At 33.2% G+C, this 288,358-nt stretch overlaps 1 protein-coding gene, 2 long non-coding RNA genes and 1 other non-coding gene across 4 annotated transcripts; 3 read left to right on the top strand and 1 right to left on the bottom strand.

The window, feature by feature from the left end:
- Positions 1-16,436: 16,436 nt before the first annotated feature.
- Positions 16,437-18,993, top strand: LOC129939892 (piggyBac transposable element-derived protein 4-like). Its single transcript, XM_056048076.1, has 2 exons — positions 16,437-16,649; positions 16,804-18,993. Exon 2 carries the CDS (start codon positions 16,804-16,806, stop codon positions 18,613-18,615), a length of 1,812 nt encoding a protein of 603 aa, XP_055904051.1. The 5' UTR covers positions 16,437-16,649; the 3' UTR covers positions 18,616-18,993.
- Positions 18,994-66,997: 48,004 nt separating this feature from the next.
- Positions 66,998-262,235, top strand: LOC129942622 (uncharacterized). Its single transcript, XR_008781068.1, has 3 exons — positions 66,998-67,213; positions 67,274-68,185; positions 261,698-262,235. It is a non-coding gene; the product is annotated as an uncharacterized LOC129942622 (long non-coding RNA).
- On the bottom strand, positions 172,468-173,195 carry LOC129942621 (uncharacterized). Its single transcript, XR_008781067.1, has 2 exons — positions 172,785-173,195; positions 172,468-172,722 (listed from the first exon to the last, which is right to left on the bottom strand). It is a non-coding gene; the product is annotated as an uncharacterized LOC129942621 (long non-coding RNA).
- Positions 262,236-284,078: 21,843 nt separating the features above from the next.
- On the top strand, positions 284,079-284,152 carry Trnai-aau (transfer RNA isoleucine (anticodon AAU)). The gene has a single exon. It is a non-coding gene; the product is annotated as a tRNA-Ile (tRNA).
- The last annotated feature ends 4,206 nt before the right edge of the window (positions 284,153-288,358 follow it).

The raw sequence follows: 288,358 nt of genomic DNA, 5'->3' as shown, positions 1-288,358 counted from the left end.
AGAAATCTATCAATGGCACTGTGTGAAATCGGAACACAAATCAGTGGAACGATTCGTTTTAATGTTGAACATAAAGATGATCAGCTGCTCTGGAAAATAAATTTCCGCTCAAAAAATAAAAAATACATATATGTATCAATTTTTTGTGTTTTCCGGTCGATCAATATATAATTTTCATATCAAATCAAAGGGAAACACATTCAAAAAAACGAACCGCAGTAGCCGGATTTTTGTATTTAAAAATTGGTACGATTGATATTGCATTTTTATCTCGGTGGCTGTGTTCGTTGAGAAGTTGTGCATTTGGAATCATGTGTGTTTTAAATTAGGGAAACAAAATCAATCTATTACTGTTGATATTATTTAGTTTTGTTAGTGAAAATGGACTAACTGGGCTTTTTTTGCAAGAGAAGACAATAGAAAAGATATTTATGTTTTGCAATGTTCCCACCAAAGTCTTATCTCAGATTAGATTAAATTAATGTTTTTGGTGTTTCCACCGCACAAGAAGATTTAAAAATGATTAAGTTTTACAGTACTTTCTAAAATGCAAAATGGTGTTTCGATGTTTCTTATGAAGTGTTAATTAATGAAAAACTGAATAGCATAGCACCATATAAGAATACGCTACCTACTCCATGTGCAATTTTTACTCGCGACATATAGGAACTATATGGCAAGTTTTGCATTCATGCAAAATTGCGAACTCGAGATTTTAATCAAACATGATATTACGATGGCAGAGAAGTCCAAAAACGTGGGTCCCGCGTTTCCGTATGGTCAGTTTTGTCTGTATGTCCATGCTCCTACAGTCTAAACCATTGGGTCGATTGAGTTCAAACTTAGAAGTTAAGGTTTTGAGCGTTAGGCGTTTTTAATTTTTTTTTTAAGATCAAAACTAACAGTGGCCCCCATACATTTTTTTGGTCAAAAAACGAAAATTCGAATTTTCTCAAAAATAAACCGATACATTTTTTTTTATTTTTCTCTAAAATTCTATTTTTTAACTTGGCTTCTTTAAATAAGAAAAACATAATATTTTTGTATTGCTTAGGAAAGGTACGGCTCATAGAACCATTATTTTGTTTTTGTAATGTTCTCAGCAACTTATGAACTGATTTGAATAATGTTTTTTTCGAAATAAGCTCTTATCAAAAATGCAATTTTTTATTGTTTGAATTTTTAAAATATTTAATTTTTATTTTTCAAAATTCTGTATCTCAAGAACGGGTCAACATTTTTTTACGAAATTCAAATGTAAAGCGTATATATACAATCACTAAACAACTGCATACCAAAAATATTTTTAGTATAAAATTCAAAAATTTTATACTTAAAAAATTAATTTAAAAAAAACCGCTCTTACGATTTTCAAAAAAAAATTGAAAAATCAAAGGTTTTTTGATTTATGAAATGGCGTTCAAATTTTTGAAGACAAACTTATTTTTTGTGTAAAATTTTGAAACTTAAAATAGTTTTTTTTTTTTAATATTTTAACTGTGCATGAGCCCGAAAGAGCGCATTATTTTGAAAAAATTATAATTACATTGCTATCTTTTATTCATTTCGTACATATTTATATGATATATTTAATACATAAAATAAAATATTATTCTTTAGTTTTTTCGTCATATAAAAGAATACATACTTAGTACAAGTTTGAGAAACGGACTAGAAAGAGTAGGTGTATGCATTTTCTATTAGAATCACTTTTTTAACGTATGTATACACATTAATAGGAGAATAGGAGTTACGTACAACCTCTACAACTATTGCTTATGTGTCACTTCATAACCAAAATTCAAAACGCATAAACGCAACGGAAACAACACATGAATAGCAGTTTCTTGTACTAGTTCGTATTCTTGCTTCTTTTAAAATTTAACGAAAAAAATAAACTGGACGTAATAACTTCATGTTTGCTTTAAGAACTTGTAGGAAAGAAGGAATGTGATTGGATTGTAGTAAGTACCTTCTATCTACTAATAACATTCCTTCATTATCATTATAAACATGGCTGAGCACACCAATGAACTATCAGTTATTCGTTTTAGACACCTGCCTAACTACACAACCAATAGGCGATCGCTTTACAATTTAAACATACGTGTTCTTCCTCTCTCTTATCTTCAGATAATTTACTTTCCATCCTGGTCCTCTAATATGAAATTAAAATAAAGCTATCAAAAGGAAAAAGCTTTGAACGGACTAGTTAAATATACAAACAATTGTTTTCGTTAAGTATGCTTTCAAGTATTATTCATTTCCGGAATGAGTTATCCTAGGAGGAGTTGTGTTTTGGGATAAATTACAGGTTTTTTGACCAATCAAATGGCATTTATATCCTTGAAGGCAAACTTATTTTACAGACTCTTTGCATGCAGGAGCAAGTTCGTGCGACCCAGTCGTGCATTTTATTTTTTTTAATTTGATGAAACCAAAACTATATTTTTTGTACGCAAACATTCAAATAAACAGACCATAACGCATTATCTGTAAAACCAACTCTTCCACACAGGTTTTTCTTGGAAAATTTTGACTCGACTCCGATCTCCGACCAGATTCGAGGCGAATCAAGCGCATTTCAACTCGATCCAGGTATATAAATAGTTAAGGCTAGCTTCACATGTTAATGTAGCAGTCTACGAACAAACCTTCTCCTGAAGCAATTGTTAAATTAACTTTTTTTTATAAAATCTCAATTTCGAGATTTTTTCTTAACATTTCTTCTTGAAAATTGTTTATGTTATAAGTTTAGGTTAGTTTTTTTTTCTAAGTTAATTTTAACTTTCTTCTACTTGTGTGTTTTTTTGTTATTATTCTGACAGATATTCTTTCAGTTGTACCAATTTTTAAATACAAAAATCTGGCTACTGCAAATCGTTTTGTTGGAAATTTCTCACTGTACTTTATTATATATTATATCAACATCATTAAAATTTGACGAACTTTTTTAACACTACCAGTGATGCCAAATGTGCAATATAGCGTTCTATTTATACTTCTATTATATTAAACAAATATCTAAAAAAATATATATTTATAACTGTTGAATTGTCTTTAGTGCTTCCAAGATGGCAAAATAATTTTTAAGGTTCGTTTTCATTTTGGTGAATACAAATTTGTTAGTGCTCTTTTTGCACGAAAAATATGTGGCATTTCACTTCTCAATTCATATCGATTATTGAGAAATGAAGACTTTGCATGGGTAAAAATTTCCAATAGTCCAGTTCAGCTTTCGTGATTTTCAATGATTTCGTACAGAACAATGCTATATGCAATTATCCATATAAAAATATTTATAAATAAAATTAATGAAAATAAAATTTTAATATGATGTCACGAATAATTCCTAAATTGTCATTTATAGACATTTCCAAAAAAAGTATTTCTAATACTGATTGAACACACAATTTTGAACAGCCTATTTAACAAGTTAAAAAATTACTAAATATTTAACAATCTACTACAATTTTCTAACTAGTAAAATACTAATTTCTATTTAAAAAAATGGTTCATCTGAGCATATATAAAAAGTGACGTGTCGTGAAAAAAACGGAGCAAACATAAATCTGGTCTTCTAGGAAACGGACCTATTAATTTGAAATGTCACTCATTTTCGACCAATAGTGCTCTGCTTAGTATCGAACAAACATACCTAAAACGTTACAATAGTTCTCAGAAAATTTCCATTCCTCCATTTTGAACAGAACTTTTGCTCTTTGTAACCAAATTGAGTTCTTTTTAAAGCCACGAATTGACTTGAAACGTCTATGTATTTTCAATTCAACTGTCCCCAAAATTCTTCCATTCCAATATATGAAACATGAGATTTTTATTTTTCAAACGACAAAATAAAATTCATAGGTAGATAGGTACCATTTTTTTTGTGTCATGGATGAAATTCAATCTAACTCTTTGACACATTCCAAGAACATTCGACAGCGTTGTCATTGCTCTCGCTATCTTCTTTTGATTCCTTTCGATTGTGTTTTTGATCGTTTTACTTTTATTTTTCAATTTCTACCCCCTTAACTTTTGCTCGGTCCAGTCTTCAATGGTTCAGTCAGCTGCAGCAACAGCAGCCTTATTGTGGAGATGGATTCGAATTCGGAGGTGGGCCAGCTTCAACTACCAAACCAATGTGACAAGTGAGCCATTGCGACTGCTGTCACCTTCACCACACATATACGTACCACCAGAGATGACAGTCCCATTTGACATTTGCACTTTTGTTATCTTGCAATTTCTAAAGGCGTCATGCATTCATGTCAAAAACTGTTTCCAACAAAAAAAAAAGAATGAAGAAGAAAAGAAAACAAATAAAGGACGCAAAAAGGAACCAAACAGCCAGAAGCAGCGGCGGCGGCGACCCTCTGTTCGTTGGTCAAGCTTTACACTTTTTTTTGTATTCTTTCTGATCAGGAGCAGGACATCACCAAAGACAGAATCTTGTATTTCTGGTATACTGGGTACTGGGCACCTTCACCGCACCTCTTGTCGTCTGACATTCGTAGTTTTCGAATACATATTCTTGACAATTCCCGAAAGTGTCAAACAATGCGAAATGCAACGAATTCCCATCGCAACAGCATCGTCCGTCCGTCCGTGTCGCATAGTCCGTTCGTGTAACCCTTGTGGTGATGGAAGTTTTGTATAACTTTGAAAGAAAAAAGTAAGTCAACCTTTTTTGTAACGGAGATGGACTGACACTGATGCATTCAAAATGACGGACAGGCACCACCAACAACAACAACAACAAAAATATACAAAAGAAGAAAACTGTCATTTTGAGAAGTTTCTTCTTTTTGTATCTTCTCCTTCAATTTATTTTATCAATTCTGTGTCTTGTGTTCCATTGAAAAAGCGCAGGGCTGGCTAAACAGTAGTCAAGGATTGAATGTGCCCCTGCTGGTAACAATTAACATCCTAGAGGACATTATCCTTTCCGCAAATACAAAATGATGGTAGGATATTAAATTACAATTAGCAAAAGGTCACAAGAAAAAAGAAGACAAGAAAAAGAAGATCTTTCAAGAAACCCGAGGGTTCTTTTGTAAAAGTTTTTTTTTCGAAAGGTTGTCATCCTTAACAAAAGGGCGAAAAAGAGTAACGATGACGTAAGGGACAAAAGGGCGGATTGTCTTTTATTCGTAAAAGTTTTTCTTTTTTTCTTGTGTCATTCTTTGCGGTGCGGGATAATTGAATAAACGACATGTAAGAAAAAATATATAATTTTATCATTCGCTGCGGTGTCGAATTAAATTTTAATCAGTTGCTTGTTTTTTTGGAAACAGCGAGAAGATATCTACGATTTTTGGGTTACTTTGAGTATCTGGGTATTTTTAAAGAAGGAAATCTCAAATCCTAAGACGACGATGACGACGACGACAAAGACCGCCAATGAAGATTTAGTTGACTGAATTAATGATCTGATGAGTGGTTTCAATGAGTTCTTACTCGGAATTCGGAAAAGATTAACCAAAATTATGGAGGGTTTAATGAAGGTGAGAGGTGTGAAAATTAATACAGGAATATGTGTAAGTCCTTCTTCCGACATCTGTCGGAATCGGATTTAGTGTTGTTCCCTAATTTGAATGCTTATCAATCACGATTTGTATTTTTTTAAGAATTAAAAGACAAGTCTCTTAAGAGCTTCTCGCTTATTTGAATACGCAGAAAAATTTTGTATCTTGATCGTCAATCAAAAGAAAAGTGTTTACATGATAAAACGCTTCTGCATTACGTTTTACTTATTTTTTTTCTGAATTTATGATTGATGAAGATAAACTCCGATTGTGAGATGGAATTGTGATTGATAACCCAGGATAATTTTTAATTCTTTAGAAAGGCAATTCAATAGCAGAATTTGAATACTGGTTTAAGTAGGGTATTTGCCGATTTGAATATCGGGTAAAATACGCATTAGGTAGAATGCCACATTTGCTGATGGAATAATATAACAGATTTAGATATTAAGTACATACATTATGTTTTTATTTCGAAAATGATTATTTGTGTCATTAATCCAAACATATTCTCAGAAACAAATTTAAGAATTTTTCTATCTCTTAAAATATCACCAAATGACAGCTTTATCATTTAGTTATTTTCTTAATCCATATTACATCTGAGTTTGTGACATTTCAAAATAATTCGTCCCATTTCCATATTTAGGTTTGTTTCATTTGTTTTTTTTTTTGTTTCTCAAACTGTCACTTTAAGACTTGTTCAAACGATTTCTTTTCGAAAAACCTGATAATTGATATTTTACTGGTTATCAAAAGATTCAAATTTTAGGATAGAAAGTGAATTGAATTGAATTTAAAAAAAAATCAGCTTTTAAAATGTTAAACCTTTATATACTCGTAGCACTGTGTGCATAACCTAAAAGCCGCTTCTTCCTCATGAACGGCGTTAGTAATGTATTAAGTTCATTTGAACACGTCACATTGTTGATTTTTCATGAGTTTGACGTCTGTCTACATTAATCTGTGCAAATTTTCAGCAATTTTATAATAAAAAATCAATATATTTTTGAGTAATCATGTAGAATTTCGAACCAGAAAACGAGTATATGTTAAAAACGGTGGAAAGTTGTTGGGGGCAGCAAACAAGAGAGGGGGGAGAGGTATTTCCACTAAGGCACCTCTCCTTATCCAGACGGCAGCGGAAGAATCAACGGTAGCGTCTACAGTTTCAGTATAAGGTTGAACTACTTAGTGAACACCTTATAGGGCTTCTTTGACTTATTAGGAGCCCAGGCCTATAGGAAGCGGTTTTATCCGGCTCCCTATCCGTGGAGTTACAGTGGCGGAAAACTAAATAGCACTATTATATGCTTCCATATAACTCATACATATTTTCCACTAAATTAAAACTGATTTAAATTTTATTTGTCAGCAACCACATGTGACATCCCTGAGCACATAACGGTATCTTTTTTATCATTTAAGTGAAGCACAAAGTAATATGGCGTCGTTTTAGTTGTGTAACCTGTGAAATCACATGGATAAATAAATAGCACCAGTTGCGTTTTTTTTCAAATACAATAATTTTAACCATTTTTTCTTTGTAAGTTCAATTTTATTTAGTTAACTAAACCGATTCTTAATAATTTTGTATTAGATTTAATAATGGGAAGAGGTATTCATTGTTCAAAAGAAAAGAGAATTGTCATTTTCAACATGTTTGAAAATGGAAGACGTATTCTTGACATTGCAAATGATTTGGGATGTTCCAAAAAGTGGTATATAATGCGATCAAAGCAGGACTACATGGCTGCATTGCGAGAAGAAAGCCGCTTGTTTCAACAACAAACTTAAAAAAACGTTTAGCTTTTGCCAAGGAACATCTACGAAAGCCGCTACAATTTTGGAAAAATGTCCTGTGGAGTGACGAATCGAAGTTTAATAGATTTGGGTCTGATGGCAAAATCTACGTTCGTCGCCCTAAAGGTCAAGAGTTTAATCCAAAATATACCATGAAGACCATTAAACACGGTGGCGGCAACATTATGGTGTGGGCAGCATTTTCGTGGCACGGTGTTGGACCGATAGTAAGAGTATCTGGTAGGATGGATCAGTATCAGTACAGGGATATTTTACAAAATAATATGGAACCTTTTGCGTTCGAAAATTTACCCTTAACTTGGAGATTTGTCCACGACAATGACCCAAAACATACAGCTAAATCAGTCAAGGCATGGCTTCGAGAGAACCAAATTCAGATTTTAAGTTGGCCTGCCCAGAGTCCGGATCTAAATCCGATTGAAAATCTGTGGAACGATGTTGACAAGCGTTTAAAACAAAAACAAATTAGAAATTTAAACCACTTATGGACATCAATTCAAGAAGCCTGGTTTTCCATCCCAACAATTCGTTGCCAAAAACTTGTAGAAAGTTTACCAAGGAGACTTAAGGCAGTTTTGGAAAATAAAGGGTACCCTACTAAATATTAAATACAAAAAATAACTATTATGTGCTAATTTCTCATCAGTTATTGTGTTTTTGCTTATGGGTGCTATTAACATTTCCACCCATTTTTGAACCTTCGAATTCCTTTTTTATTTTATTGTTATTATCTTTTACATAATATTGAAAATTTGTATTGAATTATCTTTTTACGTTCAAATGTAAATATTAAAAAAAAAAACAATAATATTCAAATTCGGCTTATTTTTATTTAAAAACGTTTTATAAACATTTATAGGTATGAGTGCTATTTATCTTTCCACCACTGTATACTTAGGATCTGGCCCTCCAGGTTGGGGGTTGTGCCATCGGGGTGACTTCCTGGCCACGTAAAAGCTTCATAGAGAAAGACGACGTCACCATAGATATGTTCTTCAAACTCTTAGTCAAAACATATGAGCAGTGTCCTAGCTACGATATTAAAATAGTCCATGGGCGATTTTAATGCCAAGCTAAGAAGTGAAGACATCTTTGGTGGAATAATCGGGAAGAACAGCCTGCATGACAACACTGCCGACAACAGATTCAGGCTCATAGATTTTGCTGCGGGGCGAAACGTCATGGTAGCCAGTACGCGTTTTCCACATCTCAACATCGCCAAAGGTACTTGGATTTCTCCAGATCAATCTACCGTCAACCAGATTGACCATATTGCGATCGACGCCAAACACGCTTCCAGAATCATGGATGTCCGAACTTTACTAGGAACTAACTCGGACCACTACCTCGTTGTAGCCAAGGCAAAACCGGGAGGTTCTGGGAGAAGGTACAACGTCGAACGGCTACAATCGCCAGAGATCTATCTCGAAGTTCTCTGCCACCAACACAATGTATCGAAAACCAGTGCCAGCATTGCCAAGACTCTCCTGACTACTACCATTCTGGTGACTGAGCAACACAGCACTTTGGCACTTAAGAAGACGTCAGCTTAAAGCTTTATTAGCAATTTTCTTTTAAATAGAATTATTAGAATAATTTTGAAGTTTGGAGAAATTTGTTACAACGTCTAAAGTATTTAAGATCATACACCTTCTTATTGAAGACATTTTTGCCATCAAAGTAATTTGACAATGATTCTAATAGTTAAAAATAATTCTGGGATACCACACGATAGACATTTAGAGCCTTTATTTTTTTTTTAAATTCGAAATCACGAAATGACCATGTCATTTGAGTAGTCTTTTTCATGTTAACCTGGAAGTATTTTGAAACTTGTTACAATGAGAAGAGTATTCTTCAATCTTCAACCAAAAAAAATTCACCTACCGAAGTACAAAATAAAAATTTCCTAGGAAAATCGCAAAGTTGAACAATTTTCTATTGGGTCGTTAAGTGTATCTCAATGTGTACTTACATACATGTACTCATCGGAGGGTAATTTTTGTTTTCTTAAGATAGTTGTGTTTTTCTATTTATTTAGTTAAAAACAAACTAAGTAAAATAAATAGGCATAGATACACGAACAAAATATTGTATAATAAAAAATAAAAACAAAAATAAATCCAAACAAGTATCTCAAAAGACCAAAGAGTATAAAGATAGAATGGGTAGGGTAAGGTAGGGTATAGGCTAACCACCGCACCTCAATTTCCCCGCCTAATCCCCTTTAAACATCTATTTTGAACCCATTAGGTGACAAAGCGCGGAAGACAGTAGCCGCCGTTTTCCATTATAACACTCTTTGTACATAAAGCAAGATAAGTTTTTATCTCTACCTGGGCAATGGGTTTACTTTTAAGTCACCATTATAAGCGCTTGAGGCTACTCTAAACAGCCGACAGACAGACAGACGAGACGGCCGGACGGACGAACGACTGACTGACTTGACTTGAGACGTTCGACGATCGACTCGACTGAGTAATGAAGTTGGATTTGGATTGGTATACCTAACCTACAGGTATATAGGGGTCTTCTGTCCGCACTCCTTACAAACTGGTCTCCGAGTAAAGAAAAGAGGTTTTAGTTTTTGTTGCTTTAAAGTCAAATGGCCTGAAGCTATAAGACACCTTTTGTTGAAGCAAAGCAATCCAAACGAAAGAACAACAAAACAAAAAGTTAAAAAACAAAACAAAAAATCATGTAACAAAAAAGCAAACAAAATCTAAAAGATATAAAAAAAGAAACCTTTAAGAAAACGACACAAAAAGAGGTGCGGTTTGTTATTGTACTTGGGATTGGAGATCGAGTGCTGTGGCGGTTTGGTCTTCACGGATGGTGATCAGACAGTGCGGTCTTAAGTGTGGGACTTCATTTTAGATGTTTGACAGATTCTCTGAAATTTGTTAGTTTGCTTATGAAAACTGCCGACACTCTTAAACTACGTGTAAATCTTTTTTTTTTATCCCTGAATGCTGTTGGTTTTAGATTTGTTTTGGATGCGTCCATTGTTTAAGATTGTTTAAAACATTTTAATGTTTAGAATTTCATCATTTTTAGACACATTTATCAATAGTTATTGTCAGGAGTAACGTCCACGGCGGACCTAGAGTAAGTGCAAAAAAAGTCTTTTAAAGTTGTCACAGTTGTCTTAGTAAAAAAACTGAAAGGTTATTCAATAAGGACGGGTATATGTTTGAAATGGAATCAAACAAGCTGTGTGTGAGGTAATAACAAAATATTTGAAAGGCGAAATATTGAATATTTTATGGCTGAATCACAAACACGCTTCACCTGACGTTTACAAGTTCAGCCATAGGAATTCAATGCGTGCTATCACAATGGAGCTTCGACCTCACGTTCCGTTTGAAAATCGTAAGGAAAAGAACGTAATGTAAAGTAATGTGACTCCAAACGGAAGCTCTAGTTCAATTATCTGAACATTTGCTTTGTCTGACAGCTCAACAGCTGTAAAATAATGTCAACAAACAAAATATTTGCTTTTTGGTGGAATTAAAATAATAGAAATGTCATTCAAAACAACCTCGAAGAAGGCCCATCGTAACGTAGTCGAAGCTGAAGCTGAAGCGTGTTTGTGATTCAGCCATTAAAGTCATTAAGTTTGGAATATGACATTATTCAAATGCCCACCTCGGCTTCTTAAGGTGGCACGAATCCGAGTGGTCCAGTTTCCAATTAACCTTCCCCATAGATTCGGCTGAATTTGACAGATGGCTTGTGTTATGTTCACCTTTAGGGCAAAGAATCGATTGTGGTTTATGACTTCAATAAACCCCACAGCAAAAATTCTAGCGGAGTTGGTATGGTCCCATATACTGCATTTTTGTTTATTAACACCGCCAAAACAAAATCAAATGGGGTGGCGCAAAAGTCAGTTGTGAACCAGGGCCTAGTGACTTACAACTCTCAACCGTTCCTGTGTGCGAGTACTGTTGTCAGGAATGGAAGGGACCTACAATTTTAGGCCGAATCCAAACGGCTAGTTTGAGAAAGCACTTTTTCATGACAAGAATTACTTTTGAAGGATTTGTCAATTCCTCGCAAGAGGCAGTACCCGCGAAAATTAATTTTTTTTAAATTAAGGTGGCACAGGCAGGGATTGAACCCAAGACCCCCTGCATGACAGTCCAACGAACTAACCATCATGCCACGGGTACACAGCCATTTATCTAAAAATGCGCCTCGTCAATAAAGAGGATTTTTCTGCCAAAATTAGGGTCATCTTCCAAAAGATTCATAACCCAGTCGGCAAACAAATGGCGTTGTCTATGGTCATGAACTTTGAGCTCCAGGGTCAGTTGGATCTTGTACGGTAGTAAGCCCAAGTCCCACCCAACGCAAACTTTGCCAAGTTGAAGTCCGCGAAAGGCCGAGTTCTTGTGCACGGCGAAAAATAGACCACCTCGGGTTCTCCTATACACTTTCAAGGACCGCGTTGATGTTCTTTGCCGATCTTTCGTTCCTTGAGTTTGCGAGCGTTTGCTGATTGTTTACTCAAATTTGGCCACCAAATGTTGAAGATCCGACTGAAGGCCACCACGTCTACCGTAAAATGGGCTCAATGCGCTTGACATTTCCGTAACGAACACTCATTTTTATAAAAAAAATGTTATCATTTAAACGTGCTTTTAACTCGGGTAGCTTGTCAATTGAACAACGCTTTATTTTACGTTTAGAAAGCGCTTGTAGGTCTTGGTCTGCACGGAATCGACGAATGTCACTTTTTGAAGATTGATTTCCAAACAAACTTTCAATAGTCTTAAATTGTCTGGAATTTTCTAAAGAAATTACTTATTTTTAAAGATTGAAAGAACATTTTTTGTTCACCCCTTTTTGGCCCCACATTCTGGAAATCCATCGTCGAAGCCAAGTTATTTGTTTGACTCTATACCTTCCTATTATGTATTTTATATACAATACAGGCTTGGGGTCTTGAGTTTGTTGTTTATCAATCAATTCATTGTCAACGCTGTCCAACTGTTACAAAGCAACCCCCTGCGCTCGTACTCATTACACCCAGCTTAGGCTATACACAACTGTCTACCTTTGGTGTTTGGTGGTTTGCCTAAGGTGCTAGAGAGGTGTCACCTCTGCAGACCTCGAACGATGAGTGTATCCACTATTTCCAGGACCGAGACCGATGATTGTTGATCGTTTTATATTCCGTTCGTATAGACCTATAGGCCGCTATATACAAAGGTACATCTGTGCGATCGTGTTGTGTTGTTTTTCGCCAGAAATTCAGCGATTTTCTTGTGAATTTAGTAATTCCTATGGATGCGTCCGTAACGTCTGCAGCCCTCTTCTATCAATACCACTGCCGGTGCCTCCGTCGCCACCACCACCACCGCCGACTTACAACGGGTTTTCTTTCTTTGACTTGTTGTAGACTATTATCGGGTCGTTAAGTTGAGCAAATAGTAAACAACAACCAACAGAGGCAAACATTACGCTACGCTCCGCCATCGTATCGTATCGTTTTCGAATATCGTATGTTTGTTGTTTTTCAGTTTTATTTTTCTTTCTGCTTTTTTGTTATCATTATTTCTTTTTCTTTTTTTTCTTTCTTTGATCATAATATTAAACTCGTATATGATTTGTTTTTGTTTGAATACACACCATGGATTGAAAACGTGTTTTTTAATTCAAGGAGATCTTTTAAGAATTGTGCTACCTAACGTTGTCGTCGTCTTCTATTGGGGATTTAGGTTTAAGCCTAGTACATACTTGTGAACCATCTCGTGAACCCATACAAATTTCAGTTTTTGGTTCACCCGTGAAGTTGCTCGTGAAGCTGAGTGGAGAACAAAGTGGAGAGTTTTCGTTCACGGGCAATTCACGTGCAAAATGTACGGGAACTGTTGGTGAAGCTTTGACATTTGGTTTCCGCATGTTCACAACGTGTACTCACAAGTGTGTACCAGTGAGCAATGTCAAAAGTTCACTTTCTCCACTGGCGAACGTTCACTTCACGAGGAAGTATGTACTAGGCTTTAGGGTAGATCATGTTTTGAAAACGAGGAGATTTCTCTAAAAAAAAAATGTGGAAGTAATTTCGGTCAATTAAAACAATAAACACGTGATTTTATTTAGAAATAAGTTATTCTATTGTAAGATTGTAGTTTTGACCAGAATTTAATAGGTAACTCAACTTCAACTCCTTTTTTGTAAATGTTTATGCTGGAAGTCCTTCGACGCGAGTACCTACGGGACGGTCGATTTCCTTTCGTCAACGTATTTTACACACGTTTGAATCGTTGATTTTTGACCACATATGCAAGGGACTTAAGGGACGTTACGCATTGAGGACTGAAAAAAGGCATATGCAAGCCTATTGGATGCAGGCACGTACAGCAAATCCTAACAAAAATGAGTTTTTCGTATAAAATTTTAAATAGAAATTGATATCGTTTTATAAGGGAGTAGGGGCACAAAAAGTAATTTATTTTTAGCTATACAAAGTTAGATAAAGTTATTTCCACTATTGAAAATTTTTAAAATGGGTCCACACTGGTAATATCTCATTTGTGTGTCAATATTTCGAAAAGATTTACAAAATATTTATAAAAAAAAAACGTTTAAAATTCATAACTCAATTTGTTACCAAGAAAACCATTTTTGTCAGTTTTAAGTTGTGTTTGTAGGTTTAGGTTTTTCAATTAGATTTGTATGAACAGTTAACAATTATTGGTTGAAAAATAGTTTTTTAAAATGTAAGTAATATTTTTTAAACTTTTTATTATTATGGAAAAAATGTACTACTCGGTCGAGCACTCGCTCATGCATACACTTTTATCCCGGATATACTCATTTCAATTATCAAGGCAATTTATTGAAGGTCTAAATGTCAGATCTTAAACGGGCCCATCTTACAGATCTTACAGATTATTGGGCCCAATAGTATATTAAATGAAGAAATATGTTGGTCAGGTTTGTGAGGAAACTACGATTTTTCAAAAATATTTACCACAGTTAATATCATTTGCAAACTATTATTAAAGATAAAAACCATTAATTGGATTTTTTTTAAATTTATTCAAATTTGGTATCACATAGCAATGTTCAATGTAATATTTTATTTATGTCGCTAGCTTGAATCCTGAGATGATTAAGGTCAATCAAATCTCTCACATTTCTTAAAGTCTTCATTTTTTCTCGATATTTCTGCAGATTCTCGACACCTTAACACTTGAAACGTTGAGAAATGTCATAATTTTAAAGTCCACAAATCGGACCGACAGCAATTGCTCTCAATGGGAAGTCAAAAAATGCATTCCACCAATTATTTTTTGAGTTTTAGGGCTCTTAAAAAAACACCCGATTATATGTCAAACCTCAAAAAATATACAATTGAAATATTTGGAATTTCATTTAGTAATTTTGTAGTCTTATAACTGTTTTGGAAAAATGTTGTCATTTGGATTTTCATACGTAAAGTAAACTTTGTAGTAGTTTTTGGTATTTTTTCTCAAGAAATCTTATTCGAAAACCAGTTTTTAGTATTATTTTATGTATTTTCTTTTGTTGTAAAAATCATGTTCATTTAATTTTTCCTTAAATTTTGACAGATCTCTAAAACGTCCGAAAGAAAATCATATTTTGTTCTTAAAAGTGTCCAATTGAAAACTGAGACTCACTTTATAAATAAAACCATCCATTGAATAGTTCTTGAAAGTCCTATACATGTATGTATGTAAATTTCATATCTTGACTCCTGAACAACTTCAAATATTATCCTGAATATACTGACGTACAGTAGAACGGACGCTCAAAACAATGTATATTTAGAATTAAGGAATTTAAAAAAAAAAAATAAACATACGTTTAAAAACGTATATTAAAAAAAAAGAAGACTATATAAATTGCCCAACTGACCACACACTCCCCTAAAACCTCTTAATTTTCGGGACACAATCTTTGGACATAAACCGAACTGACTGACACTGACGCCCGTCAATTTGGCGTCATTTCACCGATCTATTCACAGATGAGTAAGCCTGAGGGCGAAATTCGAGTTTTAATTTGACTTTGGGTTCGGTTGCTCCGAGTCTAAGGCTTGATGTTGATGGTTAAAGTGAAACCCAGTAGCTGAGCTGATGCCTGCTGATGGTTGTTTTGTGTGTCGTTCTCGTTTGGTTGGTAATCCGTTTCGGCTTTCGTTCGTGTTATTTTCTATTTTTTCATCCATCAATCTTGGTATGAAGTAGAAAATAATTAAGATTATGAATCTTAAATTCACTCACATAAAAAAATAACCATAAACGAAATAGCCAAAAGGGTTTCTCGTTCCAAAGACCCTGCAGAGATTATTCTAATTACATTAATATTGGATGCCCATGCCATAGTCAATGTCGATGTCGAAGTCGATGGGCAATGGCTGAAACTGAAAAGAGACGTTAGACGTTACAGGGAAGACGCGAATTTGGTGTTTTTCAGTCTTGTTTGTTTTCATTTTTTATTTGAAAAGAGAAATGATCAGAAAATAAAAATAACAAAATAAAAAGATTGAAAAAAAGGACCAAACCATTAATTTTAATTTGAAAAAGGCAGATCTTATACCTACCTTCCTAAGTTATGTCTGTTGTGATATTGTATAGTAGCAGAGGAAAGAGGTACCCTGCCCTGAACCATCAAGAAAGACTGGTTCTTCTTATTTTTGATTTTATTTTTAAAAAACATTTTCCTGGTTTATTACACCAGTTTTTTTTTTTGTTTGTTGTTGTTAACTTTGAATTTGGTCGAGGGAAATTTATACTTCGAGTTTAGTAATAAATGAATCGACTTTTATTGTTGTAAGATGATGATTTGATTGTGGAAGAAGGTAGAAGTTAGGTACATATTTGTACGAACGAGGAGGATTTCGTTTAATACCCCATCATCGGATTGAACTTGAATTTCTTTTTGTGGATTTTATTTCATTTTTATTTTCTTGTATTTAAATAAAAACGAGAGAGTTATAATTTTTAACTTGGCAAACTACTATTAAACTGACAGTCACAAAGGTTGTTGTGTTTAAAATTGTGGATTTTTAGACTTACTTGGTTTATAAAGTTAAGCATCTTTATGCTAGCCCTCTGCGACTGACGTGGTAGTCTGACAGACACCACAAAATTTAAAATCTAGTATTCCGTCGTTATTTTTTAAAATTTGACCTGCGCGTTCTCAGTACCTTTCAATCATACGTTCAAGCAGGCGTTAGTGTATAGTGAGCTGTCGTGGCGTGCGCATCAAGTGTTGTGTGAAGGAGAGTGTATACGAGACCACCACGTCAGCATTAAGGTATGTGTCTGTGAGACCACCACCTCAGTGTTATTGTTTTAAGTTCATAGTGTCTGTGAGACAACCACCTCGGTGTTGTTCTTTGTCTTCATAGTGTCTCCTAGACAACACGTCAGTAAATTGTTTGGTTGAGTATAATTTTTTGTTTTTTTAGATGGCTCACTCAAATAACAACGGAGAGTCGCAAAAATTGAAACGAACATCGAATGGAAACTTTGCAAGTCACGACCTGCTAATGGAACAGTGGTTGGACGATGAAAGCGAACACGATTTTAGCGATTTCGACGATGAAGATGATGACCCAACTTTTCAACCAGAAACCGAAATCCTGGAAGCCGATGAAGTTTCAGATGAACTGGAGGAACCAGAACATGAAGAAGCGTCACCTGAAGCACCCGTCAAACATAATGTGCATCAAGAAAAGTCTTACAAAGGTAAGAAGGGATTTACGTGGAATCGAGAAGAGTGTCCCAGAACATCACGAACTGCAAATCACAATATAATTAGATTACCTGGCCGCTTGCATACTCCTAGTTTTGAAGGCTATTTTGAACTTTGGTCTAAGCTTTTTGACCCCTCAATGTTGGAAAATTTGATCACATTTACGAACCAAAAGCTAAATAGCTTCCGGACGCGGTTCAAACAAACAACTAAAGTAGAACTGAAGGACACAAATGTCACAGAAATGAAAGCATTTATTGGTCTACTGTACTATTCGTCAGTATTCAAGTGTAATGACGCTGATCTTCGTTTGATATTTGCCACCGATGGAACTGGCCATGAAGTTTTCCGATGTGTTATGTCCAAATGGCGATTTTCTTGTTTGATCAACTGCCTCCGATTTGATGATTCCACCACTAGAATGGAACGACTCAAAGATGATAGACTTGCCCCAATATCAGGTATGTTCAATAGGTTTATTTCGAACAGCCAGTCCCAATACACTCCTGGAGCGTACCTTTGTATTGATGAAATGCTGTTGCCATTTAGGGGTCGTTGCAAGTTCATTATTTACATGCCCCAAAAACCAGCAAAGTATGGCATAAAAATAATGTTGTTGGTCGATGCCCGCACTTACTATGTCTACAATGCCTACGTTTACCTTGGCAAAAATTCGGATGGAATAGGCCTGACTGAAGAAGAAAGACAAATGTCAATACCAACTCAATCAGTTCTAAGACTTGTGAAACCTGTCGAAAACTCAAACCGCAATGTTACAGCTGACAATTGGTTCAGTTCAATTCCACTTATGGAAAAATTGTTAGAAAGGGGACTGACGTACTTAGGCACGTTGAAAAAGAACAAAGCTGAGATACCACCATGCTTCTTGCCAAATAAAAATAGAGAATTGGAGAGTTCTCTATATGGATTCACAAAGGACTATACCTTGTTATCGTATGTACCGAAAAAAAATAAAGCTGTCCTCCTGATCTCTTCTTCCCACCACAATGAAGGTATTGATACTGATGTAGGAAAACCAACAATGATTGCAGATTATAATAACACTAAAGGAGGAGTTGACGAAGTCGACAAGAAGTGTTCAATATATTCTTGCAGCCGTAAAACTCGTCGTTGGCCTATGGCCATTTTCCAAAGGATTTTAGATATGGCAGGTATAAATAGCTTTGTACTGTATGAAATGTGTGCTGACAGTGATAATAAAATGAGAAGAGCAACTTTTATTTTGAACATGGCAAGAGCACTAGTGCTAGATCACATAAAAAGCCGTGTGTACAACGAAAGATTGCCAAGAGAACTGCGGATGACGGTCAGTAGAGTTTCGGGAAATGATCTTCCCCCTCCACCCCCAAGATCACAACCGATATCACATACTGGAAGAAAACTATGCTCGATTTGTCCAACTAAAATTAAAAGGAAGACTGGATATTGTTGCTGTGATTGCTTGAAGCCAATTTGCCTTCAATGCTCCAAGCCACTCTGTGAAGACTGCCAAAAAAATTTGTGATTTTTATTTTTAATTTTATTTTTTTTTGAACCGATGAAGTGATCTTTTTTTTTTTTTCTTATTACTATAACTGTTAACCTTAGTAAATTAATACTTTAAATGAAGAAAATATTTATGTTAATTTTTTTTTTGATTTTTTTTATATGTGTTAGTTTTTGAAAAACTATTTATGTTGTGTTAATAAAATTTTTTTAACTTTATGTGCGTTCTTAATTTAACATCATAAGTAATTAAAAATAGGAATGGACACTCTAAGCTTTAAAATAGAATAGTTAAAAATATTAATATGAGACAAGTTTTTGAAATACAAGCTGTTCAAATGGTGTCTGGTATACTACCACGTCACTGGAATTGCAACAAAAAAGTCACGTCAGTCGCAGAGGGCTAGACAACAAATTATCAGTCAAAGGAAATGTCAGGCTTAAGAAATATTTTAATAAATATGATTTAAAATCATGAAAAATAAAAATAAAAATGAACCAGCATAGTGTTCAAATATGCGTTTCGCCCCGGTGCAATGGTTGGGCTCATCAGAAAATGACCATTGCACTTGGTCTTGACGCATATTTTCTCGAATAAATCGAGATTCCATATAATATGAGCTACATAGAGCTACTGTGAATTAAATGGTTGCTATAAGTCTTCAGAGAAGATAAATTGTAGCTGTTTTTATTTCCTTGCTAAGGGATTTAAGAAGATGAAATGTTTGACTGTTAACAGTCGAACTGTTTTGTTCCTGAACACCAATTATTTTAATAAATATGATTTAAAATCATGAAAATAATATTTTTATTTTTAACCATATAATTTGCAGTAGCTCTATGTAGCTCATATTATATGGAATCTCGATTTATTCGAGAAAATATGCGTCAAGACAAAGTGCAATGGTCATCTTCTGATGAGCCCAACCATTGCCCCGGGGCGAAACGCATATTTGAACACTATGCTGGTTCATTTTTATTTTTATTTTCATTTAATGATTTTAAAAATAAAAATATTATTTTCATGATTTTAAATCATATTTATTAAAATAATTGGTGTTCAGGAACAAACAGTTCGACTGTTAACAGTCAAACATTTCATCTTCTTAAAAAATATATATAATATAAATTAAGATTTTAAGTTTGTAAAAGAAGAAGGGAAATATATGAGTAATGAATTTACATAAGTCACGTACTGAAAAACTAAACCTAAGTCAATACCTGATTTAGAATTACGTATATCGAAACCTATTAATTGAATGACAAATGAAAAGATTTTTTAGATTTGGATTAGATTTTATTCAACAGATATTTAGTTGTTTACTTTTTTTTCTCCAATTTTCTAAATAATGAATTATTATTAAGGGCATGATAATTTAAATCGTTTGTCCGAATAAGTTTTAAATTTTCGTCAATTTACATTAGAACAATGTGTATTAATGTGATACTTAAGGCTTTTTTTTATGTATTTAAATTACTTAACTTGCTAAATTTAAATATAATTATGATAACAAAATAGTATTTAAATTTTCAGTTTAGGGAACTTATGTTTCAAATTATAAAAAATGTTTTGAAATTACTGTTAGTTTAGTTAAAACGAAAAAAAAATAGAGTAACGCTTAAATTGAGCAATAAATTATGGCTTTTTGTTAATTTAAAACAAAATTTTAGAAGCTTTCACTTACGATCCTCTTCCTGTGTGAGGTCGCCTCCTTACAGTACTCCGCAAGCTGCATTTAATTATCACCGTTCAGGAGTCAAAGTATTTAATTTTCTTGTAGAACTTTTTTTTCCTGTTTTTTCTTATTTTTTTTTCTTATTTAATTTAATATTTGACATTCACTTTTCACCTTTTTATTTAAGTTGTAGAGACTGCAAATAACTGCCACATCGTTTCGGTGAGCATCTTTGCTCTTATATTAAAATTGTCCTGATGGCTTCCGGTTTGAAAGTCGGTGTAAATTAAATCCGAACGTTGAGATTGTATTTCAGCTTTCAATAAAATGTTCTTTCTGTTGATGCTCTGGAACTTTCTGTGAAAGCATATCTCTCGTACTAATCGATAAGCTTTATAATTTCATAGAGTAATGTCTTTAGTTCCCAGTGATCCGCCCAAATTTCATTAAAGGTGATTCCATAGTCAGCAGCTAGTTTTCTCCAATCTTCATAGCAACCTTTTTTAAATTGTATTGCGTGCCGCCAGATTACTTCTGGCAGCCTGGAATTTTGCATTTTCGATATCCTGATCAGATAATCCACGATCAGCTTAAGGGTTAAAATAAAGAGTTGCTAGACCACTTTTCAAGTAAAACATATAGTTTGGAGTATTTATACAGAGTGAATTGTGAATTAAATTAAAGGAACGAAGTATGCTTTCCACATCTTCAATTTTTGTTTGTGCCAAAACTTGTGCACTGTAAAAAAAAATAGATTGCGCAGTTGCGTTTAAAACCCTGTACTTTGAACTAAGAAAAATATCCTTAATGTACAATATTTTTGTCCAATTTGCAAAAATAGCTGTTCTTGCCTCATTAGTTTTCATTTTTAAGTGTTTTTCAATATTGGGATTAAAAGTTAAATCAATTCCAAGGTAACTGCTCTCTTTTATTACTTCCAAGTTTCTTCGATCAAAGCTTCATTGTTCATCACTTGAATATCTCCTACTGTACTTTGGAAAAATCATAACTTTCAACTTATCTATGTTGACTTCTAAACTCCATATTCTACAGTACTCTGCCATTCTTTTCATCATCAGTGGAAGCGAATTTGCCCAATCTGCTAATATGAAAATGTTCTCAGCATACATAATAACTTTAATTGTAATATCACCAATTTTAACTCCACACGTTAACCATTGAACCAAATCGTCCAGATGTAGGGCAAAAAGTAACGGTCTAAGATTGCATCTCTGTTTAAGGCCTCGTTTCATTTCCAATTTTTCGGATTTATTTTTTCCATCAAACACTTATGCAAATTACTGTTGGTAAAGTTTCTCTAAGACATTAACAAATTTCCTTGACACTCTTGAATTGTACAACTTAAAGAACATTGCAGTTCAGTCAATTTTTTCAAAGGCAGCCTTAAAGTGAACAAAAAATGCATACAGTTTTTATTGTTACTTAGCTTCATACTTGCTATTCCATTTATTATGAAAAAATTGTCTACTGTAGACACAATACCCGAGTTTTGAGGGAAAATCTATCAAAAGTACCTACACGAATATAACAAAATCAATATTCGAAGTGTGAATATTAGCGATAAAAGTTAGAGTATAATCTTACTACGGATAGGTTTTTGACATTTATACGAGTCTCGAATGCATTTTATGTGATTTCCTTCTCAAATGTTGGTATTGCATTTCGGTAGCTGTGTTCGTTGAGTAGTTGTGAATAGTTGAGCACCATATAAGAATATGCAACCCATTCAATGTGGATTTTTTTTTGATTTAATTGAAACAAAACAATATTTTTTGTACACAAACATGCAAATAAACAGACCATAATGAATTATCTGTAAAACTAGCTCCTTCAAACAGGTTATTCTTCACAAATTTTGACTCGATTCCGGTAGGGGTATCAAGCTCATTTCAGCTCGACTCAGGTATATAAAGAAAAGCTTAAAGCTCGCTTCAACACCACATGTTAATGTAGTAATCTACGAACAAACCCCCTTTTTGAAGTTTTATTTTATGTCAAACTGTTTGGTTTAAACTCTGAAATCGAATTTCACCTTAAACGGATGTATTTTTTTTATTTTGATAGTCAACTATTAAAAATCAGTTTACCCGATTTCACCCCTGGTCTGAATTTCGCTATTTTTTTTTTTGATTTTTTCGTTAAATTATTCTAGCAAAAATTTAATTGCAACAACTTTCAAATATAAAAATTAGACAACTGCGGATCGTTTTTTTTATGTAACTTTTTACTGTACTATATATGGATTACTAATATAAAACACAACTTAGTTACAGCTATACAAACATAGAATTGACTTATAGCATGCAAAATGGACCTTCATTTTAAAGTTCTTAAGAATCATGACAGGCCAAGTTAAAGACAATTATCTTAACCGTTGAATTTGTAATTATCTTCAAAAATAGAACTCTTTCCGAATCAATGCGTAATTGATTTACATTTTGTTGGGGGCTCATTTATTCATTATCATTTATTTAAACAAATTCAAGCTGCTTCTTTATACTTACTAGTTAGTCTAGATAACTTATAAAACTTAGTAACTTCTAACTAAAGATGAAGGTGAATTGTTTTTGAGATTATGTCCAAAGCAGTAAAGTGCTTACATTGAAATTGAAAATGTTTTTTTTTGACATTCAAAATATTTTCTCAAATAAATGATTTTGAATAACTTTAATATTCCACAGAAAGTGTTAAGGAAGACGGAGTTGCCAAGATTTTTACAGTTGATAGTCAGATATCTCTCTACGTTCTTCCATAGTCTCAAGATTAGTTAATTAAAAGAATTCTTGATATGATATGGATCAGAAATTTTAGGCCTCAAAGGAAAAAGAAAAAGCTTAAAATGTGAATACCTTACGATGTAATTGAAAAAAATAAAAAATTTACATTAATGTAATAGACTTCAAAAGCTTGATTTCGTTAGCGTTAAGTGAGGTATGGAAATATTTAGTAATCAAATCCATACCATTTATAGCAAAAGGCGAGGACCTATGTTTCTGCCTTGGGGTACTCCAAAGATAGCAAGAGAAAGTTAAAAAAAGCATCTGAAGCGAACATTGTCCAAACTAAAAACGGTTATAAGTAAGTAAGTAGAAGAAATCCATTTAAAAAAATTGGAAAGTAAGCCGTATAAAGCTGTGGAATATTTTAAAACATCTTACAAGAAACTTTCATATATTAAATTTAAAAATTTAAATATTGGACAGTTTAATATTTGGATGATGGATGCTAGACAATATTTATATTTTAAGGTAGAACTATAGGTACATATATTGTATCAACTGTGAAATATTCAAAAGAGAGCTAAAAAACATCGAAATCAAATATGAAAGTTGATGGAAAATTGGAGCTTTTATTGATTATAAAAAATGCAAAGCCATTGCCAAAGACAAAGACATTGAAATTAAAAAAAAGTGTTCTTCAAGGACGGAAAGTTTGATTTTTTCGTGAGAAATTTATGCGCACGCAACCTTGATTTAGTATGGGTTTTTGAAAGCGATGCATATCAATTTTTTCCGAAAAAATGCAATATCTCTACTCCAACCAATAGACCAAGCCGTCATTCGAAACGCACTACTCACACAGTTCCTTACAAAATTCTTGAAGCTAGGAAGCGAAAACAAATTCAATCTATTGGATGAAATTACAGATGTTCAAGTCTAAGTTCTCTGATCTTAAAGAATGTATAGGTATACTTTGAAATTGTTTAAAAAAGCTTGTTTCGGCACTTTTGTAACTATTCCGCTGAAGACATGTTGCAGTTAGTACCAATGAACTTTCTTCAAATGAAACAAATGTAACTGTAGTTTACTAAGCTTTATTAAAACAAGAGATGAAAATTCAGCTAGTGTCAATTTTTGCCTTTCTAAGTTTGATGATTTTTGTAATCAACAAAGTGTGCAACCAAAAATAATATTTTTTTTGATAAAAAAGGACATAAATACCCCCAGAAAAAGTTTTGTCTTTGAACCAATTGTTAAAAACAAAAGAGATATATGTAAATGAGCTCTTGCAATGTGAATAATTTACATTTTCTATACAAGGATATATTCCTAATGAATTTTTGTAAATAACGTATTTTTATTCCCTAAGACGCAAGAATTGGGCCGATGAAAATAAATGAATACAAAGGAATTATGCATCATAGATAATGTCTGTTCAAAATTAGTCGAGTGTAAATTATTATGACTCGATTCTGATTTTCATTGCTCGGAAACTTCATTGGTTCATGATATCTGCTACCACCAGTTTCCGTGCTCCGAATATTAGGCTCTCCTACATGCTCAAATTTTTTCAAAGTTGTTAAGATATCAGACGTTTTATATTTTTGAATACTCCTATTATACAAATGAATGGCTTTTGAAAAAAGTTTTTTGCTGTAAAATCACTGAATGTTCTTAAACACAACATTTTACAGTTCATTAATTAGGAGATACAAAATTATCTAATTTCTAAACATATCTAGTTAATTGACGTTGCGTAAATACCCTTAGAGACCTTAATTTAATTTAATTTTTAAATTCTATAAAAAGCAATAGGTCTTACACATTTAGAAATAATTATACCAAATATTTTTTTAAATAACATCACAAGAGGAGTTTAGTGCATGCTCCAAATATTAAAATATATATTATTTTTTTGATTTTATATTAAATAAAATGTTTTACCAAGAAGTTAAGGTGTGTTTAAGAATAATTTTTAATTTTCTTTGATTACAAAAAAATGTAAACATAAACCCTCCCTTTTCATCTGCTAAATTTAACGACACCTTTCATTATTTCCACTGGATTAAACAACAACCCAACGATTGAGTGATTTTAGATGTCACCCTATATTAATCCTTACTTTAATTGATTTTCTGGGAAATTAACTCAACCAAAAAGAACCATAATCCATTTCTGATTAAGAACTTTATCAAAATATAGACGTACCTATATTTTATTTCGACAAATCTGTTTCAAATATTTTCCTTTATTCTCTTTCCAAATCTTCTTCAATCAAATTGTGTCATAAATCAAAAATCTAAATAAAACTTTATACCTTCCTATGCGAGTGGTGTGAGTATAATAAAAGGACAGAGTGAAAGACAAAGAAGATTTAGAAAAATTAAATTTTTAAATTTAGAAAATGAATTCAACTTCTTTCTTTCTGATGCAACAATAAAGAACCATCTTAAAGGAACAACGAACTATCAATATAATAATATCTACACAAAATATTATGTTTGTTTATTAAAGAAAAAAATATTTCTAAAAGGATCTTTTTAAAAATATCATATCATTACAATATTCAAAAACGAACAACGGCCGGGCAACGCAAGAGTATGGTGGCAGTGGCAGGCAGTGCCGCACCACTTTCCCTTTGAAGATTTATTAGTTTGCCGCATTTAGATATTCTGGCCATGTGTTCGGTATATTTCCAAGGTCTTTTGACACTCAGCCACACAGAATGCAACGTTTTTACAGGGTGGTTGATCCTTACAGCAATATAATTTAAAATATGATTTTTAATACCTCGTAAACATTTAAAAACAATATAAAAAGCTAAATAAGTGTATATTATAGCAGGATGGATAATTGGTTGTCAGTAATAAAAATCGACATTTTAATCGAAATAATAAAAAATTCAAATTATTTTTTACGTCAATTGATCATCGCCAGGCACTCAGGGTCTTCAGCCAACGACACCAGCGCTGAAATCAAACAGAGAATAACTCTTGCCAATTGCTGCTTCCTTAAATTTAGAAGGAAATTGAGTAATATAAAGTCGAGGATCTAAAGTCACCTTAAACAGGGTCCGGCAAAAAACCTCCCGTAGTTTTAGACGTTTATAGTTTAAGCTAGTAATAGATAAAACGGTATTCCGGGTATAGATAGATAGAGGTCCACGTGCCGTTTTTACAGACCTCTATCTATGTTTTTACAGACATTCTTCCAACCAAACTTAAATCAGTTTACTAGGAATCACAAAGAAGTCTGGTTCCAACAAGATGGAACCACAGCACACACTTCACGGCGTTCACTTTTAAAATAGGGGAGATCTTTTTGCTGAACCCTGCATAAGACACTTATGTGGCGCTGAAGTTTGAACCTTGTGTAACAAGGATGAGAATGCCTTAGGTTGGATAAATTCTTCCGGTGATTTTCGGTCCCGTCTGCATAGATGGAGGGTGGAGGAGTAGATACAACGACTTACTGTACGGGCTTTGCAGCAACACTGCGCTAGTCAAAAGATGCAACTTCAACGGTCCAGCCCGAAAAATCTTTGAATTGAATCCAAAGAGAGGTGCAAAAGACGAAAACTACGACTCAGGTGGAGCACATATGAGTATGTACCAGAGAACCTGAACCAACGTGGCGTTCGATACTGGATACAGGGACCGAGCTTTATTGAGGAAAACATTTTGACACATTCTTGACGTTGTTTAGGTATTATATGATTTTGGTTGTTTGCCAAATAATCGTTATTTCACGGAAGTCAATTTTTTTTTCATATTTAAAAGACGAAGATATTCCTCTGATTGAAACCACGTATGTACTACGATTTTTATCCGGCATTTCAAAAATGTTTATTTCAAGGTTGACGATCGTTCTTTACAAATCAAAAATCTTTCTATACTCTACTCACACAGATTTAAGTGTTTCAGAAATTGTATAGACATTCCAAAGAACTCTCTAGTTTTCGATTGATTTGCCAAAACTGTACTTGAACTCCTTGTAGCCCCTAAAATTTCTTCCTCCGGTTAAAATTAAGAGGACATTTTTGGGAGTGTTAAGGACGCATAAACAAAGCTCTCCAACAAAATTGAGCTTTTCCGAAATTTTTCAAAGACAGCCATTTTTGGCTTTAATAAAAAAAGAACTGAAATCTTTCTTGACTTATATAGATGTGATCCAACAGCCTTTCTGTGTCGTTTAGCAGCCTCTAAATCACTGCATTAGCAGTGCAATATAAAAGGCTTTCTTGATGACATCGTGATGAAAAACAGATTCAACTTAGCAGTTCAAACAAGTCACCAGAAATGCTTGTCAACTTATGTTATGTTTTGTATTTGGTGTGATCAGGATAATATTTCTAATAAACAGCAGTTCAACCTTCGTGAAATAATCACCTTGGAAAACTATCGAGTATCTACCTCAATTGATCCCTTAAAATTTACCCGTAAATAGGCAAACCGGATCCAACCCGGCAGCATATTTCTAAGATTTTGTGTCTTCAAAATAAAAAGTTCGGTAAGGTATTGTTCTTTTCAATGAAATTGCACTTTTTTTCGACGGTTATTTTTGACTTTAATTGAGCTTGGCTTTAAAATTTCTTAAATAAAACATGTTTTTGAATTAATATTTTCTTTTTTTTTAAAAAAAAGGCTGCCTAGTAGTTTTATTTTTCAATAGTATTCTTTTATGGTTTTTCAAATCTATAATACCTAATTTCAATATATATCTTAAATATTTTTGTATTTTGGAGTATTGAAAAATCTCCATCAGTTATTGAACTTCACCTTTTAAATAAATCTTAACTGAAATACTTATGTTAAAATGTTTTTTTTTTTTAACAGAAAAGGAAAATTTTCGTTTTCCCAATCCTTTCTCGTTTAAAGATCAAGTATCAAGTTTTTAAAATAATGGCTGCGATCGTAGAATAGTGTCCAACATACAAAATACTATGACATCGCTCAAGATTTTTTTGAACTCTGATATTTCAGCAGAACTTATTTACTTATTATAATCGGTCCGATTTGTCAAATTGAAAATTTTGACATTTCTCGGTCCCAGGAGTCGAAATTAAAGATTTTTAGAAAGATGTCTGTACAAATATCGACTTCAAATTAATTTTATTATACAGATAATAATGGAGAAAGATGCAAAAGTTACTCTTTTTTTACCATAGCCATTTAAAAAAAAGGATAACATTTTGGTTAATTACAAATATCTCACAGACCAATAACGCTAGAGACTTTAATCAAATTGTATATTATATATTGTAACGTGACATCAAATAAATATAATTTTGGAAAAAATTAAAATTAACAGTTTTTTTATAAATCAAAAAAGCTGAAAAAAGTATCACCTAGAAAATTTTACGATCGTAAAATGATTTTATCCCCGGTAAAATTTTGAGAAAATTGAATTGACCTTTTTTTTTAAATAAAAACCTAAAAACGAACTATTCAAAGTTGATAAAAATTGATTTTTGCTCAAATGCCTCTTAAAAAATTTTAGATTATTAGGATTTCGACTAATTTTATCTTATAAGAAATATTGTTGTCAACATTCGGTTGAATTTTGAAAAAAAAAAAATAGACAGCTTTCTTACAAAAAATTAATAAACGTTGGTAAAAATTGTATTCGACACAAATATCTTTTTAAAACTTTCAGATATTAGCTTTAAACTTACGAGTATTTTAATTTATAGGAAACATTGTTTTCAACATTCGATAAGATTTTGAAAAAAACCGAATTAAGAGTTTTTTTGACAGAAAATAAACAAATTAATTAAATTGCTTTTTGACTCAAATATCTTTTCAAAAATTAAAAATATTGTCGTCAAACTTATTTCATCTCAAAGAAAATATTGATTTTGGCTTTCAGTAAACTCTTTTTAAAAATCCAACAGTTTATTTTTTCGTAAAAGAAATAAAATCTACAAAAAAAAAGTACGGAGAGTTTGGTAAAAATGTGTGTTCGGTTCTCGATATCTTGTTAATAATAAAAGATATTGACTTCAAACTAATTTCATTCATCTAATTTGTATTTGATTATATTAGAAATAAAAAAAATTAAGAAATGTTAATACAATTTTAAATCTCGGTAACCAAAATAGATTTTGAAAAATGCAAAATATTGCTGATAATTTAATTTTTTTTAAGAATAATTTAACTGACAACTTTTTTAACAAAACACGAAAACGTACAAACTTTTAAGCAAGAAAAAACGACAGACGGGATATGAAGTTATCAGTGTGGGTTGCATCCCAGCCTCTTTTTTTCAATTTATTTTAATTAATTTTTGCTGATGTAATGACTTGAGACGACCAATCAACTTTTTTCTAATCTTAGAGGTAGATGCATGTTTTCGATTTCTTACTGTTTCAACAAAATTCTGTGGTGATTTCAAAAAAAATTTGAGCACCATTTTCTATCAAAATATTGATGGTAAAAAAATCAAAATACAATTTTATATCACCATTAGCGCCATCTGTTGAACGTGAAAAAATGTGTACATATACCATAATCTACGAACGAACCCCTTTCGTTCAGTTCATGCTGCATTCGGATTGCATTTGCAAAAAAAAGAACAAAACAAAATAAAATATCGATTAATCTTAATATTTTTTTCCTTAAATTGTTCATTTTTGTAAGTTAAACTTTTGCAAGTTTGTTTAAAATGATGTTTAAAATTATTGTGACAAATTTTGAGTTATATCCGCTTTCAAATAAAAAAAAAAAACCAAAACTGCGGATCGATTTTTTGGTAATTTTTGACTGTGCTATTTGATTCCAAAGAACATGGGTATTGTTAAGAACTATATTGTGTTTTATCTTAGTTTTACTGCTTCTTGACACCATAAATTGTATTTTGATCAGAAAATCCATTCTTATAGAGGACATTATAAAACGGTAACTTTTTCACAAGAAAATTGGATTTTCATCAACAAATTTTGCTCGGATATATTAAAAATGCCAAATAAACATTTTAAAATATTCCACAAACTTCAAAAAAAGAATTTTAAAAACATAGAGAAACATTTTTGGGAAGTTTTTGAAATCTTTACTTTAATCTGGTCGATCTCGAAATATTTCAGAAACGTTTTTTCAAAAATATTCCTTGAAATGTTTCTTTTGTGTGGATATACTTTAAGCTCAACGTCAAACTTTCGACTTCATATTGTTTAGAAATAGACTAAAAATACGAGAAATTGTTAGCTCTAATCTCTTAGTAAGAGTATAAGTAATTCAGTTTAATAGGAAAACCTGATTTACTTCCAAAAGCAAAGCCATTAAAACATACATATTTTTCAATCACCCTGTAGAAAGTTCATCAAAATCTGCTAAGTGCTATTATTAGTTAGTTATATAGCTAAATAGCTGAAACAGTAGTTCTTTTTGGATAGATATTACTAATAAAATTGAAAGTCAAGTATTGGGTTGGGTTGGGTCTTACTCGTATACCTAGGTATATGGATGGATGTTAGATGAATACCAAATAGACCCACCCCTTTCCATCAGTGGCAATGGATGGCAAGGTAAGGTGCACTTTCATTTTGACTTGGAGCCGCTTATCTTTGTCTGTCCAAACACACAAAGTAATTTATTTGAATCCTAATAGCATAGCCTAAGCACCTAGCACCGACACCGAGTCCTAATCTATATCCATATAGTTCCTATTCGACTATTCGTGTACCTACGAGTCGAGTATCTATGGTGAATGCGAAAGGCCTGTTGTTTTAATTTAGGTATCCATTGGAATATGTATCTAAAGGTACATTTACGAAGCTGGGACGAAAGTAACAAAAACTCAGGCTTAGTATGAGGAAGAACCTGTGCCTGTGCCTGTGCTGTGATGTACCAGGAACGGGCCTCCTCTACCTCTTCGATATAACGTAGGTACCTGTTGTGTGTGTTTTCCATTTTGTGATTTATTCTCTTTCCTCCGGTACATAGATTCATAAAACGTTCCTCTCTGGTGTTCTGGCTGGTATCTAAAAGAGTTATGTTAAAGTGGTGATTCTGGTGGTGGGGGTTGAACGTTGGAGTCTTTTTTCCAAAGGCACACAAAATGCAGACCTATGGTATTCAAACACAGGCAGGACTAAGGATGACAAGAGAGGGTAGGAAAAAAAAGAAGAAAAATTCGATTCTAAATCTTGGTGCTTCTATTTTTTTCGTACTCTTTCCTAAAAATAATTCTTTGTTGTTATCTCGTATAGAACTCGTATAGAACTCTTAGCACTATAGACACCCACAGCTGAGTGGTTTTGAAGGCAACACATTGTATAGTGCATAGATTGTATTTATGGGATGGTTTTTCTATCTTTTCTGTGGATAGTGTTACTATAAAGTGACACCCGCAGCCCCGAGGTTGGGGAAGAAGAAAAAGATAAAGTTTCTGTGTCCTACACTACTACTTTTAGGTTTTTTCTTTCCATCCTCTTTTCTGGTCTTGGGATAATGCAAGGGAAATCACATAGAAAAACCGAATACCAAACTAAAAAAAAATTGAAGAACACAAAAAATGAAGAAAAGACTGAATTTAGATTCCCAAATGTACACAAATTTCGATGTTAACATGTAAATCTGATCTTGTTGGGTGTTGTGTCCGGGCATAGTTTTGCGTTTTTAAGACATGCACTATACAAACAGTACACATTACGAGTATGTATTCTAAGGGAAGGGAAAACGTTAGAAGAAAAGAACAGAAAAAGTTTCGGGTAAACAGATACCTTTTGTCATGTGGTCATAAAATAATATCTTTAGATTAAAAGAACAAGTTTAATGGCTTTTGAAGGGGAGACTGTTGGAATTGACTTTTGACTTTGTTTGTAGGTACACCAATTACAACTTTTTCGTTTTTGTTTTTAAGTAAGAGTACCTTTTTTTTAAGGCCATAAACAACTTACAAAAAGGACAATGTAACGAAAGTTTTGTTTTGAAATTCAACGTTTTTAAACTCATTTACCAATTTTGATTTATTCTTAACTAAAATAATTAAATTGTATTCTTCCATTACTGACAGCAGGAGTCGCACACAGGAATATGGTTGAGAGTTGTCCGTCACTAGGCCCTGATCCTTAAACGGACTGTTGCGCCATCCAATTTATTTTTAATTAAATTTTATTTATCAATATACGATTTAAAGAATGCTGTGACCTTGATTTAAATCCGGCTTCGAAATGAGTCTTCTTCGTTAGATTTTGAAATAATAACCCGAAAAAAAAACACATGGGCACAAAATGTTTAACAACTTAGTTAAATGTCAAAGCAATTTTTGGCAATTTACTGAGCATAAAAGATGATTTTATTAATTTTGTTAAAATGTTAAAGCAATTTACGGACCTTATATTACCCGTAGAGTGATGGTTAGTGAGTTGGACTGTCATGCAAGGGGTCTTGGGTTCAATCCCTGCCTAACTTTTTTCACGGGTACTGCCTCTTGCGAGAAATTCACAAATCCTCCAAGAGTAGTTCTTGTCATGTAAAGTGCTTTCTCAAATTAGCCGTTTGGATTCGGCATATAAACTGTAGGTCCCTTCCATCTCTGACAAAATTAGTCGCACACAGGAATGGTTGAGAGTTGTCAGTCACTAGGCCCTGATTCACAACGGACTGTTGCGCCACCCCATTTGATTTGAAAAAGAACGGTCTTGAATCTGGGACGCGATGATCTTCTTAGTGTTGGCATGGTTCGTTCTATGTCTGCTGAATGCTAAGGACCGCCTTTCGGTTCGTTTGAATTCACATGTGTGTCCGCAGATGTTGAATAATCAACACCCTGACAAGTCAACCATTGGAGGGCAGGAGTACGGATCGATGGAAACATCGTCATCACAGGTGTTGTCATGTTGTTGGTTTTGACTTGGAAAAGAAAAATTAGCAGTAAGTAAATTATAAGAACTTGCCTGTCTTCGGTCCATAGATTCTTGTTAGTGAAGAGAAACTGGGGGTGGTGGAGTCGTACATTCTTCTTCCGAGATTTTTTTAACTCGGTCCGTAACCCACTTTTTTCCTTTAAGATACTGTCGAAGATATACGGATTGACCCGTACGAAACTTTGGTTGATTTGGCTCAATAGATCTTTTTTGTTCAGGAATTATAGCAGAGAGTAAAGTTCGATATGGACGACCGTGAAGTTTTTCTGCTGGAGATATCCTTTTTCGTCCGGTGTGGTTCGAAAAGTGGATAACAATGTGGCGAGCATTATCGCTTGTCGTATCTCCAGTCATAATTTTCGAAAGTTCTTACCATCCTTTCGGCCAACCCGTTGAACTCGGGTTGAATGGAGCTGAGGTAATGTGCCGAATTGAATGGTCTTGACAGAACTACTGGAACTCTTTAGAGGATAATTGAGTGCCATTGTCGGCACGATGACTTTTGGTAAGCCCTTCAAGGCGAATATGTAACGTAGAGCGTTAATGGCCTGGGAAGTTGTTAAAGACATTCCAATGACCAATGGAAATTTCGAATTTAACAACATATACATTTAAAAAGGGCCAACAAAAACTATGTGAATGCGTTTCCAAACGTTCTCTAATATCACTAAGTAGTTTTGGAAAAGTCATATGAAGTATAGTAGAAATTTATATGAATAATAAATACAACATTTGCAGTTAGACACTCACAAATTTGACGTTTCAAAATCTCTTTTCACTTCAATTATCAAGAGATTCAGAGCTTTTAAGTGTATTGAGTTTTTCCAAGAGCCATTAGTTTAACAAAAGTGTACTTTTGCTGTTTTCGGGATATTTATGTTCTTGAAATTCGTGTTTAAATCTCAGTTCTAGAACATCTAAAGCAAATTTACTTCAAAAACTGGATCTTAAAAGTTTTATTCAACAGAAAATCAATTTTGCATGAAATATAAAGCACGACTGGGTCGCTAGAACTTGCTCATTTGTTCAAAAAATTAGTTAAAAAATGTTTCCTAAATTTTAAGATTTAAAGAAGTACCTCCAAAATAAGTTTTTCTTAAAAATTTAAATGCCATTTTAATTCTCAAAAAAACGTAGAAAATCGTTAGAGCGGGTTTTTTTTAAATTAATTTTTATAAATACAATTTTTAAATTTGTGTCTTTAAAATATTTTTGGTATGCAGTTTTTTAGTACTTAGAAATATAAATTTTGCGTTTAAATTTCGTTCAAAAGTGTTCATCCCTTTCTGAGATATCAAGTTTTGTAAAAAAATTACATTTTTGATCATCAAAAATTATCTTCAATTTGAAAATTTGACCATCGACAACAGCTTGGACTGAAAGAGAAAATTATTGAATTTGGTCTATTAGTTCTTGAGAAAACAAAGTAACTGGTACCCTTCTGAAGCAATACCAAAATATGTTTCTCTTTTAGAAAGAAGCCGAAATAGGAAACACATTTTATGAAAATAATTTAAAGCATTACTTAAGTCACAAACATTTTAGTTGTTTTTGACAGCAAACCATTTTTTGGTGAATTTAGTTAAATTACTAACAAATCTTTACTTATACAACTTAGTTAAATAAGCCTTATTGTTCAAATGACCCCCTCTGGATCGTCCATTGGTCAAAATTTGATTGAATTTGTTTTTGGAGCGATGATAACGCTCAAGGGAGGTGTTTAGACACATTAAGAGTCACAAAAATCAAATGTCAGTACGTTACGGTCAGTTCGATATACAGAGATGATTATTGATTTTTTGTTTACAATTATCATCAATAGAATAACAGCAATGTGCTGGAGCTGAGGTTTCAAGACATTGCGGTGCACACAGTTCGTTTCACAATTGTTTTAATGGACGAAACGTTTGGTACTTTACGAATACAAACCCGTAAATTGGCCACCAAGATCGCTCAATTTAATACAGCTTGACTATTTTCTGTGGTGATATTTGACCATTTGGAAGACACCATCTCCAATTTTATTACCGAAATACAACCACTAATGTTGGAAAAAGTAATCGACAATTAGACCTCCAGATTATACTTTGTTGAAACAGTCGTGCTAGAAATTATATTTAAATCATGATGTCAGAAGATTATCTTTAAAAGAAATTCAATTTAATGTTAACGTTAAGAAAATTATAAATTTGTATGCCAAATCTAAGCCTTTTTTCACATCTGTTAAAAAAAACGTTCAAAATAAAGTTCAAATCGATTTTGTTTTCGTTTTGTTATAAAACAAGTGAGTCATTGAATAATTTCGTTTTAACTTCATAATTTTTCTGGTGTGCAGCAGCGTATCATAAGAAAACCCTTCTCTACGTTTTATTATTCTACCTGTATCATGATTGTCATACGAAGTTAAGATTTTCAAGTTTATTGAAAATGTTGCTTAAAGTTTAAACTGTAGAAAGATGTTGATAGATTTAATGATTAATATTGTTAGAATTGTTGATATTTGAATAAAAGCAAACAATGTTTATTTCAAGATCAATTCTTTAGTATTTAATTTAAAAACCAAATTGTTAAACTTAAGAGAGTAATTAGTTTCTTGAGTTTTTCGATTCAAATGTGTCAATTTATATGTATTTTGAATTTTTAGCATAGTTTTTGAACTCTTCTGAACACAAATATCTTTTGTACTCTGAAGGGTCTATTCCTCCGATAATGTTGTGTTCAATAGTTTATAACTAAAAAAACAGTAAACAAACATTTGAATATTATACGAACCAATAATGAGATTACCTCGAGAATAATATTATGCAGAAATTTAATTTTCAGATTAAATGACTTAAGTTTTTTTCTTATAGAGACAAATTTTTGTTAATATTTAATAACAATATAAGGAATTCACAACTTATGATTATTGTTTCAAAATACAAAACTAAAAGAACTTCAACAACAAATGGAAGCAGTTTATTTTCGATTAAAATATCTTATGAACAAACTATGACTTTAAACTTATTTTGTCTTATAAACATCTTTTTGTGAAAGTTGGTGCAATAATTAGAAAAATTCAATTAATATTTAATCAATCACACATACCATAAATAGCACTAAATTGTTTGAATGATCTAAATATCTTAACAGAGAACAAATAACATTTCAATAATTGATTGTAACAACAAAAAAAATATTCTAAAAACCATAATCACATAATCCTATTTGTGCCTCTAAAAAGAATATGTTTTTGAGAATACAAAAAATTAACGTTTAAGGAACTTTCCCTAAGTATAACCAACAACTTATTATTTGTTAATTTAATTAAATCTGAAACAAAAACCGAAAAAGAATGCAGTAGGTATTCTGAAGGTAATCGTTCATAGCTCCAGTTTCTTCTTATCTCTGGTTCTTATATTTTCCAATCTTAAAAAATTTTCTTGAGTTTTTTATTGCTATCTTAATTGTTTATGTGTGACTCAGAAAGCCTTTTCAATGATTTCCAGAACTTTTTTCACTACAAAAATGCATTAAAAATTACTCTTTTCTGAATAATGAGATATTAGAACTACTGCAACAACAATATGCAGTATAATTTTTATTAATTTGTTTATGTAAATTGTCTTTTATTTCCATTATATAAGACCAACACTTATGTACATACATATATTTGTTTAATGTACACATAATAAATTAGTACAATTCTTTTAAATTCAAACAAAACTCAAGCCTAACTATACCTACCCGTGTCGTAAAATTAAATCTATTTTGCAGAAGATAAATGGCCCATGCAGATGTTCACTTCTACTTAACCACAATAAATAATAAGTTTTCATATGAATAATAAGCTAAATGTAAACCATTTGAGCCCATTTCAGCTACAATGGCGATGGCGATGGCGGGTCGAATAAATTTCTAATAAATCTGATCTGATATTGTAAACGATCTCGAAAAACATAAAATTCACATCAATAAACCTACAGCCGGGCTACATTATGTAGATATATGTCTTCTTTTTCTTCTTATTCTATATTCTATTATAAAATTCATGCACGCATTTTGTATACGCGCATACGAGCTTACATATCTTTTGATGAAAATCTAAGACTTTTCAGAACGTAGCTGTAGCCATAGAGTGCGTTGATGATGATGATTGAGTTGATCGCATACGGCATATAAGCCCCCATAGCTATACACACATACAGAGAATTGCACTTTTGGGCCATAAGATGAATAAATTTTCTCCTTCAAAAAATGCATTATAGTTGATTTTATGTTGATACTGTTGTTTTTCTCGCTGTTTTATGGCACTTTTTATGCCTTTATACAAAAAGGAATCTTTTAAATTAATTCGGCTGCAATATACAATACATCATGGCAGCACGTAGCCATGATGATGATGATGGGACATTGGACCCGAGCGGTATATCGTATAGGTGGGGAGGAGTGGGCGCGGTAGCGGCAGAGGCTGAGGCCGCGGCACTGGCATTCATACGCAAGAGAGAGTTTACGATTATGTGCTTATTTTAAATGCTAATTGCACTTGGAGTGTATAATAATATGCGGATATTAAAAAAAAATATTAAGAAAAAAAAATTAATGTGTGGTATACTCGTATCTTTGGGATGGATCAGTATTATTTTATGATTCTCTATAGAATCATGGTTGCCACTTTTTTCTTTGTGCATTAACCAAAAACTTCAAGCTAAACTACAAAGGAGAATTTAGCTGATGCTCTTAATCTCTGGAGTGGTATTGTCAGTTGAAGTATGAAGCGGAGTATCAACAAAATAGTTTTAAATTTGTTTAAAAAAAAGCATCAAAATATGAAAAGGGCGTATACGCCCCAGTGTAATATTTTATATTTGTTTTCGAAAAGACATAAAAAAGCACTGAAATTATCAACCCTTACGTTAATTTCATCTAAGATTGTTAAATTTTCTAATTATACCATTTAAGACTCGGCTGACTTTTAAGTATCGATAGGTAACGATTACAGTATCGACCAGCAATTTTTTCGACACTCAATTAGGGTTGGGATGAAAGAAAAATAACGATTAAATATAATGACATCTCTTAAAGCCATTGGCAGGTCTTTGATTTCCATTTCGGAAAATGCGCTTCCAATTTGTCGAATTGAAAATTTTGATATTTCTCGACGTTTCATAGCACCCCAGCCTTATTTTCAAGTGGATTACCATTACTTCATATGGTATTAAGTTAAGTCAGTGGTTTATGGCGAGAAACCAGCCTTTGAAGCCAATATTTAAGGCAACATTGAAGCCATAGTTATTAGATTGATGTTAAATGTTGTGAATAACTAAATACTCTGAAAAAATGGACTTTATAGTTCTTAGTCGTGGCTGAAAATCAAGTATCCAAAAAGTCTGCTTAAAAATAGAACCTTTGTTATAAGACTATGTTTTCTTGAAATTCATTTTTTCTATCTAAGATTTTTAAATTTGTTTTGGAAATATTTTGGTTATAAAGTTAATTAATTCTCATTATTGTTCGTTTTTCGCTTAAATTTCGTTACAAATGTTTACTAGTTTTTCAATTATCGAATTAAAAAAAGATAATTTAATATATTTAAAAAATAAAATTAAAATTGGCCCTTTTCGGTCTAATAAAATTAAGAAAAAACAAGAACTTATTCAGAATAAAAAAGTATTTAAAACCGGTTTAATAGTTCCTGAGAAAATTTAAAAAACCAAAATGTCGGTTCTGTGGGAGCACCCCTCGGAAGTAATACAAAATATATTTTATATAGAAAAGCCAAATTATTTTCGAGAAAATTCGAATTTACAATTTTGGGCCAGCAAATTTCTCTACTGTTGTATTTGGTCTTATTAGAAATTATTAAAAAGGTCAACACAAATATGATTAAAACCTAAATGTGCAAATTTGAACACAATTTACTCAATGTTTCAGGTTGTAGGTGTAAGGACAAGCAATTGTGTGCCCAGTAAAGGGGGTATGAATACCCTTATAATGATTTAACCCAGTTCGAGAAATTAGCAAGGGAGGATAGAATTAGAAACCAAATACTGATACACATTTTAATGCATGCCACATTCGTGCAGTGCGACTAAAATAGAATCTCAGGCCTTTAGTACGTCCGAAATTAGGCTCAAGGGTAAACTGATCACCATTCCTAGAAGAAAGCGTATTACGGTTGGATTCCTTGAGGGGAGGAATGCAACTGGCTATTTCACTAGAGCATTGCTTATAAAAGTAGCAATAAAATAATGATAGACATAAACCTTAACGATGGTGTTTGAGAGGTCCAAAAGTTTCAATTAGACAGCGATCAACAATCATTTTAAGAGCTCTTTTTTGAATTCTGTAGAATACATTCAAGTGGGTTATAGAAGTACCTGAACAGCTATGGGAATAGCACTCGAGTTTCGGATGGATATAGGCTTTATAAAATTATAGCCAGTTCAGAAGGTGTAAAAAACTATGATTATTATTTATTAATTTAACAATAAATGTACAAATTAATAAAAAATTAGCAAGAGTGCCTTGGGTTTTCGGCTGAATTGGTATAAAACTTCATGCATCATCAGAGAAAACCTAAACAATTAGCAGCATTTTTAGTGATGAATATGTGATCACTCCACAACAAGTGGTTTCTTATTTGCATACACAGAACTAAAAGCTGTTTAGTCTCCTCGATGCAAGTACCACCCATGGATAGTGGCATTGGAAAAGAATAACGCTTTTGTGGCAGTAGACATCATTGAGTTTGATGCTGTCAAGATCCGCATTTAATGAGTTTAACATATGCTTCCACTGGTGTTCCTCATCCGAAAAACAAGGATGAGAATCTAAAAACAAATATGAAACGCTGAAGCGACTGTCATCAGCGAAACAATTAAGTGGGTTTGAAGTTTCAGACAAAAGACCATAAAGATCATTTCTAAAAACAAAGAAGAGTATCGAAAACAAACAGATTTCAGATACTTCTGGAACTGAAAGGTCCCAAAGGTAATTTCTAACCCAATAAAGAAGTGATTCAACAATACCAAAAGCACGCATTTTCGAAAAGAGAGCTTATTGTTAAACTGTATCAAATACTTTTGATCTTTCGACTTCTCTACCATCGTATTGTAATATTTTATTCAAAACTCGAATACGAATTTTTGGACGAATGCTATACTTTCCATATAGGTTATATGTGTCACAAAACAAAAATCTTTTCAATAATGTTTGTATTTTGTATAAATATTTAAAATTCTCAAGATTAAAAAAAAAACCCTCGAAGTATAGAAATTGTACCGAAATCTCTATGACAATAATAAGAAAGATATTTCGTTATTGATGTTTAAGCTGTTAACTTGATTGTTAATGGATTGACTATAAAGTTCTATTTTGTTTTTAGTTAATGTTTCTTAAAGATAGTTTTCGCTAAGTGGCAATAATGTGTTGCTTATACTGTAGACGCTTATTTGAACCTGTGAGTCGAAAAAAATACATCAATGTTGCTTCAGGGGTTACTAAAATAAAAAACATAAAATTTAATGCGATAGAACAATACTTTACCAACGTAATCGTATTTACGTTACATCTTTTTTTTTAGTATCCCATCAACGTAGGTAAATATTTTTTTATTCAATTTTATAAAACTCAATTTTTTTCCAATCGACCTAAATCCCATCCACCCTTATATTGATAAGTTGCGAAAATGCAAACGATTTTCCCTCATCAAAACAAGGGTTGTTTTGTAATATTGTTATTCAACAGCACAACAACAAAAACAAAAAAATTAAACTGGATTTAGTTACATAGTAAATTTTTCGTTCTTCATTAATGCATCCACATGAAAAAGAATATAATATACAAAAAGTATATAAACATACTCGTATAAATACAAAACAAAAACTCACCCGCAAACGAACATAAATGAATTTTATAGATAGAGAGCTCTATTGATCGCTTTAGCCTTTATTAATTAGCGGACAGGCGACAGTTGGGAATTAATAAATGGAGCTGGAGCTGGAGCTGAGGCTGTAGATGTAGCTGTAGCTGGAGCGGTTTTCCATTGTGAGCCATGCAAAGTTTCGGTGGGCGGTGGTATAATATGGTGGTTTGAAAAACTGCTGCAGGGCGGACAACAACAGGCAAACGCGCGGCGAGATAATACATTTTGATGGGACATGATTAATTTAAGGCTGTCAATTAAAATGAGGCCATGCCAATCCTTTTATCCATTGAAATGGATGGAGGCTGCAGATGCAGAGCGAACACAAAAATATTAAACACAAAAAAAAAAACAAATAACCTCGGAGTTAATGTGAACGCATTGTCAGTGGGTAGTTTTTAAATGTTGGATTTAAAACAACCTACCTACCGCCGCATACCTCCTCCGCCCGCAGCGCCGTACCTCGCCGGGCCCGGCCGCACCGACCGCTAACAACAACCACCAACTATGTTCATGATGAGGTGGATTGAAACAAAATTTAAATACAATTTTTAATTCTTGAGCGTAGAATAAAAATTGGTTATTAAAATGCAACTTTTAATCACGAGGAAAAGTTTTTTATTTGTTTTGATTTTTGTTTTTGTTTTTGTTTTTTTGCGAAAAAGAATAAAAAGATTAAATTGGGTATTATGCCGATGCCAAAAATATAAAGTGCAAATTAACAATGAAAAAAAAGGTTGAAAGCTCGTGAGAAGTTTGGATAAGGGGGGTTGATAGTATGTTTTATTTAATTTTTAAGGATTTCCGAAATTAAAGACTTAAAAATAATAATCAAGATCTTATCATTGGAAATATTAATTATATATGATTGGAACTTAATGGATTACTGTTAATGGTACTTCTTAAAGATTATTTTAAAACAAAAATACAGAAGTAAGAAGTTCCTACTCTTTACGGATTTTTATGCAGATTTATCAATTATAATAGTTCGAATTGTAAATTAAAAAAAGTTGGTTGAAATTATTTCAATGTTGTATTCTACATATATTTACGTTACACATATAAATAAATAAATTCATACAAATTTAAAAATAACGAAAAAAAACACATTTTCGACATTTACATAAGAACCTTTGAAATGATGTTTTTTCAGCTATTTAGCTACTTTATGAATACAATTTAAATCCACAAGAAAGTATTACCAAAAATTGGTTAAAATTTTTGTTTGACGAAATACATTTAGTAGTAGTAGTTCTTGTAGTAGTAATGTATAATTTTCACAAACTATAACATTGGCTTTTGTCTATAGCCAGAAAAAAAGAGTTTAAATTAATATGGAAATCCATACATGTATTCTAATTATAGTTTTAATGTCAAAAAGGAAATTGAATGAGGTATTCGATCTTTTTTTTTAAAAGCTTGGTCGATAATTTGTTTTCTGTAGTTCAGCGCGGACGAAATGGGACAATGGTGTCCAGTTTTCAACATTGAAAATTAATATGATATCATAACTGTTGAGGAGGTTTTTCCCCAGAAGGTGCGTCGGATTGTCTAAAGGATAGGACATCTTCCAAGGAAATTCGTTATATGACTGTTTCTTGGAGATTACATAATGTGCACCGAGTGTTATCGTTGGAGCCGTGTGGTTGATAGTTTAAACGCAACAATTCCTTTCTGGTTTTGAAAACAAAGGCTATTATACTCATAGGTTATCCATCGCCGAAATAATTGTTCACACCCATGTCGTTAATTAATTTTCCATATAGGATTCGAACTCATTTCGTTGAGCCGACTTTCCAAATTTTGCAAAAATGTTGCTTTAATTTTTCCAAGCAATAGTGGGCATAATGGCTGAAACACATACACGCTTCAGCTTCGGCTTCGTCTGCGTTACGTTAGGCTTGCTTCGAGGTTGCTTTGAATGACATTTCTATTATTTCATCCCTCCAAAGAGCAAATATATTGTTTGTTGACATTTTTTTACTGCTGATGAGCTGTCAGACAAAGCAAATGTTCAGAAAATTGAACTAGAGCTTCCGTTTGGAGTCACATTACGTTACATTACATTCTTTTTCTTACGATTGTCAAACAAAACGTGAGGTCGGAGCTACATTGTGATAGCATGCATTGAATTCCTATGGCTGAACTCGTAAACGTCAGGCGAAGCCGAAGCTGAAGCGTGTACGTGATTCAGCCATAAAGTTTTTCAATCCTCCAATCATGCTCGAGACCAAGTCGAGTCCACTCTTCAAAGTATTGGGAATTCCTAGAAAGCACATGTCTAACGATTATGTTAGGTAGCCGATCGTTTGGTAGCTCTGTGACTTTTAATATATATTGCAGATTCATCTTTAATTTGAAGATATAGAGTGTTGCCACTCCTGTCTCCAAATGAAACATATAAGTAGCTGTATTTTCTGGGAGCCAGAACATTTTTTAATAAAGTATCTTAAAAGTTTTTCTGCCTTCTCATACTGCTGAAATCCCCATACCTGGCTAGCATAGCATATTGATCCCATTACGGCCTCAAATAGTTTAATGTTTGTACTAGGGGCAATATGATTCTTGCTCCTTTCTAGTTGCAGTTGATATCTTTTTTTGCTTGGATTAACCTTCCCTTTAAATGTTCTTGTAGAGATAGTGATGGTCACCTCAAGATCTACATTCTCCCATTTCAATTTTTCTTTTCCTGCACATCGTCCTGTTTCTTTGCGAAAAATCATTACCTTCGATTTATTGGTATTAACAGCCAAATTCCATAGGTTACAATATGATTGGAGTTTGGTTATAATTATTTGCAACATGTTTGGAGTCTCTAATAGAACTGGGCTTAGAAGACTGCCTTGTTTAATATCTGATGTCGTGTGGAACCATTCTGATCTTTCTGTTCCATTCCATACCGTTGTTTAGTTGCTCGCGTAGAGTCCTTTCAGCGTATTACCTTAAGAAGAGGGAGAGTATTGATTTTTAACTAGTTTCATCTTTGGTGTCCAAACTATTACTCTTGAAATTTGTTAAGATTTTTAAAAAGACACAGTGCTTCTTTTTTTTTTGTTAAAGTACCTTATTATGAAGATTAAGACTCAAGACTCATTTATCTTTAAACATAAATCGTAATATCTTTCGAATAAATTGTACTCTAAGACTGCTTCTTTCATATCGCTTATAAATATAATAAAAACAAGGACCTTAATGACTCCCTTCCAGAATTTCAGAACTGAAGAGTACAGCCTTAAACCAATGGTTATATTGGCTTGGAGCAACTTTACGAAATGAGGGTGAGGGTTTGTCGAACGACTTACTGAATAAAAAACACAATATAATTGTGAATTTATTTCAAATTACTCAGAGCTTCTTTTTGCGAAACGGTGTTAATTTCGAACATATTGACTCCTCCTGCGAGATAATTTTTTTTTGGATTTTTGTAGGAATTTCATTCTTTTCAAAACTAATCGTATTGAATAAATAGATATGAACTCTGTTAAAACTTTGTTGCCAAAAGTACCACTTTCAACTGAGGACTGAACCAAGAGCAAAATATGAAGTTCAGCCCTATTCCAAAAACTTAGTGCAAATTCATTCAATTTTAACCAAATTTAACGATCCATGGGAGGGGGGTCATATGAGCCATAAAGCTTATACAGGTAAGTTGTAAAAGTAAAGATTTCATCTAAAGATTTGTAAGTAATTTAACGACAATCACAAAAAAGTGCTTTAAATTATTTTCATACAATTTTTTTCTTAGAAAAAGAGTAAATATTAAGGTTTTTAAGAAAAAACCTTGAATAAGAGATCATCAATTTTATATTAAGTTACTAAAACTAGCCTTCAGTTCCGTCAGAGCTTCAGTGAAGATTGAAGTGATTTTTACATTCGACATATAGAAACTAAATGGCATGTATTGCATTCGTAAAAAAATTCGAATCAAACATGACATGACATGACATTACCATATACAAGCTGAAAAAATGGATTACGCGATTCCGTCCGTCTGTTTGTCTATCCTGCCCCCTATAACCTAAACCATTGTGCTGATTGAAATTAAGGTTTTCAGCTGATTAGCTTTATTAGTTTTTTTTTTGTCATTTTTGTGAAATACAAAAAATAACAGCATACAAATTTTTTTGGTTGAAAATCGAAAATTTGAAAGGCTTTTTTTTTAAACGTTCTCTAATAATTTTTTCTTGATTAAGTTTTCTCAATAACTAATCGATCGATTTCAATGGTCTTCTATTTCAGTGCAAGCTCTTGTGGATAATCAAATATTTAAATTGATGATAATTTTTGATGATCAAAAATTTGATTTTTCTGATTTAAAAAAAAAATAATAATTTTTTGTTCAAAACTTTATGTCTCAGAAAGGGGTAAACATTTTTACCAAAATTTAAATGTTGAATGTATATTTGATAGCACTAAAGATAACTGCATACCAAAAATATTTTAAGGGCAAAATTTTAAAATTGTATATATAAATTAATTTAAAAAACACGCTCTAAAGATTTGCGAAAAAAAAAATAAGCTAATCTAGGTTTTTTGAGAAATAAAATGGGGTTTATTTTTTTTTTAGAAAAACTTACTTTGGAGGTACTTTTTTAAATCCTAAAATATAGGAAATATTTTTAAATAGGATTTTTTGAAGAAATGTGTTAGTTCTAGCGACCCCAGCCGTGCATTATATTTCTTTCAAAATTGATTTTCTGTTGAGTAAAACTTTTAAGATCTTAACAAATTAAAGGAATATACTCTTTGAAGTGAATCTGCCTTAGGTGTTCTAGAACTGATTCCTTAATACGAATTTTCAGAATATATAGATGTCCCAACAACACTAATCAAAACAAACAACGCCCTTTTTATATGTATTGCTATAAAAGCTTCGAATGTTTTGATTATTGAAGTGAAAAGAGATTCTGAAACGTCAAATTTGTGAATGCCATACAAAAGGTTCTTCCCAATTTATTTGTTTGTCTTAATTTGTTTTAATTTTATTTTTAGAGAAATTATGTACTTAAATGCACCTATTTCCTTAAATTCAAGAACCAAACATCTTTTCGCTCTACAATTTTTAAATTTTGTTGACTCCCTTAAGATAAAATATATTCTAGCCTCAACGAGTAAGCAGACTGATAGCGATAGTAATAATAGACGCCCGAAAATTGAGTCCGAAAAAACTACGTCAAAAAAAGCCAGAAAACTCTTGATATAGGATTCTTTAACATTTTCTGGGTTTTTGAATTTTCTGAGCGTTCTGACATTTCTGTATGTAAAAGCAACAAAAACCTTCTAAATTATTGTGTTTCGCTTTTAAATATGGCATATTTGGAAAACTGTTGAAATCTTAGAATGCTTTTATATGTAGACAGTCGACCAAATTAAATAGTTAGACTATTTCTTCGACGTTAGCGTTATAAAATAATTTAAGAACTTGAGTGGTCACTTAGCGATATATACCACCATTGCCATTATCCATGGATGGCACTTTCATAAATGAGACTGAACACCTCGATATTCTCGGTATGTGTGTCACCAACCACCTCTTGTGGAATGATCACATACGCGATGTCGCCAAAAATGCTGCAAGGTGTTTGGGTTCCCTTAGGCGATGCAAGAAATATTTCACTTTTTCTGATCTGGCTGTTATCTACAAGACTTACATACGTCCAAAGCTTGATTATAACTCAAATCTCTGGGCTGGTGCTCCTGCAACTTACATAAGCCTTTTGGATAGTGTTGAACGTAGAGCATTTTAATTGATAGATGATAATATCATCATAAGTACATTTGCTTCGCTTGAACATCATCGTAAGGTCTTTTGTCTGACCCTTTTTTACCGTTATTTTATGCTCTAGTGAATTAGTTGCATTCCTCCCCTTAAACAGTTCAACCATAATACTCGCGCTTCTAAGAATGCTCATCAGTATACCCTCGAGCCCAACTTCGGCCGTACTGTCAAATACCGAGATTCGTTCTTTAGCCACACTACGCGAATGTGGAATGCCTTACCACACTCTGTCTTTCCTAGTCATTGCAATATTCAGGAATTCAAAACCAATGTGCACCATCATCTCCTTTTAAACCCTCCCTCCTCTTCCCAGTGCTCACACTGTGCCTCTGCATAATAAGGGTAGTAATATCCCCTTGAGTGTGTGTTTATTAAAAAAAATGCGTAGATTTAAGGTTAAGATACACATTATGTTATTTAAAATTTTAAATACTCGCCCAGAGATATAAGTAATACTCAAGCCTTAAAAGTATATACGACTTGTAGATAATAGCCAGCTTAGAGGGGGAGAATCCCCTCTTGTATCACGCGTAATTTTCGGCGTATGTATTGATAAAACGTTGAACTGCATTCTGTAGAAATATAACTATTTCATTCTATTGGTTGGTATTATTACAGTAAATTTAAATAACTGATTCTTGGCCAACACTGATATAGCTATCTATTGATGCCCGGGAAAAAATGTCATTTGATAGTAGATAGTTGATAAATAGTGAAAAAGAGACGTTTGCAATCCTTACTAACTTCCCATATTAAGTTATTGTAATGGGTCCGGTTTGTCATATTGAAAATTTTGACATTTCCCGACGTTTCAAGGTCCCCAGAGTCGAAATAAAAAATTTTCAGAAAGATGTCTGTGCGTGCGTGTGTACGTACGTTCGCGACGTTTTTTCGTCTTCCATAGGTTAAGAACCGAAGAGATATCGATTTCAAATGAATTTTGTTGTATAGATAATAAGTAAAAAAGATGCAGAAAGGGCTTTCAAGAAAATTGCGTATGTGGTTTTTTTACCATAGCAGTTTAAAAAAAGGTGAAAATTTTCCTTAACCCTAAATATCTTACGAACCAAAAACGCTAGAGACTTGAAATAAATTGTATATAATATATTGTAACGTGATTTTAAAGAAGTATGTTTTTTGAAAAAATCTAATTAACGGTTTTTTTATAAATCAAAGAAACTGAAAAAAAAATTTGTCACCTCCAAAACTTTACGACTAAAATATGATTTCATCTCCAAAACAATTTTGTGCAACGAAGAATAATGTTTTTGACATCTGATAAAATTTTGAGAAGATCAAATCGACAGTTTTTTTTATAAAAAATAAAAATCTAAAAAAAAATTACTCAAAGTTGGTAAAAATTGAATATCATTTCAAATATTTTTTCAAAAACTTGAAATTAAGGCTTAAAACTTATTTTATCTTATTATAAATATTGTTTTCAGCATTCTGAAAAATGCTGGGAAAAATCGAATTGACAGTTTTTGTACAAAAAATAAAAACCTAAAAAAAAAATAAATAAAAGTTGGTAAAAATTGATTTTCGACTCAAATATCTTTTCAAAAATTTGAAATATTGGCTTTAAACTAATTTTATCTTATAAGAAATATAGTTTTTAACATTTGATAAAATTTTGAAAAAAATCGAATTGACAGTTTTTTACAAAAAATAAAACTCTAAAAAAAACAAAACAATTTACTTTCGACTCAAATAGCTTTTCAAAAATTAAAAAATATTTGCTTCAAATCTATTTTATTTCACAGAAAATATTGTTTTTCGATATTCAGTCATTTTTATATAAAAATCCAACAGTCGGTTTTTTCAAAAAAATAAAATCTACAGCCTCTTCTTCATTTTTGATTTTGTTGTTATTTTGAACAACAATATGAAAAATGTTCAGTTATCAAAACTTTTATCAATAGATAAATTATTAAATGTTTAAATTTGATATTTATCAAATACCAATTTATATTTTTACAGTAGCAAAAGGGGAGCGAGTTCTTTAATTATTTATTTAAAGAATTTTCAAAATTATTCAATCAATAAAATATAGTTTGTAAATAAGTGCTGATTTCTGAAGCTATATTCGATTATAAAACTAATTTATTTGATTGATATATTTTTTTATTTGGAAAACTCTGTCACTTAAGTTGTAATTGAAGAGTTTGCACAATGTTGGTAAAATATATGAAACAAATATGTCTAATATCATAATTTTAGACGAAAAACACTATGTACCAATTTATAATAGTCATTTTTTAAAGGTTTTTATATTTTTTGAAACAACTGTCAATTAAAATCTCAATTCATTTTTAAATATGTCATAAATGTCTTTTTCTGAAAAATACAATCATTTAGATGTCAATATGAATTTTTGTTCAAGTTGATAAATATCCATTTCTTTTTGTTGTTCTTCCTAAACATCTTTAAGGTTTTCATCTGTAAACCATAAAAACCTTCTCATATTGAGATTTTTCATCATTTTTGTAATATGAAGGACAAAAGCCCCGAAGAAAATAAAATCTCAAAAATCCAATCTCCCGAAAACACAATATTCTGAACAAATATATAAAATATTATACCAATGAGCCAGAATATTGACCTATATAATCTTAAATTATATATTATGACTAATATAAACTTTAACCTATACCGACTGTCGGAAACGACTCTTCTGATTTTTGTAAGAAAATTATGTTTGCAACATCACGAATGATCTTCATTTTTTTCAATGGAAGTATAAAATAAACTACTGATTTAAGGCCGATTCAACCTCATGTTAGAAAATTAAGTAAAACTAATTGTAGAGTCTAATTTTCCTCCGAAGAAAAATATTTTCATGAAATTTAAAAAAGTTCTCAGAATTATAAAATTTTGTTCGTTCAACACAGTTTAAGAATGTGTACCTACCCTAAGCTATAAATTGAATTTCTCTCCTTTGAAAATTTTCTTATACTCCATTCGATCATCAACCAAATCACCACAATCCTATCGACATCATCATCAACATCACCAGGGTTCCTCTATTGTAAGTTGTTGAAAGATTGAATGTATGGTAGGGGTAAAAACAAGGGGATCCGCTGGAGGTTACTCCACGAACAAAGCAACTTCATTGTTCCTCGATCTCTCGCCTCACTGCTAGGTTTGTATTCGTATTTGTATTTGCTTTGATTACATCGCATCTGGGCGATAAAATAAAAAGTAAACATTATTTACATATGGCCCCTCCTCGACTTCAATATATAACTATACTCATACGTAGAAATAAGGTGGAGTGGTGCAGGGCCCTCAAGGCGTAAACAAAGATCGGCTGTTGGGCCTCTGGCCGACCGAGACACTAGACAGTATACAGTGAAACCCGTCATCCATAATCTTCCATATTGTCCGAAACTATTAAGAACATAAAATTACTAATGAAATGAGTTTTTAGCTCCAAGTTGTTAAATGTACGTGCGTAGATACTTTTGTATCTGATGGATCTGCTTGCTGGAGCTAGGGAACTAGGGAGTTGGTGCTGGGTTCGTGAGGCCCAACAGCCGTCCCGTGGTCGTTTCAATAGAGATTGTTATGTGTTCTTCTTTTTCTTTTTAGCTTTTTTCCTTACTTTATTCATGTGCACACATAATTTATGGGCTTTTTGAAATGTTGTTTGTAAATGTTTTGTAATATAATTTTTTTCTTCTGGTTCACAATCCGTCCGAATGTTTTTTTTTTGTTTCTGATAAAGGCTATGTATGATTTCCTTTGGGTAGGGGATGGGAAACTCCTTGACTTATATTCTCCTCTCATCCCCAAGATTATCTCTATCTTCAATTTAGTGCGTGTGGATTTTTTGTTATTGTTAGTTCCATCCATATCCCATATGCTTAAGGGCAATTTTGTGTATGTACGAGAAGATGTGGAACAGTCTATAGATTTACGACATTTTGTTGAATTTTATTTTTTTTTTTCTGCTAAGAATAAAAATTTTTACAAAGAATTCCCTTTGAATTAAATTTATTCAAATTGGGGTTTTCTCTTATAGAATAAAAATATGAGCACATGAAGTATGACTTGTCATGATCTTATCATGCTTTTGCTTAACAAATGTAGATTTGACACTCGAAATAAGAAGAAGAACAAGAAGAAGAAAGGGTGAAATTCACATTAATCATGAACTTGGAAAACAAATGCTTAACATTAGCAAATGACAGCGATGACAGATAAATATGTAGAATGGCACCCCGGGTTTTAATGGCACGTTATGGTAACACTATGTAGTATCTATGTTTAATCTTATAAAATTTACTATGAAATAAATTTTGTTGTTTCTATTTTGTATTTTGTTTATATGGTTAACTAGACTTTGAAGTTTGTGTATTGTTAATTTGTCAAATGTCCTTTGAAGTCTGCTGATGGGTTGGTGGGAGTTTTTCTTGTTTCATTTTCTTGGTCATCATTGGACGAAGGGAGCATATTAATAGTTCCTATAAGTTATTTCTTTTTGTACTTAGAATTGGTCAAGTGTTTTTTAATCACCTTCTTGACATCGTTTAATCAAATTTCAAGACTGTGATGTAAAATTTATTTCCGTCTGCCGTCAAAAGGCTTGAAAATTCCTTAGCAATGACAAGAAAATCACTAAAATACGAATTTCCTTGACTCAGTTCATATTTGTTCAATTTCAATGAATCAATTATATTTCGTTATTTTTAAGTTTTTTTGATCGGTCCGTTTAGTTGAGTTAAAAATGTAAACATTTCTCGACTTATCAAGGTGCTTAAAAACTAAATCAATGGTTTTTAGAGATATGTCAGTAAATGCATCAGTCTTCCATATTTTTAAATAATTAGCCATCACATTTCCTTCAAATGTTTTTACAACTAAAAATATCATTAAAATGTGCAGAAAGGACTTTGCTCAGTGTTTGTTTTATAATAAAATTTAGTTGACCACAAATATCTCACAAACCAATAATATGATCAGCTTCAATACAATTTTTGACTACTAAAAACAAAATTATTGTAAATTCAAAAAATTTGATCTTATATTTTAGAAACTAGAAAAAAAATTGTTCATTTCGAATGGGAGTCAAACTGACTTCCGTGTAGATGCAGGGATGCTATATGGTTGTCTGCAATCTAGAAGGAAGATGTGCTTATTTGCACCTCCATGTGGGGGCAAGTTGCACCTCCGGGAAGCAAGTTGGAGAAAACAGTGCAGCTCGATAATGAATGATATTGATCAATTCATAACTTGTAAAAAAAGCACAGCTTAGAACTACAGAGAAAATTCTCAACTTGTGAGCGAACGCAAGAAGCTACGATTTACTTCCTTTCTAAACTATAAAGTGAAGGAAAGGACCCTTGTGGCCAGGGGTTAACTTATACTGATACAAATTATACAAACCCAATAAGTCTCAGTGAATATACAAATCGAATGACTAAGTGTTATCGTTTAAAATGTTGATTTAACCAAAATATCTCACGAAGCAATAATGCTTGCGACTTGAATTAAATGTTTTATTATCTATTGTAACGTGATACCAAACTAGTACCTATATTTTTGGAAAAAAAATCCAATCAGAGGTTTTTTTGTTAATCAAAAAAAACTGAAAATAAATATTTGTTGCCTTACATGTTTTACGAACAAAAACTGATTTTATCTCTAATAAAGATCTTAAGAACTAAAAATATTACTAAAAGTTGGTAAAAATTGACTTTCGACTCAAATATCTTTTAAGAACCCCAAGATATTGTGTTTAAACTAATTTTATCTTGTAAAATATATTGTTGTCAATATTCAGTAAGATGTTATTAAAAATCGAAAAGAAAAACCTAAAAAACAAAATATTAAAAATTGGTAAAAATTGATTCCGACTAAAATATCTTTTCAAAAATTAAAAAATGGCATTTAAAACATTTTTAGCTCACAAAAAATATTGTTTTCGACATTTGGTAATTTTTTTTTATTAAAAAGCAATAGTTTTAAAAAAAATTAAAATCGACAAAAATAGTACGGTTATTGATATCTCGTGAATAATAGAAGATATTGACTTCAAATTAATTTTATTCATCTAATTTGTATTTGTATTGCAATCAAACTTTTTTATCATATGCAAAATATTGTAAGTAATTTTTAATTTTTGTAGAACAATTCATCCGACGACTTTTTAACAAAACTCAATATCCCACAAACCTTTTAAGCAAGAAAAATCGACAAACGGGAAAAAGAAGTTATCAGTATGGGTCGTATCTCAGCCTCTTTTTTAGGATTTTTTTTCTTCCACTAGCAAACAAATACATCTTTATGTTAATTATTATTTAAATATATTTTGACAGAATAAATATAAATTTTAAGCTTTAAATATTGTCTAGAACATGAGTTACATCGTTCTGAACATACAATGGAAAAAATGGGTTCGCACTTCCACCACGAATCCGGCTGATTGGCTTATCTCAAAAACAATTAGCGGTATTTTAATCTCTAAATCTTAATGCACGGAATGGAAATTTATGCAATATATTAAACATTGGTCTTTCGGAAGGCATTTGAAAAAAAAAGTTACGAATTTTGCGTTTTCATGTTTGTTTCTTGTTATAAAAAACTTTATATGATTTCGTTCTGTGTTTTTACATGTGTTGAGTCAACCCTACAAATTTCAAGTCATTCAATCAAGCCATTTTTGGGATACGATGGAGGAAACTTTGAAGAATACGTTGAAGGATTAAAGTCCGCTTAAAACTATGAAAATATCAATTTACCCTTAATCAGAGATGCATGGTACACATAGTATTCTTTCATTTTCCTTTTTAAATTCTTTCAATACATATTGTTAAGCTCCTGAGTCAATCCTGGATTGTTTAACGACATCATTTACGTGCCGCTTAGAACGTGAGATTTACTTTTTTCACGTTTCTTAACATCCACTGGGACATCCTTGAATCGACATTCCTGTTAAACACCGTCAAAATCTTCATTAGAGATGATAATAGATAATTGATAATTGGCTCCCGAATGAAGTTTCTTAGATAAAATGTCCAAATCAAAGAATTCAAACATTTGTCATTATTTTTTTGTCTCTGCTTCTAAACAGCAAATTATACATCTTTTGATACATCGTGATGATATTGGCCGAGCTAATTTTTATCTTCCAACTCACGCCATTTACACCAATTGTTTTCGCCTTCTGAACAAAGTTGATGTTAAAGGTTTTCATCTGAAGAAAAATTGTGATAACACGTTGCTGAATATTCCTTTGTCATATTTTGAAACGATGAATTCGAATAGCTTATCCGCAGAATTTCGTAGTTTCTTGCATAACTTTGTCAGTAAGTTTACCAGGTCCTTTCTCACCGATTCCTATATTTATCCTATGAAGCAACCAGAAGTCGTGCTTCCATCTTTTTTTCTACGTGGCTCACATATCGTCTTTGTTATTACAGTATCTCAGTTTCAAGGATAATCTTGTAAGTTTGACTGCCTTCAACATTTTCTTTTAACTGCTGTATTTTTAAAATGAATATTTGTAAAATGAATTAGAATTTTTCAGAATCACTGTATTATTATATTATACTCATAGACATTGCAAATTTATTTAAAAAACCATGATTCTGTTCGAAATACATTATGGGTTGGTGGAATAAGAAAGAGCCATGATACTGTTTTTTATCGTTCATCAGTTGAACAGCCACGATCAGGAGCTGTGGTTTTATAAAAAGCTTTGGGACAATATTGAAGGAAACGTTTCTTACCAAGTTAAAACATTCATCTTTGTCATGTGTCTCTTAAAAATCACCCTATACAAAAATGATCAGATATAAGTTCTTAAGGTTATCAATGGGAAAGGTAGGTCTCTTTTTCATGAAAATAATTTATCAATGAAAAATTCCTGAATTCTTATCTAGTTCAATAAATATGTAAAATTTATAAAGCATTGTTTTACTCTTTTTTTTCAAAAGAAAATACTTCATTCTTTCCATCTTGAAAATTCTGTTTGTATTTATTCAAGGACTACGGTTTTTAATACGCTTTTTAACGTTTCACTTACTCAGCTACAAAAACCATGTGGCCTTCCTTTTCGTATATGTTTTTACGAGCATTCAAAACCTTTTTTGTTTTACATATTTTTTCTTGAATAACAAATTAATTGTAAATTGCAAATACTTTTTAATTCTTTCTCTCTCTGTGAATTAAAACTTTGTGCAAATGGATTTTTTGTTTCCTCTCAACTAAATAAAAATTATTTCTATCAAAGCAAAAATAAAACTCTCAATCGCAATTAATAAGAGCTTTATTATAAGGCTAAACAATGTCAGTGTTTATTTTGTATTCATGGGAAATTTAAATCCTGATGTTATATTAAAGCCAAATACTGAAATACTCTAGCTAAGTAATAATATTGAAAACAAAGCCGCATTGCTCGTGGTGCTCTTATGTTATTTTATTTTCATTCACTTATTCAGTTTTTAGTTTTCCGTGCCACTCCAGAGCTTCATCTGTTATTTTTTTTATTTTTATTTCTTTTTTTATATCCGGAAAATTAATTCGTTTTCAATCATAATTTTCCCGGAAAATTACCTTAACCAACTGCAAAATAATGATGAGAAAACAACATACAAAAAAGTACCATCAAAGCAACAAAAGAATGCAACAACAGTGAGTAAAAAAATATACAATAAATCAGATTTTCACTTTTCAACTTACAGTTCATGATAGTCTCGTACTGGTGGTAGGTAAGGCACTATGCTCGTAAACTATATAAAGCCTTAAGCCTCATTAAACGCAACTGCTATTCATATAATAAAGAAAGAGATAAAGGGAAAAAGAGATGAAATTGTGGAGCACAGTATTGCCAACACGAATATATTTTGTTCGATGAAGTTGTTTATAGAAAAATTGAATCCTTTTCTTTATGACGAAACTGTAACTAATACACTTTATAACTTAAATTACACTTATTCTCTTGGCTATGTTTTATTGAGTAAGTTGCCCTGATTTCGTCATATTATTTTCTATCAAATTAGCCAAGATGCTAAAAACCAAAAGCTGTGTTTCTATGGCTAAGATAAAATATTTTAAAGTTGTTAATCTATGATGGCTTAAAAAGTTTAATTCACACAAATCCGCTAAGTATTTCACTTAGTTTCTGAAGATTCACTTCCTGATGTCATGACTCATGAATTAAAAGGAACATTAAATCTTTTGCTTTCATAGTTTTGAAAATACGTTTAAGAGTTAATTTTTAGTGCTGATTTCGAATCCGAACTTTGAAAAAGTAGACGTTTTCCACATTATTTATATATTTACTAACGCCTATATAATTGAGTTTATTGAAATGTAGTTTTAAAAGGGTTTAACATTTTTCAAATAATTTGAAGTCTGATTTAGATTGTCAATGAAAATAGTGATGAGTTAATCATAATATTATTAACATTTGAAAAAATGTTGTAAAACTTGTTTTATGTGGAATCTTAAATCCTTTACTCTGTTTTGCTGAACCGTTTTAGAATTAATAGTTTAGGGCTTTATTAAGATTTATGTAGGATAAGGTCAACAGCTAATGAAAATTAAAAAAAAACTGTATTAAATACTGAAAATTGAATATTGAAGAAAAGGTTATAGATTTTGAAAATCATTATCAGTTTTATAAAATAATGTCACGAATTTTCATAGCCCCAGTCGGGTTTTCTATTTTTCAAATAGTGATATTTTACACAGAATTAAGTTGAATAAACTAAAAAACTTTTCTTTTTATTTCCAGTTATCGAACTACAACTTAATGCACATTTTAAAAAGTTATAATTCGTGTTAATCTTTTTTCTCGCAGATTGAAGATTGATCAATTGTGATGTTTTGTTTTTTTTTTTACAAACGCATTTTTAGCTCTATGGAATTAAGATATAAACTTATGTATTTTTAGTCTAAAACCAAAATGTATTGCTGATGTGGAACCGGTTGTGGAAAAAAGTACTTTACCTATTTCGAAATAAAAAAAAACTTTTAATAAAATATCATGACGTAATCATATCCTGTTAATTTTGGAAAAAAGACCTCCAAGAAAATGGCAAAACCAAGAAATTTCAGACCATTAAGAAGCTTTCGACCGTCTTAACAACAACATAGTAAAAAAATATTATAAAGAGATTCCAAGTAGTCCAGTGAAATCTCACTCCAGGCCAATTTGATAACAAATGAATAAGCGCTTCCTTGTCATCGTATTGCTTCCCTCCCTCATACACCTTACGTGTAAGCCAGCCCCACACATTTTCCATTATCTTGAGGTCCGGGGAATATGGTGGCCAAGGCAGCAAGGAGATGTTTTGGTTTGCAATGAAGGATTTAATCTCTCGGGGCGTTGTCCTGCTGAAAAATCCATGAAATTGGTCCAAAAGCTCGGTAATTTTGGGAAATACTGATTCCAGCAAGGCTTTGTAGGTTTTTCCAGTCATTTTACTATCTTGGACTACCAAGTCAATAGTCTCATAAAACGAAATTGAGCCCCAGACCATAACGCATCCTTCTCTGTTATGGAGACGGTTTAAAAACCGCTCCTCTTTCCTTATGTCATGGAAATGATAATTATAACCATCTGGCCCATCTAGGTTACATTTTTTTTCGTCGGAAAAAATAACCTTCCGCCAATCATTTGTAGTCATTGAATTCTGCACATCCCAGCTCATGTGATCTTTCGCAAAACACAAGCGTTGCTTCTTCCTTGCGTCATTAAGTGGTGGTTTTTTTTAAGCTTCAGGCGCTTTATGTGTTTAGTATTACGGATCGTGCGTTTGACAGTCGATAAACTGGCCTTAACATTAGCTTTTTCCCTAATTTTAGCTGCCGATAAAGATGAATTTGAGTATATTTCGCGTTTTGCGAAGTGTTAAGGCAGAGGAAGTGTTTCCTTTATAATTTTTTAGATACGACGATGGAATTTTTAAATAGTTGCTGAAACAATGAGCACTTCGAGTTATTTTTCGGGCTATATCACGGTATGAAAGACCTTCAGAGTAATAAACATTTATTCTTGCCATTTCCTCCACTGTGAAATATTTTTTTTTTGCCCATTTTTATAACAACTCAATAAACAACAATTAATTTATGAAATGCGCCGTTTATACCGAAAATAAAATGAATTCACTTCACAAGACAACGTTTATATGTTCACTGCTTCTAATCTTATGACCCGATTTATTTTCGCATATTTTCGACTCAATTGACAATTTGTCATAAAAAGATCCGTTAACTTATTCTCTAATATTCCCAAATTTTACATTTTGTTGTTAACAAAGTAGCCTTTCATTTGCTATAGTTGTTTTTTTCTAATCCACCATGTAACTGGAGAAATATCGATTTTACTTCTCAAAAAATCCTGCTTCTAACCTAATGACCCGCAGTGTAAGTTAACTTTTACAAATTCAACAGGTTTTGAAAGTAATAACCTTCAAAAAACTTTAATTTGTAGTAAATGCATATGCTAAGATAGGTACCAGGGCATTGGAAAACTTCGGCGGGTGTTCTTATACCTAAACTATCTAACAAAGGAAGTAACACTTTATTGACCAATATCACTTACACCAATCATAACAAAATTTTTCAAATAATTGCTACAGAAAAGTCTCAGAATAATAATCATTGAAAAAATGACTAGTTTTGAATCATCAGACTGAGTTTAAAAAATTAAAACTTTACGATAGTTAATAAGTGCATATCCAATTACGAATGTAGTAGAATCAATATTCTTAGACTTTGCTCAAGGCAGTACAATGAAAAACTGAAATCATATTTTACGATTGGTCTCATAAGACTACGTTACAACCAAAATTAGTCAAATCTAAGGAAAAATAAAGCCGGTGTACCACAAGGAAGCGTTCTTAATCCAAACTTTTATCTTTCTTATACAAGGGATATTTCAGTGGACGACAACACTATTATGGCTATGTTCTTACAATATTTTAAATATTGGTGTCAGATAAATCCGTTTCAAAGGCTATACAAAAATTGATTGGTCTCAAAAATGGTGTATTAAACTAAACAAAACAAAATCGATGCATATAAATTTTATAAACAAAAGCAAAAAGTACAAAAGTACCTAGCTCCAATATTGGCAAAAGCCTTTTAATGCATTTAGATGCAAAGTTAAAAGATCACAATTAAAAGAGAGGAAAGGAGCTTAACTTGAAGAACATGTGTCCAGAACAAATTAATGTTATTAAAGGTTATTGTTTTTGATTGAAGATTGGCAGCACTATTTTAAAAACCGGCCTTTTTATCAGCTGTCAAATTATTTATATTTAGTTTGGTTGGGAATTTTGAAGAATTGAAGACACCAGTTCAATTCAAAATCAAATGGTGTGGCGCAACAGTCCGTTGTGAACCAGGGCCTAGTGACTTACAACTCTCAACCATTCCTGTATGCGAGTACTGTTGTCAGGAATGGAATGGACCTACAAGAATTACTCTTGAAGGATTTGTCAATTCCTCGCAAGAGGCAGTACCCGCGAAAATTATTTTTTTTAAATTAAGGTGGCACAGGCAGGGATTGAACCCAAGACCTCTTGCATGACAGTCCAACGCACTAACCGTCATGCTACGGGTACTACCAGTTCAATTAGCAAGTCGTTAATTCTGCGAATGCAACCAACAGAAGATTGTGGCTGAGCCCAATTTTTATAAGCGAATGAAGCTAACTTCTACCGAATTGAATCATTTTTATCATAGGTGACAGTTATCGAGACATGATTAATGACCTTTATGCTCAAACAAATATGAAACAACCATGTAAAGAAGTCGTATTCCCAAAAATTACTACGCAACATGTCATTGAAGTAAACTGCATATACCATTAAGTTACAGACCCGTGGTTTAACTATTTTCTGTTAGGATCTAACAATTGTTAGTCAACGCCAGCCGCCGATAAGCCCGGCTAGAAAGGATTGATCACTTAGAGGACAACTTTCTTCTTTTTATTGCCGATATACCAAAAATGTTGGAAAAAGTCGTAGAAAGTCATGGACCTCCAGAAATTCCAGAAGTTATATTTGAATTAAAAAAACAGAAATGATCATCCGAATAAAGTAAGTTTGCTTCCTTCAATTCATTATTTAAAAGTTCTATACCTCTATAAAAACACCCTTTTCATGATCAATCCATCATTACAGAACAAGAAATATCTGTCTTTGTGATACTTGTTCTCATAATATAAGATTTTACCACATTTTATGTTTCTTGTACAAATTCCTAATGAAATAAGATTCAGAAGAGCAACTACTAACATCTATGAACACATTCGAAATAGAGTTAAAGAATTTCCTCAACTAATCTTCTGGTAGGCACATACTTGACTTTTCCAAGTGCAATGCTGCGTGCCGCTGCAGAGTTTCATTAACATTTTGTTATTTACACGCATCATGCCATTAATCGTCCTAATTTTTTATTTTTAAACTTTGCCTTACTTGAAATACTGTTATCTTCAACAACGCGTAGCCTAGTCCGATTGTGTCTTTGGAACTAAAATGTTGCATTCTACTGCAACACGGTAACTTAATGCATTTCGATTTAATATCCGTAGATATGCATAACATTGGTGCTGCAACTAAACTATTATAATTATCGATAACCCCAACCCACGGCTGAAACTGGGGTGTGTTCGTAAAGTCGGATCGATGCGCCTAAAGCAATAAAGTCTTAATAGCCATTTGGGTATATAGAATGACGGTGTTAACAAAACTCGTTTCCACACGAGATGCCCTTAACGAGGCATATTGCCTTACTATGGATTTTGTTGCTCTGTGTGTGGATGCAACAAACAATGACTGTCATTCAGCCTGATGCCGATGATGCGCTACGATGCACGTATGCCTCTGATTCTTATTTAAGTAAGGCTAGGTAGGCAAAGTGCATATACGGCCGGCAAGTATAGGAGAACAAAAAAGATGATATTAAAATCATGCGTGAGCTGAACTGAGCTAAGTTGTTTTATTGTGGAAAATTTTCCAAAACAACCAGGAAAATACATTTTCTTCTTCTCTCTTCGATGCATTTTCTTTTTATCACAACAATAAAACGACAACAAAACAAATTGTAAAACTCCCATCTACCTGATCATTTGATATTTTCTATAGGTTTTTAATTGTTGAGTCGTGTTTAATCTTCTGTTCTTCCCGTGTCGTTAAAAGAATAAAAATAAAACAAGTATAGAATCCGATTTGTCAGCAGACCGAACTCGACCGACGAACCCTCGAAATGTCCAGTTCTAGTATCATGTTCCTTTTGTAGATACCTTCCATAAAAAAAACTACTGCTTCTGTATACAAAAGTTGTAAAAAGAAAAGGCCTCAAGGGACAATGGTGATGCATTTGATCATTTCTTTCTTTTTCCACTTTTTCATTTTTAATGTGACTACACAATGCTGTCATTAATCATGTGAAACAAATTTTATTTATGAACTTTATAGAAGAAAACTCCTTAAGTGCTTGACGGCTTTGACAATACTTGTAAATGGGGTTTAGATTAACAGAGTTGGAATTTTTGTTGTTGTTAATGGCTTTTCTATACATTGCTATATGCTTCATGTGACAGGTACCCGAGGGAAAGAGGATTTGTTGTTTTTTTTGGCAAAAAGGCTCGATAAGCGATGATCATTGCACTCGGTTGGGTCTTTTGTTGCAAGCAAATGAGATTGTCTGTCGTTGGAAATGGTTTTGTGTCAAACGATTGATATAATGTTGGAGAGTAGGTATAATATGGAGTAATGATGGTCAAGTGAAAAATTGACATCTATAGCGTGATGTAATCAAGAGATATTTATACAATTTTAATGGATTTGCTGATAAAATTGTACCTGATACAAGTTTTTGTTAGAAGAAATAACATTTGTCGAAGAGTAATCTGTCATTTTTACTTTGACTATTGAAAAAAGAAAGAGATTAAGGTGTGTTTTTGGTTGTTTGAGAAAATATATTGTACATTGTATCTACTTAAACATTTTTCGCATTGGGAAGTGTTTTTTATGAGACATTCTATAAATTGAGATTTTGATAAAAGAAGAAGCGAAAAATTGAATTCTTTTATTACCAGTGTTTTGCTGGAAAACCTATGAATAGTATAGTAGGTTTTACACGAATAACGAAAACAATATCCGCAGTATGAAAAGGATCTTATGCGATTTCGTTCTCAAATATTGGTTAGATTGATTTGCATTTGTGTCTCGATGGCTGTCTTTGTTGAGTAGCTGTCCATTAGGAGTCATGTGTTTTTCATTGGGGGAACAAATCAATCTGTTACTGTTGATATTATTTAGTTTCGTTTCTAAAAGTGGACTAACTGGGCTTATTTTTCAAGAGAAAACAATAGAAACGATTAATTAATTTTGCTATGTTTCCACCAAAAGGTTTATCTTAGTTAAGATTAAATAAATCTTGTTGGTGTTTCCACCGCAGAAAAAGGTTTAAAAAATGATAAAGTTTGACAGCACTTTCTAAAATGCAAATGGTGTTTCGATGTTTCTTATGAAGTGCAAGTTAGATTATTTGATTCGTGTTAAACAATGTAGAACTAAATAGTTCACCACCATCCCCGCACGGAATCGAGTCCAATCAAGTTCATTTCAACTCGATTCTGGTATATAAAGAATTGAGGTGAGCTTCAAGCTCGCTCACTACATTGTAATGTATTGGTCTATGAACAAACCTCCTTCTTGAAGTTTTTTGTCGGTTGTCAAATGAACTTTTTTATAGAACCTCAACTTTCAGATGTTTTCTTACTATTTCTTCTTGAAAATTTTCCATTTTATTAGTTTTATTTCGTTTTCTAGCTAAGTTAATTTTAAATTTTGATTTTGACAAAATTTTCTTCTAGTTGCGTTTTTTTTATTATTATTATTCTCACAAAAATGTGGCTACTGCCGATGGGTTTTCTACTACATATACTATTTATAGAATGCCAAAAAAATACGGGTATTTCTGAAAATATTTCACTTTTATGATGTAATATTTATATTTTAACCGTGATAGTGTTATTTTCGCAGTAAACTAATTTTTTAAAAGGGGGCTAAATTTTAAGGGCTGTTGTCAAAATTGACCTGCACCTAAACATTAAGTTTTTTTCTGCATTTACTTTGATATTTCTCAATTTCAGACTAATTCAATTTGAACCATGGAAAGATAGACAATCGAACAACAGTTAAAGTATTTCAAACGTATTACGAAAATGGGCCTTTAAATCAAAATTCATATCGTGCAGCTCGGGATTTTGTGGTCAATTTAATCGTCCAAATGTTCATAGGGTTAAATAGGCCTGTAGGAGATGTAAAAACACTGCTGAAAATATTCGCAATATTGTGACTGAAGAGCAGTTCACTTCAACACGCAGCACAATGGGGCAAAATGGCCTTATTGGTACAATCAATACAATTTTATAATAATGATATTACAAGCTGTAAAAAAAATGCAATCCATCTCCCGAATGCATAAGAGTTAGCGAAACATTAGTAGAGTTACTGTACAGTCCCTGCTAAATCTCACCACAAACCGTTTTTTGGAATCGCAGAAGGAAGTTATTGATGTACTAACATCAATCGAAATCAAAAACCTGTGTTTTTTGCAAGGACACAGCTCCTACAAACAAGACTTCTATGGCCATAAAGCTACAGATTCTTCGGATTTTTTCTTCATGGATGGACAAAATTTCAAGCAAAATTACTGCTCTTATCCTACAAATTACCTCTTAAGAAATGGCAAGCTCGAGAAAACGACAAGAGTATTGTTGCAGAAAATTAAAATATTATTACAAAAAGATTGTTGTGGTTTGATCATAGATAAACCAAAACCCCTCCTTCAGGAACTCTATGATGGTAATACTGCAAGAATTTTCTTTCAAAATTTTTAAATTTCTGCAGAAATTACAAATATTGATTGATTTCATTCATAGACTGGAAATAATAGGTGTTTTTTTAAGTAAAAAAATGTGGTCGTGGTCAGTGTTGGGCTCAAAAATGCCAAAAGATATAAACATTTCCAGAAATTTCTAGGTTCCTAGCTCTATTTTCTGATTTAATTTCACCGATAGGGCCATTCTGTCCCAGTGCACGTCGTAGTGCCTTATAATTGCACCTCTCACGCTCGTTGTTGATGAACATTATGCACAAAGACTTGCTCTTACACGCTTACAAGGTGCAACTCACTTAAGAACTAAAGCCTTTTGAGCATTTCAAACGTCGTCAATGGTCAGAATGGTGGTTTTAGAAGAAAAATATATTTTTACCACAGTGCATCCGTCAATTAGCAGAATTGCCACATTTGGGTGAATGATAATCCAAGAGTGAATGCCAAAAATCATTGTACCTACAAAGAGTGACTCTTTGATGTGGTTTAACTGGTGCCATCATCTTGACGTATTTTTTTCGAAATGAAGACGATCAGGTAGTTAGTGTGAATGATGTTCACTATCGTGAGATAATAACGAACTTTTTATGGCCTGAATCCGAATATATGGATATGAACGATATGTGGTTTCAATAGAACGGTGCCATTTGCTCAGCCATTTGCACAGCTAATGAAACAACGGCTCTTTTGCTTGACAAATTTAATAGCACTGTTATGTCACGTGAAGGCGATGTCAATAATTTAATAAATAATTTGTGTTTTATTGAAAATCAACATCGGGCCATTAAATTTAACCACCCTTTAATAGAAAGAACCAACTAAAGTGTATTTTTTAACAGATGGAGAATTTTCGATTACTGTTGTAACAGTTAATTTTGAAATTTTTATTATGAATTGCTTAGTATTAGAACAAAACTACCCCGCTGTGAAAATAATTTTCTTAAAAACAATAAATCTGTTTGAAGTTCAAAAGAACTCCATTCAGTCTAACGCTCAACAATGATATTTCTATTCAATAAAGCAAAGCTCAAGCCATAATGAAATAATATTGCATCCATTGAAATTGGTTGTTTGGTGCAGTATACATACTGGCAACATCATAGGTCCTTATTTCTTCTAAAATGGGAAAGAAGCTGTTGTTACTATGAATGGCTAGCGCTATGAAGCTAAATGATTGTTGATGAATATTTGATTTCAACAAGACGACTTAACTTATCATACAGTGCACTTAACCATAAATTTGTTACTAGATCTATTTGGTATCAACTTTATTACCATGAGTGTTCCTGACAACTGGCATCTTCCTTAGGACTAAATGCCTCATGATAAATTTGTATAGATCTATGTAAACTCATTCGCTTATGCTAAGAAACTGGCAGTTTGAAAAGCATGAGACGCAAATATTCAACCTAACATTGACATCATACTGTTCGATTTATTGGAAACAGCTCGAATGAGAACCCCATATTAAAATTCTATAATTTTGATGTTACACTGCTTTCAAGGATTAAATTTGCTTAGCAAGTATTGGTTGGTGATCCACAAAAACAATAAAATGCTTTAGAATTATGATTTCTGTCCTAAAACGCTTTTTAAACATGACGAAATGCATCAATTTTTATATATAAACACTTCGCGGAATATTACTCTGCGCAATGAATCAAAAAAAGATTTAAGTTTCTGCAAAAAAATGTCAAATCTTGGCTCATATACGCTTGAGAAATCTGGAAGGTCAAATAACAAGTGCTAGAAACTAAGACATACATATGTAGGTTTTAGACTGGTAAAAATGGCTGAATTGGCATATCAAATGTTATTTTAATATTTATTGTACATTTCTTTAGATTTTTTCAATTTTAAATTGACTTCGTTATAACATTTGATGATAAAATCCAACTGAGGAAAATCAAAAAAAAAATCAGGTAAGCCTGAAAAGAACACTTATATACCACAGACATGCATGACCAAAAATTACGACAATGTTGCAAAGGCAGTCATTCATTGACTGCTTTTCTACATAGTTTGTGGTCAGTTCAACATTGTCAGGGAGTGGTATGACTCCACTTGTTCTTGAGCGCATTAGTGGTTCTATAGGATCAATCTTTTTTCGCCCCCGTATTGTGGCGAGAGACTTTAAAAAATCCCACCATAAATAAATCCGCTGGTCCTTGGTCTTGTTCTAAAAAACTGTTCTTCAACGCTTTCAAAACCACTGCGTAAGCTTTTTCATCTATACCATTCCTCAGGTCACGTTCCAAGTAAATGTAAAACAGCATTTGTTCAGCCCATCCTCAAAATAGGCGAATCCTCCTCACCGTATAATTATCGACCGATTGAACTTGCGTCCTTTCTTTCCATGGTGCTGAAAACGCTGATTAACTATCAGCTCATAAAATATCTCGAAGATCGAAACTTTCTTAATCACCAGCAATACGGCTCTCTTACCAATAGATCCACTCATGATCTCATGGTTTCATCTTAACATCATTTTAGTAAAAGTAAGATTATTGCACTTATTATTTTTAACGCATGTGATAGGGTTAGGCATCATGTCCTTTTTAAAAATGAGCGCATTCGGTCTTTAATTGGATTTGTAATTACCTTTCGAAACGGTACATACAAGTAGTAACAACAACAAAATAAATGCTGGTGCGCCCGAGGGCTCTGTTTTATCTCCAACACTCTTTCCCATTTGTATTAAAAATCTGCAACTTTTAATCTATTAAATTTTTTCACTGAAGATAGTATTCTCAGCTTTTTGTATTCGCTTTCACACTCACTCTTAAGTCTTTCTTCTACGGATGTGGAACTGCAACGACTAAAAATTAAAACATTGCACTGCTTTTTATGTCAACACTCTAAGCCAACGCCCTTTCGATACCATAAAATACAGAGTCCTAAATACTTGATTGCAAATTAATATAGTATACCTAGTACTTGCATAAAGAATTGATTTGATACCGATATCTTTTACGTTAGGACTCTGTGAAGAAATTGGCCATTATAGTCCTCCGAACTCAATTGTAGTAAATTAAATTCAGTTCAATAGTACAGAAATAGCTGCACATTTTCATTAAAAAGTCTTATAGAATTCCTTCAATTATCACATCTTTGTTCTTGTCGCTAAAATCACTAAAATCATATTTAGCTTAATTTCTCAACTCTTCCGGATTTATGATAAATATACGTTTGAAAAAGTCGTATACATTTTTGTTCTTTTTGATATAAGAACATTCTGATAGTTTTGTACTATATTCAAGAGTAGTGTCATTAAAATTCAAAGCAAACATTAATATTTCCCCATCAAAATTCTCGAAATTCCTAATTTAAAGAAAATGACATTTCCCAATGCACATTCTTGGTTCTTCAGGATGCATATTTGCTCGAAAATATTCAACATGTGTTATTAATTTCACATCATTTCGCAGCTCTTAAAACTCAAAGAAAAACCCTGTTGACCAATTTCCAGAAATAACTTTAAAATTATAGTACCTAATGTATTTTTAAAAGTATACTCGTACTCATGCACATGGAAAGCCTCTTCATTTCGAGATGTTTCAATTAAATTTGACACAAACGTTATACTATATTCAAATTTCAAATGCAATCAGTATTTCTCTGGTAGTCGTCATTGTCACATCACATAACCAAAACCATATAACCAACAGTCGTTAATTTCAAGAGCCTAACAATGAGATTCAATTCAATCAACATTTATACGGCCTGCCGGCCGTTGTACTCAATACGCCATAAACGCCCACCCCTCTATAACATCATGTACTCGTAGGTAGGTATGAAATCCACTTTAGAAAATGACCACCGCCTTATACCGCATTCACCATTTTAGCCACACAGCAAATAATATGCCACAACACAAAACTAACGATTGTCAGCTCATCTGACAAGTGCATCTGGCTCTTCAAAAAACAGCAACAAATACAATTTATAAAAAAAGTAATATACCTACCATTTAAAATTCATTTGTTTAATAAATAATACTCAAGTGCAATCACACACAACACAACAGCATGCACCCTCTACGTGCATCCTCAGTCCCCACGATGCGATGATAATTTTTAATAAACTTGCTAACGAGACTCAAAAATAAAAAAAAAAAAATTATTTTTTTTTCAAAAAAAGTCTAGAAACATGCAACAAAAAATTGAATAAAAACCACACTCTTAAAAAAATAAAAAAAACAACCAGACCGCTTGTGTTCGTGCGTACGCGTATTTGCAGTTGGTTGTTCTGTTTCAAACAGAAATAAAATAAATTAATTAATTTATTGTGGTCGAGCCATAAATGTGCCCAACAGCAACATCAACAACAACAACAACAGCAACATCGGCAGCGTGTATACAAAAAACCAGCCTAACAGCAAACAGCAAACGCAAAACGCAGAACAACTGCAATAAATTCAATGATTATGCTTTTTATGATAATATGGGAATCGGGCCTCGTTCCACCGCCGCTGACACGTCCACCCGCCGTCAACCCTCGACTCGACGCACGGTCTAACCTCAACCCTGCCAGCTCAGCGTCAAGTGGCCTACCATAAGCACACATCAGATCTCTATACGAACAGCAAACATACATAATACAGAACCGGCCCGGCCGGCCACGTTGCATGGCAGGCCAAGGCAAAGGCAAGGGGATTGAATTTGGATACTTGGCCAAACTACGAGTGGGTGACATATAGTCAGTTCCACCAATCGAGCTGCCAGCCAGTCCTGCGAGTCGTGAGACTCTTAACCCGAATGTAAGCCATTAGAGTATAAATAGAATTTAATCTACTTTAGTGGTTGCACTCGTAACAGGCTAAAGCCTCCTTTCCCCTGCACCCACCATGTCTCTGCACTGACAATCGCTGCTGCTGCTGCTGCCGCCCGCCTGTCCAAAGCACCCCCAGCCACTTGGCTTTGCTACTGGATTTGGATTCGGCCAACGCAATATAGCCAAAGCGCGTATAAATTGTCTGTCCATTCGGCAGCTTTTATCCAGGGTTGGAGTTCGTATTTCAGAAAGGCCCAAAATCTGAAATGAAAAATCTATATGTTTGAGTACTTTCATGGTTGGAGATGCTGAAGGTTTAAAGAAGAGATATTGGCGCACAAAGCGGTGTAAGAGTCTTGAATATCAAAATGAGAGTAAGGAACAGCGTTAGTTAAGAACCAATTAACATTCTTGATGTGCGGCTGCAAAAAAACCCAATCTCTATGCAAGGCACTATTTTCAAAGAAATACCTTCTACTGCTTGAAGAACTTCCTCCTACTTTGGTATTATCACTCATTTTAGAAGGTGCCAGTAAGTTGGTTTAAACATTTCACATTCTTGATGTTTCTCTGAAAAAAAAAAACAATTTCAATGTTTGGCATAAAACGTTTTAAAATTAAAATTAAAAATATTAGCCAATTTTTTAGTCTGAAAATTTTGAATAATAGAATCTTAGTTGGATAAAACATTTCACATTCTCGATGTTTTAAAAAAAAGCTCTCTATTTTGACATAACGTCGAAATTTTGAAATTTAGAAAATTATCTCCTGTTTGTACAAGAACTAATTTCAGGAAACTCCGGAGGTACCAGATTACATTACTCATAAAGTAAAGTTTTAAACATCCAAACCAAAGTTGGGTGAAACAGTCTTGAAGTTAGCCTAAAAAAACAATATCAATACATAACACTACATCTAAGACTCTTAATTGGAAAAAATGGTATTGGTACTCATTTCAGGAAATACCAATATAAAAACAGCGTTTAGTGAAGCATTTTACATCCCTGATGTTTAGCTAGGAAAACAGAAAATCTAAGCCTAACACTATTTTTAAATCTTTCAATTTGTGCTATTGGCACCCATTGAAGGTTGTATCGTTGAATTTTGGCTTGTTGTTGGTTGAAAAACTCCACATTCTTGATGTTTTGCTAAAAAAAAGAATCTCTGTACTTGACCAAACGTTCTAACTTGAAATTTAAAAAACTACCTCCTATTACGGTGTTGGCAGTCAATTCAGGTAATACTGTAGACGTTAACATAAAAGCCTTAAAAATAAAGACATGAGTTGGGTGAAACATTCCACATTCTTGTTGTTCAGCTAAAAAAAATCAAAGCAATTCAACACTTAAAACAACGTCTGTAACTTGGCATTCGGAAAATTACTTTCTATTTTGGTATTGGCACTCCATTCAGGTTTATAAGTTTTCATTTCGAAAAAAGATTTAAGTTAGACATTGCACATTCTTAGTGTGCGACTTGAAAAAAATCTCTGCAGTTATTAGTACCTCTGAAACTTGTATTCTGGTACAAAAAAGGACTAACTCTGTCATACAAAATCTATGACAACATTAAGCTTTTGAATTGTTAGTACTGGGCCCTGACAAAAAAAAAACTAAGTGGCCTTCATAATCCCCGCATAGGTGGACCCTGAGCTTTTGCGTATATGGTTGTCAATTCAATAATATTATTTGGCTTTTGGTTTAGGTTGAGCTTTGTTTATTTTTTGTATGTTTTTGAGTTTAATTCTGATTGACGATGTCCTCGTATGGTCGACTGAGACGACGACGACGACGACGAAAACGACTTCGAAGACCAAGACGACGACCGAAGAGGACGAACGTCGACGACGGCATCAAAGTTATTGAATGTAACTCTAAGATTCTGGTTATTGGAGTTGACACATGGTTGGAATTTTCGTAATGGATTGCAAGGATGAATGGTGTGAATGGTATTAAGAAAGTAAATTGGGGATTAGAGTGTCTGGGCACTCTGAGGAGGGTTTTGCTCGTTTATAAGAGAGGGAACGAGGTAATTTATGAGAGCTCTGTGCCATAGCCCACCTTCTTTAATGTGTCTTCGATTTCGATACATTAGAGTAATATTCAGGTGAATAGAAGTAAATTCAATTAAATTCTTTTCACTTATTGGATTCAGATTAAAAGAAGTTTCGTTATAGGTGCAGGAGGTGGTTTTGGGTGTAGGCAATTCAAAAAATGATGTGTCATGTTTTTCCCAAGAAATGGGCGTAATCCTAGTTCCTTTATACACATTGTTTGAGTTCAGATGATTAGACTTTTTGTATAGATTCATTTTGTAAGGGAAACATCTTCGAGTATGTAGAGGTACGCACAAAAAAAGTGATAATATATTTTTTTTCTGGACATTATCTGTGGATAATGGAATTTAAGGAAGAGATATTCTTTTGGCTTATTCTTATACGATTATGGAGGTTCTGATAAATATCCGGAAGATATTATTTCTTGTCACATTATGTTTCGTTAGTTAGAAAAGAAATGGTATATGGGTGTTAATGATATTGAAGGCGTGCAGAGATTTATGTTGAACAATACTTAATCTGATTTTGTTACCATGATAACATAGAAGACGTCATGTGAAGTCTAAAGATTTTGTAGTTCTTGAAATTAAGAGAAAATTACATTAAAAATGTTTTAGATCGTATTTGTTACAGGTTTTTTTTTTCTCAAGAAATCTCGTTTATCGGTGATACTTGTTTACAAAAATTAGTAGAAATATCTGTATTGCGAATGGGGAGTTGGGAATTCTAGAATATATATAAAATTAACATCACTTAATTTAATTCGTACAATAGTTAAATACTTATACATTTTTTAAAGCCATAAGAGAACGTATGTGACTTCAATTTTACCTCTTTTAGGTTATCACTTGCAAATTATTATTAAAATTTAAATCTAAATTATATCCAAATTCCTTTAATTACCATAATTTGTTAACAAGTTTTCAAGTTTACTTAGTTGAACTAAGATTTGTTTGTTTATCAATTATTTTGATAATTTTCATAAAATGTTTCAAATATTTTACTAGGAAATATTTTTAAATATTTCTTAAATGATTTTTTTTTCCGATTATAAAAACATATTTTGTAGAAAATGTTAAGTTTTCTATTCCATTGGAATTTCTTACATTTGCAGGTCGGCTAGTGAATCTGTCTAATTTCTGTAACAATGGATAAGACGAATGGATAAAACAGAGCGAGCATATTATTTTTTTTGTGGTACGAAGTTCACCCAGAAGTTCTCCTCTTGCTTTAAAAATATATGATATTTCTTCGACCTTATAATTACTATGAAATTGAATTGTTCTCTTGTAAATTGTATTCGAACTGACTGTAAAAGATCCTGTCGATGATCCCAAATATTCAACAAATTTCTATCAAAAGTAGTTGTAAAATGTTTCAAATTTTTTATATTTTTTAGCAATCATGGTTACAACAATTTGCTAGTTGAATCCATCTTTTGATTCAGCAATTTCTCTGATTAATAGTGCATTCATAATTCTTAGTATATGGTAAGAAATTATTTTAAGCTTTGTTATAAACAAAGATGAAAGCACGGTTTCCAGGTTAATTTATAGTGGTACTTAGTATTTTTGTGTACATTTTAAGATTTCAAAAATCCCCAAACCTTTGCTCAATTACATAAGATAGAGTTTGCTGTAACTTGTACTTGGTACTTAGTGTTTCTGCCGTGCAGTTTTTCCAAGTACCTATTGTTCGACCCATTTGTAACAGTGGCCAGTTTTGTGATGAGTTTACTTTTAAAACAACCATTTCACGAAGAAGATACGTTCGCATGACTGCTAACTCCTCTCCGCATTGAAAGAATGTCTCATACCTGGTTTATACTCCGTTTTCTCTTCGAAAAATTATCAATGCTTTAGACTTTCTGAGAATATCAGTAGAATCCAGGTTTAACAATATTATTAGTTTTCTCTTCGTAAAATCATCATTGCCTTAGACTTTCTGAGAATATCAGTAAGATTTTAGGTTAACAATATTATCCTCAGGAATATGAGATTCCTGCTGGCAGAACATCAAAAAATGAATGAATAAAGAAATCGTCCAGAAACAGAGCGAATAAATCTGGGCTGAGTCCACATCCTTATGTTAAAGTCCTGCTGTTGTTCCCTCTGTGAGTTTCTCAACGAGACGAGTAGTTGGTTTAATCAAATTTCGAAAAAGCTATTAAAATTCTCTACGTCAATAATACAGACAATACGAGAATAACTACCCTTTAAACTTCGGATCGATATCCAATTTTTTCTTCGAATTTATTTACCCAAATTTTTATGAAACTCATTCTTTTTTGCTTTAAAAGTTCTTTGGATTCTTTTGTGGATTCTACATGCCATTTTCCAAGACATGCTGTTTTAAATACTTCTTCAGAATACTTTTAAACGACCGAACATTTTGTTACGACTGTGTTAACACATTTGCCAGACATTAAACCAGACATCTTTCATATTATACAAATTTTTTTTATAACGTGTCAAACGAATCGCTGGTTTCTTTATGATGGCTTCCAATAATTAAATATTGGTTTGCCATTTCCAAGTTTGTTCTTAGTTTCTGACAAATTCTTATTCAATAGTTCCTTGTATATTTTAGTTTGTGCATCCATCTGGATATGTTTGGCAGAGTTTTTAATGTAATAACGTTTCTGTTGAAACAGTCAAATTTGATTGCGACTTTAACTAGAATGTGGTTCCAGTGCGGCATTCTCCACTTCAACTTCTTTCGTGCTTCCAATCAAGATTATCAATCCAAAACTTTTACATAAGTCAACAATTCTATTTCCTTCATCTTTTGATGATATCCCCACTAAGCGAAAGTATATTAACTTTCCATATTAAGTTATCATAACCGGTCCAATTTGGCGAATTGAAAATTTTGACATTTCTCGACGTTTCAAGGTCGCTAGAGTCGAAATACATGGCTTTTGGAAAGATATCTGTGCGTGCGTCTGTACGAACGTTCGTACGTCTGCACATTTGCAAAGACTGAAACAAAATATTTGCCACCTCGAATATTTTACAAACAAAAAATGATCTTCAACGTTTTTGACATCTGGTAAAATTTTGAGAAAAATCGACAGTTGTTTTTATTCAAAAATAAACCCTAAAATAGACATTACTTAAAGTTGGTAAGAACTGATTTTCGATTCAAATATCTTTTAAAAAAAATTGAAATATTGGCTTCAAATGAATTTTATTTTATCAAAAATATTATTTTCAACATTCGATAAAGTTTTCAGAAAAATAGAATTCACAGTTTTTTTACAAAAAATAAAAACCTAAAAAACTTAGTAAAAATTTACTTTCAATTCTAATATCTTCTCAAAAATTAAAAATATTGGCTTCAAACTAATCTTATCTAACAGAAAATATTGTTTTTGACATTCAGTAATTTTTTGTATACAAATCAGACAAAATCTCCAAAAATTTTATATACGCAAAATACGCAAATTGTTATAGAAATTAATGTTCGGTAAACGGTATCTCGTGAACATTGATTTGCATATATTTGCTTATAAATCTTATCTTAGTATTTATTAGATTAAAGATTATGTTCAAAAGAAAAAATCTATGTTGCGTAAGTTTGGATTAAGAATCTAATAGAGGCCTTGGGTAAGTTATGAAAGTTCAAAAAATCTGTTTCTGCTATAATCTGCGTTGCGCTTGTGCCAATAATGTAAACAACTTTTACCAAAAAAGCATACAACTTGTGAAACGTTTTTTTTTAAATTTTCATACGCTAAACCTTTTCAGAGAATTTTTTGAGAATAAGGTATCTTTACTTCAATTCTTACTTAATAAGGCTGTCAATTAAATTGGTGCCAATGGTTCCAGGAAATTTTGACTTCAAGGTAATTTTTTTTTGAAACAGTAATTTAACTGGAAACGAAACAGTCATTTAAATGTAATCGATTTCTAAGTCAACTGAGTTGTAATTACTGCTATAACTTATTGGCTCAAAAAGAATACTTTATTGTCATTTAAATTCGATAAGACCATCTATATTTCAGCCGATTTACAGTAAGCACAGGAATGAAGTTACAAATTACTTCTTGGACTTGCTACCATACAAGTTGGTGCTCTTCAAAAGTTAGCGCACATCCGACTAAAAACACATATATTCAATTGAGTTAAACTCACTTGTCTCAGACTTCAACTATACTAAACTTGTATTAAAACATTATGTTCTCAACATTTCCTACAAAAGATGCATAAATTCATATTTTTTCATTCCATTTATTTTCTTGGTTATTTATTAGCGTAAATAAAGTAGTCAATTTTAGATAAAAATGTCAAGAAACTTAACACCCCGTCACTATGCCGACATTCTCGTAAAATGTTGAAGATTATTTTATTCATGAAACCCAACAACGCAGGTCTTCTTATATAATTATGCCCCATGTTACTCGTCATGCAAGGCTAAGGCAACCATGAAGAGGGAAAGATTAACCAATCTTCTAGAATTCTATGGAGCTTAGGTATAGGTTAGGTGATGCATGAAGTGTCCTTTTTATTTTAAATACGGAAACGATTGGCCTAAAACATCGAAAAGTACTTTGGTCCCACTTAGACCATCATCAGTCGTCTATTTTCCATTCTTAAACTTGTTATTCTGACATGAATCTCCTTTTGGGTAAATTTTGTTTTTTTTTTCTTCTTTTTGGTTTGTTTTATCTATGCCAAGAAATCTCCAATGCAAGTAACGTAACGTCACGCACATTCTGCCCACAAATTGTAAATTTCACATAAAATTATAAAAAATATCCAAAAAAGCGTATTAATTTCCATTCGAACTCCACAGAGTCACAGTCCAGTCCACAGTTACCAGCAACAGTAAGAGCAGCAGCAGTAGGAACAGCAGCAGCAGCTCTAACACCGCCTTGACAGACTTTTATCTCCTAAATTGCATCGAATCACGTGCATAAAGCAGAATCTACAGATCACACAACTTGTAAATCCAGTTTCCCTGTATCTTGTATCTTTCGTCTTATTTTTTGGTTCGGTTTTATTGGATAGATAGTCTTCGTTTTTTTTTTGGTCAGACAACAGCTTCACCAAAGTCTCAAAGAAGAGAGATTCATCTGTGCGGTGGACATATTTCTCTGTCGCCGTTGCTGTTGCTGGTGCATGCCGTCGCCTCACCACACCGTTGGAAACCAAATCTTTAACCAAAGCCCAGTGCCATAAACTAAAATCAAACTCTGGCCAAAGAAGAGGCGTCCCCTAATTTCGTATGCGGGTCTCGTAGTCACAGATGCACAAGCACATCACACAGATTCTTCATCTTCATCCCACCACCGCACCATGAGTATCGACTTGACTGTCCTATTGCAGCTGCCCAGCAACGGAACCCGAGCCAACATAACCCCATGATAGACGAAGAAGAAAAGACGACCAAAATTTCCATAATTCCCTATAGATTTCTGGTATAAAAAGGAACGGACCCAAAGAGGCCGATTTGGCTGTTCCGTTCGTGTCAATCATTGGGAAACTTATTTTGTCTTATTCTGGATTTTCATAGAAGGTAGGTTGTGTTTTTTGATGCTTTTTTTGTGAATTTGTATTTTTGTTTTGTTTCTCTTCATTTTGGAACCTGAATTCATTTGAATGATTCAATTTCACCCAAGAAAGTCGATGTCCGTCGTTGTCGTCGCCGAACGGTCGACCAGTACTACGTACTCGTACCTAGTAGTTTTGTCAACTGGAAGTGGAAATGGAAAACTCGTTCACAAATCACGTTGCATCTTTCATCCCATCCCAACCCATTGCCATTGTCATCATCTTCATGAAGCCATCAGAAGAACCCCATACCTAAACCCAAACCCAATCCCAAAATCCATAGTCCCAAAGATGACATATAAATTACCACAAATTTATGAGTGCACTCGAACAACAGGATTTCAATTTGCCAGTAGTTGATGCCATTGCCATTGCCATCCTGTTCTGTTCTCTTCTGTTTCTTTGATCTAATTAGCCTTAAATTTTTGGTCACTATAGAAATTAGGGAAGTTATTTTCTGTACCTAACCGAGGTGTTGGATGTCACAGAAAAGGGTTCAGCAGGGTATTCCTTCCCTGAAGACAAGAAAAAAGTATCTAGTTTCTAGGTAAAATGAGATAAATTATGCACACAATGTTGGGTTGTGTCCTTTTATTCTTATTTTGTTCTTTTTTTTTCTTGATAAATCGTAGGTTATCTTTTATCTTACGAATTTATTCAGTTTCTATTGTGATGATTTTTGTATATTGAAGAAAAAAAAATACCCACAAGCCACACAAAACTTCTTGTTCCAATGTACACAAAACGGATTTCCCTGAAATGTTGTAAATATTTGAGTAAGACTTGTAATTTGAAGTTACACACTTACTGGAAACGAAGAAATCAATTTATGCATGCTTGAGTTAAAATGTAAAGATGAAGACAATTTAAAAATGAAACAAGAGCTTCGAAACAGGACTTGGTTCTCAAGAATTGTAAAGGTAAACAATTTTCCCATTACTTTTCAACCTTAAGGATGCAATCAAATGTTTATGAAAGGTGTTTTCAGTTGCAACAACGGAATTTAATTTCACTCCTGTTGCAAGTATCAACTATCAATTGATATTTGGTAAGTATTGAAATTTGTTCTTTAAGTCCACTTTTGATAATTGCACGTTTTTCTTATGTAGCCTGCAATACTCTCAATTATCATAGCTTAAATATTGAACTTTGGTATTTATCAATTGATAGCTTATGCACTCCATTTGAGTGAGTATTATTCTTAAGATCACAACATCCTTATGACTTGTAGAAATATTTGAATTTTTAAAAGGTTTTTTTTTTTATTAAAACTATAGCATATTCAAAAATCGGTGCAGAGATTAGTCCCAAAATTATAGTTTTGAGGAGGAGGAATCCTGTACAGAAGAAATTCTTGAATGTGAAAGCATTATTTGGAAAGATTTGTGGACAAATTTATTGCATAATCCTTAAATTAAATTAAGGTTAAATTATTGTTATCTGTCCGATTTGTCAAATTGAAAATTTTGACTTTTTTCATACGTTCGGACGCCAATTTTTAGAGGTCCTATTTCGAGACCAGTAGTGGAGGTATTAACTTTGTGTAATCTATGTTTTGCAGATTAAAACATCAAAGGATGTTTTCTTACTTTTATAATTTATAAACCCAAGTTTTCGTTGATATTTTTTAAACTTATTAATTTTTTTAAAATGACTTAAAGTGGCGCAACAGTCCTCTCTTGTGTAAATTAGGATATCAGCCAACAAACTTATTCATCTAACTCGATCTTTAGCTGCAGATATCTTCCAGTTACGCACTCCAAGTTTGGTGATATCACTTTTACTTGATCCGCTGGTATGTCCTGTGGACGTTGATTCAAAGAATTTCCGGGGCGGAGCATTGGTTTTCATACGCTCTACTTGACCATCTTAGTCGTTGGACTCTTATGTGGTGTTGTTTCCTACATTCATATCAGATCTTAGGTAGAAAAAAGCCTTTAAGTACCTCAAAGTTACGTCTGTTGATGGTGACGCTTTAACCGAGACGTCGACGGGTCAGTGTAGCGGGTCTTTTCTTGATGACATATTGTACTTTCTTTTGCCCTTACTAAGCGATGAACTTATTTTTGTCGCCTCTTCTTCAATAGCCATAAAAGCCCCATTGACATTATGCTGAGTTCTTCCGATTTTTTCAATGTCATCAGTATAAGCCAATAATTGGACAAACTTTTGAAAGATAGTGCCTCTGGTGTTGACGTGTTAGCTCTGCACTATTCTCTTAAGGACGATGCTAAGGAACTCGAATAAAAGCGCATCACCTTTTTTAATCCTTTTTCGACATCGACATTTTATTTATTAATTATTAATTTATAGACCAGCGTGAATGCTTCATAGGTATCCTGCACAAACGAGCAATTTTGCGACCTTGAACTCGATGAAAAGATGAGGGCATCCATTCAATTTTCTTTGGGGTTTTCCAAGATCTCTTGTAATGTGAATATATAGTTTTTAATAAGAGCGGTTTGTGGTGACATCTGTCAAATCCTTTGTTTATTATTCAGTTGCTTATGCAAAGTCATCATGACAAGTTACACGTTTGAACAGAACGTTCAAGTGATAAAACTTTATTATCAAAATGAGTGTTCTTTAACGCATACGATGCGCGTATTGCGCCCATTTTACGGTAGACGTTGTGGGTCTTCATAGTTTACTTTTCAACATTTGTAGGCCAAATTTAAAATGATCGGTTCAGTAATTAATCAGCCAACACCAGTACGTTCAAGGAATTCAAGATCAGCTTAAAACCCGAGGCAGTCTATTCCTCGCCGTGCACATGAACTCAGCTTCTAGTGAATTTTGCGGGGGGACTTGGGCCTGTAGCCGTACAGGATCCAACTGATCCATGAGCTTAAAGTTCATGACTTCAGACAACGCCCGTTTGTTCACTGTCTGGGCTTCGAATCGTTTGGAAGAGAACCCCAATTTTGTCCCAATACAAATCTTTAGTGAAGAAGTCCATTTTTGGATGAATGGGTGTGTTGGGTGAGGTGCACCAGGTGATAATTCTTGCTCAAAAAGTTACCGTTTGATATGGATTTTGGGCCGGTGGCGTAATTGGTCCGTACTTTTTTGAAAACGACGTTGGTGAGGCGGTCACCGTCAACAGCGAGCGCCACATAACGATAATAACTAATTTCTTATGGCACAAACTGAACCGTACGTCAGTGAAAATTTTGTATGAGATGTTAAGGAAAATAATTTCTCCGGTCTAATTTTGTTAAGTCCTTTCTGTATACTTTAATTTCATTATCTGTAAACCGAGTTTTATTTGAAGTCGATATTTCTGTCGGTTTTTAAGACATTGCAAATGCATAAAGGTACCCCAAAAGGACATAGAAATAAACGAAAGTTTATACACACAGACAACTTTCTAAAAAACTAAGATTAAGATTCTAGGGTCTTTGAAAACAACTCGAGAAATGTGAAATTTTGTATTTCGAAAAATCGGTTTCTTTAGGAAGTTAAAAATACTTCAATTCGATATTTCACTTCTAATTTTTTAGTCTTTTTATCTGTGGCCTTACTTCTCTAATTTCTAGCTACATATCAACTCGTATTCGAGCAGCAAAATACTATTACAAAATTGTGCCCTTCTTCCCATATTCATCTATTAAAATTAAGATTTTTGTATCCACACCTCTCTCCGCCGTACATTAAAGGGGATAATTTCAATGCCATTCCAAATGATTCATAACTATTTTCAATCGCAATTCTAGCGTTATCAAAATAAACGAACCACGAAACAAAAATCAACCCTCAGCCCCCTACCCAACATGTGTGTGATGATGCGATTTACATAATATTCATTTTCCAAGTTAAATGTTTAAACCCTTTAACCACTATGCAATAATGATACAAATCCTTGTTTATGCTTTAATTTTATATGTTTGATGTCTCCGCCACAATCTCTATGATTAAAGTTCAAAAAAATAATTGTTTCTTACATAAATTAATCATATGTCACTTCCACCCCTAATATTGCTTCTTTTTTGTTATTGTTGCTTTCTTGATATGATGAGCATAGCGTATGTTGTATGCTGTGTATCTTCTACATATTTACGAATAGAATATAACGAATCTTTCCTTAAAACAAAAATTAATTATGTTCTTTCTAAAAATAACCTTTAACATTGATTAAATATCGCCCGAGTGGAAAAAATCGTTCTTCTTCTGTCGTGTAATTACATATTCTCTGATTCTCTCTGCCATAACCACCCCATATATGGGCATATATGTGTGTAATGTGTAAGCGTATTCAACCAACCCCCATATATTTATAAATGTGTGTGCAAATGTATGTGCAAATAATACTTAACGTTTTAGTATGTGTTTTATATTTAACCAGCACTCTCCGCAATATATTTGTTCAGCAGTTCAACCTAAAGCCCCATTAGTCCTCACTCCCTCCCAACAATCGACCTCCCAACCACCCAACCACCCAACAACACCCCCAACCCTTATATCACAATGAGCAGAGAACAGAATAAGGATGACAAACATCAATTCTGGTGATGGCTATGGCAATGGCAATCCTTCCGATCTGCTATACACATGTTCTAGAACATATAAATGCTCCTCTGCTCTGCCCTGCTCAGGCTCTTCTGTTCTTCAGCTCTTCGGTCTTCACAGTTGGCACATCAGGCACAGGCACAGCGCGGACTGACTAAGTATGTAAATTAAATTATAAGCGCTTAATTGGAAGTTATCTCGAGACACTCAAGCGTGTATATTGTTTGTAGGTATGTAAATGCGCGTTCTCTGTTGTGTATGCATTCGGAAATATTTACATTTTTTTATTTTTTACAAGCCTAAGGGTCGCGAAAGTTTAAAGGGGGTAAATTCGCGCGCGAGTAAGAGTGTCTGCTACGCTATCGCACAGAGAGATTAACAGAATCGCTTCGTCCTCGCCTAACCCGGGCCCCCTTTCTTGGGTTTTATAATGTGTGACAGTAGGTCTGGCGGTATAGAGGCTCAGTACAGTTCAGCATCGTCAGTGTTTCGTTATTTTTTTTTTTTAATTTTATTTTATTCATCTGCTATATGTACACATTAATTGAAAACACAATGTAAATTATTTCGATGTTATTTGTACATTTAATTGAGTATAATTAGCACATACGAGATAATGTTGTTAAGAACTTTTGACAACTCTTAAGGGTATGTCTCCCGCAGAAGCGAACTCAGAACTCATGTAAATGAATTTGAATGTATTAGTGAAAGATCGTTACTCTCTTCATTATCAAATTCAAAATTTGAATTTCCAATTACTCTATATTTGCCTCTTGATCTTTTTTGTCTCTCAGAGCGAGGGATATATTTCCGCACAAGCAGCCAATCAAAGAAATAAGAAATAGAACAACTTTGCATGATAAACCGGTTTTTTTTTGTATGGCTAGTTAGGTAGATTTGTTGTTGTCTTTTGCATATGGTTCGAATTTTATAAAGCAAGTGGGTATTTTGCTATCGAAGGAGATGTTTTTTTCTTGAATTTCTTTTTTTGGTCGACATTTTCTAATTATTGAAAATACCTATTTTATTTTAATATTTTTTTACTTCCCATTGGAAATTATTGTAATGGGTCCGATTTCTCAAATTGAAAATTTTGACATTTCTCGAGGTTTCAAGGTCCCTAGAGTCAAAATAAAAGGTTTTTAGAAACATGGTTGTGCGTGCGTGTGTACGTACGTTCGTACGTCCGAACTTTCGCGACGTTTTTTCGTCGTCCATAGCTCAAGAACCAGAAGAGATATCGACTTCAAATAAATTTTGTTATACAGATAATAAGGCAGAAAGCTGCAGAAAGGGCTCTCAAGAAAATTGCGTAGGTGTTTTTTTTACCATAGCAGTTTAAAAAAAAAGGTGAAAATTTTGGATAACCCTAAATATCTTTCGAACCAAAAACGCTAGAGACTTGAATTAAATTTTATATAATATATTGTAACGTGATATCAACCAAGTTTTTTTTTGAAAAAAATCCATTTAACGGTTTTTTATAAATCAAAAAACTGAAAAAATATGTGTCACCTACCAAATTTTACGACTAAAATATGATTTCATCTCCAAAACAATTTTGTGCAATGAAAAATAATGTTTTTCAAATCTGATAAAATTTTGAGAAAAATCGAATTGACAGTTTTTTTTATAAAAAATAAAAACCTAAACAAAAATTAATAAAAGTTGGTAAAAATTGACTCTCGACTCAAATATCTTTTCAAAACTTTGATATATTGGCTTTAATTTACTTTTATCTTTCAAAAAATATTGTTGTCAACATTTAATAAAATTTTGAGAAAAATCGAATTCACAGTTTGTTTACAAAAAATTAAAAACCGAAAAAAATTAACAAAAGTTGGTAAAAATTGATTTTCGACTCAAATATCTTTTCCAAACTTTGATATATTGGCTTTAATTTACTTTTATCTTTCAAAAAATATTGTTGTCAACATTTAATAAAATTTTGAGAAAAATCGAATTCACAGTTTGTTTACAAAAAATTAAAAACCGAAAAAAATTAACAAAAATTGGTAAAAATTGAATATCGATTCAAATATCTTTTCAAAAAGTTGAAATTTAGGCATCAAACTTTTTTTATCTTATAAGAAATATTGTTATCAACAATGTTGAGAAAATTGAATTGACAGTTTTTTTTATACAAAATAAAAATCTAAAAAACTTTACTCAAAGTTGGTAAAAATTGAATATCGATTCAAAACTCTTTTCATTTCATTTTTATATAAAAATCCAACAGTCCGTTTGTTCATAAAAAAATAAAATCTACAAAAAATAGTACGCAAATTTGGTCAAAATTGATACGAGTACATATAGACAAACTTTTAAGCAAGACAAATTGACAGACGGGATAGGAAGTTATAAGTGTGGGTCACATCCTAGCATCTTTTTTGAAATAGTTTGACAGGATTGTGCACACTGATAACTTCCCATCACGTCTGTCGATTTGTCTTGCTTAAAAGTTTGTCTATCAATTTTTAGCAAATTTGCGTTTTATTTTTTGTAGATTTTATTTTTATGAAAAAATGGACTGATGGATTTTTATATAAAAATCACTAAATATCGAAAACAATATTTTCTGTGAAATAAAAAAAGGTTTGAAGCCAATATTTTTAATTTTTGAAAAGCTATTTGAGTCGAAAGTAAATGTTTACCAAGTTTTAGTATTGTTTTTTTTTTTTGAGTTTTATTTTTTGTAAAAAAAACTGTCAATGAGATTTTCTTCAAATTTCTATCAAATGATGAAAACAATATTTCATATAAGATAAAATTAGTTTGAATCCAATATTTCAACTTTTTGAAAAGATATTTGAATCGATATTCAATTTTTACCAACTTTGAGTAAAGTTTTTTTAGATTTTTATTTTGTACAAAAAAAACTGTCAATTCGATTTTTCTCAAAATTTTATCAAATTTCAAAAACATTGTTTTTCGTTGCACAAAATTGTTTTGGAGATTAAATCATATTTTAGTCGTAAAATTTGGTAGGTGACACATTTTTTTTTCAGTTTTTTGATTTATAAAAAAACCGTTAAATGGATTTTTTTCAAAAAATATACTTGGTTGATATCACGTTACAATATATTATATAAAATTTAATTCAAGTCTCTAGCGTTTTTGGTTCGTAAGATATTTAGGGTTAACCAAAATTTTCACCTTTTTTTCAAACTGCTATGGTAAAAAAACCACCTACGCAATATTCTTGAGAGCCCTTTCTGCATCTTTCTGCCTTATTATCTGTATAGCAAAATTTATTTGAAGTCGATATCTCTTCTGGTTCTTGAGCTATGGACGACAAAAAAACGTAGCGAACGTACGGACGTACGGACGTATGAACGTACGTACACACGCACGCACAGACATCTTTCTAAAAATCTTTTATTTCGACTCTAGGGACCTTGAAACGTCGAAAAATGTCAAAATTTTCAATTTGACAAATCGGACCCATTATAATAACTTCCTATGGGAAGTTAAAAAAAATGCAATACCCGGGAGTGATAGTACGCAAAAAAAAATCAAGAAAACAAAATATATGACAGCGAATTCACGATACCTACAATACCTCTTTACCCTTTTTTATACCTACACTACAATGTGCAACCACAAAACTTGCCGAAAGTTGAACCAAAAATCAAATTCTGCGTATACGATTGACTACGTAACACCCAAATCACGAGTCCATGACCTTACATCATACCACATACTGGAAAAAAAAATATTTCTAAGAAAAGTCTTTTTTTTTGTTGTATTTTCTGTTATTGTATACCGCAAGTAGAGATGGCAGAGTAGATTACGTCAGGTAATCTACTCGGTAAACTACGTGTAGTTAATTGGATAAACTACACGTTTGATTTGTTTCATTAACTACCCTACATTTGTTACGTGTGCTTCCTTCACAAAAAACGTTAAATTTCAAAAAGAATTTAAAAAAAACGAGTTAATAAGTAACGACTAACGAGTGAAAAACACTGAACTATACATAAGAACCAAATATCTTGCGTAAATGAACTAAATCCAGTAATTCGAAGTTTTATGAAAGAAAAATGCAAATTTAATAATCATCTGTTTTATTTTTGTCGTTTATTTTAAGAGTATAGTGTATCCGACGACGAGAGTTAGTTTTTCACACTTGCACATCTTTTAGATGCAATTTGTCGATTTGGTGGTTGAATAGACATTTCAAACTACGTTTTGACGACTACCGCTACGTCTGCTACATTAAACTACGTTAACTACATTTAATTACATTAACTACCTCATTTATGTAGCAGACGTAGCAAATGTAGTAAATAAAAAAAAATCGCATTTCTGCCATCTCTGACCGCAAGCAAAACAAAGAATACAAAAACTAAATGAGCCATGAGACCAACAACAAAAAAAAAATCTGAGAGAGGATGGGCGGGCAAAATTCTTTTGCAAAGAATTCTCTTCTTGAGCGCTGAGATGCAGTGGCATTCTTGGGAACTGGAAACTTCATTGTGTGCGTTTACAAAGAAATTTGTTGTTAAAAAATGCAAAATAGACCTCTTTTATAAAAATTAAATTAAATAAACAGTAGACGCAAGAACTTTTTACTTTTTTAAATAGAATAAACAAAATGCCAAAAAAAAATAAAAAAAATATTTTGCAATTATATAAACTCCCAATCCCTCACAATTGCACCACAAATGTTGTTATATTGAAATGCATTTTTAATTATGTTGCGACAAATATTTTTTTTTTTCAAAATCGATAGTAAGAGTAATATATATGGTCCTTTTTTAAAAAAAAAAATTAAAACTAAAAAAATAAAAATCAGCTCGCCCCATGAATTCGCAAAAAATATTGGGAAAAAAAGAATGCATTTTGGATTTTTTGTCTAAAAAAGTTACTATAACTATTTTTAAAAAAAAAAATTTAAAAGCAAATATCTGAACATATATTTAGAATTTGAAAAAAAGTTAAATTGAATTAGCTAGCTGTTATACTTTGGAAGTTTTATCAAATATTGCACCTATGCCACAATGCAAATTTGCCCTATTTTTCATAGTTTTCTACAATTTTTCTTGGAATAAATAAATAAATAAAAAAAAAAAGAAAATCGATACTATTTATAAAAATTTATTGTTTTTTGGAAAAAAATATAAAAAAATAAAAAATTATATTTTACACACTGCCCCATTGATTTTCGCAAGTAACTACCTGAATTTAATGATTTTTTAGTGATTCTAGTGCTGTTAACGAACAAACAATTTTTTTAAATTTTGTATTCCTTTATAAATATTTAGCCCAATATATTTTCAATCAAAACCCGTTTATTTCGTTTAAATATTTAAAAAAATGTGAACGCTACAAAGCTAAGCGCAAAGCACCAATCAATTTTTTTGCATGCGACATGCCCTTAAGGAATGCAGGTATGGGTAAAATGATTTAACAGTATACAAAGCGTACCTTATCCATTAAGACTCACAAACAAATAAACTTACTAAAGGCCAACAACTTAAGACGAACATTTTGAAACAAAAATTTCATTAACTTAAATATCTGAAAAAATACTAAGTGATATTTTCAAAATTCTCATTTAAGGAGCTTCGAGAAGTATACGTTTTCAATATTTTAAAGTTTGGAATGTTTCTTGTCGAGATATTCGTTACCTTTTAAAAACAAACAAAACAAAAATAATCATTTTTGAGGCACGAAGAAGAAGACTTCCTGAACAGAATTGGTTACTCAACATTGTCTGTATTGAAGTATGCAAGTGTTTAAATATCTTGGAGTCTTGCTATCGCATAACTTAAAGTTTTCGAAGCATGCCAAACAAAAAAGCAATGCAACTAAGATAGTATTAAACTTGATGCGGCCAAAAATTGTTTTGGAAATCCAAAAATTAATCTAGTGTCTTTCAAGCGACTATCAACACATGCTTGATTTTTGATTACTTGACTCTCGAAGAGTTTGAAGCACTTTAAAAACATTTCTTCAAACGCTTATTAAAATTACCAAGCTCAACACCGAATTATGCTACCTAAGTGAAGTCTTGCATAACGCCTACATATACTTAAAACCTCAAATTAAACTACGACTACATAATTAGAGTGTTGAAAAGAAATGAAAGAAGTCTTCACAAATCGTTTATGGTAAAGCTAATTCAATCTAATGCCTCTCCCTATAAGGAATGTAATGAGCTATAGTCATGTCCCATGATACTAACTTAAATTTAATGAAATCTAATGCGGATAATTGGAATCTTATGTTTTCCAAAGTTTTACTGCTAACATTGACGAAAGAAGTTTCAATGAGCATCTTTCCAGAACAACACCAAAAAACTATAGGAATAGCTATAGGTACCTCAATCAGCAGATATTTTCATCAGAAATAGTAATGAATTTTCGATACCAAAGCTATTAGCCTTATCTTTAGAGCACGAGTTAAAGTCTTGAAACTTAATTTGATACCTCAATGTTTTGATCTTCTATGAGTCTGCACTTTATGCAATAAACTTCAAGAAAAAAACTACTCAACGAACACAGCTATCGGAAAACAAATGCAGTATCAAACGTACCAACATTTGAGAAGGAAATCACAAAGATCCATTCGAGACTCGTATAAATGTCGAAAACTAATCCGTAGTAAGATTCTACTTTTACTTTTATGGTTAGTATTCATACTACGGATATTGTTTTTGTTATTCGTGTAAAATCCTACCACAGATTTTCCAACTTTCAACAACTTATTAAATTTTCTTAGTAATAACTTAATAATTTGGTTTACTAACTTCCCATAGGAAGTTATTGTAATGGGTCCAATTTGTCAAGTTGAAAATTTTGACATTTCTCGACGTTTCAAGGTCAATAGAGTTGAAATAAAAGATTTTTAGAAAGATGTCTGTACGTGCGTATGTACGTTCGTTCGTACGTCTACGTCCGTACGTTCGCGACGTTTTTTTCGTCGTCCAAAGCTCAAGAACCCGAAGAGATATCAATTTCAAATAAATTTTGTTATACAGATAATAAGGCAGAAAGATGCAGAAAGGGCTCTCAAGAAAATTGCGTGGGTGGTTTTTTTTATAATAAATACATTTTAAATTGGGTGGCGCAACAGTCCGTTGTGAACCAGGGCCTAGTGACTTACAACTCTCAACCATTCCTGTTGTCAGGAATGGAAGGAACCTACAATTTTAGGCCGAATCCGAACGGCTAATTTGAGAAAGCACTTTTTCATGACAAGAATTACTCTTGAAGGATTTGTCAATTCCTCACAAGAGGCAGTACCTACCAGCGAAAATTATGTTTTTTTTTTTGGTTTTAGGTTTTTTTACCATAGCAGTTTGAAAAAAAGGTGAAAATTTTGGTTTACCCTAAATATCTCACGAACCAAAAATGCCAAAGACTTGAATTAAATTTTATATAATATATTGTAACGTGATTTAACGGTTTTTTTACAAATCAAAATAACTGAGAAAAAAATTGTTACCTCCAAAATTTTACGACTAAAATATCATTTTATCTCCATAACAATTTTGTGCAATGACGAACAATGTTTTTGACTTCTGATAAAATTTTGAGAAAAATCGAATTTAAATTTTTTTTTACAAAAAATAAAAACCTAAAAAAAAATTAATAAAAGTTGGTAAAAATTGATTTTCGACTCAAATATCTTTTCAAAAGTTTGAAATATTAGCTTCAACCTAATTTTATCTTATAAGAAATATTGTTTTCAACATTCGATAAAATTTTAAAAATAATCGAATTGACAGTTTTTTTACAAAAAATAAAAGTCTAAAAAAAAACAATACTAAAACTTTTTAAAAATTTACTTTCGACTCAAATAGCTTTTCAAAAACTAAAAATATTGTCTTCAAACTAATTTTTTTTACAGAAAATATTGTTTCGATATTCAGTAATTTGTATATAAAAATCCAACAGTACGTTTTTTCATACAAAATAAAATTCTCAAATAGACAAACTTTAAAGCAAGACAAATTGACAGACGGGATAGGAAGTTATCAGTGTGTGTCGCATCCCAGCTTCTTCTTTTGATTTGTTTTCAAGATATTTGGTTCGAAAAAAGCTTGAACCAATGCCAAGTACTAACGGGTTGTTTTTTTTAGATGTATAGAACTTTAAGTTGCCTTACCTGGTGGCCATTTTGTCATTTCGACATGAATCGACTGACACCTAAGCAACGTTTCAAATGGCGAATAGTTTCACGTTATAGATACGTGAAATTTTAAAAGTCGCTATTACACGCCGATAAGACCGAAACTGCATTTGCCGCGTTATTGCATTTCATAGTTCTTTAACGCTAAAAAACACCCTTTTAAAAAACTCACGGTTGGGTTTTCTTTTAATTTCACTGAAATGTATCTACAAAGTATGGAACAAGATGAATTAAGTTTGAAGATATTCTAGTCCAAAATCTACTTTGAAGAATTTATAGCAGTATTTTTTCTTAAAATTAAACCAGATGTCTAAATCATTTTTCTTTGTTACACAAATTTATTAACTATATATGGAAAGTAACTGATAACGGTAATCCAATTTTTCGAATTGAATATTTTTACAGTTCTCAATTTTTCAAGGTTCTTAGAATCTAAATCAATCATTTTAAGAAAGTTTTTGTGTATGGTCGTCCTAACATTTGGAATTCCTTTTCTCTTTGATCGTATCTGAAGAATCAGCAGAGACATCGACTACAACTAACGACTTCAAAAAGTAGAAATAGTATTTGTTCAGTTACATTTTTAAGGCCAAAAAATGATATTACCTCCATTATAGTGTTATGGGTGGAATAATAATGTTTTTGACAAAAAGTTGTTGATAACTTTTTGTAAAAATTTCAGCCGACAGATTTTCATTCAAACTAAAATTGAAGCAAAGAGTTCAATGACATAAGTTTCTTTAAAGACTGCGGTGTAAACTTTTATTCGTTTAAATTTAATAATTAAGAGAAGTATAGAAAATCAATCGTACCTAATGCGGAACATTGAAAAAAGAATTTAGTAGTTTCTCAAATTCTATTGTATTTCAATTACTTTCTAGAAACTATCTGAGTTTTTCTTTGAATAATCGAATTTCTATCAAAAATACTTTAACTTCTCGAATTTAAACTCAATTTTGGTTTCAAATTTCTTTGAATTAAAAATTTTCCAATGGGAAGTTATTAATGTGGGTAGCATCCCATCCTCTTTTCTATTTAAAAAATAGAACTTTTCACAATAACTTCCAATAAGAAGTTGAAAAAATTATGAAATTTAAAAAATACAGGACCTGACTCTACTAAACAAAAATACTTAAATCATTATCATAAAATAAATAATCCACTGTTTGCAACCGTTACATATCATATATGTTTTTATTTTGTCACATACATTTCTCGGAAGCTGGTGCCTCTAGGTACATGATGCCTATTCTGACGAGATGGGTCATTCCTGGAATTCCACAGAATCTTCCTCTCATTTCATCCCAAAAAAATAATAAGCTGTCAAAAAAACAACTCTGCACTGATACTGGGTGATATTCAATACGATTCTATTTCATCTCATAACATATCTACATATGTAAACTTGTATTTTTTTGCCACTCCGTAATTATTATTATTATCATCCCTAATCTTATATTAGTTTAATATTACTTCTCCAAAAAACCACAGAGAAAAACAACACTTCATATGACATGAAATATGGTAGCTAAAATAAATAAACATCAACAAGGTAAAAACAAAAATACAAAAATAAACTATTAAGCAAAGATAATATGACAACCACAATAGGAATTTAATCCAACAGTTGATTAACGCGAGCTCATTATAAATATTCAACTCAAATATCATATCACATACAAAAATAAATAAAATAATAAATTAAATACCAAGTAGGTACTTGGTGAGGGGGAAGCGAATACATCAGGAGGAGGGAATACCTTGGGCTTGCATCTGTTATTTGTGTAGGGAACGTGTATCTATATTATGATTTATGTATCTATGGCTAAAATAAAATTACAACAAGTAATCCTTTTAAGCCAAAAACATGATGGTTTCATTTTAATTATTTGCACATCAATTTTCGTTCAACTCAGCGAAACTTTAAATCCAATTTATTCATACAACTTTCAGACTAAAATGGAATTAAAAATAGTTTTTTGACTATCTACAAATTTGAAATGCATAACCATCACAAAAAAAAAAAGAAACTCATCCCATACTACCCCATATCCCAGGGGAGTTACAGAGCTGGAAAATAAGGGAGTATCTACTATACGAGTGTGGTCTATGTAATGTACCAACGAGTTATCCATATTTATTCTTATTCGATTTGGTTTTATCAGTTTTATTTATTATGCTCTGTTTTGCTGTGTTATCAAATGAGGAAATACTAAAACGTTTTTGGATTAAATTTTGCAAATACTCGAGTACGAGTATGTTTTTGTTATTCTTTTTATTTTGATTATTATGTGTGCAGAATATGAATAACCATGGGGCAGTCTAGGGTGACTTGGGCCCTTTTTGAGCAGAAAAATTATTAGTTTTATGCAAGAAATATCAGATACAAAATTCAGAAAATTCTGAAAAAGCTGAATTTTGGTGACCAGTTTCAATACGACGTCCTTTTAACTTCTTAAAAAGAACTCTTGAAATAAGGGTTTACATATTTAGTAATAACTTTATAAGAATACAATTTAATGTATCCCCTCTACACACTTCTGAAAAATTTGTTTCACTACAAATTTGGGATATTTTTTAAGAACTTCAGCATTTTTTTCGATATGAATGTCTCATTTTTCTGGAATTTTAAACTTTTTCAAAACAATGGAACGCAATGTATGGATAATGAATAACTTATTTGCCTGGACTTCAAAACTTTCTACAACAATTGAGCCTTTATAAAAAAGGAAAGTTAGTCAATTTTATAAAATGTTACTAAATATTTTCCTTGAGAGCCTTCGCTCCACATTCCCGAATAAATCCATCCCTGTGCGCTGCAAATAGATGTTTTTGTATAATATCAACGATGTATAAAGAATGCAACGTGGCTTCATATTTATCCTCTACACTGAACTGAGATAGAATTTTTGTATAGTCTACATTATGGGCTCTACTTAATGAAAATACAATTTTTTTTGTTAAATTTAATGCCATCGACTAACAGATGATGTGAACATGAAGTATATAACATTTTTGATTTAATTTTTTTGTTAAATAAAAATGTTTGTAATATAAAAAGATAAAGCTAAAAAGAAAATGAAGTTAAATTGATAAGAATTGCAATTGCATTCGAGAGATGATGCATTTATTTAAATTCTAAAGCTTTTAGTGGTGGCAATAAAATTAAAAAGAATAATTAAAAATATATAAACATCAGTCTGTATTTCGTATCAGAATTATTTCAAAATAAAATTCTTATCATCTAACATACTAATTTATTAATGTTGTGGATGAATACAATTTGTCAATGTTTTATCTTAGACAAACAAATTTTAATCGAACAGATACTTTTCAGCATTTTTTTAAATACAAAAATTTTGTTTTTAAAAAAGTACGTATACGCCATAGGGTACAACAAAATAAATAAATTTCAGGTGTAGTAAGTTGGTTATTTTCAGCTTTTTGACAAGCAACGAATATGAGAATTATTCTGCTAACTTTTTCATTTGTCGTACTTCTTAGGCCTCGTTCCCAGCGGATGGAAAACAGCATTTGTCCAGCCCATCTCCAAAAAAGGCCAATCTTCCTCACCCTTTAATTACCAATTACCGACCCATTGCACTTACGTTCTTCTATCCAAGGTCATGGAAACGCTGATTATTTATCAGCTAAGATCAAAAGCTTCTTAATGACCGACAGTACGGCTTTTGTAGCAATAGGTCCACTGTTGATCTCATGGTTTATATCTACATAGTTTTGGATAAAGTAAGATTATTGCACTTGATATTTTAAAAATGTTTGATAGGGTTTGGCATCAGGCTCTCCCATCGAAATTGTCTGCTTTCCGTTTTCATGAATGCCTCCTCATTGGATTAGTAATTTGTTTTCGGATCGTCCAATAAAATAAGTTTTGGATGGGCTTAAATCTGCAAACCACAAAATAAATGCTGATTGCTGGTGTACCCCAGGACTCTGTTCTATCTCCAATATTCTTCCTAATTTGTATCAATGATATCCTGTCTGCAAATTGTAATCTAATACATTCCTTCGATGACGATAGTACTCTTGATTTTCTTATCGTATGACTCTTCTTCAGCTTTATAACTGCAAAGAAAAAATATGATGAGCTCAATTAATTCCAATTTAAACAGCATTGTACAATAAGTAATAAAAAACCGCGTAGAATATAATGCTCGTAAAAACCAATTTTGTCTTATATCGTTAAGCGAGAAATACCCTCCTTGCCATTAACCACGGATGGCACTTGCATCGAGAAGACTGAACATCTCAATATTCTCGGCATGTATATCACCAACAACCTCTTGTGGAACGATCATAAACGTGATGTCGCCAAAAATCCCGCAAGCTGTTTGGGTTTTCTAAGGCAAGGAGTTTTTCTCCCCCTTTGGTCATCATCACATCATGGAAAACGTGTGGGGATAACTTTCAAGAAAAGTTTACAATACAAGTTTACAAAACAATACCAAAAAATCGAAGAGATTATTGAAGATATAAAACGGTCCTTGGCCAAAATTTTGACTCAATTATTTGATAGCACAGGTGACTTGAAGTAATTCAGTAATCAGGATTCAGAACACATTATTAAAAAATATTGTAATCCATTCAGTAAATCATTCTAACAAGTTAATTTAGATCAATATTCATGTGACCTTCTTCCGAAAATCCACCAAATATTTTTAGAAATATGACGAAGTGTTAATACTCGTCCAAAGCTTGAGTATAGCTCCCATCTCATTTAGATTGACTGGTCTTAGGTCATAGGATCATTTAGGATAGGATCGCTTGAACATAATCATAAGGTATCTAGTCTCACCCTTTTTTATCGTTACTTTAACGGTTTCTGTGGTCGGTTTCCATGCCATTGATTTTCCTGCAATTTAGTCGTTACCTTCTCGAAGCGTATGTCCTGGCCATTTACGCATTCGTATTATAGATTCTATAGGTTCGTGGCCTGTCCTTCTATAAAGGACCTCATTTGAAATATGGTTTGGCCAGAAAATCCTTAGGATGTTACGAAGACATCTATGTTCGAACGTTTGTTGCTTTCTTGATTTAAGGCTAAAGTAACCTTCCAGGTGCTTCATACATAAAGAAGCACAAATTCAACATTTCTGCGAAATGGTCGAAGCTTTGTTCTCAAGCTGATAGAGTTACTACTCCAAATTTTCGACAGCATACCGAACTCGGCAATTGCTTTTCCCATGTAGAAGATGACGTCTTGTTCAGTTCCGCCTTCGATGGAGATGATACTTCCAAGGAAAGCTCTCTACTTTTTCCACCGGTTGCGAGGAAATATTTATTTGAGAAAATGGTCGGGTTCCGAGGCTGATCATTTTTGATTTGCTGGAGTTAATTGTCAGCCCCACAACTTCTGCTTCTCTCTCCACATTTGTTGTCATTTGATGGAGATCCATGATCCAATGAGAGAGTAAGCACACATCGTCCGCGTAATCAAATTGCTTTAAATAGAATGTCAAAGTCCATTGGATCCCTCCGCTACCTGACAAAGCTGCGCGCAGTACATCGCTTATCACCAACAAAAACAATATTGGCTACAGAATACAGCCCTGTCTGACTCCACTATGGATTTCAAAATCATCTAACAACCTACCATCATCGTGCAGAACGTGACACTTTGATCCATCATATGTTGCTTTAATAATAGCAATTAGTTTTTCTGGGATGCCTCTACTCCGTAAAGCTAACCTGATATACTTCCTGTTAACGCTATGAAACTACCCGCTTCATGATGGTTAGTACGTTGGACTGTCATGCGAGAGGTCTTGGGTTTAATCCCTGGCTGTGCCAACTATTATTCACGAGTACTGCCTCTTGCTAGGAATTGACAAATTTTCCAAGAGTAATTCTTGTCATGAAAAAGTGCTTTCTCAAATTATCCCTGAAGTTACTTGCACACAGGAATGGTTGAAAGTTATAAGTCACTAGGCCCTGGTTCTCTACGGACTGTTGCGCTACCTAATTTATTTATTTATTGAACGCTATCAAAGGCCTTCTCGAAGTCGATAAACAGCATAATGTAGTAATGATCGATATTCAACGCACTGTTCAATAATGATCCACAGTGTGTTGATATGATTAAACCAGGATCCAGTGCGGAATCCTGTTTGTTCGGGATCGAGTGTGTTTAAAGAGACATTCAAAAAAACTGCAAAGCTGCCGAACTTGAAACAACCTAAATTTTGCTGTCAAAAAATCTAACATCGGTATACCACTATAGCAACTTGCTTAAGCATTAACCTTCTTAGCAACCCGTTTTTTTGGTAGATTGTACATTAGCTTTTTGACTTGGATCTCCTGCAAACGATTTTAAAAAGATTCATGGATGAAGAAGAAAGCAAAACTTCTGTGTTCATGCCTTGCTCTGTCACGAAGACGAAGACTCCACCTTGGATAATTTTACTACAATGATCCTAGTGATGTCACAAATTCTGACATCTATTGTTTCAAACGGTTTATAGTTCTTAGAGCAATTCTTAAGATTCATGTGTTGGCTTTTCCATCAATGGCCATCATAACCTAACCAAACCTTTAGTCAAGTCGATTTGATTGACAGTTCTTATACAAATTCGGTATGACGTCACAGTGTATTAAATAAAGTCCATAGTCGAAATATTTAGCGTCAACCAAGTTTTTCAATTTTTATTTTAAATTCCCAATTTGACCAATTTGAGAAAAACACACACTATGTTACCTTGAAAAAGCTTCCTGAATATCTTGACTTTATGAAGTGTATGAGAAAACTAAATTAATGTCTAGATTTCTCAAGATTGCTGAGATATAGTATAGACATCTTTAAAAAGATGATTTGAGATTCTTCGAAACGTCGATAAATTTCAAAATCTTTTATTAGAACAGCAGAGCCCACTTCATTCATATCCCACGCAAAACTTAAAAATAAAATAATTTTAACTTCACGTTATTATTTTTTTTCAATTTTGTAGACACAGTTTTATCGATTACAATGTTAAATAATGTCAAAGTGAATCGATAGGTACCTATTTAGATAATAGTATACAAATATAAACACATTTGAAAATTTAATATTCCACACCTTTTATCGTTTGCTTTTTAATTAGGTAGACCTATGTGTGTTTTTGCTCAATTACAAAACTGGTTTGTTTTTGAACCTTCTTATCAAAATTATAATCACGTAATATTCATAGCATGTGTCCTCTAATTAAAAATAAACAACAAACTGATGCAACATCTTCCCTCGGTTTCAACACAGCCATTTCAGATCACCGCAGAAAATGAAAAAAAAACAACTTACGAACGACTCATAAACATAAACAGAATAATTTAAAATTTATCAACCAAACAACAACAAAAAATATAAACACCATTAACCTTGTGGTAGGTCCTCAGTTACGAGATCAGACATACACTAAATTAACCAAAGGTTGGCAAGGGTACCTGATGTGATTATACCTTTACGATCCACGCCCTAAAAATCCTAAATTTACGAGTACCCTCATAAGTACCAACCTGATTGCTGACAAGGTACTGTCCATTGGCACCTCGCATGATCATCATCACCATCACCAGCACGATCGTCAGTCTTTCGTCTGAAGTCATCACTCAGGTAGGCATTTACGTCTTTTTCATCTTAGTCTAGACTTAAAATAGTTCGGACTACTGACGCCTTCACAAATCACACAAAATTCGAATGTGTTTCTAAAAGTGGATCCCGCTGAAGAATAATGCAAACAAGTGCGAGTGCCATGCGATTTAAATTGTTTAACAAAGCCAATTATTTATGTGCTAGATATGAATTCATATTAAATATTAGGCATAGAATATATGCATTTGGCAAACTGCTAAGAATGGTTTCATAAATATTTCCCACCCTGCCCACGATATTGAACGTCCATAAATATATCTCCGTAAAATTGTTTTTCTTTGAAAGTGTTTTGTTTTTAATTTAAATTTTTGCTTTTAGGTTTGTTAATTTATTGATTAAGTATTTTTACATTTTCCATGAAATGATCATCTGCAGTTAAGGCGGATGTAAACAAATTCAATTTTATACCAAAAATATAATTATTTTTAAATGCAGGGGCGTATGTACATCGACTTTAAGGGTCTAATTTAGCATGGTATATTTTTTTATAGATTTATGACTGTTTTTTAAATTTTTAAGTTGTAAATATAATGCGATCCTCAGGAAAATGGGAAACGATCTAAAAGGTTATAAAGGGTGATTTGTTTGAGGTTAGGATTTTCATGCATTAGTATTTGACAGATCACGCGGGATTTCAGACATGGTGTCAAAGAGAAAGATGCTCAGTATGCTTTGACATTTCATCATGAATAGACTTACTAACGAGCAACGCTTGCAAATCATTGAATTTTATTACCAAAATCAGTGTTCGGTTCGAAATGTGTTTCGCGCTTTACGTCCGATTTATGGTCTACATAATCGACCAAGTGAGCAAATAATTAATGCGATTGTGACCAAGTTTCGCACTCAGTTTACTTTATTGGACATTAAACCAACCAGACAAATGCGTACAGTGCGTACAGAAGAGAATATTGCGTCTGTTTCTGAGAGTGTTGCTGAAGACCGTGAAATGTCGATTCGTCGCCGTTCGCAGCAATTGGGTTTGTGTTATTCGACCACATGGAAGATTTTACGCAAAGATCTTGGTGTAAAACCGTATAAAATACAGCTCGTGCAAGAACTGAAGCCGAACGATCTGCCACAACGTCGAATTTTCAGTGAATGGGCCCTAGAAAAGTTGGCAGAAAATCCGCTTTTTTATCGACAAATTTTGTTCAGCGATGAGGCTCATTTCTGGTTGAATGGCTACGTAAATAAACAAAATTGCCGCATTTGGAGTGAAGAGCAACCAGAAGCAGTTCAAGAACTGCCCATGCATCCCGAAAAATGCACTGTTTGGTGTGGTTTGTACGCTGGTGGAATTTTTTCAAAGATGCTGTTGGACGCAACGTTACGGTGAATGGCGATCGCTATCGTTCAATGCTAACAAACTTTTTGTTGCCAAAAATGGATGAACTGAACTTGGTTGAGAACTAGCGTCTAGGGACTTACAACTCTAAACCATTATTGGTGTTTGAGTAATGTTGTCAGGGACGGAGGGGACCTACAGTTCTTAAATTGGATCCGAACGGATAGTTTCACGACAAGAATTATTCTTAGAGCATTTGTCAATTCCTCGCAAGAGGTAGTACCCTTTAAAAAAGCTTTAGGTGGCACAGGTAGGCGTTGAACTCAATTCCCCTACGCACTTACCATCCCGTTACGGGTATAATCGTGAATATCGGTGTTTAGGTCTTAAATATAGAAAAAAGGGGGGGGGAAACAGAGACATCATTCCACATTCTTGATGTGCGGCTAATATATATATACTTGGCAAGTCCGAAATTCATCTTATTGGTGCAATTATTGATGAGCAGATGAGTAGATTCGGAGAAATTGTAAGCACTTAAAAAATGTTTTGGCAATATCGTATATTTGAAAGAATAATCAATTAATAGCCAATATTTGATATTAAAGAATTTAGAAGTTGAAATGTTTTAAAATCTCACTACTTCATATGTCAGATTTATTAATCAGAACTTTGGGTCTCTTACACAATAATGTTTTTGGGATTATTCTTCTGCCTCTTGCAAAGGAAATCACGCCTTTGAATTATTAAATAATAAGCTTCCGAAGTTGTTTTGTATATACGCCTCTTGAAATGTAAAAGTGTTGATGTAATTCTTTATTTGCACTCCAAAGTTTTATTCATTTAATAGCTTAGAAATAATAAATAAAAAAAAAAACATTTTTAGAAAAGAGGGATGTCATCACGCCCCCTGAATGCACAATTTTAGGTTTTTTAGTTTATTTTTGTGAAAACATAAATATCAGCTTATGCTTAGTTTCATAACTCTACATAAATCAGAAATATTCCGTATGTAAGATAAAAGATCTATAGGAAGTGGGTTGATACCACGCCTTTTAGTGCAAAAGTTGAATCATTAGATTTGTGTTGCAGTTAAAATAGATTCGTCTTAATTGCATTATGCTACAACACAGTGAAGTGCTAACGTAAACGTTATTTAAATTTATATCTGATTTAAAAAAAAGGGGTGGATACCACGCCCCCTTAGTAAAAAATCCCAATATTTCGATTTCGCACAAAGTTTCAATGACCAAAAGTAGTTATTAATATTGGTGATCGCCTAATCAGTGAGTTACATATACGTTTTTTTGCGATTTTTAAAGAGATGTGTATTAGAAAAACTACGTACTCTACAGTAGTGATTTAATTGATTATTTCGCGCATTTAGAACTTTAAAAGAAAATTAAGTGTTTTAATTAAATTCTCCAAAAATGTAGAAAGCGTTACTAGAACTGTCGTATTCTTCCTGTTTAGCTTAGCACATAATTTTGAAAACGGATGAATTGCACCGTTAGGGTGTTGAAAGCGCCGTGAAACTCTTCTTAAATCCGCCCTTGAATTAAAACAATTTCTTACACCTTCTCCTAGGAATACACAGCCGAATAAACTCGAAAACAATCTTTAAAGTACTTTTAGATCTCGAGAGAAGATTATTGTAAAATATTTTTTCGAAATTTAATTTTCAATATATTTCTCTTCTTTTTTGTGAATTAAATTCACTTTCCGTAGGTTTTCAAATATAATGAATGATTTTGTTTTGAGCTTTTTCAATTTTGACAGACGAATGTTATTGTGCATATTTATTATTATTTGAGTTATTTTTAATTTACCTTAAAATTCATAGAAAAACATAATTTTTGCTTAGTGTCAATTTTGATCATCAACGAAAAGATACAAAAAAAAGTTGATGTAAATATCACCAACTTGGATCACTTGTTTATTGTTCAAGAGTCAGTAAGTTGTCTTTTATTGAGTGATGAGTTACGCAAGACCTAGATATTCACCTCTAGACATTAAATTAAATTTGTTATTCAAATGAATGTAATAGATTTAGTCATGGCATACACTTAATTAAAACTGAACACTAATTGTTTATTGTCATAAGATACTACCTCCAGGTACTTATAATAAAATACAAGTAGTCATTCAGTGTTGACACGTGAGTAATGCAAATAATGTCTTCATAAATAAATAAAAATGTTTATAAACCATTCTTCGCTATCAACATGATATTGATCTAGTACACTTGATTATAGAGGAGAAACTTATATCAAAATGCACTGCGGCACTATCGATTCGATACAGCTGAGTGAGACACACCCAACTTATAAGAAGATGACCAAATTAAGTCGGTTTATTATGAATGCATACCGTTAATTTGTATATTTTTACATAAATGGAAGAGTAGGGCAGAAGTTTTATAAATGGGCATATGCATTAGGTTAGATAGCCTCATTTAGCATTTCATGCAACAACAACAAAAGAAATACTGCTACAAATATTTATTTATTAATATTAAATGAGTAGATTTAAATGATATTGTAAATAGGGTGTTTTTAAGCTGAATGAATTTGACGATTTTTATTTAAGGTTTGACATTTGAGATGAAAAATTGGACTGCTCGAATGGGCTATGTAACTTGTTGCAGCAAAAATTATATTTGACGAATTTCGTCTATGTAAGGTAATAGTCAAATTTAGAGCCTAAAAAGCTGTCAAAACAACAATGTGATAGTCATTTTCAAACAAAATGTATGTTGTTTCTGAATAAAGCTACTAGACGCTTACACAAATTACTGAAACATTTTTTTAATTACAATAAGATTAAAACAAACATATTCTTGTGACCGACAATGCTTACAAAATTCAAAAAATAACAAGAAAGTGAAGAATGCAATGAAAACACAGCCAAATTCATACTTTAATTTAGATTCAAGATGGCATCAATAAATTTTGACAATTCTAATCTGAAATTTTTTAATAGAATTGGATTGTGTTGATTCATCTCACAAAGACGGAAAACTGTCAATTGAATTTTTCTAAAAAAAACTAACCATAAGCACATGACAATATTTTACATCTAATAAAATAAATCGGATTTTTGTACGTTTTTTTTCCCGAAATATTGGAGTTCGAACCAACTGGGTTCAAACAAATTGTGAATTCTATTTTTTTTTTAATTGTACCAGATGTAAAATGCGGTGTTCGTCCATGCCTTGAATTATGTTGAAGTTACATAATTTTTTTTTCGGAAATTATTCGAGGTAACAAATATTATGTGATCTATTTATTTCACCGGTTTATTGTTTGTTTAATGTCTTATGTAATGTAAAAAATGTTTGCTAAAATGGCTTTCAACAGAAAGAGTCATAAAGGGGTTTAAAAGTTAGTTTGATTCTTGTAACAAATCCGTTGTCTAAAGAATTCTATTACATCAAGTTCTTGAAATATATTATATAATATATTATTTAGAAATAATGTTGAAAACTGGTACTTTAAAAACTTGAATCAGTGCAAAAAGTCAAGTCCAAAACGTATTTTCAGAAACTATTAAAAATAAATAAATTAGGTGGCACATTATTCCCTTGAGAACTAAGGCTTAGTGACTTACATTTTTTTTTAAATTCATTTTTATTAATTTATTCTTAAAACTATCTTAAAGCAAGACAAAAATTCATAAAACTAGCATAATTAACCATAATTTCCTGGTCCCATGCGGACATTCTAATACTTAATACTAATGCCTTTTAGCACTAAGAACTATTTTACTGTTATTCGTTATTTAAAAAAAAAACTAATTTCAATATATTTTTTTACTTAAAAACTATGTACTTAAAATTAGGTCCTTAAAATAAAATTTAAAACTAACTTAAACTACCTATTCTACCTATAATTTACTTAAAACTAGAACAACCACAGCAGCACATCTAAATAATTTAAATTATTGTTTGTGAGTTTGGTCTCGTTCGGACACAGACCTACTGAACCGAAAGAGCTCTGCTCCGCCTTGTGCCATGACGTCCTGATTGTACAGGAGTCGCCTATCCAAACTATTCTGTATCAGACCGCATCTATCTAAAAAGAGGAATGCCTCTGTTGGAATGAAGCCGCTCAAGCGTGCACTCTCAAAATACTCGTTCTATCCGAACGTACCGAAAGTCCAACGCACTAACCATCATGCCACGTGTACTTACTTTTTTAAAAACTATTGAAGTATCAAAATCAAGATTTTCTCTAAACTCATTATAGATTAAAATAAAGACTCATAACTATTGAGTCCGTACGTCCGTACGTTCGAAACGTTTTTTCGTCGTCCATAGCTCAAGAACCAGAAGAGATATCGATTTCAAATAAATTTTGTTATACAGAAAATAAGGCAGAAAAAAAAAAATGAAAAAAAAATTGTCACTTCCAAAACTTTACGAATCGAATTGACAGTTTTTTTTACAAAAAATTAAAAACCTAAAAAAAAAATTAACAAAAGTTGGTTAAAATTGATTTTCGACTCAAATATCTTTTCAAAAATTAAAAATATTGGCTTCAAACTTATTTTATTTCACAGAAAATATTGTTTTCGATATTCAGTAGTTTTTATATAAAAATCCAACAGTACGTTTTTTCATAAATAATAAAATCTATAGAAAATATTACTCAAATTTGGTAAAAATTGATACGACGGGATGGGAAGTTATCAGTGTGGGTCGCATTCCAGCCTCTTTTTTTAATAGTATTATGGACTATGGTTTCTAGAAAATGTCACTTCGCTACACTTCTTATTGTCAAAATAAAAATATAATAATCAATTAAATTATTTAAATAAATTTGAAATTTTTTTGTACGTTCTTTAATGAATTTATGGATGTGAATATTTTCAAATCGTCAGCAAATAGAAGACATTTTAAAAAAGTTAGATATAATGGTAAGTCAAAAATGAAAAGTAGTGGTCCAGGGTGGCTACCTTGAGGAACACCCGAAAAACGTTCCTTAGACAAGACATTATCAATTTTCACCCCTATTTTCTACCTTCTAAATAAATCTTTATCCACATTAGAAGATGAGAGTGATGCTAATAAATCTCTTAAGAGAAAACTATGTTGGACGGGGTTGAAAGCCTGTAAAAAATCAGTGTAAATAGTGTCGACTTAAAAACACATTTTTATCTGTGATGGACAAAACATTTAAAAATACTGATACGTTTGTAGTAGTGGATTTTCCTTTAAAGAAACTAAAATGTATTGTGAATAAGATTATATTATTTGTTTTTTACTACAGCTTCGACAACCTTAGGAATTAACTGAAGTTTTGCAATTGGTTTGTAATTTTCAAACATTTTGTACCTGATTTTATAAGAGTACTTCCATTCATCTAAGAACTTACCATTACTTAAAGAAAGGTTAAATATTATACGAAGTAGAAGTAGAAGTAGTTTGTAAAAGAATTGGTGGAATAGAAAAACTTTTTACAAGAGATAAATGTACTTGCAAGACGTTGTCTACAGATAACTGCAAATTACAAAGATCAAATATAGGATCTGAATTCATTGTGTTGACAATTGACATAGATTAATTTGAGATCAATAAAATAGATGTTCCAAAACAGAGTAAAAACTTATTTAGTATCTTTACCGCTTAAGATATGTTGCCAATCTAATTTGTTCAAAAAAGTTTTTATGGAATCATAATCCTCTTTTTTAAAATAATGCAATTGGAAATTATTATTCAATTTAGATTCATTCAAAATAGAAAAATTTTAAAAAATTGAAGCTGACTTTCCACAACCCCGAATTGTTGGTGAATGGGCTCTCAAAATATGGCCGAATGTCGAATAATTGTTTTCAGCGACGAAGCCTATTTCAGGTGGACAAGCAAAGACCCATTCAGAAAAAGTAACTAAGCTGGTTTAATCATTGTGTTGTCTTTCAAAGATGATGCGAATCGAAACGTTACTATGAATGGTGCGCCCTACTTTGCTAAGACAACAATTTTTTTTCAGCGTCATCAAAAAGCAGGACTTTTATGATATTTGGTTTCAACAAAATGGTGCCACATGCCTACAAACACGCGTAATAATAGGTCAGTTAAGAATCGAGTTCATTTAATTAATAATCAATTAGCAGCCTAGATCGTGAAACCTGACTGCTCTATAGACTATTTTTTGTGGACCTTTGTTAAGGTTTGTAGCTACATTAATTCGTGCGATATCAGCCGAAATATTAGAAAGAGTATGCCAATACCAACTACCATCATTTGCGTGCAATTATCTTTAAACATTAAAAAATATCCACCGACTCAAATAAAGATTTCATGAATTTTTTAGAATTTTGCGTGTTGTTTTTTTACTGAATCTTTTAGTTTTGAAATTTCTTATATTGTTAGAAAGCCCTGTGTTGATATATCTCATCCTTCAGCTCTCATTCTTGCAGTCTTCATCATACCAATTTATGTTTTATTCAATTGCAGGTAAACACAACACAAATTGAGACTATACATCATCTACTTGTCTTATTTCTTGAAAAGAGCTTTTCAAAGTAGGGTGCCTCTGTGTACACACATATATTGAGTCGTAAAACACGTCAGATTTCTGTCCATCAATCTTTTGAAAGCAATATCAAAACTCTAAGGTATACTTGTATGAAGGTATTTTTTTGTATTCTTTGAACGTTCGCAGTGTTGAAAGTTCATTAACAGCACTTTTCTATGTTGAAAGATCTTAGCATATTGCAACACTATAGAATTCAATTTGAAGTTTCTCTATGCTTCGTCGTCTCCTTGGTCTTTAAAAACCGCGGGTGGCGCCTTAGTTTTTTTTATGTGTGAGTACGTATAAATTAAAGAGGCGCCAATAGTCGATAATTGTTTTAAGAAAAATGCTCCCCCATAATTCTTCTTGTGTTCGTAGTCAATTTCATTGAAAGTCCAAGAATCATCATCACTTCCTTAGTTTTTATATTCCAATCTTTAAAAAATAACATAGATACATTAGATATGTACATAACATAAGTTTTCGAAGTAAAAGAAATTGTGGAATTAATTTTACTTTTTATCGCGGTGCGGTGGCGGCGACGGTGGTGCCTCAAAGTCATACAATAATTTAGTGATGTACTGTGGACTGCGGGCCAACAACAACAACAACAATAAAATTTAATTCAAACAAAAATAAAACCTTTCTCCTTTTCAATCAATTGTGTGCGGTTGCGGTAGCGAAGCGATCTACGTCACACAAGTTCCGATAACAGATTTGTATTCCATGCTTACAAGATAATTTCTTCGATTTTATTACAAACAAATTCGATTTTTTATATCTTTAATTTATTTGTTTGAATTCGCTTTATTCGCGTGCTAGATAAATGCGCCTGTTTGTTGGATGATGGAGGATATACGAATGAGTAAACAGGGTGTATCGTAGAAGGTCTTTAAGTTTAAAATAATAAAAAAGTATATGAGTAGGTCGACACCACGCCTCTGAGTATATGATTTCAGATTGACTATCTCTGTGATTTTATACAAATCAACTCCTTTTGTCATATCAATTTTTATCATTCAACAAACTTCTGGAGTATTTCGTAGAAATATGAAACTTGGGCATACATACTGTGTTGGACAAACCATACGCAACTAAAACTACCTCCATATTTATTAAAAAATTAATAACTGTAACTAATCATGTTAATTTTTTTCAAAAATGTAATACATTATTATAGAGAACAAAAAGAAACAAAACAAGAGGATGCACTCAATTAAAAAAGACCCTTTTATAACATCTAAAGAAATAAGAACCTAACTCGACCTAAACGTAAGCACGAGAACAATTCGGAGACGAGCTGTTGATGATGCACTTAAGCCTTTCAAAGCTGTAAAAAAGCATTTATGTAAACCAAGAAAGAAGTTCAAGAGATTAAAATGTGCTCATGACCACATCAAGTGGACCGTATAAAAATGGAGGAACGTACTTTTTTCGGACAAGTCCAAATTCAATTTCAAGGGTTCCTATGATTTCCGTCGTGTTCGCAGACTATTCAAAGGGTCAATAAATGCACGTAAAACCAATGCTTATGTGAAGGTAAGGTATGGGGATGTTTTTCAGGGCATGTACTGGGATCGATTCACCAAATAGATGGTACAAGGGATCGTTTTATGCGCCGTGACATTTTTTAAAATGTAATGTTGAGGATCAGTTGCCTCAGATATTTCAACAGCACATGTCCAATACGGCTAAGACATGGTTTCAAGAAAACCAGATTTAAGTGGTTCAATGACCACCAGAGTCCCCAGATCTCAACCCCATAATCAATGGGAAATTTTAGATCGAAGAATTGTAAGGACTTCTTGCAAAAATAAAAATGACCTGCTTGATCAAATTAAAATGGCTTGGGAAAGTATCCCAAACAGCAGATCAACAATTTTATTAACGTGGGTTTCCTTAAAAATACTAACAATATGTTAGTAAGTCTAAAAAAGGTAATTGTGTTTTTTAAAAGTTGCTTTTGTTTTAACCAGAATAATATTGAACGAATTGTACTAATTGAGATACAATGAACTATTTTTTTTTCCATTACAAATTGTAAATATTTACTTAAATTTCAAAAACAAAAATATACAATAATTAAATCCCAAATTTGTTTTTTAATTATTTAATAATCGAGGCAATGAAAGTTGCTTTTGTTTTGACCAATAATGTACATGAAAAGTTATTGAATTAATTTAATTCAGTAGGTGTATCCTATAATGCTTCATTAGATCTTCCATATTTAGCGAACTTTCAAGGTTCTATGTGCTTCAGTATTTTGATGAAGCAATCAAGTCAGTTATGGTTTTGCTCTATTTTTGAATTGCTGTATCTTTCTTTGAACTGAATATAGTTATATATTATTTTAGAATCTCTTACTTCATTAATTTAGAAGTTGACTTTGTTTCTCTAAAAAATGAGTAGTACCAGAGCTTGATTCTAGCGTATCCTTCCCAAATTTTTAAATCTATACAAATTTCAATGATTCAAAAAGAACTTTTATGAGGTCTGTTGTTAATTAAAAATATGGTTTCCCCAAAGTTAACCACAGTTCAAAATTTTATACTACTAGCCCTTAGCTGATAATATTTGAATAAGAAATTAACTATACCATTTAATAATAATATTTTTCTTGTATTTAAGGAACACCCTGTATTCGAAAATATCTATAATAAGCGAGAGTAGAGTGGTTCAAGAAACTTTTTGAATGGTCCATTTCTGCAAGTAGGTATAGGTTTAGCTCGTCGCGCCGGGGTGGCAAGAGGGAAAATAATGGCTTTGTTTATGACTTTTACTTATTTCCCCGATATAAATTTAAAAATAATCTAAAAATAATCACAAATTCGCCCCAAATTAACGATTTGTTGTTTGAAATTTGGTTGTTTCTTTTTTGTTTGTTATTTTTGTTTATCTAAACATAGTAATTTAGGCATATGTATCGACACAGATATTGGAAAGATTCACGCGATTTGAAAAATAGACATCAACACTTTCCAAGGACAAGCTATCAAAAACGACAGCAACGAGCGCCACACGACCCACCGACGACGCGACGACGAAGACGACGTGGACAGACCGACCGACACGCCTCTATATTATGTCCAACGACATCAAAAACAACGATGAAGCTGATGAAATTTCGATAGCTGCAATTGGAGGAGTCTATTACATCAGACGCTTCGAAAGCCGGAAATAAAATGTTGGGCAATCTTTATGATTATACGTTTTTAGCTTTGTTTTTGTTTACTACTTTTTTTTTAGTTGTTGTGTGTTTATATTTTGTTTTTATTTTATTTAAACTTTTGATAACGTTTTACATATTTTAAGTTGGATATCAACAAGCATATGGTTAAATGTATGTTGCCGTGAAGATTAAAATTTTATGGCCTTAACACAATATGAATACAGTAAAAGTCACTATAAAGAGAAAATCAAAGCGAAGATAGTAATTGAAATGGAAATACTTTTGATAGGAAGTTTAACTTGGTATGAAATATTAGAAGTAAATTATTTAGTAGTTTAAATAATACATTTGTTTTTCGAAATTTATCGAAAAAAAAATAAGGTAAGATGTGTATACAATTATTTCCTAAAGAAAAATATTACCTTCAAAAAGTTTGAATTAAAAAATGCTTGAGTGGTACTATTTACGAGTCACTCTTAAAAATATGTACATTGTGAAACTAAGAGGTTGGGTTCAAAATCCTAATACCAAAGTCCTGGAAACGCAAGATCCCGACATTACAAATATTAATTTTCTCAATGTTTGTTACTTTTCAGAATTTCTTTTTAATTATTTATATTCTCGTTAGAATGCTCATTTTTGTATGAAACGTAATAAATATATTTTTTTTTATTTTGAAGAACATGTGAGTTTGAATTTTTCATTGCAGAAAGATTTTCATTTCGAATAGTGTGTTCTTCATTTCGCATTTTGTATTCTTTTCCGCTGTTTTTCAATTTTTTGACAAGATTTCTATTCTACATTTTTTCATTGCTCTTTTTTTTAGTTGCCTTCTTTTGGTCTTTCTCTTACACTTGATGTACTGATTATAAAAAGATTAAGAACATCTAAGTTTTGTGAAGAAACAAGAAGAAATTCTGGAGTACGATCCGAAATCGGTGCGGCTTCGTTGAATTTGTTTCTACTATTGCTTGAAGTTCTTGGTATGTAAGACTTATCATTCAGAATATCATCGTTATCTTTAGTGGATGGGCCGCTTGATGACCTTGAGTTAGATGACGAAGAAGAGCTTGAATTCGCCTTCTCACGGAGTCTGCAATAGCCGAAGTTGACTGAGCGGTTAGCACTACTTCGGTTTCTAAAAAATTGAATTTTATTCCCTTTTAAAAAGAAGGAAAATAGTTTAAAAAAGAAGCTTACCGGAATCTTCTTGATTTGTATTAGAAGAAATAAAATTAGTATTAATATTTTTCTCAACCTGGCAAATAGGTTGTATTGGTTTTTGGTGGGGCCATAGCCAATTGTCAGATTCTACTTGCTCTTGATATTAGTTGCATTCTTGCTCATATGTTTATGTTTAGTTACGCTGAGGAACGAAAATATTTTAATAAGGAAGGAGCTATTCAATTTTATTTTAAACAAAATAAGTAGCTTTTCTGACTTTTGAAAAAAAAAACAGTGTAAAATAACGTCGTATAAAACTCAATACTTTAAACATTTTTTGTTTTATTTTATTAATAACACTGACACATTTCAAAATATTTTCAGCTAATACATTAAAAGATTAGCTTTCTGTTTTTTCTGCTAAAATGTCATAAAAACACATAATCCACAATAGACTTAAAAATAAACAAACTTATTTAATTTGTTACAACGTCAAACGATGAAATTCTACGCCGCCATGGATATTAATACAGTTACATTTTGAATTAAGTCAAAAGAGATTCATCCTGATTTGTATAAGTATAACGTCTAATCACGAAATAATACAGTATTGAGCTCAACTGTTAAGAGTCACAAAATTTACGTTTTTGTTAAATAAAGCCAGAATACTGAATATGCCAAGAAAATTTAACGACTGATTTACTTCGAAAACTCAGAACTAACTAAATTAAGTCAGTATTGCATTTTATTATTTTTAAAGAAACAATTCTCTTTAACTATACAAGTGCCCTCTCGTTGCCAGTTTTATAAGTAGAAATATGACGTTCTTCAGGATAAAAAATTACTTTATTTCAAGAACTTCTGAATTAGTAACTCAAAATTCGTGATTCGTGACCATATCGCAGCAAATGAGCGATATGCAACCATTTGGTCACTTCATTTCATGGTTTTATTTAGAAGTAATGAGTTGTGTTTCCTAACTTTTCTTTGAAGTAACTATTTTCAATGCTTTTTTTGAAGTTAAAGTAAGTAAAAAAAAAAATGGGATGCGACCCACACTGATAACTTCCCCGTTTGTCGATTTGTCTTGTTTAAAAGTTTGTCTATATGTACTCCTATCAATTTTTACCAAATTTGTGTACTGTAGGATTTTTATATAAAAATTACTGAATATCGAAAACAATATTTTCTGTGAAATAAAATAAGTTTGAAGCCAATATTTTTAATTTTTGAAAAGCTATTTGAGTCGAAAGTAAATTTTTACCAAGTTTTATTTTTTGTAAAAAAATCTGTCAATTCGATTTTTTTCACAATTTTTCAGAATTTTGAAAACAATATTTTTTATAAGATAAAATAAGTTTGAAGCCTAAATTTTAAGTTTTTGAAAAAGATATTTGAATCGATGTTCAATTTTTACCAACTTTGATGTTTTTTTTATTTTTTATTTTTTTATATAAAAAACTGTCAATTCGATTTTTCTCAAAATTGTATCAGATGTCGAAAACATTATTCTTCGTTGCACAAAATTGTATTGGAGATGCAATCATATTTTAATCGTAAAATTTTGGAGGTGACAAATTTTTTTTTTCAGTTTTTTTGATTTATAAAAAAAACGTTAAATGGATTTTTTTCAAAAAATACACTTCTTGGATATCAAGTTACAGTATATTATATAAAATTTAATTCAAGTCTCTAGCGTTTTGGTTCGTAAGATATTAAGGGTTAACCAAAATGTTCACCTTTTTTTTAAACTGCTATGGTAAAAAAACGACCCACGCAATTTTCTTGAGAGCCCTTTCTGCATCTTTCTGCCTTATTATCTGTGTAACAAAATTTATTTGAAATCGATATCTCTTTTGGTTCTTGAGCTATAGACGACGAAAAAAACGTCGCGAACACACGCATCAAACTCTAGGGATCTTGAAACGTCGAGAAATGTCAAAATTTTCAATTTGACAAATCGGACCAATTATAATAACTTCCTTTGGGAAGTTAATAAAACTGAATACAATGTAATTTTAATTTTGAAAACTTTTTCAACATCTAACAGTATTTTATTTCAAAAAAGTGGAAACAAAATTTTGCGTGGATATTTTTATTATGTTAAATAATTCTTAAAACTTGAACATGTTTACCTCAAAGAAATGTTCTATTATTTTCACGATTATTCTTTTATTTTTTTTCTAGATCCGAAACGTTCGGATTATATCTGTCTTCAAAAATTAAATTCCGGTGTTTGTGTAAGTGGTTGTCGATTTTGACATTTCCAATACCTACGTCATTAATTCATCTTAGTCCCAATTTGTATTGTTTTAGGCTTTTGATAAAATTCTTATGAAAGACAGTTTTAAAAAACAAATTGCCCAAAATATATTGACCGCATTTTAGAGAAAAAAGGTTTTATCTTAGGTAATCGAAACATAATGAATGGAAATTAACATATTGTTCTCTTGTTGTAGGTATACCTCAGCCCATGTTGGGGCCTCAACCTGTTATTTAATATAAGTATTGTTATTATTTTTATAACGGGGTGATCGACCACCCTATATTACGATTTGTTGGTGATCTTGGTTTTCAAAGCGGACTAACTGAAGATTTCGGAATCAATTAAAGTTCTATTTCCAGGATAATTATAAGTTAAAAAGATGATGCTGACAATATTTGGTAAAAACACATTTCAAGACTTCTGAGTTATAACAATTTTTATTTTATGTAGCTTAAGACATAAGATTTTGTAAATCATGGTACTAGATAAAATGTATAAGCTACCATAATTTTTTCGACTTCATATAAAAATTTACGTTTCCAGGATTATATTGTTAAATCATCGTTATAATATAAGCGGTATTTATTTTGAACTGTTGAAACCGCGTGAAACTATATCTGATGTATGGGATTGACTTTAGTTAAGTTTAATTTAGGAAACGATCACCTTAATAAGGTTATTCTATAGCAAGACAATGTTACACCTCATGTTGCTTCACTAGGTAAAATCTACATGAAAACACTGATGGGACGTCTTCCTCACCTTCCTATAAATTACGCTGGAGTAACCCAAAAGCACTTTAGCAGATTTGGAATATCAGGCCTATATATTAAATTTAATTGATTTAATCGCCAATTTCTTGACCAAGTGCTAAAAAAATAAAAAAAGGATCTAGTAATTATCGGTTTATCTATAGAATCTCATTTAAAAAATATTAAGAACTCAAGCTTTTCGTCACATCAAATCATATCTGCTGTAGAACTCGGTTTACAATAATTTTTAAGTTTTTGAAATTTTAGATCTCGGTTTAAAAGGAACTGAATTCTATTCAAAAACAGAATTAAACACATCTGTCAGTTTTCATTGGAGCGGACATTTATTTTAGGATTTGGATTTTATTTTATGCATTTTATTCGAACTAAAAAATTGTGTTTTCGTGTGTTATTGGATTTCGTTTAAGATGTGTGTTATTTAAAATTATTTCTTTTTTGATAAACGTACATACACATGTATGTACATACGAGTATGTTCATATATGTATGTACTTACATATACATACCCTTGTTTCAGCTGTCAGCATTCACAATTTACAATAAATTTTTGGCAAATCGTCCATGTTTATAAATTTTCTAAAACTTTATTCTTATTGCACATTAATAGTCCTTTTGGTCTGAAATATTATCCAAACCCGAAATGAAACTAAAAATTAAGCATCTGGACGGAGTAAAAACATTGTTCAACCGATTTCTAATATTTTAGACCCCCAAATTTGAGGGTCTAATAAATCGAAGTTCTAACTTAAACTGACATCTTAATCAGGGTTTTAGAGCTAAAGAACTTGGTGAAGAAATGAGTTAGAATTCAATCGTGTTCGAATTTATCAATAAACCGAATTTTAGAGACTAGAAAGTTATCAAGAAATTGGCCATACATTAAATAAAAAATATAACCACGTCTGGATTTCGGGAGATTACTTCAGTATCAAAAAGACAAACAGTTTAAAAAATAGTTTATCTGTATTTTAACTTTTAAAAATAAATTCAAATCAAGTTTATCTCTAAAAATGCAAAAGCCAATTGATTTGTCATTAAGGGCTCATAAATATAAGTTTTGAATGTAAATCTTATTAAAAAATGTTTAGGTGTTTGAGAAACATGTATCAAATTAAAAAAATGATTATTACTGCTGCTATTTTAATTCATTTTTCTACAATTTTTTTTTTCTGTTTAAAAGCTCAGGACAGGCAAAGACTAACAACTTATAAAAATATATTTACGGTTAAAGACTTTTACTAAAAAAAAATTTGGTTTATGAATTTAAATTTCCTCAAGAAACTTAAAATAAATTTATTTTATTTTAAGAGGTAACTTCTTTAAAACCTGACGTGACACTTAAGAAAAAGTGTATAAATTGTTAAACACTTAGAAAAATTGTTCCTCAGTTGATGGCACATGGTTTTTCTTATTAGCAGACCCGCTTCATATGAAGTCATCAAAAAATAGTTCCTGATTCGTAGATAGCCTCCAAGAGACGTACAGTTTAACCGTAACAGTATTCGAGCTCTACATAAAAATTGGAAAAAGTTGAAGCTAATGATGGTTTATACCTTGAATAATTCATTATTGTAACTATTTTTTAAAATAAAGTTGCATTTTCATCGCATTTATGGAGTTCAAAACATAATAGGATATTAGGACTTTTTTAAAAATCAAAAAAATTGTTTCACAAATTCCCTTTAAACTGATTATTTTACTTGGAATTTCTTATACAATAAGTATTTTATATAAAAAAAAATACCTGACCAACAATTTGCACTTTTACAAAATAACCCTAAGTTGCATTATCCTGGGGCGAAAACCTGCTTTAAATGCCAGAAATTTTAATTAAATATACAACCAAAAACGATGTCCTTGCGCTACCCACCTACAAATATATATAAATATCTATCGATTCCAATTCCAACCACTAATTCCCATCGAACACAAATTTCATGTTAAAATACTTCAAACAACATATTCGTATACAGATATGTAGGGTAGGTACCTTGCCTACTTCGGGTGTGCTGTTTTATGTCCTTGTTGTTCGATTCGCGTGACATTCCCCGCATTATACACATTTTACCCATTTACACCTTCCGTTTTTAGTATATACTGATAATATATATTAGAAAGTTTGTTTTTGGATTTTATGACCACAGAATCGCTGCGTCCATTTGTTTTATATTCGAACAAACAAAAATATATTGTTTTCGTTTCGTTTTTTGTTTTTATTTATTACAATGGACTTTTTTTGATGATACCCTCTTGATTTGGGTACTTTACTATACTTAACAGTTTTATTGTACCTTTAGTGCAGGATCGCACACAACTTTTCACATTTTGGCAATTCCACAGAGACACACCCTCTTCAGGATTTAAGGCTTCAGGTGGTGGACATAAAATACAACATCACCTTCATACCTTCGCAGTATAGAAATATCTGCGATGTTTATAGCAATCTGTTAAGTAAGCAACAAAAACAAGAACAACATTCTGAAATAAAAACAAAAATTCAGTTTCGAATGAGTGCAAATAAACAAACATGAAAAGTTTTCGCCTTAATCAAAAATTACACCAGTTTCAAACATGACCATATATTACGATAGCCAGTGGGTGATGATGGGTGTATACAAAATCATGTTCCTTTACTTACACAGACAGATTAATATATATTTTAGACGTAAAAGAGTATTCAAAATCAGCCCTGTTTCTAGTTAGGTGTAAATGATGTATGTTTTACCTATTTATTTGGATAAAATTACTAAAAAACCAACTACAACATACAAAATGTTGCTTGGACATATTCCTACAACTTTCGACATCATGACGTATTTTATTTAATTCCCAGGACAATACTAAATACTAACAATGACTTTAAGAAACATACAAAAAAGCTGACAAATTACAAACTACTGAAGAAATATTGGTCAATAGGGTGTCTTACGAAATGTCAATGTCAAAAATGACAACAAACACTATTGGGAACTGACAAATGGGTATATTAAGATTATTTTATGGTGTTAAAAGTGTTATTGTTAAGAAATTAAAAAAAAAACCTTTAAAAACGGAACTAGAAATAATGATTTTGAATGCGTTCCGAACTTTTAGACCGAAGACATAGGGTCATATTCATAATTCCTTGATAAGTTCTGATTTTGTCTTTACTAAATTAAACTTCAGTTTATGTTATTCATAGACAATTTAAACCCATTTTAAGACCATAATCTGGAGTAGTGGAGTCTAAAAATAAACACGACGTTGCTGGATGTTGGAGTGCTACCAACTACCAAAAAACGAAAGCTCTACTTAACCCGATTGGACCACTTTGAAATACTTAGATGAAAACTAATGGTATGAAAGGTATTGAGTCGAGAAAAAAATCTGTCAAGTTTATGATTGAACTTGTTAATATTATAGTTCGAAATATATTGAAATTTTTGATATTATTTGAGTACTTCCAAGTCTTAAACCACCAGCCAGACTTCATAAAATTTCTCTACTAACAGCAAACAAAATAGTTTAAAGGGTTTCAAAGATTTGGCTCTCCAGCTAACGCAATTTATTTTGTTACCCCTTACAAGCCATTTTGTATAGGTTTAAGTTAAATTTTTCAAAATTGTCGTAAAACTTGTTTCTAACTAAACAGAGTTGGAAAATTCTATGTATTAAATTTGGACACCAATTCAAATAGACTCGGATTTAAAATATGACTATGAATATGACCGATATGCAGAAACGCATTCAAATGTTTTAAAATATTGAATTTAGGAGTAACGTGATATACTTTCATTATTGATTTGATTCTTGTTCTTGAAAATAGGGAACAAAGCGACGAACGCAAACAGGGTTGCTGTTTTTGTTTTAAAATATTCTTATGTCACAATTCCAGAAGTGAAAAAAGTTAAGTTAAAGAAGCTTTTTTCAATTTACAGTTAAATTTAACATAAATGAACCGAACAATTTTCCGGTGTTTCAATATTTAAATGTGTCATAAGTGGCCGTGAGATCGTTTTAAAAACGGGTACAACAAGTTCATTTTCTGTTTTCAATTCTTCATTTTTACCCATAAGAAAAATGGCAAAAAAACCAAAACCCCTACCTGCGTTCGCCCTGCCGTCAGGGATGGAGGGGACCTACAGTTTTAAGCCGATTCTTAAAGGCTAATTTGAGAAAGCACTTTTTATGACAAGAATTACTCTTGAAGGATTTGTCAGTTCCTCGCCAGAGGCAGTGCTCGTGAAAAAAAACTTAAGATGTCACAGGCAGGGTTTTAACCCAAGATCTCTGACATGACAGTCCAACACACTAACCATCACGCAAAAGGTTCTACTGATAAATCTAGCTCATTTTAATTCGACGTATTGAAACCTTTGGCGACCCTCATTCATCAAACCTCATTTCCCATTTATTTAACGATTAAAATCTACTTGAAGAACCAATACAATTTTATAAAACGATAACAGAAATGCCCTTCCTTGTTTTTTTCCAAGTCTTTGTGAATTTAAATCCATCTCAAAAAGTACCCCTGCAATATTTCATTTTTTTTATAATCATGTGATTTCAAGCTGAATCTTACTTAAACATACAATTTTCCTTAGGCTTAAGAATCATATAGGTTGATATTTTAAAATAAATTCCAAAACCATAGAAATATATTTTATAATATCAATGGATCATATTTGACATTTCGTCGAATGTATTGTAATGAACCTTCGTAGTTCTTAGTTTGACATTTTGAATTTAATCCGAGAAATTCAATAGCTATAACGAATAAGAGAACAAAACCCGTAAATCATTAGAAAATTTTAAAACAATTAACATACAAGGCCACAGACTGGTCTCGAATGAATCCCGAGGTGTTCCGAAAACGACTATAACGGAAAATAACGTGTCAAAATGCCACAATCTCTTATTTGCAGACCTCTAATTAAATATTCACAATATAGTTGAAAAAGTAGGCATCTCAAAAGACTTCGTGGGTCACATCCTTCATGAAATGTTGGGTTTAAGAAAGCTGTCAGTGTGATTGGATCCTGGTTTCTTCACTCCGGAAAACAAGTGCAATTGTGAGACCAATTCAGAGCAGTATTTAAAGCTATTTAGGTGCAATCCCAAGCAGTTTACATGAGTTTTTTTGTGACTGGTAACACCAGAGACCAAGAAATAATCGAAACAGTGGAATTTACCCAGCGAAGGTGCTAAAAGGGAGGCGGAAAGGTAATGATTACTGCTTTCTAACATTTACTATGTTAAAACTCTTACAGGGCTCAACTAATCGGATGAAGTGTATAATTAAGCTTAAATTTGGATATATTGAAAAATAACTCCCCACTTTATTTTAAATAAAGTTAAAAGTTCTAGTTTTGTAAACTATTTCTAATGCAGAACGCTATGAAGATGGCAAACACCAGGTGGAACAACATCACCACGTGCCAGGTCACAAAAAACATCTGGCCCACACTAGATTTAAAGCGATCAAGGTGATTGCTATCTTTTAATGACCGGGAGCATGCCAAGCAGCTAAGCGTATTCTCAAATGACTTTTGCAAAAGCTGTATGGACGAGAAAGAGGAGGAAACAGTTCTTCACCTTCTCTGTAAATGCCCTGCGCAAGCTCAAAAAAGCAAGAATGTTCTGGAGAATTCTTCTATAACGATCTTAATCATATTAGCATAATCAACCTCTCACGTTTAGTTAGGGACTCAAACTGGTTTCATTGAGGTTAGAAGAAAACCTCAAGATTCATGTAGTATCACAATTGGCCATTAAACTGGTCTAAATGTGTCTAATTCCATCACGGACAGCCACTTTAACCTAACCTTACTTAGAAGTTCTAACAATGCTCTTTTTTTCTACAACTTGGAAAAATTATTTTAAATTCCTGCAAATCTGTATAAAAGCCATTATAGAATTCAGGTAAGGGTTTTGAGTAAAAGATACATATATCGCTGTCAAATTCTTTAGCCATGACAAATTTTAGAATTTTCTTTTTGTGAAACTACTTTACAGGCTGTTAAGGATGATTTCCAACATTAGTTACTTTAAGATCAACTGAACTGATTTTGACAGTAAATACAAAAATACAGTTAAAGTCGAAATTAATTGAAAATCACCCTTAAAACAAACAATACCCTATGAAACAGATCTCATACTACAAGCACTTTGCGCAAATGTCCTCAAATTCTACCTTCAAACACGAAAGCTGGCAAAACACTCAATTCTAGTGGCGAAGGAACTATAAAGTGTATACCACACCCATGTATAATGTTGAAAAAAAAAAGACTGAGCTGGCTGGTTAGTTTGGAACCAAAAATATCCTTGACCTTGTGACGAAATCCTCTTCGCAGATACAACTCATCGTGTACATCTCCTCTACCGCCGCCGTCATCGTCACAGTTCAAATATAGAAACTTACATAAATACATCTAGGCACATTTGCTTTTGCTCCTCCAGACCAGGAGAGAGAGAAAATATCCACATTACTGATGCTATAGGAAGGAGCATTAGAAGCAGCATCCATATTACTATCCAGCATGTGTGCTCCTATTTTGTGTCCTTGTGAGATACCTACAATTCTATTTTAGACATCACAGTCAGCACAGCACAGCACAGAGTTTTCTATATGATCCTTTACACCATCCACCTCTCTCTTTCCCAGTCTATCTCTCTCAACCTCTCCCCGGGACGTCCTCTTCAACCATGTTTGTCGACTCTGGGATGTGAATCGATGCAAAGTATATGGAGACCCATTAACAGGTTCAGCGGGGGTGCAGTTTCCGTTCTATCGATTTTCAGTACAACCCTCCAAAAACTCCACTCTCCATAAAAAGTAGATATGCCGGTCCTTTGCAGGTCCTTTTTCCTATCCTGATGGTCTACGCTCCACTCCGCTCCGTCACCCATCATGTATAATATTTTGTAGGTTTCTGTTGATGTTTCTGTTTCAGTTTCAGTTTCGGGAATTGAATAAGAGCAGAGCAACGGGTCGGGACAAAGGGCAGGGCAAATTTGGGGAGGGGAGGTTGTTATGTGGGCCTGTGGCATGAATGTGTTACCAGCTTTAAGCAGGTAATATATTTTCGTATATTTTTCGGGCCAGTACCTCTCGTGTTTGAGGTGAGAGAATATAGATGAATCAATATCAACAACAGCCTAGAGAGTTATGAATAAAATTGTCTTTTATACCCGTACCATCCTGCTCCTTGGTTATCCTGACTCCAATCCCGCCCCATAGAAACCATAGGTTGATAGGTGAGCAGTGAGTACACCTTTTAGGAAGAGTTACACATACAAAAGGGTGTTTCTGTTGATGGTTGTTAAATTTTAAACCTGGCCCAACTATTAAACGGAAACTATGCGGAGAAGACATCATCATATAATGTATGTTTGTATATCGTAAGGACGAAGGATATCATCGTCTAAACAACATTTCTGGTTGTTGGGGCCCATTAATTTTCGGTTAATTTGCAGGACAATTGATGAGCCAGTTGGGAATGTGATCGTTATTTTGACCTATACGAAAGCCAAAAGCCAGTAAGTCGCTTCCAATACCGGGGATTAAAATAAGATTTATCTGTCAGTTAGGAATTCAGAAACGTTTTCAGATATGCTTACATATTCCTATATACATTATGCACTGATGGGCATTGGACATTGGGCACATAGGACGCTGAGCATAATAAGTTATATGAAGCGGAAAGGATTAACGAGAGTATCGAAGTAATTAATGGAGTTTGGTTTGCATGTGATTAGGGAATATTCCCTGCCTGCCTATCATGTGATGTGTTGTAAAGTGAAGTGACGTAAGGCTCTGTACCTAACCTAGGAGTATATGCATCGAGTTGGTATAATAAAATATTTATTGACTGGGATTTTGGAATCTAATCCTGGATCAAGGGTGGTAAAAGGACCGAGAGCGATTGATGAAAGATTCATATTGACGAGAGTAGGCATCAGGACACATCGGACACGGATTTGGTATTGTAAAACGACTATTTGCTCTTTAACTATTAAAAGTTCTTAATTACTCAATCCAGGTGGTGGTGAGTTGAGCTCTTCCGTTGTACCAGGTGATGTTTCTATAATATATTGATTGGTTTGTTCGATTAGTTACTGTACTCCGGTAGATTGTCGTGAGTTTGGGTTTTGATTACAGTGGTTTTTGTTTCTAGCGGCTCATTAAAAATTTTTTGAAAAATTCTTTTCCATTCGAAATTTCAAAATCTCTCAAATGGAGTTCAACAGGACAGGTTATACATTTCATACGAAATTTATGTTTCCAACTGAGATTATAATACATTTGCCAATTTTTGTATATATGTACATAATGTCACTTCAGTCTTCAAATCGCTTTAAAATATTAGAGAATCAGATAGTTTTCTTCAAATTTTTGAACAGTTACAAAAGGAAAATTAAATGGCGTTCTTTGGAGATTTTTTAAAATTTATTTTATAATAAATACTAAAAGCTTATATATTTAAGTCTTACGTTTAAATTTTGTTAAAAAATGTTGCAACGTTTTTGACATGTCAAATTTTGAAAAAAAAAATATGTTTGTTTGTAATTGAAAAAAAAAAATAAAAAATAAAAACTATATAGAAGCTTGTTCAGAAAATAGTGTTAAAATCGATTCATTAAAAAATATCTGGAGCAATATATACAAACATTTTGTACGGAAACATATAAATCTATGTTAACTTTCTCCTTTTTAAAAATAATATTTATATTTGGCCCTAAAAAGTTGACAAATCTGTTTAAAACACTATTTCAAGGTTAAATTCAATCGAAATCACGAGAACCAATTTTTTCGCTATCTACTACACAAGGAAATTTCTCTTTAAAAAGGTTTGCCATTTCATGATGGAAAGATGAAAGAGCCAAAAACAAGATGAAATTATAAAAAATTTAATACCGAAATTCGGTGTCAGTGAACTCAACGTTAAGAGCGTTATGTCCAATTGACGTTCATCATAATCAACCTAGCAGATCAACAATTCATCTAGTGGAATTCACAGACACAGCACAAAATGTTCCCGTGACAGTGAAATAAAGAAGTGCCCGTAATGTCGAGAATATTCCTGCCCCTGAGGCTTCAATTGTAGAAAGCCTAAATGTGCTCTCACACGTCGTTCTCAAGCATTGGGCATTTCTGTGACGTCGTTATGGCGAATTTGCGAAAAGATCTTGGCCTACAGCTTACAAGATTAAATTGGCGGAAGAACTGAATAAGAAGAAGCGTCGTATGTTTGTGAATTGGGCTGAGTTGCTCAATTGAAAATGATTCGGATTTTCATATAGAAATCATCTTCAGCGATGAGGCTTATTTCTTGCTGAATGGTTTCGTCAATAAATAAAATATGCAGTATTGGTTAGGCAACAATCCACACAAACTCCATGAGTCATCATTTCATTCCTCAAAAATTAGGATTTGGTGTGGTTTATGGGCTTGCGGAGTCATTGGACTGTACTTCTTCCGTGATGATCAAGACCTGCACATTACTGTGAATGGGGATCGCTACCTTTCAAAATAAACCGACTTTTGTTGGTCTCAATTGGATGTTATGAGCTTGGAGGTCATGTGGTTCCAACAGGAAGGCCGGCGCGGCGGCGCCACAAGCGACACAGTGAATGTCACAATCGATTGATTGGAAACCAAGTTTGAACGTGTAATCTCACGAAATGGCCCAAACGCTTGGCCACCTCAGCTGTGCAATTTGACGCCGTTAGACTATTATCTGTGGAGCTACGTCAAGTCTATGGTCCATGCGCACAAGCCAACGGCAATTGATGAACTTCGTACGAATATCGAACGTAAAATTTCAGCGGTATCTGCCGATTTATGCTTGAAAACCGTCGAAAATTGGGTTTAGCGTCTAGGTTTCTGCAAGCGTGCCCGTGGTGGCCATGTAAAAGAAATTAAGATCCATACATAATAGTATGGAACATACTTTCACAGGAATACAAAATTTTATTGATATTCAAAACCGTTTTTGTTTTATTAAAAAAAAATTGTACCGCTTTTATTGAAAAACTCGATATTTAAAAAAAAAATACTATATTTTATTTCTTTCGATAATTTGACGGAAAGACATCGACACTCAGTGAATTTGCTCCGAAATCAAGTAAATGAAATCGAAATCTGGTTAAAAATGGAATGAAAATTTGGCCAGGGTTCTACCTTTTGATCGATTTCAAAACATCAATTTTTTTAAAATTGTAAGTGGTAGTTATTAAAAAATCAATTCCATGAAATAATGTGAACCAAATTGAAATTATTGCACCTTATTGCAAAACTGAAACAAAGTCAAATTATATTCAGTTGTGTTCATAAAAATAGCAGTGCTCGTCACATTTTATTAGATTGTCAATTATTATTTAAATAACGGAAATTCGTATACGAAAACGGTAGGCCCAAAAAAGATGACTACTAAATGAACTGACATAAAACTTGGTCAGTTAGCAAAACAGATGCCTTCCATAGGCAAGGTACCTTGACGAAAAGACATGTGGCAAAGAGAATGGAGTTTGTTAAAGCGTATAGAGATTGGGCAAAAGATAAATGGAGGAATGTTCTGTGGAGGGATGAAAGCAAAGTCGTCATCCAAGGGTTGTCGAGAATATGTGAGAAGAGCCTAAAATGCAGTAATCGATCCAGGGTACACTATAAAAACAGTAAAGCATGGTGGAGGAAAAATTATGGTATGGGCTTGCCTTACATATTACGGGGTCGGCCTATTTATCATATCGGGGATATAAGGGATGCAACCGACTATGTGAAAATTCTCGAGGAGGTTATGTTACCCTATGCTGAAGAGGAAATGCCGTTGGTTTGGGTATACCAACAAGACTATGACCCAAAGCATACGTCAAAAAATTAAAAATCATGGTTTGCGCAGAAGAAGCTATCCGTTATGGAGTGTCCCGGTCAACCCCCCGACCCTAACCCCATCCAAAATTTGTGGGGGTCGTTAAGAACGCAGTTCATAAAGAAAAAGCCAAGAATTCGAAAGAATTGTGAGAAGCAGTGCTTGATTCGTGGAACGCAATACCAATCGAGAGTTGTCAGGTTTTAGTGTACTCGATGACACGCAGATGCAAAGCATCCATAAAAAACAATGGTTATGCAACAAAGTACTAATTGTATGCTAACATTATTTGTATACTTTCATATAATTGATTACAGTTTTTCTTACTTCTTACGTAATAGATCTAGTACCATGTCATGCACTGCTTTTTTATGAACACAACTGTAAATACTTTTGAATGTGAAATAAAATCAATTTTATGTTCTCTTTTCTTAAAATTACAATAAGTCCAAATGCTAAAAATTGGACTTATTTTTACTTTACATACTTACTTAAGGTGGCGATACAGTCCTGTGTGAACTAGGACCTTACCCAACAAACTTCTCCATCAGGTGAGGTTTCTTTCCACTTCTGCACTCCACCTGATTAGTGGTCTTCCTCAACTGTACTTTCCTGTGGGAAGAATTTCTGGGCCGGAGCTTTATTTATTTAGCTTAATACAAGCTAAAGCTATAATAACTTAACTAAACTTAACACTAGCTTAATTTTTTTTTTGCAGTTCTTGTTATCAGTTTTCAACATTAATTCTTGTGGGCCCTAAGGCCCACATTGGTTCAAAGTGCCCGTAATTAGTGAGGTGATAAGGGATATAGAAGAGGGAAACAGATTGCAGAGGGTTGGTGTTAAGATGAATATAACTGAGGAGTGCCGGGGAATCTATATTGCCCATTAACAATTGGTGAGCAAATAATATAATATATCAGCGTTTTTGCGTCTAATATATAATATATATAATGCAAATCGAACGAAACGTCATTGAACATTTTCAATTCTGAGTGAATGGTTTTCATAAAAGGGAGACCATACTTGGCATGCATATTCAAGATAAGGACGGACTAGGGAAATGTAAAGCACTTTAGTTACATAGGGGTTGGAAAATTCTTTTGACCATCTCTTAATAAAACTGAGAGATCTATTAACTTAGATCGACTACGTTAACGGTATCATTAAGGAATACTCTATACTCTATGAAATAGGATTTGTTTGCGCGAAAAGGTCATTTGTTTACATTTACCTACATTTAACTCTGAATATTATGCATGCACCAAACAAAAAAGATATTAAGATCATTTTGTAAAAGTAAGGAATCAGATGGAGTAGAGATAATCTTAAAAATTTTCTTATCATCCGCAAACATAAGAATTTTTTTAATTTAGGACAGACATCGTTAACAGATAAGACGAAGAGAAGGGGGCCAAGGTGACTACCTTGTGGGACTCCAGAAGTTGCATGTATAGGACTGGAAACTGAGTTACGGAAAAGGATTCTTTAAGTTCTATTCGCAAGATAGGAGCTTATCCAGTTTATAAATATAGATGGAAAGCCTAGGGCTCTTAATTTGAGATAAATTATCTTATGGGATATTTTATCAAAGGCTTTGTTGTAATCAGTGTATACAACATCAACTTCTTTGCCATTCTAAAAGGCTGACAAAACTTATATATATATAAATTCAATTAAGTTAGTCGTAGTGAATCTACCTTTAATAAAGGCTTGGAGCATTGGATTCCATGCGATCTAAGTGACTTAGCCATCTTAGTCGTTATACTTTTACCTTTCTGGCTAAGTCTAAGTCGTTTTAAAGCCCGTACAACTCGTCGTTTCATCTTCTTCTCCAATCCCCTTTGATGCATACCTGACCGTAGATCACACAAAGATCTTTTCTCTCGAAACGGTGCTTTCGTTCCTTCTCGACGACAGCATGTACTTTGCTTTGCCCTCATTAACCGACTTATTTTTACTTGATTTTTTTTTAACGGTGCCATGTGGTGCCTTAAAACGAAACCAAGCTAAATAAGACAACCTTTTAAAAATACACCTTATAGCACTTTGCAAAAAGAAATAAGCCTATTTTTCAGCTGTGGGTCATATTGCTCTTTGCCTAAGTAAAATAAGTCCAAATTATTTTGAGAAATAACACCAATTCATTTATGCTCACCATCATAAGCACTAAGAAATTTTGCAACCCCCTGTTGGGCAGACTTCAGGATTTGGGTTAGGTGATCAATTTGGCTTTATTTTCCTTTGTTTAAGTGTTATAAGACCTACTGCTGAAAATTGGCACTGATGCAAGTTATAAAAGTGAAATGAGGCCAATTCTCGACTTTTTTACGGCACCTGTCATAAAAAGAAATTTACCATACAGTGCCAGACAGAGGAACTATGTACAAACGCCTTAAATTTCTTTATTAAAAGAATAGTTGATCTAACATCAATTGGAAGAATATTTGGCTTTAATTCTATTTGCAAAGTGAAATAAAGCCGTATTTGTTTGTTTCTTTCAATCATTGTAAGTTTTATTGGGATTCAGCGTTATTTAAATTTGAGAAAATGCAATAATGCCGATTGATAAGAAGCGGCGTTATTTTACTTCTGTAAAGTGGAACTATGATGAATTTTGAAATTTGGCGTTATTTCTTGGCTTTTTACGAATATACCCATTAAAAATATTGGTGCGAGTCATCGCAATTAACCCAGACGTTTTGACTAACGAGTTTAAGCGTATAACGTCTTAACTAATGTAGATTTCATTTAATTATTAATTTTGTGCATTTTAACAAAGAAAATATAAAAGTCGGCTAAAAAAAGATGTTGTTAGTGATTTGTAAATATGTCTTGTAAGTTTTTCAAAGAACATGATATGGAATGCTTCTAAAAATCATTTTAAATTTTGTGTCCTTCCCATCAAGTACTTTATAGAAGTTGCAACTGCCGTCAAATCAAGCCTTTTACATATGTGCATTATTTGAGCTCCTTCTTTTACCTCTAATCGATATAAATCTGCACCGATTTAATCTTTTATGAACTTAAATCACTCTAAAACCACATAAATAGAAATGCGGAACACAGAAATTCACTTCATTTCTACTACAAAAACTAATCATTCATAATAGTGTATTTTAGAACTTGAATTTTTATTTTGAATCAAATCCAATTTCATTTTCGATTAGTTCTCTCTTTTGGCTGGAAAATATGAAATTAAAAACAATGTTTTTTTTGATATTTTATCTAAATTTCGAAGTCAATTTATTATTGCAATCAAATATATATTCTCATACTAAAAAAACAATATTTTGATGCTACGGCATTGAGTTTATTTTCACCCAGTCCAACTCTATAGCCTCTCATAATAATTCATTGGACAAGTTTGTGACGTTCCTGATGGTTAGTCTTCGTAATATACAATATACATATGTACACATGTTATGTTTTATAGCTATAGAAAATATAAAATTTTTAGCCTTTGCATCTGATTTAATAAACAACAACTGATTCAATGTCACAACAATACTCTCGGACTCACATAAATAAATCCGTACAACAACAACAAAAATAATAATAACAATATCAAAGAACAACAGAAAATCAAAAACAAATTTTTTATTTAAATTCATCTCAATTACCCGCGGACGTTATCATAATGTGCCTGACGAAAGTTCAAATTGGTGTTTTCGCTTCGATATATGTACATACGTACAACGTCTGTTCTGCTGATGATATTCCTTGCTGTCCACTCTCCTCAGACCAAACACACCCCTCCTCACCTCCCAACCCCTTTGGCCATTGGTCTTTCCATTATCCAAGTCAGAAAAGTATCTTTATCGCATATGAAACATTGTATAGGTACATTATACAGCTATGGTCAAAAAAATAGGAACAAAACTTAGTTTTTTGGTTTCTTAATTCGTGATTCTAAAGAAGTCATGTGGGTTGTCAAGATTTTGGAGTCCATTTGGTATAAAGGATTTCTCAAAAGTTGACAAAAAAAAGGAACTCTTGAACTGAACCTAAAAACACAAACAATTTTCATGAAAAACCCAATTTAGAAATGTTCCTATATTTATAGACATAGCTGTATCTCGAGTATACCCTTTTTATTGTTTTATTATTCATAAATTTATTACTTGTGCTTATGACATTTTTTTTTATAAGTTGTTTTGTTGAATATGAAAATATTGGTATATTCGTACGTATATTCTCCTCCCTGGAGCGTGGCTTTGTTATGCTTCGATCTCGATAGAACTTCATGTGGACTGCCTTAAACTAGTTGCTCGTAAATGTTCTTTTTTTGTAGTTTTATTTGATAAGAAACAAATGCCCGGCCATGTGCAGTATAGAGTTGAGATTTTTTTTTGTTTTAGATTTTAATTGAGTTTAATGATAGAAAGTTCAAATAAGTAATATTATTGTTTTTTTTTTCGTTTGTTTTAATTTATGGAAGAAATCTTCAATGAATTAGAACATTTAAATTCTTTGAATTATAATGAGACTTTTGACAGCATTTATTTATAGATGGTTTGACATAAGGAATATCACAAAATATTGTATACAAAAATGCTTTATACTCGTAAACAAAGGTTTATATCAGATTACTGTAATTTGGGTAGTTCTGTAATTGTATGTATCTGCTGAAAAAGAGTCAGCTCTTTATTTATTATAATTTTAAAATTATTATATTTTTAAAAAATTTCTGTCGAAATATAAATACTGATCTAACCAGATACCGAGGTACTTCACTACACTTTTGTTCGCTAATGGGTGCCCGTGAAGATCAACGATGACCATTTCTTACACGTATCCCTAGTGGCCCTAGTCCACGGAGTCCGGAACATAACTGTCTCCGACTTCTGGACATTTATTTTCAGTTTCCAGTCGTCGCAATCTCGCTGAATCTTGTCAAAATCACGCTGCAAGAGAATTCTAATAACCTCAACCTTTCGGGCCGTTCTGTTCGCAGTTATATCGTCGGCGTACGCAATATGTACGCCTTTGTAAGACTATACATCGCTGGTGTAAATGCTGAAGAGAATTGGCGAATTCGCCGCTCCCTGTTGAAGACCATAGTTCTACACACTAACCTAACCATCAAGGTACGGGTAATACCAATGCCAGTGGCAATAAATATAAAATTGAATTAAAGTTGAGTTATATGTTTGATCTTTTTAGTTCAGAGCACAACTTTAACTGTCAAACAAAAAAAAATGTTTTCTTTTTTTCACCTCAGAACTTTCTTAACTTCAAATGTGTGTTTCTTTTTCGTTCAAAACGTGTTCTGAGCGCGCTCTATTAGCCTAGAATAAAATAGCTAAGATTTTTATTAGCTTAGAAAAAATAAAATAACTGAACATTGTGAGTTATTTTATCATCAACACAATCATTTGACATTTGAAATAAGTGATCAAAAAAACAAAGCTATTGTTAATATTAGGGAGAATAGACAACCTTCTGAACAGACAGTTTTTATTGATATGTATTTGGTTTTTATAAGCGCAATGGTAGAAATTATATCATAAAAAAAATCATAATACTGATTTGAAAATATTGGTAGATTAGAGCACATTTTTAACTAAGTTTAAGTAAGGCCAGAAACACTTTAGTCGATTAAAAGCAAGCAGTTCAAATTTCCGATTGAAATCAGAATTTTTCAAAATGTTGCTTTAGTTTCATTACAGTAATATTTCTATTCACACATCTTGCTTTTATTCTTTAAAATTAAAAAACAAATCTAAAAAACAAAAACTGTGCTTCATTGAAATACATTTTTGGTACACTAAGAACTTTTTTTCACTTATTAAATTTCATCAAAATCGTTTTAGTAGCTTCGATTCTACAACTTAACTTATTTGTTATTTATTGATACTCAGGTATTCCGAAGATAATCTCAATTAATAACTTACTTACATCAATACTTCCATATTGATTACTACATTATTCTATTTCCCCTTATCCATTAAACCATACAAAATGTGTTGTTCAATTGTATTTTCCTGGATTATTAACATAATAATCAAAACAACCTCAATCAAACACTGAAACACGACAGATTTTAACATATTGATTTATCTATGAGACTGACTGTCTCACGAAATTGTATTGTTTCCAGACAGGAAAAAAAAATAGTATTAATATTTGTGTTTTCGTTTTTTAATTTAAAACATAAATTCGAATAAGCTTCTCATAAATTAGTATTCATTCGGTTATCTTATGCAATAACAACAACAACAACAACTTAATCCGCATCCTCAACTTTGTATATAGGCTTGAATTAATCTACCTGCATTAGATTAACTGTTTCAATTGTAAACAAGTCGTTCATCTGTCAATTTGATTCGTAACCAGGTTTACATAAATCCCATAACTATGAAGTTGCTTAGCTATTGTAATATAAAACTTAGATTTCATCAGCTTTAACATCTTTGAACTTTCCTCAGACCCTATAGCCGATCCGATCCGATACGAGGTACCGCTCTGTATATACAAATGTATATATGTAATATCAAAACCTGTCCGGCTTGATGTGATTCTATTTATCATCCCACCACTTCAACACAGCATCCACCACCTGCTTATACGACGGAGTGATTTGCTGCATGCAACCATGCAGCAGGTATCAGCGCATAAATTAAAAGCCTCTCAAAACCTTACACATAGTTGTTGTAATTTTGTTTAAAGTTGAAAGTCGCATAAAAGTTGAATCAATCATCTCGAACAGGGCTTCAGTTAAGTTCAGTTTCATAAAATAGTTATTAGAAGCTCCATCGCTAACCGGCTCTGCAGTGCGGCGGCGGCGCTTAATCTCTTCATCATCCCCTCTCCAAAAACATGCTGCTATCAGAGCAGCTTTCGTTTAACATTTTTATCAACTAGTAAATTCGGTGGGAAGGGGAGGCGTTGGGTAGATGTAGAGAATCAAAAAAGTGTTACTTACCTGCCCCAATAATCAACATCAAGCAACAACTTTATAGGTGCGGTTGTTTACTCGCTGCGAACGCAGAATGCAAACCTTAGCGTTGCATTGCTTGCTACTGCTGCAGTTAGTGTATAAAGGGTGTTTGTTTAAGAGATTTGAAACTATCAAATGAAATGAAACAGAGGTAATTTTTTTAAATTGGCATTTTATATGATTTCTGGCACATGGCCGTCACGGCTGGAAAGCCATTTTTCGATGACTTCTTTTAACATTTGTGGCCAGAAATAAGGCCATGAATTTTTTCATCTGAGTGGTCAAAAGTTTTGGGCTTATTGGTGACAATAATTCACGGGTCCGTAACTTGAAACTAAGTAAGTGGTTATCAAACGTCAAAATCAATCATGGCACGGGGTGTGTGACATGCTGCGCCATCTGTGTCTTGTTGAAACCACAGCTCTTGCACATCTTGGTTGTTCTATATTGATCAACGAAGAAGTTATCAATCATGGCTCTATAAAGGTCACTGAAACTAAAACGTTCCATCCTTTTTAAAGAATTAGAGACCAATACTTCCAATAACCCATAAAGCCAAGACAACAGTCAGTTTTTGTGGATTCAACGGTGTCTCAACATACATTTTGACGATTATGATCACTTCAAATATTGCAGTTTTTTTTATTGACGTATTTATTTAACCAAAAGTGAAGGACGATTATTTTGATCGTAAAATGGACGTAGTGGGCGTAAATAATACGTAATTCAAACAGAAACTTGATTTTTAAAATAAATTTGTATAGTTTGGAAGTATTGTTAAAGCGTCCATGTTAAAAAGTGTTGCCAATTTAAGGACATAAACCAATTTCTAAAAAAAACACCCTTTATATACATTAAGGTACGAGTATCTGGTCTTCGAGACATATCTCTCATCAATCGCACTTAAGTTTGAGAGTTTATTTTTATTTATTTTTTCTGTCTAATCAGAAAACATGCCCTCGACTCAATTGGACGACATCAGAGGCAGCAGGAGCATTAGCAACTTAAGCAACAACAACAACAGCGATCGAAACACCATCATGGCGATGATTATGATGGACGAGCAAGACAGTGGAACCCACGGGGGGCCTTGAGGACGCAGACGGTTGCAGGTTGCAGGTTGCAGTGCCCCTGCCATGCCCCTGCAGTTGCAGTACAATCTGTCAAGCAACTAAATGCTACTCTATCTATGCGCGGTTCGGCTGCTCCCACTGCTGTACTTATAGCAAGCCATTGATTATTATTATTGTTTTTTTTTTATAGTTTTTTTGTTGTTTAAAAATAGAAAATTTATTATCGAACAAATTACGCAGTTTTAATTTTATCAGCACCAGCCAAGCCAATGCGAGGACGAAGGCAGCGCTGCGCTGCAGCAGCTTCAGCAGCACATGAACTGGAAACTGTCGCCGGTCGTTGTTGGTGGACGTGTCGTTGTCGTCGTCGTCGGCGACAAACATTTGCACATCAATAGATACAGATAAGCTAAAAAAAAAGGCAGGCCATGCTGAAGGCTGGAGGGTGGAACGCTTATCAACTAATTCGCGCTTAAATTGATTTCACACAGTGAGAGCAGCAGCTTTGATGGGGTACTCGTACTTGCGTTTCAAGTTGCAGGGAAATAAAATGGGAATAAAAAAGTTTATGATAAAAAAGAGAAACAGAAAATTTTTAAATATAAATAAATTGATCAAGAGGCTTTTTTTATTGGTACTTTATCCAATTAAGCTCGCAGTAATTGGACAAAGAACCAGTTGTTGATGATGTTAATCTTTGAAGACATGAAAAACGAAAAGTGGTTTGGTTAAAGTTGAAGTTGAAGTTGATGTTGGGTTAAATTAACAAAACTCGCATCAGGATGACAAAATATTTAACTCACAACGGATCTTTTTAAAGAGACTTGAAGCGCTGTAATCGGAACATAATGACAAATTACACCATCAGAGCCTGGTTCCCCAAGTATGAAATTCTGAAAAAGCTTGATTCTCACATCAGGCTTCTAAGTACGTATCAAGTTTGAAACGTGTTAAGTTTGAAACCTTCATATTCACTTTATAGGATACGTATTGTTGAACCTTAAAAAAGCGAATGTCTTGACATGAGTCGTGGTCTTCCTCTTCTGCGCCGTCTTTCGGGATTGGATTCGAAGACCTTCCAGGCTGGAGCATTGTGGTCCATTCGCTCTGCTTGACCTAGCCAACTAAGCCGTTGGACTTTAATTCTGTTAACTGGGTCAGTGTCGCTGAACAGTTCGTATTTAAATCTTCCTCCATTCTCCCAGACGGGACCAAAAATCACCCGAGGCATCCTAAGACGCTCTCATCTTTCTTTGACAGGGTTCAGGCACAACGATATAAACGAGAACCGGAATGATGAGTGTCTTATAGATGGTGATTTTAGATGCTCGAGAGAGGACTTTACTTCTCAATTGCCTTCTAAGTCCAAAGATGCAGCGATTTGCAAGAGTTATTCTTCGCTTGATTTCATCGCTGGTGTCGTTGTCTGTGTTAATAGCAGTGCCTAGGTAGACAAAGTCCTTAACTACCGAAGTTATAGCTTTTTTGTCCAAGGCGTCGCTGTTCAATGTTCAATGCATATTCTTGGCCTCTTGCCCTCACCACTAAACCCATCTTCTTCGCTTAGGTCGCAATGCTTAAAAACGCTCCACTGACATCACGCTTTGGTCTTCCAATTATTTCAATATCATCTGCGTATCGGGCTAATTGGATGAAGCTTTGGAAGACTGTGGCTCTAGTGTTGACAGTTGAGTTTTGCACAATCCTTTCCAGAACGATGAAGAAGTCGCTTATGCATTCTCCTTCGTCATTAATTCTGCACAAACGGATAAGTTTGACAATGATGCCAAAACTAGACTCTGTAGAGCTCTTCCCTATAGATGCTTTCATACGCGGCTTTAAAATCGATACAGAGATGGTGGTAATCGATTTAAAGTTATCCTGGGTCTTTCCAAGATCTGACGTAGAGTGAATATTTGGTCGATAGTGGACTTTCCTGGTCTGAAGCCACACTGATAAGGAGCAATTAGGTTGTTGACGAACTACTTTAGACGTTCACATAATACGGCAGAGAGGATCTTATATGCAATGTTTGTGAGACTGATGCCTCTGTAGTTGGTGCAATTTAGAGCATCTCCTTTTTAATGTATCGGGAAAACTATGCTGAGATTCAGAAGTGTAATACGTTGATCGTTAAAATATCGAAAGACAAAGCACTTTACTGGATTCATTTAACTTCTCGTATTGGTATTTGCCAAAAATTAGCGCTGTTCACATTCAATTTTTTTAAAAATTAAGCCTTTGTAGATTATAGTCGAAAAGTTATGAACATTTATTTTTTGTGGTGTCAGAGAATTCATTAGCTTTATTTTAAGCACTGTAAAACGTGTGTTATTTTCATATGAGGTGATCTGTAATACACATATCAAGTGCTCAAAGTTGATTAGTTTCTTCAATTCATGTGCCCTTTATGGATAGCAGCATTAGGGATGGGTTACACTTTTACGATAAAACACAACATTGAATTTTTATTGATTCAAACTTCATAAACATCTAATAAAACTTGTATAGAACAGTTAAAATGGTAATTTGAAGATTCAAATTCAACAAAATGAGATGCATCGATGCCGTAAACACGTAATTTTGATATAAGAGCTCGATCCCAATATCTAGAAATAGCTTTTGAAATATCAAATGTAATAAACTGACTTTCTTCAAAGCTTCATTTGTTTTACTGTTTGTTTCTATTAACGATCGCGCGACCAGAAGTGAAACGTTTGCTAGGATATCCGTTCTGTTGCTATAGTTAAGAAGTTTTCGTCCCTAAAGATATTTCTAAGCGTTTCCATGTCCTGAGAAAGAAGGGTCGTTAGTGCAACTGGATGATAGATTTTTCTTTTTTAGAGACAGGCTGGTCAAATGCTGTTTTCCATCTGTTCGGAGAGAGGCCTATACAATAGGGCAGATGACAAAGCTTTCTTAGCAGTTTTTCCAGCGTTGGAAAACATCCCTTCAAAACAATATGTAGAATACCAACTGGACCATCTGGTTAGTATATTTTAATGTTGTACTTTTCCAATTGCACGAGAGCGAAAGAAGATTCTTCTCATTGCACTCTAAAATAATGAAGAATTAACTGCATACTGCTTCGGAAGTAGAGGCTTTATCAAGTGAAGTTAAAACAAGAATATTACTAAATCATCCCCGTTTCAAAGCTGTTTTTTTTTTCATTCTCATTTCATTTTTTTTTTCATTTTGAACCATGGATGTTTTGGTATTATGTCCTTTTTTTACAAATAGCTACACATTTTTTGAACTTCTGGGACATTATAGTATTTTTTGTCGTTATTTCTGGTCATGAAGAATTTTTCTCATCTAATATGACGGGTCTTTCTAACTGTTTTGAAACTGTTTTGATTTTCCTTTTTGAGGTTTTCTTTATAACAACAAAAACTTACATCTAATACTAGTAGATCAGTTCAATCAGACTTTTAACTTTTATAGCTATATTTTTGAAATAGCCATAAATATTTTAAAACCGGAGACTTTAAATATCTCTTGTGATTCTATATTTTGACGTTGTATCTACCATGAAGTTATAAATTACGCCTTGTAGCTAAAAAGTGCTAAGTGCTGCTATAACCTATTTTATGAAGAGTTTTTTTTCACTAAATTTGGTCATTCGAGCCGGAACAAACCATCTAGTGTTTTTAAGATAGATGATTTGTGTTTTGTAGGCTTAAAAAATACAAATTTGAGTACATACTTCGTTTTTGAATAGTTCATTGATATTCCGAGTAGGTCCAAAACGCACGTGAACGATTGGAGATTTCCAATTGCCATTTGTCCGAACTACACCACATACCTTATTACATTTACCCAACCCGCAACAAAATACATATCAAACACCATATTGGATTCAATCCACTTAACGCACCTCATGTTCTTTATTTCAACTTTTATTCTCTGGCATACCATTATACACTGGGGAGATTAATTTTAAGGTGATTTTAGTGTCAAACTCGATTTAAATTTAGTGCCATGATTATGATCTCACCAAGGCCATAAAAAAACTCCAGTCCATATTGCACGCAAAACTAGCGTAAACATTTTCCATCTGAAATCTCACCCCCATACCTCATACCCCACTCACAAATTCCACAGACGACTATGATGCTAAAATAACACACATTTCCAAGGCTAAAAGCTTCATTTCAGTGTTGTTTTTAAGAAGATATTACCATTTGGCGCCACTAGCACCATCATAAAGACTTTCCGAATTACTTTCCGAACGAGCATAATAGCCACTAGAAAACAACTGTAATCTTTTTATAATCACATATAGTAGTAGCCTGGGTGGGGCTGAATGGAGTCGAGCTGAACACGAGGAAACCATTGGACATGTATATTCCAAATCCAATTCCAATTCCAATTCAAAATCGTAAATGTTATGATCCTCATCATATTCGACAGAATGACTGACCCCTTTCCAGAAGTTCTGTTTATCTGCGGACAATGGACATCACATTATGGACCAAAGGAACCGAAGTGTACCGCCTTCTCCACAACTTTTTAGCCAACTTACGAACAACTGTGCGTCTTGTGTGTGATGAGAAAAAGTTTGTCAATAATTTTCTAGTTTGTCGCCGTTTAACTTAACGCAGTTCATCTTTATGGTTTTTATTTTAGTTTTGTTTGGGCTTTCGGGTGGAGGGCAGTGCCGTTCCGATTTCGTTTCTTGTTTCATAGCCGACCACCTAATTGCCAAAACAAAACATTAACAATGCCATAAAACTCAGAAAACGAACATGGAGCGAAGAATATTTCCCATAACATCATCAATATAATGGCCAATTAATTTCCGAGGGAAAATAAATGGAGCAGGGGTTGTTTTAGAAGGAACACAAAACACTATGTACACGGTACGTGCGTTGTGCTTGTGCACGGTTACTATAGCCTAGCCCAGGCCAGGCTCTATTCTTATAGCGCAGTGGCCATGCCATAAACAATGTAATCCTGGTTACATGCATCCATAATAGGGGTTGGATGGTGTCGGTGTTTAAGCCACTCACGTGTAATGAACTATTGTGAGTATAATTTAAATGACCAATTAACCAGGAAGAGCTTTTTGCTATCTCTGGTGCAAGGTTTACATCGCAGCGTTGCCATAAAACACCAATCTCCAGATCTGGAGCCTTGGAGCGCTGGATGCAGATACAAAGTTAACGTCATAAAAGTGGAACTTTTGCGGTTGGTGCTTTTTATTGCGTATCCTTGATTTATGCTTCCATCGAGGACGTATCGTATAGTGAGTTTTTCAGTTCCCAGAATTGCAGCGAGAAGCGGTGGTAGCCGGCCAGGGTTGACACCCTAGGCCACCCAACAACAATGATGACGATGATGAGTGTGGCAGGGATGCAGCTTCCTTAATAAATTCATCTGGAATTAGGACCTTTAAAGGATATCTTGAGAACCCATCGCATTGGTTGGGTGTAAGTGTGATGGGTTTTGCGTCTTCTTCTGGTCTTAAGGCCTGGCAGGCGGAGAACAGACGAGAGTAAAATTAAAACGATTTAATGTTTTTATGGCACACAATTTATGTATAAATCCCGAAATGGATTTCCCAGCCAGATGAGAGTTTAGTAGGTCGTTTGTATTGTTTTGCTGTTTGAGGAATGAGGGCTTCTATAAAATTTGCCATTCTTCATGAGGACCGTTCTTTAGTGTTGATATACAATTTGTCGCAAGGCAGAGCTCTTTCCTTCCCATCATCATATCAAGCTTAAAATAGTATCCCCGGAAGCTTTTGCATCGACTTAAACAAACAAATACGACGCTACTATTCCGCATAAGGCACATATAGCTCCAAGGTAGCATAAAACTTTATGCTGTTTTTTTTATTTTTTTTATTTTTTTAATGACAATGGGTCATAAAAAGAATCCTTCTCTGATTGCCATTCTAAGAGCCTAGCAGTATAAGAGATTAGACTTTATTGAAAATGACATTAAGACAGCTATATACGTAACGCAGTGATGGGGTGGAAGTAGGAGTTGATGGTGGATTTAACAGATCCGTTTTAATGTAGCACCAAAGCAAACGGAACTGAAGCGACCAGCTCAGAGGTTGGGAATGGTGGCCAAAGTCGAAATTGTAGCCGGAAATTGTGCGGCCTTGATGATGGTATAAGTAAAACGGAACAACACAAAACAAGTTTATGATTCGAGGATTTGGTGGATGATGGTTTTATGTTATGTAAAATAATATCAATAGAGTAGCATACAACTTGTGTATAGGTACGAGTTCTAGAAACCCAGCAGATAAATTATAATTTTTAATTAGGTGCTCAGAAACTTTAGATTAAGAACGCAGATAAAGCTGGGTAATGGCTTTTTAGGGATTTTGTAGGATTATTGTAAAGAAATATAAGGAGCTAAGTTTAGTTTTTTTTTAAGGAACGGGTATTGATAGTAGGTAACGGAACGGTTATGTAAGGTTAATGGAAATTTCAAACTGGATACTGAAGCATAGACTCTGTTGGTATTGCTTTTTAATTCTTTAGGAAGCGATTTTTGATTTGAATAATCCATAATTTCCCGATTAAGGTTATTTTAGATGCGTCGTTAAAGTTTTAACGGAAAGTGATTGAAATCATACGAAACCAATCTTGAGTAATGGGTTATTAACTTGTTCTCCACGGTTTAATACTCTTCTAAGTATTATGGCATATACTATGTTTTTATTTATTTTCTATTTAAAAACTTTATTTTGAGACGAAATACAAATTGGTAAAAAGAAAAGGTGGAGCAACAGCACATATAAAACAGGGGCTAATAATTTGGAAATATCAAATTTTCCTGTGTGCGAGTAATTTCAGTGATGGAGTGAACCTACAATTCTTATTGAAGGACTAATCCGAGAGAATAAACTGTCACGAATTGCTTTTGGAGGATTTTGAATTCTTAAATTTTAAGTGGCAATGGCGTGGATTGAAGCCAAAACCTTACAAACAAATTTTTCAAAGGATTCACATCACTTTCAAGAGTATTAAGTACAAAAAGAAAAAAGTTTGGGGAAAAATTGGAAAAAATATTGAATTTTGATTTTTTTAATTTCCGTTTCCCATTGAAAAGTTGCAGACCGAGATTAGTAGAAATTCAAATCGGATTTGGGTCATAAGAAGTTTGTTATCATCGTTATGTAGCGCTCGCTGTTGACCGTGACCGCCTCACTAACGTACTTTTCTAAAAATTACAATCACCAATTACATCACCGTCCCAAAATCCACACCAAACGGTTACTTTTTGAGGATGCATTATTACCTTGGGTTGGTGTCGTTCCATATACGGAATACGGGTTGTTAACACAGCCATTCATCTGAAAATACGCCACCTCACTTAAGATGAGGGTTGAGGGTCCTCTTCCAAACGATTCGAACCCAGTCAGCGAACAAACGGCGTTGTCTATGGTCATGAACTTTGAGGTACTGGGTCATTTAGATCTTGTACGGGTGTAGGCCCACGTCCCAACGCAAAATTCATCAAGTTAAAATTTGCGAAAGGCCAAGTTCTTGTGCACTACAAGGAATATAATGACTCGGGTTCTGCTATACACTTTCACTTACCGCGGCGATGTTCTCGGCCAATCTTGCATTCCTTGAACTTACGGTTGTTGGCTGATTGTTTACGTAGCCGGTCGACTCAAATTTGACCACCAAACGTTGAAGAGTCGACTGTGAAGGGACACCACGTTTACCGTAAAAGTGGTGGAATGCGCACAACGTTTGCGTTAGCGAACACTAATTTTGATAATAAAGTTTTATCATTTGAACATGTTGTTCAATCGTGTAACTTGCCATGATAATTTGGCATTAACAACTAAATAATAAACAAAAAATTTGACAGTTGTCAACAAAACAAAATGAGTGCCACGGAGATCAAAATCTATCCACGTCAATTAAAAAGCCCTTCATAAAAATATACCTGTAAAATAAGTATATCTTCAAAAACTTAACTGACTTTCAACTATCAAAAAAGCTTTAATTTACTAAATTTTCTAAATCTATTTTTAACTTCCCAAAGGAAGTTATTGTAATGGGTCCGATTTGTCAAATTGAAGATTTTGACATTTCTCGACGTTTTAAAATCCTTAGAGTCGAAATAATTTATTTTTAGAAAGATGTCTGTCAAGAACTAGTAGAAGTATCGACTTGAAATAAGTGTTGATACACAGATTATAAAGCAGAAAGATGTAGAAAGGGCTCTCAGAAAATTGCGTGGGTGGTTTTTTACCATAGCAGTTTAAAAAAAGGGTGAGCATTTTTGTTAAATTTTCGCTAAATATCTCACGAACCAATGAGCTAGAGACTTGAATTAAAATGTATATTATATATTGTAACGTCATACCAAACCAGTTTATTTTTGGAAAAAAATGAATTAACGGTTTTTTTTTTATAAATCGAAAAAAGGGCAAACAAAATTTGTCACTTTGAAAATTTTACGAATAAAAAATGATTTTATCTTTAAAACAATTTTGTGCAATGAAGAATAATGTTTTAAATATCTGGTAAAATTTTGAAAAAAATAAAAGCTAAAAAAAATTACTCAAAGTTGGTAAAAATTTAATTAAGACTCAAATATCTTTTCAAAAAACTTATTTTATCTTATAAGAAATATTGTTTTTAACATTTTGTTAAATTTTGAGAAAAATTGAATAAACAGTTTTGTTTTTAAAAAAAAATAAAAATTGATTTTTGACTCAAATATCTTTTCAAAAATTTTAGATTATGACTTCTTACTAATTTAAGTTATACAAAAATATTGTTTATAAAATTCTAACAAAAATTAAAAAAAAATCGAAATGAGAGTTTTTTTTGCAAGAATTAAAAACTTAAACTAAAACATGAATACAAATTTTTAAAAATTGATTTTCTATTCAGTATCTTTTCAAAGTTTTGAGATATTGGCTTTAAACTATTGTTATCTTTTAAAAATGTTGTTCTCAACTTTTATTACAATTTTGAGAAAAATCTAATCGACAATTTTCTTACAAAAAATAAAAATTTGGTAAAAATTGAGGTTGGTTTTTTGATATCTAAGAAATGCTACTAAAATTGTAAAAATTTGTTGTCGACTTAAAACCTATTTAACAAAACTAGATCTTCAAACTAAACTATTTCTTAATACGAAAAATATTGTTGTTAATTTAAAAATTTGTAAGAATAGTTCAATTGACAACTTTTTTAACCCATCACGAAAACCAACAAATGTTTAAGAAAGACAAATCAAATAGCACAACATTCCGTTGAGAACTAGAGATCTCAATCATTTCTGTGTGGGAGTGATTTTGTCAGGGATAAAGGGCCTACATTTCAGAAATTGCTCTTGCATTCTTCATAAGTGGCAGTACCCATGAAAGAGAAACTTTGGATGGCACAGGCATGGATTGAATTCAGGACCTATGGCATGACATTTCAACGCACAACCATCGCGTAAGGGTACTGCAGCTATTTAATCCCTGTATAAAAATAACATTATACTTGGATATCATTTGAAAGTTTTAACTAATTTTCGACACACTGAATTTTGAAAACGAAAAATAATGTATTTTAAAAATCTTAAACCAGAAATGACATCATCATCTATTATTTATACTACACGAGCTTTTTTATACTACACGAGCTTTTTTTCTTAAACAAATTAGCCTGGCCAAGGCAAACCTTTTCCCAGCTTTTATGATTAAGATCTTAAATCTGGTTGGGTATGGTTCATATTCAGTTTTTACCAAGAAACCGAACACCAAGAGAAGTTGCTTATAAACAAGGTTTTCACACTTTTTAAATGTTGAGTTCGAGTGAGATTACTACGCCGAAACGGCAATTTACCAATTTTTAATTGACTTTAAGCTGCAAAGCTATTTCGAATTTATAGAAAATAAAGCTTAGCTAATAAAAAAATATAGGGTGTTTTTTCAGGAAATTCGAGTTTCCGAAATTTGAACGAAAAAATTGTATTGTAATTTCTGTTATATTTGATCTACTTAAAACATGAATTTCAATGTTTGAACAGCATAAGCTAGAAGAACCGGACCGAATTTTTTCGACTTCTCTACGATCGTTTTATTATGTTTGAATACAATCTCGAGTTCGATATTTTGTACGAACGATCTGAGAAATAAAATGTCATATTGAGAAATCAAACAAATTGCTTGAATCTGAATAAACAATCATATTTTTGTCCAGATCATGGTTTTATTTCGAATATAAAGGCCCCTAGAGTTAAAATAAAATCTTGTTTAAATTTTTCGTTCTCATGTTATCTTCTAAAGATTTCTAACCCAGAAACTTAATTATGGTTTTTAACTTCGATACGACTACTAAGATAAACCGACAATTTTGGTGTTTTCTTAAGTTTTCCCGTAGGTTGATATTTTAGTATTTTTGAAAAAAACTTGAAAATAAAATATTTACAGAAATTTTAACTCACAGTGGTATAGTTCAATGGCACTAATAAATCAATGAAAAAGTGATACTTTTAAAATCCATGCTATTCACATTTAAGTAACTGAATTAACTGCTATTTTATTTATATTTGACATTTATTTAAAAAAACAGAAGGTTCAAGAGCTTAGAGAGGACACTGTGGGCTTAAAAGTGGGCTTAAATATTTTGAAATTCCTTGAAAACTCAAAAAACTATTTAAATCACACTTCAAGCTTTCATACATGCTTTCTACATTTATTTGTACAATCTTTAAACTTATTTTCTACAACATGTTAAAGCCTTGAACAATCAACATTTTTGCTAACTCAGATGTCAGGGTCGAACATCTGTCGCAATATTTTGTTTAAAATGTTCTTTTAGTAAAAAAATTTCTTTAATCTTACGCAAAAATCTCTAGATTCTACTTTGATCAAGAGTCATCAATAAAAAAAATAAATAAATAAAAATACCTTGCAAGACCTTCTTGCTTGACAAAACATTCACTTGTCAAATATTTACCATATTTGTCACAAAGTACTCGTATCATCTCGTAGACCAAAAAAACAAATCAAAACAAACAGAAGCGATGCCAATTGAATGAATTTAATTTTCTCAGAAGTTCATCTATTGAACTATATGACGATCAAAACTTATATGTATTTAGGTATATTTCTCAAGAGGTAAATAGAAAAAAATGTTTTTTGTATAAATAACTTTAAATTTAATTTCGAAAACAAAATGAAAATATAAACAAATAAATAAAGAAAGAAGAAAAAAAAACAAGAAAAACGAAAAATCCGACAGAAAAACACTAAAAACGTCAAATCGACAGGAAAACATTTCTAAATCTATTACGCTCGACAGCTATCTTGATTGAGTGTACGCTTGCATCGCCTGAGTCTGGCATTAATGCAGAATCGTTTGCCAAAAACTCAATATTCGTCGTGCTGCTTCTGTTGCTGTTTCTGCTGTTGCTGCCGGTTTAGCCAAATGACGTAAATTTACCATTTTTACCCCTCGAAAAATAAGCTCGAATAAAAATTGCAATAAAAAACAAAATAAAATGAAATGAAAAACAAAGCTAAGCAATAATACACGTATAACTTTTGACAGTCATTTTATAAATGAGATATAATGAGATTGTTTTCTTAATTCATTCCTTTTTCTGAATCAAGCAATAAATAAATAAAATTAAGTAAATCTTTGAATCAACAATACAATGTCAGCAGCAATTGAACGTGCCTTTAATATACAATTTGTCTGATATTGCAACGCGATTTGCGAGACCGGCAGCGGCAGCGGCGTGGCGGCATGTGGCATGTTTAGTTTACACGAGCACTGGTTATGGCCAAAAAAAGGAGCCTCTGACAGCTTGTTTACGGTAAATAAAAAGTCACATCTTAAAATGTGTTTATTATGACACAGTACTTGCTGACTCGTGGTAAAATTGCTACATCTAACTTAAAAAACGTATAACTTTTCGAAATTATGTGCAAAAGCCCACATTTTTAATGGATAGAGGTGGACTAACAAGCATTTAACTAGAATTAATTTATTGTACTGACAGTAAGTGCGGACATCATACCACCTACTTGAAAAGACTTCAAATGTCTTTCAAATTTGGAACGTCAAGAAAGAAATTACCATAAAAAGATAGTTTTATAGGTTTCGACTCAGTAAAGTTATCCAGGAAGAGTTTTCGACCTTAAGCATTGACATGTTTTAAGTTTAAATGATTTGAATTTACATACAGGTGATTGCATACATAAATTACCGCAACATTCGCGAAAAACAATTTAACGAAATGTCGATTTAAAAAATCTACAAGAAAAAGTGTGTATACGCCCAAGTGTACGTTACATGTTTTCTTCGCTTTCTGCTTATCTGCGTCATGATTTCATTAATGTTAATGTCTAACATAAACTAATGAGGTTCGTTTAATAAACCACGAGTCTCAAAAATACATGATTTTAAGTTAGAATGCGTCATTTATGTTTTTCATTACAGACAAAAATTCGGAAAAATTTAAAATGAAAATAAACTGATAACTTTAAACATAATTTAAACAAAAAAGGACCATTGACTTCATATTTCTTCTTTAAAGAACACTTTAAGCCCTTAAACGATAAGTAGTCAAAGACTTGCAACGTTATGAGTACATCTACCTTATGTTTCACTCACCGCCCTTAAAAAATAATTTATTTATATGTAGGTCAACAAAAAGAACTCAATAAAAAAAAATTAGCAAAACAAATTTAAATTCTGATAATAGACTCTCATACAATTTAATCTAATCATTTATTGCAATGACTCAATATAATTTATTATAAAAATACTAGTACATACCTGCCTTTATTTTTATAGTCAAATTAATTTTATACAACTTTGAAATCAGAGCACGTGTAGAGAGGTAACCAAGTTTATTTTTAATTTTAGTTTTGTTTATTGTTTGAAAATTTTGTTTGTGTTATTTTTTTGTTGATGTCACAAATAGCTCAACAAACTTTTGAATGAAAGTGAAATAATAATATAAAAAAAAATAAAAAATTAAAGCCAGACATTCTTCCCACACGTGCAAAGTGTGTTAATCTAAGGAGGAATAAAACATTTTAATTTTAGTTTGGACATCAGCCGTTGGACATGTGAAAATATGGCCTCGAATTTTATCGGGCTTGCGGACCAAAACAAATAAATGTTTAGTTTTTGCAAGCATAATTAATGCGTAGGGGACTCTTCCGATACTAAGTTATTATGAGACTTTGATTTTGATTTATGAATGTAAGTTTTGAAATCTTGACACTTATGATGCATTGAATTTTGATCCAAATAGGTATTTTTATATTTAGGCGCAGCAAAATAGTTATAAATACCTTTAACTTGTTTATTTATTTATTTATTTATCTTTCAAGTTACAACACTTTATGGAGATTGCATTAAAATCAAACATTATATTTACAAGTTGACAGTGGTAAAAACTTAGTGTTACAACAAATTCAATACATTTTTTTTAATATCTAGTCTATTTTTATTAAAATCAATTACAAATTCAAATTAGTTAAAAGCAATACAAGAAGAAATTATTGGATTATGTTTCGCATAATTTGTGCTATGAAAAGGAACATGTAGAAAAATACCATTTCTAGGTCGCAAGTTACGAGATGGAAGATACATATTAAACTAAGACAACAAAAATTAACAATTTATGTTAAAGTTGAGCACATCGTAAGCAAAGAGTACTGAATACAATTTTCTTCTAGATACTAAAGATTTTAAGTCAATTAAAGCACATCTGGTCTCATAAAGTGGCATATAATTGAATAATTATAAAGCTTTCGTAAAGCAAATTTTGTAAATCTCTTCTGAACCTTTTCAATCCTTAAAATACTTGATTGTGTAAAGGGATTCGATATTATGCAACAATATTCAAGTAAAGATCTTACAAGGGATACAAAGAGAACGTTTAAAGCATAATGATCTTCGAATGATTCAGAAGTTTTTGAAATAAATCCCAAAGTGGCGTTAGTATTTGGATTAACGTTATCAATTTGGAGAGAAAAATTCATATTCGATTCACACCAACATATTTTTAATTATTTAACCTCATTAAGAACTGATCTCAATTTTGTAATCAAAACATATTGGATATTTTATTTTAGAAAACGTAACAATACTACACTTTTTAAACAATTTATGAAACTAGCATCTGATAAAGAACTTACAAAACTAAAAATCTTGAGATCATCAGCATATAAAAAGCATCTTGAACTTTGTATGCAATTCGGTAGGTCATACATAAATAAAATGAAAAAGAGTGGTCCAAGATGACTACCTTGTGGTACACTGGAAAAATTTTGCATTTCATTGGAAAGAACATCACCAATTTCAACATATTGCCTTTATCCAACCAAATAGCTTCTGATCCATTTTAGGAGATTTGTGTGGAAGCCAATCATTTCAAGTTTTTTCAAGAAAACTTGTGTTGTACCCGATCAAACGCCTTGGAAAATCTGTGTTGATTACATCCACTTGAGCACTATTTTCTAAACAACCATGACATTAATGTGAAAAAAAAAATAGTTGCAGTAAGTTAACTTACCAAAGCCATGCTGATGCAGGGAAATATGGTTTTAAACTAAACTGTAAAGTTTAATTTTAACAATTGCTTCACATAATTTGTGGATTAGCTGAAGCTTAGAAAAAGGTGTATAATTTTTCACAGATGCTTTAGATCCAGATTTATGCAAAGGAGTTATCAGAGAATGTTTTCATGCATCTAAAAATACTTCGTGTTTCAAGGACAAATTAAAAATAAGGCAAAGTGGGGTTTTTTAAGGATACATTTACAAATTTTCAAAACTAAAGGTGGAATATTGTCTGGTGCTGCGGAGAAACTGTTATCAAGCGATTATAAAGCATTTAATACATCAACTGTCGAAATAGAAAGGTCACCAACATTAATGTTAGAATTGAAAATAAATATTTCATTATAATCGAAACCCAAATCAGAAAAGTTCGATTGGAAAAATAAAGCAAAGTTATTTCATATATCTTCTAAATGTTCAGAAAAAATACAAATGTTAGGAATACTGGAAGGAATTTTAATAGACTTAAGTATTTAGAAATGACCAAAAACAATTCGAATTATTTTTTTTTTCGACTCAAGAGACCAAATATATTGTTTATATGTAAATCTTCTTAAGAATTCGTACTCTTTCCTAGATCTAATAAATTGTTAACGAAAAGAATTCTAAATCGCAATTTTTTAGCCTAGACAAACTTTTATCAAACCAAATTAGTCTTTTTGATTTTTTTGTTTAGACAAAGTGCGAGTGTATAGAAAATAAGGATGAATAAAAGAGAAGTACATTGATATTGAATATCAATATGGGAGTTAAACAAATGAAGTTAAGATATTCCACATTCATGATGTGCGGTTAAAAACATTATCCCTGTACTTCACAATATGTTCGAAATTGATCTCAATTGTAAGCTGATGGGAATTCCTGTAATTCCGAGTTATGCGGCTGAATTTTTTTAGTTGCGGGGAAGGGTAAGGGGTTGAATGGAACTGGCTAGTTAAACAGAACATTATTTGTTAAGTTAACGAAGGACATGAAACAATGTGTTCCTGTTAAAGTTCTATAGCCTATCCCTTTCAAAGCATTATATTGGATTCCTTCCAAAAGACTTCAACTTTATCAAGGGCACCTGCCAAGTATGAGACTTATAATCAAGTTTTGGACATATGATAGTTTTGCCAGGTCAAAAGGAAGACAGTCTTAGAACATAGCAGCATTAGAGGTGATCTGCAATACACATGCCAAATACTGAAATGTGATAAGCTTCTTAGGTTCAAGTGACTTTTATGAATAGCGTCCTTATGGAATAGTTACTCTTTAACATCAGACAGCATTGAAGTCTTAAAGCACTTTATTTTACGTGTTTATTAATTTTCCATTGTACAATACTGTCGAGATGAGAATTTAATGAGCTTATCATAAGCTACCGTTGTAGTTGCAAATCCAAACTACAATTCAATGGAAAAGAAGTTGTAGACAAGAAATTGTTTATGAAAATGAGGAATAGAGTTGGAGACAAAATGGTACCCTATGGAACACCAGAGTTTTGTGTATGAACTTCAGACTTTAAACGATACGAAATGACAACAATTAAACGACTAGAAGGAGCTAAGAAAAGATTGGTATTACCATAAGAACGCATTTTCGATAAAGAACCTTCATGCCAAATTGTAAAAAATATGAATTCAATAATCTTCAAAATGTTTTGGTTAGACAAATATTTTAAAATCACTTATGGACCTATTGCTACGAAAACCACATTTCCGTCATTAAAGAACTTCTGTCGCAAAGATGTTTTTGGAGCTGATGAATGAATCGGCGTTTCCATGATCCTGGAGAGCAGGGATGTTAGAGATAGAAATTACATTTTTTTTCTAAAAAACACGACAAATTCCCATCTATTGTTAAAGAGACTATTAAATTATAATGGATGGAAAAGCTAACGTAGTTTTTTTCCTAAGATGAAAGGCAAACTGTCCATAAGGGTCAAGCCGATTGTTATATTCTCAGGTCTTAGTACATTCATCTTTTTTAACAAATTATTCTATGAGGAATAAAACCATAAATTCAATTTGTTTAAGTTTTCGATTATGTGAAAGTATTATGGAAATAAAAATGATTTATGATGAAATTATTTTGACGGAGGCAAGATACACTTTTTTCAAAATTTTTTAAGAAACAAGTGACAACTAATCCTTTAAAATTGTTCTTATTTCTTATTTGGGTAATCAATTCATAATTTATAATCTATTTTGTATTATTTTATTATTATTTTATTATGAGCACATAATCTAACAAAATGCTTAAAATATTTATCATCGAACAAAGAAAAAAAAAACTTGACAATTCAACGATACACGTGACGTTTAAGAGACATAATAAAAAATTAATAAAGGAACACAAAAGTTTATTTTAAATTTAAGACATGCCCCACATCAAGTCTTACACATTAATTAATAAAAGAAAAGAAAACAAAATGTAAGACATGTCCAGAAAGTCATTTTAATTTTATCTGTCTTCTTCGTTTTTTGCTGTCTTCATACTTTTATGTCATCTTTTTTTTGTTTATATTAAAATAAAATAAAATTCACTTATCTTCATCAGGGTGTGCATTTTTTTCAAATTAAATCTAAAGTTTATGTCTTGAAAACTGATCGTATTGAAATTTTTTGTTTAAATAAAACTAAATATTTCAATATATCTTTGACTTTATGTCAGTAAACCTATGATTTATGAATTGTTTAAAAATTATGATTTAAAAAAAAAAAACAACACTCATATCCACAAGCATAAATCACACGTCAGAAACGGCAATGATCTTGAAATAAAATTTAAAAAATATATACTTTACAAGTTCGTGTCTCATTAAACCTCATATCAAAAGTTACTGTGTATAAAAGGTTCACTTCCTTATTAACTTAATCATTTTCTCCATATGGTCAATAAGATGATTGGAGGTAGAAACTTGTTAAATTTAATGTCTCACAACTTTTAATGGATTTCAGTTTTATATCAAGACAACAATCGGTGCATTTTTGAAATTGGGCTATCAGCGGGATGTGAACTTTTAAGTCAATTTAAACTTATCTGCACTGGTAAACATACTTACATTCATATTTATGAAGAACGCGTCTGCCAACCCTCAATCATCGATAATATAATAAAAATATATTGGTCATTAAAAAAGATCCGGATTTAAGCAGATCATCGATTCCTCTAAATGAAACGCAATCAATATATTGTTTTAGTGACAAGCATCGCACGATACGATGGAATGCCCCGAGAGAGGGTCAGAGAGAGTGACAAGAGAAAAAACAACAATGAAAGTCAAAACCTCGAACAAAACAATTGAATCTGGTGTAAAGAAGTTGAATCCTTATCTAATGTAAGTGCGCACGCGACCTTTTGATCTCGCACTCTCGATGCAATCTACTTTGGTACATATGTTGTCACGTTATAATATTATGCCTAAGTCAATTGATAAGGATAAGAGGTATGTCAATAATTACAGTTACAAACCAATTGAACGCATTTATTTGATAACATAATAATATAATTCATGTAGATTGTAAGGTCTTTTTATAGATGAAGAAGTACGAGTTCCCAGAATATGGAGGAAGATGTTGAGGTCTCTCATTTCTATATATAGTATATCAAGAAGTGCGCAGCAAATTAAAACCTTATCTCGAACACTGATAACAAAAAAAACGTTCTAGTAGGCTTAGTTATGCTGAATTCTCATTGAACTTAAATCGATTCATAGACCATTTTGAGAAGACACATGGATGCAAATACTACATTGAATATGTCTAGACTTATCAAGACTTTCATATTTCTTATAACTAATTGGTATCACTATAGGTATATCCTTATGTTTTGAAAAGCTTGGTTTTCTTTTAATTTTGAGTATCAGTTTCAAATTACCAATTTAGGAACAATTTCAAGTTCGGAAAATTTTGCTTAGTATCAAAATATCAGGGGTTCAATTTTCGGTCTGTAAAGTAATGAACTGATAAAAATTGTATCTCATTTTTAACAGAAATTGGTTTAAACTTGTCTCAAGCGGTTTTTAAATACATTGAGACAAATAATTCAATGATTGTAGAGGTTTGTATTACAAAGTTCTAAATGATAGACCATATAAGTTGTTCTTATCATAATTTTATGTTTTGTCTTAAAAAAAAAAAGGAAAAAAAATAATAATTCGTTGGAGATAAGTTAAAAGGGTCTTGTGTGAAAAAAATTGAATTCTACATTTTGATTTGGTGTAACTGCCTTTTGAGGAAGTTATTTCTGATTTGTCAATTGAAAATTTTGACATATCTCGAGTTTCACGTTCGCGACGTTTTTTTCTTCATCTACAAAAAATAGTACGCAAATGCTACTAAAATTGTTAAAAATTGGTTAACGACTAAGAATCTCGGTAGCAAAAATAGATTTTGAAATCAAATTATTTCTTCATATGCAATATATTGTTGGTTGTTTTTAGTTTTTTTTTTAGAATAATTTAACTGATAATTTTTTTAAACAAAACACGAAAACCTACAAAACCTTTTATGCAAAACAAATTGAAAGACAGGATTGGAAGTTATCAGTGTGGGTCGTATCCCAGCCTCTTTTTTTCGTTTATTACTAACAACGTTAGTATATTAATAGTATTAGATTATTCCTTAGACAATAAGATAGAAAAATTCGTACTTCGTGTTCGTAATAAAATTTCTCATTCTACAAAGGATTAAATTTGTAACCGAATCTTAAACATAGTGGCTATTCAAAATTCCTGAAGAGAACATTGAGGCCGTCCCAGTTTGCTTTCTCATATTGCCATACAGTTCTCGTAGTGGTTTTCACTTTAACTGGTGTTTTTAGGAATGAGGAATTAGCAGAAATGACACAATGGTCTGATGAGCCTAGAAGCGATAATACACTGAACTCATATTTATCTTGATCAGAGGTAAGAATCAAGTCAAGAGCGTTGGTGGATTGACCTGCAACGTCAGGAATCCGAGTTGGTTTGTAAACTTATTGAGTCAGGTGGTTTAACTAAGCAAAAATCTCGACATAGCTTCCTTCGGGTGTTGTCTGAACAAAATAACGCAGCCAATCAAGAATATTGTTCATTTAAATCGCCCGTAATTACGATCTCAATGCATCTGCTTTACAATCTATTCAGAACGCTTAAGATGTTATTCCTGAATTCTTAATTTATTAGAAGGATATGTGATGCTGCAACCGTAGTTGTGACTGACGGCCATTTAGCTGATATCGTTTCCTGTTGTTAATGGTATAATTTCCTCTTTAACTTGATATCAAAATATGATTTCCCATACTACTTCATGTCTTTACAGAATGATGAACAAGTTTAAAGTTGTTTTTATTTTTCACTAATGTAGGATACAAATATACATTAAGATTTTCTAACTTTATTCACTTCAAAATTTCACCGAAAGAGATCTGAGCTCTTGCTTCTCGTCTTTAGGGCCCAGTAAAATGAAGTACTTTAAGTGCTTCATACAATTTCTGGTGGAAAAATTGACATTTCTGAAACTTTGGTGGCATTTCATTTCCATCCAAAATAGCACAATTATATTTTCTTATAACACATAAGTTAAAATACAGTTAAGGATTTTGGTGGAAGAACTATGATTTAGGTTTTTTGATCAGATTCTGATATGGAAGAAAAAGAGATACATACAAATTTTCAATTCGACAAATAGGAACCGTTATAATAACTTCCTATGGGAACTTAATAAAGGAATATCTGTGGCGTAAACTTGAAAGAAACTCCAGATCCAAAATTGATAATATTTTATTGTTATGGTGTAAAAAATAAAGTTGTTACGATCACATATTTAATTATTAACAACAATGTTATCCTCTAAATAACTGTATTTATAAAATTAATGCCATTAATAATTCATTTATCTTAATTTTTTCCGGGGCATAACAGTGGGAAATACTTCTTTAGTTTTCTATAATTAATTTCTTTTATTTATTTAAATGATATATTTTTTTCTTAAAGGTAAGAATGTTGATGAGTATTTATTTTGTATGTATTCCCCATAACCTTTAAATTGCAATAGAATTTGCAGTCGCAATTGCTTCTGTTATTTTTTTTAGACACTTTGTGTGTCCTATGTCGTAACAAAAAGGAAACTTTAGGAACTAAGGAAATAGAAAAACATACAATTCAAAAATGTTCTGGAAATATGATGCAAATGTGAGATTAAAACGTGTCGACCTTCAGATTAAAAATTCTCTTTCTCAAGAAAAATTTGTCAAACAGCCTTTTTTTTAAATTGACTACCATAAAGACTTTTCAATTAAATTGTAATGGTTGTCAAAAGCTACACACTTTCCTCCTCTAAAGTAAAAAAATTGACCATAAGCTATCGTTCAGGATTGCCTTTAGGTATCTTCTGCGTTTATTTTAACATCCACCTGCAAGTCCACCAGCAACACCATATTCACAAGCTTGCCCAAATTAAAATAAAACCAAAAATCTCAAGACAACTAGATTCAGCACTGCGTACATTAAATAAAACTAACCAACCAACCGCAGGTGCTTCTCTCTGACCTCTAAAACTCAAACGTGATCAAAATTCAAAAAAAAAAAACAGAAAAACAATCTCAAATGTTACGTAGCGATATCTTCCAACAGAAATCTTTTCTCATGACATCCTTTTCCACAAAGATGCAGAATAAAAAGAAGTGATTTGGCCCGTTTTTTAATGCCAAAAGGAGAAAAGGAACAACAGAGGCGTCGAAATGTAGTATACGAGCATAATACTGTATGGCGGACAAAATAAAAATAAATAGTAAAAAAAATAAAACTTATCGTTGTTCGGTGTATAATAAGAACAAATCCATTTTGCATTTTGTGTTATCTGCTCCAGATACAATGAACAAACACTCATATCAAGTGGAAGTTGTTACACCGACCGACCGCACGACGACGACAACGCGGACGGACGGCTGGGCCGGCGGAAAGCATTGCAAGTAAAGCAGCATCAGAATGCAGGCAGAGCTTTATACACTAGCCAGAATTTGACTACACTTAAATTTTATTTTACTTTTAATCTTTTCCATTAGAAGAGTTTTATCTTTTGGGTGCTAGTACTGTAGCTGAAGCTGGTCGTACAAAACGCGGCCAATTCGGTATTCCTCCCGTTGTTGTAGGAGGATGGAAGCGTTGGATATGGCAGAAACGTTTTGTTGGCTTTTCATTGTTGGGTGCTCTATTACTGCACCTCCTTCATCGAGTATACCGCTGCTGCTGCTTGAAATGATGAAATAAAATGTTTCCTTTTAGCAACAAAAATAACATAGAACAACAGACTTAGAAAGCCAAATCAAAAGTAAACACACAAATATGGCGAAGCACAGAGTGTTTCAGTTGAAAATTGGTGATTTTAAAAAAATTCATAAATTTCATTCCAATACTAGCATAATATGTACGAAATGGGCATGACACAGCCAAGTTATGAAAAAGTTCACTATGGCGTATGTTGAATATTTTTGTATGATCAGTTATATTATCATGGTATTTATTTAAAAATGTTAACACACTAAAGCTTAGCTTCCTTGGGAAGGAATTAAGAGGAGATACCGATGCGCTTTCGGCTTAAAGTTTCAAATAACAAAATTGGATTCTACAACTGATAACATTCTTGACGTTCGGCTGAAAAATGAATTTAAATTTTAAATTAAGCTCAACAGTTAACATTTTTTGCTTTGCTGGAAGTTTGAGTATTATAGCTGACTTGTTTAATGGGGGTGGGTAATGCAACTGTCTAATTTGACAAAACATTGAGATCGATCATGACCATAAAGAAAAGAGTCGAAGACAAAATGAAACCTTGAGGAACACCAACTTTTATTTAGAACACCAATTTTTATTTTAAAAATTATTCAGACTTTAAACAATCCCAGACGACTTCTTTTGATGAGTAGGAAAGGTAATTCCTTACCAACGATGAAAAAGTTCGTCAACACCAGAAGCACAACTTTTTGCTTACTTTTGAAATATCAAATGCAATAGATCTACGTTTTACGATGTAAGAATTTGTTAAACTTCTCGGTTAGATAAACCATCATATCATAACTACAAGAGACATACTGTTGGTCGTTATGAAAATTTTATTGTTCAAGATATTTCTTAATGTGACAATGCCAAGGGTCATTCCTTATTTTACGAGGACTATCTGTTGATATTTTTTGGTACAGCCCTGTAGTTGGATGAGATATTTAAAAACTGTTTTCAGTTATGGATAGATGGATCCTTCTGTTCTCCTAGTTTAGCTTTGTATGTATGTATTACATATAAAAGATTGGTCCTAGTATACTCCCGTGTGGTACAATAACTTTATTTGGAATATTTTGTAGTACTACCCAGGAGTTTGCATTGAAGTCTTAAGTGAAAAAACTTACCGAAGTCTTGAGCAACATCTAAGAATATAGCCAAGCATACCGATTGTTCTTCAAGACCATGGGTGACATTGAAATGTTTATTTCTTAATCCAAACTGATGGTTCGGAATGAGTCTTTGTCCAGCCTTTATCCAAATTTTTCACCACTATCAAATGATACTTCTATTGCAAGCTAAATTTTTTGAGGTAAAACAATAAATTCTACATTTTTCCAATAATGTTGTACATATCTTAGTTTAGGGCATGAGTTGTTTGCAAATTTTAATATTTCGAAAGCCATCATTAAAGGCATATCTATCAAAACCTAAGCAGTTGTTAGATCGTAACCTGCTGAATTTTAATAAGATAACTCATGTTTACCCATGCTTCTTATATATTTTAGTATGACAAATAAATATTTGTTTTCTACATTTCTATCAAAACTTACGGAAAAGCTTTTCCATCCTGTTTATAGATACATATTTTTATCTTTGAGGCTACAAAAATGTTTTATTTTATTAGTAAGGTCAAAAATTTTAAATTGTGCCTTTAAATTGGTTTTCTATTATCTTGCTTATGAAAGAAAACTGTTGATTTCCATCATTTTACTCAACTTTCCAACAATTCCAAAACACTTAATTAGCGCTTTGTTAGTTATGAAACAATTAAACTCAAGAACTCAGTTATTTTTTCGAAAAGGCCTGGAACACCATGTGAACACATTATACTCAAATGATGCTGTTTTGAAACCTTGATTTGGATAAATGGTTCTACACACTCAACAATACGCCATATAAGTAAGTACCTAAGAGTAATATCTGTGGATCTGGTTTACTCTCAATTCGAATAGATACTTATGTATCTTTTCTTTTCGTTTTAGGCTGTTGTTGTGTTCTGTTCAAGTTCATAACCAACTAATAACGCTTTGTATAGAATATTATGTTCGTTTAGAAGTTTGGGGTAAAATATTGTTGTCTTATAATACAAAGTGTGCTTCTAATGCGGTTTCGCCAAAAAACATTTACCTAGAAAAACACCCAGAACTCAACCACAACAAGCTTTTGCTTGAGGCTTGAGACTTGAGCCAGTGCCAGTGCCAGTTCCATTACAATTGCTTTTATGAAGAAAACAAGAAGAGCATTTCACTCCAAAATAATCCAAACTCAGATTAGAATACTGAAACTCTGCTGAATGCTCTCTGTTGCCATTGTTGTATTGTCTATGTAAAAGTATCTTTTCGTTGAAAATGTTGCGAGATGTAAAGGTATCTTTTAGCTACACTAAGTAAACGAGGTATCGGTGTTTATTGCATATAATGTAGGCTATATAGGATGAACTTTATTGCTGCTTAAGCGAAGCTGATTAGGTGTAAGTGATAAAGTTTTCCGTTCTTTCGAACGTTTTGTTGGTAAACAGATATCAAAAATGTTCCTCCAATCTCCCGACTGATTCCCGGCCAGAACCCAAGTCCATGTATCCGAATGTTACATTGTATACTTTTTCGTATGTATACATTTGTATCTATAAGATTGTTTTTAATGAGAGTGCACGCGAGAGCAGCCATGGATATGGGATATATTCAAGTCGGATATGTTCTTGGAGGATTTTAATGGTTTTGATGTTTCAAATGTTATGAGTGTTCTGTTCTGTTCTGTTCTAAGTTAGCGGCGCGGTGGCAGCGGCGGCGGTGGTTATGGAAGTTAGACGTTAGGTAGGTAGGTTGATTTTTGAAGGTGATTATATTAGAGTGCGGTACTTATCTTTTATACGAATGCGTTGCGTATATAGAGGCACTCTTTTGCAAGCATTACCGCGTTTTGTTGTTGATTATGATCTATATACGTTCACGTGATGCGTGTACGTAATATAAAAGGTGTCGCTCTTCCACATGAAAGATATGGGTCGGTCTTTTTGGGGGTAATTGCTTTACTTATGTAGTTCAGGAAAGCCTCTCTCTGTTCTCCTTTAACAAGTAAATGTATTTATTATAGAGGTTTTTACATTTAACCAAATGGCGCTTATATTTGAGTGGAGCGTCTAATGGGTTGTTCCTACTTTTTTCTTTACTTTTCTTTCATTTTATTACTAATGTCTTGACAGATTGGTACAAGATTCTTATGTCTTATTTGGGTTGATGGAAAGAATGAGTCCATATTAAGAGTTTTGTTTTTATTATACTAACTTCGGGGTGGTTTTCCAGCGAAATTAATTCGGAAAGTTATAGATATGTTTATTAAGGAATGTAATGAAACATTATATGATGAATTTTATAAGCTCAGGACATTTTTATATGGAACAGTTATAACCTATACTACATGGTGAAGAAATTTAAGTGGTGGGCAAGTTTATTAATATGAAAAAGCGCAAAAACAAGAAGGACAACAATTTTATTTTTGAGTGTTTTCTCGTTAGTTGTTAAGTGAAAAGACTATAAACTTAGTAAATGCTTCAAATAAAACGAGCTTAAACAACTAAAATTAACTAAGTTTTGATGCATGTAGTTAAATTTTTGGAGTGTTTTCTTTACTATTGTGGTAATTATAAGTGAAATTGACAACAGTTGAGTTATAATACCTACATTTTGAAGAAGTATCTCATAAAACTCATGTTTTTGATGATTATGCTATCCGTTGAAAAATAAAAAAAATATAATTTATAATAAACTAAGACATGTGCCACGTTAATGGAAGATTCCAGAATTCATTGTTATACCTTAACTACCAACGCTAGGAATATATTACAATCCAGTATCGATTACCAACCAAGACAACATTTTTCAAAAAAATGGTACTGAAAGGAAAATATGAAAGAAGACTTACTATTCCGAACCATTAGTTTGGATTTATTAAAAAACATTTTACGATAGATGAAGTAGATGCTACTCAAGCTTTTGAATACTGACTTTCTCAAACAGTATCACGCATTGAGTCTTAAAAACGACCACAATTGCTTAGAACTAAAAAATTGAAGCAAGGAAGCTTTCTAGGGCTAACCTTGTATCTTTTTATTATGTATCGGGTTTTCCGACTGAGTATTGGAATTGGAACACTTATCTTCCAACAGTTACTGTCAATTTATTCATTAAACTCAATTTTTTAATCATGATTAAATAGAGAAATAAGAAACGTCTGCAAATTCCTAACAACATTTGGATTCAGTGATCCCAATTTTAAGAGCTCTAACTCCAATTTTTGGTTGTAATTCTTGCCCTAGTATTTAAGAAATAAGTAGTTTAGAGTAAAAATTTAAGGCTACATATTCGTTGTACAATGTTGCCTTGCCAGTGAAATAACGGATTAGTCGAAGTGTCGATATATATCGCAGCCTTTAAGGCATCCGTATCAAACGATCCAAATCATTCAATACCATGGACCATCGTTCTCAAAAAATGGTCATCGCTTAAACCAAATTATGACTTAAATGATCAAGCTGGAAAGACGCAAATTTTCCAATTCAGCTTTATAGAAGATACGCCAAAATGATGAATTTCATCGCAAGATCATCTTCCCAAAAAATAATTGATTTATGCGGTCTGAATGCCGTTACGTTACTAGGCCTTGCTTTTTTGTGACAATCGCTACGTTAATAAGAATGGCTAGCGTTATCACACCATGATTAATTTTGGAAAATATTGACTTGGCCAACATGTCATAGGATTGTTAATTTACCATTTCGTTCACACGATTTAACGCTTCTAGAAATTTTTTTTTAAGCAATATAAGTTATTGGTGCATGCCAACAAAGCCAACATAAACTTTCAAAATTTTGAAACAAGACAGGGAAGTTAACTTCCATTCATAAACGTTTTGATTTTCCTTTAAGTTGACACTAAAGTTTTTGAAATATCTTAATCAGTTAGTATTTCATTATGAATCCTTACTGGACAATCTTTTACGTAGAATAAGTGTTTAATCGCTTCTTCTAAATAGTTTCTGTCTCAAACTTTGTACGAAATATTTTAAATGCTAAAAAAATCTTGAAAACAAAGAATTCAAACCATCTAGGAACATTTTTAGTCTAATTTGATGACGCTAGAAACTTGCATTTATAGTGAAGAAAAGAAATGATAATTCCTTAAGTTTAACATTTTTATCAGCAAATCCTATATCAGCAGGAATCTGAAGGATTTCTTCTATTTTTGATAATTTGAAGCTTTTTACTTACTACAATCTCCTTACTTCGTAGCGGTTAAGAATATTAAATAAACAAATAAGTTGGTGCAGTAGAGGACTAAGGGTCTAGTGGCTTGCAACTCCTTACCATCCCTGTGTTCGAGTAACCTCAGGGATGTAGATTGTAGGGCACCTATGTACATTATTTTGCCGACTCTTAACGGCTTAAGCAAGCACTTTTCATGAAAATATTTACTCGTCTAGGACTTGTCAACTCATCGCAGAATTCAGTACCCTTGAAAAAAACTTTAGGTAGAAGATGATTAGTAATACACGCTATTGATAAAATAAATACAAATTTTCCAATTTTCAATGTCTTTTCTCCTCAAAATGGTCTCACTTCTTGAAAACTTTCTATAACTTATTACATTTTTTTTTCACAAAGTCACACGCAATAAAAATTGCCACCTGTAGTTACATCTACTCTAGTTTTCCGACTTAACGTACGAAATGACCCATCTTCTGAAACTAGGAAGTGCGAACAATAAGCTGCTTCCCAGGATTCTTGATATTCAAATGAACATGATGAGCATTTTATAAGCTGAATTTAAAGTGGTTTCCGGGATAAGTTACCCCAACCACAAGTAGTATACAATTTGAAAATTAAAACTTGCCTGCCCTATGTGTTGTTAATTTCTTCCCTCATTCTCGTCTTCTTCTTCGTCCATCGATGATGATGATGATGATTTTCCTTAATTACTGTAAAAAGTCGTAAAAAAGTCCAAACGATAAAAAAGACCCACGCCTCCACTTTCTGTTGAACCAATAACCATGAAAATAAAATACAACACAAAAATCGACCCATGCACAGATGAAGAAGAAAAAGATATAAACGCCTGAGGTTTTCGAACACGCAACTTCGTGTGTCCATTAAAGACACAAGCTACACATAGATATAGTGTAGATAGGACTTAAAGAAGGCCTGTTCGACTAAATGAGAATAAACGCGAATTAATTGCTTTGGGAATAATTTTACGATCGTGTCTCTCTCCCATCGCTATCACTATACATACCATACACAATACACATGCCATGATGGTGATGGCACTATAACTTGCTTCTTTACTGTTTAAAGAAGACCCAAGTCCATATAGCCAAAGAGCCAAAGAGCTAAAGACCAAAAAAGCCAAAGATATAAATTCGACAAGTTTGAAAATTTTTCGGTTAGAAATGACAGTTTTTACGATCATGTGCGTTGCGTGTATTTCTATGGGCCATAAAGTGCAGGAAGCGATGTTAATATGATCCGCTCTCTGCATGGGCTCTTTAACGACTTATACAAGACGACTTGTATTTATATATTATCTAGGTTCACCTAATGGTTATCGACCTTTAGAGATAGGCATTAGACATAAAGAAGAAGATACAATAGCAAAAACTATCCACTCCTTTGTTTGTGTGGTGAAAAGAGCGCACGACTTCAAAGCCTAACAATTGGAACCTAATTACCAAGCAAATAACGAGGAAAGTCTAAATGCACACACTTAGCGATATGCAAACCAACCGAGCAACCGCGCCGCGGATAGACATCAAGGCACCTTCTATTGAAGTTGAGCCGCCTTAGAATTCTCTAATCTTTCAACTTGCTGCTCAACTGTTGAGAGATAAGACTTTAAAAATGCTAAACCAGCTTCAGCTTCAGAGTTCGAGTTAGTTTAGCTTTCAAAGATAATGCCTATTTCGTTTGCTACGTGATGTGATGCTGTAGTATAGGCTTGTGGTCTTTAGGGTTACACAGATTTGTAAACCGTAATCTCAAGCATCCAAAGGCTTATCAAATGACTCTGTTTCTAGCTACCAGCATTTGGGTGCGATAGTCATAGTCATATATCTAACTAATGTAGGTATGTGTAGTCATGTGGTCCTTGCAACATCTTGTGCTCACGGTCTTTGCCCCATCAGGGGAGTGTGCCGTAGCTGTAGCCGTAACCGTAGCTGAAGCTGAAGATGTAGGCTGGAAGAATGACAGAGCTTCAGCTTCTAAGGCAGCAGTTAGTGTGTGCACTTTAGGTAATACGATATAGTTACCATTGAACGAGACCGACCAATAGACCTAGGGAGTTGGCTTTGCCATCTGCGGTTTGGTGTTTTAGCTATATAAGCCGCATGTTCATGTACCTCTAAGATACCCGCGTGTAATGTTGATTGAAGTGGAATGGAAGAGGTGAAAGTAGGTAGATTATGTGGTGATTCAACTTGAATTGCTGTTATAATCTTTACATGAAAATCTTTCATGTAATTGGCAACACAAAAAAAAACACGATAGAGGCGCAGCAGATTTCAAGGGTTAGTGAGCAAGACTTAGACTAATCGTAAGCTTCAATACGCAACTAACATTCGGAAACGACTTAAAAGAATCGAAAAACGATGATATTTTATCAGTTTTCATGATTTTATTTTATTGGTATCAAGATTTTGAAGACTCCCGGAAATTGGAAAATATGCCAGAAATTTGGGATGTTTTTTTGTTCACCAATATTTAAAGTACCCGTGGCATGATGGTTAGTGCGTTGGACTGTCATGCAAGGGGTCTTGGGTTCAATCCCTGCCTGTTCCAGCTTAATTTAAAAAATTAATTTTCGCGGGTACTGCCTCTTGCGAGGAATTGACAAATCCTTCAAGAGTAATTCTTGTCATGAAAAAGTGCTTTCTCAAACTAGCCGTTCGGATTCGGCCTTAAATTGTAGGTCCCTTCCATTCCTGACAACAGTACTCGCACACAGGAATGGTTGAGAGTTGTAAGTCACTAGGCCCTGGTTCACAACGGACTGTTGCGCCACCCCATTTGATTTGATTTGAATATTTAAAGATTCCTGGTTTTTAGTTTTCCGGAAATAAGTAACTCTAAGTATTTAATCTCTAGCTTCTTTTCCAAGCTGTTTGTTTATTTTTATTAGAGGACGAGAAGATAGAAAATTATCCTGAAAAAATTAATTTTCGGAATTTATTTCCAAGAAAAAATCCGGGTTTATATTCTCTGGTGCAGTTTTCGATAAGCAAGTAATAGAAGTTTGTATCCCAAGAAAATACCAAGAAGAATATATTTTTATAGTTTGTTTAGCTAAATCTATTGAAAACAACTTCCATTAAGCTGTTTTTTTTTTGGAAGGTATCTATTTTTTTGTGGGTGTACCAAATTATGGGGTTTGCCAATGGCATATGGCTTTTTTGAAAATCTATATAACTAGCAACTTATGGAAGTATCTGGCTTTCCTACTTTTGCTTCTGATATGAAGTTAATATATGTTAAATTTTTTGCACTGCTTAAACAAAATTCCAACAAATTTCGAATTCTCTGGAATCTACAAACCAGACTAATTTAAGGTGGGTCAAATTTTCAGAAAGTTTAAAAAGTTGAATAGGTTTCAGACCTACACAGGCCATGATTGTTTCATATCGGAACATTAGGCCCCCCTAACTATTTCTACGCGCCGTTGTATGTGATTTATGCAAAGTTCTTGATTCTTCTCCATGTGCCTCTCGATTTCACTGCTCTTCTCTGCTCTAGGGAGTGAGTGGATTTAACTGAATTCTAGACAGTACATTTCGAAGCCCATGTCCAATTCAGTTGCACTTGTGTCTAAGTATAATAATTTCGGTTTGTTTCTGACCCATGGTCTTATATTTGTAGTTCTTCGTTGGAGATTGAATTGGGCCGAAATCATTAAAATATTTCGCTTATGATATGCAAACGAGAGAGGTGGGGAGAGGCGTTTCCACTAAGGCACCTCTCCTTATCCAGACGGCAGCGGAGGAATTCCCGAGATGGAATCAAAGGTGGCGTCTACAGTTCCAGTAAGGTTGAACTTCTTTGTGAACACCTTATAGGGCCCAGGCCTATAAGGAGCGGTTTTATCCGGTTCCCCATCCTTGGAGTTATACTTAGGATCTGGTCCTCCAGGTTGGGGGTTGTGCGTCGAAGTGACTTCCTGGCCACGTAAAAGCTTTCATATTTGCGAAGCACCAATGCACCGGCTTCGTCATTGGAACCAGACTTAGGCAAGAAGTCTTGAGCTATAGGTACATCAATGAGCGCCTCATGACCATACGCATCATGGCTAAATTCGGCAACATTAGGCTGATATGCGCGCACGCCCTCACAGAAGAGAAAGACGACAACGCCAAAGATATGTTCTTCGAGCTCTTAGACAAAACATATGAGCAGTGCCCTACCTACGATACTAAAATAGTCCTGGGCGATTTTAATGCCAAGCTAGGAAGCGAAGACATCTTTGGTGAAATAATCGGGAAGAACAGCCTGCACGACAACACTTCCGACAACAGATTCAGGCTCATAGATTTTGCTGCGGGGCGAAACGTCATTGTAGCCAGTACGCGTCTTCCACAACTCAACATCCACAAAGGTACTTGGACTTCTCCAGATCAATCTACCGTCAACCAGATTGACCATATTGTGATCGACGCCAGACACGCTTCCAGCATCATGGATTTAATAACTTTCCGAGGAGCTAACATTAATTCGGACCACTACCTAGTTGTAGCCAAGGTAGCACTTCGGATTTCCAGACCCAAGGCAAAACAGGGAAGTGCTGGGAGAAGGTACAACGTCGAACGGCTACAATCGCCAGAGATCGCCAAATACTTTTCCGACGGAGTTACAAGTAATCTCTCGCGAAGTTCTCTGCCGCCAACACAATGTATCGAAAACCAGTGGCAACATTGCCAAGATGCAATCAGAGAAGCCACCTCTGATGTGCTTGGTTTCAAACAGCCACCAACAAGGAACCCCTGGTTTGATGAGGAATGTCAGCAGACAAATGCAGCCAAACAACAGGCACGCAAAGCGGCGGCGAAAAGGACGAGAGCTGATCATAAGAGCAGAAGAGGCGAGAAGAACACCTCTTCCTTCTCAGAAGGAAAAAGAGAGGGCATGAGAAGCGTGCGGTCGAAGATATTGAGAGGTTTAAAAGCAGGAATGAAGTTCGAAAATTTTATGAACAAGTGAAACGAAATTCACAGGTACATAAACCTAGAATAGAGGGTTGCAAAGACGAAAGTGAAAACATCAAAGTGGAACCGCAGTCAATACTGAGGATATGGATGGACCACTTCTGCAGACTATATAACGGCGACAAAGAACTGAATTCCGCTGTCAGGCAGGATAATCCATTCAATATAGACGACGAAAGCCAACAATCCCGTCCTCCTGCCTTAGAAGTCTAATAAAGCAGCTGGAGTGGATGGCTTGAATGCCGAGCTCTTTAGAGCAGCTGGAGATAAGTTGGTTAGGAGCATGCACCAACTTATCTGATAGATATGGTCGGAAGAAAGCATGCCCGATGAATGACACTTCAGTTTTGTTTGCCCGATCCTGAAAAAAGGAGGCCCTCTAAACTGCACCAACTATAGAGGAATCAGTCTACTTAACATCGCCTATAAAATTTTCTCTGCCGTAATATGTGAACGTCTAAAGCCCATCGTCAACAACCTGATAGGGCCTTATCAGTGTGGTTTTAGACCAGGAAAGTCCACAGTTGATCAAATATTCACATAACGGCAGATCCTGGAAAAACCCAAGAACACCAAATCGACACCCACCATCTTTTCATCGATTTCAAGGCCGCATATGACAGCACCTACTGGGACGAGCTGTATAGAGCCATGTCTAGTTTTGGCATCCCTGCCAAACTCGTCCGTTTGTGCAGGATGATAATGGAGAATTCACGCTGCTCCATAAAGGTTGGAAACAACTTAACAGAACCTTTTGATGTCAAAAAAGGTTTTAGACAAGGTGATTTTCATGTCATGTGATTTTTTTAACATCCTGCTTGAAAGAATAGTGCAGCGCTCACACGTCAACACTAGAGGCACTATCTTTCAAAAGTCTGTCCAATTACTTTAATATGCTGACGACATTGACATAATCGGAAGAACTCAGAGTGATGTCAATGAGGCTTTTTTGAGTATTGAGGCAGAGGCGGCAAAAATGGCTTTAACGGTTAATGAGGGCAAAACAAAGTACATGCTGTCTTCTAGAAAGGACATACAACACCGACGCCTTAGTCAAAACGTCACAATCAACAGACGTAACTTTGAGGTAGTCAAGAACTTCGTCTACCTAGGCTCCGCTGTAAACGCAGAAAACAACACCAGCGCTGAGATCAAACGCAGAATAGCTCTTGCTTACCGCTGTTTCTTTGGACTAAGAAAGCAATTGAGTGGTAAAGTGCTCTCTCGATGGACCAAAGTGTTGCTATATAAGACCCTTATCATCTTCGTCCTGCTATACTGTGCAGAAGCATGGACTATGACAAAATCGGATGAAAGCACCTTGGGTCGCTTCGACAGAAACGTTCTTCGTGTGATCTACGGTCCCGTATGCATCGAAGGGGAGTCTAGGAGAAGATGGAATGACGAGCTGTACGGGCTGTGCAGCGACGCAGACTTAGCCAGAAGTCCAACGACTAAGATGGCTGGGTAACATCCAGCCCACAGGACAGCGCAGTACCGGAAGACCGAGGATCAGATGGCGCGCACAAGTGGATTCCACATTCAAAACAGTAGTTACTCGGTCTTTAACGTAAGAAAATGATTCCTTCAAATATTGGTCAACATCCTGAATGCAGCCTTTTATTTTCCAATACAATTGAAAAAGTTTTCTTCTTTTCTGAATTCAGTACAGATGATACTTTCAAAATTGTTGCACCCCTCTACATTCTCAATTTATTGCTGAGTAACGTTTGTTATATATGATGATTGAGAGGTACCGAGACTTAAGATCTTAGCATTTTCTTCTTCACTCTTTACCCTTCTTGTTATTTAATCAAGATATTTGATCCTCCAAGAGAACAGGTAACATCATCTTAATGTTTAAAATAAGTTGTGAGTATTCATCTTATTTTTAGGTTTACTTTCAAGGCCACCCAGAGCAGATCATTGATCAACACTAAAAAACAGAATTGATGACAAAATGCAACCTTGTCTGATTCCAGTTTGGACTCTTCTGATAACATTGCCTTATGGTAATGCAATGAATTCACTGTAGACGCTTTCAAAGCCTTCTTTTAATCATTGACCAACAGGTAATGTCTTAATCGTTATTAAACGCATCATGACTTGGTGCAAAAATGACGTAAATGGTAACGAAAAAAGGTACTTTGGACTAATTTGAAGTACATCATTGTAAAAATAGCATTTTGAAAAGTTTTTAAAAAATTTGCACTACATTTTATTTAATAAACCCTGAAATTGTTTTGTAAAAGTCTTGGGCCTATTAACGAATGAAATTAAAATTGACGAATTGCCGTCTTCTTAAAAAATGAATATGCTAATAATAAAAAAAAGCTAAGTTTCTTTTTAGCTAAAAGAAAGTTTGAATCCATATTAAGTGTCAAATATTTTTGGTGGTCCAAAGTTTATTTCTTTTTAATTCATGGTCCAAGCTTGAAACCTAATGCTCGAAGCTTAATATTGACAAAGCTTCACATTTTGACATTAAACATAACACACTGTCCTAATATGACCTTTGGGCATTGCGCACTCATAACGCATAAGTCGTAGTCAAAACACCTCTGGCATCTGACGATGACCCGCATACCTATCTTTTATTGTAAGGCATATAAACTTACCAAACTATAACAAGCCATGATTAATCTGTCTTAATCTCTGGGCCTCATATTCCATCCAACAATCAGACCACATTGTCCAGTCTTCCTATATTGTTAACAACTGAGAGAAAATATGTATTATTATTTCTTTTCACTATCATCAATCTACAAGCTGTGGCTAAGCTCGAAATACCAAATCTATAAGTAAGCAAAACCTCTTTTGTTCCATTTATGTCCAAAAAAAGAAACAACAACAACAAAATATTAAAGAAGAAAATAACCAGGAAAAAAGCGAAAACAAAATTTCATCAAGATAAATTATCCATGATAAGGGGCCGTTACACTGTACAAAATGAAAATTAAGCACAAAACAAGCATTAAGGAGCAAACACAAGTAAAAAACAAAAATTGTAATTTATAAAAACGCAAAAAAAAGTATCTACACTTCAAAAGGTAAGAAAGTAATAAGTTTTGTTTTATACTCGACTCGTCGTTGTACACATAAAGCTATAGCCACATATAGCCACACCACAGCACAGCAGAGCAGAGCACAGCTCTTTAAGGCCAGGCCATAACAGAGTGTTGCAAAAGTACAAAGTACCTTTTGATCCACGTTCATAATTGCTGTGGTTGCAGGTTGCAGCAACACCATATAAACGCCTACATGTTTTTTTTAAATTTATTTTTTCTTTTCTTGCCACACTATCCAGATACATATATACAATGCACATATGAATAGGTTCATAAGCGTTTGTGATATTAATTAGCATTCCGAATCGATATCTAATCACGTCGATCAATAAAGCAGCAGCGGCAACGCTGTCACAGTTTGAGTAATCGACGAAATTGAACTGTGTGAAGGGGTGGGAGGGGGTTGGTACGGGGATGTTTAATACAGTGCATAATAAGAGGGCAGGGTGTACGGTATTGTAGCTTGTATAGCTTGTAGGCCTCAACCTCAAGCTCTCGGGTGAACCTTTGCTTGGGGCAATGCACTCAGCGGCGCGGCGCGCAGCATTAGCACTGAGCTCTTTATGTTTCTGCAACTTTGTGTGCTCATGACAGCCTTTGAATATTGAACATTTTCCATAGCATAGCCACCACATAAATGGATATGGATGGGTAACATTCACCCGCGCCTCCTCCTCTGTTCGCTTTCTTGTCAGTGTCAGGCCAAACCGGGCCGTGCCGGGCAGCTGAGTCCACATCAACATCAGCACCACACTACCGACCGCATCGCATATATTTAGGCTCCGTTGCATGAAACTTATGATAATGCAGCGAAATGAGGTTATGTTGACTTTGTGTGGTGCGTTGTAAGAGGTGTTTGAAGTGTCTGTATGAAGTGTTGATTAGAGATAGCACCATCAGAAGGGAAGTGTTTTTTTGTTCCAAATGATATTGCTCTAGCTTAAGCTCTATCTAATGATACCTACATATGTACGTTTATTTTTTGATGGAATTATAAAGCTTAATAGAGGAAGGAAGGCTCTGATTGCTAAATTAGGTTGTTATTGTATGTTTATTTTTTTTTCAAGAAATCGTATCTTCGGCCTTAACTGTAGATAAGTGGATTTCATCGAATGATAACCGATAAGATTTGAAAATGTCTAAAGAAAGACTACCAGGAGCTATAAATAACTTAATTATTGTTTTACTATGAGTATTTTAAAAGGTTCGAAAATATCTCCTCATAAATTATAAAATTGGGTTTTTACGAAAAATATTGTTTATTGAATGCGACTTTTTTTGATAAGATAAAAGTTATTTTTTTATGTCTGGGAGTTTAAAATAAACAATTGGGGGAGGTCGTGTAAGTAAACAATTTTAAAACTGTTGGGAAATAAAATTTTAATCGATTAGACAGAAGATATTTTATATGGGTTCAATAAAACACACCTGGATTAAATATTTGACAAAAATTGCGCAGGCTTTTCTATAATGCAGTATTCTTCTGAGCGATGTGTGAAATTATAAACATTTTAAGGTTAACCAAGAAGAAAAACCAGGAATTGACGATCAACATAACACATTTTTGATTTTTTTATATAGTAAAAGTATCTCAAGAAATTATACGGTGTTAATTGCCTTCTTGAATGGAGCTGGGTTATTTGTCCTCAAGATAGGTGAATAGTTGTCAAAAGCATCCTGCTTCATATCGGTGACAATGTTCCTCAGTTTCTTCACACGAATGGTGTTTTTTGATGGTTGGTTCTGATGTTCTATCCTTTTTTCATGGCGACTTAATTAATAAAAGAGTTAAAAGAGACAATTCCGAGTGTTTTCTTGTTTACTTGATACTACATATATCCGTATGCAAACAGATAATTGAAAGGTTATTTGGCTTTGTGTTGCAGGAAATCCTCAGATCAGTCTACTCTAACAAGAAAATAATGTTCTTGATGTGGTTAATAAGTCAGTTAAGGTTGGAATTTCTTCAAACAATATAATTTAAGGCACGATTATTGAAGACTTAAGATGGGATTTCAGATCAAAAGAACAGTGATATGAAAATGTTATCATGAACACGTTTATAAATATTAAAAAATTTCCCAGCCAATTAAATATTTATTAGACTTCCACCGTTTTAAAAAATTAAATGACCAGTTCAAATGGTAAATAGAGTTTAGCATGTTTGAATGTGACAAGCCTTTTGCTTTGAAATTTTGTTCCACCTTTTCTCACATACCAAATTAGAGCAATATATACATTCTCTGGGCCTTATGTGTGTTTATGCAACTTTAATATCTATGGACATTTAGAATGGAGACATTATGTAACACAACTAGGGCTGGAAATGAGATTGGACAAGCCGCGGTCTGTTTTGTACCGAAATTCGCCAAGGGGCTCGTTGGTATTTTTGAGCTTAATATTTTTCATCTAGATACAAGAAAAAATGTGGAAATGTGTTGCATAAATGCTTCTTCGTAAATTTATAGCAAATTACACTTAGACAAAATTACTTAGACGTGTACAAGCTTTGAATTTGAATTCGACCTATCGACATTTATAAGTCTTCCTAGTAATACAATTAAATGACAACTAAACCAACCTAAGAAACCATTTGTTTTAAGAATCAAAATATTTATAATGTAATTTGGGTATTAGATTTCTTTGGTTGTTCAAATCATAAAAATGCACACAGGCTAGTTGATACTACCGATGAGACAATCGAAAAAAGTGTGACCGAGATGAGACTAGCAAAAGTTTCGTGGTTTTTCAGCTCTTAATCCAACCATCGACCTTCGTCTTTCTAAGGCAAACATTACTGTCTCCTTAGCACTGAAGACATGAATCAATTTGTATACAAAAAACACTCTTAAACACTCAATTACTAAATTACTCATTTCGTGGTTATTATGTTTCGGTTAATCCACTTAATTTTCATAAACATTCCATTTTTGAATAGGATTTGAAGTAGAATTTGTATAGCTCTTCCAACAACTCAAAAAAATCCCTATTTTAATAGATTCTCTTGATTCTCCGAAAAATTTAGCATATACCTGTACATGTATCAAGTTTTACCAATACAACACTATTTTAAAATATTTATTTGATGGTTATTTATATTTAGTACTTCAAAATTATAACATGTCTTAAAATTTTCTTTCCATTTTTATATAAATTTCACTAAACACTAAATTAAAAAACAACCTACACTAATATGTCACATGCTTTTAGTTTTAACAATTGTATTTTTAGTTTCATACTTTCATTTTAATGTAATCAAATTAACCCAAAGAAAAACCAAAAAGATGATTTTGAAAAGAACTTCGGAAATTGATTCATGAATTAATTACTTCAAGAAGACCCATTTCACCGAACACTTTTAACTTTGCTGAAATAAAAAATATACTGCTACATAAAGTCCAAAGCGTTTCAAACCATTTTATTTGAAACTTGAAGAGTTAAAATGTTTCACCAATTTAAAAATCAACCTTGCAAGAAAAGATGCAAAGTAAATCTTAGATTGTGGTGAATCAATATCTATCGTGCTACCTTCAGCACATCATCAGAAAATCCTCCTTGACAAAAAAAAATTGCAAGGCTATGTTTGACCAATTTTGTGCCCAGGCAGAAAGTACATATTGACAAAAAATTTTCAATAAGTTTAAGGCAACAATGCGTAGTGGCCAATGGATACTCGTTTACATTTCACAATATTTTGAGTGGACTGCCACAAGGATAAATCCCTGGACCAATACTGTTCTCACTTCACATAAATGAGTTACCACAAGTTGCTAGTCATTGTTTAATTCCTGATGTGCAGCTCTTTAATGAACGAGGATCTGCTCCGCATTTCACAGCCAAATCAACATCCCTCCCCATCTATAGCAAAAACTTTGATCTTTTGGGTTTAAACCTGTTGAAACTTGACGACGAAATCATTGAATATGTTAGCACTGCTAAATCTAGGAGTATTATTTAATCTCACTCTCACTCTGGATGACCACCTTAATAGTGCCATTGGTAAAGTCTATGGAAGTCTCTACCTTCTCCAAGTCACTCGAAATCTCATCCCGATCAAAACTAAACTGCTACTTGCTAAGGCCATTATACTACCAATTGTTCTGAATGGGTGTGAAATAATTGTAAACTAGACTATCTAACTAGCCGCAAATTGAATGTTGTTTATAACAATATTGCCCGCTATTTTTATAATCTACTTCGTTATGATCACATATCCATTCCTGCGGTACTGATTTTTGGTTGTATAGCCTAGACAGCTTAATAAACTTTCGCTCTCTGAGTTACCTGCATGAAATCATCCAAACACAACAACCTGATTTTCTATACGGTAAGCTGAATTTCCCTTATTCAACAAGATCGTTTAATACTACCCCGATACAATTTTCTAAATACTTAGCGTCAATTTTGTATTCATATTGTACGCCCTTGAAACTCACTACCCGACGCTATGAGAAGAATAAGAAACATAAGTAGATTTAAATTTGTACTTTCAACAATTTAGTAAATAATTGATTTTAAATTTTCTTTATATAAATTTGTAAATAGAAGTTCTAGTTATATAATTTGTATTCGAATTCTGAAATTAAAATAAAGGCTTGCCACACTTTAAAAGACTCATGTACTACCTTGTAAGCGATTTTTGAAATAAATAAAATACAAAATACAAAATGATAACATTTGACACTCGATCAACTATTCCGAAGATGATTCCTTTGCTTATTCCCTACAAAAATAAATGTTCGACTCTATTCCCAACCCATGTAATGTATGCAAAAGTTATTTTAAGGGACCTTAACACGTATTTCTTTGGCTATTGAATTGCAGTATATTTCCAATTTCAGACAACCCAAATTGTATGGTACTTTTCGTTAGTCGAATCTATATTTCGTCGAAAAATCTATTCCGATATTGAAGGTAATTTTTAGTTTCACTACTCTTTGGTCACTAGTTTTAACTTCTTCGTTCTAATTACAACAGCTTTTTAAAAGAATCATTTTTAACTTCCCAAAGGAAGTTACTGTAATCTGTCCGATCTTTCGAATTACAAATTTTGACATTTTTGCAAGTTTCAAGATCCCTAGAGTCGAAATAAAAGATTTTTAGAGAGATGTACATGTCTTTTTCGTCGTCCTCAAGAACCAGTAGTACCCGTGGCATGATGGTTAGTGCGTTGGACTGTCATGCCAGAGGTCTTGGGTTCGATCCCTGCCTATGCCATCTAAAGTCTTTTCACGGGTACTGCCTCTTGCGAGGAATTGACAAATTCTCCAAGAGTAACTCTTGTCATGAAAAAGTGCTTTCTCAAATTAGCCGTTCGCAACCGGCATTTAAACTGTAGGTCCCCTCCATTCCTGACAACATTACTCGCACGCAGGAATGGTTGAGAGTTGTAAGTCACTAGGCCCTGGTTCTTCATGAACTGTTGCGCCACCCAATTTATTTTTTTTCAAGAACCAGTAGAGATATCGACTTCAAATGAATTTGGTTTACAAATAATAATGCAGAAAAATGCAAAACGGGCTCTCAAAAAAATTGCGTGAGTGGTTTTTTTACCTAGCAATTTCAAAAAAAAGGTGAACATTTAGGTTAACTCCAAATATCTCACGGGTTAAAACTCTAGGGACTTGAATTAAATTTTATATTAAATATTGTAACGCGATACCAAACAAATATATTTAAAAAAAAAATTCAATTAACGGTTTTTTTATAAATCAAAAAACTGAAAAAAAATATTATTTGTCACCTCAAAACTTTTATGAACAAAAAAATGATTTTGTCTCCAAAACAAAATAATTTTGTGCATCGAAGAATAACGTTTTCAATATCTGGTAAGATTCGGAGAAAAATCGAATTGACAGTTTTTTTTTATAAAAAATAAAAACCTAAAAATATCGTTACTCAAAGTTGTTAAAAATTGATTTTCGACTCAAGTTTCTTATGCTTTTCCTCTAATTCCGTTTTATAAGAATTATTGTTGTCAACATTCGTAAAAATTTAAGAAAAATCAAATTGATAGTTTTGTTTGCAAAAAATAAAAACCTAAACAAAAATTAAGAAAAGTTTTTTAAAAATGATTTTCAACTCAAATAAATTTTCCAGACTTTGAGATATTAGCTTTAAACTAATTTTATCTTTTAAAAAACATTGTTGTCAACGGTTAGTAAAATTTGAGAAAAATTGAATTGACAATTTTCCTTAAAATATTAAAACCTAAAAAACTGCTAAAAGTTGGTAAAAATTGAATTTCGACTAAAATATCTTTCCGAAAATTAAAAATATTGGCTTCAAACTTATTCACTTATCTCACAGAAAACATTGTTTTTGATATGCAGTACATTTGTTATAAAAATTTAATATGTAGTATGTTTTTTCATAAAGAAATACAATTTACAAAAAAATTGTACCGAAATTTTTAAAATTCTTCCATCTTTCTACAATTTCAGCTTGTGTTCTGCAAAAAAAGAAAACATTATAGACTTACATTAAGGACAACGGGTCTGTTTCTTTATCATCAAGTATTGAATACTTTTCAAAAACAAAGTAAGATTGATTGTTCTACAGAACTTGGCTATATTTTTGGTGTGATAAATTATTTACATCGGGATTCAAAAGTTTGTCAGCAAAATATTTCTCTAAATCAAATGTTCTGAATAATTGATCTTAAATGTATTCACTGAAGTTCTTGGTTCTATCTTACGTTTTGGAACTTGTTAAAAAAACAACTTCAAAACATTATAATATGTCAAAGGTATATTATATTTCCTCCAACCATACAACCAATGATCATGTGATTTCTATAATGTTCTTTTTAATAAATTTACAGAGCACAGCTATACATTTTACTTTTTTTACCTCAACAAACTTAATTTACATTCTTCGCGAAGCTGCCATCAAGAAAATGTGTCAGTTAATTGATCTGGACGATAAATTTTTATCAATTTATGAAGTCCAACTGAAAGTGATCTAATGTGAACATTAGAAATTGTTTTTATTGCTAATTAAATCTTAGAGCAGATCACACTCGATTTCCTGCATTAATCTATTAAAATGTCTCTGCGGATATAAATATAAATAAATATTTCAACAATAAATAGATTATTTTATATTCAGATCAGTGAATTGCAATTTTTTGTTGTCTTTTTTTATTCATCCATCCCAATAGCAGAATAAAATTGCATCACAAAGTGTCTAAAAAGATTCATAAACATATATTTAATTTTATTAGAATAATCATTCTCGATCAGAGAAAATCTTATTTAGATTCAGAACATGTAAATTAATCAAATGAGTTTCCAGTTTAATTACGCGTTTCACGTTCGAGCTTCGATTAAGTGTGCACAACACGCTTATACGCTTAGGTATATTCATCAGCCTGCTCAAATAATTATATTTACATTTTTTATAGGAACGTGAATCAATGGAAAAGTGGGCCTGGGTGCTGCTGGTGCTGACTCGCTGCCTGGGAACGTTGAATGTTGATATTTATAAAACACAAAAATAAATAAGACGAAAATTAATTACATGTTCATTAATTTTATTTTTTTTTGTTTCTCCAAAAGCAGATCATTTATCGAGTTCAATCGACGAAAAAATCCTTCATCAAACCAGCACGTCACTTGAGTTTAGTTGAGTCGAGTTGAGATGAGATTCGCCTGGTGTCGGTCGGTCGGTCGGTACGGCAGTTGATCGGTCGGTGTGGTGGAAAAAGATTTTATTCAATTCAATACCGACCTCAAATTGAAGAAGTGTATCTTTCTATACTACACGAGTATGAAGGTATGTTCGACTTGGCCTCACTTATCACAATTTCAATGCCAACAATCGTTGAGAAATTTATATGTAAATTAAAACTTAAGTGTTTTTATTCTTCGTTGTTGTAGTTGTTTTGTATTTAAACAAAAAGTTCTAAATATCATCATAGATACTCGAGTACGAGAGCTGATGCAACTTTATACAATTCTGAATCTTGATGTATGCTATAATAATAATTATAGGAACGATTGTGGGTGTATCCCTACTTGTTATCGGATTGGATTGTACCCAATAATATTATTATTTTGACCGAGACGAGCGACGATCAACCCAACCGACATGCTGACAGAATTAACAAATTAAAATTCAAGTGCGACATCTGCTGCAAACGGCAATAACTAATAAAGTCAACTTGCCATAAGAAGCCAATCAAGTAAATAAAATTATGGAAAAAATTTAGTTAATAGCCTTCACATAATAGCCCGAATGTTTTGAGCCATAAAAAACCATTTTTAGTGTGCACGCGTCTTAGATTGAAAGTTGCCACATAAAGCAGTAGGTACATCACACACAAAAATTAAATATAAAATAATTCTCGATGAGTGTAGGAAGTGGTTAATCTATAATATTCTCTGGTCTTTAGTTGTTGTTGTTGTTTCTTTAGAGTGCTGCTTCTTCTAACTCTGTGTCGTCGTCGGTCGGTCGATGTCGATCTAAATTATTATGCTACTGCGCCCACTTCAGGAAGCATTTAAGGTTTCATCGTCACAGTGCGCTAGTAGAAGTTAATGTTTTGTCTTGTTGATTGAATTTTTTAAAAAGCCACAGTGGAGTCATTGAAAGGTGTAAGGGGAGTACTTTCTTTGTTTTTAAAAGCTGTCAAATAGTCATCTCATTTACATTCACTAGTACTTGCGATCCGTCAACCTACCCACACTTTCATTAACCGCACATGAAGAATGTGAAATAATTTCTCCAAATTTGTTTTTCATTCCATTTTTGTATGTTAGCGGGGTTTCTGTGCCCCGAATGCGACAATTTTGCTTGTGTACATACCCGCCAAGATCAAAAAGAGCTTCATCTGAAGAGATTATTTTTTTGGCAAAATCGGCGTTGTTCAAGCGTATACACAATCATATTCGTTCAGTGGAAGAATTAAACTTATTATCTTTCTAATCAGACATGAGCTAAGTGTTACCATTCACGAAATAAGCACTAGTTGAAAAAAAAGTGCACCGTATAAAGACGTTTTTTATATAGGTACGGGAGGCCATTTTATCAGCTGTCAAGTGATTTATTTTTAGTTCGATTATTTAGTTAAAAATTGACGCCTGAACAAAGCTTCCAAATTGCGCCAATTTATTTTGAAAATCATATTTTCACGTATCGTGCGTCCTAATTCAATTCTACTGCAAACATAATATGGTCAACATTTTTCGATCAATAAGCAAAACTGCCGTATTTGGAGTGACGGTTATCATTAAGAGTATGTTGAGACACCGTTACATACACAAAATCTGACTGTTTTTGAAAAATAATTGGTCAGTACTTCTTTAAGAACAATGTTGTCCTAGAACGTTGCAGTCAATGTCGAATGCTGTAAAATGCCTTGTTTAATGACTTTTTGTTCATCGATCGAACAACTATGAGTTGCACGAGTAGTGGTTTTACAGATCGTGTCCCAACTGATTTATTGAAAGAAAAATGTATAACTGCGTAATTTTACACTTAAAAGTACGGATCCGTGAATTTACCTTAGAAGATGGTGCTATTGAAAGCCACTTGACTATTTTCTTAAGGGATACGTGCCGTTCAACGTCGATAAGCTTGAAAAGATTGACGATCTGAAAGGCAACATGTACCGAGTTATTGCCGATACCCAGTCACAAATGTTAGAAAGAGTTATCGAAAATTGACACTCCAGGGCGTGTTTTCTTGAATATTAGATTCCAATACTTGAAGAGTTTAAGTTATTTAAACCAATTACTTTAGTTAGTTCCATAAAATACAACCGAGAAACGGTCAATTTGCATAAACTAGGGGACACTGAACAGGACGACTAATAGCTCCAAAAGAAACTTAAGTTCATAGCAAAATGGTTTTACTTTTTGTATGACAAGTTTTTAATTCTTTCAGGAATCGAATGTTGGCGATATTAAGCTGATTGATATTTGGAAACAAAAGAACATTCAACATATCTTTTAAGCACTCACAATTTACGGCTTACGGCAGCTTCTTCCTCATTAGGGAAGAAAACATGGCGTGTAAACAGCATCAAACAGTTAATTTTAATGTTAATGGGATAATTTTTAAGCAAGATGTACACTATAACACTAAACACCGTAAAATGGTAGAAGTAATGCACAATTTTGAATTGTTGGTCTGGCGTTAAACGCTGTCAACACAGTTTGACATTCTCCACAATCAAACAATAGGCAACAACCTTCGAAATTTTTCATGCAAGTTATTAAGTTGTACAAGTCAAAAACGTCTTAATTTTAAGGTTAGACATTGTGTATTATTTCCTCCAACTTTTTATACGACCATATACCTCGCATTGAAATCGTTCAAATGTTAAAATTTTATATGTATATATATATATATAGTTTTTATTGTAGCCAAAATATCACATTTCTTTCTTACCTATATTGCACAATTTACAGAGATTGATATACGCTATCTTACTACTGCCAAATGATGAGTTTTTTAATAAGTAGTTTTTTACAAATACAAATATAATTGAAGGAAAAGATACGATAAAAAACCTTCATTAAATAAAAAACTAAAGATATACGACCCCCGATCGACCCCAAACACTTTTCGCCTAATTCCACTTTTTAGAAGCCTAATGAGACATCTATATGAAAGAACACGTTAACGTTTGGTGCGTGTTTAACCATTCTAATTGCCAAAAATGTTGTTTTTCTCAACAACAACAAAAATATACCTACTTATAACTACATGCTCGTACATTTAATAGAAAAACAAAAAAACACAAAAACAATTTCCATATTTGGCACATTTTCAAGAGGCTCATTACTCAAAAATAGGCAAAGACCCTACCTAACTAATAATACCGAGACTGAGACTAAGGCTAAGACCGAGAGCTCAGCATGAACTCTGATATGGATTCGCGCATAAATCAGTGAAATTTAAAAATACATAATATATACCTACTCGTTCCTAAATATATGCTCGTAGTGCCAACCTCTAGACCTACCTACTCCAAGTTCTATAAGCGATATGCAGCATAGAAACCAGTATATACCAGCAGCAGCACCCAGGGCCCGAAAATATAAACTCATGGCAAGCAGGGGGTCTTACTCCCACCCGCTCTAGCACCAGCACCAGCACCAACAATAAATACAATAGAAAACAACTTGAAAACCCATAAATTATCACTTGAACAATATAATCGAGGGAGACACACTTTGCATTTCAGATTGGATTATTATGTATTCAAAGTGGCAACCTAATCATGGCAATCACAAAACACAAAAACACAGAGATGGAGAAAAATAAAATTAAAAAAAGAACAAAAAGCAAAAAATGAAAACGAAATAAGAAACTCCATTAAGCAGGTAGGTAGGTAGAGCTAAGCTGGAAAACGCAGAGCAACGGGAACCTCACAATAGGCTTCCAAATCCAAAATCTGAAATATAAAATCCTCACACCACCTTCGTCGTCGCCACTACTGCTACATGACACGTACCGTACATCAGCATTAGGTCTAACAAAAGGTGGTATCGCCTTAGAGGCAGAGGTATGGTCGGGTCGCTGCTGAGACGCTAAGACGCTGAGACGAATTCAAATTTGTGAAGGTGTTGCAATATCCAAAACAACAAACCTGAGCTGTTTTATGTCTTATAGCTCTTATAGATACAGGTACATGAGGCAAAGAGAAACGATAGATATTATAGGAGGAAGCATATCTAATAATATCCAGAGTGAAGACCACGACAAGACCGTCCGTCTTCATCGTCGTCGGTGTTGGTCGGGAGCGGTGGTATGGTGGCGTTGTCACCTCGCCATCACATAGTAGTTGTCATCCTATAGTGGTTCGGATTCAAATCGAACCACAAGGTGTTATAAGAGAAACCCAACAACAACCACTACTACAAAAAATAGAAGAAAAACCAACCAGCTAGGAAAATTTTAGACCTATCGATCGTTCCTACAATATAAAATTTCTTGAAGGGAGAGAGAGGTGCTGCTTAAACAATAGCTAAAAATATTGTTTCGCTAATGGAACAAACCTACTATGTCTATATTTGATATGGCTGGCGTCCCAATGGAGTGTCCATTATGCTAATTTACAATTTTAATATTTGTCTGGTGTAAATATTAGTTCGGGCTTTGTGGACGAATTGGAGGGAGAGTCTTTGTGATAGTTTTCTAAACTCTAACAGAATCTAAGAGGTGCAAAAACTGCATGTGTTGCTTTGCTTGTTTTAATATCAAACAGTCAATAATATCACCTGTTCCGTTAACAAGACAACGAACAATGACTCTATTTTATCGATATTTATCACCTTAAAACGAAAAGCTGGAGTTTGAAAGTTTTCTCTCTGTAACAGCTGTGAACCCATTTCTTCTTTTTTTTCACTTAAAGATAGAAAACAAAAGATGAAACCTAGATTTTGGAAGATGTTTGATCTAATGGTGTTTAAGTATGCTTTAGACCTAGTTTATTCAAATGTTGCAACTTGATCTTTAGAGCTTGTGTACGGGACACTGCTAATTTGGGTGCGCCCGATATTTTACATTTTGGAGATTATAGCTGAAATTAGAAATTTGATGATCGAAATTGAAATAAGGTTTAACCTCTTTAAGGCAGATCCTAAATCCCCCGACATCACCCTATTGGCTAGTAGTTTAATCTAGTTAAAGAGGAGGAAGACGCACTTGGATCACAATAAGGTATTTTTTTTTTTAATTTTACGTCTAATGGAATCAAAATTTGAAGGATAAACAAAACCTAGGAACAATCATAATTGTCTCTATTGAATGAAATAATGCATATGTTGCTTTTTTTTATAAGGAATAAGGATCAGAAGAGTCCATGCAAATATTTTATGTAGAAAGTTGTTTTTTGAGAGATGGGTAAAGTTCTTGGCATTCTACGAGAAACCTATTCCCAAAAATGATATGTTAATGAAGGGTGGTTAACATCTGATTAGTCATGCAAAAATTGATATCTTATTATAAGTTTCCAGAGTCATTGCAAAGGAATTGTTCTTAACTGTTGACTCTTTGTTTTTGACAACCTGAGTAGTAATCAATTATTTATTTATTTCAATTTCGAAAACTTTTACACATTAAGATAAGATATCTTTTGTAATAAGTCTACTATTAAACAAAAATATGGAACAATATATAAAAGGTACTACATTGCAGAGGGCTTTTCACAAAGTATTAAATTTTAGTTGAAACAATAGTTTTTAATCGTTAAAAAATAGTATACAAATTTATATACATATTTACAACTTTGAGTAAAATGATTCATTTGTTGTTCAATCATTTAAAATATTTATTTATTTTTTGATTTCGAGTTTTGCCTTGACAGCATCACGTATTTCCCTTATTGATCTTGGCAAGGCATTCCAAAGCCGAATGCTATTAACATAAAATTGACGTTCAGAAGTAAGAGAAGAGTAACGTGGGCTGATAAGTTGTAATGATCTGACAGATGAGGTTCGTCGTATTCTGTCGAAGAGATAGCGAGGTGTCTGTAAAAGTAGGATATCAGAAAGCTAGGACAATGTCCGAAAATTGAGCATGTTTTCAAATGGCATGTATAGAATATGATTTGAAATTTCTTCGAAGTCCAAAAATAAAGCGAGCAGTATTGTTGAATGCGACTGTAAGTTTTCGTTTACATTGGTTACCAAAGAAGAACAAATTTTTTATGGGAGTATATTGCTGGGACGAAAATAATGGACGCAGGGCTCCATAAGTCCTACCAACTATGGTGTTAAATATTATTCCTTAATTTTTAGCCGTCTCAACGAATTCTATCGGGATATGGTTCATGACAAGACAGATCAAAAGGTGTTCGGGAAATAACTATATATTAGTCTTTAAAGGTTGTAGTTGAAGCCAATTTGCTGTGGACCAATTCTGAATCCTTTCAAGATCCTCATTTAAGCATTCAATATAGTGTTCAATTAAACCGAGGGGACAATTTAAGTAAAGCTGTACATCATTGGCGTACAAAGCTAAGGAACAATATTTCATTGAGTTCGGAATTGAATTAATGGACATTGAAAACAATAATGGATTTATTTCCACAGCTTGAGATCTACCTGTAAGATATGAAAAAATTAAGTTTACTGCCGCAGAAGAAAAACTAAATTCATTAATAAGTTTACAGCGTAATAATGTGTAGTCAACAATTAAAGAGGACTAAAAAGACACACATGATCGTTATCCATTGACATCTTCAAGCCTTAAATAGAATTGATTAAGGCAGTGATGCAACTATGTTTCTTCCGGAAATCGGATTGCAAGGAGTAATTAGATTGTTGGCATTAAGAAAATTATTTAATTGTTTTTGAATGAGTCTTTCAAGGACTTTAACAAAAGGGACAAAATAGCAATTGGCCTGAATTCTATCGCTTTAGAATTTTTTAGTATAGGTAAGATTTTTGCTAGCTTCCATTGCATAGGATAGTGACCAGACATGATAATAAAGATACAAATATTGGTTAAGTATGGAAGAAGATACAATTTTGAGAAATGATGTAAATCGTCAGTGCCAACAGCTTTGATTTAATTGAGAGAATTGATTCAACAACATCGGCAGAGTCGACGGTGGAAAACCCGAAACCAGAGATGGCCATTGTTTCTATTGACGCAGGCCCAGCAACTTCATGGTAATGAGAATTTGAAGCACTTGAGGTTTCAACAGAAGAACTAACAAATCTTTCGTTCAGCATATTTGTATTGTATTTACTCTTGCATAAACCAAAGTTTCACAGACTTGCCCATAATTTTCTACCTCCTTGCGAATGGCTTAGGTAATTTGAAAAACTACGCCCTTTGGCATTCACATAACATCATTCAAATCTTTTAAATTGTTTCACTTTAAATTCAAACCTTCACATGTTGCACCGAATTAATGTGCTGAAAGAGAGAGATAATTAGGGAAGAAATGACAAATGTAAACATTGTCTTAATATTTTTTAATAAACGACAAATTATATTTCTGTTCAATGAGTGAAATTGAAATACGCTGAACAAGAAAGTATAAAAAAGACTAATTCCCGAATCCAACATAATCAAAAGACACAGTTTTCTTATGATGGGCAGATCGTTTATAAAGGGGTAAAGTAAAAACATTCCATTCTAAGATTTATATTGAACTTTTGTCAATTTTTGTATCGTTTGGTTTAATTCACATAGGTCTACCTGTATAAAAGTGAAAATTATAAAGTTTCGAAAATTTTTAGTTAAGGGCATTAATGCTCCTTTGTATATACTATACCATTATAAATTTTATATTTTCAAACAGTGTTTACGTGGTAGATTGCAATCAAACGAAAAAATGGGTCCCGTGAATCGGTTTACTTTTTCCATTGGGTCAGTTGAGTTCAAACTGGATGATTTCAAGGATTTATGACTCTCAGGACGTGAAATAGAAAGGAGACTTAACAGCAGTTGTAAGAAAATATCTTAATGAAAGTGGTCGATTCTACGGCTTGTCTAGCATTCCATTTTAACAGCGAATAAAATAAGGGCCAAAAGTTTTGAAGCAAGTACACAAACAACGTCGGATGATTCTTGCAACAGAGCAAGGCGTTGTCTTTTCGGATGAAAAATAATTTAACCTTGACATCAAAATGGTTCTGATTTGAGAAAAGATTAGCTTATTTTGACAAGGCTTGAATTCTATATCAGGTGTAATGGTGTGGGGAGTTATAATCTATGGTACAATCCACTTCGAATTTTTGTCCGCAACAATGAACGAGAATAGCTTAAATTGTTTGCTGGAACTGTCATTTCTGAAAATGCAAAATATTTTTCGGCCTTTGACTTGTATTTAAGATACTTTCAAAATTATTGAAAATTGAAAATGTAAACATTACATTTATTATTGATTTTGCATGTTGCCTAATCTTAGAGAAAAACTTTCTTATACACTCTTTAAGTATTTCATTTTTTGATTCCACTCGTTTTGTATTTACTTCTCATTTTATAAATTTATTACGGGAAAATACGTACCTATTCACAGGAAGTACACGTTTCTTCGTGTAAAAAAATTCCTCCAGGTATAAAAATCGGAAATCAATTTCAAAATGTGTGGTTTTTCAAGATTGTAAAGTTTATCTTTATGCTGATGATGAACAACTCCTTATAAGTCGACCCTTTGTAGCAAAAACTGATTCCGTAGATTTTATGAATGAGGATCTGCTTCTCATTCTACAATGGTCCAAAAAGAACCATCTTTGCTTGAATCCTCTCAAATCAATAGCTCTTTCAATTAATCGCAAAGCTTGAAGGCGAAGTCATTCACTATGTCAGTACCTACTGCCAGAAATTTAGATCTAATTTTCAATCGTACCCCTACATTGAACGACCGCCTTAATATGGGAAATGACTATGGTAGTCTTCTTGCTCTTCAGTTCACCCAAAGTTTTATCCCTAGAAAAATTAAATTGCTACTTGTCTTATGTTCTTATACAACCTCGATTTAAGTAACTCATTACGTTATTTTTTTTCCATGTTACACGGCTTTGGAACTCCGTGCCCACAGCGATGAGAAGTATAAGAAGCGCGAATACGTTAAGATCTTTAGTTTTCAATTATTTGGCAAATCGTTCATAAGATTCAATATGTAAGCCCTTATCTTTCTCATTTTTCTTTTTTTTTAATTTTCTCTTTTTTAATTTTTTTAAATTAAAATTCATATTCTAAGTAGCCTAAATTAATGTAAATACTACAAAACTATATAATACTTATGTCCTATTTTGTAAACGGTTTTGAAATAAATAAATATAAATATAAATAATACAAATACAAATTTAGCCCTTAATTTTCAAAAAGTACAAAACTGAGAATAATTGTAGCTTTTTGTTGTAAATTAGTTGTGTATAGGAAAAAATTCAACAAAAACAAACATTATTTTATTTTCGAATATCCTTGTTTTATGCTTTTTCCTATTTCATAAATAAAACTGTGTATGCAACACAGTTTTTTTAGATTTTCAAAATTGTAGTGCTAACTTGACAGTCATTTATTTTCCACGTTTAAATAATTAATAGTTTATATATTTCTTAGTTTGTAAAATATTTGAAGTGACCCATTTTGTTCCCAGACGTTTTTTTAAAAATACATTTTTAGGGACCTTGAATTGTCGAGAAATGTGAAAGTTTTCAATTCAAAAATTACTTCCTATGGTATTGAAATTCATAAAGCTTAAAGCGCTTTAAAAAAACACTTAAGCCACCTGAACTATTACTTTTTTAATTTTTTTGTTTTCAATCGCAAAATTAAAAAAAAAAGAATTTCAAAAAAATGTTCAGTCTTAAAATTAATTTTAAGGAAATGCACTACCTCTGTCTAAACTTTTTTCTTACTGAGACTAAAGGCTCAATTCAATTGAATACATTTAGTAACTTATTTTAGAAGTTTGTTTAATGTTCTACTGAAAAAGCCTTTTTTTCACCCGGAAGTCCCAAAAGTCTGCTAAAAAGTATTTCTCCCCAACCCAAATGGTTCTTGCAATCAATATCCAATTCCATACATACCGAAATATATGTAAAAGAAAAGCCTCTCCTTTTTCAACGGGGGATAACACCCTCAATTAAGAACTGAAGCACAATTATTTGTCCTTAAACCTGATGAAAAGAAGAAAATAATAAAACAAAAAACAGTACTAAACTTTTTAGTTCAAATCTTCCGTAGGAATGTTTGGATTTGTTTTTTTATTGTTTGTCTCTTACGCAAGCAAGACTCCATTAAGATTCAAGGAGTGTTACTGTGTTGAGCCTTATGCATATTGAAATTGATGTCTATAGGCATTATAAGATCGTGTGTAGCACAACAAGGTTAAGAAGGTCGCTCGTTTTGCTATTATACCAAATTGTACATAAAAAAGGAGGAATAAGCTTGAATCGGATGATTCCCTTTCTGCAGAAGGAATAAAGAAATGACAATGATGAAATGAAAGTAGTTGAAAGCATCGCTTGCAAAATTTTGACAACAAATTTTCCAAAAATACAATACGAGAACTTAGAACCCAATCTTCATTGACTACTCTGCCTCGATCCCATTCTAACGCCCAACAGCCAGAGCCCGGCCCTCCCTCCCTTTGTGTTGTTGTTTGTTAACCAGCATTTCAGAAATTCTCGCTTGCTAAACAACAAATTAATTTGAAATTCAATTCTAGCGCCTATATTAGAGTACTCAACTACCCTCATCGTCTACTACCCTTTGCCTTGATAAATTCGCTGATAGCAATAGAATTATAGAAGCGGCAATAGCAACTGGCTGGCTGATGGATGCACGAAGCACGAGTGCTGTGGGTTGGCGGAGTATATCTTTGCTGGTGATGTCTATCGTTTGAGCTGAGCTATTGCTTACATAAAAAGTGATGTCATATTGAGTTTGCGAATCCGCGCAAACAAATTCAACGAGACTTGGATGCGGCTCTGTGTAATGATGACTCTATATATGGAGCGGCCGGGCCGGGCCGGTCCAAGTGATTCCATCAGTTCAGCTTTCCCGCCAACCACCCTGCTGTCGGTTGTCTATGTCAGCGCGAAAACCGAAGAATCGACAGCGTCAAGAGTCAAGTAAGAGTTGAGTTCTAACAGCGGCGTAGTGGCGGGTGGTGGAGCGGGCGGCAGCGTGTGCGGCATGTTCAATTCAGCTGGAATTAGAATATACAATCTCAAGTGTTTACGCCGACACGGTTCGTTGGATCACTGAATAGCACGGAACCAGAACCAGAACCAAACCAAACCAAAGCAGAGTCGCAAAAGCATTTCGCTTTGGGAACTCACAATTTACAAACAACATGGAAGCACACCAATCCCCTCATCCATCACAAAACACAACCCATTGCCGCTAGGGGTTGTAGCTGTACATACGGTATATGGTACACCCAATGATAACGAGAACGAGAAGGAGATCCCTGATTGAGAATCTCTGGCATGTCGGAATATTGTGATGGATGGTTGGACGAATTGTGTGACTGTTGCATCACCTGAAACGATTAGATTTATCCGAGAGGCTTCATCAACGTCAACATCATCATCATCATCGTTAGCATCATCGTGATGAAGCCGGTATTCATTAGCATTTTCGCGTATATAAATACTAACGAATGTCGATGTTGAATACTTACACGAGGTGTGGCAGAGCGTTACGGGTATGGTAGAGCTTCGTTTCAACGACGACAACGACGAGTTGAAGGGTAAAGTTAAATGCACTCGCAAAATGTGGGTTAGCTGGACGGGCGGCCGCTAGCGCAGAAGTCTCGTTTCCCATATTCAAGGACAATATGCGGGTTTGATTATATTCTCGTACATATAAAATTAGAATTGCCAATTTTCGGGTGACATTGATAAAATTAGACTCTGGTGAGTTGCGATTGCGATACGATACGATTATGGAGGGTTGTTTTTATTTTTTTTTTTAGAGGGAGGGGTTGTTGTTGTTTTTGTTTTGATCGATTCTTATTGTTACACGCGCCTGCCCGAAATTGAAAATTCTGGAGGCAAATAATGATATGGGGTGTCAATGAATCGATTTCGCGGCTATCGGGTTTATGCTGCGTGTGATGTTGTTGCTGTGCAAGGGTAAAAAGAGTATTGTTTCCAAGGATTCGAAAATAAATCGAGTTGATGAAATCGCGGCAAAGGCCGTTTGAATTAACAAATCGCTATATACACGATTTACATTTATACACAGAACTTTTGATATTGGATAACATTGAAAACTGAAATTCAATCAGTTGCTATGCCTTTTTATCAATCAAATTTTATTGTGAATTGAAGTTATTTGAAATGGCAAGGATATATTCTGAAATGATGGGGGTTATTGATGTGATTTCATCATCATCGAGCTGTTCGTCGTCATCGTCATCATCGTCACAATAATATAGTGTGCTTTGATTGAAAAAGAGGGTGGTAATGAATTTTAATTGGGAGTCGTATATTATCGGGTGTGATTTAATATTCGAGGAACTAACTTAATTTTATAAAATCGTGTTCCCTCTAAATGTGTTAAATAAAATCGATCAAATACTTTTGCTTTATTTTAAGGATTGGATTACGTGCGAACTCTCAGGAAAACTATAATTAAACGAAAATGTTTGGATTCTGATTCGAGAAATGAAAGGAAGTCAATAATTTGTAGTTATTAAATATATGGCTTTATTTTCTTCTTCCATTCAATTGGAGAAACTCATTTGAATAACCAAGTATTTGCAGAAATGGAAATCGACATTCTTGTTTCACCTAACATAAATCCGCACATTAATCCAAGATTTGAAAGATGGTTTTTTGAATTAATTGTTTTTTTAATTTTTTTTAATATTGTTTGATTGAGCCTTTGCATTAAATCCTTCAGTTAGTTCATAAATCATTAATTTTGTGAAGTATAGGATGTTTTTAAGGCAGCACAAGAAGTTTAAGTTCTTTTTCAATGGTTTGACAGTTGATAATGTCAAACTTTGTTTATATTTTTGTTTAGTTCAATCAGGTTTGAATCATTTAACTTTATACAGAACAACATCTATTCATTTTGAAAATTTACTTTAAAATATTAATAAGGCACAAAAAAAAGGCTTCATTCAGACAACATAACGGCTAAATCGTTTTAGAGGTGGAATGCAACTGGCTAATTCGACAGAACATTGTTTGTAAAAATATCGATAAAACAACGAAAGGCATTAAACATTGCCGCGGTGTTCTAGCGATCTTAATGTTTCAATTATAATTTTGTATTCTATCCAAAAGATTTAAACTTGTTTTAGGAGCACCTGCCCAGATATCCGAATTATATTCAAGCTTTGTAAATTACAGCCAGATGAGAAATGGTGAACAATTTCTTGCATCGTCAGAGAATTCCTAAGCACCTGGCAGCATTTTTGGCAATATCAAATATATGATCATTCCATAAAAGGTGATCTGTGATACACATACCGAGTACTGACAGTTGATTAGTTTCCTGAATGCCAGTGCCAATCATTGATAGTCGGTGGTGTGTTACGCTTTAAAGGCAGGAGGCAGCATTGAGTTTTCGATTCAACATTAAACAATGCTGTCATGATCAGAATTGTATGAGCTTATCATGTACGTTGCCGTTGAAGTTGCACATCCGAAGGACAAAGCTGAGAGTACTGTCGTCGGCAAAACAGTTTAATGGATTAGAAGTAGCAGACAAAAGATCATTCATGAATATAAGGAAGAGAGTCGGGGACAAAACGGATCCCTGGGGGACACCAGCATTTATTTTATGAATTCTAGACTTGAAACCATCCAATACAACTTGTTGAACGGTTAGAAAGGTTATTTCTAATCCAACGAAGAAGATATTCATCAACACCTTAAGCACGCATTTTCGATTAGAGAGCTTGATGCCAAACTTTATCAAATGCTTTTAAAATATCAAGTGCAATAATCCTACTTTCTCCAAAATGATGTAAAGATTTGTTCCACTGTTTCGTGAAATAAAAAAAGAATGCCATACTGTCGGTTATTAAGAAGCTTCCATTCTTTAAGATATATCTTAAGGTGATTATTTACCATGACCTTGAAAAGAAGGGACGTGAGTGCTATTGGACGATAGTTGGAGCGACAGGAGGATTCGCTGGACAAATGCTATTTTCCATCCGCTCGGAAAGAGACCTGTGGAGTAGGAAAGATTGAAAAGTTTACACAGTGGTTTTGCCAGCGTTGAAGAACACCTCTTTAGAGCAATTGGAAAGAAACTATCCGGGCCAGCGGATTTGTGTGTGTCAAGGGCTAAAACACAAACACGCTTCAGCTTCGGCTTCGCTTGACGTTTACGAGTTCAGCCATAGGAATTCAATGCATGCTATCACAATTAAGCTTCACGTTTCGTATGACAATCGTAAGGAAAAGAACGTAATGTTACGTAATGTGACTCCAAAAGGAAGCTCAAGTTCAAAATTGCTGAACATTTGATTTGTCAGACAGCTCAACAGCGGTAGAAAAAAATTCAACAAACAAAATACTTTTGGTTTTGGAGGGATTCCCATTGGTTAGGTACTAGAAAAATTAAAAATGAGTTTCGAATAACTCCTCATCGACTTGGTGGAGGAACATAAGTTCCTACCCGGTCCATAACATATATTGAACTCCCAGACCAACCAACGTCTCCCAGAATGCGCTTCTTCTTGCTCCATGAGCTGAACAAAACCACGATATGCTTTGTAAGCTATTTCCGCCATAAATTTAAATCAGAACAAACTTTTGAGAAAAAATAACAACTGCAGTTGAAAGAAATGTGATATTAGAAATGTCATTCAAAGCAACTTCGAAGTAAGCTCATCGTAACGCAGACGAAGCCGAAGCTCAAGCGTGTAAGTAGTACATATATTTTAAGATTTAAAAAAGGAACCAGCAAAATAAGTTCATCTTAAAAAAAATAATATTGGCGTTCGGTCTTTTCGCCCAAAACCATATTGCTCAAATTAAAAATGTCATAGCACCTAAAACAATTGTATTAACATTTTATTGTTGTATGTTTTTTCGACAATATTACCTAACCTAACGACGAGATATTAAAAATATTAATTATGGGCACTACGACATTTTGAGTTTCAAATGTTAATATACATATTTTACTTTTCAAAGTCGAGTAAAACGGATTGGTTTGCTTACGGCGACAGTGAATTATATTTTTGGGCCATGCTATCATTCTGCTTAGGCCACTATAGTATTGTGGGTAAGTGCAAGGTTGTGTGTATGCAAGGTTTCCTTCAATGCAAGCAAACTTTGCATACACCCAACTTCGCACCTATACCCTTAATCCTATATTGAGGCAGGGAAGTTGTAGGAGGCAACGTGCCCACCCCCCCATAAATACTTAACTGTTCATACGATTCTTAAAGATTAACCACCCAAGATTTTTCGGGCTTTATTTCTATGTTTGATCGTTACGAGATTGGAAGGTTTGGTTTAGGTGATATGACATTTTATTTGGGATTTGTGAGGTTTTTTTTCTTGTATGACGTTTCTCTTTTTTAGCCTTGATTTGAGTCATATGTCGTTGGGTAATATGACATAAAAAACGGCAAGTCACAAAGCCCAATCCTTATGTCAATAAACCCAAATTCAAAATTAAAAATTCTTTTGGGCACTACGACATTCCCTTTTTTATTTTTGGACATTGTGACCAATTTTGGGTTTTTTGGCAATTTAGGTTTTGGGCGTTATGGTTATTTGAAAAAAAAAACCTAATAAGTCTCTCTTTAAACCTCTTTAAAGCTTCCTTAGTAGCTCTGTAATGAAATATTCAAAAAGAATAAAACAATAGCTTAATGAGACTTCAAATTATTAAGTCAAAATATTTTAAGGCAGTAAACTATAGGATAAGTGATTCCATTTAAAATTTACAGTGATATTCTTGTTTGTTTGAATTTAATCTTAGTCGAGCCTATTTATGTGTTGATAATAAACATTTTTGGTTCTTGTTAAAGAAAACTACACAAAACATGTGAACTTAATGAAATAAAAATAAAAACAGATCATAAAAGCCTTTAAATCATAACTGACAGCCCCCGATTTTATTTATTAAACAGAACAATCAAACTATTATATTCCATTCCATTTCATTTTATTTTATAATAAACAACATCAATCAAAGAATCCATTGATACTCGCCACGATCACCATAAATATAAACTACATATAATACTCGTATGTACACTCAGCTGTACTTTATAAGCAACTGAATTAAATCGCAATTATACAATTCAGAGCTTCTTTCCAGCAATTATAATAATTTTTACCGAACATGACATCAACTTTATGTATACATTAGTTCAACAACGATTGAACCACAACAGAGTAAGGTTCAAAAGCCAGGGACGTATGAACAAAAGTCATTTTGCTTTAAAAGGGAAAAGCTTCGTCGTCAGTAAAATGATTTATCGTTACCTAGCTTCTAGGAGAGGACTTTTTTAGTTGAGTCTTGAGTTTAAATCGTAGCGGTTACACAGGACGATTCGTTCCCCCGACTTAAAAATGTGGATTAGATGTTTTCAAACTTCCAAATTAATACAACAAATGACATTCGATGGTGAAAGGCAAGTTTAAGAAGTGACTTCGGTACATAGTAGGCCAAAAAATGCATGGCAGCTCTTTAAGCGTTATTTCAAATGGCCAGGGGTAATTAGTAACCCTATTGTGGTTGTTCAATAAAAATAAGCTTTTTTTTTTAAATCGACTTTAAATTAACTAACCAAAACCATAAAAAGCGTTGAAAAAATCATGAACTGATATCGTAGAATTAGCTAGAAGTCTTAAAATAATACATAGGTACACGTCTTGTTCAAATGGGTTTTTATCGTGGGGTAATGAGTTACCTGTTTGCTTTGCTGTCAACTTACATTTCCTTATAAGTACTTTTCTGAACTTTTTATGAAATCAAAAATGTACCTTCATCTACTTCCTCCCGAGCTACGGCCTTGAAGGAAACAAAACACCATAATACAACCTATTCATTCCTCATTCTGGGTACCTACTTGAAATAACCCACATTTCAAATTATCTGAATATACAATACTGAACTAGCTTTGGGGAGAGATAAGAATAAAATAAAGCAAAATAAAACAAATATCAGAACATAATAGAACAAAACAAAAGTACCATTTGGCTCGTTCAAACGCAATCAATGTCAAATGTCACATTCAAATTTAAACAAATGAAATTGGTGACAGATGACAGAACTCTTCAACTTTAAACGATCGTTGCTTTAATATCACTTAAACTTGAGTTCGATCTCTGTGATGACTACAGCAATTTTTTGAACTGAACGTTTACAGAATGATAATGATGCCATAATTTTAAGTCACGTTTGTTTGTTTGTTTAATTTTTTAGTTTAATTTATTTCAATGAGACTTTTCTTCTCTCAGTTTAAAAGCCTCCATTGTCTGATTTTTGACAGCTACCATGATTTTTTTGAAATGAAGTTCTGTTCTCCATCAAATGAGTGTTGAGTGGCCGCCATTATCATCCGTCGTCCGTGTAGAAAAGTCATAATGACAATGCATCTGCAAGACTCTTACGTACGTAACTTGAACGTATTCTTTTTTTAGCTTTTGTAGCAAAGTGTCGAATGCTGATCTGCTGCTGTTGTTGTTGCTGCTGCTGCTGTTGATGGTTATGGTTGGATGGACAGAATTTAATTACTCTCATTAGCATATTCTATTAATTTAATTTTATTGTTGTTTGCGCTGTTATTGTTTATCTTTCTGCCGCTTGCCGTCACCAGCAGTAGCTAAAGCCAGCTTCATCGACCGTACCGCTGTTGCCGCTGCGCTGCGCTACGCTGCTGCTGACTAGTCGGTCAAATGTAATTCAACAACATCTATCAAGGATTAATTTGCATAAATTGTAGTTGGAGGTTTAGTTATGGCACACACAATAATAAACACCACCACCAGTTCCACCGCTCTTCGTCCCGTTCCGTCAAAGCCCGACTAAAGCTATAAAGCGCTGATGTATAATTATATCGCCCGCATCAAGTTGTCAGTTGTAATTTATCGCACAGGCCATAGTGAGCAAATTAGAAGCCAAGTCAGTTTGGTTCGACTTGGTTCGAAAAGTCGGGGCTCGGGAATTGAGGAAAGTGAGGTAGGTACCTACCATCAGCGCCACCAATACCCTAACCTATACTCATACCCAGTTTTCAGCTTCAGAAACGACAACGACGAAGAATACAAAACTCAAATTCACTCGCATTAGATGAAGCAGTGTGCATCAATTAATCTTTATTTTTCAGACTTCAGAGCTTGAGATGTTTCTGAGACAGTAGGTTATTTAAGTATACAAAGGGTGTTTTTTTTTGTATAGAGGCATGGAACTTTCGAATGGAATTAAAGAAATTTACTTTATTTGAAATAAAATCTTCTCGAATTATAACTTGAATATGATTTCTGGCAAAATGACCGCCTTGGATGGCTCGGACGTTTTCTAATCTAGGGTCTACTTTTTGATGACTTCTTCCGACTTTTGTGGCTGTATATCGGTGTATAATGAGTCAAATGTTGTCCTTTAAATGGTCAATTGTTTCAGGTTTATCAGGCTTCACATATCCCTTCAAAAAAAGGCAAGAAGCCAGTTCTCGGGTTCATAATATAAGACTTTGAGGTTACGAAACGTTTCCTTCAATAAATCAATTATGGCATGAGCTGTGCGCTTTCTAAATCTTGTTGGAAATACAGCTGCTGAATGAAAAAGAAATTTTTCATGGTCACCATTGTCCGTAACATTTTGGTGAGCATTGTTTCAAAAAAATACACACCAAAAAGCTATTTTTTAATGTTAGGGAAGTTTTATTAAAGTGGCTGTCCATGATGAAGTAGGACATACTTAGGCCAGTTAAATGGCCCATTGTGATATCTCATTAACTTTGAGGCTTTATTCTAAGCTCAATAAAATCAGTTTGAGTCTCTTACGAAACGTGAGAGGCTGATTATGCTAGTATGATTTAGATCGTTATAGAAGAATTCTCCTGGGTAAGTCTTGCAGTTTTGAGCTAGAGCAGGGCATGTACAGAGCAGGCGAAGAACTGTCTTCGACACTTCCTCATCCATACGGCTTCTGCAAAAGTCATTTGAGAATACGCCTAGCGTGGCGTGCTTTCCTATTAGACAGTGCCCGATTAAATTAAATAAATTGGTAACGCAACAGCCCGTTGAGAACTAGGGCCGAATGACTTACAACTGTCAACCATTACTGTGTGCAAGTACTGTTGTCAGAGATGCGGGGACCTACAGTTTTAATCCGAATCCAAATTGAGAAAGCACTTTTCATGACAAGAATTACTCTTGGAGAATTTGTCAATTCTTTGCAAGGGGTAGTACCCTTTAGCAATCCTAGAACACGCTTAGTTTTATAACTAAAAAAATTCGCTTATTCCATATCCTGAAGAGAATCGTGATTAAAATGTCAAACAAACAAAACTTAAAATAAATTACTTGACATCTGTCATAATGGCCCCCCTTAAAATAGTGTTGCCAACTTGAAATCATGTTGCCTAACTTTAAAAAAAAAAACACCCATTGGATGTAAGATAGAAAACTTAAGCTGGCATGATGGCGGGGCTTGAGGCAAGTACCGATGTCTGAATCTGAATGTGGGACTTAATTGGGCACAACTAAGCTGTGTTTGGATAAAATTAAGAGAGAAAACCAAAAAAATTAAAAAATAAAAGAACACAATGGACGCGATTGTTTTGCTGGTGTTTGCCCGAGTTTGGGTTGAATTTTCTATGCCAAAGCTTTGTCCACGGCTAAATCTAGCCACAAAAACAAACATAACCAACAACAAAAATATAGGCAGCTTAATTAATTATGCATGCGATGAATTATTGTTATGTTTAGCTGATAATTAACAGTTTGCTGATGAAGTTATAGATAGAAGTTGTTGTTTTTATTTTTAGTTTGTGGAGAAAAAAAAGGTCCAAACAAATATAAAGGGCATGAGGCATAGTGCCAGAGACTAACCAAACCGAGAAAAAAACAAACTCATAAAAAAGGGAAGGCTATAAAATTTACGGTCAAAGTTTTGGAATTGGTTATAGTCTTGATGTTGATGGGCTCTGGCCTGGGCTTGGGATTCGACTCGGTGTCGATGGTTCGGTGCTATGGTTACAACATATGAAGAGATGTGTGACCTCAAGTAGAACAAAACAAACACACTCGGCTCTCCGATGGGATGCGATGCGATGCGAGAACGGGCCATACCATAATAATACCAGCAATAAAAGTCGTCGGCTATCGGCGGTATAAATTATTACAACAAACACTCGACGAAACGTGCTAATGGAGAGTATTTTTTCGTGTATATAGGAAATAATAAATGTAAGACAAGACCTGAAATAAGGCCTCTGAAATACACTACAGACTATAGAGTGTTTTTAATTTTGTTCTTCTGAAGCTGAAGTTGAAGCTGTATAGTTTATACCGACTACGGCTATCTATAGACCTTTTGTGATGGTTTTTTTTTAGTGGCAGTCAAACAATCCGCCTCCACTTATGATTATGGCTATGTTAATTTTATTTTTAAAAAGTTCGTAATTGAAGTCAGTAATGTTGATGTTAGTGGGTCTGGGTATATGAAGGGATTGTGACGGGTTGTTGTTTTTCAGTATTTTAGTTTGTTTTGTTCGTTTAAGTTTTTGGGAAGGTTATTTCCGTGTAGTTTGTATGATATGTTGCCGTAGGCACAAAACATTACGCTTATCATCATTGGATTTTTGATTTTCCGCGGGGTTAAGATTTGACAATCTCTTTAGACATTGTAAAATTTTATAGAATAGGTATATAAAAGTGAAGGTTGAAGGGTTTTGGTAGCGCTCAAGCATAATAAACACAATATAGTAACTTAAGCTTAAGTTGATGTTTATTACTTATAGTTACATGTGAGACCTTTTACTTAGAGTATTAAATGTAATAGAAATACAAATAAAACACACATAAAACCCGGAACCACAAAATTTAACATTTTTACGATAAGGAATAGCATTTAGAATAAGTTTGATAAATTTTATAGTTATGAGCTAACATTTTGTTATTATATAATTACATTTACACAGTTTTATACACATCTGAAAAATTCAAATATAGGGTAAAAAATTGCTATCATGGAACCCAATATTTCTCTTATCCTATAATCACATGTTCTATTTAACTTTAAGGATCAAACAATTTCTGTAAATGAGCTTTAATGTATAAGGGAAGTAGTGGAAATACGACATACTTAATTTTTGTACAGCTTTTGAACCTGTATTACAAAAAGAGACGAGGATGCTTCCCACGATGATAACTTTCAATCATCCTTAGAGACTTTAATGATATAAGTTGCATTTATTGAGAGACGTCTCTCGATATAAGTTACTGAGTAATACCAGTGCAGTTTCAGACAATGCGTAACCTTGTGTATAACGGTAAACCTTGTGTATAATCTTAGTTTCTATCCATAATATCATCATTAAATCATAAAACTATTTCGAAACCTCATACATTTTGTAAGGTCTTCTTAAACTTTTATTTAAGAGAAAATCAGTGAAAAGTAAATACCTTTGCTTGTTCTCAAGATACTTGATTCGAAATCCCGTTTTTATTTTGTTTTGTTTGCAGGTTTTCTTTTAAAATGGTAAAGTGGATTTTTCTAAAAAAAATAATTGATAACAACGATATTTTGTGTATTTAATGAAATAAATTCGAAATCAATGGGCAACATTTTTAAACAGTTCTCAGTTAAAGCCGACTTCATTCAATGCAGTTCTTTATTTCAAAAGTCTTGTTTAAATTGTTCTTAATTTTAAACACTTTAAACTTCTAACTAATGAACATTTTTAACGTGACCTAGCGTATGGTATATGGTTTTTATGAGCTGCTTTAAAGTATTTTATTGCAGATGGAGAGGTGACCGGTTCAAAACCTTTTAAAATTCAATTTGTTTGTGTATTCCTTTTTAGACTGCTATTTAGCCCATTAATTTTTGTTTTTGATCTGGAGGTAAACCAAAATACAAATTTAAGCTAAGACAGCTTTCATAATTTTTGATTTACAAGCTGTCTTCTCATCTTTAAAAAATGCTTTTTCTAAATGGATAAGTGTAATTTAAAAAAGATAGAAAAGCATATTAAAAATAAATTGGGTGGCGCGACAGTCCGTTGAGAACCAAGGCCTAGTGACTTACAACTCTCAACCATTCCTGTGTGCGAGTAATGTTGTCAGGAATGGAGGGGACCTACAGTTTATATGCCGACTCCGAACGGCTAATTTTGAGAAAGCATATTGCTGTTTTTAAAATTAGACGAGTGCTTAAGCGTTAAAGTCAACATTCATCCTAGAACTCATTTTTAGAGGCGACTTCAAATTTAAAAATGATTAAAAGTAGGTTTTAAATGTTAAAAAATTTGTGTAAACATCTGTATCTGCTTTCCAGATATTTTAGTAGAAAATTATGTTTCAAGTATTTGTAATAGTATTTTTTTATATTTAAATAATTCCTCTTCGATTTTTTCTTTTTATTTAACCGGATCTCAAAACCGTTTTTCTTCGTCGCGTTAAAGGTCTTGAATATGTTATTTTTGTTTTTAAAATATTTTAGGTAAATAGGTATGTAGCTATTTCGACCAATTATATGTTCTCCTGTTTTATTCGCATAGTATAAACTTGTCAAATTGTAAAAGTTTTTGCAGTTTTTACCTTTACTGAATTCTTTGACTTTCTTATGACTTATATATTTTTAAATACTAACGTACTTATTTTTTGCTACAAGTTAACAATAACATATCTTGCATTAAACGTTTTTGATTAGTTTGTAAATATACAAAAGAACTATCGAAAAGATTATAACTAAATCACAGCTCCTAAAATTTGTGTCTAGTATTTAAAAATAATTACTGCACATTAGATTTAGAACACAGATAAAATTAGAACTCAAGATAATTAAATAAATCAAAATTGGAAATATTGCCTTAAATGAGATGTTTAAGGTTGAAAAAACACCAATTATTTTTTTGATATGAATCCTATTGAATCATGTAGAATACTTCGGAAAATATTACATTTTAAAAAGTACGGTCCCTTTTAAATTTAAAGAAATTCTAGAATCGTTCAAAAATTGAAAATCGTTGCAATGTGAAACAGAAACATTTGCTTCAAGATAACTAGAAAAATAGAAATATCCTATGCAAATCTGTGCAGTCAAAACTAAATCTATGGACGTTGGGTCTTTTCGTCAAAAACCGTATCGCTCAAACTACAATATTGGCAAAGTGAAGAAAACAATTGTATTGACATTTTGGTGTTGCACAATTTGGGCAATATTACGGAACCTTTGGGCGTTAAAACTTCTTTATGTTTTATGAAATTCCAAATTATCTAATTATTCAATTAAATACTCTTTACATCAAGATATCATCGCAAAATCTAATTCATATGGCCAACATATATTTTAAAATATCATAACTAACAAATTACTAATTGACATACTGCTCAAAATGCCATGCATTTTAACATTTTGGTATTCTTACTGAGTCTTTAATTTCATCGAAAAACGCAAATATTAAATTTAAATAAAAATTTGGGCACAGAGCCCAAAATTAAAAAGGTTTTTGGACAAATGAATAACTAAAAATTTGGTTGTTTTTTTTTATTTAAAATGTATTCGGGCGTAACGACATTCGCTTTGAGTTTTTTGCAGATTTATGTTAAAATTTTTGGACTCTGTGATTAAATTTGGGCCTTATATCGTTTAAGGATTTGGTGGTTATGGTTTTGGGCGAAAAAGCTTAACGCCAAATCTAATTGTAACTTTTGTACGTTTCGACAAAGTACTACTACAAAAACGGGGTTGTCCTTAGGTGCAGTTTTGAGCAAACTATTCCTAAACTATTTTTGTTCTTTAAAATCTTTCTCAAACTTAACATAATTTTACAGTGACAGAAATCAGTTGACTTTTCACCATCTTATTAAAACTAATTGTTTTATCGTTCAGTATTTTCTCGAAAAATGTTCTTATACAATTTTAAGTTTAAGTAAAAATCCGTATTTAATATTTTCACTGAAAAAGAAGACAAACAAATTTGCTAAACGCTTTTATTTCTGCTTCGTTTTTAAACTCGAAACAGCTTAAGGTACGGCCTGAAGTTCATCAATTTGGTATATATTGTCGGTTCGTCCCGGCAATCTCACTTGGACTCATCAGTTAACGAGAGGAACTTTTGTTTGTATTCGGTTCATATTGTATACGGTTAACATTAGTCAGTTAAGTTTTAACATAACTGAGGTTGAGGTTTAATCGAGATCCAGACGAAATTGCTCCCATTATTTTAAAGAATTTTGCGCCTGTCTCGAATACTATGTTTTATTTTTAACAGGTTACTAGAGAAAAGTGTATTTCTTTCCGAATTTAAAACATCTTTTATAACTTCTATTCATAAAAGAGGTCAAAAACAGGACATATAAAGCTATCGCCCGATTTGCAAGTTATCCTTAATACCAAAACTTTTTGAAAAAATTGTTTGCGATAAGCTTTTGTTTTTGTTAAAAGAGACTATATCCCCAATTCAAAACGGATTTGTATCCGAGATCAACCTCTACAAATCTTGACATAGTTCACCATAAAACTTTAATTCATAAACTGAAAAAACTATACATTCTAACTTACTAAATTGGTTGCGTTCATATCTTACAGGACGCATTCAATATGTCCGTAATGATTCGATCGTCTCAAGTCCAATAGATGTTTCCTCAGGTGTTTCTCAAGGTATCCATCTTGGACCACTTTTGTTTCTTATATTCATAAATGATCTACCTTATTTTTTCTTAAATTCCTTTTCTTTGTTGTTTGCCGATAATCTCAAATATTTAAGATGCATTAAGGATTCGGTTGACTGCGTGCTCCTTTAAGAAGATCTTTAAAGCTTATCAACATGTTTAACCTCATCATCTGTAAATGTCAATGTTTTTCATTTCCCCGCCATTTGTATATGATTATCATATTGAGAACAAAGTTCTCGATAGAGTCTCAACCAAAAAAGATCTGGAAGTCTTTTTTGACTCTAAATTCAAATTCACTAATAATTTAGAATTCATAGTTTATAAGGTTTGGACTTGGTTTCCACAACTCTAAAGGTCTAAGTGAGTACTTCTGTGTGGTATGGAATCCGTTTTACAAAACGGAACTTAATTGAAAGAAATTAAAATTTATAAGAATAGTTATTTATTATAAACTTAGATGGAACGTTGATGGAATGCCACCTACCTTATAATACTCGACATCAACTTCTTGGCATTTAGACCTCAGAAAACCGCATGCAGAATATTTTCCATAATGTTTATTGAAGATATTAAATTTTATCCTATCGTATTCACTTTCCGTTTTTATTGTCTCTTATAAATTTGCATGCTCCAACTCGATACTTAGAAATCGTTATTTATTCCATGAGGTAAATTATTAGTAGAGTAAATTATGCTGTTAACGAGCCAATATCTCGCTGTGTCAGAGAAATTAACCAAATATCTGATTTTATTGATTTTAAATTTCATTTGATTAGGAATACATTATAAATACATTATAAATATGAATAATTTTGTATTTCGCTAGTCTGCAAGAGTTACTATAATCTCTAATTCATGATGAAATAAATAAATAAATTCAATGGTTGACAAAAACTTAATGCCACTATATCCAACCACATGAAAATTTGTAATCATAAAAGCTGGAAAAATTGTTGTCAGTCTTCTCTTTTGTCTCTGTATAGAAAAAACTTTAAAAAAAAACTTCGCCAATAATACACTTTTTAATCCGCTAATTGAACAAATTGAAGAAAGACGGTGACAGTTTGACGTTTCTCTTAAATCAATTTTACTTATAAAAGAATTTATGATTGGAAACGAGTTGTTTTAAAATCATTTCCTATATTATAGGTTTAATGCCAATTCATAAAATAATTACAAAGCCAATCGTTGTTTGGAAACTAAAAACCGATAAATAAATCCTTTCCTGGGTTCTTATCTCACTGATTGTTTACAAAACCATTTGTCTGATACCAACTTTTTACTCCTATATTCGACCATCAGCATAGGAAAGAAGGACTCATAAATATATCTCATTTGCAGACATCCCCTATATTGGCTTTACGAACCTCACCTGTTTTGGATATTTATCTCTTCATTTATACCAAAACACCTTCCCGCAGTCCAATAAAATGCAGAAACAACAACCTAACTCAGTCAAAAGCCAAAACCTCATGAGTTATTACATTTAACACCACAACCGACAGCGTTCATACAAAAAGAATATGCGTGGGTTTGAGTTCGAGTTCAATTCGAATCCATGTTCAACCTCAACTTTAACGGCCAACCGTTATCGCTTCATAACTACCCCTCCCCCATACATATAACCGCCCCATATAGATTATGCTAATGCTCCACATTAGATAACGGAGTCAGTTTAGTATACAAAAAAAAATGAAAATAAGGAAAATTAGAATTAAACCGTCGAGCAGCGCCATCGCCCAACAAAACAACTCAACATAAGCTTTTCTTCCTTTTTCCTAAACTCAAGAGTTGGAGCTATGTATTGCCTACCTACCTATGGTTGACCCAATGGGCGCGTTCTCGCTTCTCTGACTTTTGTTCTGTTTTAACTGAATTGGAACAGACCCAAAAAAAACAAAAAGGAGTTAGGCATAGTGCGGAGCATTCAACTGTCGAGTGAGTGCTCTAGAGCTGGAGAATGGTTTAGCTTTTGAGGAGGCTTTTGGTTTTAGAGTCGGGCTAAGGCAACGAGCTGCGGGCTTCTATAAGTATCGGGCTTGGCCCTCACCATCACCATCGTCAATCTATCTTGAAATTTGATCACGTACTCTCGGAATAAATTATGAATTTGTACAAAAACAGGCTTCAAAAAGCTGACTATCGTTGATACTGATGTTGTTTTTGTTGTTGTTGTAACAGTTGGTGATATTGTTGTTGTTTTTTTCTAGCGATGGCGTTGAGCGTTGAACGTTAAGCGTTGCTGGTTGGGCTGCTCTTTTGTACCCTCATTGGTCCGGCACATAAAACATGATTTTTTCCTTTGATTTGTTTTTGTAATGTTCATAGCAATATATAGGAAGGTATTGGAGTATCCAAGTACGAGTACGAGTACTTGACTCTTATTTGCATACATGAGGAACAAAACACAACGCATTTAGATTGTTTTGCTTCGGACGATGCCGATGTTATTATAATGATGTTTTGGGCTTTTTAGCCAGGGCCATCAACGATGAGGGAAGTGATGGTGAAAATATTAAGGAGGGTGCCTATTGGGTGGGTGGTGATGAAGCCCGATGTTTACGGTGTACGGTATACGTTCAGGTTTGAGTGCCTCCCAGATCCATTCAAAAACAAAATGTTGCCTTTGATGCATGGCTAATTAATTTGTTTTCACAATTCTTTTTGTTTCATATCGTTGTATCGCATAAGCCTACTCGGAACATACATTGTGTAGAGGTTAGGATAAGGGAGGTACGGGTATTTGAGGAAAGAAGTGTATTATGATGATGGCAGGCAAACGAAAACGAGGCATAAATGGGAGGCATTATCATCAGCATACATGGCACAAAAGAAGCCCCTCTATTTAGGTTTCAAAACATGACTCGTTCGATGAACGTGACCAAAGCATAGAAAATGTTTTCCACTTTTGTTCGATGTTTTGTTTTTGTTTTTAATTATTGTTTTTGAATATTATTTTGTACATAAATTAGGAGTGTTCTTGACTCTTAATGTTTGGTTTTCTATTATTTATTTTATTTTTGTTTTGTTTTTGGTTTCGGTCAGAAACATTGAAGTCGCTATATGATTCGGTCTGGGTAGCTTATCATTACTATATAGCTACGGATATGGATTGGGTTGGATTTTGAAATTTGCAAAGTTTATAAAGAAAATCGTGCCAACTTAAATGTTTTGTCTAGAATTTAGATATTTGTTTTTTTTTTTTTTAACATTATTTTTGTCCAGACACTTCCTTAGAAAAGGTTATACGTAAACAGTTTGCTTCTGATGTATTCAGATCTTTTTGCGCAGTTTTGAAAAAAAATGTGTTCTTCGCTTTCAAACGAAATCTAATAACATTTTATATTGTATACAATTCGGAAGATTATTTGTAAACGTTTTTCATCAATTTTTCATCAACATTTTTTGGAAATAATTAGAAGAAATTAATAACTTATGAGTACTAAATGGAAAAAAGAAAATTATAATTAACCTTTAGATTTTCGTCTACTCCAAATTTTGGTGAAATTTGCAAGTTTACGAGTTATCAGTTCGATAACAGCAAGAATAGATTTTCTCTGACAGATTTTTTATAATGACACTTATGATTTTCATTTTAATTTGAAAAAATACCAAATGCTATAATTTGCACGGTTTTTGTGTATTTTTAAGGTTTTGAGTTTAATATTTTTCACTTTCATTTTTAAAGGAAAATATTAATGAGGTCGTTTAAGCTACAACAAATATTTTAATACATCACATAAATAGAACCAAACAATACTCGTCCTACATAATATTACTCTTATGGAATGAAGAGAAAAAGCTTATATTCATTAAAAAGAATATATTTTTCTAGGTATTCATACTGATTAAGGTGAACGTAGATCTTGCATTCTAGTGAAACGTAGCATTAATGTATTTCTACTTCATAATTTCAGTGGTATAAATATACCACTGTAGCCAGCTTGGCCCTCTCGCTGGAAAATCCCTTGAGAGGATCATCACTGTAAGCGAAACTTCAAAGGATCCGCCTAATTATTGGGAGCGAGGTAAACGCACGGTATGGGTGAGTACGAATTTCAGCGACAGAGGTGAGTCTCTTTTTGATTCTATATATTCTTGGTATTAACCTCTTAGTAAGTAATGTTGGAAATGAATCAAATTTCATCACTAAAAGTCTACAAGAAGTCCTAGACATAACTCTTGTCTCCGATATTATTCACGATATGATCTTGGAGTGGACAGTATCCAAAGAACACTCGTTCTCTGATCATAGATATATCCAGTTCAATATAAATGTGGATGATAATCTTAGTCCATTGACTTTTCGAAATTATCGGAAAACTGAGTGGGCTTCATGCAGGAACTCATTACAGAGTTTACCAGAACCTAGTCCTTCCTCTTACGCTAATAAACTTGACAATAAAGTTAATGACCTTACCTCAGCTATGTACAAATCGCTAGCAATTGCTTGTCCACTTATACACATGAGATGAAAGGGAAAACCTCCGAGCTTGACTCGCTCAGGAAAGAATGCAGGAAACTTTTCAACCGGGCCAAAGCCGCAAGACCAACCTCTCACTGGGATTCTTGCAAAGAATTCCTAAGAATTTAAAAGAAGTGACTAAGGATATTTAAACGATCTTCCTGGCGATCCTTCTCTGGCACTATAGAAGAAACTTTTGAAGCCACCAGGTTACGGAAAATTCTTTCAACTAATCCAGAGATGCAAAGCTGCTTGAAAAATGCAGATGGCTCCTGGAAACTCGCTTTCCTGATAGTTCTATAACCGAAACTTGCAACAATCATTTTTATTCAAGTTCCAATACAACATATCCACAAGGTCTGATCACAAGAGACAAGCTACAATGGGCTCTCAACAGCTTCAAACCATTTAAATTTGCAGGACCAGATGGAATATTACCAGCCGAACTACAATAAACTTTAGACATAATTGCACCAATCCTTGAGGCGATTTTAACCAGCTGCCTGTACCCGGTCCATATTCCCTCGTCTGTACCTGGTCCATATTACCTCGGCATGGAGAGAAGTTAAAGTTGTTTTTAAACCCAAGTCGTGGAAGACGAGTCAATCCATTTTTATACAGATGGTTCAAAAACAAAAGAATGGTTTCTTGGAGGTGTTTACTCTGAACGACTGGAAGTAAGTCTCTCATTCCGTCTTTCCAATCATTGAAGCGTTTTCCAGGCGAAACTTTTGGCGATAAAAAAGTCTTGTCCTGGCTTAAGGAAAACGTGATATCAACATTTGATATCTGTTTTTTTAGATAGTCAGGCAGCTACAAAATCTCTGGACTCTGTCTCTACAAACTCTATAACACTCCATAACTGTCAATCATCTCTAATGAAGATGGCACAACAGTTTTATAATCATCTTTGCTGTAAGGCAGATGAACTCGCCGGAAACGGTACAGTACAGCCCATCCTACAATGTTTGGCAAATGCATACCAATCGCTACTGTTGCTAATACAAGACGCTATGAAGAAGGCAAACACCATGCGGAACAACATCACCAGGTGTTAGGTCACATAAAACATCTGGCCAACACTAGATTTGAAGCGATCAAGGTGCTTGCTATCCCTTAGCAGATCGCATATAAGCTCGATGATAGGTGTCATAACCGAATACTGTTTAACAGGAAAGCACAAAATGACTTTTGCAGAAGTTGTATGGACAACATGCATACAGCTCAAAAACGCAAGAATTACCTAGGAGAATTCTTCTTTAACAATCTAAATCATATTACCATAATCAGCCTCTCACGTTTCGTAAGGGACTGAAACTGGTTGCATTGAGCTCAGGTAAAAGCCCCAAAATGCATGTGGTACCACAATAGGCTATTAAACTGCCTTAAATATGTCCGATTTCATCATGAACCTAAAATCCAGAAAGGCCAAAATCTCGAAAATAAAGTAGAATGTTTCTTTACAGTAAATGTTTTCAACTTTGTAGAAATTATTAGTTTAACAAAAAAACACAATTTATCTGAAAATGAGGTTTTAAAATAACATACAAATTCTGAAAACCAAAAACCAAAATTTCGGGATTATAAGATTTCGGAATTTGGAATTTCGATATTGGTAAGTTTTCTTTTTTGGATGCTGCTTTGCAACGTGAATGGTTCCTGCAAGTTTCTATTAAACTACATCGCATCAACACTTTGACAACTGCAAAACTTTTTCCAGAATTTGAATTTTATTTAAATTCTTTTCTATAATTGGTGCGCAAGAAATTACATTTATTTGTATTACTGCTGTTTATTGGCTTACGAATCTCTTTCCCTGTATTTTGAAAGTAGTTTTTAATATCGTTCACTTTTTACTTGCGACAAATAGGAATTATGCGTATGGCAAGTATTGCATTCGTAAAAAATTTCGAACTCAAGACTTTAATCAAACATGATATTACGATGTTAGAGAATTCGACAAAATTGGGTCCCTGATTACGTCTATATATCTTTCTGTCCTCGCCCCTACAGCCCACACCATTCTGTCGATTGATTCCAAATTTGGAAGTTAAGGTTTTGAGCCAATTCGTGTGCAACACTTTCTTCAGATAACATACAAAGTTTTTGGTCAAACATACAAAACTCCAATCTTCTCAAAAACAAACCAAAAGATTTTTTTTTAATTTTCACCAACATTTTTATTCTTAATTTGGCTTCTTTTAATGTACAAAAAATATTTCTGTATTGCGGATGCCTTTACACCTCAAATTTTAAAATTAAATGAACAAATATTGTGCAATTGTACACTCAGACGATACAATATTTTATATTGTGCAATAAATATCAAAAGGGTTTGAGTTTCCTTCAATAATATTGTACAACCTTACAATATTATCCGCAGACGCTCAATAATATTATGCAATATTAAATATTGTACAATAATATTGAGCTTCTAGGAACCGCTCTTAAGCGGTCCCTAGACTATCAATATTATTGAACAATATATTGCACAATATTATTGACTGGTACCCCACACTAAACAAGATTTCGCACAATAAATCATTTGAGAGTGCTTTATTTGTGCTTCAACATCATGCTCGATGATACGGATTATTGTTGTGTGGCAATTGCTCTTGCTATTTCATTAAAAAAAAAAGAAAAAAACAAACGCAGATGGATGAAGGACTGGTACAAAAAACGAAACGTGTTTACTCATCAAAATTTATTAAATGAGCTGGCTTTGAGCGAACCCAATGATTTTAGAAATTTCCTGAGGATGGACGATGGATTTTATAATGAACTGCTTGAAATGATTACGCCTATAATTATAAAGAAAAATACCAAATTGCGAGATGCTATTCCCCCTTCCCAGCGTTTGTCAATTACACTACGATTCCTTGCTACCGGAAATACTTTCGAAGACTTAAAATTTACAAGCGCAATATCCCCGCAATCGATTGGCTTAATCGTCACTGAAACTTGTACAGCTTTAATTACATTTAATTCAGGGAGATGTTTTCACTACGAAAATTCAAAACAAATGACAAAATATTGCGCAAACACATCCACAGACTATACAATAAATTTGGTTGCACAATAAATATCAAAAGGATTTTGATTTCGTACAATATATTGCACAACCCTTCAATATAAGCCCTAGACTCTCAATAATATTGTACAATATCAAAAATTGCACAATAATATTGATAGTCTAGGGACCGCTTTACAAAATCAAACTAAATTTTCTTCAATATCAAATATTTTTAGTAGATTAAGAATTTAAAAGTTTGATATTTATTTAATTTACTTTTGAAAAAGCCCTATATTTTACTGTAGGTACACCAAAAACTTAAATAAAGGTAGAGAAATTACAATAGAGTTAAAATAGTTTTTTGAAGGCAGCGTTAAGAAAATCTAAAATGATTACAAAGTTTTTGGCTCGAAACGTGACCTGTTGGACTTCAAAATACAGTAGGTACCTTAACTCATTATTAAACAAAGATAAATAGGTTTGATTATAAAAAAGAAAAATGTTTTTTTTTTGGAACAAATGCGTAGGCATAAAAATCTAATATAAAATACTTGCTCGTAAGTATTCTTATATAAATTTAGGTTTAGTGAAAATATTTTGAATAATGGTCTAAGACGCCAGTTCCCGTTTCACAAAGCCAAAACGATCTACCACAATTGCATAATTTGTGCTAATTTCAACTCTACCTTAAATTAAAGTGAACATAAAAACAAACGTTGAGATTGATCATTTCACCAAGATATTAAATTGTTATTCTAAATCTCGAAATCGATAAATTCCCGATGCTCTAAAGACACTCAAAGTTAATACTTCTTCACCAAAAATATAAAAAAAAACCTTAAGAACATTTCAAAGATTGAAAAATCTTCCCAGCCATTAAATGCCAAACCCTGTAACTACATCCAACTCGAGTATTGAAATAATTACATTTACATAAACATATACTTGCAACCTTCTCCAGCATTGAACAAAGTTCATATAGAATACAGATTATTTTTCGTTTTTTTTTTTTTGAAATAATAAATTAACCTTTTCATTTGGTAAATTAAAAAACTAAACAAAAAACTTTGTATATGTACACACACTCAATTTAACTTTCGCAAGAAATCTATTGCTGCAACTGCATCAGCAGCACAGCACAGTACCCCCAATTGAAACCTACAAAACCAAAACCAAAAAAAGATCTAACAGAAAATAAAAAGCAAACCTCTATCACATGAGCTTACAAGTTGCAACCATTAGAATCAAGTAATATTGCGGCAGCAACAAGTTGAATAAACCACTCTAAGTCAAGGCTTTAAGCGTGCATTGAACGCAGTCGCGATTTCAAGTAGTACTCGTACTCGTACTCGTACTCGTACTCGAAGTTGATGCAGTTTAAGACAGCGCAGCGGCAAGATCGAGCTAAGTGCTACTAAACTAAGATACCTTCCCGTCGTCGTCGCGTCCCTCAGACACAGCCACAATGCTTAGAGCAAAGCAGAGTACAGACTCGAATTGAAGGCTCTACTATACGTCTATTGGATCGCTGAAACAAAAACTCTGGCCCCTATGGCATATGTTCCTTGTTCCTACCCTCGACTGCCCCTAATCCATTCAAGCAGAAAATAACTTTTCAGTCTTTTGGACTAATTTTCTTGAAAAACAGAATAAACCTAACAAAAAAGTGAAAAAGAAAAATGAAAAAAATAAAAACTTTTCAATCGCTGAATTAGGCTTGAGATCTGAGCTCTATAAAAAGTGGGGGCAACTATTTATGGCATTAACGTGGTGAATCCGTTTGCGCACGTTTTGATGGGAAATCAATGGCGCAGAACGGCTTATGGCTTATTGCTTATGGAGAGCGTCACAATTAAACCAAACGTGACAATTAATGGGAGTTTATTTATTTCCATTTTTTGTTGCAAGATGTTTCAATTAAAGTTATATTGTGATTAATATAGGAAATTATTTTCATTATTACGAGCAATGACTTGCGATTAACTGTTCCTAGAGTTTGCTTTAGGACTAGAGAGAGGGGAGAGATGAAGTTACCCTATACCTCGCCTACACCAGCCGTTTCTTTGGTTTGACGATGTCTTGCATTCGAAAGCGAATTAAGTCGTTTTTGTGGGCACGTGTCGTTGGATGTCGTCAGCTTATTTTAAATTGTCGTCAAATTTACAAATAATTCAAAAACTGTCATCAAGAATGATTCGTGTCCGGAAAATGAATTTTGGACTTTTGCGCATGCAGTCGCGTCGACGTCGGTAGTCAGCCGGCGAGCGAAGGCGCAGCAAAACAAAGAAATGACTCACACTTCAAACAATAGAAATTGCCACAGAATCACGTTCACCATCGCTATTGTCTGTTTTTATTTTTTTCGATAAATTGATGAAAGTGCACTTTTATTCGGCCGTAGCTGTATTTTTAGTATAATTGGTCATCACTGAAAGGGTTAAAGCTAATCTTGATACGAGTACATATGCTAAAATGTTAGCCCAAGGCAAGGGTTAGAAAAGGATTTAAGCGAAGATACCGCTACAAATTGGTCTTAACCACTTTAATGTAAGACAAAAACAGTATTGGATAGAGCATTCCACATTCTTGATGTGCCGCTGATGAAAAATCTCTACACTTGCCAGTACGTATACATCATTTTAAGAAACAAATATATCATAAAATGTACAACATTATTTTTTCATTCATTATTTCTTGAAAATCATTCTCTTAAAAATTGCTTACATCAACTTGAGTCGGAAACATGTTAAAATGTTTACTTAAGGTGAAAATTCTCATCATAATTGTCTTAACAGCAATATTCCATTAAGAAGTCGGTTTACAGAATTGGAGTAACTACATTTTTGAATTACATTTCAGAATTTAGATTTGCTAAGAATTTGGAAAAGTGTTTTAAACCTAAATAAGCCGTTTTTCATGAACTACAAATTTTGTTAACTTCCGATACAAAGTTAAAGTAATAAATCAGAATTTTCTTTGCAAAAAATGAAAACCTAAGTAAACCCATCTAAAAATAGATTTTTGGATTTAATATCTTGTTAACTATTTAGAATATTGGCTTCTTGAAAGCATGGTTTTAAACATTTGGATTTTTTTGAAAATATAAATAAACAAAAATACTACTGAAAGCATTTAAAAATGTATTTTTGATTCTAATATCTCGAGAAAAAATATTATGGATTTCAAAATTGTGACATTCTATACAAAATATTACTGTTAACCAAATTAATATTTTCTTGTAGAAATAAAAACATACTATAAATGGTAAATACTTAAAATTGGTAGAATTGGTTATCAACTAAAATATCTTGAGAACGAAAAGCAACGAAAACGGGTACAAATTAATTTAAGATTATTTCAAAAAAAATATTTGTCTTTAAAATTTGGTAACATTTTACAAAAATTCAGTTGACAGTTCTCCATCGCTTAAAAATGTACTCTCACAAAGGAATAGTTGAGAGTTGTAACTCACTAGGCCCTTGTTCTCAACTGGCTGTTGCGCCAGCTAACTTATTTTTCGTGGTTGGAAAAGAGTACTTTAGATTAGATATCTCTACAAAAACCATTTTGAATTAAAATTTTTGATACTACATATTAAAACTCTTTGATTGACTTTTTCAAAACTTTAGCTGTTTTTATATGTTGAAAATTGTATAATTACTTTTTAACTAAAATACGACAATTTTATCGACACACTTTTATAACACGTTTATTAAAAAGGAAGCTTACTAACAAATGTATGTTGATAATCTTTTAATTTATTAAAAAAAAATTCCATTCCTATACGTTGGTTCAGAATTCGTTCAGAAAGTATAAATTTTATCTCTTAAAATAATGCTTATAGAAAGACTTGAGCTGGCTTAACAGGCATTTTTTTAAATCACTAAATTGTTAAGTTCATTCAATTGCACATAATAAAGCTTCTAGTAACAATCTTTCATATCATAGTTTTTACTCAGAAAATTTATTACGAAAACGAAATAGAAAAAAACTATGATTTCTTGCAAAGCATACTGTAAACTGAATTTCTCTTTTTCCTTCTCGGTGAAATTTTCATATAAAGAGGTACACAGTACTATATCCAAGATCCATTGCAAAAGCATCAACTCCAAGCCAATAATCAGATCACCCCCAGCTGCGTGCGTTGGATCTTATGGCTGATGATGGTGAATGTGGTTGGATTGGGGACGGAGAATGTGGAACGGGCAACGACGAGACGACGAGGCACTGGGCGATTATCATCGCTTTAATCACTATGATCAACAGCGATCTTCATCATGATGACGATGATGAAACTTAATGTGGTAATAAACACACAATCTATGCCCTTTTCCTTCTCTCCATCTCGATCTCGACGAATCTCGAATCTCGATCATTGTTCTCCTTCGTGGTTCCATTATAATATTATCATCATCATGTGGTTGCCATGATGGTTGTTTGCCTCGTTTGCTTTTCTTTGGTTAGCTTCATTTTCATTTTATGAAGCTCTATATCTGGGTATGTTATGTTCGAGTATATTCAAAGGCCCCCTGGGGAGCTGGGGTCGTTTCAATCGATTTGACATGACTTATTGACTTGAATCCATCATCGTCTTTGTCGTCGTATGGTCTTTGTCTTAATATCGTCATCCGTATCGTCTTTTCTTTTTCTGAATCCGTTGTCTTTTCTTCTTTTGGCTTCGGCTATATGCCTGCCTTCGGACCAGATACAGTATCTAGTATACAAAAGATGGATGGATGTGCGGTGATCAAAATGGAATCTTTGTTTTGCGACCAAAACCAAATTGCTGTTTATTATTTGGACTTGACTTTTTTTGTGTTGTATTTCTGACAGTTTTCCAGTTTATTTGACGGGATTTATTTTTGTCATATTTTTTCACTTTGATCAGGCTGTCATTGTATAACGTTGAGAGATTAGATAGACGAGGACAATTGGATTATTTTGAGAAAGAGGCACTTTCGTGTGTATAAGTATACAACTAAGACAGAAGATAGAACAAAGAAGGCTTTGAATGAATCAAAAGTTCAGAATTTCGACTATTGTCATTGGCAAGCTATTGTTGAAAAAGGCTTATTTTTCTTTATGGGATGAGAGCAGAACAATATTGAAAGATTAAGACGACATTCAACCCAGCAAATATTTAGATATACAAATTTTAAATAAACTTAAAACTGTATGTACAATACATTTTTTAAAAGTTTGTTTGTTTAAATAAACTTAAAACTATATATACATTTTTTAAATGTTCGTTTCCGACAGTTTTTAACAAAGTTGTTGAAAAACTAATCACTCAGAAAAAAAGACAAGCAACTTCAAATATCAAGATAAATCAAGGAAATACAACCTTGCCCACAAACATTGAAACAATACGTATGTTAAGACAGATGTTTTATACTTGGTCATAACGTTCGGAAAATTGGCCGCAACTCATACTTTCTCTAAAATTCAAGGTTCGTTCGAATTAATTTTGATTGTCAAAAGAAATCTGAAATCAATTGCCTAAAAACTTCGCCGAAGCAAACATTTTCAGAATGCGTTAAAAAAAGGTAAAGAAAATTGGGAAAAGCTGTTCGGAAAAATACTTCGAAAAAAATATCAGGCAAGTCGTATAAAATTGGAAAATTATCCTTTCCGAAATATGTATGTTGTAAAACTTTTCAATGAAAAATTTTATTAGAACACAATTGATTTGGGTCATTCCAAAATTAGAAAATAAAAAAATTGGTTTTAAGGGAACAAAATCATAGGCATTTAAAGGGACCTTAATCTCACGTGAAAGTAAGCGAGTATATACACAAGTCTTCTAACAAAATGAATTTGGTTAGAAGAAAATTTAAGTTTACTTTTGCTGATATATTAGAGAAGTTAAGTTTAAGAAAAACTTTGATTTTCGTAAGAAACATTGTCTTTAAATGTAACAAAACATTAACAAAAATATATTTGTTAGATGAAACAACTATAAAGTCCGAATTTTTCTTTGTTCTCAAGATATTTAAATATAAATTAAATTTGTAGACCTTTTAAATATTTCTTGTTTCGATTTTTTTTAACCGTAAATTGGATTTTTAAGTTTTATTAAAACATTAACTTTGTTTATGATAAGTTAACAATATTTTGAAGTCAAATCTCAGTTCTAACATATTTTCAGTGAATTTTTTATTTTGAGGTTGAATTGAATCAATTTTTTTGTTAGGTAAATGAATTTGGTTTAATGACAATTATGTTTTTTTGTAATACTTGAGTCGAAAATCAAGATTTTTCCAAAACTAATTTTTCGATGAATAAAATATGGTTTTTTGGTAAAATGAGTCTGAATGAGTAAAATCAAATTAAACTGAAGTCAATGGCAATAAAATCCAAACCGGTCTGGATGCGAAGGGTTTTAGAGAGATTTCATATGACTTTGAATGACGTTGCTATAGTGGTTTTGGAAAAATATCTTAACACCCTATAAGAACTCTTACAAACTACCTTAGACGAACTAATACTTTGCAATGATCGGCTCGAATGGGTCCTATTTTCGAGAAAATACAAAATTCCATTTGTTAACCCTTCTTGTATTAAATAAATCTAATTCAAATTTGCAGACGCTAAGTACCTACGTCTTATTTTAAACTTCTTGGAAAAGTAATAAATGGGACCGAATCATGCATTGGATATGCACATCGGTAATCAGCACTATTTTAAGGTACGGTGGACTGCTTTGAAAAATGTTATAAGACTCGACAAACTTAATAAAGTCCAACGTTCAGCTTGCCTATATATAAGAGCATTACTTTGCACGACCCCATCTGCTTCACTCGGCACCCTACTCTACCTTTACTCCTCTTGAAATATATAGCAAATAAATAGCTCTACTTTGTCGCAACAATGGCCACCCCATTATTCTTAAGTATTTTAAATCAATTCCAACAGAAACTTCTGGATTTCTATACCTTACAGATATTTCTGGGAGGATAGGCCATTTGACTAATGCTGTCATACCAATTGCTACATGTAAATTATTGCTAATGCAAGACGCTATGAAAAAGGCAGACATCACCACGTGTCAGGTCACAAAAATCATCTGACCTACACTAGATTTAAAGCGATCAAGGTGCTTGCTGTCTCTAAGCAGATCGCATATAATCTCCATAATCAAAAGCATGCCACTAGGCTAGACGTATTTTCAAATGACTCTTTCAGAAGCTGTATGGATGATTAGGAGGAGGAAACAGTTCTTCGCCTTCTCTCTAGTTGCTCTGATCTATCTCAAGGGTCTAAGCGATCTCAATCATTTTAAAATAATCAGTCTCTCAGAGTTTCGCAAGGGACCAAACTGGTTTTAATGAGTTCAGAAGAAAGCTTCAAGATTCATGAGGTATCGCAATGGGCCATTTAACTTGCCTTAGTGTGTCTTACTCCATCACGGACATCCACTTTGGCCTAACCTTACCTAAACCAATTTCACTATTGATTTTTGAGACATTTGTGGTCAGCCGAATTTTCACTTTATTTAAATTGCAATAGAAATAAGCCAATGGCTGGTTCTAGAGATATTGCTGACAAAAAATGGTGCCCCTAACGTTTCTCTCTTAATACAATCTATGTATATTGTAGTGACCTTGAAACGTCAAGAAATGCACAAATTTTCAATTCAAATTGGACTGAATACAAAAGCTTTATATGGGAAGAAATAGAATTCTTTGTCGTTATACAAGTTTTTTTTAAGTTCAAAATATAGTGTTTATATTTCTTTTGGAAAGCTGTAAATGGTTTCAAAAACGTATTAACTACTTTTATTTCTTAAAAATAAAAATTAAAAAATCATTAATAAAATAGTTATTATTTCAATTTAGGATTTATTCCTGTGTTAAAAAAAAATGTTAACAAAACTGAAGTAGTGTGCGAATCATTTTTACTGTGTGTCGTTAAATTCAATCTATCATTATCTGATATTTTCCAAATTTAGTTCATATAAGTTGCATTCATGGTTCAGACTAATAGGGCCTTTTAAGTTCTGTGATCAGTAAAAATTGTGAATAAAATAAAATTCTCAAAAAGTACTTAAGGCACCTTAACAAATCAATCGAAACACTAAAAACATCCAAACAACAACAACAGAAAAGTAAGCACCGCATACAAGAAACAAATTTAATAATTGTTTGATTATTGCAGCACTAAACAATTTATTATTAAAATTATGGTATTGTTGTGCAGTACAAAGGAGGAACAAAAATCCATATAATGTTCTATAACTGAGCAGATTTAAAAGTCATGACAGGGAACCTAAAGCTGGTAGCAAAACACCGTGCTTCGAATGCAAATTCATGATGAAAACGCCTACGATACGAATACGACGAACGAAATTCGTTCCGTTCAAAAGACTTTGTTGCTCCAGGGTGCTAAAGAAAAAGCAAACATAAACAGACAAAGATTCGATCTCGAGTCGTTGTAGTCAAATTAAAATTGTATAAAAGAAACATCTCAGGGCATAAATGTACCTAAACAATAAAAAAAAGATCTGAATTCAAAAAGGCTTTTAGTGCTTTTTTTGGCATTAGAAAGGGCGATCTACATTTCGATAAAGGAACGTACAATAAACATACGGACATATATGTAAGCGGGTCAAATGCTTAATTTAACGTCTCTGATCACGTACGACAGAGCACTTGACGGAATAAGAAATCTGATTTATTATTAAAAAGAAAAAAAAACGCTCCGATCAAGATTCATATATAAACAGAAACACACGTATTTTTATTTTCTTAATTCAAAATCTACACGGACGATCAAATTAGTCAAATGGCAGTGCTACGTGGGGCTGAATATGATGTATGGGGCTCAAATTTCAGCCTTAATAATATACATTGGCCCTATATGAAGGCATAAGCATACTTTGTATGGAGATCATGGAGAGGTATAGTTCCTTCTCCGTAGTGCAGTGCGTGCCCTAAAGACACGACTTCAATGTGGAAAGATTTGTATCTCATTTCTCATATGAAGCGGTAGTGTGGTGCAGTGACGGTGGAGGTTCAGGCCAAGGTTAACAAAAAAAAAATTAGAAAAAATATTGCCATACGTTCCTCATCGTCCGTCGCGTTGTCGTCGTGGTTCGTTATATCCAAACAATGGAAAGCAACATTAATATATGGGAGGTAGAGAAGGCAGAGGGATTGATGTGATCTTTCGCAACACAAAAGGTGAAGCAGCGGAACAAGGAAACGAAAAATGGAAAACAACTTTAACTTGGCATAACTATGAGCAACACAGTAGGGAAACGAAGAAAGTTCTCAGTTCTTTCATAGATGAATTTCGATCGTTGTGATTGTGGTTATAGCTCGAAACTTCACCTCTTCTTTCAAGAAACTCTGGAATATATTTTCTTCGCAATCATGTCTTAAGCGCAAGTACACTCATCAAATGAAAATTAATCTAAAAATCAATTTTTATTCAAAGGCTTTGGAGCTTAAAGATAAAGAAACCTTTTTCAGGTTTTTTTCGAATAAAATTATCATGAAATCTAAAGCTATTTATTAAACTTGTCATTTATTTTTAACTTACTATGTTACTGCTTTCTGTCTGATTTGTCATATTGCAAATTTCGACATTTTATTCATCCTAGAATATATGTAAGTCAATGCTTTTTAGAGAGATGCCTGTGTTCATACAGTACGGGATACCATTTTTGGTGTCAAATTTCAAGATCCATTATACATATATCGATTTAGGTAATAACAATACATATAACTTTAAAAAAATCGGAAAGGAAGTTCAAAAAATGTAATGGTTAGTTTTATATATATTATAGTTTTATATTATAAAAATACGATCCTATAACATTTACGACTTCAATTCATTTATATGTTATTTAAACGAACGCGATACAAAATTAGTATAATTTAAAAAAAATTATTAACGGTATTTATTTAATCAAAGAAATTGCAAAAAACATATTTATTTTACGAACAAAGAATGACACCTGTTAAATTTTTTCAAACTATTTTTATCTTTTAAAAAATATTGTTTTTAAAATGTATTAACATTTTTAGAAAAATCTAAGATTCAGTTTTTGTGCAAAAGTAAGAATTTTTACAAAATACTCGGCAAATATTGCGGATTATGCAACATTTTGATGATAACGCAAGATACGCTGGATAATATGTTGCTATTGGTTTTCGGTCATCTTTTAAAAGTATCAGTGTGGATCCATTACAGCCTATTTTTAATATTTTATTAAACTTTTAAGGATCTAAAATTGCCAGTTTGAATAACATCTTCAAAACAAAAAATACTTAAAATGTAATTTTAACCTGATTATCAAAGAAACCTGATATTCAAAGAAAGGTACTGACTTCATAATTGTTTCATCAAACAAAAGTATTGCTATCAATATTTTGTTACATTTAAAGACAGTGTTTATTACATACATTTCTATTTGATTGATTTAAGTCTTCGAATATATCGCGACAGAAAACAGCTAAAACTTTCAATTTCTATGAATGGTGCTTAGTTAATTTCTTGAGCGAAGACAATTCGCTCAACTTAGAATTATTGTTCTGGAGTTAAAACTTCAAAGCGAACCTTACTAAATAAATAGTTAGATAGATTTTGTTATTTTTCTTTGATGTTATAATGTAATATATGAGTTTGAAAACATTCCTCCTTGTTTTCTGTCTTCGGTGATTTTCCCAGTATTTAAAAAAGGAAATGCATCTGTTTCAGAAAATTATCGAGGGATATTGTTTTGAAACGCGTCTAACGAGTATAATATTCAGTAGACTTACTTCGTGTGTGAACGTGAACTCCAATCTCAGTGAGCTGCAAGCTGGGTTTTGCTCTGGATAATCAACTACAATTCAGGTGTTTCTGCTACTTAATATTGCAAATGTGTACTTAAATCGTGGACAAAAACTTTTGAATATCGGCATATCTTCCAAAATTATCAGTATTTTAAAATCTCTTCATGCTAAAGATTCAATAGCCTCTTGGAGTGGAGAATGCCTTTTCGAAGATTTCAGATCTTCAATGGGCCTGAAACAAGTATGTGCGTTGAGTACTCTTTTATTCACTCTACTTATTGAGGATTTAGTGGAGCACACGAGGGGTGGGGTGAACTTTGCGAGGGAAAATGATCCGGGCTTATTGTATGCTGATGATATCGTACTTTTATCGGAATCACCAGACCAATTCCAAGAAATGATCGTCAAACTGAGAAAATACTGCGATACATGGAATTTATCAGTCAACCTTAGTAAATCTAATATATTTGATCTACAGAAAAGGACATGGAAGATACGCTAGTTATGAAAAATGGAAGTACCAGGATATGGAAGTACCAGGATAAGGAAGTTCAAGTTGTTAAGGAAGTTAAATACCCCGGTGTGTCCATAACAATTTACTTTTGAATGAAAAAACATATCAAGTTAAAACTTCAGAAGGCGAAGGCTGCCCCCTTCGTTTCCTGTAAGTACTGCGTTGCAAATAAATCCATTATTACGCTTATTTTTGATGCAACTCTTTGCTCTCCCACCAACAACTTCATATCGAAACAGGTTTGCACCGTTGTTCATCGACACGCTCAAGATTCATTTCGATTACGTTACAAAAGTACTCCGATGAAATACAACAGAGTATTAAAATTTATCATCATAATTCGGCTTAATTTTGTACAAACTTGAATCTTGCTAATTTGACGGGTGAATCGATCGAATTTGATTTGGACAATCTAACGGGATTTAAAAGAAGTCTTTACTCCCTTGTTGCGAAATTGGGTGAGAAATGTCGCCAAAATTTCATCGGCCTGGCCAAAGCAAGGCAGTAAGTTGTAGTTTAAACTTGGAGAATCAAACTACTTCGACGACAAGAACTCAACGGATATGATTTCTTCAATTCTACGAGCCAGAGGTGAGATATCTTCTCTGTACTACATACCTCACAGACCAGACCTGCCTATCGAGTTCCAATTTTGCAACACCCATGAGACAGAGAATATCGATTACTTTTTAGGATTTTGTCCAATTATCCAAGAAAGTCGTCGACATTTTTGTTGAGAACCAATTTCAAATGGTGCAAAAGGCTGGGTGAAACCTTACAAATTATAGCAGCGTACAAATATCTTAGTGCAGTTTTGCAAAATTCATAGAGTTTGACAACATTTATTTCATTCAATACACTTAATACTTGATCTTCCGATAAAAAGTCTTTTCTGAATAAATTCCTTCTGGTTTCTCTGAAAATGGAGAACTTTCCCAAGAAGTGGACAGTATCCTCTCTTTCTCTTTAGGGGTAAATCAGGTCTGTGTGGAATGAAATCTAAATCTATTAGTTCACTATGTAGTCTGACCATCATAGAAATCACACGGGCATTATCGGAATCCTTAAAATAGTTGTTCTCTGTAAGGTTATGATTTAATCTGTTGTAAGCTGTTCTGAACGAAGAATTAGAAGCTTCAGTAATATATTCAGCTCCATTCCTCATCAACGGTTAAAATGACTTCATACAAGATGTTTTTAGCAGTTGTTAAATACTCGATGGGTAAACTTAAATTAATTTGGCATTCCTCAGCAAGATCTTGCCACTCTCAATACGAACTATTTTGATCTCGTATCGCTTTTATGTCGCTTTTTTATGACCCGTAAATCATTCTCACTACTACTGCTCAAATACTTTAAACTTGTTACTATGCGCTTTTCACTTATTCATGAAGCATTGTCTCCATGTCATATTAATAGCAGTTTCGCCTTGAACAACTTCTCCTTTAAGTGTTTCTCCATATTTATATTATATGTAACAGTTATGTCAAGGTATTAATAGTCTCGCACACTTTTCATGACAAGAATTACTCTTGGAAAGTTTGTCAATTCCTCACAAGATGCAGTACCCGTGAAAAAACTTTAGGAGGCATAGGTAGGGATCGAACCCAAGGCCTCTCGCATGACAGTCCAGCGCACTAACAATCATGCCACGGGTATTTTCGTGATTAAAGCTCCATTTTTCACTTGATGCATTACGTCCATCATCACTTTTAATAACCATACGCTACAATTTATCGATATTAACTATTAAATTCCACAGCTGACAATACTGGTAAACCCTGTTAGAGTTGTAGAGTTTTCGGAGATTGAGCAAACATGACTATATCGTCTGCAAACAGTAGTGCCTCAATCCGCATCCCTACGGAATCAACTCTTCTATAAATAGTGCAAACAAAGTAGGGCTTGATGTACAACCTTGTCTCACTCCCGATGATGTTTCAAACCAGTCTGAGTTTGTTCGCCTCTCCATACAGCAGCCGCTCTGGTTCCACTATATAGGTGCTCAAGAACGCGACCAAACTTCAACTTGTGTCAAGGAATTCTGTGCCAAGCTCCTGAATATACAAATGTTATCTATTGCTGAATATCCTGGTCTTAATACAGCTTGGAACTCCCTCAGCAAGTTTCCGGTCTCAATCCAACTAACAAGACGCTTATGCATCATAGTTGTAAATATCCTGTAAGATATAACCCTCTGTAGTTAAGTGCATCAAATAACGATCGTTTCTTGTGGATTGGAAATATAATAGCATCTCGAAATTCATCTGGAGACAGTTCTCCTCCCAAAACTGTATAAAAAGTTGTAAAAGGTGCTCTTTGAGCATCGTAGTCCCATACTTAAGAAATTCTACTGGAATACCATTCGAACCGGCTGCTTATCAATCTTTAAGCGTCTCCATCGTTTCTTTTTTTTAAGTCCTACAAAACTCTTTAAATTTCTTTTTGGCCTCTATATAAGGACCGTTAAATAGTCCTTGCGTGGATTTACGGAAAATCCTCCACCACGCAAAAGATGTTTTTCAAGCTTTTTGACATTCTTCGTCAAACCAGGGTCCTTTTATTGTACTTCCTTTGTTTTGGCTGAGTCCTTCTTGTAGGTATGAGGCTTTGATAATCCGTTCTAAGTGAAAAAAGTCCTCGATTTGAAGAATTGGAGTTGCAAGTCTAGAGATCGTTGATACTCCTGAGCTTTAGTCTCTTTCCATCTGAGTTGGGGCAGAAGCAGCATAAAGGTTATTTCCTCGTCATGCTTAGTTTTTAGTTTGTATTGTCACAACAACAGGAAGGTGCTCAAAATATGGTACTTCACTAATCTCAACATTTTTCACGGACAGTTCCCGTCAATGTTTAATCTTTGCGCAAAATTTCTTGTATTAGGCTTACATTATAAATTATTTTAAATATCTTTATAAGTCATTTTTGAAAAGTTCTCCTTTGCTTCCAGATAACAGCCTTATAGAAGCTTTACGAAAGTGAATTTCATTTCGATATAAGTATTGTTTCAAAGAAATCAATATGAAAGGATGTGTTTATTATTTTTCAAAGGAAAGAGCTTCTTTTTTGGTTATACTAAAGAATTGTCAAAGTATCACTTGTCATTCACAATCAATTTAGATCAAGGCGTGTTCTACCCAATCATCTTCTTATATTATAAAGAAAATGCACATTATACTCCATTAGAAAACTCTTTGTCAAGGCAGCCAAACAGGTAGAGGTAGGTTACTACTGGTAACCATTTTGAGATATACCCAAGAAAATAACAAAAGTCCCATAGCTCCGTTACCTCTTCCGCGGCGAGGCGCGGGTCTCTAATGCTTGTCAAGTCAATTTTGCGAAGAACCAAGAACAACAACATTGAAGTTATATTATGTAGGTACTCGTATATGGCATCCCTTGGGCCTTGATGGGACTCAACTAACATACGACAAACATATACACACAACCTCAACACATCCTGTAAATAACATCAATAATCCATTTTCCTAATGAACGCACATTTCTGTGTCTTCGCTTTTCTCCACGCCCGCACTGCACCGTCCTTCGCCACCGTCACCGTCGCCGACGACGACGCCATGTTATACCCGGAAGAAAATCCTTTAACACAGAATAAGTATAGTAAGTTTATAATATGGGAGTAGGTAAGAAGGACCAACAACAACGAGCAACAAAACAGAAAAAAAAGGATACGCTAAAGAAAAATAAAAGAAGAAGAGCTAAAATGATTACACGATAACATTATGACAAACTTCTCATAATAATAATGGAAGATTGATTGAAGAGCGCCCATGGATGATATCATGTGAAACAATAGTAATTACTGACACTGGCTCCTGGCATCAGGAGCATCATCATCGGTTCGGCTCTGCATGGATGGCAATGGCATCACCGAGCGATGTGCCGCAACATATAGTGTTGATGATGATAATAGTGTGCTCAGTTCTCCTCGTCCTTCTTGTTTAGTTGCTGTCGCTCGTCGTCGCTTGTATAGCTCATGGTCCTGGATGGTTCTATAGAGCTTTCTATGTTTTGATCCAGGACTCGTTGGGTTGGTTAACTGTAGTTGGATGGTGATGTACTTTGAAGAGCCAGTATCATGTTATTAATCAGACAAAAGGAGCGAGCATTTGGTTTCGAAGGGAGAACCATTCTATTGTGTCCTGTCCAACAGCAGCATCAGCAATAGCACAGGTAAAAGGACAGGAACATGGACAGGGTAGGAGACAGGGAGTTGAAACACAGATAGAGCTTTGGGGTCATAACAGATACCTAAGAATATACATACATATATATTTAAGTACGAAGTGATGTACATTATAGTTTTGTCATTTCAATTATAGTCAAAAGCAAAATGATTTATGCTCGCCGAATGGAATCAATTTAGCTCCCATGATGAAACTTATCCTTTTGTTTTCGATTTCTCCTCAACACAGAACAGAACTGGAAGGACTCGTCTTTGCCTTCGCTTTGCTTTCGGCTGATGCTCCATCCTAGACTCATGGTCATGGTGATGATAATTATGGGGGAGATAGATGAACGATGATGATAATGATGATGATGGTCATTGTCTGTAATTAGTACATGAAGTGAATGGCTTGCATCTGAATTTGATCCAAAAAATAAAAACGGCCAAAAAAAGAAAAAACTGAAACAAATCTCTTGCTCTCTTCCAAGCAACAAAATCAAGGGATCCTCATCCTTATCCTCGAGCTATACCATACTTACATAGTCGTATATATTTATGAAACAATAGGGATCTGTGCAAAATTAATTCTGTGAGGGTTGAATCCTCATAGCGTATATCCGTATAGGGTTCTGGAAATCTGGGAAGCTGGAAAGAGGTGGTGTGTAACTATGATTTGAATTTAATTAAACTAAGTGTGTAGTGTATATATGTATGTTATTATATATTGACCGAAGGGTAAAATTAGAAATCCAAATTTTGGCAAAATGATGAAGTTAAGCTTGGGAGTTCATTCTGTGGTTATTATATGTTCTCGTAGATAGTATGCTCTGCTTCTGGTCGTAATGCTGTATCCATAACTTCAATTATCCTGATTGGGAGGAATTTTCGTATAATAAGCGTTACGGAAGGTGTGGTTTTTGAAATTCATGTTGTGTATGCCTCGGGAGAAATATACGAGCGTAAGTAAAGTATACAATATATACTTTGTTTGATGTTTCTATGGTATTTGCGTATTGGGTTAAAATTTATATTTTCTAAATAGAGCAAAATGAGTTTTCAAAATGCTGACTCAGAAATAATCCTTCAACTTCAATATAAATTTCTTTTAAAAACAAATTTTCTATTACTCTACTATAAAAGTTAAGTTGAACTTTTTTTTATTTTTTAGTAGATTAAGAAACTGCAAATACGGTAAAAGAGTTGGCTTTTAATCCTTCATAAGAAAAAAAAACCTAAAGGGTGCGCTACAGTCCTGTGTGAAGGAAGGCCTCATACAAAAAATTTCTTCAACTTAGAAATTTTCAACAGGACACTCCAAGTTAAATGCGTTTTTCACTCTTACGTGCTGACTGATTTTCTACATTCTTTTATTGCGACGTGGATTTGAAGTCTTCGTTGATGTACAGCCCGTACAATTTGTCGTATCATCTTCTCCTCCACTCACCCTGTTTGTTTGCCCATTGTGATACCACAGGAATCTCGAGGCTATCTTCTGAGCTCAATGAAACTAGTTTAAGGCCCTTACAAAACGTGGAAGAATGATTAAGTTAGTGTGATTGAGATCGTTATCAAAGAATTCTCCTAGGTGGGCCCTGAATTTTGAGCTAGAGCAGCATCTTCAGAGTTGGTGTATATTGAAACTTTTCTATCCAAGATGCATCCGAATTGCTTTTGTCAACGTCCATGCTTCTGCACTCTATAGAAGGACGGAGATAATGAGGTTCTTACATTGCTGAAAATTTGCCTCTAGTATTGACGAGGAAGTTCTGTATTATTCTTTTAAAGACGATGTTAAAGAAATCGCATGACAGCTCATCCTTAGCTCATCTTAAGCATTTTTTTGACATCGAAAGATTCGGGTCAGTTGTGTCCGAATTTTATGAAGTAGTGCGAATACTCCAAGGTTATCCTGAACAAACGGCATAGGATTTTGGCAAGGATTCCAAAACTAGATGCTGGTGTTTGTTGATGTGTTGTCTTGGGATTTTTACAGAATCCATCGTAATATGAATATTTCATCGAGTGAGCATTCCTGATCTAAAGTCACACTGACAAGGGCCTATCCGGTTGTTGACAGTAGCCTTTAGGAGTCCACATATTACGGTAGAGAAGATTATGCGATGTTTAGGAGACTGATTCCTCTATTCTAGATGATATCTGAAAAAAATATCCATTCCAGACATGCTTTCTTTCAACCACCAGATAAGTTACCTATAGCGGCTTTGAAAAACTCGACATTCACTTAGCTTAGATATGACAATATTTTTACTTCATCTAAGTAGAAAAGATGAGATTGTTGGCTTCTGTCCCGGTGAATGGATCCTACTGCCTGACATCAGAAACCGGTTCGACACCGCCGTTAAACAGTCTGTAGAAGTGGTCCTTACATATCCCAAGTATTTACTGCGGTTCTTCTATGATGTTTTCTTTTTGGTTACTTCAGTTAAAGGTTAATGCACTTGTGAACTTAGTCACTTAATAAAAAAAACTTTAACGTCTTACCCAATTCTCAAGAATTTAATTTTCGTAGACTGCATTTTTAAATAGGCATGAATCAACAATGTTTTTATAGAGTAGTTTTCTTTTCTTCTGAATAGGAAATTACTTAATTTCGAAATGTCAAAAGACTTAAGAGTTTGTCAAGTATTAATTATTCTAAAGTTAAATCCAAAATTTTGTGTAGGATAAGCTGATTTTCTCAATTTCTTCCATACGGCATCTTTCTCAAAACTTATCAATTTTCTTCATCTCTTTACAAGTTACAAGAAGGCAAGTAAGGTGCCTTCTCATTGAGTCCTTAAAGTGATTAAAAATCCGTTTATAGATTTAACCTTTAACATTCAATGTCCTTGTCCTTGTCGTCTCTTCCCCATCATAAAAACTAAAAGAGACAAATAAAATTTAAATTAACTCTTTCCGTCCTGAATCCAACTCGGAATCAAGGAAATCAAGGAAGTCCTTACAAATTAAATTCTCAACTATTCTGATGGTCCTAGAGGTATAGGTATACACTTACTTATCATCAGAATTCTTTATTTATAGAACATAAAAAGGAAACTCTTCTCTGATGATGATGATGATAAGTCTTTCGCATCCTTAACATTTTCATCAAACAAACAATCACACAATTTTTTTTATAAACATACAAATCGGGATATCTGTGAGCTAAACGAGAGACAAAAATGAAGGCGAAGAGAAAGACGCATTCGTGGATGGTATGATGTTTGTTTGTTTCGAACTTCTTCACTTCAAATTGCTGCCATCATAGCCATGCCATAGTTAGACACAGGGAATACCTTCCAATGTGTTCTTCGACTCCTTCAACAGTTCTAAAATCTTTAATTGACAGCCAAAGAGGAAGTCGCTTTCATTATTATATCCAATCTAATAGAAGTACAAAATTTGTTCACAAGTTCAGTTTCATTTTCAGTATATATAGCTTGGCGGGCAAAACGTTTGAAGCAGTCAAGCAGCCATACCAAACCAGAGCAACTCAGAGCAGCGCAGCGCCAGCCAGCTAGCGATGGAAATGTAAACAATCTTTCGATTTCGATGTTTACGCGGATGAAATAACTCTGGAGTCAGCAATTCCAACAAACTAACCCAGCCCAACGCAAAATGTCGGCTAAACTAGCGCGGCGATGGCGTCTTCCTCTCTTCCCAACACTGTGGAAGCAGAAGGCAGCAAGGTCTCATCCCCGCGCATCTAAACATCCCAGAATCTCATTCAAGCCATTGCGAGGCCATCATTGGATATATTTTAATTAAACTTTTCGCGCTACTCACCAAAAGAAAAACACCAAAGAGGAAATTAATTTCTCGATTCTTTGCATCCGAAAATGTCTTCCTCCCGCTCCAGCTCCCCTCTCATCCTCTGATGTTTGGGTCGTTTGCTGGCTCTGGTCGGAGAATCAAATCAAACTTTGTTCTAAGGTCACAGATCCTACCTTCTTCTTCCGCTCCTATACTTCTTCCACATTGTATATGGCCATGGACTCCTAAAACAAACAACAAAAAAAACACCGGTTTTGGGACAATTAATGGATTCCCTTGGAACATAGACATCAACCCATGTACTCGTATGTCCGTCGTCGCCCGTCAGAAGAAGGAACCAAAACAACAAAAAAGAACGCACGGAGCTGCACAGCACAGACATTTATCATAGTAAATTACGGGCTCCTGATGAGGGCCATCCATCCAACTAGAAGAAGAAAACGTCGTCCCCACAACACACAAGGAGACTCAATGTGGCCCGTGTATTTTTTTGGTTTGTTTTATTTTTATGATCTAATTAAACAACTTAGAATTTAATTGAATTTAATTTTTTAGCTTCCATAAATTTTCCATCATCAAATCTGTATTTTTCTTCTTCTTCTTTTTTTTATTCAAGTGTTCTGTTGACCGTATCAAATCTATCTTTTATTTTTTGAGGATTCAAAGTCGGTCGTCCGTGTCTTGATTCTGTGTATTCGAGGTTGGTTCGGGAAGATTGAAGTTTGGGATGCCTCCTTCCTACCCACGACTTAAACGATGCGACCGACGCGACGCGACGGTGAAGGCGCTAATAGTGGAATAACTTATGATAAAATTCAAGACAAAAATCGTCAATCAAAACAATTATGAGAAAAGTACTACAAAAATCATCAATCAGTGTGAAATACTTGTCAATTGATAGTTGATAAATATCAAAGTTTAACATTTAACCAACCATATTCGATAGACTTGTGATAAATAAAAGTGTTTGAAAATTTCAAAGTGCTCAATTCAAAATTTATCAACTATCAAATGATAGTTTTGCTCCCTCAAAAGGGGTGAATCTGAATATCGTTTGGCTTTATTCCAATTTTGATGGCATTCAGCCCCAGTGTACCGTGGTTTTGACGTTCGGCGACGATGACGTCGATCGATGGTCACGATTTTTGAAGACGATGATGATGATAATTGTGATGATAGGGTTCAGCGTGCAAGGAATAATACATTGTATTAGTAACGTGCATGAGCCATGAGGTGCCTCATCTTTTTTTGAATTGTTTTTTCTGTTTGTTTTGTTTAAAATAAAAATACTACAAACAAAATTAAGAGAAGGAACAAGGTCAGTCCAATCAAAATATAAAGTTTTATTATGAAATGAAAAATAACGTATCTCATTTTTTTCTGTATAACATCTCTTGATGTCGATTGAAACCTTCGAGAAGGCGGACATTTCGATAGTATATAATTTTCAAATGTATTTGTATATATCGTCAGGCCCACTCTCTAGAGAGGAAATACCGGTAAACGTTGCTCTTTTAATACAAATATCATAGTCGAAGACAACCAAACAAATTAATTTGGGAATTTTACATTCTTGATGTGCGGTTGAAAAAATAATCGCTGTTTTCCACATTTTGGTCGAAATTAAGATTCAGTTAGACAAAGGTCGCCAACTATTCATAAAACTTTTCAATTCTTTCCAAGAGACTCAAGTAGGTTATTAGCAGGTTTTAATATTAAAGTTGTACTCGAGATTTTGGAAGAACAAAGGCCTCATAGATAACAGAAAGATGAGAAAACTTGAAAAGCTGTAGATGTGAGGACAGCCGGAATCACCGTACCTACTTTTTTTTAATCCAGAGCTATAATTTTTGTCGATTGCAATACTTGCGACATGCAGAAAGTATATGTGACATGGTAAGGAAATGGAGACAGATCTTTGATATTTGTAAGGCTTAATTGAAATAAAATATTGCAATGTTTATATACATTATGTATTTACTTAATTATTTTTAAGTATTTTACCGAAAACTACTTAAATTAATAAACTTTTCGATAGTGGTTGGGTACTTTTTCAATTTTTAATAACCACGATATCAATAAGCTTCAAGAGTAAGGTTCAAAGTTTTAATAAAGAAATTAAGAAAAAACATTTTACAAGTTGTCGATAAAAAAATAGGTGCTCTTTACATATCTCCTCCAAAGACTGCAATGAACCCTACAATAACTAACTTGGAATGACACCTTTTTCTTATGTATATAAAAAACGATGGAAAATAAAAACTTAAGTCTTCGGAGACGACGACGTCAAAGTTTAATAAATTTCCGTTCACCCATTCCTGTTTTTTTTTTGCTAAAATTTGTCTCTTCGTGCCTTCATAATTTTCCCCTCAAAAACAACTTTTCAAAACAAAAAGTTGCCATCAAGCTTCTTTTTTACAACGAGACGCGAGTATACCTTACACCTTTTTTCCAAGAGCTGCAGAAGTGGCAGCATTTTGTGTTCTTCTGTGTGACAACGTCATATCGCAAACAAAACTCTTCCCTATACTTTATAGCACTAGTTTGAAGGTATAGGGACTGGGACTGAAACTGGGAGCTATAGGTATGAAGGTACCATCACTTCCACTTTGGTAATTTACAAATGAAGTATCTCGCTGTGGCATGTCTCTGCAAAAATTATAAATCCATGAATCCCAAGAACTTTTTAATGTTTTAATGAGAACGTGATGCATGCTCTTCCCGTACCCAGAAAACTGGAACTCATGCATTTAAAACGAACACAAAACAGCAAAAGACTGCCTCTTAAAAATTGCAATATAGCTATATGCTGTAGCGATACTTAAGTGCTGGTAGCTAGTGAGCAAAAACTTGGGCCATCATAAGGAAAGACAAAAAATAGAGAGAAGACTTGCACGCGTTTAGCTTCAGATGCGGGACAAGAAGAAGGAACAAACAAATAACAACAACAAAACAGGAACAGAACAGAAACTAACGAAACGAACCTCCAACTTTTTGTCACCCCAGCCACAGGAGGAGCAGCCACCGCCCAATGGCCCAACCCATATCTTCTAAGTCTTAGAGGAGCTATTCCAGATTCGAGAACTTCATGTCTTATACAAGTACCTATACCTACATACGAATATGTACCTATATGCAACATCAGCAACGTGCACCGCATGATTCCATGGAGAATGTGTTCTACGTGACATGTCGGGAGAATGATAGCGATCAGTCCGCTAATTCCAGGAAGAAAGCTGCCGCTTTTCTTAAGCCTTGTTTTTTTTTTGTATTTGTTTGCATCGGTCTTACGGATCAACCGTGACAGTGTCAACTGTCAAATGAACAATCGATTTGGGTGACGGCCGTTGACGTTTGACGAGTCTAGAGAGCATGGGTTTTGTGCAGTTTGGAGTTTGATTTCTTTTATTTTTTTGAACGAGATGTGTGAATTTTAATCACGTTGCCATGGCACAGTTTATATTTTTCTGTCTTCTAAAATTTTGTAGATCTGTTGCTTTAAGGGATGAGGGAATGAATTTTAGACAGTCACATTGAGGTTTTGAGAAATTTCGCATAGGATTGGTCGGTCGGTCGGATGGATGTGACTGCGACTAAGTCCATATGAATGAATTATGCATGTCGTATATTTAAACTTACAATGAAGTTGGACTTTTATAGCGTTGTTAAGGATGTATGCCTTTTAAGAGAAGTTCAATGCTTAAAATTACAGTGTGTCATGATTTATAAATGCATAGAATAGTTTTTTTCCTCATTAAATTTATGGTTCCATACTTTAGATAATTACGAATTGGGAAGACGTCCAGTAAAAAGCGTTGCTTGATAAGTGCCGATGAAAAATTTGGCGACTTTGAAGGGAAATATGCAACTTCCGGTAATTGGATCTTTTGTATGCATATAATCACTGTTTAAATGATTTAAACAAGACTTTTTTATAATTGTCTGTTGATTACACAAGCTTAGAAATGCCTCTGGGTTTGTTTAACTATTCGTTAATATTAAACGATGAAACAGTTTAAGACCTTGCACAATTTTAGTATGAAAGTTTTGTATAGGCACTTTTGTATTTATTAAAATGTAAAATGAAAACTGCCGTAGTATGTGTGTATTTATAAAATTCTAGGAATTTTCTCCCACTAACCAAAGACAATTTAAATTCATACACAACTTATTGGAGTTTCATACCGCAAATAAAATATCTTGCGATGTTGTCTTAATTTACTATGGAATAATTTTTTTGGGTTTTGAAAACAGTAGAAACAATTAAAAGTTCACAAACCAGCATTTAGATAATTGTATTTTAGTTTTTTAGTATTATTTAAACCTTACTAATAAAAAAAGTAAGGAATAGTTTGTGATTTTAAGCTGATGAACGGTAATTTCTCCGTACAACGGCATACTCGTACATCAATTTATGTATTTATATACATAAAGTCTACAATAAATTCAAATATTAGATTTCTAACGGGTAAATATTATTATATTATGTATGAACGAAAAAAAATGTACTTAAAGGTACAGAAAATCACATTTTTTACATGAACATCTAACAGTAAACTGAGAATCTCTGGTCTCCGGTGTATTTGGCACTTCTCGCCATAGAAAAAAATTATGTGTTAATGATGTATGTATTCCAATTCTATTGGATTTATGCCCAAAATGGTCATTGTCCTTTAATAATAATTTATTTTCATTTCGTTCTTGTTGATTCTCATTGAATTATTTACGTATACATGTTAGGTAATGTTTAAGATACATAAACGCGGACCCTAAGGCTGATGCTAACAGAGAAGCCCGAATTGCCTCCCCAGATCTATTCCCTAAACCCATCTAACAACAACCGACAAGGACGGATGCTCCCACCATCCACTATTTATCAAAATTCAATATCCTAGTCTAGTCAGCACATTAGACAATATAATGACAAAACTGTTGAAAGTTAAAAAAAAAGTTCAAGATAAATAGTAATATATTAATGACTAATATTCAATATTTTAACGTAAGTGATAACTCCCTTCTTGAGCACAAAAATCAAAATCTATGTAGATAAAATACAAAATAAAATGTCGGTTAAGGGCATGTCGCATGCAAAAAAATTGATTGGTGCTTTGAGCTTAGCTTTGTAGCGTTCACATTTTTTTAAATATTTAAACGAAATAAACGGGTTTTGATTGAAAATATATTGGGCTAAATATGTATAAAGGAATAAAAAATTAAAAAAAATTGTTTGTTCCTTAACAGCACTAGAATCACTAAAAAAGCATTAAATTCAGGTAGTTGCTTGCGAAAATCAATGGGGCAGTGTGTAAAATATAATTTTTTATTTTTTTTATATTTTTTTCCAAAAAACAATAAATTTTTATAAATAGTATCGATTTTCTTTTTTTTTAAATTTATTTATTTATTCTAAGAAAAATTGTAGAAAACTATGAAAAATATGGCAAATTTGCATTGTGGCATAGGTGCAATATTTGATAAAACTTCCAAAGTATAACAGCTAGCTAAGTCAATTTAACTTTTTTTCAAATTCTAAATATATGTTCAGATATTTGCTTTTAAATTTTTTTTTTTTAAATAGTTATAGTAACTTTTTTAGACAAAAAATCCAAAATGCATTCTTTTTTTTCCAATATTTTTTGCGAATTCATGGGGCGAGCTGATTTTTATTTTTTTAGTTTTAATTTTTTTAAAAAAAAAAAGGACCATATATTACTCTTACTATCGATTTTGAAAAAAAAAAAAATATTTTTCGCAACATAATTAAAAATGCATTTCAATATAACAACATTTGTGGTGCAATTGTGAGGGATCGGGAGCTTATATAATTCCAAAATATTTTTTTTATTTTTTTTTGGCATTTTGTTTATTCTATTTAAAAAAGTAAAAAGTTCTTGCGTCTACTGTTTATTTAATTTAATTTTTATAAAAGAGGTCTATTTTGCATTTTTTAACAACAAATTTCTTTGTAAACGCACACAATGAAGTTTCCAGTTCCCAAGAATGCCACTGCATCTCAGCGCTCAAGAAGAGAATTCTTTGCAAAAGAATTTCGCCCGCCTTCCTCTCTCAGATTTTTTTTTTTTGTTGGTCTCATGGCTCATTTAGTTTTTGTATTCTTTGTTTTGCTTGCGGTATACAATAACAGAAAATACAACAAAAAAAAGACTTTTCTTAGAAATATTTTTTTATTTCTAGTATGTGGTATGATGTAAGGTCATGGACTCGTGATTTGGGTGTTACGTAGTCAATCGTATACGCAGAATTTGATTTTTGGTTCAACTTTCGGCAAGTTTTGTGGTTGCACATTGTATTGTAGGTATAAAAAGGGTAAAGAGGTATTGTAGGTATCGTGAATTCGCTGTCATATATTTTGTTTTCTTGATTTTTTTTGCGTACTATCACTCCTGGGTATTGCATTTTTTTAACTTCCCATACGAAGTTATTATAATGGGTCCGATTTGTCAAATTGAAAATTTTGAACATTCAGTCAAATTTTGAACAAAATCAAATTGACAATTTTTGTACAAAAAATTAAAAACCTAAAAAAAAATTTAACAAAAGTTGGTAAAAATTGATTTTCACCTCAAATATTTGAAAAATTTGAAATATTGGATTCAAACTAATTTTATCTTATATGAAATATTTTTTTCAACATTTGATAGAAATTCGAAGAAAATCTCATTGACAGTTTTTTTTACAAAAAATAAAACTCAAAAAAAAAAAACAATACTAAAACTTGGTAAACATTTACTTTCGACTCAAATAGCTTTTCAAAAATTAAGAATATTGGCTTCAAAACTTTTTTTATTTCACAGAAAATATTGTTTTCGATATTTAGTGATTTTTATATAAAAATCCATCAGTCCGTTTTTTCATAAAAATAAAATCTACAAAAAATAAAACGCAAATTTGCTAAAAATTGGTAGACAAACTTTTAAGCAAGACAAATCGACAGACGTGATGGGAAGTTATCAGTGTGCACTGTGCACAATCCTGTCAAACTATTTCAAAAAAGATGCTGGGATGTGACCCATACTTATAACTTCCCATCCCGCCTGTCAATTTGTCTTGCTTAAAAGTTTGTCTATATGTACTCGTATCAATTTTGAACAAATTTGCGTACTATTTTTTGTAGATTTTATTTTTTATGAAAAAACGGACTGTTGGATTTTTATATAAAAATGAAATGAAAAGAGTTTTGAATCGATATTCAATTTTTACCAACTTTGAGTAAAGTTTTTTAGATTTTTATTTTGTATAAAAAAAACTGTCAATTCAATTTTCTCAACATTGTTGATAACAATATTTCTTATAAGATAAAAAAAGTTTGATGCCTAAATTTCAACTTTTTGAAAGATATTTGAATCGATATTCAATTTTTACCAATTTTTGTTAATTTTTTTCGGTTTTTAATTTTTTGTAAACAAACTGTCAATTCGACTTTTCTCAAAATTTTATTAAATGTTGACAACAATATTTTTTGAAAGAAAGATCTCAAAGTTTTGAAAAGATATTTGAGTCGAAAGTCAATTTTTACCAACTTTTATTAATTTTTGTTTAGGTTTTTATTTTTTATAAAAAAACTGTCAATTCGATTTTTCTCAAAATTTTATCAGATTTGAAAAACATTATTTTTCGTTGCACAAAATTGTTTTGGAGATGAAATCAATGAATGAAATGAATATAAAAAAACCGTTAAAAGGATTTTTTTCAAAAAATATACTTGGTTGATAATATCACGTTACAATATATTATATAAAATTTAATTCAAGTCTATAGCGTTTTTGGTTCGTAAGATATTTAGGGTTATCTAAAATTTTCACCTTTTTTTTAAACTGCTATGGTAAAAAAAACACCTACGCAATTTTCTTGAGAGCCCTTTCTGCAGCTTTCTGCCTTATTATCTGTATAACAAAATTTATTTGAAGTCGATATCTCTTCTGGTTCTTGAGCTATGGACGACGAAAAAAACGTCGCGAAAGTTCGGACGTACGAACGTACGTACACACGCACGCACAGCCATGTTTCTAAAAACCTTTTATTTTGACTCTAGGGACCTTGAAACCTCGAGAAATGTCAAAATGTTCAATTTGACAAATCGGACCCATTACAATAATTTCCAATGGGAAGTAAAAAAATATTAAAATAAAATAGGTATTTTCAATAATTAGAAAATGTCGACCAAAAAAAGAAATTCAAGAAAAAAACATCTCCTTCGATAGCAAAATACCCACTTGCTTTATAAAATTCCAACCATATGCAAAAGACAACAACAAATCTACCTAACTAGACATACCAAAAAAAAACCGGTTTATCATGCAACGTTGCTCTGTTTCTTATTTCTTTGATTGGCTGCTTGTGCGGAAATATATCCCTCGCTCTGAGAGACAAAAAAGATCAAGAGGCAAATATAAAGTAATTGGAAATTCAAATTTTGAATTTGATAATGAAGAGAGTAACGATCTTTCACTAATACATTCAAATTCATTTACATGAGTTCTGAGTTCGCTTCTGCGGGAGACATACCCTTAAAAAAAAAAGTTAAAAATTTGTTCCATGATTAGTTGGTTATTTTTTAGAAAAATAAGCCAGAACGGCTCGATATCGTTCAGTTATAAGGGTCGATGATATTCCACAAGCCGCACCAAACAATCAATTTTAAGGGATGTGAAAGCGACTAAAGTTAAGTTTTCATGATGAGTTGCAAGTCTATACAACAAAAATGTCAACACAGTTTGTTGTTCAAAACTTTCCATAGACAACAATATTCGAAACTTCTAATGCAGCTAAATAAACACTGTATATTTTGTAGAGAATGAAATATAATTTTGCTGAACATGTTTTTCTAAGATAAGAAAATACACCAACAAGTATGGTTTTTGAGTTTGTAATATCGTTTTTGCTAAGATTTAGTTAAAAGTAAATTTTGTTGTATTTTTTTTAACGATTTAATATAAGCATTTTAATACCACTCATCCAGGTATTTATGTACATAAGGAAATAATTCTTTAGAAAAAAATTGCGAAGATTTGTCCGAACAAAGAACTTAATTGAATTGTAGTTTAATTATAACTTTAGCCAACAACAATTCTATTGTTTTAATACTCCTTTTTCAATATTTTAAACTGTTTCATTTTATTTACTACCAGCTTTTCAAAAGGGTTTTATATGCTTTAAACTGTCAAATTTAATATAAGGATGGCTACGATTTAAAAATCAGTCATTCCTTAAATTAAACTGAATCAACTCGTTAACACTAAAATTTACAATTAGCAACATTAACAAAAAAGGTTGTGTCCATTGTTAACAATTATTTACTTCTTCATTTTCAAAACGGTTCATATATTTTTTATAAATTTTCAACAACATTGGCAAATTTAAATTTAATGAAACGTAATTTGCAAAGTATAAGTGCAAAGTTGCAAAGTGTGAAGTGAAAAGTGTTTGGTAAAATAGAGTTCCGGTGTTCTTAAGAAGTTTTAATAAAGCAATTTTGTTTTTTTGCACGTAAAAGAAATACCTTTCCACAAATGAGTGGGCCAAACTTTGAGAACAGCCTAAGAAATTGACTTCAAACATATGCCTTTGTGATATCTCACGTTTTGGTTCGTGATTAATTGATTATTAATTAATTAATTCAACTCAATTGATTATTACCCAATAAGACTTCATACTAAATTGGACAAACTACATCTTTTTTTATATAAAAAAAAAACTTACGACACATTTTTGTTTAAAAATATAATATGAACAAATTGTTAAAATTAAAAATAATGAATCATTAGGAACAAATATATGTTTATTCCAAACTTTTTAGTTCTTTTACAAAATATTAATGTTGAAATTTGGTACAAAAAACTACTAAGAATTCGAAAAATATATTGAGTCCAAACGTTATGAAATTACTTCAATGATGATGTTGCTAATAATTTGTTTTCCATTTTCAAATTTACTGACATCATCGTCACTTCTTCTTTATAGAATTTATATTGTCTGGCCTTTTGAAGCATTCCACCCATCACGTTTCCTTTCTCCACTCCAACTCCGACTCCAACTGGGACAATAGATACGCGATAGCAAAACATCAGCATGAGGCATGTTTAAGCCATTACAATGCAATAAAAATTCTATAAATAGGACACAATTATACGAGAAAAAAAATGTTATCAAATATGTTTGACGGCTTGGGATGCTGCATTAAGCCATTCAATATCCACCCGACAAATCATCCAGGAGAATGTTTATATACTCAGGGCCATCCCTCCGCCGCCGCAGCCTTATACCGCCTTCCTGCCCTGCCTTCAACCTCCAACACGAAAATGTATATTTCTACTATTGTCTTCCACGTATGTTTGTAGGGATGTATCTATGAAATGAATAGATACAGTATCTTTTGTTGTTTATTTTATCCCAATGGAAACCATATCGACGGATGCCGCATGTATCTCTAAGATGTAATATCTCATAGCACATGCTTCTTCCAAGGTACCTTACAAATATTCCTATATAGAAATAGGTATGTACGATCCTTAACCGTTCACACTGTTTCACGTTTTAATTGATTTCCTGTCATTTAGAGAAAAGATTTTTCTTCTACTTATTTTCTTTACATGAAATCATCGATGGAGAAAAAAAAACAAGATTTTACTACTTTTTTACGACTTTTTTGCGCGCTCTTGGAAATTTATATACGAGTATACAAGACATCAATCTAAAACCATAAAACTAGAATAGATCGATTCGAGTAGAGATATTACAAGACCTAGCAGCAGGAAATTTCACTTTTTTCAGTAAAAAAACAACAACAACAAAAATAAAGAACTCAAGGCAGAAAGATACGCTGCGCCGTACAACATAAACATTCGATAATAAAATTTTGAATTTATCGATTTGGTACTTCATTAGGAAAATACAAAACGTATATTTTTGGATTGAACTATACGAGAAAAAAACATCAACATTAGTATCAGTCAGTATTCGAGAATTTTGTTGTACTCAAAAAATATACGACCGCATAGCGTTGTGAAGGTTTTCCGTAGAATTATTGTTATTTATTATGAAAGTTCGGATGATAAAATCAGAATGTCCAGACAGAGCAAATAATGTTCCAAGCAAATGGGTCATTTGGCTTGATTAGGCATTTATAAAACACAGAATAGTTATTAGGATATTTTTTAACGAAAGTCTTAGAACTCATTAGGAAGAAGTTAAACTTGGATAGGAAATTATAAAGTTGGATAGATTAAGAGGTTTCTTTTTTCAATTTGACAACATTTTGTTAATGGCTGTCAGTTTGAGTTTGTACTTGTAAAGGAGAAATGATATCTTACTACTAATACCCAAAATATTGAGTATAAAAAAAGATTTACTAGAATCTAGCAGCTTCTGGAACTGAAAAAAAATAAATAAAATTATAATCTATCACTACATCAGTTCTAAAAATTTTTAAAAAATATCATGTTCGGCTTTTTGAGACTAAGCGTTATTGTTTTTTCCGTTCATGTTTTTCGCGATAATGTTTTTTGATAACTTTTTAAGTCTACGATTTCCATCTTTAAAATTCGGTTCAAGCATTTTCAGTATTTCATTTACTTTTCGAAAACCCCTAATTAGTTTTTAGTCCAACTCCTGTCCAATATATATATTGAAGAATCAATGGTAAAATGGTTTTGAATAACATGATTAGAAATGATTCATCTGGGAATGGAAACGTTGATCCCGAATAAGGTTAAAAGTATTAAACCCATGGTTAAATCATGGTTCGATTCGCGCTGCAAAGAGGTCATCAATTAGAAAGAGGTGAGCTTCCCCTGTTTTAAGGCCAACGCAACTGAGAGAAACTGGAAAAAGTTAAAGCAAGCCAGGAAGGCCTGCAACGCCTATACTCGAAGGACCAAATTTTTACATAACCAAAAATTACGGCGAAAAATACTGCAATGTCCCAAAGGCAGAAAGAATTTTTGGTCATTTGTAAAAAACATGAGGAATTCTTCCTCTTCCTCGGTTCCTACGCTAATTGTTAATGACACTAATTTAGTTAGCTCTATTGATAAAGCCAACTTATTTGCAAGGCAGTTCGCCGAAAATTCCACCTAACCAGATAGTGTCATGACTCCCCTAGTTTTTGAATGCGAAAATGATTCTATGGGACCAATCTTTTTTCGTACTCGAACTGTGGCGAGAGTTCTTAAAGATCTTAACATTCATAAATCCGCTGGCCCAGATGGTACCCCCGCTATTATTCTGAAGAGGTGTTCTTCCACGCTAGCAAAATCACTACGTAAGCTTTTCCATCTATCATATTCTTCTTGGCTCGTTGCGAGTAGTTGGAAAACTGCAAAAAAGGCGAATATTCTTCTCCCACAAATTACCAACCGATAGCACTAACGTCCCTTCTTTCTAAGGTGATGGAAACGCTGATTAATTATCAGCTTAAGAAATATCTTCAGGAACGGAAGCTTCTTAATGACCGGCAATACGGCTTTCGTAGCAATAGGTCCACTGGTGGAACAGATTTTTACATGGTTTTGGAGAAAGTAAGATTATTGCGCTTGATATTTCAAAGGCATTTGATAAAGTCTGGCATTTTGCTCTCTTATCGAAAATGCGTGCTTTCGATATCGACGAATCTCTTCTTCGTTGGGCTAGAAATTTTCTTTCAAACCGTTCAATACAAGTTGTTTTGGACGGATTCAAGTCTGAAACTAATAAAGTAAACGCTGTTGTGCTTCAGGGCTCCGTTTTGTCTCCGACCCTCTTCCTTATTTCTATAAATGATCCCCTGTCTGCTACTTCTAATCCAATACATTGTTTCGCTGACGTTTACACTCTTAGCTTTTCATATTCGTTTCCAGACTCACAATCCTCCTCTTCGGGATTAAAAATTCGTGTCGAATTTAATGCTTCGAAAAAGCAATGCTGTCTTGCATCGTTAAAGCGAGAACCCCTCTTTGCCACTATCTATGAGTGGCACTTGCATCATCGGAACGGAAAATCTTGAAATCCTCGGAATGTGAATCAGCAAATACCTTTTGTGGAGCGATCACATACGCGATGTTGCCAAAAATGCCGCAAGATGTCTAGGTTTTTTGAGACGTTGCAAGAATTTTTTCTCTCCGTCTGATCTGCCTACAATCTACAAAACCTATATACATACGTCAGAAACTTGAATATAGCTCTCATCTCTGGGCTAGTGCTCCAGTAACTTATTTAAGCCTCTTGGACAGTATTCAAAAAAGAGCCTTTAAAATGATTGGTGACATTAACATCATCATCTCGTTTACATCACTCGAACATCGAAGCAAGGTTTTTTGCCTCACCCTTTCTTACCGTTATTTTAACGGACTATGCTCTAGTGCAATAGCCAGTTGCATTCCTCCCCTTAAACAATTTAACCGTAATACCCGCGCTTCTAGGAATGCCCATCAGTGTACCCTTGAGCCCAACTTCGGCCGTGAAGTACAGAGATTCTTTTTTAGCCGTACTACGCGAATGTGGAACGCCTTGCCACGCTCTATCTTTCCCTGTCATTGCAATGTTCAGAAATCTAAAACCAATGTACACCGACACCTCCTATAACCCTTCCCTCTTTTCCTAATGCTGTGAGCCTGTGTGTCTTTGGCATATTAAAGGTATAAAAACCCTTTTAGTGTTTGCTAATTATAAAAAAAAAAGCAAAGCGAAAGTTCTATGGTGGAATTTTTAAAAACCAAGTTAAGATACAAAAATTTAGAGAACATTTCTTAAAAATGAAATTTTCGATTTTTAAATAACTCCTAACGTGAATCTGCGTTAAAGCTTGAACTTAAACGGAATCACCAGACCCCGAACCCTTTTATCAAACAATATGTATATTTTTTATATAAGATCTAAGATCTTTTAAAACTTCATAGCTTTTAATCGATTGAAGTCTTATTATTAATGAAAAACTAAAAATCCTGAAACTAAGTAAGTTATGAAAAAGGTTAAAATTTCTATAAATATTATTTCTTAAGAACTTTTGAATGTGTTGTTTTCCTTAGCTATAAAAAATAATTTATTATGTATTTGAAACATTTTTCAAATTTTTTTCCCCTAAAACTTGGCATATTAGAGAATTTGGATTGAGCGTTGCCATTCAAATTGAGAAAATCAACATTTCGGTAGAAAAAGGAAATCTGTGTTAACCCCGATCAAACTTCAATTGATCTTTGCCTATTGTATAGCAAATTACCATTGCAACACTGCTGATCTATTAAAATTACTCTTTTTCTAGGAAGTGAACACTTAAAATAAACAAAAATATAAAGACCAGGAAACCAAAGTGAAAACTCCTTTTTGCGATTGACTGCGAACGATATGTTTCCAACAAACACCATCGCTAACAAATCAACAAGCCATAACACTTGAATTATCGCCTATGACAAAACGTCAACTATCGACAAAACAATTCTTTCAGCAGCAGCGGTAATGGCATCGTATTTGGTACCCATATACCTAACTTAACTACTGACTTTATGCAGTATAGAAAAGAGGCACAAACCACCGCTGCCGTAGCCGCAACAGAGGTGCAAAACAATTTACGACATAGCATTGGCTCTTAAATTCAATCTCTTCTCCTGACACAATATCCACCAGAGACTGGAGCTGTAGCTAGAGCTGGAACACCAAATTGCAATGGTTCCTCTCAACTAAGTGGATAGTCGAAGAGTTGTGCCTTCAATTTAGACAACCAAAATAAGACGACGACGGCCAAACGACGACTCGAGTAGCGATTTGTATCAATCTTAATTGGCATCGTTATAGGTAACAGCGACTTTAGGCTAAATCTATTGAGATTGCACTGACCAAGCAGTCCTCGTCGGCACCGTTAGCGGACTCATGTGTATACAGAAATTCAGCTTCGTCCCTATACGTCGTGGTCGGCTCAGCAGTTCGATCGTAGTAATGGCAATTTATTTGTTGTGCTTGTGCTACAAAGAAACAGAAACGGTTACACTTAGACGATCATACACAAAGCGCAAGTGCAACAGTGTTTCGAATCTAGTGATGGGACAAGCATTGCCATTTAAAGTTTCTGAAGAAGTTGTAAACTTTTTGGAAATTTTGTATAAGCAAACCAGATTTTTAAACAGTTGTTTCAATGCAGTAAAACGTAAAGACCTAAAGTATTTTTAAGAATATTTAAACCTAATTCAAGACTAAGCATCTGCGCTGTAAGAAAAGAGTACAAAAGAATGAAACTTTTTGGTAGCCATTATCCTATCGCAGCCTAAAATTTTTGTTTGGTACTAAGGTATGAACCATGAACTAAGAATACATATTCACCAGACATTTTTTTCTTCTTCTCGAAATTCAAAAGGACGAAGATTTTATACGATTGAGGCGATTAGGGCAGCATCGCTAAAGGAGCTCAAGGCAATACCCAAAAGTTCATTTCAGAAGTGTTTTGATGACTTGAAAAAGCACTGACACAATTGCAGGGGATAACATGATTATCGATATATTATAAATATTTTTTTTATAAAAATTATTTTGCTCGTATGTAGCAAATTCGGACATTAAAATGCTGAATTGGGTGCAGAGATAAAAAATAAACAATATTTTTACTTGAAGAAAGTCGGTCTCAAAAAGTTGTTCATTGGTCATATTCACTCCCACCATTGACCCTTCTTTCAGTTCGTAACCAAATCAATTACTGCTAAAAAAGCAGTTAGTAAACGTTTTTGATAGGTCCTTTAGAAAAAAATAAAATATTTTCATTCAAAATGACGTCCTTTTTGACTTTGAAAGTGACTGAACTACAAGGTTCCCAAAACTACCGAACCTTGATGTTTAAGTGCAGTAAGACAACTTTGAGTTCTTTAAGCCTTAATAGTTCAATTTTGTCAATTATTAAAAATTCACCTACTTTTGTCACTGCATCTGGCACCACTGCACGGACTTGAGTTCTTACAACATTATGTATGTTTTTACGTCTCGACACAGCTTATGCCATTTTTCTTCATTTTCTGTGCTTCTAACCATCATAGAAACCCGTTTCTCTAGTTTGATCTTTTGCAATGGCCAACTTCTTCGTCATGTAAAAGCAGCGCCTGAGGCTGTATAGCATCCATCATTCCGGTAGAGCGGTGTTCACCCTTCACCTTAGTTCGATCTTTGAGAATTGATGTTTTGGTTTGGTTTGGTGCTGCAGCAGCAGCAACAGCTTTTCCATATAACCAAGAACTAAGAACCCAACTTCTTTTTGCTTCTCGCATAATCTCCATCCAGCTCTACAGAAAGTATCAGTGGCACTGCACACAACTCGTAGACGTATAGTATGTGGAATCGCAGCACAGTGTCATTGTTCCTTAAATAAAAGCGAGGCTTTTCGTAGATTTTGTTCAGCATACTTTTTATTTCTTTTGGTTTTCTACATTTGACTCGGTGTAACCTGCAGCTCCATATAAAAGTCTTATCTATGTACTCTAGGCCTGTCAGTTGCCGCACCTACCATTTATGTTGTATGTTCTACGTGAGCTCTTGGACAGCTAAGACAGTTAACAAAATAGCAAAGAAAAACGTCAGTCGGTCGTCGCCGTGTCGTTCTTGTTGGCGTTGTCGGTACCGTAGTCGTCGCATTCGTCGCTGTCGTCGACTGTCGTATCGTAGTTAGGTTGTCTTTTGGAGACAAAGTTTCCATAGAGCAGGTTTCTATTTTTTATTTTTTATGTTCACTCATTTTGATTCGACGAGTTCAGGCCTTAGTTTGGTTATGGAAAGTTCAACGCTCTAGTTTCCGTGTTAGCTACACTCAACATATGTATGTAGTATAGAGACAAACAAACAAAAACAGTGTTTATTTAAGTCAAACGGAATCACTTGTCTTGGACTTTTCGCTTGAATGAAGCTTACTATCTATCTCTAGAGTCCTGTGTGAAGTAGGCATGATGTTGGATTGGATTTGGTGTTGGAGTTGTTCAATGTCCGTCCATTTTTGTTAACGTTACGACGAGACTTAACGAGTCGTTTCGTTTGGGGCTTGAAGTGGGCAGAAAAATTGCTGCCATGGGATTATCAGCGATGATTCCTTCAACTCTGTTACTTTAACATGCCACACCTAAACGCGATAACGGCATTTGGCATCGGCATCAGAAAATCCCTCTCAAGAAGTCTGGACGTAGCTCAGTGTACTTAAAGTGAAGTACATAATACTCGTATGCGAGACAGGAAGATGTATTGTTGTTATCTTATTATAATCTATGAGAAATATACTTAGAAACGAATCTATCATGACTTTTCGTATATAAGTTTATAGTCAAGTTGAAAGGTTGTTAAATGCACAATCTGAGTATGGAGATTGGAATTGTTTATAGCACATAGGCTTGGCAGATATATGTACCTACATTATAATCTGCTTCGACGGTTTGATAATGACAAAAATCTTACAAAATCATTGATTTCCTGTTAAATTCTTGTTGTTTAAGACATCTTTTAAGTTGAATTTACTAAGAATATAAATGGAAAGAATAGCAAAGTTTTATTAAAAATTCTAAAAGGTCAATTGTGCCGATTTTTTCACATCCCTTAAGATTGCATTTCGATCAATACTGTTTCAAATAGAAAAGTATATAGTTATAAGTAATCATTTTTAGATTTCTTCTTCTAAAATTAAACTTATAATCAATTTTGAGTAATGTCTTCACAGTAAGCTTTAGTTTCCACCTAATTTAATTATCGATAGTGGCTCCTTACATTTAAACTATTTTAATGTCTAAAAGGTTTTATCTAAATTAAACTAAAATAAAAAGCCAGCCAAGATTAGACTTGCTTGAAATATATGAATGCCTTATTATTGTACCAATAATCATATGGTTGGTCTCCGTTCTTATCTTTGAGTCGATAGTATATTTTTTTCATTGGATTAGTTAATTCTTTAGGGAAATAAAAACCTGACCAACTTGCAACAAATAGAATAATTTTACTTTTGTTTGATTTTTCATCCCAGATCTACTATAACTTTATGCCTAAGCATGAAAAAAATGGACTAATACCACCACTTGGCTGTCAACTAAACTAATTTGGCCAATCATTGATGCCAATCGCTTAAAGCAACACATTTCTGTAAGTAGATTCCGCTTTAGCTCAGTTATGAGTTTCCTTGGACCACTGCCTAATGGGCATCCAACGATTTTTCAAGAAGCTGCATGGAAGAAGAAAAAGAGGAAATAGTGTCTCACTTTCTAAGTTCATGTCCTGCGTGGGTGGTTTTTTTTGACCAAAGCAGTGAACATTTTCGTTTACCCTCAATATCTCACGAAATAACAATACCAAACAAATATGTTTTTGGAAATTAATTCATCCATACTTTTTTTTATACATCAAAAAAACTCAAAATAAATATTTATTACCTCGAATATTTTACGAACCATAAACAAGATTTTATCTCCAAAATAATTGTATGCAACCAGAATTAACGTCTTTGACAACTGGTAAAATTTTGAGAAAAATCGAATGGACAGTATTTTTACGAAAAATAAAAAAGATACATAAATTAATCAAAGTTGGTAAAAATTGACTTTCGACTCAAATAATTTTTCAAAATTTTGAGATATTGGCTTCAAGCTAATTTTATTTGAGAGCAACTTTTGTTTTAAGCATTCAATAAAATAAAAAAAAAAGAATTGACAGTTTTTTTTTCAAAAAAAACATAACCAAAAGTTGGTAAACATTAATTTTCTATTCAAATATCTTTTCGAAAATGTGAAATTATAGCTTCAATCCAATTTTATCTTGTAACAAATATTATTTTTAACATTCTGTAAAATGACCGTTTTTTTACAAAAAAATAAAAAAGCTAAAAAGAAATTACTAAAACTTGTTGAACATATACTTTTGACTCAAATGTTTTTTCATTTCATTTTCATTGAAACAAAAGAAATCGATAGACCGGATTTGAAGTTATCAGTGTGGGTCGCATCCCAGCCTCTTTTTATAAATTTAATTTAAGAAATGTGTATACGCCCTGGTGCACTCTGTAGAGTTCTTTGGAATGCATCTTAAAGGCAAATATTTGTTGTTGAATTATTTAAAATGTTTTTCGAAATATTTTTGTTCATGTATTACTTATTTTTTTCCGGGGAAGTTCTCACTAGCTCCTAGCTCATAGTTTCTAGTTTTTGGAAGACTAATCCCATCATAATCACCAGGTTATTACCATAACCAAATTATTCTACATCAAAAATGCTTCACTAGTGACTTAACTTTACACCCAAAAAATTAATGGTAAATAAGTTTATCTCACATATAAACTTTTTACAATTCCCTGATAGAATAAAAAGTTCAACAAAATTCGAAACCAGCAAAGATGTTGTCTAATTAGGAAGTGCGGTAGAACTTTCCTTTCCTCCTAAACCCCATCCCAACCAACATCCCAATGGTTGACATCTTTATGTAATGTTTTCCTACACTTAAAGACTTTTAAAATTCATAATATTTATCTGATGAACATGATGAATAACCTATCTACATACATTCACTTAAGTACATACGACGCAACGCACGACGAGTATAAATATGTATAAACTTTTAAGTCCCAACTTTTTGTGTACTTAATCTTCAAAGATGAAGAAATAAACTTCTCAAACAGATTGTATTCTATACCCTAAGACCACTTTACAAAACTCATATCTCATTTCTCATCATACCATATTTATTTTTTTTTTTTCGTTTGTAAAATTCAATTTACTTCTCATTATCATTTTAATTGAACGGTTCTCCTCACATTCCCCCATATAGTCATTATGTAAGCATCTTAACACTTAAGTGTTTCAATTTATGAAGCATTTTTGATTCGGGTATACACCGGAACCGGGATTGGGATGGAATACCGTGCATCGTCGTTTCAAGCACTCTCCCATATATTAAACACACAACCCTTCATTATTTATAAATTTAATTACATAAATATACGAATCGGCAGCAAAACTAATTTTTCTTAACCAAATTTGCTAAAACCCAAAAAGGGTTTTCTTCACGTAAACAAAAAGATAAATAACATGTAGGATGGTATTTTATACCTTTTCTCTCTCTCTCTAAATAAAAAACCCCTTCGTATACACTTTCACCCCAATCACAATCACGATGGAGGCCAGGAATATAATAATAAATTAAAATAAGTCTTATAGTCGTTTTTGTTGTGTGGCCCGATGCTGCTGCTGCTGTTTGTGCCGCTGCTGCATTCAGTAGGTAACTGTATTATTAAAACGCTGTAACCGTGTTGCGTTTTGTGTGCAAAAATTAATTTAACTACCTGTTTTCGAACTCGGTTCGTTCCACCTTTTTTGTTAATTCTTCATCAGGGTAATTCGTACTTGCATATATGCATGCAGCACAGCATATATGCATAGGTACGTATATTTTCCTTTTGTTGTTTTTGTTGTCTTATTTTGTGAATTGCATCGCAAAACGCCCACTTATTAAGTGGGAAATGAAAAGCACGGAACTGCCTATTTTTTGTTTTGCATTTCATTCAGGGGGAGGCGGGGATCAAACAGAGGACCCTATGTAATCACCACACCATAAAACTCTCAATTCAACTGCAAATTTACAAACTTAATTTTGCGAACGCAACGACATAATATCGGTGACGGGAGGACAGGAAACTAAATAATACTTGGCCATGCTGATGGTGTGGTTGTGGCATCAGGCAGCTAAACAAAAACAACAAAAAAATTGGCCCGGGGGAAGCCGCAGCATCAGCAGCAGTTGTTGTTCCGTAAAAGAGAAAAGGCAGTAATGCAACGCATCGAACGGTGCCATTACCATAATGCAGCGGCACGTAATCTGCATTTGATTCTAGGTTTGATGCTGCATATAGCAATAGCATCTATTAAATGATTCTCAAGGCACTCAGTTGCCGGTTTTACATACGACAAATCAAGTTTATAATATGAATATAAATTGGGTGGCGCAACAGTGCGTTAGGAACTAGCGGCCTAGTGATTTAAAACTCTCAACCATTCCTGTGGAGGGGACTTAAGAAAGCACTTTTCCCGACAAGAAAAACTCTTTGAGAATAGGTCAATTCTTGGCAACAGGCCATACCCGTGAGAAAAGAAAACTTAAGATGGCATAGGCACGGATCCAACCCAAGAACTCTGGCACGACAATCCAACGCACTAACCTTCATGCAACGGATACAACTCGTCAAGTTTATCTTAAAGAATACAAAAAAAAAACTGGGATGCGGCTCACGCTGATAACTACGTTTTTGGCGTTTTTAAAGGGATTATTTTTTGTAATATAATAAATTTTCAATTTTCATTCAAGGAATTTCGAAAAGCATGCAATCAATAAATGAAGCGGTTCGTGTCGAGATATTCCGAACTCGATATTTTAATCAAACTTGAAATTAAGATTATAATACAAGTAAAAAAAGTGGGTCCACCGATGACATCTGTTTGTCTGTCCTCACCCCTAATTTTGGGTTGATTAAGTTCAAACTTAAAAACTAAGTTCCAAGCAGATGTCAAAACGTTATTTATCGTTAAATAAAATTATATAATTCTGAAGTTTATATTAATATTGTTTAAATATTAAAGTAACAGGTATTTCGTTCTCAAAGAAATAATAAATGAATAATGAATAAAAATGAATGCCTTGAAAAACCCAAATTCACTTTTGATCAAAATTACGTGTTTTTTTTTATCGGTCTCTTTTAAATTGATAAAGTTGCTCTGGATTCAAATCTAATCTTATAATCTTTTGATTACATCAGGCCTTAAAAACTCAAAAACTATTCCTTTTTAAAAGCACCAAAGACAACTAAACCGTTTTTTTAGGGCTGAGAAAAACACAACATGGTTCCTACACAGAAATTTTAAATTTAAAAAATAAAAATCATTGTGTATCAGATGCAGTATTCCGCTTTTAGTATCTTATTTATTTTCTGAAAATTCTTATCAATTATTATTTTATATGAATTTTTGAGAAACCTTGAAATAATTTCTCTTTTGGTTGTTAAGTAATTAAAAACTAATTTTTAATCTAGACTTCGAATTTAATGATCTGGTTCGAGAAACCCGTTTTTAACATTATGCTCTTCACATAGGAAGTTATTGTAATAGCTCCAATTTATCAAATTGAAAATTTTGACATTTCTCTACGTTTCTAAGGACCTAGAGTCGAAATAAAAGATTTTTAGAGAGATGTCTATGCATGGTAATGGTAAGTACGTCCGTACATTCGCGAAGTTTTTTTCGTCGTCCACAGCTCAGAAACCAGTAGAGATATCGACTTCAAATTAGTTTTCTCAAGAAAATTGAGTGGGTGGTTTAAAAAAAAGTTGAACATTTTGGTTAACCCTAAATATCTCACGAACCAATGACACTAGAGACTTATATTAAATTGTATATTATATATTGTAACGTGATACCAAACCACTACATTTTTTTTAAAAAATTAAATTAACGGTTTTTTCTATAAATCAAAAAAAAAAAACTTTTAAAAAAATATGTCACCTGAAATAATTTAAGAATAAAAAACGATTTCATCTCCAAAACAATTTTTTATAACGAAAAAAAAAATTGAGAAAAATCAAATTTTTTTTTTCATTTTAACATTTTTTTTAATAAAAAATATTAAACCTAAAAAAACATTGCTCAAAGTTGGTAAAAATTGAATTTCGACTCAAATGTCTTTTCAGAAACTTGAGATTATGGTTTTTAACTAATTTAAGATTATAAGAAATATTGATTTCAAGATTCGGTAAAATATTGATAAAAATTGAATTGAATTTATTTTTACAAAAAATAAAAACTTAAAAAAAAAATTACAAAAGTTGGTAAAAATTGATTTTCGACAAATATCTTTCCACAAATTTGAGATTAAAAGTTTGAGAAAAATGAAATCGACAGTTTTTTTTACAAAAAATAAAAACCTAAACAAAATAAATGGTAAAAATTGATTTTCGACTAAAAAAGCTTTTCAAAACTTTGAGATATTGGCTCTAAACTACTTTTATTTTTTTTAATATTATTGTCAACATTTATAAAATATTGATAAAAATCTAATTGACATTAAAAAAAATAAAAAACCTTAAGAAAAAATAATACTTAAAAATGGTAAAAATTAACTTCCGACTCCAATAGCTTTTCAAAAATTAAAAATATGGTCTTCAAACTTTTCTTATATCACTGAAAATTTCGTTTTCGATATTCAGTAGTTTTTTTTTATAAAATACGCAAATTAGGTAAATTTGTAAAAATTTTAGGAATGCTCCTTAATTTGTTAAAAATTTGTTTTTAACAAAACTAGATTTTAAAACTAAAAATAAAAATATTATTGATAGTTTTTAATTGACTATCAGCTTTTTTTTTCAATACGAAAACCTACAAACTTTTAAGCAAGACAAATCGACAGACAGGATGATAAGTTATCAGTGTGGGTAGCATCAAAGTCTCTTTTTCATCTGTCAGTTGAACAACCATGGTATGAGGAGCTTTGGTTCTAACAACACTTAAGCGGCGCAACATGTCACACAGGTTGTGACACAATTAACTTATAGAAGGAAACGCTTGGTTACTACTTACTATTTTCTGTAAAGATATGTGAAATCGCTAGGCTACGCCATTGATCACTTGAAGGATAACATTCAATACGTTATTAGAACAAGTCATCCAAAATTAGACTTTCAGATAAGACTGCATATGAGCCAGCCGTGGCGAACATATGACGGAAATCTTATTTAAGTTATAATTCCTGAAAATTTCTTTCGAATTTAGTACATTTTATTACTGTTTAAAAAGATCATCTTTTATTGTAAAACACTCTATAGGTCTTTTTTTATTTTAAAAAGTAATATCTCAAAGACAAAAGTAATATCTCAAAAACACGAACAAAATCAATAAAACATTTTAATGGGGCATTTAAATTTCTTGTTGAAGTTGTAAAAGCACTTGCGTGAATTTGTATACATTTTGCTTAACGTCTTAGGGAACTAGGGGAAGGTTGACAAAACTTAGTTTATTATATCCATTGAAAATTTCTCATTTTCAAACCAGAATCAATCAATGAACAGTTTTTTAAAAGTATTTTTCTATCTTTAATACCTGGAATTTTAAGCTGCTTTAAAAAACGACATTCTATTCTGTAATTTTTATTTCTTTTAAAAAGGATTTGTTTCAAAGCATCGAATAAAACGTTAGCATGGAAAAGTATTTTTTTTGCTTAATTTAAATTCTGTCAATTTTATTTATGTTTAACTTTAACCAATACCATGCATTAAAAAATTTGGAAACAAAAAATTATTTATTCACTATTTTTCTGGTATTAATTTACATTTTATTTAAAACAAAAAAAATTGTTTAGATATTCCGACGAGTTGTATATTTTCTGTCAGTATTGTTTTTCTTTTTTGAAGGCTTAATTTATTTTGAATAAAATCCAGGTAGCTGATGTCCTGAATGACAGCTCTTATCAACTATCATCCAAAACGAAAAAAAAGAACGTTAAAACGAAAATCCCTTGAATACAATTCATTTCAGCTGCCAACAGCAGTTCCAGTTAAAGTTGTCTGATGTGATGAGCGATGCCATGTTCCAACCACCGCACCACATTTACGGATCACGTATAAAATCTCATTTCAGGCCGCACACAAAATAATTGCATTGCTAGCACTGTACCTACTCTGTATCTGTATCTACATTTGTTATGGGCCTCTTGCGGGTGTCGAAGTCGAAACTCGAAATCGGGACACAAAAAAAATGAAGCTGAGGCCCAACTGATCCAACACAACGTTGTTTCCAATTCACTCACTCCATATACTTTTATTTTTTACAAAAAAAACCTGGCATAATTGAATTTAGCCAACTCGGTTACATCGAATTAATTTGAATCTGACTTCAGCATGGCAGCGGCTGCGGCAGGTATAGCGGCAGTTATAGCGATAGCGGGTATAAAAAGATTCAAACAAACAACAGCAAAAAAAAGATAATAGCATAAAAACATCAGCTCTGGCGGTGGATGAGAGAAGCACCAACTGAAAAAGGCTGCGGGCCAGCGCCTAAATCACTTACCGTGCTAAAATAAACGAACCTTTCTCTAATTCGCAGCCTATATTCGTATCTACGCTACGTACGTTTGGCTGTGTACACAATGACGACTGCCATTCGTAACTCGCGCGCGTAATTCGCGTACAATTTTCCACTGCCACTTCCACCGCCGCCGTACTCATTTGCCTATATGGACAGAAATAGAAACAGTGATTTTCCAAATAATCAAAGAAAATAGAAATAAAAAAAGAAAATGGGGGAAAGTGCCATTATTACACTCACTGTAGTCAACGGTAAAATTGTGATTGCGATGACAGTGCCAACAAAGCTCGCTGAATAAAATGAATTGCGCGCGAAGCCGATGCTGTATGCATGTTGAAAAGCATACGCTAACGCTTTTGTACCGCTAATTCATACACTTTACGAAAATTGTATTCCTCCAGCTCAAAGAAAAAATGGTCGCTGATGGTAACTCAAAGAAATGAAAGTTCCCAACCTTTGAATCAAAGCCATGACTTGAAGGTAATTTTCTTTTAAACCAAAAGAAAATTAGCATCATTTAACAGGGCGATTAGTTGATACATAAAGGTGAGTTAGTAGTAAAACCTTAAAACTCATGAAATTCTGGCAGTTCTTTCAAAATACCATAATATATTTTTTAGAGTGAACTTAAAACTTCTTCAAAACTCACTTTTAAATGTATTTAGTGTAATAATAAAATATAGGCAACTATCAATTAATAAATGATGGATATCGAAATTCTGTATTTTTTTAAACTTCTTTCATTATGAAATGGAAATATTATGGAAATCTTCAAAAGAAACAAGGTTAATTAAAAACTCTTAAATCCCACCTGCCAATCAGGACCAATCTGGGAAACATCGACAAACTTTTTTCTTTTTTTAAGTTATACGAACATCAGAACATCAGAAGAAGATTATTGTTGTAATATTTTCCCATAGCTTAAGGTCTTTAGGTCATAAGGTTTTATTTTTTAGTCTTCGACCATTGTCTTATATTTAGGACAGTCTTCAGTCAGGAATTGGTATGGCTTTGCGGCCTCTAAATTTGTTGATACAGTTTGATTTTTAAACACTTCTGTAACAACTTCAATAGGAAGGTCACGCTTTTTATAAGGGCATTTCTTACTTCACCAAAAACGTTGCTTTTGTAATTTTATGGTGGCTCAGCATTCTAGTTTTGTTTCAATACTAAGTACATATAATAAGGGGTGATTTTGTAGCTATTATCCTTTTGGCAACAATAGTTTAAACAGCTGACGCATGTTTCGTGTTTTGTTTTACTGTCAAAAATCTTTAGTTTGGTCTATAATTTAACCATGTATCGTCTTAGAACAACAAATGATTGAATTTTAATATCAAAATGCGTGCTCTGTTAAGAAGGTTTATAGCGCGCTTCTTCCATTTTATGGTAAGTTTAATCTACCCACTGAAGCGGCTGGGCTATTGTGGCTAAATTTCGCACCAAATTTACATATGTAGAGTGTGAACTGAAGAAAATATCACAGCTGTATCGGCCAGTGTTTATGATGACCATCAATTTCGATTCGTAGTCGTTCGCAGCAACAACAACCTGGAAAATTTTGAGGAAGGATTAAGATGTGATGCCTTTTAAAATACAGCTGATGAAAGAATTGAAGCCGAACGACCAATTGCAACGTTAAATTATTGTTGAATGAGCTCTTGGAAAGTTGGCCAAAGATCCACTTTTTTACCGAAAAATTGTGTTCAGCGACGATGTTCATTTTTGGCTCAATTGGTGTAAATAAGCAGAATTGTTGATTTCAGAGTGAATATCAGCCAAAAATATTGCAAGAGCATCCAGAAAAAGTCACAGTTTGGAGTGGTTTATGGGCTGGTGGCAATATTGGACCTTACTTCTTCAAAGATTATGTGAATCGTAACGTAACTTTTGAATGGTGAACGCTACCGTGTGATGATATCCAACTTTTTTTACCAAAAATAACTTGTCTTACATGACATGTGATTTCAACAAGAAGGTGCCAAATGCCACACAGCACATGCAACAATAAGCTTATTGAGAGTCGAGTTCGGTGAACATTTTATTTCACGTGCGATCTAACACCTTTAGACTATTTTTTGTTAGTCTATGTTAAAGCTCATGTTTATACAGACAAGCCCGCTTTAATTGATAATTTGTGAGATACCGGCTGAAATGTTGGAAAGATTTTGTCAAAATTGGGTTAAGCTGATGGACCATTTGAGGCTTAGGCAAGGTAAAAATTTGCATGAAGTAGTCTTTAAACATTAAATTATATGAACCGTACTATCGATTCATATAAAGATTTCATGCATTTTCCTGAATTTAATGTGTGTTTTTTTTTTTGAAAAACTTTCTTATAGCTTTTAAAAATAACCCTAAATTATAGTTTGTTCTTTACTAAAAGGTCCAGTAACTTTACATTTAAACTTTGCATTAAATTAATTAATTTCCAGGTATTTGACGGCACTAGATTAAATTATATTTTGCAATTTTCTTGTAACTTTTGAAACTGATATATCTGACACCAATTCTATCTTCTCATCGTAAGAACTGGCCGTAATAACGCTGATGACCACTTTATTATCTATTGAATAGTAAAAAAAGGTAAAAATTTGGTCTCAGAAAACTTCCTTGTGGTACACCATCTTCAGTTTTCCTTAGTTACGAAAAATTATGATCAAATCGTTCTTTAAAGAGGCGGTTCGTTACGTTGGAATTTAATATTTCGGAATACTGTCTGGAAATGACCCTAACAAGTTTATAGAATATAGTCAAGTTTCAAGTGCAAAACCTGATCAAAGACTTTAGCAGTTCTTCTTCAAGTTATATTTTCACAACTTCGTAATTCGATATATTTGGTCTGATGATTTTAAATTATTCTTCTTTCTTCTATTATTTTGGTAAGTCTTTTTAATAACAGTTTAAAAAAAAATATACTTATAAATTTCCGTTTTATTCAAAACAAATTATGGAACATTCTCAATTATCAAATGTCTGAAGAATAGGCTTTTTAAATGTTTAAACTTTGATAATTTCCTCAATCATGAATAATTTCTTTAAAGCACTCGCAATAACAGTGTTATTCTTCTGAATTGAATTTCAAAAACCTTTTGAAGCATCAAATGATTGACACAAATTTTTCTGAACCTAGTGGGGCCTGCAGTTATTCCACCAAACACTGGACAAAATCCTAGATATTTCCTGATACTTCTGACAATATCTTGTTCCGTTTCAGCCCCAGCACAGATAATACTTCCTTGAAACTGTAAAATTTTCTACTTTTTTCTAATGGTTGTTGAGGAAAATTTGTCAGGGAGTATAACTGGGAGCTTCGGAGGCTTGTCATACTAGTTTTCTCGTGCTGACTTTCAGCTCCATTATTTTTTTACGAAAGAAAACTTACATCGTCTGCGCATTCTTAATGTTTCAGGTGTGTAGTCAGAGTCATTTAATGGTTCCAATAATGACAGTCTACTTGACTTTAAGTTGATGCAATCGATCTTTTTTTCATCGTTAATTTCGAAGATGATATAAAGAACACTCTTTCTTTGTTGTAGTAAAGTAATTAAAGATGAAAAACTTACGCTAAGCATATTATGTTTGGTGCTGGTCCTAATTGAGCAATGAGGCTTTTTCGAAGGACTTCGTCTACTTTCAAGTAAATATCGATCACTTGCCCATCAAAATCGATCAATACTTTCTTGGAAATAATTTTTTTGAGACGCATAAGATCAACAGACAAATTTAGTGTTTGTTTTGTTGCGCTATGCATTCCTTGCAATAGCAGCTATTTGCTGAAACCAGATATCTCTGAATTGAAATCAGTTCGCTTCTGTTTTGTGTTTTCTTTTTCGAAAGAAAACCCCCATTGCAGTGGATAACATTTTTTACTCAGTGTATTGATATCTCTTTCAGTGTGAATTTGTGTAGACCATCACGCAGGAAGTCCGCTCGAATAGCCAGAATTGTTTGGTCCAAAAACGTGCGGTCGTCATCCTTAACCGTCGTCGTCGAGCGCAATGAATCGTGGCCGTGTTAAGTAAGCCAACGAACGTCTAAAAAGCTCGCGTACTCAACTTTCACAAAATTTACATATAGTAGGTTATAGATATCTATGGCTACAGTACGAATGGACAATGCCTCAAGCTGGCCAAGGCTTCGACTATAATCTCTATTCTTTTCAACTCGACAGAGACGATGGAATATGTAGTGAACCATTTTTGTGGATAATCCATCAAAGTCACTATAAGACAACAAAAATCATCCCTTCAATCGGAAGAGGGCATCACATATTACTATACTTACTTTACCTTACCAACATAACGTACATTCACCAAATATAGGAATAGATAGAGAGATAGAAATGCAGGAGGAAAGAAAGATTGGGAATGAGAGGCGGCAGGAACGTTTGTTCGTCCATCAACGAACCGAACGGTTGCTCTTGGTTGCTCGGGAGGAAGACTAATGGTTTATTAATACAATAGCTGGACATTTATCATTTCTATAGTGCGCGATACTGTTCCATTCATTTCGACCTTTCGTCGGCGTCGCGTCCGTCTTCCGTTTGACCGTTTTCCGTTGTTTCGTTTGTCCGTTGGTTGGTTCGTTGGGGCCGAATGAGGAGAAAAAGTTCGATCCGAAAGGGTATTATTTACCCAGGCTATAAACACGCTGCCTCCTACATTCTACGAACTACGATAATATGCGGGGCTGATGGACTCGGCATCATCATCAACATCCATCCTCCATCCTCCATCCATGGCGAGGACACGAAAGTGGGTGGTACAGTGGGGCAGGTGCGGGCAGCACTGATGGCGGATGCTATATTTTTTCTGTTGTGATTGTTACTTTATTCGAGATGTTTTTCGTTAATGGATCTGTATGGTCTCGATAACGGTATACAGCATACAATAGCACCGAAACGATATGGTAGCAGGACGAGAGAATGGGAGGGTGAGAAAGTGCTGGAAAAGGTTAACGAATCAACTGAGCTAACCATTTTTCAAGTGCCAACAGAGCCTAATGTCCCATTTATATGACCAAATCACATGAGTGCTGCTGAGTTGTTTTGCTATCGGGGATCGGGCTTTATATATTTTATATGTGGTGATGGTGATAGGGCTGCTCTCTGATGGAGTGTTAATCTTAATCGGTTATGTTTTTGGAGCAGTATATTATTTAGGTTTCGGGGGCTGTTTCTGTTTCTGGTTCTGTTTCTATTTTATGCTTTGTTTGTACAAAATAGCCATTTGGTGTTATCTTATTAAGTGTGTTATATATGTAAAGGTTTGCCTAGGCTGTGGCTATAGGTTTTATGTAAGAGGAAACAAAAATGAGTCACGTGATAAATGAATGAATTTTACACCAGGACCGATATGATTTTAGGTGAGTGCTCGATGCTCGTGTTTGAATAGAGGTTTTCGTTTTGGTACAGGTTATAGTCGTTATAGAATGATGATGGTAAAGGTGATTTTTTTCTTTCAACTTCGAAAAGGATTTCCCCTCGAGAGAAGCTTATCATTTTTATTTATTCCAAATGGTGTGTTTAATCTTTGAGGCCATTGGTAATTCGCAATCTTTTATAGGTTTTAAAGGTGTCCAGAAAAAAATTGATAAAATAAAAACAAAGAGCAAAGAAACTCTTATATGGATAATTGATTGTTTTAGAGTTGGTATGAAGAGTAGGGAAAGTTATCGTCAAATTAAACAGAAATTATGTAAAGTTGTTTGGAGAAGTTGTTCTCATTTTAGAACACTTGAAATTATTGAGTTTCTTTTAAATTTTCATTAAAACAATATTTTAATTCAATCAAAAGAAATAGTGTTTTGGGTAGTAACAATTTCATTCACATTTAAATCAAATTTCCGAAAAACTTAAAACTAGAAATGATTTTAAGGCCAGATTTGCCATAAAACTGTTTTCTTTTAGAAAGTAAATAACACTGGCATTAAATACACGAGTAAGCGGGAATTTATACAAAAACTGAAAAATTCGAGTATGTTTAAGATTAGTTAAACAATATTGCAATATATTTAATTGACGTTTGAATCAATCCTTACCAGCATAAGAAGATCAAGAACACTTAGAGAAAGTTTTAAAAAAGCCAAAACTACATTGTTTTCTCATCTATCTGGGAACGTCTCGGGATAAGACTTTTGAAGTTACTAGACAATTATAATTTTATTCCAATGAACTTTATGACGAGGAAGCAATTCGAGCTTAGAATTTAGAACTCGAAATTTTAATCAAACATGACGTTATAATGGTATAGAAGTCTAATAAAGTGGGTCCAGCTATTCCGTAGCTCTATTTTTCTGTTTGTCCACACCTCTACAGCCAGAGCAATTGGGTGCACTAAGCTAAAAATGAAAAATTTAGTTTGGAAGCAGCCTTACGTTTTTATTGTAATACCAATTTCTTATTTTAAAAATAGAAAATTAAGATTTTCTCAAATATTATAAATCGTTCTTTACCATAAAACCATTATTTTATTTTTCAATTTTCTCAGTAACTAATGAACTGATTTGTTTCTATCATCTTAAGTGTACTTACTTATACTTAGGTCCTAAGACCTGTTAAGTCCGTTAGGAACCCTTTAAGGAGCATAGGGCCTCTCGTGTTCGGTTTCCGGAGATGTGTTTCAGCTCCCTCCAACTCTTGTTTTGTGACCCTGATTCCGCCTTGAATGACCTTTACCGTGTGATTCTCGGTCGTCCAGCTCTTCTTCCTTCTTGTGTGAGCGGATTTTACTGAATTGCTTGGGCTGCAATGCAGTCGTTACCTTTTCGAAGCGTATGTCTAATTAATTGACACTAACGTCTTCATATTATAGATTCTATAGGTTCCTGACCCATCTTTCAATGAAGGACCTCATTTGATATACGGTTTGGCTGAAAATCCTTAGGATGTTATGAAGACATCTATTCACGAAGGTTTGCCGCTTTCTTTTTATGAATGAAGTAACCTTCCAAGTGCTGCACCCATTAAGAAGCACAGATTCGACATTTGTGCGAAATTAATCTGAGTAATTCCTCCAAATTTTTTGATAGCATACCGAACGCAGCGTTTGCTTTGCCGATGCCGCATATGACGTCTTGTTCGGTTCCGCCTTCAATGAAGACAATACTTCCAAGGTATTAAAAGCTTTCCAGTTTTTCCATCGGTTGCAAGGAAATATTTATTTTAGAGGATGGTCGGGTTCCGTGGCCGATCATTTTTGTTTTGCCGAAATTAATTATTAACCCCACAACTTTTTTTCTCTCTCCACACTTATTGTCATTTGATGGAGATCCATGATCCTATAGGATAGTAAGTAAACATCGTCCGCGTAATCCAAGTGTATTGGCGACACAATACAGTCCTGTCTTACTCCGCTACAGATTTAAAAATCATCTGGCAACCTACCATAGTGCAGAACGTGATCTGATATGTTGGTTTAATATTAGCAATTAGTTTTTCTGGGATGCATGCACGCAAAGCTTACCAGATGTACACCCTGATAACGCTATCAAAGGCCTTCTCGAAGTCGATGAACACCAGGTGTAGTGGTGATCGATATTCAACGCAGATACACATATCGCGTACTCAAAGTTGATTAGTTTCCTGGATGCAAGTTCCACTCATTGATAGCTGCATCGGGCGTTGGTTACGCTTTAACGGCATGAGACAGCATTGAGTTTTTGAAGCATTAAATTCTACACAGTTCCTGTGCAATACTGACGAGATCAAAATTTAATAAGCTTATCATGGGCTGCCGTTGAAGTTCCACACCTGAAAGACAAGGAGTTGAATCTAGAAACGAATACAAAAAGCTGAGAGTATTATCGTCAGCTAAAGTATTAAAGTCAGAGACAAAATGGAGCCCTGGGGAACACCAGCATTTATTTTATGAATTTCAGACTTGAAACCATCAAGTGCAATAATCTTACTTTCTCCAAAACGATGTCAGGATTTATTTCACTGTTCGGTGAGATAAACGATGAGATCACCAGTGGACCTATTGCGACGAAAGTCATACTGCCGGTCATTAAGGGGGCTCCGTTCCTCGAGATATTTCTTAAGCTGATAATTAATCAGCGTTTCTATGACCTTTCAGAGAAGGGACGTGAGTGCTATTGGACGATAGTTGGAGAAGAAAGAGGATGTGCCTTTTTTAGGGATAAGCTGGACAACTGCTATTTTCCATTAGAGTAAGAAAGATGGAAAAGTTTACGCAGTGGTTTTGCATGTGTTGAAGAACACCAGCGGATTTGTGTATGTCAAGGTCTTTTAGTACTCTTTTAAATGAGTGCAAATGAAGATTCTTCTAATAGAATCGATTATGCTCTGAAGAACAGGATGACTCATGCAAACTGGCTACAAGCAAACTGGCTTTATCAATCGAGCTTACATAGGGATTGTCATTGTGGAGCTTTGGAACCGAGAATGACATAGTGTTTCGTACGTTTTTTACAAATGGCATTTAAATTTTTGAAACTTGTGAAAAGGTGAATCTATCAATACAACAAGTGATATTACCTTAAAAATAAATTCAAATTCCGAGCACGAAGTTTTTGATATTTGTTTACACAATTTTAATCGAGAGTTTATAATCAAACAAAAAAAATACTGAAATTTCGTTAAAATGATTTTCACCTTAAATATTTTGGGTACAAAAGTGATTGGCAAAAAATTAAACAATTAATTATTGTGGGCTTAGAACTTTTTTAATTCTTCATTTTAGATAAGTCTCATTTTACTCCAACTCTTACAAAAGGACAAACAGAATCATCAACAAGGAGGACTATTTTTAATTTTTTCACTACATCGTTCAAGAATTCGACCAATTTTCAATCGATAACTTTGAGGCAGTTGAGTTATTTTTCATTGCCTATCTAGCTTTGATGGATTGCAGTATCCTCAAGGAAATTTATCCACTTAACAACACCTATGACCTAATGAGAAGCATCATGAGAAAAGTACAATTCTACGACCGATATGCCTGATACCAACGTCAACAGTCTAACCTGTCCAGTATCAGTTAAAGCTGCTATATGTGGACTATTCTGAGCAAGTATGATTTTGAAGTAAATTGAACATAGAATTAGTTATCTAGTTCAGTAGAGTTAGTTTCACAGGTCTTCTAAGAGTGCTATATAAAAAGAAGAACCATTTGCTTAACCATTTTACTAAACCGTTTACGATTCTTAACTTTTACTCCAATGCTATTCTCAAAGTTCAATTAAATTTCCTTGAAAAACCAATTCACAGTGTTCTTCTAGACCAATACCAAACATTTTAACCAAAGGGGTAATGAATACCCTTTTGATGATTAGACACAGTGCGAGCAGTTAGGAAAGGGGGATAAGATTTGAAAGCATAAACCAATGCATATTGGTTTTGATTGTCTGCATATGGTGATGAGTGGGAAATATTGAGACTGGTAAACATTCCACATTCGTGTAGTGCGGCTAAAGAAAGAACGTACTAACAGTACGTCTGAAATTGGACTCAAGGGCAAACTGATGGGTATTCCTAGCAGTACAGGTATTACGGTTGAATTTTTTAAGGGGTAGGAATGTAACGATAAAATAATGATAGGCATGAGACCTTGCTATGTTACATAAGAAAGGCAACCGTCTTGGTAGGAGAACAATCACTTACTATTTTAAGAGCTCTCTTTGCAATTCTTTCTAAAGACTGAAGTACTTTATTGCAGCACCAGCCCAAATACAAGAATTTTACTCAAGTTTTGGAGGAGTAAAAGCCTTGTAAATTATAGCCAGATCAGAAGCTGTAAAAACTTCTTCCACCGTCTGAGAAAACCTAAACACTTATTAGCATTTTTGGCGATGTCGAATATGTGATCAATCCACAACAAGTCAACAAGCAATTTGTGATGCACATACATAAATTTAATTTCAAAAATAAATACAGGTAAAAGCAAAAAATTCCATTTTTGATTGCATATTTTCATTTTCATTTTCCTACTAGTCTGAAATTATCAGTTTGGGCGGATCCCAGCCTCTTCCTTTTCTTATTGTTATGTGAAGAATATATCAAAGAATTCTATCATGGTAACAAAAACAAGTTTTTAGCAAAAAAAAAAATAATGTTGTCCTTCAATTAACAAACTTGAATAGGATAACTTTTATGTTAGTTTGTAGCATCAAATAAATCTTATCGAGATCTTCAATATAAATTAATTTAATGTTTTTTTCAAAATAGCAGCTCTTATGAAATGCACTTGAAAAAAAATTTTTAAAAACATATCGTCAAGTTAAGCCTAGAAATTATTTGAAGTTATTTTGCCATTCAAATTATTTTTGATGTTTAAATTCTGTCAAAATGTTTCTTTCTCTGATGTTGTGTATTCTTCCGTGTCAAAGCCGAAAATTCTTAATATAATACATCTTGAATTGAATTTCAAGAGCCTTATATTGCAAAGGTATTAAAATGTGTTGTATATGTATATGTTTAATTTTTGAAGTACTTCTGTATTTTGGATGCAAAAATAATGAAGAGGAAACCCATTCAGACTAAATTCGAAATCTTCTAATTAAAGTCAGAATTTGTGTTTTTTTTTAATTTTACTGGGAATCAACTCTATCTCATAAAGAGACAGACTTCCTTCTGTATATATTTTAAAACCCATCACTCTGTTTCGTCATCATCAACATCAACATACATACTTAGGAACCTACACTGAGCAGCATCGTTAAATCACATCATCCATTTTAATTAATTACTGAAAATCCTTTTTGCAAAAAGGAAAAAAGTTTCATCTCTTTTCTGTTTGTCGTTTTTTTTAAGAAGAAAAAATTTCCTTCCCCAGAAAAAAGGACAAAAAACTGATTTTGATTCTACATACAAATATACTTCTGCCTATATTAAAGTTTAACGGTGTGTTGAACATGACAAGCGACCTAAATTAATAGAGCTATACGAATACGACTTTAGATGCATCCAGGTTTTGAGTAAATATAATGAAGCTTCATGTGTGTATCAATTTTTAAAATTCATTAAAAAATCATCCAAATCATAATCAAAGACAAAAAACAAACGCAACTTTTAAGTCTCTCTCAACTCACACCCTGATAAATATTTTTTCTTCCTGCGATACAAAATTTTTGTCTCGATTTCAATCCTAGATATGAGACTATATATAGGCAAAAATAAAAGGCATCGAGTTCCTGAAGCACTACACAAGAAAAAGCCTCCCAACCACATCGAATATAAGAGAGGAGCACTTTAGCTTACTTTTCTATACTTTATGAGTATAATAGCTGTACCTATGTTATAAGGAGAATCTCTAGCTAGAATAATAAACAAAAACAACAACAACAGTAACAGTAACAGCAAAACTTATACACCATCCCCATCAACCCCCTTCGCCAAAACCACCAAAATATATGTGATGTAAGTAAATTTCCGGAAACATGAATAATTGCACGGAAGCAAAACGTAATATTATCCTTTTTAATGGAAGACAGAGAAGCTTTTTCCTGCAACGGCATCGCATCCATATCCATCCATCAGATACAGTACAGTGAGCACACGTTTCCATCAGAAAACGCTGCTGGTAGGTTTGTGTCTGTCTCTCTATATGCCTGTTGGGCCCGTGTCTTGAGCTTGAGAAGTGAGGAGCTTGAGCCTGATGATGTGCCGATGCGTCCGCCTCTGTAGTCGTCGTCGTCGTTCCTCCTGTCTGGCAAATGATGTACTTTTGCTGTTCTGAGTGCTTACATAAATGAAAGTCATACTTGTATCGCTTACTCCGACTAGCCCAACTCCCAATTACACCCCTTCACCTCCCCCCACACCATCAGCATAACTATATGCGCCAAGCCGCACCGCAGCAGCCTCGTTCCCTGCCGCAAAGCTCATCCGATTAATTCCGAAAAGTTTCATCCTTTCGCATGATCAAATTTTTTCCATGTTCACTTAATTACTTTTCCGCATATCATTGCTGTTGAGCTGGAGCTGGATACCAACCCTCCCCGAAAGTCCTGAATTCCAAACTTCGACTGCTTGTGCCGCAGCCATGTCAGTTCATCCCTACATCATCATAGACAGCATCAGAGAGAAAATATGTAGATATTTATATTTGTGCTGTGCCCATAGGGCCCACATATGACTCATGAGAATTTCAGCATCACTTTAACAGGAACTTTCTTTACTTCAAGGAACATCGAGTTCACTGTCTGAGTGGCTCGTCCTTGAAAGATAATGATCAACCCTTTTTCCCAGTACAAAGAGAGGTGTATAGTGACTCCTCTGGCAACTCTCAAAATTCTTAATATTGATTTAAAAACTGAAAAAAATGTACAATTTTAAGGAAATTTTAATAAAATGATATCCTTTCCCGTTACAGCTTTGGTGAAATTCACCTCGTTTTTTGTTGAAAATAGTTAATTTAGTAATATATATTTTCAGATGGAAATTTTGAAAATTCCTGTTTTGGACGATGTGGTGTGGATAACGTTGGAAGTTTAAGCAAAAAAGATGATGTTGATGATGACGACTCTGGCTTTTTGATGTTGGGAAGCCAATTAATCAGTTTGACGCCCCCATCGCTCGTCGCTCGCTAGCTCGCATCAAGGACACCACCAAAAGGATATAACCTCCGAACCGAACATCAAACACATACATATATGTATATAATTATAAAACATACAACCCAACATCAGACTATTAAAATATGATGATGATGGTGCTTCGGGGGTTCAAGAGTAGATGAAAGAGGGTGGTGCGCTTGCATAACAACAACAACAACATCTCTTTGTATAGAACGCGCGTGTGAAATTTCAGTTAAAAGTTAATCATGTAGATGCTCAAGTTAATTTTCGTCCTTTGTGCTTTATACTGATGCCAATACGGGTTATCGCCAAAAATTTTGATTAACTTCCAAAGTGGAAAAAGAGGGTAGATATAAACAAATGTTTTCTATATCCTTATTGATTTATTGACACTTGTAAAGGGTGTTTTTTGAAGGCATAGAATTTTGAAGTGGAAAAAAACAAAGATGACTTTTGCAAATTGACGTGGAATATAATTTACTCGAAATCTAATCTTCTTGTTACAAAATTTAATGGTGATTTCTGACATACAAGTATGACCGCCACAGGTTAAGTGGCTCGAATGTCATCTTACTCGAAAGCCCAATGAATGTTAACAAAATTTTTGGACGTATATTGATGTCAATCGTTCCGGATTTATATTCGGTTGAGTGTGGAACAATAACTTCGAATATGCCCTTGTATTCACATGATCTTGAAAGCCTACACACGGTTCGGTTACCAAACGTTTCCTTTAAAAGACCAAATGACGCATGAGCTGTATAAAATGTTGTGCTAAGCCGTCTTTTGATGAAACCTCAGCTCCTCTGAATCATGATTGTTGAATTGGAAATTGAAAAAGTTAGAAATCATAGATCTATAGAAGCCTCCATTGACTGTAACGTTATGTTCAGCATATTTTTTAGAGAATTTCGGACCAATTATTCCACCAACCCATAAAGCACATATAAAGCCGGTTTTTGTTGATAAAACAGTGTCTCAATATACATTTGAGGGTTATTATCACTCTTTATAGGACAGCTTTATTGACCGGAAAATGTTGACCGTAAAATCGACGGACTGCGCGATACATACTTCGAAATTTGCACAATTTGGAATCGTCAGTCTATTTATGTTAAAATGTCAAACCAAACTTAAGTAAATCTATGTACAGTAGTCAAAGTTGCTGCCAGTTAAAAAAGTGTTGCGAAATTAAAGTTATATACACCTTTAAAAAAGCACCCGTTATATACAGTGAATCCATCGCCATCATCAGAAGGGAGTGAGCATTTTCGAGAAATATCCAACTTGTTTGATTTGTCACGGATTGAAAAAGTTTGTGTTTGCGTGCGTGAGGGCTAATTACAAAATATACCTAGCTTCCAAAACCCTCCAACCTTCACGCAGGTTGTTTATGATTAGTGCGAAGATTTTCTACGTGCAAAGTTTCTGATGATGTTTTTTGCGGGATGAACAAGGTTGGTGCTGCCAGCAGGCGCGACGACCAAAGGCCGAAAGATGAAACTTTCATGGGAGCCAATTAAGAGCAAAAGGTGTTGCAATGGGTTTATCTAACTATCCCTTTCTCTCACTCATCTTCACACAGGAAATAACCATATCATCGAACAGAAACACGTAACTTTTCTTCTTGTTTTTTAAGGTACCAACCGTCACGCCGCTTACAGAACTCCTGCAACACGTAATGATGTCGAATTACTTTGGCCAAGAGCCAACAGCTAACAGCCACTAGCCACTTGGCCCTAGCCAGCCAGTTAGCCATCGTCGTCGTCGTCGTCAGTTGAGTTGAATTCGATCAGAGTATTAATTAGTAAACATGGCACATAAAATGGGGTGAATCTAATTACCTTTAAGCAAAGTAGTGGTTCGTAGCCTAAATTTCGTTTTCTGATTGATTTGCCCTTTTTGTTTTTTTGTTATATTATGTAGGGTAGGTGTGTCCTGGCAATAAGAACAAAATGTTCAATGTAGCTGGAGACTCTAAAAGGTTATATGGTAAAACAGTAGTTTTTTGTTGTATTCATTTATTTATTGCTTAGACGAAGTGTTTTAATATAGGAGTATACCATACCTCCGTTTGGTTTGATTTTCAATCATTTATCAGATACCTATAATTAAATGGAAATTGCTTAGGCTTTTAAATAAGGACATGAACAAAAGTATTCATTGGGGTTTTCTGACGGTTGGGGTCGAAGAAGTGTATTTAAAAGACTTTAATTCATAATTATATAATACCTTTTAAGCATACAACACTAGGAGATATGTGTATTTTAGACATTATGGCTAAACAGTGTAATAAGCTGGAAGCCCTTGAAAATTTTGAAATCATGTATTGCATTCGATAAGCCAAACCATTTAAAGAACTTACAAAAACTAAAGTGTAAAATGTAAGCTGTTGTCTGTCAAGACATTTCAGACATTAATCCAATTTAAAAGTTTTTAGTAGGTTTTAAAGTAGGAAAAAAAAAACTGTAAAATTGATTTTTATAAAAAGGCTTTAAAATTGATGTTAGTTCGAATACATTGAGAAAAAATAAAACTATTGAATTTAAACAGATTTCATTCTAATCAAAGTTATTAACTTTTAGGACTGACTGTTAACATTTAATCAAATCACATATGACGATTGGAAAAAATATCCCCTATGATTCGATAATAAAACAGCTTAGAAATTCAATAATTAAAAGCAATATTTTCGAAGTTCCATAAATCAAAATTTTGCTTATTTCATAAAAATAATTGTTTTTAAGGAAACCAATGAAAAGTTATTAATGCAGGTCGCGTATTAAATTTGTCAGTCTTTCCTTGACTTTTTGATGTTATACCATCTGTAAGACAGACTCTATTTCATGACAATGTCTCTACTCGTTCTTGAGTTATAACCGACGAAAAAAGTCATCTGGAAGGTTCTCATGTACCAACCTAAATTAACGTTAAGAAATTTAAAAGTTTCAATTTGAAAAATCGGAAAGGTTATATTAAATTCTATTGAGAAGTTAATCATATACAGTGTCATACAGAATGTTTAAATGCAGTATTTCGACCCGTTCCTGTTTTTATCAGTCGGATCTTAGTATTCCAAGGTCATACAATTATTTGTCTAGTTGTATAACCTTAAATCTGGTGTTTGTAATAGTAAAACATTCCTTCTCTTTTGAGGCAAACCACTTATCAAACCTTTGGACGTCTTCATAAGAATTATTTGATAAAAACATGTGGTTGTTGGATGTGACTAGATCTTAAAAAAACTACGGGTAAAGTAACATCTTCTAGTTGATATAGTATTTTAGTAACTTTCACCAGATTTCTTTAAGCATAGGCAAATATCGGACTTTCTTTTTTGTCAAATAGGTACGATTTCACACACAACTTCGTCACTTCATTCAAAACAACAAGCGATTGACTGTCCTCACGCTTCTTGCTTAACAGCAAGCCTCAACACCAATTCCTGCACTTTATTTTCCATTAAGTCAAAGCATTAAGTATAAGCATTATATGCGATTTGACAGCCTTACTTCTACAAACTGAAACATAAGATCTGAGTTGTTTTTCTGGCATAAAACTTGAAATCATAAACAAACCTAAAGCAAATTTCGTGAATGGTGTGTCTACTGTCGACGAAGGCTCAACTTGATACTTTATTATTATCAAATTCTTAAACAATCATTACAAAGCTTCTTTCAAAAACCATCGGAAAAAGCTTTGGCAACTTTACGCTCAAAGTTCGTAGACGATGAGAAGACGATGATGAACCGAATTTTGCTGATAGGCAGGATAATCAATTCAACATAGACGCCGAAAGCCAACAATCCCGCCAATATATCTAAGCTGAAGTCCACAGACCGTCAAATATTTTTATTACGGCGGATCCTGAAAAAAACCCAAGATCATTGAATCGAAACCTACCATCTTTTCATCGATTTTAAGGCCGCATATGACAACATCTACAGGACCTTTCGATGTCAAAATAGGTTTAAGACAGAGTGCCGCACAGTCATGCAATTTTTTTAACATCGTACTTGTAAGAATAGTGCAGAGCTCCCACGTCAACATTAAAGGCACTATCTTTCAAAGGTCTGTCCAACTACTAGCATATCCTGATGATATTGACAGAATCGAAAGAACTCAGCGTGATGTCAATAGGGCTTTTGTGAGTATTGAGGCAGAGGCGGAAAAATGGGTTTAACGGTTAATAAGAGCAAAACAAAGCAAGAAAGGACTCGGTCAATATGTCACCATCGATAGACATAATTTTGACTTCGCTGTAAACGCTTGAAACAACACCAGCTCTGAGATCAAACGAAGAATAGCTCTTGCTTACCGCTGTTTCTTTGGGCTGAGAATGCAATTGAGTAGCAAAGCCCACTCTCGAGTGACCAAAGTATCGCTATATAAGACCCTTTTCATGCAGAAGCATATGACAAAAGCGGATGAAAGCACCTCGGGTCGTTTCAAAAGAAAAGTTCTTCGTGTGGTCTACGGTTTCGTATGCATAAAAGGGTAGTGGAGGAGAAGATGGAACAACAGCGACGCAGACTTAGCCAGAAGGGCAAAAATCTAACGACTAAGATGGCTGGATCTCGTAGACCACATGGAAACCAATGCTCCGGCCCGGTAAGTCTTCGAATCCACACCCTTAGGACAGCGCAGTAGAGAAAGAACGCAGATCAGAAGGCGCGCACAAGTTTAAGTGACCTCACCCAACTTGGAGCGCGAAATTGGAGACATCTAGCTACGAATCGAGCTAGATGGAGTATTCGGTGAGGCCCTAGTTCACACCAGACTGTAGCTCCACCTTAAGTAAGTAAGTAAATGTTTGAGGAGTCACATTGTAACTAAAAATAAGTTTATGTCATCATTTATTGTGTTTTAGAATAAATCCAATTCAAATCCAGTATTTGTAGTTTTTTACCCTTAATTAGTGCGATTTCCATTTACTCAATTGTTAGATGATCAACACTCAAATGTTTCTGATCTTATTCATCAATGTTAAAGGATTAAATTGTCATTTCTATGGAAACCATACACGTACACAACTAATTTAACGAGATGTTTTTTAATAAACATTTTGGGGGAAAAAATTCTTTAGTATTTTTATTTATTTTTCATTATATTTACCCGTGGCATGATGGTTAGTGCGTTGGACTGTCATGCAAGGGGTCTGGGTTCAATCCCTGCCTGTGCCACCTTAATTTAAAAAATTAATTTGCGCGGGTACTGCCTCTTGCGAGGAATTGACAATTCCTTCAAGAGTAATTCTTGTCATGAAAAAGTGCATTCTCAAATTAGCCGTTCGGATTCGGCCTAAAATTGTAGGTCCCTTCCATTCCTGACAACAGTACTCGTACACAGGAATGGTTGCGAGTTGTAAGTCACTAGGCCCTGGTTCACAACGGACTGTTGCGCCACCCAATTTATTATTTTTTTTATTTACATTCTGTACTTATACCCTTGTTACACTCACCGATTCAATTACATTACATGTTGTTATCTTGATCCCAATACAACGTTTCCAGTTTTCCCTATCTAAATTAAAAAAAATTATAGTAAAACAGAAAAATACAGTATCCATGAATAGACATTATTTAAATGATTAGTTTTTCTCAGAAAATTAAAAAATTATCTAATTTCCCTTCAAAACTCGGATATCCGATCAGAAAAATCCATATCCACCCTTCGATCTTGGTCTTCTCACCACATTCACCACACATTGTTCGAACACCATATCGAATCCAACAATCTGTATTTCAATTGTAGCTTTGTGCAGGAGAAGAACAAACAAAATCCATTTCCGTTTCACACTCGGAATTTAGGCAAAAGCTTTATAATCTCTTGTCACAAAAGCCAATCGGAAGTTAAAATACCGCGCCTTCTATACCCCTAGCAATGAATAACGCCCTCCTCCCCGAACCACCAACTCTTAATACACTATAGCAACAATGTTTAACAAAATAAATTTCCAATTTTAACGCCCCATGGTAGATTGAAATCAGCTATTTCATTTCCCCTCAGCAAAAAAAATAAACTCAAACTCAATCTACCAGCTTAACTTCCGTTTCCTGATGCGGCATCACCCCAACCCTACACAAACATCCAACAGATTCGAATACAGGACTTGGGATTTTTCCTCTGACTGGCTTGGCCTGGCCTGGGCCTGCCTGCCTGCCAAAAACAAATTAAATTAATATTCGTGACCAAATAGCATTTTATTCTTGTACAATGCTAAAGCCCTATATACTCGTAGGTTAGGTATGAGTTTCAAAGACGCCTTTTTTGAACACAATATAATAATACATATATTATAGGCTCTAGCTAATACCGAAGGCAAATAATAAAGCAAACTAACGGTTAGTAGACATAAGCACACTTTTTGTCTTTATGGACTTTACATTGGAGTTCCGGTCAGTTTTTTTTGTTTGTGTCCGTTTTATGTTTTCAAATATATTTTATTTTCTAAAATTACTCAAAATGTCTTTATGATGAAGGCAGGTTGAAGTTGTGTAAGGGAATTTACATTGTACTTACTTTCAGAGGGCAGGGTGAGTGAAAGCCTCATCTATTATTTCAATTCTAGGTGGGTAATACAATACACAACCCAAATTAATAGGTTCGACTAATTGGTGGCTACAGTTTAGGACCCATTCCAAAATTTGTAAGAAGCTTAGGGTTACCAACTCTATGATGTTGCAATGGGCTTTTAATGTTGAAATTCGATGTTTTTATCATGAGGTAAAAAATGAATTCATATGCCAATGAATATAGTGTCCTAACAAATTTTCTTGACAATTTACGACGAACCAAACTTTAAACGAAATTGCTAAGTATTTTGACCCTTATCTTTTCGTACTAGAAAATCGATTGGTATTGGATTTAAAATTGTCACGAGTGTTTTTCCCTTCTTATTTCGTGTTGTTTGCTATAGTGTTTTCCAACATTGGACAGTACCCGTGGAGTGGTGGTTAGTGTGTAGGACTGTCATCCAGAGGTCTTGAGTCAATCCCTGCTTTTACCCTTTTGCCAAAAAATTTCTTCATTGGTACTGCCTCTTGCGTTGAGGGGATTTAGGTCCCCTTCATCCCTGACATTACTCGCACACAGTGATGGTTGAAAGTTGTAAGTCACTAAGCTATGGTTCTGTAGATACTGTTTTTAATATTTATTTTTAATATTGGGCTATTGGCAGTTTTGACATTTGACAATTAAAAAAGATAAAATTCATTACAAAAGGGGCGAACGATTTGCATTCAAAGCTAAAGTCACAATATTTCTCGAAAAGATGGTTACAATTGATCAAAATGATCTTGTAATTGCCAAGTATTGCATTTTTAAAGCTCTAGATATGTATCAAGTATTACTATGGCGCGATCGAAAAGAATTCGAAAAAAAGTGAGTACACCGATTCCGTGTGTGTGTCTGTCCTCGCCATTACAGCCTCAACATTCGGTGGTTTAAGTTTAAACTTGGTTAATTTAAAATTTTAAGCAGATTCGTGTTTGAAAATTTTAATTTTATCAACAAATGACCCGAAGTTACAGAAGTATTGGTTCGTGAGATATTTAGGATTGATTCAAATGTTCGTGACTTTAATTTGTGTTGTGCTACTCTATTTTGTTGAAAAACCTTTCTTACCGTGATTTTCTGTACAACAACATTTATTTAAAACTGATGTCAATGAGGACCTTGAGAAAATTTTAAATTGGTCCCATTTAAATGGTCTTTTTTTGAATCCGAAGAAATCTAAATGCTTAGTTATCTCAAGAAAGAACTTAGATCTTGTTTACTTTCCTCAAATTATGTTAAGTAATGGTCCAATCGAATACGTACAGACTGCAAAGAACCTTGGCGTTACATTTAATCGATATTTGACTTGGGACGATCACATAAACGGACTTGTCGGCAAAATGTATGGTGCTCTACGTACACTTTGGGTAACCCAGTATTTTACGCCAGTAAAAACACGAATACTGCTAGCAAAGACCTTGCTTATACCTATTTTGATTTATGGATGTGAGTTATATTGCAACTGTAGATATGATAGTAACTTCTGAGCGTCAATTTTTTGTAAATTCAGTTCGCCTCTGGAACTCCCTTCCACGCTTTATTAAAGAAAATCAAAACACAACAAGACTTAAAAAGGACTTAATAAATTACTTTTCAATTTAAAATTATATTACATACTTACATAGACCGTATAGAAAGTTATTAAACTTTTCATATTATAATAATAATCATAATATAAATAATTGAAATGTCATTTAATTATAATAATTACATTGTCATTCTCATTTATAAGCTTGTTACTACCTTATAAGATATTGTATCTTACAGTTACTAAGCGTTCAAAATAAAATAAATAAATAAATAAATTCCTATACTGATTCTTGAAAATGGAAGACGAAAAAAAGGTACCTATTACGAAAGTACTAATATGTAAGAAGACATTCATTCATCTCTCCAAAAGCCTTTGATTTTGATTTCTGGGACCTTAAAACTTCGAGAAATGTCAAAATTTTCAATATGACAATTCGAGCCGATTACAATAACTTTTTACATGGAAAAATAATAACCATTAAAAATTGTATTTTTGTGTTAACGTTATTCTGATGCAGAAAATCTTTGCAACCTAAGGAATTGAACTCCTTAAAATGTTAAATAATTTGTACTTATGAAACCCTCCTTTACAAAAATAATTTTTTAAACTGTCAGTTTGACAGATGGAAGCATCTGTTTGTGTCGCTGCTTCGGATACTTCCATATTGGTCTAAATACGACCTTAATTAGTTTTTGTTTTCCCATAAAAAGTCTGCTTCTTTAATATTTCCACAAAATTTCCTTAAACCAAAATAATGGCAACTCTACATTTAAAAAGAAAAACGTTAATTTTTCCATTGTTTAAACTAAAAAAGCGTGCTAAGTCGACGAAGCCGAAAGTGATCGATAGCGGTACTGGACCTGCACCTTGGGAATAAACCATTTCACCCAAAACAAAACATAAAACAACAACTGCGTGCATATAAATGCGGTTTAATTGTTTCGACTTTTAATAGATTTTTGAAATGAGATTTTTGCTTTGTTTTTTGGTGCACATAATACTCGTTCAGTTGGGTCCCGTGACTCAAAACTAAAGCAACTCGCAAACACCAAAGACCACAGAGCCACAGACCCCAGTACCAGATCGCTATCTAGGGAGCTTGCTGGCATTGTAACAACCTGTTAATTAGGTTTTTAAATGCTAATCACTCTTTTGCTGATGAAGAAAACACAATCCATAAAAGTAGACGAAGAATGAAAACAGCAGCGTTTCTAGGAACGAGACGAGTACCTTACCTTTAGCTAAGAAAAGAGAGTAGGGTTTGCGTGAATTTAGTTGTTCCAGTGACTTAATTAGAAGGGAAGGTATTTCGGCGGAAGAACTCTTAAGGGTGACCCGGTGAACTTTTAGTTGGCTCTGGCTCTGGTTCTGGTTCGTTGGATATGACATCATTATTGTTTAACTCAGGTTCGACGGTTCTTTTAGTGGAAATTTGAATTTTTAGTTTTTTGTTTAGCTGCCTTGCTTCTGATGGCTTCAGTTGGTCTTGGTAGGTATTATTAGCAATCTAATTAGCACCTGAGTATTATGCTGGTATGCAGGTAATTTTGTGAACCTTTCATTTAAAATTTGTCAACAATTATATACTAGAGGTATTATTTTTTGTAATTTTTGTTGTTGTTGTTTTTATGTCATTTTCCCATTGCTTAAGAAGTTGAGGTTAGGAAGCAGAAGTTTGAGAGGAAATTAGAGGAAGGCCATGCCAAGTGCAGGGATTGTTTTCACTTCTGTGGTAAAGCTGAATGGAGGTATGGAATGCGTGAGCCATTATGATGATGGTTAATGGATGAAGGTTGTTTTGGGTGTGAAGAGAATAAAATTAATGAGATGTCGTTTTGGATTTTCGCATGAACCTTGAGACACATATTAAAACAAGGCGCAAAAAAACAAACAAATTAAAAGTACACGAAATTTATTTACTTGACTTAAACTAATTTCACAGAGATTTTAAGGAAGATTTTGATAATTTTTTTGTTTAAATGAAAGGTGCAGCTCGTGTGACTTTGAAAAAATACCAGGATTAACAAATGTTTAGAAATAAACAGAAAGACAGAGGTCAATTCATTATCATATGTTACAATTTTGTAACTTAAATGATAAAAATGGAAACAAAATTCAAAGTTCGAGTGAAGGACTCTTGTTTCTTACTACTTCGTTCAACATACATTGTGGGGCATGGTTACTTCCTTATTTTAAAAAATCATAACACATAAAGTATAAGCAATATTGATTTAATTATTTTTTTATTTGAATAGAAGTACATTTAAAGTTTTATTTTATTTGGTTTAAAAAACGACATCTTACCACCGTTCTCATCAATGCACTGAGATAGTCGGAGTTTGAAATTGTTTTCCACTTTTTCCAGCATATCTGCGCTTATATCGGCGATAGCAGCGCGAATATTATTTTTAAGATAACGAAGAGTCTTTGGACGATCAGTGCATACAAACGAGCCCCACAGAAAAAAATCACATCTGGCTAAATCTGGCGATCTTGCTGGCCACTGAAGATCGCCTCTAAAAGAGATGTGCCGTTAGGGGAAATGTTCATCCAAAATTTTCATTGACCTTCTTGCCGTGTGAGCTGCGGCGGGCGCCATCCTGTTGAAACCACACTTCCCCTACATTAATTTCTTCAAGTTTGGGTAGAAAAAAACCACAATCATGCTGATAGCTATAACGTTTAGAATTGACCGTAAGTTCTCTTTCATTCTCTTCAAAGAACCATGGGCCAATAATGACGATTATGGATATTGCACACCAAGTTGTCACACGTGCTGTATTCTAAAGCTACTCATAAAGTTCTCTGGGGTAAGTGGGGCTCCAATATCGCATGTTTTCTTGGTTCACACATTTAAAAATATGAAAATGTGCCTTGTTACTTAAGAAACAAGGGTGTCCTGAGGCAGATTTTCGAGGAAGGCTTCACATGCATTTTTTCGCGCAACATAATCGCGTGGATTAAATTATTGCACCATTACCGATTTGTATGGGTGAAAATTAAGTTCCACATGAAGACTTCGTCTCACTATGCTACTAGAAATGTTTGTGCGCAGATCGCCTAGGGGATTTCAAAATTGCCACCCTTTCCCCTCCGATATTCTCTGGCGTCCTGACGGTTCTGGAGGGTTCATTATGTTTTTTTCGGTATCACCAAACGTGTCCACTTACAAACAAATCGATTTCCGAAAAGCCATAAGCCAAAGCTCTAATATTAATAGCAGCTCGGTTGCAAGAGTTTTATATAAGGAATCACGCCTCCCCGTATATAGCTGGCTATCAAATTAATCTCTTTGTAAGGTTTTCTATTGCCTTAGCTTTAACCCTACTTCAAAATCAATCATTATATTAGGTTTTGAGGTATTTGATGCGTCCAAAGGTCTTAAATTACGCAAACGAAGTGGAAAATTCACACAGCTCCATTTCTTGAGAAGATCTGGTGACCAAACCTTTGACTCAACAAAGGCATAGTTGCTGTAACCATTTTTCATTGAAATAATTTGCAATGATATAAGTAATAAAAACAATTGCCTTAAGCGTTATGTTTGCACCGCTTACAGGTTCAAATGATTTTTTGTAAGAAAATAAAGTCTCAATAGTTTCTTCTCAATTGTGTTAACTCCAAAAAGCAAAATGTATCTGGCTTAAATACCCGAGAAGTCAGAAATGAAATTCATCGCTGAAGATTCCGATACAAGTACGTTATTTAAGTTAAGCCATAGTTCGCCGAGATCTTGAAACTTAACATCTTTTAGACTTTTATATTTCAGACAAGCTGAAAGATAAGGTCTATCGTCTATGCCAAAATAGTTCACACTCGATTTAAGACCTTAAAGATGGAATCTGTGAATCCATCGATTTCTACGACATACAGCCGCAAAACTATGAGAATAATCATGAAAAATGTTATGAAAGGGAAAACATAACCTTGCAGGTATCCTTTTCCAATGCAAATGGCATGCCTTCTTATGTATGAGAATATGAAATAAAAATGCATTAATTTCCTTCAAGAAGAGACATTTTTTTGAAATCAAAATTATAACTTTAAAAAAAGCATAATAATTTCTCTATAATATTAAATTTATCACTTCAAAACTTCAAAGAACGGGAATTGACCTCCTGACCCCAGTATATCACATCATAACTTTAATTTTCGTTTGTAAACTTAAATATAAATGCATGTCCCTAACACTGTAAAGTTATCTTTGTGTCAAATCTTAAAGCCGTGTTCCCGTTTTACATCATATATCGTCCTTTTTTCTCCAAAAGTCGGGTAGTCCATCCTAAATTTATAATTTGTTTTTTTTTTGTTTTTTTTTGAGGTTATGTGGTTCAAAATAAACACACTCTGGTTGTGTCCAATGTCATTCTCCCGCAAAACGTGAAAACTTTAAAATGTGTTCCTTGTCGAAAATAAACAAAAAAAGATGGCAAATGAAAGAATTCCAGGGAAAAAAAAGTGCGGACTTAACTTTCTGTCATTTACTTTTTTATTTTCAGAAATGTTAAGTTTTTATTTTTTGTATCCTTTTACTCCCTTTTCTAACAACCCCTAACCCGGCATCGTACACTACCCCAACATACCTCATTCTATATCGTTTTTCGTTTCATTTTTATTTTGTATCTTTTTCTTATTTAATTTTTTCTTTGAAAGCTAAGTTTCTTTTCAGGAAGAAGACGAACAAAATCCTTCTGAAAAGATGCATTTGTGCAAAGGATGTTGCTTTTGCTGAAGCAAAGAATAAGAAATAAGTAGATCTGGACATTGGACATGCACATTCAGCAGCAGAGTGCTTTGCTTTTGAAAGAAAAACGAAGGATAATATTGTCCATTCTTTGTTTTGACTTTTTAAATTTGTTCCTTTTTTTCTTTCTGTTTTAGTTTCTTCTTTTTTTTGAAACAAAACTTAAGTTGGAAATTAAAAATTCAGTAGAAATAAGTTTTGACACAATATACCACTAATTAAAAATAGAAACATAATAAAACGAAGAATTGTTTGACGATGAAGCAAAAGTCCAAAGATTTAAAGATTTTTAGTTTGAAGGACTTTATAGAGAGAGCGAAAATAAAAGAACTTCATCTTCCGAAAGAGTTGAAAGCTTTTTAACCAAAAAAAATAACTTGGTTGTTAAATTTCTTATTTTGTTTCGATATAAAAAGTCAAGAAAATTAATGAAAAACGTGAGTTTAGTTTTGAAAGTTTGAGCTATGCGTTAAGAACTGACAAAGTGTCAGAAGTTCATGGCTTTAGGGACAGGATGAAAAGTATATTATAAAGTCATTTTAGAAAAAGTGGTTATTCTAAAACTCATTTTGAATTTTCTTAAAGCTTGGATCTTAAGCTTTATTTCTAATAGAAAAAAAGCACTTAACTTGTATCTTTTTTGTAATTTGAATTCAGTCTTCCTTTCTAAATCGGATATTTTGTAATTTTACAGCTCTATTCACTTTGATTAGAGTATAAAAGTCAATTTGGTTCGAATCCCCACATTTTCAATAAACACATATCACCAAGTCAATAGTCTGAATTTTAAACTAAATTACTATCATTTCTTATAGATTTTAAAGCACATTGAATTCTTCGAACCATGACAAGGAAAATGGAAAAATGTTCGATTTTCGTATAAAATGTATTTTTATTGGTTTTGGGATTAGTGAAACAATCTCAAGTATGTAAGTGTTCACAATTTTTCACAAAACTTAAAACTAAAAACAAAAACAAATTGAATGTGAAGAAAAATAAATAAGTCAGTAACAAAATTATTCTAGAAATTTCCTAAAATTAAGTAAGTGTCAACGTAAAGAACGAAGCATTTCCAACTAGCTTATTTTAAAATATAAGAAATCAAAATGAAGGCTCTGGTAGCGATGAAAACTTGGACTTTAAAGGGTCCAATTTTAGTGATTTAGTACTAACTGAGTCGAAATATTATGACATAGAAAATTCAGTTTATAATAACTGACTTTAAGTCTCTAGAAGTACCCGTGGCATGACGGTTAGTTGGTTGGACTGCCATGCCAGAGGTCTTAAATTCAATCCATCTAAAACATCTAAAGTTTTTGTTACGGGTACTGCCGCTTGGGAAGAATTGACAAATCCTCCAAGAGCAATTCTTGTCATGAAAAGTGCTTTTTCAAATATGCTTTTCGGATTCGGACTTAAACTGTAGGTCTCTTCCATCCCTGACAACAGTACACAGAAGTCACCAGGCCCTAGTTCTTAAAGACTGTTGTTCCACCTTATTTATTTATTTTTCTGACCCCCGTTTCTCAGTGGAAGTTTAAGTCCACTTATGGTTTAACTTCTGTTCAACAATTGTTTTGGTTCCAAAATATTGTTTAAACCCTTAACTGAGTTCATTTTGCTGTTTAAATTGAACAACTGTATTCTGCCGTTTAACCATCAGCCCAATGTTTAGAACCACTTGAAAAGAGCACAGTAATATTTCAATTTGACAGCCGCCATTTGATACATAATCATGTTTGGAATGCATTTACAGAAAGATTGTATTTTTCAAATTTCGTTGAGTTTTGAAAGTGATTTTAAGACATAATTGATGATGAAATTTGTGTACTAGTTACGAATGTGGAAAGAGAAAAAGACATTCAATGGAGAACAAATCGCTTCAAACACTGTGACGCCCTAGAATTCTTCGACAGATTTTGTTTTCCGAAGAATTCATACTGCAATATTTTGGAGCAAATTTGATTGAAATTTGACAACTCAACTACTTGGTAGGAACACCAAAATATATAATATTTATTTTATAAAATGTAATACTTTTCAGAAACCATGCAATACCTGCCAAAACCAAGCTTTTACTAACCCCTCTCTTCTTTGAAACTGGTACCTTGCTCATAACTGCGGGAGATTTTGTGGTGTATCCAAACCATCTGCCATCAGAATTTGTAATATGGGTTATCATCATATTTCTTTAAATCGCGAGAAACACATAGTAAAGCTCTCGGAGATGGATGAGGAAAAGTAGGAAGTTGTAAACGCTTTTATAAATTTGCAAGATTTCCTCCACCTATAGCTGCTTTAAATTTTATATCTATACGAATTCAGTCCCCAGGTAATAAGTGTTAAAGTAAATCCAAGTTTGTAAAGGTCCTCACACACATTGAATTCATAAAAGGGGCAAATTGCAAAATGTTTCGAAATCGGAAAGTCTATTTTTCTATCAACGACGTGCAAACCATGTGTGATTCAAAATTGAAAATAATAGACATTGTTGCAAGGTGGCCTGGATCGAGCCATGATTCTAAAATTTTTCAATAACGGTAGAATCTGCGCTAGATTTGAAAACGGGGATTTTGGTAACTATGTCATAGTGGCGGATAGTGGTTACCAGTGCAGGCGCTTTATGATGACCCGTTTACGTATTCCCAACAATTTCCAAGGAGCATTATACGATGAATTTCAGATACGAACAAGAAATTGTATTGAAATCTCTTATTGCATATGGAAATGGAGGTTTCCTATGTTATCAACAGGAATAAAAGTTAAATTAAGTACAATTCAGAGCATCATTGTTGCAACAGCTGTTCTGCACAACATTTGCTGTATAAACAACGAAACTGATCCTCTAGCATTTGCCAATATAATCAATGAACCAATAAAATATTGTACTTGCTGTAAAACAAAAGAAAATTAATATTACTGTCATAAGCCGATGGTAGTCCTTGGGCCTGATCACCAAAAATTTCCAAAATTATATCGTCCAATGGATTTGTGCTTTTTAGAAGCATAATTTTGTTTGGCTCTTTTTTTAAAATGTTCATATTTTCTCTTTAACACATCTGCTTATCGGTAATAGGAGCCACTCATGGAGTTAAAATCTTTCGCCATGTAGTCCCATGATTTACTTTTTCCTTTCCATATCACTTTATCGGTCTTTTTGTTCTCTGTTACAGTACCTGGCCATATTTTTAGACGCACTGCAGAATTTTTATAATTATTAGATTATACGCAATATTTTTAACGTTCAAGAATGGATGTATGGTTACATTTTTATGCGAGATGGAGCATCTGGCCGGGAAACAGCCATGATATGAACCCAATTGAAAATGTGTGGGAGCTGATAAAGAGGAAAGTAGCTTAAGATGAGGCCACTTATTGAAAGAGTAATTCACGTGTGGAATCACCACCTACAAATGCAGGACAGAAATGAGAAGTAAGTACATCTTTTCATTTGCAAAATTTTATAGTTTATATTATTTTCCATTTTAATTATTTTTAACTTCCCATAGGAAATTATTGTAATGGGTCCGATTTGTCAAATTGAAAATTTTGACATTTCTCTACGTTTCAAGGTCCCTAGAGTCGAAATAAAAGATTTTTAGAAAGATGTCTGTGCGTGCGTGTGTACGTACGTTTGTACGTCCGTACGTCCGTACATCTGTACGTCCGTACGTCCGTACGTTCGCGACGTTTTTTTCGTCGTCCATAGCTCAAGACCAGAAGTGATATCGACTTCAAATAAATTGTGTTATACAGATAATAAGGCAGAAAGATGCAGAAAGGGCTCTCAAGAAAATTGGGTGGGTGGTTTTTTTACCATAGCAGTTTACAAAAAAGGTGAAAATTTTGGTTAACCCTAAATATCTTACGAACCAAAAACGCTAGAGACTTGAATTAAATTTTATATAATAAACTGTAACGTGATCTCAAAGAAGTATATTTTTTGAAAAAAATCTATCTAACGGTTTTTTTTCCAAATCAAAAAAACTGAAAAAAAAAATTTGTCACCTCCTAAATCTAACGACTTACATATGATTTCATCTCCAAGACAATTTTGAGCAACAGAGAATAATGTTTTTGAAATCTGATAAAATTTTGAGAAAAATCGAATTGACAGTTTTTTTTTATAAAAAATAAAAATCTAAAAAATTTTCACGACTATTTCTCTATACCTGGGATATCTTTCTCTTATATGGAACCCATTAGTAGTACCCGGGGGATGATGGTTTGTGCGTTGGACTGTCATGCAAGGGGTCTTGGGTTCAATCCCTGCCTGTGCCACCTTAATTTAAAAAAAAAATTAATTTTCGAAGGTACTGCCTCTTGCGAGGAATTGACAAATCCTTCAAGAGTAATTCTTGTCATGAAAAAGTGCTTTCTCAAATTAGCCGTTCGGATTCGGCATAAAATTGTAGGTCCCCTCCATTCCTGACAACATTACTCGCACACAGGAATGGTTGAGAGTTGTAAGTCACTAGGCCCTGGTTCACAACGGACTGTTGCGCCACCCCATTTGATTTGATTTGATATGGAACCCATTTCTGTAAAGCCAATTTAATTGTTTAGCTTAATAGTGACAGATGAAGTGTATGAACTAATCGTCTTCCAAACTTTTTTGAGCGCCAATCAATTCCAAGCAAGCTCCACAATGTTTTATCATATACAAAAGAAAATGAAAATAAAATATTATTATTTGTTTTATAAGAGTAAGTGAATTGCTTGAAATACTAAAATAAGACCATGGCCAGGAAGGCTTAAATTCTGTCAATTAAGCCCGTTGAAATAGTATAACTATGACGCTGAGTTACTCTTTTGTTTGGAATCCAAATACAAAAAATTAAGCTGCAAATCTCAATGTTGTAACGAATGCTTAATTGAACAAAAGAAAAACGAAATTAAAGTCCGTAAAAACTTGGAAGTAGCGATGTAAATTGGAAATATAAGCATTTTTTAGAGGTAATTTCCATTTTTATTTCTGATTGTTACATCTTTTGTAAATGTATTGGCTATTTTTGAACAGCTCCATAACAAAAAATTTTCAAATACTCGAGTTCAGGCAAACCATTCGTGGATGATTTTTAGAACGTGAGGTAGAGCCATCAATTTCTTCCATGAAAGTCAAATAGGTGTGAAAATAGTTTGACAAAAGATGAAAGACAAAAAAGAAAATTACAAAACGTTGTTGTAGTTGCTGATCAATGTCCAAGAAAGCGAAGGCAGACATGCAGCTCAAAATAAGCTAGGAATGTGTCCACTTGTTGTGACAACTGCTATGGTAAACTAGCATTATGCCTGCATTGTTTTTGCAAAAAACATTAAATTCATAAAAGTTTTGTAATTTTCTGCTTATTTTTTTCCAAATACATTTTTTTTTAATTTACAGGGACTCAAGAGGTTATTAATAACCCTCACATATTTACGTTTAAACAGTGCAAGTGTTAGTAAAAATATACCGGTGCACATTAGTCTTAAAATGTTGAATTTTAAAAAGGTAGAGAAAAACAGAGTTCGGTAAAGCATTCCACATTCTGCATTCTCCATACTTAACATAACAGTACGCCCGAAATTGAGCTCAAGAGTAAACTGATGAGCATTGCTGGAAGTAAGAGTATTAACGCTGAATTGTTTGAGGGGACAATAGTTTGTTTAAATACCTGCAAACCGAGTGATTCAAATGTTTCGGCTATAATTCTATCGCCTATAATTTTGAAAGCCCCTTTGCCGGATTCTTTAAAAGAGATTTAAACTTATTTTTGGTGCACCAAGTCAGAGAAATCCTAACCTGCTGCCTTTTTCCAATATCAAATATGTGATAATTCCATTAAAGGTGATCTGTGACACACAACCCGAGTACTGACAGCTGATTAGTTTATACTAGTGCATACGAGCATCGGGGAGTATCGGTAAGTGAGTTTAGCGTTTCATTGGCCCCTTCTTGTATTACTATGCTAGCAATAGGTTACCAATAAAACAAGACTATTATTTCGCTGTCTAAAATATTAGTTTGTTGAACTTTTTGCAATTTGATCAAAATCAACGTTAGTTTTGTGATAATAATGTGATAATAATTTTTTTATCATATACTGTTTAAGAACAACATTTTCTAAAAATTCGTTGAACAGGCAGTTTTCTTACATTCTATGTGTACCACGGCATATGACTAATATCACAACTAATAAGTTTGTAATACATGTTTATGTATTATCTTACCGAAACCACTTTAATTTAACAGGAAATTGATTGTAGGTTAACTTGATTCTTGTAAACAGTTATCAGAAACCAATTTATTTTATTTTAACAACTTTTTTGATACAGTAATAGTTGTAAATATTTATATAATTCTTTTATTATACTTTTAGCATAAAAAAAATAAAAACAAACAAATAAATTTGGCAAACAAGATGAAATCGATATCATCAAAAGGAAAGGGCTAGTTCGATCCCATAAAAAGTTCTCCAAAGTAAATTTTTATAACCTTTCATAATCGATATATAGTTTTTTTTCAAGTTTTTGGTTTATTAAGATAAAAGCCTCACCCAATAAGTCGGCCTGTCTAGCAAATATCAAGCAAATATTGTAAGTTGTAACAAATAAGCCGCCAATCAATCTGTCCCACCTTATTGTTTATTGTTTGTTCAAGTTTATGACTAAGAGCTGCGCCTCTATATAGACCTCCCAAAAAGTCCATCATAATGACTTTAAACATAATAGCACATTAAAATTACTTGTTTTATGCATTATGATGAAAAATAACCTCCAACATGATAACATCGAAAATGTTTTTCAGTTCAAATATAAAATGCAAAATATCATTTTTCAAAAACAAACGAACGTTTAAGTCTCATGTCATGTCATGTCATGTCAAGACATCAGAGGCTCATCACGTTTGCTCGATATAAAACAATAAACCGATTGACAAGTTCCCATTTAAAAACAATCTAAAACCATAACACGAAGGTTCCGAAAATTTAATACGAGTACATGCAACACCATTACGGTCCCCTGTGTTTCTTTTTCCTTTATTTTTTGGCTTATAGGGTGGCTTAAAAAATTCGTGCCAAGACATCGTTTGATGGGTTCGAGGGAGGCCCTCGATTTAACGATGAGTTATTTTTTTGACGGCCAATATAGTCAGTGGTCATGTCAGAAAACCCTTAAAATAATTTTCAAAATGAACACAAAAACCCTGTGCCAAGTAAACAATTCCACCAATTAAATGCCATTCCTAACGTTTTCCTCTGGAAAAATTCTTTGTAAGCACAAACTGGAAAACAAAGAGAAAAACAAAACGAACACAAATTAATAATGAACCCTTGCTTTTATTAATATATCTCTGTACTAACAGTGGGAAAGGATCTACGTAAGTACAGGGTTTAATGCGTGTGAAGGACCAATATTCCGAAATGAAACATAAAATGTGTAATACAGTGCGGCAGAATTATGAAAATGACAAAAATAATGAAAATAGAATGACAAACGAAAATATGCTGTAAATAACATCCTGATTGGGTCAATGAAGGTTCGTTAACAGCCAGCGCCAGCGTTACAAGCACCAAGAAGGCCTGTGTAGTTCCGTCTCCCGTCCGATAGAGTTCTATGATAGATATCTCTAGGTGGTTCTGTGGTTAGTTTAGTTGGACCCCATGGAGGGATCATAATAAGCATAAGTCCGCATAATGAAATATAGATTAGTGATGTATTTCATTTTCATTTTCATTTTCATTTAATTTTTGTTTTCTATATTCTGTAAGCTTTGAATTGAATTATAAGCCCAGCGCACGATTAAATGCGGCAAAAGGGTATTAGAGTCATATATAACGGTGTATGGGGTATTAGAAAGTATAGAGCTTATATATTGTTGAGGAAACTCTCTTTTTATGATTTAAATTGACACTCCCCAGGGAAGTTCCTTTGAGTAATTGTGCTAAGCAACGGGGGTACTATATAATTCTGTGTCCTTTCCTCTACATTCAATATTTATGATTGTTTTTCTTCCGTTTTATTTTTTCTTTGTTCGGTTTTACGTGAACACCTTTTTAATTACCTGTGTTTTTAGGGAGAAACGTTTTTAGGTAAACAATTAGCACAAAGGACACCAAGGTCTACTAAATTCTCCCTTGCCAGTCGTTTTCTTTTTTTTTCTTTTTGAATAACTTTTTGTGTTTTTGAAAAATATGGAAGTGTGGTGGACTTCCGCTTGTAAATTGTGTTTATGAGCTCAACCTTTTTCTTTTGAGTTTGCCTAACCACAGGGTATACGCGTCAGGGAGGGACTAAATTTTCCTTTTAGAAACCGTAAATTGTTGTCTTTTTCTTTATTCTGAATTTATTATTAAATTCAAATTACATAGTTTCGAGTTTATGTATTAATTAGCAAATACTATGCTCTGTTAAATAATTTTTAAAACTCTGTTTAAGGTTGAAATAGAACGTTTCGTCCCAAACAACCTTATAATAAAGGTTAATAGTAAAACTGTTTGGAAATACCAAACTTGTCAAAGAGCTGTTTTTTATAAAATGTTTTCACATATTTAAATTAAATTTCCAAACAAACTTTTGTAGTTGATATAACACAACCTGTAGGAAGTTGCGAAAATATTGTGGTTCTATTTTGTTCTTCTGCCAAACAAAATTGTTTTCCAATAATTTTCTTTCGAGGTTCGGGAACATGAAAAAGTCGTTGGATACAAAACCAAGATTGTGCAGTTAGGGACCCATATTTTCAATTTTTCAAGTCCTTAAAAATCGACTTGTATTAAAGGATTTGTGGGGTTTTCAACTAACACACATTTGAATATGTTTTATTTGATTTTCAGAGCCTTTTTAAAAACTAATCCTTATAAACTATTTCGAATAATCTTTTCTTTGGGGGGTATTGTTTAGGTGCATGGGAAAGTCGGGTGGAAATTGTTTATGATTTGACAGTTGAAAATGTTGAACTTAATTCGTTGTTTGCCCGGAAAACGCTTCCACTTTCAAAAATAAATCCGTTGGCAACGTTCATAGAGGATTTTGATTAAAGAGATTGATTGAGAGGTGTTTAGTGATGAGAGTCTATTTTGTCAGTAAGTGAACATTTTTGGTTCAGTTAACTGGTTGCTTGGCGGCATCATACGTCCTTATTTGTTTTGAAATGAGGAAGGTGGTGTTAACGACACTGAACGAAGAGCACTTTGGATCAATGTTGATTGTTTTTTGTTTTAACAAAACGAACGCACAAAGCGTGCTTAAACATCAATTTATTATTTAACTGATAGCAACATCTTTCAGAATTGTTATCAACAATTGGTTTCTCTCCATTTCGTCAGCCAGATTATTATATGGTCAGATTTTTCACTTCCAATTTTATGATCTTAAATCTTGTGTAGGCTGTCGATGAATTCGAACTGTCACTTACCTGACATCGGCCCATTAGCTCAGTTGGTTAGAGCGTCGTGCTAATAACGCGAAGGTCGTGGGTTCGATCCCCCCATGGGCCAAGTATCTTTTTTAATATTTTCTACTTTATATGACATACAAAAATCTTGCCATGCATAAATAAATAAAGAAAAAAATAAATCACAATGATATAAAATATAAACATAACCCAAAATACAAATAAGCACTAGTGAGGTTAAATTATGCACAAAAGTTAAAGCTAAATAAAAAATTAAATATTCCACATACGCCATAGTTAACCTGAGGAACGACTTTTTAGTTTTTCATTTTAACTCTTTAGTATATGAATGTTTCTATTTAAATGCTTATATATGTATAGGTTGTTTTTAGAGTCATAGTACTCAAAAAAAATTACAACAAATTCATAGAATGACTAATTTTTGTTTGGCTCACAAATTTTGTTGTCTTATTTTGATTAAAATAATTTATGACATATGGTGACTCCCATTTTTAAACACCATCCCGTCGGTTTAATTTGGCACAACTTTTCGAGCTTAAAGTCTACTTTCATGTGACGTACAACAAAATGGTCTCTTTGGGGTATTTTTTCAGAAACACTACAAAATAAATCTAGTTTGTTTAAAATAGAATTTTAATACAATCAATTTTTTGAATCGATTTATATAGAAATAGTGGCTCTGAAGTGTTTTGCCATGATGCGTCCTTTTTTCAAGATTACACTATCGCACTAACAGTTCTTTTAATTTGTGAACCGTTGTGATCAACTTTCAAAATAAAGAAATACGATTTTTAAAAATTCTAGGGTCGACGAAGGCATTAATAATGCGTTAAATATCACACTCTTAACCCCCCTTTTCATTACGGAAAAAATCGGAACAATCGTGTAATGGGACCCATTTGAAATATGGAATGTTTTCTATAATTTTAATTCATTTCATTGTTTTATTATTACCTTCAAATGGGAATTTATTGTAATGGGTCCGATTTGTCGAATTGAAAATTTTGACGTTTCTCGACGTTTCAAGGTCCATAGAGTCGAAATAAAAGATTTTTAAAAAGATGACTGTGCGTGCGTTGGCACGTCCGTATGTTCCTGATGCTTGTGTCGTCGTACAAAGCTCAAGAACAAGAAAAGATATTGACTTCAAATAAATTTTACTATACATATAATAATACAGACAAAAATGCAGACAGGAATCTCAAATTCCGAGGGTGTTTTTTTTACCATAGCATCTCAATATCTAAATATCTCAAAAACCAATGACAATAGAGACTTTAATTAAATTAAATATTATGTATTATAACGTGAATCAAAACAAATCAGTATATTTTTGAAAAAAAAAAACTGAAAAAAATTGTCACCTCGAAAATTTGACCAATAAAAAATCTCCAAAACAATTTTGTTCAACAAAAAATATTGTTCTTAATATCTGGTAACATTTTGACAGTTTTTTCCAAAAAATAAAAACCTAAAAAAAAGCAATACTAAAACTTGGTTAAAATTTATTTTCCACTGAAATATCTTTTTAAAAATTAAATTTATTATCTTCAAACTTTTTTATTTCACAGAAAGTATTGTTTTCGATAATCAGCAGTTTTTTTCATAAAAATCCAATAGTCCGTTCTTTCCTACAAAAATAAATTAATGGTAAAATAAATGGTAAAAATTTATGTTCGGTTCTTGTTGTCTCTCAAATTAATTTCATTCATCTAATTTGTAAAAATTTAAGAAATGCTACTAAAATTGGTAAAAAATTTCTTTTCGACTCAAAATCTATTTAGCAAAATAGATTTTCAAACTAAACTATTTCTTTATATGAATTTATTGACCAATAATATATTATAGGTAATTTAAAAACTTTTTAGAATAATTCAACTGACAACTTACTTAACCCAACACGAAAACGTGCAAACTTTTAAGCAAGACAAATCGACAGACGGGATGGGAACGGAAAGTTATCAGTGTAGTTCGCATCCCAGCCCCTTTTTTTAGCTTAATGTTGTTTACCTTATTTATCAATGATTTTCAAACATTTGTGAAATAAGTAAAGTGTAAATTTTAATAGACAATAAATCTTTCAGGACATTCGAAAATATATTCTTAAATTTATTTGACTTCAAAACGCTATAAGCTAAATTTCTCGCAGATTTTCCTTCTCGAATTCCGGTTTTAGTAACCAACCTCTTAAACTGTGTTCTCAAGATCTTGAGTAGTCACATTTATGCGTATACAAAGGTGAACTACTTGTATTTCCCATAGGAAGGTATTGTAATCGGTCCGATAACGGTTGGTCAACATTTTTAGACAATGCAATGCACTGTCATGCGACTTTATCAACATCGTTCTATAAACAATTGTGCAAAACTCAACCGTCAACACTAGAGGCACACTCTTCCAAAGGTCCATCCAATAATTTGGATACGCAGATGATAGTGACAAAATTGGAAGATCAAAGCATGATGTCAGTGAAGCGTTTTTGAGCAATGCGACTGAAGCGAAGAAGATGGGTTTAGTGTTCAATGAGGGCAAGACCAAGTAGCATATTATGCTATAATCAAAAAAGGACATTGAACAAATACGTGTTGGACAAAACGTCACCATGGACAGCTATAACTTTGAGGTGGTTAAGGACTTTGTCTACCTAGGCACCGCTATTAACACAAACAACGACACCAGCGTTAAAATCAAACGAAGAATAACTCTTGGAAATCGCTGCTTCTTTGGACTAAGAAAGGCAATTGAGAAGTAAAGTCCTCTCTCGAGCATCTAAAATCGCCATCGATAAGACACTCATCATTCCGATTCCTATTTATGGCGTTGGGCTATACAGCAACACTACCTAGCTAGCAGAATTAGAGTCCAACGGCTTAGATGGCTGGGTCATGTAGAGCGAATGGACATCAACGCTCCAGCCCGGAAGGTCTTCGAATCCAATCCCGATGGACGGTGCAGTAGAGGCAGACTGCGACTCAGGTGGGGCACCCAGGTGGGAGAGGACCTCAACCAACTTGGCGTGCGAAACTGGAGACAGCTAGCTAGGGACCGAGCTGGGTTGTTGGTTGAGGCCCAGGTCCGCCCGGACTGTAGCGCCACCTGAAGTAAGTAAGTAAGTTTTTTGTACAAAATAGAAACCTAAAAAAATAAATGTACTGTCGACATAAATATCTTTGCAAAATTTTTTTTATCGCACAGAAAATATTGTTTTCGACAATAAATTTTGTTTAAAAATCCATGAGACAGTTTTTTCAAATAAAATTAAAATGTACACAAAATACGCAAAATTGGTAGAATTTGATCTTTTGTTTTGGATATCTTATGACTAATAGAAGGCATTGACTTCAACTTAATTTCTAATCTAATTTGTATTTGATTATATACGAAATAAAAACTTTTAAGAAATGGTACTAAAATTGGTAAAAATGGTTTTTGACTAAAAATTTCGTTATAACTCGAGTTCTAATAATTTGATGTTTTTAACTTACCATAGGAAGTTATTGTAATGGGTCCGATTTGTCAAATTGAAAATTTTGACATTTCTCGACGTTTCAAGGTCCCTAGAGTCGAAATAAAAGATTTTTAGAAAGATGTCAGTTCGTACGTCCGTACTTCCGTACGTTCGCGACGTTTTTTTCGTCCTCCATAGTTTAAGAACCAGAAGAGATATCGACTTCAAATAAATTTCGTTATACAGATAATAAGTCAAAAAGATGCAGAAAGGGCTCTCAAGAAAATTGCGTGGGTGGTTTTTTTACCATAGCAGTTTGAAAAAAAGGTGGAAATTTTGGTTAACGCTAAATATCTTACGAACCAAAATTGCTAGAGACTTGAATTAAATTTTATATAATATATTGTAACGTAATACCAAAGAAGTGTATTTTTTGAAAAAAAATCAATATAACGGTTTTTTTGTATATATAAATAAAAAAACATTACTCAAAGTTGGTAAAAATTGAATATCGATTCAAATATCTTTTCAAAAACTTGAAATTTAGGCTTCTAGCTTATTTTATCTTATAAAAAATATTGTTTTCAACATTTTCAAAATTGTTGAGAAAAATCGAATTGACAGTTTTTTTTACAAAAAGAAAAACCTAAAAAAAAAATGTATAAAAGTTGGTAAAATTTGATTTTCGACTCAAATATCTTTTCAAAACTTTGAGATATTGGCTTAAATTTACTTTTATCCATCAAAAATATTGTTGTTAACATTGAGTTAAAGTTTGAAAAAAATCAAAGTGACAGTTTTTTTACAAAAAATTAAAAACCGAATAAAAAATTAACAAAA

This window comes from Eupeodes corollae, chromosome 1, assembly GCF_945859685.1.
Source record: "Eupeodes corollae chromosome 1, idEupCoro1.1, whole genome shotgun sequence".
NCBI lineage: Eukaryota > Metazoa > Arthropoda > Insecta > Diptera > Syrphidae > Eupeodes > Eupeodes corollae.
The sequence above is the reverse complement of the archived record's forward strand: the minus strand, read 5'-3'. Positions and strand labels throughout refer to the sequence as shown.

What these genes read in the sequence shown, in the direction of transcription:
- LOC129939892 (XM_056048076.1), top strand. Translation starts at nt 16,804, where the DNA reads ATGGCTCACTCAAATAACAACGGAGAGTCGCAAAAATTGAAACGAACA.